Source organism: Panthera leo, chromosome A3 (genome assembly GCF_018350215.1).
Source record: "Panthera leo isolate Ple1 chromosome A3, P.leo_Ple1_pat1.1, whole genome shotgun sequence".
Taxonomy (NCBI): domain Eukaryota; kingdom Metazoa; phylum Chordata; class Mammalia; order Carnivora; family Felidae; genus Panthera; species Panthera leo.
The window spans coordinates 82530327-82818684 of NC_056681.1; the positions used below are offsets into that span (position 1 = coordinate 82530327).

At 42.4% G+C, this 288358-nt stretch overlaps 3 protein-coding genes, 1 long non-coding RNA gene and 1 pseudogene across 11 annotated transcripts; 3 read left to right on the plus strand and 2 right to left on the minus strand.

Annotated features, from left to right (window-relative positions):
- Nucleotides 1-36472: 36472 nt before the first annotated feature.
- LOC122215047 (trafficking protein particle complex subunit 2-like) lies at nt 36473-38771 on the plus strand. The gene is made up of 3 exons (XM_042930220.1): nt 36473-36555; nt 38023-38345; nt 38582-38771. The coding sequence occupies exons 2-3, from the start codon at nt 38042-38044 to the stop codon at nt 38698-38700; spliced, it is 423 nt and encodes a 140-aa protein (XP_042786154.1). The 5' UTR covers nt 36473-36555; nt 38023-38041; the 3' UTR covers nt 38701-38771.
- Nucleotides 38772-47226: 8455 nt separating this feature from the next.
- LOC122215239 lies at nt 47227-48069 on the minus strand (annotated as a pseudogene).
- A 3179-nt stretch (nt 48070-51248) lies between these two features.
- Nucleotides 51249-89656, plus strand: ACTR2 (actin related protein 2). Its single transcript, XM_042932473.1, has 9 exons — nt 51249-51415; nt 59364-59474; nt 64728-64943; nt 68963-69035; nt 73039-73175; nt 74998-75147; nt 78911-79056; nt 82452-82584; nt 86599-89656. Exons 1-9 carry the CDS (start codon nt 51368-51370, stop codon nt 86767-86769), a joined length of 1185 nt encoding a protein of 394 aa, XP_042788407.1. The 5' UTR covers nt 51249-51367; the 3' UTR covers nt 86770-89656.
- A 25799-nt stretch (nt 89657-115455) lies between these two features.
- LOC122216127 lies at nt 115456-123259 on the plus strand. 2 transcript variants are annotated; one of them, XR_006200720.1, is made up of 3 exons: nt 115456-118044; nt 122162-122274; nt 123185-123259. It is a non-coding gene; the product is annotated as an uncharacterized LOC122216127 (long non-coding RNA). The 2 variants fall into 2 exon arrangements; XR_006200719.1 differs by having other exon boundaries at nt 123171-123258.
- Nucleotides 123260-124782: 1523 nt separating this feature from the next.
- SPRED2 (sprouty related EVH1 domain containing 2) lies at nt 124783-239040 on the minus strand. Of its 7 annotated transcripts, XM_042932477.1 has the most exons (8): nt 238885-239040; nt 236936-237016; nt 236355-236477; nt 157205-157382; nt 149029-149197; nt 146816-146880; nt 130321-130470; nt 124783-128070 (listed from the first exon to the last, which is right to left on the minus strand). In XM_042932477.1, exons 3-8 carry the CDS (start codon nt 236378-236380, stop codon nt 127405-127407), a joined length of 1254 nt encoding a protein of 417 aa, XP_042788411.1. In that variant the 5' UTR covers nt 236381-236477; nt 236936-237016; nt 238885-239040; the 3' UTR covers nt 124783-127404. The 7 variants fall into 7 exon arrangements, with proteins under 7 accessions (XP_042788411.1, XP_042788414.1, XP_042788410.1 ...); XM_042932480.1 differs by lacking the exons at nt 236355-236477; nt 236936-237016; nt 238885-239040 and adding exons at nt 159745-159874; nt 161407-161909; XM_042932476.1 differs by lacking the exons at nt 236936-237016; nt 238885-239040 and having other exon boundaries at nt 236355-236929.
- Between the last annotated feature and the right edge of the window lie 49318 nt (nt 239041-288358).

Below are 288358 nucleotides of genomic sequence, written 5' to 3' on the forward strand. Positions count from 1 at the left end.
CGCTCAACTGACTGAGCCACCCAGGCGCCCCTATTTTATATCTTTTTAATTTTAGCTGTTCTGGTGGGTATGTGGTTATATTACATTGTAGTATTTTTTAAAACTTTTTTTGAAACATATACATAGTGAAAAATGCATGCATCATGCGTTCAGAGCTCAGTAAATTTTCATGAACCAAACACAGCACAGCTATGTCATCAGCACCCGGATCCAGAAACAGTACATTACCACTATTCTAAAAGCTTCATCATGTTTCCGTTTAGTCACTACCTTCTCTCCCACAGAGGGATAACTTCTATGCTGATTTCAAACCCATAGATTAATGTTGACTGGTTTTTTGTACCTTATAGAAATAAAATCATACAGAATGCCCCTTTGTATGTCTGATTTTTATCACTCAACACTGGTAGTATAAAAGAATTCTTTCTTTCCATGTGCTCACTAATACTTGGTATTTTCCATCTTTTTAACTCAGTCTCTCTGGTGTATAATATATCACACTCGAATTTTATAGAGGATCACATTGTAATTTTAAATTGCTTTCCCTTGGTAACTGATGAAACAGAACATCTTTTCACATATTTATTGGCCATTTGGATTTCTTTCATTATAAAATCTGTTCAAGTCTTTCCCTGATTCTTCTATACAATTTTTTTTTCTTATTTATTTGTCAGAGTTGATCATTTTCTCATAAAGTTAAACATATTCCTACCCCATGACCCAACTATTCTACTTCTAGGAATTTGCTCAAAAGAAATAAAAACACATGTCTACAAAATGAGTTGTACATGAATGTTCATTGCAGCTTTACTCAGAGTAGTAGGACATTGGAACCAGCCTAAATGTCTATTCACAGGAAAACAGATAAAGTATAATATATTCATAAAGTGAAATACTACTCAGCACAACAAGGAATAGACTTCTGATAACATGCAACAATATGAGTGAATTTTTTTTTAATGCTGAACTAAAGAGGCAAACAAACCTACTGAATGACTCCATTTATATAAAGTTCTAGAAAGACAAAGTTATCAGAATGAAATCAGAAGGGTGATTGTTTCAGGAGGCTAGGGGAGAAAGCACTAACTAGAAGGAGTTACTTTCTGGGGTTTTTGGGGTATGGTTTATGTAGGTTTATGTGTTTGTCAAAACTGATCAAAATATACACTTCATATCTGTGCATTTTATTATGTAAAATTAAAAAGTAGTATAGGGGCACCTGGGGGGCTCAATCAGTTAAACATCCGACTTCGGCTCAGGTCATGATCTCACACTTTGTGAGTTCAAGCTCCACACTGGGCTCTGTGCTGACGGCTCAGAGCCTGGAGTCTGCTTCAAATTCTGGTCTCCCTCTCTCTCTCTGCCCCTTCCCTGACCGTGCTCTGCCTCTTTCTATTTCTCAGAAATAAATAAAAATTTTTTAAAAATTATTTTAAAAAGGTAGTATAAAAGTTTTTGTATATAATGAACCTTATTTACATAACCCCAAAAGGGGTGCTTGAAATCAGTTAGGATTAAGAGGTGCCTAGGTGGCTCAGTCCTTTAAGCCTCTGACTTTGGCTAAGGTCATGATCTCGCAGTGATTCCAGACTCTGGGCTAACAGCTCGGAGCCTGGAGCCTGCTTAGATTCTGTGTCGTCCTCTATCTCTGCCCCTCCCCTTCTCGTGCTCACTCTCTCTCTCTCTCTCTCTCAAAAATAAATAAACATTGGGGAGCCTGGGTGGCTCAATCGGTTAAGCGGCCAGCTTTGGCTCAGGTCATGATCTCGTGGTCCGTGAGTTCGAGCCCCGCGTCGGGCTCTGGGCTGATGGCTCAGAGCCTGGAGCCTGTTTCAGATTCTGTGTCTCCCTCTCTCTGACCCTCCCCTGTTCATGCTCTGTCTCTCCCTGTCTCAAAAATAAGTAAATGTTAAAAAAAAATTTTTTTTAATAAATAAATAAATAAATAAATAAATATCCAAAAAAAAAAAAAAAAAAAGAAGTTTAAATCAGTTAGGATTTAAAAACCCAGTTACGTGGGGCACCTGGATGGTTTAGTCTGTTAAGCCTCTGACTCTTGATTTCGGCTCAGGTCATGATGTCACTGTTTGTGAGTTCAAGCCCTGAGTGGGGCTCTGCACTGACAGCACAGAGCCTGCTTCGGATTCTCTCTCCATCTCTCTCTGCCCTTCCCCTGCTCATGCTCTCTTTCTCTTTCTCTCTCTCTCAAAATAAATAAACTTAAAAAAAAAAAAAAAACTGGTTAGTTGGAGGGAAGGAATTCCAACACCCTTACAACATAAAGCCAGCTCTGGAGGCTAAAGGTGAGCTGTTAAAATGAATCATTTGATAATTGATGTATTTTCTAAAGAAAGGATACATTTCACAAAATTGGGATAATTGGGATAATGTACATTATTCTGTCAAAGAAAGAAGAAAATTTACAATTAATACATCAGTTAAGACGCCGTGGCAGCCACTGCCCAGATGGGACTTGACTCCATCGTGCACCTCACTCCATTTCCTATGCAACCCTGCCTGATAAACCTGATATGGCTGAGATTGAGACATTCAGTAAGTCGAAATTGAAGACGACAGAAATGCAAGAGAAAACTCCACTGCCTTCAAAAGAAACAGCTGACTAGGAGAAGCCAGCAGACGAATTGTAATGAGGCATGTGCTGTACATTCCATAAGCATTGCCTTCTTATTTTACTTCTTTTAACTGTTTAACTTTGTAAGATGCAAAGGGCGTGGATCAAGTTTAAACGGTTGTCCCCTTTTCATATCAAAGAACCAAGAACTACTGACAAGCAAGGCCGGGCCTGCTTCTCCCATCTGACTGGCTGGGAAAGAAAAGAACTTGTATTGTGGTGAAGGAAGAAGCTGGATGGGACAACAATGAAATCTAGAGTAAAAACCAAGCTGGTCCAAGGTGTCCTGCAGGCTATAAAATGCAGTTTAATCGGAGTGGCATTTTTTTGTTCAAATGATTTTAATTATTAGAATGAACACCTTTTAAATATGCAAATAAAAATTGTAAAACCCCCAAACAAAATCAGTACATCAGTTAATTACATTCGTAATGTTTTTTTTTTTTAATTTTTTTTTTTTCAACGTTTTTTATTTATTTTTGGGACAGAGAGAGACAGAGCATGAATGGGGGAGGGGCAGAGAGAGAGGGAGACACAGAATCGGAAACAGGCTCCAGGCTCCGAGCCATCAGCCCAGAGCCTGACGCGGGGCTCGAACTCACGGACCGCGAGATCGTGACCTGGCTGAAGTCGGACGCTTAACCGACTGCGCCACCCAGGCGCCCCCGTAATGTTAACACTTTAGGCAAATGAGAAGAATTCCTGTTCTTTATTACTGTTATAGTCTGCTTTTCAAGGGTCGGGTTTTGGATTTGTAAATATGAACAGTGTTTTGTTTGTTTGTTTAAAATTTTATTTTTAAGTAATCTCTACACCCAAGGTGGGACTGGAACTTACAACCCTGAGATCAAGAGTGGCATGTTCTACCGACTAAGCCAGCCAGGCACTTCTAAACAGTGTTTTTGAAAGAGTCTAGATAGGCATTTTGAAATAGACCAGGAATTGTTACCTAATTTATATATCAGGTCAGGGATACACATAATAAAACCCTGTGGGAACAGTAAGACCATATAAAGCAAAAGTGGAAGCTCATGCTATCTTATTGTAATTTCACTTCTAACAATTTATCCCAAAGAAAATATTGAAGCAGAGCAAAAATAAATATTAATACAGCTTTCCTTCCAACACTGAGTATGGTATATTTTTAAAAGTGAGAGGGGCGCCTGGGTGGCGCAGTCGGTTAAGCGTCCGACTTCAGCCAGGTCACGATCTCGCGGTCCGTGAGTTCGAGCCCCGCGTCAGGCTCTGGGCTGATGGCTCGGAGCCTGGAGCCTGTTTCTGATTCTGTGTCTCCCTCTCTCTCTGCCCCTCCCCCGTTCATGCTCTGTCTCTCTCTGTCCCCAAAATAAATAAAAAACGTTGAAAAAAAAATTTAAAAAAAATAAAAATAAAAAAAATAAAAGTGAGAATAACCTAAGTATACAATATTAGAATAGTTCAGTAAATTATGGTGTATCCACAGAATGAAATATAATAAATTAAAATTATAATCAGAAAGACTTGGAAACATGAAAAGCAGAACATGAAATCAAAAAAATATTAGGAAAACTCTTTTTTTAGGGTTTATTTCTCTTGAGAGGAAGAGAACATGAGCAGGGGAGGGGCTGAGAGAGAGAGAGAGAGAGAGAGAGAAAGAGAGAGAAAATCCCAAGCAGACTCCATGCTGTCAGTGCAGAGCCCAAAACAGGGCTCAATCCTATTAACTGTGAGATCACAACCTGAGTCAAAATCAAGAGCTGGATGCTCAACCGACTGAGCTACCCAGGTGCCTCATTATGATAATTCTTTAAGAATTATTTATGTAAGTAAAAAGTGACACACAAAAATTTAGAATAATTGTATTACAGTGGTAGCCTTGTGAATATTTTTTAATGTTTTAAAATTATATCTTACAAATTGTCTAATGAAATTTTTAAAAAGTTTTAAGTTTCTCTTATTCACAAATTTGTACATTTTCAGAGGTTTCACATTTTAATTTTCCTACTAACAGCCTCATTAACATGAGGTATCTTGCCTGGATACATTGGGAATTTCAAAAGAATCAATGCTTATTAAAAATAAACCTTTGTAAAGTGGGTAGAAGTTATTGATAATCATAGTAATAGCTTTGGTAAACTTGTCTTCATTGCCATAAATTTGTCATGTAATTAGGGATCCAGTTAAGGTGGCTCAACATCTACTTTGAAAGCATATTTTCCCATGAAACCATTAAGTCATTGGTAATGGTGAATGTGGTGGTTTCTCCCACAACCCTGTACCCCTGCCTCCTACTCTCTATCATCCCCTAACCTCCCTCAGCACTAGGAAGATTCCAAGGAGCTAGTTTTGAAGAGCACACCCTGTAAACCATCTTCTGACTTGTTTGTGTGGATTTAGAACGAAGAAGCAGAAAAATAAGGCAACTCCTCTACCAACCCGAAGAGCTAAAATAATACTGTCAAGTTTTCCTGCTTTGTTTCAAACTCATATCTCTTTAAATTTTTTTTCTAAACATAACCACAATATCTTTATCATATCTTAACTTTATCTCCAAAATCACGTACCCATTAGTGACACCCATTTCAGTCCCACTCTGGCTCCACATGTGCTCAATCCAAGAGATGCAAATAAAATCCACTGCTGCTTAGCAGCCTAATTGGCAAGCTATAGCTTTGGGCTGAAAGTATTGTGCCTCTCCCCCAAAATTAAGAGTGTGTCTGTTTCAGTCATCTTCCTGCCAAGCACCTTGTTCAATCTTTACTTGGTCTTTATAATCGTACCATCAGCCTGGAAGACTAATGTGGCAGAAAGGGAGAGAGAGAATATCCATCTGGACATTGTATAACATAGAATTCAGGTAGCGTAGTCCTCCATGTGGCTCAGACCCATTCATAAATGTCTCAGTCTATCTCATCTCTTACCTCTCCTTTTTTAGCTGTATGCTTTAAGGTGATTCAAAAAACTGTGATTTTTTTTTTTTTTTTAAATCTGTGAACCTTTCTGCACCATGACCTACTCTAGGATAGCTTGCCTGGTAGGATGCTTGGAAATCACCATTGCATCAAGTTAATTTCCCACATTATGGATTTAAAGCCAGGCAATCTGATTCCAATGTCCACACCCTTAGAATTATGCCATACAGACTGCTTAAAGAAATCATATATGCTCAAATTCTGTTGATTTCCAACAATCAAAACATTTTATTCAAGGGAGGAAAGGGTACTTTCCAAAAACCCAGGTAGAAAAATGAGTGTTTAAGACCATAAGAAGAGTCACAAAGAACTTGGGGAAAGCAAGACATTTTAAAGTGAGATAATAGAATGAGATATATTCCTCAAATGAAACAATTAGAATTTTTGTTTAAAGTAGCTTTCTGGAAAAGCCTACAGATAATGACTCAGTAGCAAACACCTTGAGCAATTAGACTGTAGTTTCTAAATACAGTTTCCTACTAAAAGGAACAAAACTTCTTGAATAAATGGCTAATTCCAAGTCTGAAGTAGAATATATACATATTGAGACCTGAGATCCTACCAGAAAGCAAAGAAGTTATCAAAGATTAATAGAATCATGTCAAAATGATTCAGAAGCAAACTTCAAGACATTCCTACTGGCCCAAGATGAAACAATTTGAGCAGCAATAAGAAATAATAGCTGTAATTAATTCAAACCCATGAAATATGGATACATAGTAAGTTCAAACTATTCATTTAAAAAATGTCATTGGCCATCTTTGGAGAGTGCTGGAGAACCAATTCATCATTTCTAAAAAAAAATGGACTGTAGGTAAAAGAGAACCTAGTAAAGCTGATTAATTTAGTTTCAATAAAAACTAAAAAGATCATTAAACATTAAGATGGAGACTATTCTGTCCTATGCTGTTAATAGTTTACTGAATTCTGTAAAAGACACAGGATAGGTAAAAATGCTTTTACTGTATTTTAAACAAATTCTTACAGATTCATATCTCAGGTAGTTATGTAAAAATGTGCATAAATGATGACAAAGACAGGAAGAGGCATCACCATACATAGTTAAACAAAACATTTTAGTCTTCTCTAACAGATTGCAACCCATTAGTCATTTATGTTAACTTTCTAGGGAAACCTCCATTTAAATTTGCACTCATGTGGGAGCACCTGGGCAGCTCAGTCAGTTGAGCTTCTGACTCTTGATTTAGGCTCAGATCATGATCTCATGGTTCATGGGTTCTAGGTTAATGGGTTCAAAGTTCATGGGTTCGAGGTTCATGGGTTCAAGTGCTTCATCGGGCTTTGCTGTGACAGCACAGAGCCTGCTTGGGATTCTCTCTCCCTCTCTCACTCTGCCCCTCCCCCTACCCCACTCTCTCTTTTTTTTTTTTTTTTCTCAAAATAAATAAACATTAAAAAAATAAAAGAAAAGAAATTTTCACTCATATGTTTCACAACTTTCATTAGGGGCCATTATTCCTATATGTTTATAGTAGTAACTGCAGGAGACAAAAATATTACAGCATGACATATTTTTAAAAGGGCCATCCAAATGAGATAAAATGTCATGACCTTTACTTCTCTTTTGTAGGCTTATTTTAAACTATCACTTTATCCTGCATAAAGCAATTTTTCAAAGGGCATGTGATTTTTCAATTCTAATAAACTTCTTTAGACTTGCACCATAAAGAGAACTAACCTGCCTCCTTTGCATGCTACTCTATAATTTTCTATCCTGTCCTGTGGGGGTAGAGATTACTCTATTAACTCGATGCCTTATTAGGTCAAGTCACAATAACTGCCATGGCTATCGTATATGTAGCCATCCCAGAATAAAGGGAGTTTGAGGATGCAAGTTATATCAATTACACTCTTCCAAAGAGGGACAGGAAAATGGACTCTACAATGAGTGAACTAAGAGAAAACAGGCGTCTAGAAGTCTGCTCCTAATTATCAGGTCTTAAAGGGTATACACATGGGAGTGGTCACACCAAGGGTACATATTACACTTTGTTTTTTTCATTCCTCAAAGGCAACAGTATTCACAGATAAGAATAAATTCAAGAAAACAAAAATCCCAATGTTGCCAGAAGGTCGTGTCCAGCATCTGTGTTAAACATCACCTTGAAAGGCCCTGTGCTGTTAGAGTTACTAGAAAAAAGGAAATATAATCACTATTCTCAAAAGACTTCTACATATAATGACTAACTTTGAGTGCTTCTCATGTACCATGCTTAGCACCATAAATATATATGTGTATATATACATATATGTGTGTGTGTGTGTGTGTGTGTGTGTATTAAGGCCTCACTACAACCTCCTCAGATAGATATTATTATTTCCACTTTAGGGATGGAGAAACTGAAGCTCAGGGAAGTTAAGTGATTTGCCCAAAGTCACACAGCAAGTTGAGTGTTGGATCAGGGTTTAGAACCTTAGCAGCCTATCCCTGGAGCCTGAGCATTTAACTATTAAGTTATCTTCCTCACTGCAAGTTTGATTAAAAGAACACTAGTTAAGATACACAGATGGGTAAATTAGAGATTTTGGTTTTAGTCCTTCCTCTGACATTTTAGTCAATTCTCTTTGTGTCTCATTTTCTTCATCTATCAAATAGGAATTCTAATGCTTATCTTACTAATGTAACCTATCTTATGCAATTATTATGATAATGGAGTGAAAGTTCTCTGAAGTCACAAATATTATACAAAGTGCTGTATATATATATATATATATATATATATATATATATATATATATATATATATATATATGTTTTGTTTTTGTTTTTTTTTTAAACAACAGAGGGTACCACATCTGTCTCCTGTCTTTGTGGGGTCAAGTGCTTGGTGTTTGTATGAAAAACGAGCAAACCAGATATGGCCACTGCCTTTGTTGAGTGCACAGTCTCATGTCAAAGACAAACATTAAGCACACAAGTACACAAAGATGGGTACAATTTTACATTGTGTCTTGAAAGAAATAAACACCTCATCAGGAAGGAGAATAAGAGGATGGACTTGGAAGAAATGACTTTCGTACTGGTGTCGGGAAGAACTGAAAGTGTGGGGTGAGCCATGTGATGTAGGAGTCAAGGTAGAAGACGCATTAGCACAGGACTAGTCATGCAAAGCCTTGTGGGCACGGGAGTGGGTTTTGTATTTCATCCTAAGGGCGATGAGAAATCACTAATGAGTTAAGAGCTGGGGTCTGGCGTGGTCAAAGAGTTGAAGGTGTTTGCCAAAGTAATTGTATTGATGAGCCATGTTGTCAGGGCTGAATAAGGGGTCAGTCAAGAGAGGAGGGGACAGCAGGATGGAGAGAGAATGGTGGGTTCGATGACATGAGAGGAGCGTTGCTGGTGGTTACTTGCGAAAGTGGAAGGATAGAGCAGTGTGTTTGAAGGAGGGAAGAAGGCAGTGAAGTTTCTGGTCCATGTCATGATCATGGGAGTGGGTACTGGTGACAGAGTAAAGCGTAGCTAGAGATGTGAAGTCAGAGAAGTAAAAGGCCAGGACAGGTTGACTGAACTGGTAAGAAAGTTCCAACTCTCAGAAAGCTCCAGCCTCTGGGTTTTGTACAGGGCTAACCCCTGCTGGTAAATTCTAGGAAGAAGTTCTGGAAGCCACACTGCTGGCCGAGTGGAACCCTCAGAAACTTAGCAAAAACGGCAGCCACAGGCAGCAAAGGAAGACGGCTATTTTTACTTAGACATAACATTTTCACTTTGCGAAATGTCTTTTCCAGGGGTATTGGACTCAGAATGTCCTCACAATTAAAACACTCCTTCTAGCTAAGTCCAGGCCCGTGTTATCAAATAAAGAAAATACAATGCATTAATAGTTGTGAGAACATGACTTTCTCCATAAATTTTGTTTTCACTTTCTTTCTTAATGAAGTGTAACAAACGTTATAAAATGCACAAATTGTAACTATACAGCTAGACTAATTTTTTAAAGAAATGTATGGAACTATCACATTGCAAATGCAACCATCACTCATATTAAATATAGAATATTCAACTAACCCAGAAACCTCTCTTGCCCACCCCTAGTCACTACTTACTATACTATTGTGACTTCTAACAACAAAGATTAGTTTTGTTTGTTATCGCACATCATATAGATGGAATCAAAGAGGGTGTACTCCTTTGTACTTGGCTTCTTTTCCTTCACTTAATGTATATCTGTGAAATTTACCCATATTGCATAAAGCAGTAGCTCATTCCTTTTTCAAAAAATTCCATTTAGAAAATACACCACTATTAATATTTATTCTCTTGCTGATGGGTATTGGGTTGTTTCAAGTTTATGACCATTACTCTATATGTCTTCTATTGATCATATATATACATATATATGTATATGTATATATATATATATACATATGTATGTATATATGTATGTATGTATATATGTACATATATATGTATATATGTATGTATGTATATATATATATATATATATAGTAGATATATATGTATAGTAGATATATATATAGTAGATATGTATAGTAGATATATATATAGTAGATATATATATATAGTAGATATCTAACTAGATTTAGGGTTGCCAGGTCATGTTAAGTAGATGATGCCAAAGGTTTTCCAAAGAGGCATTCCTACCACCAGTATATGATAATTCCAGTTGTTCCACAATTTTTTTTGTAACACTTGGTATTGTTAGGTTTTTGTTTTGCTTTGTAATCTAATGTTTATGTCCTCCCTGTTAGCCAACTATTGGAGGGGCCTTTAAGGGAACCCCTTGGAGAATTTGACATGTGTCTCTTGGAGTTTGTGTGGCAGAGAAGCAAGTGCCAAACCTAGTTCTGAAAAAATTCTCCAGGCTAAAGCAGTAAGTGGTGGCAGAGTAGAGAGCGCTACACTAAATGTGGACCGCACACCCTCTGAGGGCAGGGCAAGGCATTGGTGGTTCTTATGGACCGAATGCAGGTCCTAGGTCTGTCTTGGATTCTGTCCTGGAGAGATCATCAGTTCCCAACAAAGAGGTGGCATGAAAGACGAAAGAGAACAGTCAAGAATGGCAGTCAGAGGAGGGGCATTGCCAGGGTCCAGGGAGCAGTCATCAAAGAGCCCAGCACAGGAATCTCTGATGGACTCAAGGAGGAGGCCCATGAGAGGAAGAGATCTGCCTTCCTCAGTGGGCACCTCCATGAGGTGACTCTCAGTGAGATCTTTCTGTCCCTTCCTATCCTGAAAGAAGAGATGAGTGAGAGCCAAGAAAGAGGAGGAGAACCAAAGTTGGAAAAGAAGTACAGAAGCTGAACATGCCCTGTCCCCACTGTTGCCTTTCCAGCCTAAAGCAAGCCAGAGCTGAGAGAAGGTTCAAATTATGTAAAAGGGTGAAGTTGCGATTAAGACACTAGCCCAAACATTTTCATTACTAAAATATCCCTGATTAACCCCCACATCCTAAAGCTTGCTCTCCCTTCAGAACTGCCTACTTTATTTAATGGCAACACCATCCCCCCAGTGGCTTCAGCCTCGAGCCATCAAGTTATCCTCATGTCTTCTCACAGCCCATAGTCTATCCATCAACAGATCCTGCCATTTCTACCTTAACATGTTCTATGTTTTAAAGAGGGGGAGTGGTCAAGTATGTTTTTGGTGTTTTCTGTACTGAGGATGTCCTGAATTATTGTTGGCCAGCTTTTAAGAAGATAAGAATTAGTATAGTTTGTAGGTTTGCTGTGTTTACAAAGACATGCTCTGTCTCTTCTTTTGCACATGCTTGTACTGTTAAAGGCTAAACCATCCAAATAGAGACCAAAACTTAAGAAAGGAACTAAAAATTCATTAAAGTGATATGATTGTGGTTGCTACTAATCCATACAGTCTAATACAAAGGAATTGTTGGTACAGGATATAAATAACATATATCCTAAGGAGATGAACTCAACTCAAAATTAAAACATGGGTTTTAATTTTAACATTTATTTATTTTTGAGAAAGCAAAAGAGAGACAGAGTGTAAGCTGAGAAGGGGCAGAGAGAGAGGGAGACACGGAATCTGAAGCAGGTTCCAGGCTCTGATCTGTCAGCACAGAACCCCACGTGGGGCTTGAACCCACAAACCATGAGATCATGACCTGAGCTGAAGTCAGACACTTAACCGACTGAGCCAATCAGGTGCCCCTGAACATGGGTTTTAAAACAAATATAAAGCCTTAACTTAGATTTTCATTGTGTTTTATAATCATCACTGCCTTTATGTTTATTTTTTTCTTTCATAATTGAGTTTTTATTGGTTGTTCTGAGGATCAGTAAAGACATTTCAATTTGTACAAGGTTCTTTTTTTTAATTAAAAAGTTTTTTTTTAAATCTTTTTATTTGTTTTTGAGAGATAGAGACAGAGTGCAATTGGGAGAGGTGTGGAGACAGAGGGAGACACAGAATCTGAAGCAGGCTCCGGGCCAGCAGCACAGAGCCCAATGTGGGGCTCAAACTCATGAACTGTGAGATCATGACCTGAGCCAAAGTTGGATGCTTAACTGACTGAGCCATCCGGATGCCCCCCCCCCTGCTTTTTTTTAAGTAGGCTCCATGCCCAGTGCAGAACCCATCGTGGGGTCTGAACTCATAACCTTGAGATCAAGCCCCTGAGATCAAGACCTGAAATGAGATCAATAGTCGGACCCTTAATCAACTGAGCCACCCAGGTGCCCCCGTGCACAATTCTTAACAGATATACCAAAAATCTAAAAAATCACAACTACGTGATTTTTTTCTAAAAGTTATTCCAGTGGGGCGCCTGGGTGTCTTCGTCGGTTAAGCGTCCGACTTCGGCTCAGGTCATGATCTCACACTTTGTGAGTTCCAGCCCCGCATCAGGGTCTGTGCTGACAGCCTGGAGACTGGGCCCTTCTTGGAGTTCTCTGTCTCCCTCTCTCTCTGCCCCTCTCTCCTGCTCGCGCTCTGTGTCTCTCTCTCAAAAATAAATAAACATTAAAAAAATTAAAAAATAAGAACTGCTTTCTCCAATTGACTTGTTACTTTAACCATTCTAAGATTACTTGCAAAAACTAAAATTCAAGGGACTCTAGTTCCAGAATAGCAGCTTGAGGTACTACACGAATCTGTTCCCCAGCAAAATAGCTGTAGCTGAAGAAGATTACAAAAACACCCACTTAAAGTCTCTGAAAATTGTGCTACGGTTATACAGCAAATAAAGAAATAGTTATTCAAGGGAGTCTACTAAATTTCAGTACTAACAGCAAGAATCTGTAGTGCTTGAGCCACAACCTGCTTCTTCTCTCCCCTTCTCCAGCTCAGCTTTGTGGAAATTCCACTTTAGGCAGATTTGGCCAAGAAGGCAGGGGCTTTCTTTCTCTTTAGTTTCCAGTCAAGGAATACAGTATCTTGGCGGGAGGTGCTACCAGTATCTCTCCTGTCCTCTATCTCGGACTTCAGAGGCTATATTCCTGATGAGGATAGCCAAGAAACTGAAGAGTCCTTTTCTCTGTGCAGCTTTTACTTATATGGCAGAGGCTCTCCCCCAGGGACTGCGGGCAGAATAGTGGGGCTCCATCTCACAAACCGCGAGATCGTGACCTGAGCCGAAATCAAAAGTCAGATGCTGGGGACCGCTGGGTGGCTCAGCCCGTTAAGCGTCTGACTTCAATTCAGGTCATGATCTTCCGGTTTGTCAGTTCGAGCCCTGCATCGGGCTCTCTGCTGACAGCTCAGAACCTGGAGCCTGCTTGGGATTCTGTGTCTCCTCCTCTCTCTGCCCCTCCCACGCTCATGCTCTGCCTCTCTCTTTCTCTCAATAATAAATAAACTTAAAAAAAAAAAAGAAAAGAGCCAGATGCTCAACCAAATGAGCCACCCAGGTGCCCCAAAACTATTTTTTTAAAGCAAATTTTCCATATAAATTTCCAAAAGGATGTTGATGATATGATAATTCAAAATAATAAAATGGTGCTTTCACATAACCTTACTTAAAAGGCTATGAGAAGATTTGAAAAATTATTTGTCTAAGATTTTTGAACAATGAGATATCAAAAATATTGATTATGACATTTTTCCACTTGATCATTTTCTCTCCTCCCCTTTTTCCTTCACTCACCAAATCACATTGTTATGTCTTTGTCTTATACTATATTGATTTCAAAGTCTAGTTCACATCAAATACAACTTCGTGAACAAAAGACATGGAAACAACTGAATGGAGTTATTTTATTATACATATATACGTTTAAATTATTATACATTGATATAATATGAAAAATGGTTCCAGGTAAAAGGAATATAATAGTTCTCATTTGAATCTACCCTCAAAAAATCTATTATGGTATTCAAAAAGTCTAATTTTCCCCACAGGTTTTATCTTTAAATTGGTTTCTTAATGGGAATAAGAACCCCAGTCAGTCCAATGAAGTTAAGGAAATTATTTTTTAAAAACTGATGGTCTGTGCTGTCTGAGAATTATGTATTTGTCTCCTTTGATTAGGTCTAAATTCTCTACCCAAATTATGGCTTTTTCTTTCTAAACTCTCCCTTTATCATTAGCAATTGCCACACTTTCAGAATTGTTAACACTTTGGCTGTACTTTATGGAAGTCTTTTTATTTTAAGCTTATTTAGGTCATTCCCCCGGGGCCTAATAACACTCTAGAATTTATGTAGATTTTCCTTTATATTGTGCTCCAGAAACCAAAACTGAGACTGAAAAAAACCTTATGAGGCAAAGAAAGTTTTTTCTCTCTTTAAAACTTTTGTAGTTATTATATTTCATCTTCCCGATTCCTGTGGATGAGAACTTTCACTGAGTTTTCGTTCTCTGTTACTTTGAGGCAAGAGCATCTGAACATTGGGAATGGCTGTAGGATCCATAAGGAAGGGATGGAGACATGACAAAAAGAGCCTAGAAGGATGGAAAAGCATGTTCTGCTTCATGGGATTGGAGAAGACAGTTATTGAAAATGACAGAAAGGCATTCTGTCAGCACTGTGAGAGTCTTCTCTCTGGAACTAAGAGGCATTGACCTGAGAGACAGGAATCATAATAAAAGAAGAAAAGCAGAGCAGAAAAAGAGAGAGAGAGTGGTGGACAGCAGACCCAGAGAAGGCCAGAAATGGCCAGCAAAGAGTAGAAACCAGGGGGCTGCAGGTGAAGAACACAGTGACAGTGAATCAGGTGGATGTGGTGGTGGACAAAAGAGAAAGCAGCTTTGAGAAGGAGGTTGAGCCTGACCACTGATGGGAGAGAAGAAGAGGCTGAAGCACAGGCAGCAGGTCAATAGCCCTCAGCTGTGGGGAAGGTGAGAGGGTGAAAGGGAAGGGATTGAGGTGCCGCACATACACTTGGGTATTTTTAGCACCGAAAGCGGGACACTCAACAGTTTGGGTGAAGCGGAGAAAAACTGGTGGAGCAAAAGTTTACAGAAGGTTTTGACAAACTGAATGACTCATTCCTCTTCCTAACATTTCCTTTATTATTCGATCTGGGGTTTTGTTATACGGTGTGGGAACAGCATGAACAAAAGGGCAAAGATAGGAAATTGCAAAACATAATGGGAGATAGGGAGTAGATAGATGAATTTAGTTAAAATGAAAGATATTCATACACGGGAGTGGCGGCTGAAAAGACTAGAAATCTGGGGCAGAGTCAGGTTGTAAAAGTCCTCAAATATCAGAATAAAGAACCAGTCCCCAGCAAGGGGACAGGAAGGTTTTTCAGCAGGGAAATAAAATAATGAGCACAATGTTTTTGGAAAATAAACTTATCCACAAAAGACAGAATGGAGGGAGAGAGAAACCAGAGGCAGGAAAACACGTTAGAGAGCTAAGGTGTTTTTAGCCAGGAGCAAAGGCCTGAAAGATGTAGCTATGAGGCAATTCTGCTTCTGGGAATTTACATCCTAAGGAAATAATTATGTATACAAAGATTTAACTACCAAAGATGCTTACTGCAACATTGTTATAAAACATTTATAAAATGTTTCTAAAAACACTTTAAAGAGCATGTATAGCAGCTAAATCAACGCCCCGCATTCCTCACTGTTTCCAAAAGCTCAGTCTGCAGAGTAAACATCTCCAACCTTACTAATGAAAATAAATCATCATCTTTCTTAGTTCCACAATGCTAAAATGACTGACAAAGATATATCTACACACACGTACACACACACACACACACACACACACACACACACACACACACAGTGCTATATAAACTCCTGAAGATGGAAGTATCAATGTATTGTTCATAGTATTGGTATTGGAATCAAGAAGAAATTACAATGTCCTATAGACGTTGGAGGTTTCCTGCATAACCACCATTTAAATTTACATAGAAGCAGGGCAAGCAGTTGAGAGGAGGACAAGAATCCTTCAGAGGGGATGTCAGGAGAAATTACTTAAATTAAATTTTCATATCTATATCTCATTTCTAAACTACACTGTAAATTCAATGAAAGTTGAGCTATAACACAATCCAAATAAAACAGAAATATAATTTTTTCAGATTTTATTTTTAAGTAACCTCTACACTCAACGTGGGGCTCCAACCCACAATCCCAAGATCGAGTGGCACACTCTACTATGTAAGCCAGCCAGGTGCCCCCAAAAATAGAATTTTTAAATCTTCAAAATAAAGTTTTTTCCCTCATTGGGCCAATCCTGACCCAATTCCAGTGGTCAGCCAATCCCATGCAACTGGCTTCTATTTAGATTATCTAAATCAATGACTACTACAAAGGGAGGAAGAATTACCCCGATTGAATTAGACCCCTCAGACCCCTCCATGGGACCTGGAGATTATGATCCATCCATATGTCCCTGGAGTCTTATAGCTGGTACATTATTTGCAAGATGTGGATGGATGTTGGTAGAATAACTATGTTAAAGATGAAATTAAAGCCTATGATGACAGAAATCAAATGCCAAGAGAAATGGCACTGAATTGGAATAAAAGACTTTGCAAACATGATCACAAAACTGCTAATCATGATTTGAGAAATCTTAAACATGAAATATAGAAAGACTGGACACATGTCAATAGTATTATAAGGTGTGGGGAAGGGATGCTGAGGATCCAACTCCATCAATTAATATATCAGCTTTAACTATATGACAGAGGTTCTTAATTTTTTGGTATCTGTGAGACTTTTGAAAATACTACAGTTCTGGGCATCTGGCTGGCTCAGTCTGTTGAGTGTTGGACTCTTGATTTCTATCCCAGCATCATGTATGGCTCTGCATTGAGCTGTATTGGGTTCTGCATTGAGCGAGGAACCTGCATAAGATTCTCTCCCTCTCTCTCTCTCTCTCTCTCCCTCCCTCTCTCTCTCTCCCCCTTTGTCTCCCCCCCCAAATAATAAACAAAAACCCACTAGAGTTCTATTCTTTTTTTGTATGAAGTATCTTTTTATTGTGTGGGTTTAGTAACACAGGGGTTCAAATAATTTTATCCTTATCCCTAGCTGCCAGTTTGTAATGGGCTTAAAAATGGTTCGTAATTGGGGCGCCTGGGTGGCGCAGTCGGTTAAGCATCCGACTTCGGCCAGGTCACGATCTCACGGTCCGTGAGTTCGAGCCCCGCGTCAGGCTCTGGGCTGATGGCTCGGAGCCTGGAGCCTGTTTCCGATTCTGTGTCTCCCTCTCTCTCTGCCCCTCCCCCATTCATGCTCTGTCTCTCTCTGTCCCAAAAATAAAATAAAAAACGTTGAAAAAAAAAAATGGTTCGTAATAAGATTATACTGTATTGGATTTTGTTTTCAACTATCTTTTAAAATTTTAATTCCAGTATAATTAACATACAGTGGTATAGCAGTTTCGGGTGTACAATACAGTGATTCAATAATTCTATACATTACTCAGTGCTCATCACGATAAGTATACTGTTAATCCACATCATCTATTTCACTCATCCCTCCACTGACCTCTCCTCTGGTAACCATCAGTTTGTTCTCTAGAGTTAAGAGTCTGGGTTTTTTTGGATTTTTTTATTTGTTCCTTTTCTTATTATTTTTTAAATAATCCTACTTTCATTTTATTTATTTATTTATTTATTTATTTATTTATTTATTTATTTATTTAAAGTAGGCTCCATGCCCAACATGTAGCTTGAACTCATGACAGCAAAATCAAGAGTTGCATGTTCTACTGATTCAGCCATCCATGCGCCCCTCTTTTTTTCTTTGTTCATTTGGGTTTTTTTCTTGCCCATTTCTTTTTTTCTTAAGTGATCTCTTTAGTTTTTTAAGTAGTATCTTTATTTTTAAGTAATCTCTACACTCCACGTGGGGCTCAAAATCACAACCACAATATCAAGAGTCACATGTTCTACCAACTGAGCCAGCAGGCACCCCTACATTTGTTTTGTTTCTTAAATTCCCCCTATGAGTGAAATCATATGGTATTTGTCTTTCTTTGACTGACTTATTTCACTTAGCATTTTACTCTCTAGATCCATCCATATTATTGCAAATGGCAAGATTTCCTTCTTTTTTATGGCTCAGTAATTCATTGTGTGTGTGTGTGTGGGGGGGGGGGGGCGTGCGTGTGTGTGTTGAGCTGTATAAGTTCTTTATATATTTTAGATACTAACCCTTTATTGGATATGTCATTTGCAAATACCTTCTCCCATTCTGTAGGCTGCCTTTTAGTTTTGTTGGTTGTTTCCTTTGCTGTGCAGAAGCTTCTTATTTTTATTTAGTCCCAATAGTTTCCTTTTACATTTGTTTCCCTTGTGTCAGGAGACATATCTAGAAAACTGTTGCTTATGGCCAATGCCAGAGAAATTACTGCCTGTGCTCTCTTCTAGGTTTTTATAGTTCCAGGTCTCACATTTAGGTCCTTAATCCATTTTGAGTTTTTGTGTATGATGAAATAAAGTGGTCCAGTTTCAATCTTTTGCATGCAGTTGCCCAGTTTTCCCAGCATCGTTTGTTGAAGAGACTGTGTTTTTCCCACTGTATATTCTTTCATGCTTTGTTGAAGCTTAATTGACCATATAATTGTGGATTTATTTTGGGGCTCTCTATTCTGTTCTATTGATCTATGTGTCTGTTTTTGTGTGTGTGTGTGTGTCAGAACCGTAGTGTTATGAATACTACAGCTTTGACGTATGTCTTGAAATCTGGGATTGTGATGTCTCTAGTTTTGTTCTTCTTTTTCAAGATTGCTTTGGCTATTTGGGGTCTTCTGGGGTTCCATACAAATTTTAGGATTATTTCTTCTAGTTATGTGAAAAATGCTCTTGGTATTTTGATCAGGATTGCATTAAATCTGTAGATTACTTTGGATAAAATGGACATTTTAACAATACTTGTTCTCCCAATCCATGAGCATGTAATATCTTTCCATTTGTTTGTGTATCTTCAATTACTGTCATCAGTGTTTTATAATTTTCAGAGTACAGGTCTTTCACCTTTTTGGTTAAGTTTATTCCCTAGGTGTTTTATTATTTTTGGTGAAATTGTAAATAGGATTGTTTTCTTAATTTCTCTTTCTGCTAGTTCATTATTAGTGTATAGAAATGCAACAGATTACTGTATATTGATTTTGTATCCTGCAACCTTATTGAATTCACTGATCAGTTCTAATAGTTCTTTGGTGGAGTCATCAGGTTTTTACCATATATATATATATATATATATATATATATATATATATATATATACATACATACACATATACATATAGTGTCTGGAAATAGTGAAAGTTTTACTTCTTCCTTACCAGTTGGGATGCCCTTTCTTTCTTTCTTTCTTTCTTTCTTTCTTTCTTTCTTGTCTGATTGTGGTGGCTAGGACTTCTAGTACTATGTTGAATAAAGGTGGTGAAAGTGGCAATCCTTGTCTCGTCCCTGATATTAGGGGGAAAGCTCTCAGTTTCTCACCATTGAGTATGATGTTAGCCATGGATTTTTCATATATGGCCTTTATTATGTTGAGGTATGTTTCCTCTAAATCTGCTCTGTTGAGGATTTTTTTTTTATCATGAATGATGTACTTTGTCAAATGCTTTTTCTGCAGCTGTTGAAATGATCATGTCGTTTTTATCCTTGCTCTCATTGATGTGATATATCTCATTAATTGATTTGTGAACATTGAACCACCTTGCATCCTGGGAATAAATCCACTTGATAGTGGTGAATGATTTTTTAAATATATTGCTGGATTCAATTTGCTAATATTTTGTTGAGGATTTTTACATCTGTGTTCATTAGAGCTATTGGCCTGTAGTTCTATTCTTTTGTAGTGTCTTTATCTGGTGTCAATATCAGGGTAATGCTGCCTCATAGAATGAATTTGGAAACTTTCCTTCCTCTTCTATATTTTGAAATAGTTTGAGAAAAATACGTATTCTTCTTTAAATTAAAAAAAATTTTTATGTTTATTTATTTTTGAGAGAGAGAGAGAGAGAGAGACATAGAATGAGAGCAGGGGAGGGGCAAAGAGAGGGAGTTACAGAATCCCAAGCAGGCTCCAGGCTCTGAGCTGTCAGCACAGAGCCGGACGTGGGGCTCGAACTCACAAACATGAGATTGTGAACTGAGCTGAAGTTGGACGCTTAACTGAGCCACCCAGACACCCCGCTTCTTTAAATTTATTTAATGTTTAGTTTATTTTGAGAGAGAGAGAGAGAGAGAGAGAAAGAGAGAGAGAGAGAGCAAGCCCTGAGGAGGGGCAGAGAGAGAGAGGGAGAGAGAATCCCAAGCAGGCTCTGCACTAACAGTGCAGAGCCTGATGTGGGGCTCAAACTCACAAACCAGGAGATCATGACCTGAGCTGAAATCAAGAGTTGAATGCTTAACCGACTGAGTCACCCAGGTGCCCCAGGTATTTCTTCTTTAAATGTTTGATAGAATTCACCTGTGAAGGGGCACCTGTGTGGCTCAATCGGTTAAGCACCTGATTTTGGCTCAGGTCATGATCTCATGGTTTGTGAGTTTGAGCCCCACATTGGGTGAGCTCCAGCCCCACTTCGGGTGAGTATGAGTCCTACTTCAGGTGAGCTCAAGACCTACTTCAGGTGAGCCCGGCTTCTCTCTCTCTCCCTCCTTCACTCTCTCTCTCTCTCTCTGCCCCTCACTTACTTGTGCCCTCTCAAAAGAAAATAATAATAATAAACAATAAATAAATAAACAAACAAACTTTAACAAATTAAAAAAAAAGAAGTTACCTGTAAAGCATTCTGGCCCTGGACTTTTGTTTGTTGGGAGGTGGTTTTTTTTTTTTGTTTGTTTTTTTTATTGCTGATTCAATTTAATTGATAGTAATCGGTCTGTTCAAATTTTCTGTTTCTTTCTGATTCAGTTTTGAGAGGTTATATGTTTCTAGGAAACATTTCTTCTAGTTTCATTTCTTCTAGTTTGTCCAATTTGTTGGCATATAATTTTTCATAGTATTCTGTCATAATCCTTTGTATTTCTGTGGCATTGGGTGTTATTTCTCCTCTTTCATTTCTGACTTTGTTTATTTGAGTCCTCTTTTTTTTTTTAATGAGTCTAGCTAAATGTTTATCAATTTTGTTGATCTTTCTGAAGAACCAGCTCCTGATTTTATTGATCTGTTCTATTGTTTTTTTTTTTAATTTCTGTCTTATTTCTACTCTAAGTCTTTATTATTTCCTTCCTTCTACTGATTTGGGGTTTTGTTTGTTTTTCTTTTTCCAGCTCCTTTAGATGTAAAGTTAGGTTGTTTATTTGAGATTTTTCTTGATTCTTGAGGTAGGTCTGTATTGTTATAAGCTTCCCTGTTAGAGCAGCTTTTGTTACATCCCCAAGTTTTTGGATCATTGTGTTTTCATTTTTATTTGTCTTCATGTACTTTTAAATTTTCTCTTTGATTTTTTGGTTGACCCATTTATTGTTCAGTAGCATGTTATTTTTTTTCAAAATTTTTAATGTTTTATTCTTGAGAGAAACAGAGCATGAGTGGGGGAAGGGCAGAGAGAAGGAGAGAGAGGGAGACACAGAATCCACAGCAAACTCCAGGATCCAAGCTGTCAGCACACGGGACTCGAACTCATAAACCATGGGATCATGACCTGAGGCAGAGTCTGACTCTTAACCAACTGAGCCACCCAGGTGCCCCATTAGCATGTTATTTAACCTCCATGTATTTGTGTTCTTTCTAGATTTTTTTCTTGTGGTGGACTTTTAGTTTTATAGCATTATAGTTGGAAAAGATGCATGGTGTTATTTCATTTTTTAAAAATTTGTTGAGATTTTTTGTGACCTAATATGTGATCTATTCTGGAGAATGTTCCACGTGCACTTGAAAACAATGTGTATTCTGCTGTTTTAAGATGGAATGCTCTGAATATATGTTACATCCATCTGGTTGCGTGTGTCATTTAAAGCCACTGTTTCCTTGTTGATATTCCATTTGGATTATCTATCTATTGATGTAAGTGGGGTGTTAAAGTCCCCTACTATTATTGTATTACTTTCAATCATTTCCTTTGTGTTTGATATTAGTTGCTTTATGTATTTGGGTACTTCCATGTTGGGTGCATAAATATTTATAATTGTTATATCCTTTTATTGAATTATTCCCTTCTTTGTCTCTTGGTATAGTCTTTGTTTTGAAGTCTATTTTATTCAATGTATATATTGCTACCCCAGCTTTCTTTTCACTTCCATTTGCATGCTTTTCCATCCCCTTGTTTTCTTTTTTTTTTAATGTTTGTTTATTTGTTGAGAGAGAGAAAGAGAGAGATCGTGTGCAAGCATGAGTGGGGGAAGGGCAGAGGGACAGAATCTCAAGCAGGCTCCATGCCACCAGTGCATAGCCTAACTTGGGGTTTGAACTCATGAACCATGAGATCATGACATGAGCAGAGACCAAGAGCCAGACACCCAACCGACTGAGCCACCCAGGTGCCCCACATCCCCTTACTTTCAATCTGCATGTGTCTTCAGGTCTGAAATAAGTCTCTTGTAGGCAGCATATAGATGTGTCTTGTTTTTTTATCCATTCTGTCACACTGTGTCTTCACTGGAGCATTTAGTCCCTTTACATTCAAAGCAATTATTGATAGGTATGTACTTATTGCCCTTTTGTTACTTATTTTACGGTTGTTCTTGTAGTTTTTCTCTTTCTTCTCTTGCTCTCTTCTCTCACAGTTTGCTGGCTTTTTTTAGTGATGCACTTAGATTACTTTCTCCTTATTTTCTGCATATTTTTTTTACTAGTTTTTGGTTGGTGGTTACCATTAGATTTAAATATAACATCTTATGCATATAGCACTCTATGTTAAATTGATGGTCGCTTAAGTTTGAACCCATTCTTTACCCCTCCCCCACACCATGTTTTAGGTATATAGTGTCATACTTTACATCCTTTCATTTTGTGAATACCTTGACTGATTTTTATAGATACACTTTATTTTTCTGTTTTTGTACTTCCGACTTTTCTTATTCCTGCTTATGGTCTTTCCTTTCCACTCGAATAGTCCTCTTTAACATTTCATGTAGGGTTGGTTTAGTGGTCATTAATTCCTTTACCTTTTGTTTGTCTGAGAAATTCTTTATCTCTCCTTCTATTCTGAATAATAGTCTTGCTGGATACAGTATTCTTCGTTGCAGGGTTTGTTTGTTTGTTTGTTTGTTTGTTTCCTTTCAGCACTTTGAATATATCATGCTACTCCCCTCTGACCTGCAAAGTTTCTGCTAAAAATTAGCTGATAGCTTTATGGGGCTCACTTTCTATGTAACTATTTCCTTTTGCTGCTTTTAGAATTCTCTTTATTACTAATTTTTGCTATTTGAATTATTACATGTCTTGGTGTGGGTCTCCTTGGGTTGATTTTGTTGGGGGATCTCTGTGCCTACCAGGTCTAGATATCTGTTTCCTTCTCCAGATTTGGGAAGTTTTAAGCTATTATATATTCACATACACACATACATTTTCTGCCTTTTTTTTTTTTTTTTATCTTCTCTTTCTGGGATTCCCAAATTGTGAATGTTATTATGCTTGAGTTGCCTAAGTCTATTGCATTTTTCATTATTTTTTTTTCTCTACTGTTCATTTTGATTCCTTTGATTACTCACTCTCTCTACCAGGTCACTGGTCCATTCTTCTGCTTCCTCTAGTCTACTATTTATTCCATCTAGTGTATTTTTTCTCTTTTCTAAGAGAGAGCATGTGTGTACACACAAGAGAGAGGAGAGGAGGGGAAGAGCAGAGAGAGAGAGAGAGAATGAGAATTTTAAGCAGGCTCCACACCGAGTGCAGAGCCTGATGTATGGCTTGAGTTCATGATGGTGAGATCATGATCTGAATTGAAATCAAGAGTCAGACTCTTAACCAACTGAGCCATCCAGGTGCCCCCAATAGTGTATTTTTAATTTCAGTTATTGAGTTCTTCATCTCTGATTGGTTCTTTTTTATATTTTCTATCTCTTTGTTAAGGGTCTCATTGAGGTCCTCCATTCTTCTCAAGTCCAGTGAGTATCTTTATGATCATTACCTTAAGTTCTCTATCAGGCATATTAATTATCTCCATTTCGTTTAGCTCCCTTGTTGTGATTCTGTTCTGTTCTTTCATTTGGAACATATTCCTCTCTCTCCTCATTTTGTCTAACTCTCCGTGTCTGTTTCTATGTGTTAAGAAAGTCAGCTATGTCTCCTGCTCTTGAAAGTAGTGGCCTTATGAAGAAGAAGTCCTACAGTGCCCTGCAGTGCAAAGTCCCTCATTCACCCAAACCTGGCATTTTAGGGGTGTTTCATATGTGTGTTGTGTGCACCCTGCTGTTGTGATTGAGCCACTTTTATCTTCAGTCCAGTCATCAGCAATGTCTTTCTTCGCCTGTTGTGGGCAGGGTTTGGTCCCTGTGTTGTTAGTGGGGCCAGTCGGGGGCGTTCTTGGGCTTGAGTTGAATCAGATTAGGTGTTTGCCAGAGATGGGGTGACACCAAACTGTGGGGCTCTTTCCCTGTGTTGTCCCCTGAGAAAGTTTCATTGGTGTGTGGGGCCTGCAGTCAGACCCAGCGTCTGCCCCCAGCCCACATCTGGGGCTACAGTTGGACTGGTATGTATGGGTATCTTCCCCTCTCCCTGGGGTAGGAGTCACTTTGCAGTCATGCTTGTCCCTGTCGGGGCTGCTTCTACACTGCCACACTTGTGGAACCGTTTTGGATAGCTCCAGCATGGGGGAAACTGGAGAGGGTAAGTCTGCAGGAGAATTCAGAGCATAGTATTGGTGTTAGCAAGGTTTATGCCTGTTTGCTATGGACAGGACCTGCTGCTACCAGGACCAAGGAAGGCCAGATTGAAGGGGGCATATGCACAGAAATGTGCTGGGGTGGGGTCCTCAGTATTAGCCAGGTTTACCAAGGTCAGCTATGGGAGGGCATCTGGAGCCAAGGCCTGGGTGGAGGGGGCATGTCTGCAGAAAAACATAGGCCAGTGTGTGCTTTTAGCAAAGTGAGGTAGCAAGTGTTAACACTGTCCTAGTTCCAGCAGGAACTAGTCTATGCATCCAGGCTTGGAGGGTTGGGGGTGGGGATGGTGCCTGCTAACTCCTTTGTTCCTGGAGAAGTCTCCCGAAGATCCCTGCCCCTCCAGCACATGCTCTGAGATTAGTAAAGAAATATCCCTCCCATATACCTTAGAAAATTTTCAAACTTCTGTTTCTATGCTGTATCTCCACAGGGCTGTTTGTTGTGCTATCTCTTTAGAGGCAAGGACTCAGTTTCCTATTGCCTTCCTGGCTCTCCCAAAGCCAAGCCTGCTGCTTTTTTAAGTTCAAAGTGTTAAGCCCTGCTGATTTTAAGAACTCACAAAATTCATATTTTTTTAGGGACGCATGGATGGCTCAGTTGGCTAACTGTCCAGCTTTGGCTCAGGTCATGATCTCACGGCTTTTGAGTTTGAGCCCCAAATCGGGCTCTGTGCTGACAGCTCAGAGCCTGGAGCCTGCTTTGGGTTCTGTTTCCATCTCTCTCTGTCCCACCCCCACTCATGCTCTGTCTCTCTCTCTCAAAAATAAGTAAACATTAAACAATTTTTTTAAGAACTCATGACATTCAGTGCCTCTGGTGTCCCAAGCCAGATGTGATGGGGATTCATCTTCCCATGCAGGTTCCCTGTGCCTGGGGTTCCTGGGGGGAAGGTATGTTTCTCTCCCCTCTCCACACCCTCAGTATCCCTTCCTCCCACAGATAGTCCCATGGGTCCATTTGGCTCCCAACTGCATCTCTGCCTTTCCTACCCTCTTCCATGTGGCCTTTTATCTGCATTTAGCTATGAAGAGTCGTTCTGCCAGTCTTTGGGTTATTTCCCGAGTTGTTTACACTGATGTGGGTGTTAATCTAGTTGTATCCATGAGACAAGGTGAGTGTAGGGTCCTACTACTCCACCATCTTCTCTGGAAATCAAAATACTACAATTCTTGGGGCGCCTGGGTGGCTCAGTTGGTTAGGCGTCCAACTTTGGCTCAGGTCATGATCTTACGGTTTGTGGGTTCGAGCCCCCATATTGCGCTCTGTGCTGACAGCTCAGAGCCTGGAGCCTGTTTCGGGTTCTGTGTCTCCCTCTCTCTCTGCCCCTCCCCCATTCTCACTTTGTCTCACTCTGTCTCTCAAAAATAAATAAATGTAATAAAAAATTTTTTTAAATGCTACAGTTCTTGATGGTACTTGTGACTGGATTGGAAGGGTCAAGGTTACACGAAACAAGTCAGCAGTAATTACAAGGTAAGAGCTACCCAGGATAAACATGTCTGACATCCATTATGTAGTGTGGACAGCTGTTTTCTTGGTTTTCCATTCTTCTGGCAACATAGCATGCCAGAACACCCAAACAGCCACCTCTCAAGCCATTTGGTTGCAATGCTAGGGGGGCTCCCTAAGTCAGTAAGCAATCCTCTTGACTGCAGTGATTGGCCCATGTCTGGCCAAGAAGAATAAGAACCAGGAGTTGTGTTTGGCTGTGGGAGGAAAGAAGCTCTTTCTCTCCTTCTGGATTTGAAGCAGAGAGGATACAGAGATGAGCTCCTGCAGTCATTTAGGCTCTGTGGAGTGTGGGCGGAAGAGGGAGCAGTGGAGTCTGGGACTGCCAGGAGCCACCAGGTGGAGCCTGAGCATGATGCAGAGATAATACTGTGTGTGTCATGTCTAGCTACGCCAGAAAATTTATTTCCCTGGAATTTTCAGTTACGGGAGCTATGTTGATGTTACTTTCGTATTTCCTGTGTTTTGGATGTTCTGGCACTTGGGGCTTTGATCCTGGAGAGACTGCCTCTTCTGGGACTAGCTAATTCACCCCCAAGGCTAGGTACAGACAACTAGAGATCATCCCTATAGTCCAGAGCCTACTGAAATTAATCAAACTATTCAATCTTTTAAAAAAAATTATTTATTTTAAGACAGAGAGAGAGGGAAAGAGAGAGAATGAGCGGGGGTGGGGGAGGGCAGAGAGAGAGGGAGAGAATCTCAAGGAGGCTCTGTGCTGCCAGCATGGAGCCCAACGTGGCACTCAAACTCACGAACCAAGAGATCACAACTTGAGCTGAAACCAAGAGCTGGATGCTTAAATGACTGAGCCACCCAGTTGCCCCTCAAACTATTCAATCTTAAGCTAACTCATTGTACCCACTCTTGCTTTACCCCTTTCTTCTCACAAAAAAAACCCTAATAAAGGCTCTGGACCATGCTCTTCCTTCTCACACCTCTCTCCCTCATGACCAGCCCTAGGGCTTCCTCACCTGGCCCTGTGTGGCATACCATGTCTCCTGTTTTTAGGGGTCTATGAGTATAAACTTCTTCCTACGTGATGATCATTTCTATGACCGCATGTCTTACCATATCTGATTAAAACAAATCCTGGGTACGTTTTTGAACAGGAGTTAAGAAATTTCTTTCTTATTTTGTGAAAGGCAATTAGAATTTTATTTCTGGTTGTTGTTGTTACTTGTATCTGAAAAAATCCTGACTGATACATATCATTGTTGCACTACGGTGGCCTCCTACGGCACTTTGCTTGTCCGGCACACATCCATTTCCCCTTCCTTCGGTAACCACAATCTGACTTCTTCTTAGGGATTCTTCCTCTTCTTAGTCTATGTGTGGCAATAGGTACCTTCCCTCAATCTGTGACCAAGACCAGCCAAGAATTGGAATTCCATTCCCCTGATTACAGTGATTGGTTCAGGGCAGGTCATTTGACCAAATTTGCCTAACATGGAGAGAAACTTCTTTTCAACTAACTTTGAACCCAGAATGTTATAGGATGGAGAACTGCTGCCATCCCCCTTTCTTTTTAAGTTAATTTATTTTGAGAGAGAGATAGAGGAGAGAGTGTAGGGGAGTGGAAGAGAGAGGGAGAGAGAGAATCCCAAGCAGACTCTTCACTGTCAGCACAGAGCCTAACTCTGGGCTCGAACTCACAAACCACGAGATCATGACCTGAGCCAAAATCAAGAGTGAATACTTAACTGACTGAGTCACCCAGGCACCCCTGCTGACATCATCTTACCGCCTCAAGGTAAAAGCCTGCCTGAAATAAAGCCAACACAATTCAAATGTAACCAAGAGATTAAGAGAAACTGAGTCCTGATGTCATTATTTGGGTCCCTGATCATGCTCTGCCTGAAGTCTACTCCTACACCTTTCAGTTACAAGGCAACTATAGATCTTCCTGGACATCCCAATAAACCCATCATAAGTTGAAAATAGATTGAATGTACCTAATCAACTGAACATGGTAGCTTAGCATAGCCTACCTTAAACATGCTGAGAACACCTACATTCGCCTACAGCTGGACAAAATCATCTAACCCAAAGCCTATTTTATACTAGAGTGTTGAATATCTTATGTAACTTATTTGATACTGTCCTGAAAGTGAAAAACAAAATCACGGTATGGGTACAGAGTGGGTGTAAGTGCTATGGGTCGTTTCCTCTTGGGGTCGCATGGCTAAGACCTGCACTCACCGCAGCTGCCCTGCGTTACCAGAGTGCCTTACGTGTGGTGCTAGTCTGGGAAAAGGTCAAAACTCAAAATTCCGAGTACAGTTCCGCTAAATGCATGTTGCTTTCGCACCATGGTCAAGTAGAAAAATCCTAAATCCGAACCATTGTAAGCTAGGTAGTCTACCATTCTGTAATTTGAATAGAACTGTTTACTTTTCTGACTTGTAAGTGCTGGAGAAATTTTGATGTGGGTGCCTGGCCTAATTAAGACGAACAAAAGATGCTAACAGAGGGCAGAGGCAAACATCACACAAAGACAGCTCGTTATGAATGTTTCACAGCTAACCTTTCTAGGGAAACCATAACCCAAACCGTTGCTAACACCTTGAGGCAGCACTTACCTAAGAAAAGGAAAACAGGGGCGCCTGGGTGGCTCGGTCGGTTAAGCGTCCGACTTCGGCTCAGGTCATGATCTCACGGTCCGTGAGTTCGAGCCCCGCGTCGGGCTCTGTGCTGACAGCTCAGAGCCTGGAGCCTGTTTCAGATTCTGTGTCTCCCTCTCTCTCTGCCCCTCCCCCGTTCATGCTCTGTCTCAAAAATAAATAAACGTTAAAAAAAAATTTTTTTTAAAAAAAAGAAAAGGAAAACAAAGTTCTTTGTTCCCAGTGTTTTTCTTTTTCATCTCTTTCCCGTTTTCCTTATTCTATAAATCTCATCTGTCGGCGTTTCACTCTTACATACAAATAAAATAGCATGCTAATAATTAATTCATCGAATTGGTTTTTGATTTTTCTTTGACAATCTTATTCTCCCCAAGCTAATTTATTAATGTTCTAAACAGTCTTGCTTTGGTGCCTGCTTTTTGTCACATTATAAGGCAATTATCTCAATGCAAATTGTATGCTGCTTTGTGCTGTCTCGTATCACCTTCTTTGCTCCAGGTCATGGCAGACACCATCATGATCATGTATATACTCAGTTATGGAAAATATTAATTCTTCTACATTAGTTAAAATTTTGCAGCACTGTGTTAGTTTTAGTATGTAGGACGAGACTGCACCTCCCCCCACACAAAAAATGTGACACAGAATAAATGCTTTATTAGAAATCTTAATAGAATGACATGTAAGCACAGAGGAGAGATATCAAATGCGGCCTGGCTATAACTATTCAACGAACTATTATGTCATCATTACATATGATGCTTAAGAAAATTCATGATAATATTAAAAATGCTTACATAGGTAAAGGGGAAAAGGACACAAAATTATATCAAGATTTTTATCTTCACTGTGAAAGTTTAATCAAAAGATGCATAGAAAAGTAGTAGAAGAAAATGCATCTAAATTTTAACAGTGTCTCCGAGTAGTGGGTTATGAGCTGTATTTTTTCTCTTACCTTTTTTTTTTTTTTAACTTTATTTATTTTGGGAAAGAGAAAGCCTGCAAGCAGGGGAGGGGCAGAGAGAGGGGGAGAGAGAGAATCCTCACTGTCAGCACAGAGCTGGACGTGGGGCTCAAACCCACGGCTGAAATCAGGAGTTGGACAGTTAACCTACAGAGCCACCCAGGTGCCCCTCTCTTATTTTCAAAGCTTTATCCTCACCTGCCATGTTTTCTATTACTTTATAATTAAAAACACTTTAAAATTTATTATAAACTTTGGCAAAATAGTAAAAAACAGCAATGAACTCTCATGTGTTTATCTTCTGGATTCAGTGATTGTCAAGATTTTGCCCATTTGCTGTATCTACCTCCCCCCTCACCCACCCCACCCCCCCAGTATTTACAGAAAATTCCAGACATCATATAATTCCACCTGCAAATACTTTGGTAAGAATCTTTCTTTTGGGGGGCACCTGGGTGGCTCAGTCGGTTATTCTTCTGATTCTTGGTTTCAGCTCAGATCATGATCTCACAGTTGGTGAGTTTGAGCCCCACCTCAGGCTCCGCACTGACAGCTCAGAGCCTACTTGGGATTCTTTCTCTCTCCCGCTCTCTCTCTGCCCCTCCCCCACTTGCTTGCACTCTCTCTCAAAAAAAAATCTTTAAAAAAATGTTTATTTATTTATTTATTTATTTGGGAGAGAGTGCACATGCAGGGGAGGGGCAGAGAAAGTGAGGAAGGGGCAAAGAGAGAGGAAGAGAGAGAGAGAATCACAAGCAGGCTCTGTGCTGTGAGCTCAGAGCCCAATGTAGGTCTCGATCTCAGGAATTGTGAGATCACAACCTGAGCCGAAATCAAGAGTTGGGTGCTTAACCCACTGAGCCACCCAAATACCCCCAATCTCTTTTTTAAAGTGGACATCTTTTCACATAACCACAATTCTTTTAAAGCACTTATCAAAATTAACAATAATCCCTTAGTATCCTTTTACATCATCTAGTAACAGAAAATCCCAATTCCTTGCTCATCTCAATAATGTCTTTTTAAATAATATTTATTTATTTTTGGGAGAGCACAAGCAGAGGGAAGGGCAGAGAGGGGGACAGAGGATCTGAAATGGGCTCTGCTGACAGGCTAACAGCAGTGAGCCCGATGTGGTGTTCAAACCCATGAACCGTGAGATCATGACCTGAGCCATGGTTGGATGCTCAACCAACTGAGCCACCCAGGTGCCCCTGAAAAGTGACTTTTTTACAAGCTTGTTCAGGAGCTCCTGGGTGGCTCAGTTGGTTAAGTGTCAGACTTCAGCTCAGGTCATGATCTCATGGCTTGTGAGTTCAAGTCCCGAGTGGGGCTCTGTGCTGAGAGCCTGGAGCCTGCTTCAGATTCTGTGTCTCCCCTTTCTCTGCCCTTCCCTGCTTGCACTCTGTCTCTTTCTCTCAAAAATAAGTATTTAAAAAAGCTGGTTTATTTAGGGGTGCCTGGGTTGGTGGATTCAGGTTCGGCCCTCATTGGAGTCTGCTTGGGATTCTCAATCTCTCCCTCTCTCCCCGCCTCTCTCCTGCTTGTGCACGCACTCTTTCTCTCTCTCTCTCTCAGGATAAATAAATTTTTTAAAAATGTGGTTTATTTAAATTCAAGTACAAATAAGATCTCATTATAATTGGTTGTCATGTCTCCTAAATTCCTTTTAATTTAGAGAAGTCTGTCCACCCCATCCACACACAAATACATGTACACTTTTTTCATGGCATTGGTTTGTCACAAAAACCGTGTTCATTGTCCTATAGAATATTCTACATTATGTATATATCAGTTGCTCCCCTATGGTATCACTTAACTATTTCTCTGTTCCTTTTATTTGCTCTAAATGGAAGTTAATACTAGAAGCCTGATTAGATTCAAGTTCAACATTTTTGGCAGGAATACTTTACAGGAAGTGCTCTAAAAACCCTTGTGTTTGAAATAAGTATCTATCTCAACATGCTGAAATTATGGCCTCAAGTCAAGATGATTTAATTAACCAGAATAAATAAAAAGACACCATTTTAGGTTGAAAGATCAAACTGCAAAGTACAGATTGAGGACACCTTGATTAACAGTCAGGGAAGATATCCAGAAAATTCTGAACCCTGAACACTAATGCAGGCAGCAGCACATCACAGTGGTTGCGAACATGGGTTTCAGGGGCGCCTGGGTGGCTCAGTTGGTTGAGCCTCAGACTCTTGATTTCGGCTCAGGTCATGATCCCGCGGTTGGTGGCACTGAGCCCCATGTCAGGCTCTGCGCTGACAGCGTGAAGCCTGCTTGGGATTTTCTCTCTCCTTCTCTCTCTGCCCCTCCTCTGCTCACCTGTGTGTGTACTCTCTATCTCTCTCAAAACAAACAAACAAACAAACAAAACAAAAGACTACGGTTCAGAATTGGACAGGATGGGTTTGAATTCTGACTCTGCCACTTACTGGCTGTGTGACTTTTGGTAAGTTAGTTAACTTCCCCAATCCCTCACCAGTCATAACAATATGATAGCCAGTGCTCAATAAACATTGATAGCTAGTATCCTTATTACCTCTAAGAACAGGAAATATAACAGTAGAAAAATTTACCCATGTGTACAACAGGTCACATACAAGAATATTCATCACGGCAGGCTTTGTAATAAGAAAACATTGAAAAAATCTAAATGTTCATAAATTGGGGAGGGATGAAGAAAATGTGATATATTAATATATTAGAATCCTATGCGGTAGTTACAACACCTAGGTGTCTATATACAAATTTTGAGTGGATCTCAAAACAAAATGTTGAGTGAGAAATCATGTTTGCAGAAGGATACTTCACGATGATACTATTTATGAAAAAAAAACCCACACAGAAGTCAATACTAGATATTTTATACAGGAACGTAAGTGTATGCAATGGATATGTTTTGAACTTGACTTTTTAAATTTTAAATAATCATAGATTAACAAGAAGTTGTAAAAAATGATATAGAAAGGTCTCATGTACCCATGATCCATTTTTTTTGCCAATGATAATACATTGCATAAATGTAGTTTAATATTAAAAACAGGAAAGTAACATTGATATAATCCACAACTTTATTCAGATATCACTACTTTTAAGATCTTTAAAACTTTTTAATTTATTTTGAGAGAGAGATAGAGAGCTTGTGTGTGCACAGAGCAGGGACAGAGAGAGAGAGAGGGAGAGAATGCCAAGCAGATTCTGTGCTATCAGCGGGGAGCCCAACGTGGGGCTCCATCCTAGGACCCGTGAGATCATGACCTGAGCCCAGATCAAGAGTCAGACCCTTAGCCAACTGAGCCACCCAGGTGCCCTACATATATCACCAGTTTTATATACACTCCTGTGTGTGTGTGTGTGTGTGTGTGTGTGTGTGTGTGTGTGTGTATACTTCCATGCAATTTTATCACATATGTAGATTCATGTAACCACCACCACAATCCAGATAGGGAGTCACTCCATCACCCAAAGATCTCTCATGCTACTCCTTTGAAGTCATACCCAATATGCTCCCCAGACCCCATCCCAAACACCTGGCAACCACTCATCTAGTCTCCGTCTCTATAATTTTGTCATTTCTAGAATGTTATATAAAAGGCATCAAATGGTATGTAGCCCTTCTGAGACTTTTTTTTCACCCAGCATAATTCCCTTGAGATTCATTCAAGTTCTTGTTTTGTGTATTGATAGTTTGTTTCTTTTTACTGCTGTGTAGAATTCCATGATAGGGATGAACCATACATTGTTTGACCATTTGCTTATTAAAGGACATTTGGGTTGTTTCCAGCTTTTGGCTATTGCAAATAAGACTGCTATGAACATTCCTGTATAGGTTCCTTTGTGAAAGTATGTTTTCATTTCTCTGGGGTAAAAGTTAAAGCATGAAATTGCTCTTGCCTGGTAAGTGATGTTTAGGTTTATAAGGCATTGATAGACATATTTTCTAGACTCACTAGATCACTTTACATTCTGGCCGGCAATGTCTGAAAGATCTCATTTCTGCATTCTTACTAGCATTTGATGTTATCGCTATTTTTTATTTTAGTCACTTAATAGTCTAATAGGTGTATGGTGGTATCTCATTGTGATTTTCATTTTCATTCCCATAACGGCTAATGATGTTGAATAGCTTTTCCTGTGTATCTAATGGATCGTCTAAGAATGATGTCTAAGGATCTTCCAAAACTTAAAGCAATGTTATTTCTGAGGAAGGTGAGAAGGAACTGAGATTAATGATGAGCTTAAAGAGGGGACTTCAAGTGTATCTCTAATGCACCATATGTTGAAAGAAGAATGAATTCACATTGTATCTATGTGATTAACTATGAACTAAAACAAACAAAAAGCACAGAAGAATAAAAAACAGCTGCAGTGTTTTATCATGGAAAGAACTCAGACTTCAAATCAGACAGACGTGGGTTTGAATTCTGATGTCCCTACCAGGTGTGAGGCCTTCCGAGCTGACTTTAACCTTAGTCTCACTTCTTACCAGTGATACTAGTAGTCACTCCCAGGATTGTTGTGAGAATTTAGTTAAGTTCCGTAGTATATTAAAAGGGCTCGGTGTATGAGGTGCCTAGGTGGCTTCATCAGTTGAGCATCCAAGTTTTGAGATCAGCTCGGGTCATGATCTCACAGTTGGTGGGTTCAAGTCCCATGTCAGGCTCTGCACCGACAGGGCAGAGCCCCCTTGGGATTCTCTGTCTCCCTCTCTCTGCCAATCTCTCTCTCAAAAATAAATAAATACACTTAAAAAAAATAAAATGATAAAAGGACTGTTATATAGTGTGTGGCAGAAACAAGTTGCTCAGTAAACAGTAAGCTATTGTTCCTACTAAGAATGAGACTTTATGATTTTCTTTAGAGCTTTATTTAGACCTTCGACTCCTCCTAACTTCCAATAAGTGGACTAGCGTTCATTTTCAGGAGTAATGTTATGCTATCACATGCTGAGTGATCTCATTACGTTCTTCCTGAATGAGTAATAGATTGTACCTTTCCGTTGTACAAAGTTGAGAGCAGCAAATCCCTAGTAAAGTCTTTCCCTTGAGGTCTTCAAAAATTTACCAAACTGTCTATAATCCTTCACAAAGCCTTTTTCTACATTAATGTGATTGTCAGACCAAATCGACAATGGAAAGTCTTTCATCTTAACCAGAGTAAAGAGCAATCATTCATCCTTAAGAACGCCCAAACAGGTTTGAGCAGGTCTGTTTCTGTGGCAACTTCACATTCCAAGATTAAACCATCCAGATATTCAAAAGGAAATTCAAGTTCTCTGCACTAGGTGTTAAGTGAGAGTGCCATGTTCCCAAAATTATGGGACAGGTTTCCAGTATGAGTTAGTCTACTTGAGCATACTTAGGTTTCTGTGCCACCAGAGATGATGGCACCGAAGGCAACCTTTTCTCAGGCACCGGTGTATTACATTTATAATCTATAGGGAACTCAATTCAAGTGTAATGTGTCAATATCTACATTTACCTGAACAAATATGAAGAAGTGATCACATTTCTAGAAATGTTAATACAGGTCATGGGGGTAAACAGGGAGAATCTTATTCTGCTAATCAAGGGGAAAAGGAAAGCAAGGGAAGGAGACTGAAGAAGGAACAAGTATATGAGGAGCAAGTAATGCTCATCCTACTTAGAACATCGCCAATGCAAAAATAAGAGTGGGGGCACCTTGGGTGGCTCAGTCAGTTGAGTGTCTGACCCTTGATTTCGGCTCAGGTCATGATCTCACAGTTCGTGAGTTCAAGCCCCACATCAGGCTCTGCGCTGGCAGTGTGGATCCTATTTGAGATTCTCTCTCTCCCTCTCTCTCTGCTCCTCTTTCTTTCTCTCTGTCTCAGAATAAATAAACCTAAAAACATAAAAAGTCCGACCCGGATCATAAAGCTAAGTCTTCCTAAAGAAGACTAGAAGTCAGGCCTTCTAATTCATAGTTCAGAACGCTTCCTGCTAGATTCTGTATTCCATGATATAACTATATTCATTATTCCATCATTTAACTCTGTGTGCCTCAGCTTACTCATCTTTAAAATAAGGGGGTTGTGGGGCACCTGGATGGCTCAGTCAGTTAAGCATGAAACTTCAGCACAGGTCTTGATCTCACGGTTTGTGGGTTTGAGCCCGTGTCGGACTCTATGCTGACAGCTCAGAGACTCAAGCCTGCTTTGGATTCTGTGTCTCTCTCTCTCTCCTCCTCCCCAGCTCGTGCTCTGTCTCTCTCTGCTCTAAAAATGAATAAATGTAAAAAAATATTTTTAAAATTAAAAAAAATAATAATGGGGTTGTAACAAATCTGAAGGTAGTCACAAGTCGCTGAGGGCTATTTTCAATATTCTGCAAAAGAACAGTGATACTGTTATTTCATAATAGTGATACTGATTATTTCAGGGTGTGCCACAACAGTTATTGGGGCACATGTCAGATAGTCACCTGCTTAAACTGAGCAGAGAGAGTGTGTGCTCTGCCCGGCAACGCTTTAGAGCAACAGCCAAAATTAAGCAGCAAAGTGTATTCAAAGGGATCTTCCTGCTGAAAAAGTTGGAAACCACGAGACTAGATTGCTAGGATTGTTATGTTGCTTTCGCAGTGGCATCAGAGAGTTAACTCCCTGCTCTGTCCTCCTGCTGTCTACACCTTATCTGAAAGCCAGGTCTGGAGGTGAGTCATCGTGGAAGAGAGCTTACAGCTTCGCGAGGGAGATGTGGGTGAAGATCTCAGCTAGACTCACAAAGACCATAACACAGATAAGTAATCTCAAGAAGCAGAAGAAACAGATCGTAAGCCTCCAGGCCAATGGAAGAGGCAGGGCCTGTGCTTAGTCTTATTAGGTTCCATTTCATTTCTATAAACTCGCATATTTTTATTTGAGACTTGCTTGTTAAGCTTCAAGGGCTGGAACAGCTTGTGACAAAAGCTGTTCCTCATGCTGCTGTTGGGAGATTTGGGCATTCAACAGATCCCTTTTTAATCTTTCATTAGAGATTTAAATTTATCACTGCCCCCACAAGCTTCGTGTTTCTTTTCCATAGCAAGCTATTCCATCAGATTTTAATCACAGTGTCGAAGTAGTTGAGTATCTTACATAGGTTAAACGTATATAAATTCTGAATTCAATCAAACTGTATGCATTTTATCTAGATAATTCAAATAATTCTTAAATTAAAACTTTTGTCTAAAACCTCTAATAATCTTCACTAAAATTATTTGTCATTTTGTAACACACCCTAGAGACACAAGTTTTATCATATATGTTATATTAGATGTGCATTTAGTTTTATATATGTTATAATATGTTATAATATGTTATATAATGTTATAATAAATGTTATACATTTTCTTATAGTATAGATCTTTTTTTAAGTTTATTTATTTATTTTGAGAGACAGAGGGCACATCCAGGTGGGGGAGGGGCAGAGAGAGAGGAGAGAGAGAGAACCCCAAGCAGGCTCCACACTGTCAGTACAGAGTCTGACACAGGGCTCAGTCTTGTGAACCAGAAGACCATGACCCGAGCCAAAACCAAGAGTTGGCTGCTCAATCAACTGAGCCACCCAGGTGCCCCATACAGTATAGATCTTTAATACAACTTGTAATAAAATTTATGCAATAAAAGAGTCCTTGTGTACCTGTAGGTCAGCAAACCTCAAGGACAAAAAAAATTATACTTGGAAATAGAAACCTGTAAGAATCAACACTAAGTAGCTAAGTTGAGGTAACAATGTATATAATCAAGTTGCAAAAGTTTGTAAAGTGGTGCTGATGAGATTATGCTAGGGTGTCTTCCATATTGTACGTAGAAGTCTAAGGAAGCTCTCAAATCCAGGGTTAAAATTTAATTTAAGCAAAAGACAGTATCTCCACTATGATATTGCAATTTATGTTGCAGAGGGTAAAGAAGCTTTGATAAAAATAAAGCCAAAAAGCAAAAAAAAATAAAAATAAAAATCAGCCATTATTTAGTACTGTGTATTCCACCTACATCTACACACACACACACACACACACACACACACACACACAGGTTAAAAAGTCAAATGCTTTTCAGGGAGTTCTGACAGCGGCTGCTGAGTGAGGGTCTGCGGGGGTAACTGACTGGCTGTCTCCATTGTCGGTGTCTCTCCGCAGGAGCTATATATTGAAGACAATGTCTGGAAGCTTCTACTTTGTAATTGTTGGCCACCATGATCATCCAGTGTTTGAGATGGAATTTTTGCCAGCTGGGAAACCAGAATCCAAAGATCATCATCATCATCTGAACCAGTTTCTAGCTCATGCTGCTCTTGACCACATAGATGAGAATATGTGGCTGTCAGACAACATGTACTTGAAAACCGTGGACAAGTTCAATGAGTGGCTTGTTTCAGCATTTGTTACTGCAGAGCATATGAGATGTATTATCCTTCATGAAACAAGGTGTGACGATGGAATAAAGAACTTCTTTACTGGGGCACCTGGGTGGCTCAGGTTGGTTAAGTGTCCAACTTCGGCTCAGGTCATGATCTCACAGTTCGTGAGTTCGAGCCCCGCGTCAGGCTCCGTGCTGACAGCTCAGAGCCTGGAGCCTGCTTTGGATTCTGTCTCCCTCTTTTTCTGCCCCTCCCCTGTTCTCTCTCTCTCTCTCTCTCTCTCTCTCTCTCTCAACTAAAATAAACATTAAGAAAAAAAAAGAACTTCTTTACTGGTTTTTATGATTTATACAGAAAGTTTGCAATGAATCCATTTTATGAAGCCATTTCTCCTATTCCATCAAACGCATTTGACAGAAAAGTTCAGTTTCTTGGGAAGAAACACCTTTTAAGTTGAATGCAGAAAAATTTGGAAATAAACAATGTCACTACAATGGGGTATTCTGAGGAATGTGGACATTGTAAGTAACCTGATTAGTCTGGGAAGGTTTTAGGGGGAAAAAAAAGTCAAACAGTTTTACAAAGCTTATAATAATGAATATCAGGTCCCAGCCCTACCCTCTCAACTCTCAGTTTCTGCTTCCCCAAAGCAACTACTTTTAACTCTTTTAGTTGTTTCTTTGGATACTTCACTCCTTATTTCTGAGCATGCTTCTTCAGCTATTTCTTGATCTTTTCCAGTTTAAACATCACCCCTTAACCGTCTACTATTAACGATCATTTAACTCCATTACAATTCCTTCCCAACATACACACGCTCCCCCATCCTCCTAGCAGCAACACATCATAATATTTGATTAGATCATTATTTGGGAGTTACACCCATACTGAGCCATGTAGAATACATAATAACATTCCTTTTGTATTACAATTTAGATTTTTTTCCCTGGATTTAATAATTGTCTGGTTTTTCCTCTGTTTAAGAAATAATCACTAGTTTATCACCAAACTCTCCACTAAAAGTACATATTTATAGCTCCCAAAGTCTTAAAATACATCAGATGATCGTGTGTGTGTGTGTGTGTGTGTGTGTGTGTGAGAGAGAGAGAGAGAGAGAGAGAGAGAGAGAGAGAGAGATGGAGAGAGAGATTTCCCTCCTGAAATACCCTGTCCTGATTCAGACTCTAGAGTGATGCACAACAGATTCCTTGGGATTTATGTTCTACCATCAATCATGGAATTCTTATCTTTCTTCTGTCTTGAATCCCTGGTCTCCTAATTCTCCTGATTTCATATTTCAGCTCAGGTCATGATCTCACAGTCTGTGAGTTCGAGCCCCGCGTCAGGCTCTGTGCTGACAGCTCAGAGCCTGGAGCCTGCTTCCCATTCTGTGTCTCCCTCTCTCTCTGCCCCTCCCCTGCTCATGCTCTGTCTGTCTCTGTCTCAAAAATAAATAAACATTAAAAAAAATGTCATTCAACCCTAGAATTCTCACCTACAGACTTCATTTACATAGCAGTGAAATAAACATCAGGGTTTTTTTAAAGTCACTTTTGCGTGTGCACAAGTGGGGTAGGGGCAGAGAGAGAGGAAGAGAGAGAATCCCCAAGCAGGCTCTGCACTGTCAGCACAGAGCCTGACAAGGAGTTAGAATCTACGAACCATGAGATCATGACCTGAGCCGAAATCAAGAGTCAAATGCTCAACTGACTGAACTACCCAGCCACCCCAAAGGTCACTTTTATTCTATGTTTTCTGTCACTTACTGCTGAATCTAATCCTAACGGACACAAAGGCTCAGGTTATGTGCTATCTTCTCAGAGTGGGTTCCCCCATCCCAAGTCACTCTCTATTATTTTCCTTATAGCCCTTTGGTTATCTGAATTCATCATGTTTTTAAGTTCATTTCTTTAATGGTGTGTCTCTCCCAACTAAATGTAAGCTTCATGAAGGCCAAGACTATGCCCAGGTCCTAGAATGGGACCTGGCTTATGGTACATCTTCTAAACATAGCTGTTGAGTAAATAACGACACCTGGTTAAGTCAGAGCCCTACTGGTTTTAGGAAAGCAGATGGAAGTGTCTAGACTTTCCCTGCATAGAATAGTTCCTCAATTATTTCTGTTCAGAGTCCACACTTACCTATCAAAATTCTGGTTACTAATTAAATTTCCTAAGTGTTTGAAACTGGAAAATTAACCTTGAAGAGATGATTCAAACCTCTTGGTCAATAGATATGTCTCCCATCATAAATTAATAAGCTGCCATTGTGGTTTGTAAGTGATTAGGAGGCATAGCATTGGAGGTGGGCAGACAAAAGTATGAACATTTTGCCACGTACAGAAATTGAACTTGACTAGTTACATAAATTTGCTAAGCTTTAATTTCCTCATTTGTAAAAAATGGGACTACCAATACCTGATATAAGGACCAGATAAGATAATGTATTTAAGAGATTGAGCAATTTGCTCAGAGAGTCTGAAAGGAGGGGAGCCAAGTTTTAAATCCAAGTCTTTATGATGCTGGATTCTTAGCCCCTAACCTCTACTTTTAAAAAGTCCCCTGTGGCCATGCTTGTCAGTCTTATAGTCCTAATATGTTAGAACATTCCCCCAACTAACTTAGAAAGAACACTGACATTCATCCATTCAATTTATTTATTCCAGACATCTCAGCTTTATTTGGTGAAGCAAGACTCAGCATTTAGGACCTAAAGTGCTGTTAAGTCATAGCATTAGAGTGTTTGGTAGGAAGAATAGCTTTTGGGTTGGAAGGAGTACTGATAGAATCAGTAATTCAAGTTCTAGTCCACCCTTAATAGTAGAGCAATTTGGCCCTGAGTGGAGTACTTTAGCTTTTATCCTGAAAGGTTAAAAAACAGGCTTCGTGGAGAAATTCACTTATTTAAAATATACACAACACTATATGTCAATTACACCTCAATAAAACTAGAAAAAAATAAGTGAATACTACAGTAGAGTTGTGCAACCATTACCACAAGCAATTTTAGAACATTTCATTATCCTCAAAAGAAATCGCATACTGATTAGCAGTCACTCATTTCTCTGTTCCTTCCCCACAACCTACCAACCTGGTCCTAGACAACCATAATCTACCTTCTGTCTCTACAGATTTGCCCATTCTGAGTATTTCATATAAATGGAATAATAAATTACAAATGGAACTGTAACTGGCTTTTTTCACTTAGCATCATGTTTTCAAGGTTCATCTGTGTAGCACACTACCCTCCTCTCTATGGATGAATAATATTCCATTATGCATATTTGGACACCCTATATTTTGTCTGTATACTCATTGGTTGATGGCCATTTGGGCTGTTTACTTTTTTTGGCTATTATGAATAATACTGGTATGAACATTTATGTACAAGTTTTTGTATGGGCATATGTTTTCATTTTCCTGATATATACCTTGAAGTGGAATTGCTAAGTCATATGTTAACTGTGTTTATCCTTTTGAGGAACTTCCAGCCTGCTTTGTAAAGCAGCAATACCATTTAACATTCCCACAAGCAATGGATAAGGCTTCCAATTTCTCCACATCCTTATCAACACTTGTTATTATCTGCCACTTTGATTACAACTATCCTGGTGAGTATGAAGTGAAACCTCATTGTGGTTTTGATTTGCCTTTACCTTATGGTTTCTTTGATGCTAATCATGCTAAGCTTCTTTTCATGAGTTTATTGGCCGTTCTATATATCTTCTTTGCATAAATGTCTATTCAAATCCTTTTCCTATTTTTTAAAAATTATTCTAGAGAAAGAGAGAGAACGTGAGCAGGGGAGAGGGGCAGAGGGAGAGACAGAGAGAATCCCAAGCAGGCTCCAAGCTAAGCATGGAGCCCACTGTGGGGCTTGACCCAATGACCCTAGGGTCATGACCTGAGCCAAAATCAAGAGTCAGGTGCCCAACCAACTGAGCCACTCAGGTGCCCTCTCCTTTTCCTTTTTTAAAATTGGGTTAGTTATTTTTATTATTGAATTTTAGAAGTTCTTTATATATGCTAGATACAAGTCCCTTATCAGGTGTATAATTTGCAAGTATTTTCTCCCATTCTGTGAGTTGCCTTTTTATTCACTTGATGGTATCTTTTGTAGCACAAATGTTTTCAGTTTTGGTGAAGTCCAATTTATCTATTTCTTCTTTTGTTGCTTGTGCTTTTGTATCACATCTGAGAAACCATTGCCTAATCCAAGGTTGTGAAGATTTATATCCCCTATGTTTTTAAAAGAGTTTCATGGTTTTAGCTCTTAAATTTACATCGTTGATCCATTTCAAGTTAATTTCTGTATATGGTGAGATGTGGGCAGGGAATATTAACCTTTTTAATGAGGAATATCACAACTAAAATGCCAACTAAAACTATAGCTTATACACACTAAGTGCCTATGAGATTTGTTTTTTTATTTTAAAAATAATTTAATTAACCTAGTTTTAAAACTATAATTCTTCTCTTGGAAAGCACCTGCAGTGGATAATTAGGTCAAAACCTAATAGACTTGGAAATGAGAAATTGTGGGTCAGGCAAACTATACTTGATTGTTTTCTGGTCCAAACAGGCAACAATCATTGATGACTGCTTGAACCATTAAGTGACAAACTCCTGGGGAACTCTGTAATAGATCGTTGAATAAAACCAAAATCTGCTGAATAATGTTAACATCACTAACTGCGGGACATCCACACATTGTGTTTCTTCAAATGTGATGTGATAGGAATTACATATCACTGCCCATGAAATACTTTCACCAAAATAGTTGAACCTAGATCTAATCAGTCTCCTAGATCCACCAGTTTATAGAAAATATAGAGGCTTGAGGAACAAGAAAAACAACATTGCATGGATACAATCAGCCAAATCCAGAATGAGGACATTTCAGAGGACAAATGATCCAATTTCTTCACCCAAAATATGGTATAAGAAAAGAGAGGGAAGTGTCATGAACTAAAATAGTCTTAAGAGACATATCAACTGAATACAATATGCAGGCCTTATTGAGATCTTGATTGAAAAAAAACAAATGAAAGAGGACATTTTGGAGATGACTGAGAAAAGCTGAATATGGACTGAATATTAGGAGATAATAAGAATTTGTTAATTTTGTTGGCTATTATAATGGTATTGTGATTATGTTTTTCAAGCCTTTATCTGTTAGAAAACATACCAAAGTATTTAAAGGAGGCAAAACATGATGCCTGAGATTTGTTTTAAAATACTCCAGCAAACAAGAATAGCAAAACTGTGTGTGGAAGGAAACAGATGAAACAAGAACAGTAGAAAGCTGATCACTGCTGAAGTTAGCTGATGGGCTCATAGGGTTCATTTTACTGTACTTCTATATGTGTTGAAAATCTCCACACTAAAAGCCAAAAATAGTAATCAAATCGATTATTAAAAAAATAACTTAAAGCTATTAAATCATAAAGCACATAAATTCTCCAGAATTCTTTTCCTCCAATACGGAGATGTACTTATGTTATACAGAGCATCCAAAGCAAGTAAGAGGCTAAATGAAGTCAGGAAAAGGGTACTTGGCTGGCTCAGTTGGTAGAACATGTGAGGGTCATGAGTTCAAGCCTCACATTGGGCAGACAGCTTACTAAAAACAAACAAACAAACAAACAAACAAAGGAAATTGGATAGTAAAGCATTTAGTTTATTAACTTTCATATTATTTATTCCCTTCCCCAACAGAGATATGGAATCACAGATCACAGATCCCTACTTGTGTGTGTGTGTGTGTGTGTGTGTGTGTGTGTGTGTACGCGCGTGCGCACGCGTGCGTGTTCATAATAATTGTGCTCATCCTCGGCTAAATCAAGACAATAGCACTATTTACAGTATTGCAAGATTTTCACTTGTTTCTGATATCAATACAAAGCAAAGAATATCCATACAACACACCTTGCCTATAACAAAGTTATGTATAAATGTCATTTAAAATTTAATCGACCATGAGAAAACAATCAGACAAATCCAGAACATGGGACATTTCTATAGCCAAATGATCTGACTTCTTCAAAAAGTTAATTTCATGAAGAAAAAAAGTGGAGAAGACTTTTCTAGATTAAGAGATTAAAGAGACGTAACAACAAAAACAATATATGAAGCCTGATGGGATCTTGGTTTAGGAAGAAAAACAGCTGTAAACACTGTAGGGACAACTGGGAAAATATGAATATGGACTGAGTGTTAGGTGATATGGAATCTAACGGATTGCTAATTTTTCCTACATATGATGATGCCATGGTTTTGTAAGAGATTGCTTTATTTTTTATAGGCATGCTGAAGAATTTAGGAGTGTAGTAATGTGATGTCTGAAACACTTTCAAATGGATTAACTTACTTCCATCTAATTTGACTCAACACTTCTAACATAAACGTTTCTCTTAGCAACACAAATGAGAAAGACCTGGAAGAGGTTAGATAATTGACAAGATGGAGAAATACTTTTCCGGGATAAATACAAATCTTTTGACTTAGTGACTTTTAAAACTAAATAATTAAATAAATGACATGGATGTCCTCTTCCTGAGTTCTTCAGGTACAGAATATGCTGTAATTGATTATTAAAATTAATCAACTGGTAACACTACCAGTTTCTAAAATGAGTAAACATCTTTGGAGTGAATTAGAGTTCTACTCAAAACATCCCTAAGGGGATTTTTTGCTCATTAATTTAGATACTGCAGATACAAATAACAGTATTTTTAAGGAAACCATTCTTTTGAAAAAAATTTAAAAATTTTTAATTCCAGTGTAATTAACAGATGGTATTATATTAGTTTCAGGCGTACAATACAGTGGTCCAACAATTCTATGCATCACCCAGTGCTCATTATGACAAGTGCACGCCTTGATCCCCATCACCAGTTTCACCCATTCCCCCACTCATTTCCCCTTTGGTAACCATCAGTTTGTTTTCTATAGTTAAGAGTCTGGTTTTTTGTCTTTTTTTCATTTGTTCATTTGTTTTGCTTCTTAAATTCCACCTGTGACTGAAATCATATGGTATTTGTCTTTCTTTGACTGACTTATTTCACTTAGCATTATACCCTCTAGATCTATCTATGTTGTTGAAAATGGCAAGATTTCATTCTTTTTTATGGCTGAGTAATATTTATATGTGTGTGTATGTGTGTGTGTGTGTGTGTGTGTGTGTGTGTCTGCATGTCTGTGTATATATCACATCTTCTTTATGCATTCATTTATTGATGGACACTTGGATTGCTTCCATAACTGGCTATTGCAAATAATGCTGCAATATAATAGGGGTGCATATATCTTTTCAAATTAATGTTTTCATATTCTTTGAGTAAATACCTAGTAGTGGAATTACTGGATCATATGATAATTCTATTTAAAACATTTTTTTTTAACATTTATTTATTTTTGAGACAGAGAGAGACAGAGCATGAACGGGGGAGGGTCAGAGAGAGGGAGACACAGAATCCGAAACAGGCTCCAGGCTCTGAGCTGTCAGCACAGAGCCTGACGCGGGGCCCGAACCCACGGACCGCGAGATCATGACCTGAGCCGAAGTTGGCCGCTCAACCGACTGAGCCACCCAGGCGCCCCGATAATTCTAGTTTTAATTTTTTGAGGAAACTATACTGTGGAAATCATTCGTATCTATAAATTCTGGAGAGAAAAGAGTTTATTATTTTTATTATTTTACTTCAATACTAGAAGACATTGTTTTCCTTTTCAATTCAACCATGATACATATCTAAGAATACAAGTGTATTTTAACATTGTTTTACTCTATAACCATAAAAATATACCAATCCATTTCCACCTAAGCACAGAGGATAAATCAGGTCCAAGTGAAATGCTAGAATTACTCCAGGAAAGTCATCCCCAACTGGGATGCCAAGTGGGGCTTAAGGTTCATGACAGATCTGGAGTTTCCAAAAATCCTAAGGGTAAACAAAATTCAGGCTTTGGAGTCAGCCAGGCGTGTGATTAATCATAGTTCGGTTATATTATAGTTAGGTGAATTTGGGCAGGTAACTTAATTTTTTAAAACAACTTTGTTGAAATTATAAAATATATTTTACATATCTCAAATGTACAGTGTGATGATTTTTAGTAAATGTATATAGTTGTGCAAGCATCACCAAAATCTAGTTTTAGAACATTTTCATTTCCCTGTAAAGTTCTCTCATGCCTATTCTCAGCCAAACCTAGATCCCAGCCCCAGCAATCACTGATCCACCTCCTTTATCTACAAGTTTGCTTTTTCTAGAAATTTAATATAAATGGAATTATACAATATGTAGTTTTTTGCATCTGGCATAATGTTTGTTAGGGTCATCCATGTTTACAGTGTGTATTGTTTTCTTTTTATTGTTCAATACTATTGTATTGTATGCATATACCACATAGTTTACTCATTCACAAATTGATGGACATTAGAATTGTTTAACATGTTGCCTATTATAGGTAATGCTGCTATGAACATTTGTGTACGAGTCTGTGGAAATATGTTTTCATTTCTCTTGGGCATATACTGAGGAGTGGAATCTCTGGGTATGCTAATTTTATATTTAATTTTTTTAAAAACTGCCCAATTGTTTTCCAAAGTGGCTGCACCATTGTACCTTCCCACCAGCAATGGAGGGCTCCAGTTTCTCCACATCCAACATGTGTTATTTTCTGTCTTTTTGATCACAGATATTCTAGTGTGGGTATGATACGGTATCTCATTATAGTTTGTTTTTTTTTTTACACTTGCATATTTTCCTCACTGTAATGCCTCCAACTACCACGTTCCCCTCAGTATTGGCGGGTCCTCCCTCTGTCAAGTCATAGTATTCTGGGAGTGAGCAGAGATAGCAAGAGGAGTGGAGGTAGAAGAGGCAGGGAAGAGTAAGAGAGACGGGAAGGACACTGTGGAGTGACTGCTGGCCCACCAGGCAGCTGGCTGGGCCCCCAAACCTGACCTCAGCATGGGAATATCATACTGGCAACAGTAAGCGGTGCTCCTTTTTCTCGGCAGCCTTCAGGGCATTGGTCTGCGCAGGTGCCCCTCCACCTTGCGCACCTCCATCTTGTCATCCGTTGAGATCAGGATCGCAGACTCCGACTCCTTGTACATTGGACTCAGCCCTCCAGCAGTGGACCTTGCTCTCCTCCCTTGAGTCCTGATTGGCTCCCCTTTCTTCTAGTTTAGCTTTCGTCCTCCCCTTTCTCCTGAAGTTGTTCACTCTCCAAAACATCAAAGCATTGACGAGGAAGGGGATGATCAGCATGATGATGGCCAGTTTCAGGTCTGAGTTTTCAGGGGACTCAATAGGGCCACCTTTTCCCACTGATGTGTGAAGAGGATGATGAAGACAACAGACTTTTAAAAAGTCTTGATCATGGTGTTAAAGAGCACACTGCCTTAGGCTCTGCACTGCAGAAGGTCTCCACGTTCATCAGAACGGGGACTCTCACTGCTGCCACTCTATCAAGACGCAGACGGACTTGCACGCCCATGTAGGTGAGCAGCATGCCCACAGTTATGTCCCAAGAGGGAGCTGAAGTGAACAAGGATCCTCTTCAATGAGACCTGCTAGGTTTGCAAAGTGGATGGACAGCATAACTATGGCTTGTTTGGAAGTATCTAAAAACCGTATCTTCTTTCATGCTTTGGTTCTTTGGTTTGAGCTTCAATGTGCTGAAGGCCACTGCCCAGAGCAGCCCTGCAGGAAGATGCTGAAACTGCGCAGGAGTGCAAGGCTTTCACCTAGCAGCTCCCACCAACCAGCAGGGCCGCCTGCCCTGCAGTCCCAGCTGTTCCTGGGGAGGCCCTGCATTGACTGCCTGGCAGAGGGGCACCAAAGCCAGCCCACCTGTGGCCTTGCTGCCTGCAGGCCACCACTCTCATTAGGGTTTTCATTTGTATTTCCTCAAGGATTAATGATGTTGAGCATCTTTCCATGTGCTTGTTAGCCATTCATAAAACTTCTTGGGTGAAATGTCTATTCAAATCTTTCACCCACTTTAAAATTAGATAATATGTCTTACTATTGTTGTTCTTAATTTATTCTGGATATAAGTCCTTTGTTGGATATATGATTTGCAAATATTTTCTCCTAGTCTGTGGCTTCTTTTTTTCTTTTCTTTTTCTTAATCCATCAATAAAAAGTTTTAAATTTCTGAGAAGTCCAGTTTATCATTTTTTTTTTTTTTTGAATCATGATTTTGGTGTTGTAGCCAAGCAATCTTTGCTTACCTCAACATCAAAAGATTTTTCTTGTCCTTTCTTCCAGAATGTATAGAGTTTTAGCTCTTTCAAATTTAAATCTATGATCCATTTGAATTAATTTTTGTGTATAGTGTGAAATAAGGGTCAAAATTCTTCTTTTATCCTCCACATAGAAGAATATCCAATTGTCCCAGCACTATTTGTTAAAAAAAAAAAGATTACCCTTTGCCATTGAATTGTTTTAGCACGCTCGTTGGAAATCAATTGGCCATAAATGTAAGAGTTTATTTCTGGGCTATTCTGTACCATTGATCTGTATGTCCATCCTTGTGCCAATACCACATTGTCTTAATTACCATAGCTTTATAACAAGTTTTGAAATCAGTGGAAGTCTGCCACTTTTGCTTTTCTTTTTCAAAATCGTTTTGGCTATTCTGATTCTTTTGCATTTCTGTATAAATTTTAGGATCAAACTTGTCAATTTCTAAAATGAAAGAAAGTCTGTTGGGATTTTGATAGAGATTACATTTGAATTTATAGATTAATTTGGAGAGAACTGTCATCTTAACAATGGATGTTCAACCCACGAACATGGTATATTTACTTATCTAGATCTTTGATTTCTCTCAACAATGTTTCAGTTTTCAGTGTATAGGCCTTGCATTTAATTTATTTGGAGTTTTCTGATGTTCTTGGAAATGGAATTGTCTTCTTAATTTCATTTTCAGATTGTTCACTAATGACATATGAAAATATATTGATTTCTGTTATGTAAGCTTCTATCCTACCACCTTGCTAACCTTAATTTTTTAAAGCCCCATTTCTCATGTGTAAAATAGGGATATTTACCTAGTAAGATTTTTGTGTGAAATAATGTATGCAAAATCGCCACAGAAGGCTAGAAATGAAGTCTCCCTCCCCTCCCCCCACCAAAATAATTGCCTTAAAATGTATGATCACATTATTTTGAGGAAAGTGAAACGACCAGGTTGTGCCTGGTGTAGAAGGCAGGAGCCAGTTACCAATAGTACTGAATCTGAATTTGCGTAATCAAGGGGTTTGCTGCATTTTCATTAGTGTAGTGAATATTTGTTGATACTTTCTATCATCTGCATGTATTGTTTCTATAATTGTAAGAAAACAAAAATTATAATTTCTTTAAAAGTAAAAAATAAAAGTATGAAATTTAATTTCATAGAGAGGACAATTAAAAGGACACAGAAATGTTTGAGTTCAATTTGCTCAGACCAAATAAATATACCTACAGGAGGAAAATGGCACAGTGCTAGGCACTGGGGCCACAAAAGGAAGATGTGGTTTGTGAACGAATGCACTGTTTAGCAGGCTGAGGTACCTTAACCACTACTGAAGCAGGTGCGGGGAAGACATATTTCCGAGGCCTCCTATCCGTTCTAATTTGTCAAACTTCCAACAATTATGGCAGATTTTAATCTATTTTATATGTTGAGGTTCCATGTAAGATTAAATTAGAATAAAGTCGCCTATGCCTTTATGACAGTGTAGAAACCAATGGTCTAAGAACAGAACAAAGTGAAAATTGAGAGGCAGCCTAGTATTATAATACTGGACTGAAGGGCTCATGATCCAGGTTTTATTCTAGTCCCTGTACATGTACAGCCATATGAAAGGCACAATTCTAGTTCTCACCTCTCAAAAATGATGGCATTTTTTCTAGACAAATTTTAATATCACTCATCCAATATTTGTTGAGTGTGATAAGCACAAAAATGTTATTCACATACCCACGGTAAACTAATAGTGAAGAAAGAGTAAAGAGCATCTTGAGGGTTATCCAGCAAAGTCTTCATAGACGTGACAACTGGGTTTAGAGCATGAGCAGAAGTCTCCTGATTGATGAAAAAGGTAAAGGCATTATAAATAGAAAGAACTATATATTTAAAGGTATTTAATTAATAACAAATAGCCACCACTGAATGGATACTTTATGCATTTTATCCTCACAACCACCCATGGAAGTAGAGGTTAGTATTCCTATGCATAAGCAAGGAGATGTCCAAAATCACAAAATTCTTGAGTGGCAGGGCCCTATCTGAAACTCGGGTTGTCTGATTTCAAAGCCAAGACTCTGGGTTCAAAAAGTACATACACTGAAGAAGAGTGAAGCAATGTGCTGTTGGAAGGGAGGTGGTGAGCGAGGACGCTGAAAAGGTAGGCACCCGCTCCTGCTCGCTTGATATGAGCAAATTGGGTAAAAAGGGGTTGGGCTGGAATTGGGAGACATCGACTATAAACGCATGATTTCATGTGTGTGTATCCATCCCCGCTCTGCTCATTAAAAAGGCCTAAAAGCTATGATACACCAAGCCACGTTCATTGGTCGTCAGCGGGGAAGTCCAGGTTTACTTCCCATGCCCTCCGCCCTCCCGGCCGTCTCTCCTCGCTACATTCCACTGCCATCTCGCAACAGATCCAGGGTCTTTCTCCTGCCTGCACCTTTTGCAGACCGGTAAGCGACCCCCTCAACTCCTGCGACGCCTTTGGCCGACGCATCCGCCAGATCTGCCGCCATTACGGCCGGGAGAAGATCCAGGAACTAAAAGCGGTGAGGAAGAACCTGGGTGGGCGGTAACCCGTACGCCTGAGCTGGAACAGAAGCTGAAGCCAGAGTTGTAGGCGGGGCCTCAGTTGTAGGCTCCATCTCTTATTGGAGCGTACTGCTGCCAGTCTCGGCCCCCTCCCTCCCACCTCCACCGCTTCCGTGCAGGCTGTGTCTTAAATGGCGGGTGGGGTCGTGCAGTGACTTCCGGTTGGGGGAAGAAAGTTGGGCTGAAGGAGGGGCTGTGAAAGAGGAGGAGGAAGAGGAAAGGGCCGGGCAGCAGGGGCTGTAGGTCGTTCGGCGGCGGCGGCTCTCTTCCGGGCGCACGATGGACAGCCAGGGCAGGAAGGTGGTGGTGTGCGACAACGGCACCGGGGTAAGAGCCCGGCGGAGAAGCCGTGGCCACAGGCCCCGGCGGGGATGTGCTAGTGGCGCGCCGGCCCTCGGCGCCCAGGGTTGCACCCCTGGGCCCTCCGGCTGCCGGGGCCGGGGGCGCGGGGCAGCTCTTCCGGCCTCTGCGGGCGTGGGGAGCTAGCGGACAGAGTCCAGCCCTGGTGTCCCCGAGCCTGCTACCCCTGCGGCTCGGGGTCAGGGCGGCGGGCGAGGCCGACGCTGGACTGGGGATCCAGTCTGCTGCCCGGCAGGGGCCGGCTCCGCGCCGGAGCGGAGACAGTTTGGCTAAAGGACTGGAGGGGTAAAAAGGCTGGGTAGGTTTGTTCGTTGAGGGTTCCATTCCCCAGGGTCGCTGGTTGTGTCGAAAGGAGAAAGAACCAAGAGGCCTTCCTCTTCCTGTGTATAGTGGAAGATACCGAACGGGAGGCAGGAAACGGGTTTAAAGAAAAAAAAAAAGGGGGAAGTGCTGTCATGCAATGAGCCGCAGCCCTTTCGCAGTTTTTAAGGGGCGGGGAGGGGGGGGGAGTTTAGCAGAGCATCATTTACTTTTTGCTCTGCATACTGGGAATTTGGCCCCGGTGCAGCCCCATGGAGACAGTATGTTCCATTGATATTGGGAGATCTAGGACCTTTCAAGGCCCAAGTGTTAATTTTGGACCTTAGAGGAAGTTGATTAGTTTTGGTATTCCCCCCGCCTTCATTTTTTTCCTTAGGTGCAGAACACAGATCATATTAGATGTTAGATTCTAAAAGGGAAGTGATTATAAAAATTTGGCTAAAATACTGATTTAGAAATCACTTGAAAGTTGTTACTTTCAACCCCCCACCCAAAAGAAAACTTACTTAGGGCAGCACATTAGAAGATAGAAATGTTACTTACTCGGGATGAGATCGATAGTGATCATTTCCCCCTACATTACGGTGATTTCTAACCATTTTGGAGTTGCAGTATTTTGTAACTTTCCTCCTCTTTTCCATGAATGTGACATGTGAATTTAAAAAATAGGCTTCCACTTATGGAATGAGTAAATCACAGGGATGACAGGTGCTGCATAGGGATTATAGTCATTGGTATTGTGATAGCATTATATGGTGATAGATGGTAGCTACACTTGTGGTGAGTGTAGCATAACATACAGAGTTGTCAAATCACTATGTGTAGCCTGAAAAAAAAAAGATTTTACTTGAAATTATTTTAGAAACTGGATTGTTGAGAGGAAAAAAGGAGCTGATATTTACTGACGTAACACTGCCCGTACTGTGCTACAGACTTTTACAAGCAATAATTATACTAGTTTTATATGAACTAAGTTGAAAACATGAGAGTAAGAAGAGTTCTCATATGAGACATCCATATAAAATGGCATGCTTAAAAAAAAGATCCACTGCTATGGAAACATGTCTAAGACTTACTGGTTAAGTTTTTAAAAAGTTTTAGAATGATCCCGTTTGTGTGAGTGTTCTTTATTAAATACGTTTATGTAAGACCACAAACTTGTACATGAAAGTTTTAGAGGGAAAGAAAGGTATGTTCGTAGTAGTTACCTGTGAGACTGGGGATAAGTGTGTGTTACTTTTACAGTTGAAGGTGCTTTTAAAAAATATAGTAACCTGATTCCCCCTGTAGTCTCAAATTGACCTCTTAACTAAATTTAAAGCTTCAAAGATTGAATTTAAAATATTTTGTTTTGTAAATACGCCTGATATTCTCTTTAGAAATCATGGGGCGCCTGGGTGGTTCAGTCAGTTGAGCATCCGACTTTGGCTCAGGTCATGATCTCACAGTCCCTGGGTTCGAGCCCTGCGTCAGGCTCTGTGCTGACAGCTTGGAGCCTGGAGACTGCTTCAGATTCTGTGTCTCCTTCTCTTTCTGCCCCTCCCTTGATTGTGCTCTGTCTGTCTCCATCTCTCAAAAATGAATAAACACTAAAAAAATTTTTTTTTAGAAATCAGAGACAGTTGTATTTCAATGGATTCCTCCTCTTTGAAGGGTAACCAACCCTGTGTTTTGTAGTGTATGAGTTTTTTGATATTCAATTAGAATAGAAATGTTAGCCATGAATTCATTTATGTTACTATTTTATTGGTTTACCTTTGATAGAAAGCTGATTGTATGTTATTGATTAGTCTTATGGCTAATCCATAATTTAAGAATCTTGTGCCTTAAAACAAAAGATCAATTACTATGACATAAAGGAAAAATGTAGTTAATTTGAACAAAAATTTATGTACTGGTGTTATATTTCTATTTATTTTAATTTTTTTTCCAGATTTTCTATAGACATGATTGTCTTCAAGTGAAGAAACAGTTCTGGTGTGATATGTAGCTAGGAATGCTGTGATATTTCTGAAAATTTAGAGGATCCTAAATTTTTTTTTTTAATGTTTATTTATTTTTGAAGGAGAAGAGAGACCGAGCATGAGCTGGGGAAGGGCAGAGAGAGAGGGAGACAGAGAATCCAAAGCAGGCTCCCAGCTCCCAGCTGTCAGCATAGAGCCCGACATGGGGCTCAAACTCACGGACTGTGAGATCATGACCTGAGCTGGAGTTGGACGCTTAACCGACTGAGCCATCCAGGCGCCCCATAGAGGATTCTAAATATAGAAATTCTAGATTTCTTACTGCTTATACTTGATAGTCATCTTGATTTTGTTTAGGTACCTGAAGCTATAGTGAGTTATCTACAATTAAATATTACAGAAGGTATTCATATGTGAGTAGTTGTTTTCCGAAAGCAACTTGCCTCTTATACATTTTAGGTTTTAAACTTAGGCTATTTGAGAAGTTGATGATTTTTTTTAACCCCTCTGTCAGGCCCTAATTTGAATGCTCTAAGAGTGGGTGAGTTCTTATGATCACGTGCCAGATTTGTTCCTGCCTCTCTTCCTCACTAGCTCCCAACTAACCAGGGTCTCCCTCATTAGGGTAGCCCAGAGGAGGAAAACTCATCTGATTCCAATAATTTATGCATTCCATCTTCATAACCATTCAAACCTAACACAGAGTTAGCTCCCTCTAAATAGAGCTACTGAAAATGGCCAGATAGGTGAAAGTCTGGAGATCTGCTTAGGTTTAGCTGTCTTTCAAGAGTTGGCCCAGATCCCTGATGTGTATTGTTACCAAAGTTGGGTGATTTTATCAGCACTGAGATAGCTCACTGACCAGGAAGACTTCTGTGGCTACTGTGTGACTGGTACAATTTTTAGGGTCTAGTGATGCAAAGTAGCTTATAGTGCTAGAATAATTATACTTTCATTTATAATTCTCAGCTTTGTTGTTGTTTATGACCTGCTTCATCAGATTTTTGCTAATTTATATGTTGAACTTAGGAGTACTTGAAGTGTAAACAAACCAAAAACAAATTTGGCTTCGCTCTGCAAAATGCTTTGGAATAGAATAAGTATTTTGGTGGTTTAAGATCAGAATAGTCACTAGGTAATTAAATTAATGATTATGTCAACACCATCAAACTAAATTAATAAAGGAAAAATACAAATTAAATAAGCCCAAGTGAGGCTTTGTAAATCCCAGTTTATTATTTGAGGGGATAAGGGTACTTTTAGAGCAAATGTAGATGAATTTTTTTGTTTTAATTTTTGCTTGAAAGAACATTATACTGTTCATGTTCTTACCATTTGATGACTCAGTGGCAAGTAAGGGAGCCAGTTCAAACCACAGTGCTATGAAGAGGAAACTATATATGGTAAAATCTATTTCTTAAACACACAATGAGAGAACTAAGTGCAAGTCTTAAAATGATTAGAGTAGGGGAAGTACTTCAAGGATTAAAAGGATACTAATTGAGTAGTTTAGAAAACACTATTTTCTTTGCATTTTATTACATGAATTAGATTTTTTTTTAAGTACTGACTTTTTACAAGAAGGGAAATGCTGGATTGTCTGTTCACTTTATGTTATTAAGAAATAGATTATTTTAATTAAATTCTTGTTATCATAGCTATTAATGCTTTCACATTTGAAATAATGCAAAAGAGTGCAGCTATTGTCGTTTTGACTAAGTATCTAATACCCTGTAGGAGCGCTCTCGCTGGATTGCTATGGCAGCATCTGTTTCCAATAAGCTACTGCTTAAGCTGAATAAGTAATTTCATTAATAAGTGATTGATATCTTTGAATTAAAGCCAAATTTCCTTTTGTTTTGTAAAGCACAAATAAGTAGGTTTACAATTGGTTTTATAGTTTCAGAGGGTCTCAAATTTCAGGGAGGTCTTCTTATGTTAGTCACTTGGCAACTATTTTATCCCTTAAAATATGCTCAAAAAAGAATTTTAAGATATAAACCACCCATCTGAACATTTATAATCAGTAAACATTGACTATTGTGATTATTTATGGATTTGCCATGTTGCATGTTCCTGAGTATGTGTAGCTCAGAATGAGAGGGGAGGCATGTCAACCTTCACTGCCTCCCCCCTGCACCAGGACTTGATTTATTTCCTATGCCAGGCTCATCCTCCCACCTCCAGTTTTTAATGATTTCTCTCTTAAATCATTTGTTTATGTTTAATATGCTGAAGATGACCCTTACAAATTTGTTGATTCTTTTTTCAGTCATTCTACAATTTCTTTAAAAACATAGATAAGTGAGCATTTTCAGCTACGTGAATGGACAGTTTTGGCCCATGCAGTGTCCTTATCTATTCATTACTTTGAGGTAAACATAAGAATTTAATATCTGCATAGTATTTACTTTCTATATTTGGAATATAAGGTAAATTATGACCAGTGCTGATACTGGGCTGATGCTCATAACAAATTTTATTTATATAGAAATTTGGGTATGGTTGGAATAATAATGACAAGAGATTCTCTGTCCTTCCATATCATTTCAGTTCATATCAAGTGAGCTGAATTTTGACTTAAGGGCAAAAGAGTTTAGGATTTAGAAGAGTGTGAGAGGTTTTATTTTTTTCCTCTTAATGTTAATGTACTTGAAAATATTAGATATTATTCATTTCCTCTGTGGCAGTTGTCTTTCCAACTCCTGGGTCTCACTGATAAATATTTGAAAAGACATCTTGTAAAAATGGATTAGCACTACTGAATTCCATTTAACACTCCTTTAGGGTAAGAATATATTGTAGTTCTTCACTGTCAACCACTGTTCAAGTGGAGAAGTAGTTATGAGCAAACAAGTAATCTGTTCCTTATGCCATCATATTGTACTACTGCCTTGAAAGATAATCCAGTAAGTAGTTTTAGAAATGGGTATCTGTAACTGAAAAATTCCCCAGCCTTGGTGGCTCAGAGGTAAACTGACCAGGACTAGGTTTTGTGGGTTTGGAAGAAAATGTATATGAACAGTATGTTTTATGTAGATTCTAGAATGTAAATATGAACTGAGAAGGTAGAAATTCAGGTGGTATTTCAGACAGATTTTTTTCATAACATTAATCTGCATAAGTCATGACTTTAACATATTTTAAAAGCTCTATTTATAAAAGTCTTACAATTCATTTGAAATTCTGGATGGCAGAATGTTCTTGGCTATTTATAATTAAATGTGGTTCATCAAAATTTCCACCAAGGTTGTTGTAGAGATCTTTGAAATAAGAAAATTCTGTATTTTGGGGAGTTAGTCAAAAGTTGGTAAGTTTAAGATTGTTGCTAACTTTTACCACCATCAAATAAAACTGTTCCTTGTAGATAGTAGCTTTCTGTCAAGGGGTAGGTTAAAAGTTTCTGTCAGCCTTTTTGTTATTGCTGTCATGTGTCACATTTGGATACTGTTTTTCTCCTTAATTCTCGGAGAATGTATGGTGCCTGGAGCCATGAACAATGCACTTTTTCTCAATATGAAACATATGCTCTGTATTAAAATAATCACACGGGGCATCTGGGTGGCTTAGTCAGCTAGGCATCCGACTCTTGATTTTGGTTCAGGTCATGATCTCATGGTTCATGCGATTGAGCCCTGCTTTGGGCTCTGTGCATGGAGCCTGCTTGGGATTCTGTCTCTCTCTACCTCTACCCCTCCCCTGCTTGCTCTCTCTCAAAATAAATAAATAAGCATTTAAAAAAAATAATCGCAGTATCATACTCATAAAACAACAGCAAAACTTCTAGTTTTTATTGATCAATTATATAGTATGCACTTAACTATATGCCAGACACTGTTCTAGGCACTTGGGATTCATCAATAGACGCAAACATCCTTGCACATTGAATAGAGACTTGTTAAGGAAGAGAGTAGAGACTATGATTACATATCCTGTTCTGTAGCTTCCTCCTCTTGCCCTGAAGTTTTAATTGCATTTTCCTTGCAATGACTGCTCTTAAAAGTAAGACTAAACAGACTATATTATTGGTATAAGAATTAAAAACCCTTGGTTTGGGGTGCCTGGGTGGCTCAGTCAGTTGAGCGTCTGAGTCTGGATTTCGTCTCAGATCATGATCCCAGGGTCGTGGGATTGAGCTCCGCATCAGGCTCCTCTCTCTCTCTCTCTCTCTCTCTCTTTCTCTCTTTCTCTCTTTCTTTCTCCTCTACTCCTCTCCTTGCTTACACTCACTCTCTCTGAAATAAAAAACAAAACAACAAAAAACCTTGTTTCTATTTTCAGTTTTACTGTAGTTGTTAAATTTCCTATTGTATTAGTTTCTTAAACATTATCAGAGTCAATGTTATGCCCTCATTGAAGGAGTACACTGTCTGAATATAAAATTATGTTACCTGGTATTACTAACCATCTAAATATGAAAATATAAATGGTTAAAAAAAATGCCTAATGGGGCAGCTGGGTGGCCCAGTCGGTTAAGCGTCCGACTTCAGCTCAGGTCATGATCTCACAGTCCGTGAGTTCAAGCCCCGTGTCAGGCTCTGTGCTGACAGCTCAGAGCCTGGAGCCTGCTTCACATTCTGTCTCCCTCTCTCTCTGCCCCTCCCCTGCTTGTGCTCTGTCTCAAAAATAAATAAAAACATTTTTAAAAATGCCTAATAAATGTTTGTGTTAACATGATGCTAGCCCAGATGCCATTTCCTCCCCCCGCTATTTTGATAAATTTTTCTTAAGGGAATTGCCAGAGATGAATGAAAGCCTGCTTTAGAATTGAAGCTTTAGGGGGCACCTTGGTGGCTAGTCAGTTAAGCATCTGACTCTTGATTTCAGCTCAGGTCTTTGTCTCATGGTTTGTGAGATTGAGCCCTGAACTGGGCTCTGTGCTGACAGTTTATACCCGGCTTAGGATTCTCTCTCTCCTTCCCTCTCTGTGCCCTCCCCCCTCACATTCTGTCTCTCAAAAAAAAAAAAAGAATTGAAGCTTTAGTTCTGTTCAGTTTCTAACGTTTCTCTTTTAAAAAGTTCTTAGCATTTGTTGAGTGAATCTGTCCATTTCCCACTTGTGTGACCACTGTGTGCTGAGATCTCTTTGAGTCATTGGGCTCCACCATGAACTGCTCAGGTTAAGCTCCCTGCTTTCCTGAGACTTTCTCTGTACTGGGAGACTTAAGCACTAATTAAGCAGTTAACTGGCAAATAAACATGAATTCTGGAAGTAGTCACTGCCATAAAGGAAATAAAAGGAGGATGACAGGTTGGGTGACTACTTTGGATAATTTGAAAGCACCAAAAGTTTAAAATATTGCATAAATGTAAAGTGGTATTTTTCAAATGCTGTTTTTATTTTTATTCTTTATTTAAAAAAATTTTTTTTAATGTTTGTTTATTTTTGAGAGAGTGTGGGGGAGGGGCAGAGAGAAGAAGGAGACACAGAATCTGAAGCAGACTCTGGGCTCTAAGCCATCAGCACAGAACCCGGATGCAGGGCTCGAACCCACAAACTGTGAGATCATGACCTTGAGCCAAAGTCGGATGCTTAAGTGACTAAGCCATCTAGGAGCCCCTCAGATGCTGTTTTTAAATGGACATAGTAAATACCTCGACACTAACCCACTTTTACTGTTCTCTTCCAGTTTGTGAAGTGTGGATATGCAGGCTCTAACTTTCCAGAACACATCTTCCCAGCTTTGGTTGGAAGACCTATTATCAGATCAACCACCAAAGTGGGAAACATTGAAATCAAGGTAATATTTGATTTATTGATAAATGAGGATCAAAACTTGTGAGGGGTTCTTTGAATTTGAATTTAGTAGTTTTAAGATATGATGCCATGAAAAGCAAAGAGGGAGGACTGAATTTCTTGTATTTTTAATTTATATCAACACTTGAAGAAAGGCACAAAAACTGAAATTAATTTCATCTGACTTTAAGTATGACTGATGCCATTACTCTCTGAATGGAGTAAACTCTTAATAAGATTTTTATATTGATGTGAATATTATATTAGTGACTCAAAGTTCTGTTACATATAATGTTTAAAAGAAATCAGCCTGATATTTTTATGTCTTTCAATTCCATATATTTTTCATTATATGTTAGTGTCTATTTGGAACCTAAGACTTTTCATGTTCTCATGGCCTGATGTTCCTACTTTTGAATATAGCTAGTCAGGAAAACATAAGATATCAATTTCATTGGTTTCTTTTTTCACTAATATAATAACTGACTTCCATAGTGTGCAGGAGGAAGCCCCGCAAGTCTTTATTTGGCCTTGCATTATTTATCTTCCCATGAGGAGAGAGGAGGGAAAGTTGTCATTGCCTACTCACTGTACTAACATGAGAGACTGGACATTAAGGATGATAAGACTTTTCTCTGTATTCAAGGGATTGGAAATCAAGTGGGAGTTACAATATTTAAAAAGAAAGAAAGAAAGAAAAGAAATAGAACAATCAAAAGGTCGTTGGTCACCAATTGACTTAAATTCTTCAGGTGGCCTAGGGATCTTAAACAATGCAGTCGAATTTAGGGGCCTGTTTACTGAGTGAATTGTGAACAAGGTAGCATTGTTGGTCCTATCTGGACAGTCTGGCAAAACTTCAGTTAGATTATGAGTCATTTGAAATAGGAATTAGGATGTACCTCTTTGGGACATTGGTTTGAGATATCTAGGAAGATGATAATAGCTAGTAGAGATTAGCTACTTGGTAGCTCTCTGCCCTTGTTACTAAAGAATTGAGTTACACAGTGAATAAAAATACAACTGAAACTTAGGTTCTATGTTAAATTCTTAAAGACTTAAAATAATGAATGATTCTGGCCCCTGTTTTGTTATTTTCAGAACATTCAACATGATAATGGTTTTTTTCAGGGTCTTTTGGGAAATTTAGGGGATACCTTATTCTCTTTTTGTGAGTGCCTTTCATTCTGATTGCATTTAATCTTAAATGAACGAGTTAAAATTTAACTGATAATAGTGATAAGGACAAACTTCTTTTAATGAAGTTGGAAGTCACACTTTTCATTCAGTATCAGGCTTTTAAAGAATGTCTTTTTTATATACTTTATGGATAATAACATTTTTGAGGTGTAAAGATACGTCATGTCTAACCATTTTTATTCTCTAACATGGCAGAAATAATTACATATCTTTTCACTCCCACTTTCTTGCTTTTTAAGGCCAAGTGATAGAAATGAAACTAGCCCATATTCTACGACATTTTTGCTGAGGAATTCCCCAGTAGCATTTGCTTGTATGGTTTGTCATTCTGTGTTCTGTTGGCTCAGTTCTGTTCAATCTGCTCAGTCTTTTAAGTCTCTCAAGTTAATTTGTTCTTCCAGTAGAAAATAGTAAAAGAAATCTGTGTCAAATTTAACCGGACTACTAGCACTTGGTAAAAGCAGTCTAAACTCACCCTCTGCCTACTCAGCTAGACCTTTTCTGTTATCATTTATTTTCCTTATTTAAGATTCTTAAATTCAGTAAAGAATTAAAGAAACTTGACTTTTTGGAATTCCTGTGCCTAGTGGATTGACTTATACTTTTTGTGTTTTGTTAGCTAAAATGTGGTGATAGACTAAAAACTGGAAACTTAAATTGTTTAATGAGTTAATTTTCATTCAGGAGTAATAACTGTCCATGTTACTTTGGCCCTAATTATTAACTCCGTAAAATATAGTACTGCATCTGACCTCTACCTAATTTGTCTCTATTGCTTGTTATGTTTAAAAATTTCAGTGAGGATTTTATTTAGGCCTTTTCTGACTCTTACTTCTACCTTCTCTTTCTTCACCTTTCTTGACCTGTTGAAGTAGAATAACAAAAAGATGGTAAGTGAGGTTACACACATGCTCTCTGTTTGTTTTCCACTTTTGCTTGATGGGACAGTAGTTGTTGTTTTGTGTCCCTGTAGTATTGGGGAGGGGGGTGATTCCATATTTTAATTTTAAGTACTTTGATTTTTAACCTTTTTCATTGCTTCAATTGGGTAGCAACTAATTAAGTCCTGTACTTTCCTGATTGCATACAATGGACCAAACCAGAACTAATTACTAACATAGTTTTGAATTGTTTTCCTTGTGTTTCTTGTAGATGAATGTTATAATTAAAATGGAATGTGGTGTGCATAATATTAGAAACCAAGTAGCTTTATTTAGGATATGTATGATCCAGAGAATTGGGATGAAATTGTTACATTTGGATAAATCTATTTTATTGATCAATGTTAAATTGAACATTGCCTATCATAGTCTGTATATTTTTGAATTCCAGTTTGGTAGCACATATAGCATAGTATTTAATAAACTGGGCAAAATTTTAATAAGCAGATGAGCTATAGATAGTAAAAGGGGAGGAAAAGAGGTTGACTTGTTTCCTATACCATTTTTATTGATGAGCAGATTTTACAACATTACTTGAGAATAAATAAGAAAAATGTGAAAGTCTTGTAAGACTTTTCCATAAACAACAGATCTTCCCCCTAAATAAATACCATTGTGTGGCTCCTTTTTCTTTTGAACTCAAGATGGGCACATCCCAGACAATTCACTCTCTTAATATATATTTTTTGTGATAGTCCTGAAGTGCTTCAGTAGTAGGTATTTTCAGGTTTGTCTGTTTTTGATACTATTTGTGAGCAGCTTTGACAGAGACTTTGGTTTTAAAGTGTGTTCACTGTTTTCCAATTTGAGGTGACATTGTTCAAAATAATTCTTGGCAAATATAAGCTACACTGCCTGCTTTTCATAAAATATAAATGCCTTTGAAACAGCATCTCTGACAGTTACTGTGATTTCTTATTCTTTCAGGTAGTAGGTGATAGTTTAGGCTTGAAGTCCAGTGATGAGATGGGTGGTAAAAATCTAAGGTTCTGAGGTATGAGGGCAAGTTACAAAGCTCTTGGCACTTGTAGTTTTGGAAGTTGAAATGTTCTAGGGATGATTATACGTTTTAGGATATTTTTAATTAAAATTTTTAGCTAGAGGTGAATTTTAAAGTAGGTGCTTGAACTACTCACAAATATGTGTACTAATTTAATCGGTTAACACCTGTTTTCCATTTTAACTGTCCCTCCTCTTTGTTCAGAGGATGGTAAAATATTCAATGCCAGATGTTTCTTTCAGTTAATTCTTTATAGTATGTATGTTCTAGAAGTAGATAGATGAGGCTTTTATTTTGAGTTGGTGCTGGGTCAGACATATGTAAGTCCCTATTCCTGCATGGGAAAAAAAGTAAATATTCTGATGAAATCAGATCAGACTTATTCTAAATTTGTTGAACTATAATTGTGAATGTATAATGATTATATAAGACATCTAATTAATTAATTAATTTTGTGCAACCCATAGAAAGATACATTCTAGAGGAAAGTAAGTAAGAAAATTGTGTATTATATTTGTTAATGGTCAATAGTAATACATATTCTTGTAGGTATAGATTTCCCCCTTAACATTTTATTAACAAGTATTTAGAATGTATAGCAAAGTTGAAAGAATTTATAGTGAAACCCATATACCCATCACCTAGATTCTGACATTAATATTTACTCTACTGACCTATCACATATTTATTCATCTCTCCATCAGTCTATCTCATTTTTTGATGTATTTCAAAGTATCCATGTACTTCTCCCTAAATAATTCAACATATGTGTGTCATTGACTAGAATTCACAGATACGGATTTTTAGTTTTGTGTTTTCCTATCAGATGATTTTAAACAGTTAATACTTAAGTTACAGTACATTTGAGTTATGGTAAATTAACTTTATAAGAAATTAGTTGCAACAGAGAAGTTTTAGTGAACATTTCTAGCATCTGCTTTAACTTTGTTTTTCCTTTTTGTTGTTGCTTTCAGTGGATTTTCCAGAAATCTTTTTTCGAGACCTCGCCTGTTTTTAATTATCATTTTCAAAAGTTTTAAACTCCTATATATTTAAACTTCATTTTGAGACATTTTATGTTAATTTTAATGTTTTTTTTCATTTCTTCATGTTTTAAACTTAAGGTGTTGTAGCAAATAGTAGCTATTTCTGATTTTTGTTTTTTGTTGAGTTCATCAGTATATGTAGAAATCAAGATTATTTAATATCTTGACTAGCTGATTTCTAAAATAAGCTTAAATTCTAGGACATCATTAGCTCTATTATACATACAAAATTTGACTTTTCAAATGTGGGTCATCTTAAGTGTGCTCTCATTGGAGACAAGACTTGTGAGTACTCCACTTCACGTGTGATCGCATAGTTTTCCAGTATTATACTTTAAGATTGAAAATGTTGCTCGTGAGATGATTTTTAAAAATTGTTTCCCTGTGTCTTAATTTTTTTGTAGCTCTACAAATTTTCATTGATCTTGGTGAGGCATGTATAGAAACTCAATTTCAATTCTAACTTAGGTATATGCAGGTAGAAATTTGTGAAATTTGCAAGTTATGTGGTGCATATCTGCCTTATTACAGTATAATAAAGAATCATTTAATTTTAGCTTCTTTCATTATGCTTTATAGTCCATTAAAACGTATCATTTACCCTTACCATTTCGATATTTAGTACGAAGAACTGTGCTGCATGCATTGAGCATTTTTCTACAAGTCTTTTTTCCCTGATGTGCTATTTCACATATCACAGGCCTTATTTTTTGAACATTTGAGCAAAAGAAACAGATGAAACCTCATACAAAACCCTCCAAAATATGAAAATGTGGGGTTTATTTGTGCTAATGCTCTTCTTTTGGAAACATATGTATTAAAGGTAAGGTCCATTTATTGATTTAACCACGTTGTACATAAAAATTTATTATTCATGATTAAACTTTCCAAGGCATTGTTCTTGAAAGAAAAGATTTTTTAAACTTGTGGAATGAAGAACTTTATCTGAAAGTGCCAGAAAGATTAAAATTAATTATTCCCAAGTTTTCCAAAATATCATGGGAATGTAGTTTTCTGAAGATATTTTATGCAAAAATTTGGACTAAAGCTTTGATATTATAATTTTCTAGGATCTTATGGTTGGTGATGAGGCAAGTGAATTACGCTCAATGTTAGAAGTTAACTACCCTATGGAAAATGGCATAGTACGAAATTGGGATGACATGAAACACCTGTGGGACTATACATTTGGACCCGAGAAACTTAACATAGATACCAGAAATTGTAAAATCTTACTCACAGAGCCTCCCATGAACCCAACAAAAAACAGAGAGAAGATTGTAGAGGTAAGTGTTTTTAGGTGGGATATGTACATATGTGTTTCTGTGATGTCATGTTAAAGCAAATGCTCTTTCTTTTATCTTACCATTGTTGTTAAGGATAAAGGGAATAGGGGAACCTGCCTGGGTGGCTCAGTCGGATGAATGTCCAACTTAGGCTCAGGTCATGATTTCACGGTTTGTGAGTTCAAGCCCCACATCAGGCTCTGTGCTTACAGCTCAGAGCCTGGAACCTACTTCAGATTCTGTGTCTCCTCTCTCTGCCCCTCCCCCACTTGCTCTCTGTTTCTCTCTCTCTCTCAAAAATAAACATTATAAAAAATCTTTTAAAAAATAAAGGATCAAGGGAATAAAAATAATTGTTTCCCCTCAGATCCTATTTATTGAGCACCTAACTAGTCATTATTTCTAAGTAGAATATATCAGTATACAAAACCCTGCTGCCATGGAACTTATATTCTGGCAGGGGACAACCCCCCCCCCCCCCCCCAAAAGTGAGTTAATTGAATGGTTTGTTAGAAGATAATAGATGCTAAATGTGGGGAAGTTGTGGGAGATTACATTTTTCATAGGGTGTGGGAGTAGAACTCCCTGAAAAGGTGATACTAAAACAAAGAGTAAGGGAGTCAGCCAGGATGTGTGAGGGGAAAGCATTCCAGGCAAAGGAAGTAGCTAGTGTGAAGGTCTTAAAATGGGAATAAGCCTGGTATGTTAGAGAGTCAGCAAGGAAGCCGGTATGGGAGGGCAACAGGAGATGAGGTCAGAGAAGTAATGGAGCCAGATCATACAGGGCCTTGCAGGCCCTTAAAGGGAATCATTCTTTTACTCCAAGTGAAATGAAGGGCTGTTACACAGAAGGGACATGCTCAGATTTAGGTTTCTGTGGCTGCTAGGTTGTGAGTAGACCATAAGGAGGCAAGAGTGGAAGAGAGACCAGTTTGAAGGCTTTCAGTTATCTAGGCAGAAGATAATGATGGTTAGGATTAGGGTAATAGCAGTGGAAGTAATGACAAGTGGCCAGATTATGTATCTGTTTTGAAGGTAGGGCCAAAGCATGTTCTGATGCATTAAATAAATATGGGTAATAGAGAGGAGAGTCAGGGATGACTTCAAACGTCTTGGCTTGGACACCTGGAGGATGACGTACCATCAACCAAGGTAGGAGAAGATGAAATAAGTAAAACAGGATTTGGAGGGAAGGATCGAGAGTTCAGTTTTGGACATGGTAGGCCCTCATTAGACATCCAGTCAAAAATGTCAGGTAGATAATTAGAGGTATCTCCCACTTTTCAAAAGTTCATGTTATGCCACTTTGCTTTTACCAAAGACCTACGCTAGTACCTGTTTTTGCTAACTGAACAAAGTCTGAAGATTTTCACTTCTATGAAAAAGAGGGAAAAGCAAAAATTGGATTCAGCATTGGTTTTGCAGCAAACTGTTAGAGAGGCAGCGTGCACCCATAGCAGGAGAGTGGTGCTGCCATGCTGGTTCCCCAGGACCACACTCAGCATCTGAGCATCAAGGCGCCCTAGCTTTGAACTGTGTCAGTGAGCATCTGTGCTTTATCTCGTTTTATTTTGTGCATCCATTAGCAAGATGTGCCCTAAGCTATCAGAAGAGCCTAAAAGAAGTTATTTTTGACATCTGGGAGCACTCATAAATTAATTTCCATATAAATTAATGGTCATTGCTTCTTTGATTTACAACATTTCAGCTTCACCAAAGGTTTCATGGGATTACTCTACTTTCAGATAGGAGAAGTCTGTAAAAAAGATCAAGATCAGAAGAAAAGTCTGAGGCTAGACTAGAAACTTGGGAGTCATCAGGATATAGATAATCCATTCACCAGGGAAGAGAGATCAAACATTGGTGAGAAGGCTAAGGACTAAGGAGAGGGAAGCTAGTGAGAGCAGATTGAAGGGCTCTGAGGGAGCAGACACAGAGAGCAAGAAGTCTGCATCCTTCATAGTTCAGATAAGTAACTTTTCAAGGTTGTCTTTCATTATATTTGCTAATATATGAGGTAAAAACTGTCTTTGTTTTTTGTTATATACGAGGTAGAAACTTGCAATAATTATTTCTGTTTTAGGAGCTTTGCAGACACTACTTACTGTAAATATTTTGTTTTGCTCCATAACCATGTTTAGGTGTTGATGGAAATTTTGGAAGGATTTCAAATGAGATTGTTGTGAGACAATATTTTTAAATTCTGGATAAAAATTTAAGTTTCATATTAAGTGTTTTAAAATGTTTAAATCCTGGTTTTAGTTAGGAAATCCATGTCATTTCCTTATGGCTTATAACTACTAATACTTTTGATGTATAAGTAGTGATGTGTCATTGGTATTTATTTTTAGCAGTGCCTTGTAAAATCAGAGTAGAGGCATTTTTGCATTAAACTGAAAGGTTCCTAAACACGGAAACCTCTTTAGGAAAACAACACAATATCAGAATTAAAACCAAGTTTTCGTTCAAATCAGATGAAAAGTCAGGGAGACGATGTTATACCTGGATGCCTCTTCCACTAGCTAGCTATTTGACCAGGACACGTAGTTTTGGGGGTTTTTGTTTTGTTTTGTTTTTTTGTTTTTTTTAATCTGCAAGAATGACAAGGATTGGTCTCACTGTGCTGTAAGGTCTCACCTTAGTTTAGTATTCTTTTTTACTTGTGGGTGCAAATTTGGCTGTGACTGATAATGCCCTACTTTAATCTCATCCAGAAAGTTGATTTAGTACTAGAAATACTTTTTCACCATCTTACTGATGAGAACAAATTCTAACGGACTTTCAAGATGACAAATGCAAATACAACTTCACGCTTCCATTGTCTTCTCTGTGGAGGGGGAGTAAAGGATGATGGTATAGAATAATGTTTAGAACATCTAGTTGCTTAATTGATGAATATGTGTTTCAGAGTTACAACGTTTAAATCCTCTATAAGTCTCATTGTGACTTATAAAATTTCTGAGTATCTAGATTTTCAGAGTGGTAGTCAGCCATGCCAGTCAAGGAGTGGTCACTGTAGATGACAGAAGAAGTCCTGCAGCATGTTCCCAGCCCACCTGGACTACAGAGAATGAGCATGGTTGTGACCAGAGAGGGCACAAGGAAGCTCCTCCCTCCATCATAGCTCAGCTGAGAGCAGTGCCACAGCCAGGGCTCAAGCTGGGAAGGTGGGAGTACCAACCAGCTAGGCAGTTTCTGTATCTGCCAGCCTTCAGGAATTACTGCGTACAGTTTTGTCTTTCTGCCCTACTGTTTTCCTACCTTCCTTTTTTCTTCTTTTTTTCATTTTTTTAACTGCTGAAGGTAGAGCCACAATCTTGGCTCAGCTTAGGGGAGAGGAATCGGAGGGAGAGTCAACAGTTAAGCAATTTCTGTAGTTTTTCCTTGAATTAAAAGATATTTCCATGATGAATCACTGAATTCTACTCCTAAAACCAGTATTACACTGTATGTTAACTAACTAAAATCTAAATAAAAATTTTAAAAATAAAAGATATTTCCATTAAGGGACATCATTAAGAAAGGCTTGTTTAAATGCAGAAATCTTTCTTCCACTCTAATTATCCATTGACTAAAACACTCAAAAATCTTTGCTTTGGGGCACCTGGGTGGCTCAGTCCATTAAGCGCCTGACTATTGATTTCAGCTCAGGGCATGATCTCGCGGTTAGTGGGCTCGAACCCTGTGTTAAAGGGGCTCAATGTGGGTGGACGTTGAGGGGTTCTCTCTCTCTCCCTCTCCTTGTGCCCCTCCCCCACCCACGGTCTTTCTTTCTCTCTCAAATTAAAAAAAAAAAAAAATGCTTTGTAACACTTATGAAATGCTTGAGAACTCGGTATTTACCCAACATCTGTTCCCATCATTGGAGCTCTGTGGTAGCTGAGGAGAATGGAGGACTCTTATAGGTCCCATGATTCTGTCTTGGCAACTAATCCACTCTGTGACAATCAAGAAAGCATAAATATTTATTATGTAACTTCTAAATACCAGTATTTCTTTCTTTCTTTTTGCATTTTCAGGTAATGTTTGAAACTTACCAGTTTTCTGGTGTGTATGTAGCTATCCAGGCGGTTCTGACTTTGTATGCTCAAGGTAGGTGAAACTTAATTTTTAGAACAACAATTCAGACATTAAGTGCATTTTATGTCACAGGAATTTGATTTTATAATAAGTTTTGAATCCCAGAAAAGCACAGTATTATAGATTTATTCAAATATTTTCATAATTTCTAAAATTTGTCAAATAAAATCTCACATATATTTTTATTTTCTTCATTAAACAATGAAAGACCTAAGGTAAGAAGAGAACTTCTCAATTTTTAAGAAGTAGGAGGTTCCCTCTTTTAGTCTGTATTAAAATAACGTCTTTTTGTACAGTGGAAAACGAGCATGGGATTTGTCCTTAGAATTGGCAGAGTTAAAGAAAAAAAATACAGAGATCCAAAAAAGTTAATAAAGATCACGCCTGCCTTATGCATGGTAGATGAAATACAAAGGAGAAGGTAGACATTTGGCAGTGTCTTCCTAACTTACATGTTTTCTTGGTGCTGCCGATAGTAACTGCCTTCCTTTCTATTGAGAATAAAAATTGGCCATGTGGGGAGAGCTCTTTACATTCTGATGTTCTGATGGTCTTATGAAGAACTTATGGGGCTGTCAGATATGTGCCACACAGTCTCTTAGGTACTTGAAATGTAAAGATGCCCTCATAGAATATGGAATCTAATGGGGGCAAAGATATTGAAACAGATCATTTTGATTCAGCATGTCAGAGAAGATTTCTGAAGGAAAGGGCACCTGAGCTAAGTCTCCAGCCTTAATAGTTAGCAGTGTATGTGACATAGTGCTTAGAAAACTCTTTTTAATATCATGGAGCGCCATCCTATTTTATACATATTTAGTAAAAATCACCTTGTAAAATACATATTGGCTTATTAAACCATCTTTAGTACTACATAGAGATTCTTAGAAAATACTTACTTAGGGGAATTAAATTTTTAAAGAAGCTTTGTTCATTCACCAAGTGGAATGTACCTTGCACTCTGTTTAGTGCAGAGTATATAGCAGTGAGTAAGCTGGATGTGGTCTTCTTGACCTTTTTTTTTTTTTTTAACGTTTATCTATTTTTGAGAGACAGAGTGCAAGCAGGGGAGGGGCAGAGAGAGAGGGAGACAGAATCTGAAGCAGGGTTCAGGCTCCAAGCTGTCAGCACAGAGCCTGACATGGGGCTCGAACTCACAGACTGTGAGATCATGACCTAAGCCGAAGTCGGATGCGCAACCTACTGAGCCGCCCAGGCGCCCCGGTCTTCTTGATCTTAAGGTGATTACAGTCCAGCTGTGAATAATTTTTCCTTTGAGGAAGGAATTAAAAATTACTTGCTACTTTACAAGGAGCGTTTGTATCCAGGTAATTTTATTTCATTTTTAGAAAAATAAATTTTAGAAATTATTTTAGAAAATACCTTGGAAAAAGTAGATATTAAAAATTTTGAATCTAAGCTTCAAAACTGGTGATAATAGTTTCATTTAGGGGGTGAGGATGGGACAGTTCTGCTGAAATGAATTTTTGTTTGAACTATATTTGAATAAATACAATTGACCTTAAATGATTTTTCTAGCGATATTCATAAATTTATTTGCATCCAATGGGAAGATACCCTCACTTAATTCCTAATATTTAACCATTTTTGTTTAACTGTTGATTCCTTAGTTTGAGAAATGATAGTCTAGCAATGAACAAAAGAACTCCAATAAAATTCTCCTTGAAGGTAGCTAGTGCTGTCAGTTACAAAAGCAAAGGTAGGAAGAAGCATTCAGCGCTGTGGAAGGGTTTTGAACAAGAGAAGTGACACAGTGGGTTAGGAAGCTATGTTTGACTACATGGCGCACACACAGGACTGAGGAGAATAAAGGGAATTAGGGGATCTGGAGGTTAGAATTGTCAGGAAAGGTGTAAATGAAAAGGTATGAACTAGATTGAACCTTAAAGAATCCATAGGAATTGAAGTGGAAGGAATGAGTAATCCAGTGAAAAAGAGGGGGGGCACTGAAAATGGGTCAGATTATACAGGGAAAGGCTAGTGTGTAACCTGGTGGGAGTGGGAGAAAATAAGAAGAAGTTGCATGAGAAGGTCTGTTTGTAAAATATAATGTAAATCCCTGCTTTAGTTGATATTACTGGGAGTATTTTTGAATTAATGATGTGGATTCCTCTTTTTTTCAATGAGAAGTTTCTTGTTGAAAGGAATGCAGCATTAAAAGGTACTAAATGGTTTTTATGAACCTTTTTATGAAGATTTATGTCCACCATCAATCAAGGAGAGACATTATATGAGCCTCCAAAGGAGGTAGATTAAGTAAATGTATTCAAAGACAAATCATTATGATGAAATATTATAGTACATTCAAGTTTGTATTAAGAAAGAGGGATTGGGCACCTGGGCGGCTCAGTTGGTTAAGCATCTGACTCTTGATTTCAACTCAGGTTGTGATCTCATGGTTTGTGAGATCTGCGCTGACAGCATTGAGCCTGCTTGGGATTCTCTCTCTCTCTGTCTCTCTCTCCCTCTCTCTCCCTTCCCTGCTAGCTCGCTCTCACTCTCAAAATAAATAAATAGACATTTTTTTAAAAAAGGAAGAGGGAGGGGTGCCTGGGTGGCTCAGTCGGTTGAGCGGCCGACTTCGGCCCAGGTCATGATCTTGCATCAGGCTCTGTGCTGACAGCTCAGAGCCTGGAGCCTGTTTCAGATTCTGTGTCTCCCTCTCTCTCTGACTGTCCCCCGTTCATGCTCTATCTCTCTCTGTCTCAAAAATAAATAAATGTAAAAAAAAATTTTTTTTTTTTTTTAAAAAAGGAAGAGGGAGAGGTTCCTGGGTGGCTCAGTCATTTGAACCACTGACTCTTAATATTGGCTCAGGTCTGAGATTGAGCCGTGTCGGACTCCACTGTGGGCATGGAGCCTGCTTAAGATTCTCTGTCTCCCTCTGCTTGTTTGTGCGCCTGCATGTGTGTGCTTGCTGTCTCTCACTCTCAAAAAAAAAAAAAAAAAAAAAATGGAGAGAGCCTCTTCAGGGATGTGAAAATGATAACATAATGGTTAAGAAAGTTACAGACATTGCATATTCTATAGAGTTAAAAAAATTTTTTTTTTTTGGTTAAAAACATTATTAGACTGAGGCGCCTGGGTGGCTCAGTCAGTTAAGCGTCCGACTTCGGCTCAGGTCATGATCTCGCGGTGTGTGGGTTCGGGCCCCGCGTCGGGCTCTGTGCTGACAGCTCAGAGCCTGGAGCCTGCTTCAGATTCTGTGTCTCCCTCTCTCTCTGACCCTCCCCCATTCATGCTCTGTCTCTCTCTGTCTCAAAAATAAATAAACATTAAAACATTTAATGTTTAACATTTAAAAACATTATTAGGCTATTAACTACTAGAAAATTTGAATTAGAAAAAGTTATGTATTTTTTTTCCTGCATTAACCCTTGTGCGGAAGGTAACTTTTGTAGTCATTCCTATCAATAGGAAATTTTATCAATAGGAATTAGAAAAAGTTATGTATTTTTTTCCTGCATTAACCCTTGTGCGAAGGTAACTTTTGTAGTCATTCCTATCAATAGGAATTTTTCCAAAACATAGTTTTGAATATATGACAAAAATAATAAGTACATTATTTTCAACAAGCTTCACTATCAACTTGTGTAGTATTTATCTCTCACAATGGTTTTCATAAAAGTTACCATGATGCTTTAGAAAATTGCACTTGAAGGGAATTCGGAGATGAAGATTAAATTGGAAAGAAGAAGAATTGTACTGAGCTTTAAGAGACATTCTTCGGTCTCAGAGTCTGTTTCTTCCCATCTCCTGGGATGGCACATAGACTAAGAGTCTCTCTCACAAGAGACATGTGTGAGAATACTCACTTTAGTGTCCAGATACTAGAAGTAAGCTGCAGAATAGCAAACAATAAAGAAATGCTGGCTTCTAGACCATTCTGGTTGGGGAAGTTTCTAGTTTGGCTTCTCTGCTAATTTTTGAAATTTGCTGGCTTTGATTTTTTCTGGTCTGGCTTTTTATTTAAGACTTCATGGTTTTCACACAGGTTTATTAACTGGAGTAGTGGTGGACTCTGGAGATGGTGTGACTCACATCTGTCCAGTGTATGAAGGCTTTTCTCTCCCTCACCTTACCAGGAGACTAGATATTGCAGGGAGGGATATTACCAGATACCTTATCAAGGTAAGCAAAAGAAGATATTGTAGAAATTAGCTTTTGTAGTTTGTGTTTACTGACTTAACACAATATTTGAATATATCATCTCAGGACCATAGCAGATCTTCTGTACCACTGGAGGAGTGACACATTTACCCCAGTATTCGTATAAAAATCCAAGTAAGATTTATACACATGCTCTCCGGTATAGTAATGAGAATAGAACACATCATTACATAATTATGTTTGCTATTCCCAGGGACTGGGCAGTGAGGTATTTCAAAGATAGAAGAGACCTTAAAACCTCCTTGAACAATAGAGGCAGGCTTTTCTGCCATAAAACCTTTCTTTGACAGGTATATGTTAAAGCCATAATCCTGACTGGGTTGCCTTTTCTTGTCCTTCCCCAGAAAATACAGTGATCGCAAATTAACGATATTTGTTTAAAAACCGGGCCCCGTTGCACCAGACTTTAATATTTAGTAGTTTTCATGGAATTAACCCAGTTTTTAGTGTTTACTATATTAAAGTTTACTTCTGGGTATAATTAGTTATAAACATTGCTGGAGAAAGTGTATAAGGCAATTATTTGGAGGCATGTATATATATATATATGTATTTATTTTAATATTGGGAGAAAAAAGTCTAGTCTACTGTCTATATCAGAATTCTGTTACTTAGAATATTCTCTCCAGGTCAGTGGCTCTCTGCCAAGCTGATGCTGTCCCCCAGGGACACTTGGCAATGTCTGGAGATATGTTGTGGTTGTTAACAGCTGTGTGGGAATGCTACTAAACATCCTACAATGAGTGGGGCAGCCCTCCAACAAAGAATTGTAAGGTCCACAATGTCATTGGTGCTGCTGTTGAGAAACTATTCTAGGGTGATATCTGTGTGATAAAATGGGTCGTATTAAGTGTTTACCTTGACATTGGGTTCTTTTTGTCTCATTTAGAGTAATAATGAGATTAAGTAAATGAGAATTATACTCTCATTCTAGGCCAGAGTTCTGTCTGAGGACTTTCCAAGGGTTTTCTCACAAAGATTAGCTAATGGGACTTATTTTTAAAGTTTTTATATGCAAAGTCCAGTTTGTTTATGCTACATATTATGGTATAGGGTTTTTTCTGTCAGCTACTTGAATTCTTATCATTTATGTGATTCACAAATGCTCTTGCCCATCTAGTACGTGTCAGATATAATACTAGAAGTTAGGGATAAAACTTTCTAAGACCTAGGGATATTTCATGAATATGGCATTGATTGAGCAAGTGGCAGATTGTGGGATAACGGTACTAAAATAATATGTATTAATACATAGAGTTTTGGGGTGCCTGGGTGGCTCAGTTGGTTGAGCATCCAGCTCGATTTCCACGCAGGTCATCATCCCAGGGTTGTGGGGTTGAGCCCAATGTCAGGCTCCGCGCTGAGTGGAGCCTGCTTAAGATTCTTCCTCTCGCTCTCCCCTTCTCCCCTTCTCCCCTTCTCGTTCTTGCTCCCTCTCTAAAATAAAAATGTTTAAAACTTAAGACTTGATTATTTAACAAAACTGTCTGAACATTGGTACTCAAACAAGTCTTTTTTTTAAATTAGCTTTTTTTTTTTTTTTTAGCTCTTTTACCCATTTATTATTCATGAACTGTTAATAATTCTTTTACTCTTTGTGAAACAAATATATATCCTTTTATGGAAAGTAATATTTCCCATTTCTGAAATATTCAGTGAGTCCTAAGGATCCACTGTCCATTGCATTTGTTATTGACATGAGCTATTTAGTGGGCAGTAATGACTTTTCCAGAGTTGAACTCAATTCAGATTCATTGTCAATTTACTGTTTTTTTTGTACCAGCTGCTTCTTTTGCGAGGATACGCCTTCAACCATTCTGCTGACTTTGAAACAGTTCGCATGATTAAAGAAAAATTGTGTTATGTTGGGTATAATATTGAGCAAGAGCAGAAGCTGGCCTTAGAAACCACAGTATTAGTTGAATCTTACACAGTAAGTATTTCCAGTGTATAAAATGTGTGGTTTTATAATGGAACACCATGACTATTGGTGTGTGCTTAAAGAGATTTTCTTAGAATCAGTATTTTTGTTTTGAGTTGTTATATATATATATATATGTGTGTGACCTTATGTCTTTCCACAATAAGATCTTTTTTAAGTTATTTTAGGATACCATATAATGTGAAATAAGGCAAGAATCATAAATAGCCTTTCTACCTTAGGATATAAATTGATAAGAGATGTTATTTTGAGATTCTAATATCTGGAATAGCATTTTCAATATGCACTTTACAGAATGTTATTTCCCTGAGATGTTAAGTATTTTCACAAAAATTACAGTGGAGTATACATTGTCCAGTAAGTTTGGGAGTGTTTCGCTTTACTGAAGGACTTTTCAGAGCCTTTGATGTGCTAATTTGTGTGTGCCTGTGAGAATATAGCATACTGCGTGTTTCTCAACCTTATTAGACTACAGGATTCCAGCATTTCATGAGACTCAAACGTTCTACGAAGCATGCTTTGGAAAGTGCTCATCCTGTAATATTGCTCTAATAATTCACTAGGTGGCAGTGTTTTCCTGACTTTGTGTTTTCATAATGCGATCTTCAAAACATGTTAACTTGAAAGTGTAACTAATAAGAATTAGAACCTAGTTATAGGTTACACCACGGGAGTTGGTCCTACCTGAATTTTAAACGTGTTGTTCTCCTAAGTCTATTATATTCATCTGGGTATAAAGTACTTTCATATCTTGTCTTTGATCTAGTTATTACTAAAATAAAAGCAAGTACAGTATTCTTAAACTCTTTGATTCATAAAAAAGATAAATAAAAATAAACTATTTGATTCATGTAAGCTCTACATAACACAAATATGTAAAAAATAGTCCTTTTAAAAATAATTATTAATTTTATAAATTATATTGTTTGATTTTTAAACAATACTGATCCAAATAATTGATAAGCAACTTAGTGATCTCACGATTTGCCCTAGGGATTCTTTTCTGAAGTTTTTTTGACAGTTCCTCTAGATGTACAATTTTTTATCTACCTGACTTGTTGGGAAGGAAGAAAGTGGCCTGAGACAAAGGATGAGGGAACTAGAAGTGTACATATGTTTTGTTAATTTCTCCCCTTCTTTGTCAAAGAATTTGAGGTGGGTTACAAAAACAGTTGACTCTTGAACAGCACAGGGGCTTGGGGCACCAATCCCCACCCCCCCCCCCATACAGTGTGTATAACTTTCAACTTCCCCAAAACTTTACTAATAGCCAGCTGTTGCCTTGCCAATAACATAAACAGTCGATTAACACTTATTTTGTATGTTATAGGTATTATACTGTATTCTTACGATAAAGTAAGCTAGAGAAAAGAGAATGTTATTAAAATCATAAGGAAGAGAAAATACATTTACAGTCCTGTACTGTATTTATCGAAAAAAAATCCATGTGTCAGAGGACCCGTGCAGTTCATACTCATGTTGTTATAACAAACATGTTACACGTAATTCTTACTTATTTGTCATTTGCACAACAAATAAAACCAGTACACTGGTGAAACTGATAAGTAAGTGAAGAGGGAGAAAGGATGGGATAAGATTTGGTGCAAAAAGAGGAGAATCCTACAGTCTTAACAGTATCTAGAGGTAGGTAGTTCCCAGGCTGGGTGGCCCCACGCTGGCCAACAGCCAGAGTACAGGAAGAAGCCACTCTGGCAGAGAGGCTGGAAATGGGAGCTACAGAGGTTTTACCAATAAGTGTGCTGTGTAAAGTTTTTCCAAATATCTTAGGTAATTTCATGTAGTTCCTAAACTCACCTGATGGTTTTATTTTGTTAAGAATAAATGTTTGAATCAGTATCCTTGAGGGTTTTTTTGTTTTTGGGTTTTGTTTTGTTTGTTTAACTTGATACAATTTATTTAAAGACAGTTGTGGAAGTTTTGAAAAATGTGATTGCTTTTGCACATATCTGTAAACAGTTATAGCAAACATGGAGTAAATGTTTTAAAAGCTTGGTTTGTGGGACTTTGTCATACTGAAAAGTCATTTTTAGAATCTAAATACAATTACTGTATTATAAATATACTGTGAGAAATGTTCATGTAAAACTAATTCTGGTATCTCCTATAGAAATGGGTCAAATGCCATCATATACAAGCATGCTTAAAACTTAGGTCAATCCAATGAGTTGTGAGGTGGTTTTAAAAGAGGGAGTTTTTGGGATGCTTGGGTGGCTCAGTTGGTTAAGCGTCAGACTTCAGCTCGGGTCGTGATCTCTGAAGCCTGCTTCAGATTCTGTGTGTGTGTCTCTCTCTGCCTTTCCCCCACTCACACTCTGCCTCTGTCTGTCTGTCTGGCTCTCTCTCTCTAAAAAAAATAAGTAGACATTAAGAGAGGGTGTTTTGGGGGGGCACCTGGCTGGTTCAGTCAGTGGAGTAATCTGTCTGCTAATGTTGAGGTCATGCGTTCATGCCACACACTGGGCATAGAGTTTACTAAAAAATAAAAATTTTAAAAATAAATAGAGAAAATTTTTACTTAACATTTCTCATTTAGTTAAACATGATGTGACTTAAGAGTTTTCTATACAAGGTTATGTTGTAATGATGTCAGACCTGTTGTTTAAATCTTATTTGCTTAAATTAAAATTATGTTTATCCATTATTTAAAATTTAATGGGGGCTAGAGGGGAGCCTGACTGGCTCGGTAGGTAGAGCATGCAACTCTTAATCTCAGGGTTGTGAGTTCAAGCCCCATGTAGGTGTAGAGATTACTTAAAAATAAAATGTAAAAAAAAATGTTTTAAGGGTGCCTGCTCGGTTTAAGCATCTGACTTCGGCTCAGGTCATGATCTCACAGTTGGTGAGCTTGAGTCCCGTGTCAGATGAGCTTGAGCCCCACACCGGGCTCTGCACTCTCTCTCCTTCTCTCTCCCTCATAAACAAACAAACAAATAAATAAAATAAAATTTATTAACAGGGTCTAGTAAATAGGACACAGAATTGCTTAATAAAAGTAGTCTAGGGGTGACTAGGTGGCTCAGTCAGTTGAGCATTTAACTCTTGGTTTTGGCTTAGGCCGTGGTCTCATGGTTCATGGGATCCCATGGAACCTGCTTGGGATTCTCTCTCTCTCTCTCTCTCTCTCTCTCTCTCTCTCTCTGTGCCCCTCCCCCCTTAACCATGCTCTCTCTCTCAAAAATAAATAAACTAAAAAAACACATTTTTTGGATTAAATGATTTGACAGAAGCTTTACACATGATATATAAAGTGTTTTGATGGCAAAATAGTAACGTTTCACGGTATAATTATTTGGTGAAAGAAATTAACATTTTTAACTATATGTGTCTATGCCACATGGTAAAAATATACATAAAATCACAGATGTGTTACAATAGAGAAGCAGCATTGACACCAGCAGTAATCCAAATGCAGTGGTTTATGAACATTTCCTTTTTATGCTTAGCTGCACACAGCAAAGGAACGTAATGCACTCGTGCCTTGGTGGTTGTTCCAAGAAATTCCTGCTGTGTTGGAGCATGGTGTGATGGCATGTTCTGCATTGAAAAGCAGAACAGCTATCTAAATATATTTTATTTTACCTTTTTTCTTTTTCAAGAATTTATTGTGGGAATAATATGTTGCTGGTAATGATTTTGGTTATAGAACAGATGTGTTTAATAGTGTTCTAGAGAACACTGGGAAATTTTTTAATAACGTTTTGCTGACTAATACCTGGTTATTCTTGGTTTCTAGCTCCCAGATGGCCGCATTATCAAAGTTGGGGGAGAGAGATTTGAAGCACCAGAAGCTTTATTTCAGCCTCACTTGATCAATGTTGAGGGCGTGGGTGTTGCTGAATTGCTTTTTAACACAATCCAGGCAGCTGACATTGATACCAGGTACATTATAGATGATGGCTTCCAAGTTATTTATCAGTAGATGGAATGTGTGTAGTTAAAATGGCCAAGTTGTCTATTAGCTCACTCATGTTTTTGAACAGGTAAGGCAAAATAATTTTTTGAGGGTGGCACTGGGTGTTGAATATATATCATTATGCCTCAGAAACCACTTAAAATTTTTTTTTCATAGTTTAAAACTTAAGGAAAACTTTCAGGAATAATACAGATAACTCATGTATACTCTTTTTTCAGTTTTGCATTCTACTAAGTTTAACATTCTTCATGTTCTTTCTGTCATTCTCTCTTTTTTCTTGAGCCATCTGAGAGTATGTTGAATGTATAAGTCCTCTCTACTCCTTAATATTCTCTTTTTATTTCCTGGGAACAGAGGTATTCTCTTCTATAGCCACAGTGCAGTTATTGAGCTCAGGAGATTGATAACTGATACACTGTCATGTGCCATCCATTTGTCACTTTCATCTACTGTCCCAATAATGCCCTTTATATAGTTTTTCTTTTCCCCAGGAGATTATCAAGTTGAGGATCACACAGGGTATGTAGTTGTCATGTCTCTTGGGCACAGTTCTTCAGTCTTTCATGACATTGACATCTTTTTAGAGTACAGGCCAATTATTTTAGAAAACTTTTCTCAACTTGAGTTTGAATTTTTTCTCATGAATAGATTCAGGTTACGCATTTGGGACTAGAATACTACTTAAGTGATGAGTCCTTCTCAGGGTGCCACATCCAGATATGAGATCTGTTGTTTCCTTATTGGTGATGTTAGTATTAAGCTCTTAATGAAGTTTCCTGTTTAGTTTTTGTAGTTTTTCTTTCTTAGTTTCTAAGTAATTTGTGGGAAAATACTTTGAGACTGTCTTGATCTCCTGTTCCTCATTAAACTCTGCCCCCCACCCCTTTTAGCATCTATTGATGCTAAAATGCCTAAATGCATTTTTGTTGTGGTTGCAAAAAGGTGATTTCCTAATTCTGTCATTCCTTTTATATGTATTAGTTGACATTCTAGCATAAGGAAGCACTTTTCCTTGTTTTATTTGTTATCAGTGTGGACTCATGATTTTGTACAGTGGATTATAATTCATTACCATTTTTATTTATTTTAATGCTCAAATTGTTCCTGATTTGGCCAGAGCCCCTTCAAACAGGGTCTTGCGTCCTTTGATGTGCTGTTATCTTTTTGAGCACATTGTGTTTTGTGGCACAGGATATTCCTGGCCTTTCTTTAATTTTGTAGGTGAAGCATTACCATATAGTCAAAACTATACAAAAAGTATTCTTTGAAGTATTATTACTCTCCCTGCCCCTTGTTCTCCACCCTAGTCCCCCTCCCTCTTATAGGTAAATGGTCTCATTAGTTTCAGGTTTATCCTTTCTATGTTTATTTTTTCTTACACAAAAGGGAGCATAGTAAAAATGCTTTTTTGCCCTTCTTTCACTTAGTATGCCCTAAACAATCCTGTACCACTTCCTAGGGATCATCTTCCTTTTTCTAGTGTATACATATCCGTTTATTCCGTGAATCTTGGTTATTTAGGTAGATTCCAGTATTTGTGCAAATAATGCTGCAATTAATAACCTTGTGTACGCTTTATTTTTGTATTGTTGGGCATGAACATTCTGAAAAAATTTCTAGAGGGGGAGTTGTTGGGCCAAAAGGTAAATAAATGCATGTAGTTTTGTTACTGCTCAGTTCCTCACTGTGCGGGTTGTACCTTTCTCCTTCCCACCAGCAACAGGTGAGGGCACCTGTGTCCCCACAGCTTGTTCACAGTGTGGTGACTTTTTAACTTTTATGCCAGTCTGGTGAGTGTAAATGATACCTCAGTGTAGTTTTAATTTGTATTTTCCTTAAGAGTGGAGTTGAGCATGTTTTTCTTTGTTTAGGACTGTTGTTATTCATGGCTTTTGCTTCTTCGTGTATGGAATTTTTGTAATATTTTCCCCTCACGTTTTAAAAGTTCTTTTGCTATTATAGCTAGTTCTGTGATCTATTGCAGATACTTCTCCTAATTTTCCATTTGTCTCTTGCTTATGGTGTTTTTGGCTATGCAGAAATTTGTTTTTACGTAGTTATTAAATAAATTCATATCTTATATTGCATCTAGAATTGATTTGAGTCATATTTGGAAAGCCCTCCTACATAGCTAGGTTATAGAGGAATTCACTCAGAAGCATTTTGTAAAGCAGGTGTTTGCTTACTTGTCTTTTTAACTCAGCATTAAATAACCACCAAACTAATTTTTGTGGGATGGCTGAGGAGCAGGATAATAAAGGAAATTAATAAAAATCGCAGTTGGCTTATAACAAGCTATAAATTTGATGGAAGACGATCAGAAATCTAGACTTGGAGTAGGGAGTAAATTCTCTTAGTAGGGATTAGGTAGACGCTTTTGTCCCTTGATTTAATGATCACTGATAGTAAAATTGCATTTTAAAGTGCATGCCTCTCAGTGGTGAGTCAGGCGTTGGCATGCCTGAAGCCCTGGACTCAGGTTCGGTACCCTTTCAACGGAGCTGGCATTAGGAAGTGGCACAACTCAGCTGTTGTGTGTTCTGCATTTTGAAAGTGTTCATGTAAACACTAGTGGGTACATGTCACCTTAACTGCTTGGCATAGGCTACGTTCACGTGCATACTTCTGCAGGTAGATAGAAAATACTGCTCTTCTAGAAGCTGGGGTTAACAAATTGAGAATTTCTTCCACTGAGAACCTAGAAGCCAGTTTGAATGAGGCCAAAATAAATGTGACTCAGCTCCTGAACTAACTTTACAATGAAAAGAGTTCCTCAGACCCTCACTCGGTTAAATCACTTTTAGTACATAGCAGTTATTTTAGATTTGATTATCGGTATGATAAGAGCAGCATATTCAAGGAAGAGAGGACTGCTATATGAAGCAAAACACATCAGTCTAACCAGAAATAACAGCGGACAGTCTCAAGGCAAAGGAACAAAAGGGAAAACTACAAAAGGCAAATGTAAACATTGAAAAGCAAGAACTGAAATCATAGTAGAAAATGGTTAATTATAGTAAACAACCACATCACACAGTGGCTCCGGGGAAGCACTGTGATAACACAGTCCGAATATGGAAGTTTGTAATGTAAACTATGGTCGTTATTAAAAGGTTCAGTTACATTTGCAGGAACCTGTGTCAAGTGCTTTAGAAGTATTCTCGTTAAAATTATAATTATTTTACATGTAGAGAGGGTTTGTTATAACAGTATTAATAGCAAACATTCAGCCCTGTGATTTCCATGTTGGATTTTATTTAATTCTCCCAGCAGTCCCCTGAAGCTGACAGACAAAAAGGAGCTCTGAGAGACTATTTTCCTCATCAGAAACCCTAAATGAATACCTTTTGTGTCCTTCTAGATCTGAATTCTATAAGCACATTGTGCTTTCTGGAGGTTCTACTATGTACCCTGGACTGCCGTCACGGTTGGAACGAGAACTTAAACAGCTTTACTTAGAACGAGTTTTAAAGGGAGATGTGGAAAAACTTTCTGTAAGTATCAATCAATAATCCAGCTGTTAACATACTTTTAAAACCCTGTAAAGTAGCTTGTGAATCTTGACAACCACCAGAGGGAGCATGAAGTCTTCCTAAACTAATTATTAATACAGTCACTTGCAGCCTTGAAGAGATAAGAGGAAGTGAATGGTTCGAGGTAAACTCTCTTTCAGAATGCTTGTGCCACCTGGTCACCTCACCTACCTGGTCACCTCTGAGTCAGTGGCTGGAAGCAGTGAGATCCAGGGCCAAATGTTCTGATTCATCTGTAACAGCCTGGAGTCAGGGTGCCTCTAAATGCACGGGAAGAACCTGCCTTATAGGAGTCCCCCTTTTCTGCGGGGGATACGTTTGAAGGCCCCAGTGGACGCCTAAAACCGCAGATAGTACTGGATCCCACGTATACGATTTTTTCCTATACGTGAATGCCTGTGATAAAGTTTACTTTCTAAATTAGGCACAGTAAAAAACGACGGTAATAAAATAGGACAGTTATAACAATATACTGGAATAAAAGTTATAGGAATGTGGTCTCTCTCTCAAAATATCTTCTTGTACTATACTCACTCTTCTGTGATGATGTGAGATGACAAATTGCCTGCGTGAGGAGATCAAGCGAGGTGTTCTACGTAGGCCTTGTGAATGTAGTGATACGTCAGAGAGAGGATCATCTGCTTCCAGACCATGGGTAGCAAACCACAGAAGACAAAACCACAGATAAGAGGGGACTGCTGTACTATGGAGAGAGAAATGCCTCTTTGGGGGTTTTGAGTTTGTGTTTTTTTTTTTACATTTTTGGATATGTAACCAGCCTTCAGTGCTACCCTTGGACTGTCTCATTTCTGATTCTAGGCTATTTTTCTGGCTGTTTCTTGCATATGTCTTATCTCCCTAATCAGATTGTAAAACACCATGTGTCAAATATTTTGTCTCCCCAGCTATCCTGGCTCTTGAAACAGACTTAAATTGGTAGTTGTTGATGTGTAGAATAGAGAGAGATTTTTAAACTAGTATGTAATACTTGATGGTTATTTGGGATTGATTTTTCTTCTACAAACACTGGAGTGTGTGAAGTACAGTACGTTTACTCTGCATTCAGCCAGAAGTCATTCAGTTCTGAGTTCTTCTCTTTGTCCCAACAACTTTGATTGGCTGTTAGATAATGAGATTACATATTACAGAGGACTTGTGTTTTGGAGATACTAATGTCACATCTGTGACTCGAATTGTGGAAATTAAATTGAGTACGGACTCACATACATTAAACAAATTAAAAGACTCAAAAGGAGCCATGTTGTCTAAGTACTCCGCTTATTTGTCTGATTTTATTGAGTTATACATACAATTTAAAATTAGCCTCAGGTGATTATTTCCTTATTCAGCAAAAATTTCTTGACATCCTTCTGGGTGTTAAACACTTGTCTTAGGTGCTAGAACAATCAAAACAGTGGTAAATAGAAACAAAATCACTGCTTTTATTCTATGAATAATACTTCAATAGTAATAAACACTGTGAAGAAAACTAAAGTGAGGTCAGGGGCTAGTAAGTGGTAGTGATTGGGGAGATGGCTTGATCGTTCGTGTTGTGTGGTCAGGGAAAGACTCTGATGAGATCAGTTCTGAGCAGAGAACGGAGTGAGCGGGTGAGCCATGTGACTACCTGCGGGAAGAATCTTCTAGGCAGGAATACCAAGTGCCAAAGCCCTGGGTTGTCAGGATGTAGGTCTTTTTCAGACACAGTAAAGGATTTAGCTTTAGTCCTAATGAGATAGAAAGCCTTGGGAGGGTTTTGAGCAGAGAAGTGATAAGATCTGACTTCTTTTTTTTGTTTTGTTTTTAATGGTTATTTATTTTTGAGAGAGAGGGATAAAGTGCAAGCGGGAGAGGGGCAGAGAGAGAGGAAGACACAGAATCTGAAGCAGGTTCCAGGCTCTGAGTTGTCAGCACAGAGCCTGATGTGGGGCTTGAACTCAGCAGACCACAAGATCATGACCTGAGCTGAAGTCAGATGCTTAACCGACTCAGCCACCCAGGTGCCCCGGATCTGACTTGTTTTTAAAGAATCACAGAGCCTGGGTTTGCCTGGGTGGCTCACTCAGTCGGTTAAGTGTCTGACTCTTGATAGCTCAGGTCTGATCTCAGGCTCGTGAGTTCAAGTTGTTTTTTTGTTTTTAAAAAAGAATCACTAAGTCTGGTGTGAATAGATTGTTGGGGGAGGGAGGAAGAAAGAAGGATGTAAAAGGATGCATTCGCAGGCTCAGAGGGAGGAGACAGGAGACGGAGGTTTATGAAATGGAGGAGGAGGTGTGAAATGGTTGTGTTGGAGAGAAGAGAGAAGACATGTAATGGGGTTGCCGTGCTGCACTGAGGGGCTCAAGTAAGGTAAGCGATGCAGTCAAACCAACACTTTTGAGTTTCTCACCTGTTGTGTTCAGTTCCTTGAGGGCAGCTACAAAGTAGAGAGTTGAACACCCAAGTCGGTGTTTTGAGAGGCAGAGGACAAAGTCACTAAGGATAACACCAGGAAATGGTGGTGAGAGCGTACCCCCATGCACAGTAGGAGCAGGGATGAGAGGAAGAAACCTGGGGGTCCTGTAGGTGACTTGGCAAGGAGGAGTGGTGGATGGAATGGTCTAATAGAATGAGCTTCAACTTTGGAGTTGTAGGGAGGAGGGAGAGAGGCGCAGCAGTGAAGAGCAACAGTTGATCAGAACCTCCAAGGTTAGGAAGGTGGTCGTGTGAGGAAACCAGCAGCCAGTTGAGAGAGCTGCAGGGGCAGCAGGGTCTTGAGGGGCCATTATTTTTTTAGTTTACATCCAAGTTAGTTAGCATATAGTGCAACAGTGATTTCAGGAGCAGATTCCTTAGTACCCCTTACCCATTTAGCCCATCCCCCCTCCCACACCCCCTCCAGTAACCTTCTGTTTGTTCTCCATATTTAAGAGTCTCTTATGTTTTGTCCCCCTCCCTGTTTTTATATTATTTTTGCTTCCCTTCCCTTATGTTCAGCTGTTTTGTATCTTAAAGTCCTCGTATGAGTGAAGTCGTATGATATTTGTCTTTCTCTGACTAATTTCACTTCTGGCTGTTTTTATAAATAAAGTTTTATTGGAACACAGCCAGGCCCCCCCTTTTTTTTATGTAAGTAAACTGGTGTTTTTATGTGTCATATACTATCAGATCTCACAGTTCCATTTATGTGACGTGAAGACAACTTAACATGACAGAGTTTACTTGGAGTCTTGCAGGATTTGTGGCACAGTAAATTAAACCATGGCATTTTAAGGTTTCTCTTTGAAGCGTGGACTGATCACACAGATTGAGGTGTATTTTTATTAGGCAGTCAATAGTGGCTAAAGATTATAAAACTTTTCCCACTTTAATTTTGGTTACTGTTTTGATTTTTTCCAGCATCCCCAAGGTTTATTTGACAATACTTGGTCTTGTTTATTTTGAGAACGTTTCATTTCAATTTGAAGCAATAGAAAGTGAGCTTTGCTTATAAGAAAAGAATTTCGGTCTTACTCTTACATGGGACTGCAATCAGAGGCGTTAGACCTTGAAGAAACCATAGAAGTCCTCTTACCCAAACTCTTGACTTGACATCTGGCTAAATGGTTTGCTCATGTGGTCATCACCAGTTGATGGGAAAACCTGCCACAATCAGGACTGTGGTACTTGGGCTCTGTCAGTAGGCTGATCGTGGAATTTGTTGTCCAAATCAAGACACTTCTGAGAGTGACAGAGGGCGTTGTTAATAGTGATGCGGCAACAAGTGTAAATCAGGACTGCTCTAAGCACTCTGGGGTGGATGTATGATCTCCTAGTTGTGAGCTTTTGGCAGATTACAAAAAATATCTCTGTACCTCAGATACCAAATCGCACCGTCCTGCTTACCTCACAGGACTGTTGTGAGAATTCAACAGGAGAATGTATGAACAGTCATTGTCATAAAGCAGAAAGCATTATGCACGAGTGACACTTTGTGATCCCCTCTTTCTCCTTTAGAAATTTAAGATCCGTATCGAAGATCCACCGCGCAGAAAGCACATGGTGTTCCTGGGTGGTGCAGTTCTGGCAGATATCATGAAAGACAAAGACAACTTCTGGATGACCCGACAAGAATACCAAGAAAAGGGTGTCCGTGTGCTGGAGAAACTTGGTGTGACTGTTCGATAAACTCACTCCAGAGCTTGGTCGCATCACACCCCTAATGCTTTCTTTTTTCCTTTTTGCCAATCTTTGAACTCGTTCAACTCCAGGACGTGGAAGAGTCCTCTCTGTGCCCTTTGACTGGAAAGGTCAGGTTTTATTCTGGTGTCTTGGGGGAAGCTTTGTTAAATTTTTGTTGAAGTGGGTAAATCTGTTTAATTCAGCCACTTCCCTACAAACACAACGAGAGGGCAAAGGGTCCCCCTGTCTGCTGCTTTGTTTCTTCTAAGTAGGCATTTAGATCATTCCTGTCGGCTTCCTATTTTCACTTTACTGCTCTAATGCTGCTAGTTTTAGTCTTTAGCACACTAGGTGGTATGCCTTTATTAGCATAAGAAAAAAACTTTAACAGGAGCTTTTACATATTATTGGGGTGGGGGTGGTAAGGGATGGGTGGGCAGCTGCTGAACCCTTTATGGCATTTCCTCTGTGGTGTGGTGCTTTCAACAGTTACTGCACAGTTTAAGTACCTTAAAGCTTCTGGAATTAACATTGTAGGGAAATGTTAGGCTCAGAATTAAAGTGTTTGGGATGGGATTTTGCGTGGGGGGAAGGGGTGGTCTTTGGACTTTTTAATTTTTGAGCTTCTCTGCTCTGAGGTATGTAAGATGAAATCTATTTCCAGTCCTTTGATTTGGCAGGTTTTCTTCGACTTTTGGTCTGCCTGGAACTGTTTCCATTTGATGTAAAGAGCAAGTGTAATACTCCATTACCATGTGGCTTAGCGATTTTTTTTTAATTTTTATTTTTGAAATCAACCATGTTAGCTGGGAATAGACTCCCTAGAATCTATCAGTGGACAATTGACAATTTAAAAATGCTTTTGGAAATTCCAAGTACAGATTAGAAAAGTGCTTAAGAATGCTTCTTTCTATACCAGAAGCATTAAGGTACTCCAGTGCCAAGTACCATTCTTACAGTTACTCTTTGACATAACTGACCAGTGCTGATTTAATAAGAAGAAGTAGACACATATAAATAATTACTGGCGGTAGGTTACAATTTGGGGGTTAAAAATAACATTGAAATATGGGACTTGTTGCCAGTTGGGTAATTTTCATTAGTCTTTTTATTATTTTAATTTGCAGTCTGGAAGTGGAGTATAATTTGACTACTTAAAATGTTGTTGGCAAAAAAAAAATCAAGATTTAAATTTGTATTTGTGCTGAAAAAGGAATCATAACTAGTAAGTCTCAGTCGTCTTATGCCTGAAAGAAGAATTGTTGGTATTTTGTAAGTGGTAGCAGACTTTTCTGTGTCAGAAAATCATATTTATGAATCTGTTGGTACTGCTTTGTATCTGAAAAAAATATCAAATAGTACTCAGATTTGAATTCTTTCTAAATTTGAAAAATAAAGGAATAAGAAACTCTATCATGCTAAGTACAAAATGCAGATTCTGGGGGAAAAATGTTTTCCTTCATTTCAAAATATTCTTTACTAATAATGGCTTTGAAAGAGGAAGCTTAGTTTTTAGGTGACTACATTTGGAAAAATTATTGGCTTTAAGACCTTTTTTGTGAAAAAACTTAAAAGTCAGTTTACATGAAATAAGCAGCAAAAGAAGGTTAGTTTTAATAATGCAGCTTCTGTTCATATTAAGTATTTTTTGTCTGTTTTACCTCACTTTGAACAAGTAAAAGAAGTTAACCTGCATGCTGGACATGCCTCAGTACACGTGAATAGCCTATGAATAAAGTGTACTAGATTTTAGGGACATGGGTGTCAGTCATTTTGGAATTCTCAAGTGTTCCTAAATCATGTTCGAACTCCCCCTAGCCTTTTGAGTCCTGGACTTGTTAAAGGACACACATGTAGGACCAGTACCTACCAGCTGTTCATTTCAGGTAAATTGGATGAACTCTTGGCCTTTGGTCGTGATTTTAATTATGGGGGTAGAAAACAACAAGGACAAGGATGGACTCTTACAACAATGAGAGAGCATTTATCATTTGCCCCTTGAATGTAGAATTTGGTTTTAATTTCAGTATTCTGCTAGCAAACAGGACAGTTAAAATGGTGTATTTATATATATAGTATAATTTTAAAATTCCATTTTCTAATTTTCCTATTCCAAGGCAAAATAATGTATTTAGTTATTTGGGGGGTAGTTGAAATATTAGGTTTGACTGGAGTTGTCAGGTGGGAGTCCCTCAAACTAACATATTTTCTGTTTTAAAAGAGATCTGATTTTTAGCTCTTGAGAGCCATTGTCACTTAAATTTCCAATAATGATTAAAATTTCTTATTAAATTAGAATTGCCAATGCCTTGACCTTTGAGAAGGGTTTCTTAGAAATAAGTCCTACATTTAAACTTCTTTCTTTAAAACATGGTATTGGATGTTGACTTTTACACAGTTCTGAGCACTGTTAACAATATCTGGAAAGTGTTTTGCGAGATCAATGGAGAGTTAAACATTCTACATTTAACGTGAATACACTTCTTTTTGATTCAGAAAATAAAATCAGATTTTTGAAAGTAAATTTGAATTTTATCTTGGTTTTGCCTGTTAACATTTTTCTCTTTAGTTTCATTTTCGTATTTTTATTCATGTTTCATTTTTGCTAATGCAAGATGGATTGACAATTCCATGCTAGTTGTTAGGCCAAGTTCCGTTCAATGTTGTGTTTTTATTTGGCTAAAAAACGTCTTTATCTTTGGTGTGATTTTAAATAAGGAAAGGAAAAAACTAGCAGTAAGAGCAAATTACAGGTACAGCTGTATTAGAGGGTCCCCCCTCCCTCCGCAAGCAAACTGTTTTGTTTCCTGAAAGACTTAAGGTGGCTTTTGCAGTATTAGGAAAGCTAGACAGATATATATGTAACTTGACCCTTTTCAAAGACCTTTTAGCTCATTTGCAGACTTTTGGCATATTATTTTTAACACAACTAAAGGGTGAACTTTTTAAAAACTCACCTTCCTTTACTTTCATACTTGTCTTTGAGGATAGGGGCTGAGGAGTAGCTGATAGAATTTTTGTTTATCCTTCTTCATGAACTTGTACGCTTGGATTTCATTGCTCCCTTCATGGCCACGTTCCCCCAGGACTTCCTGAGGTTTGCCTCTGGTGTCTTACCAAGCTCTTAGTTGCCAGAATAATGTGACAGCCGTCCCCGTGTGTTACAGAGGAAGAAGTTACTGGGCACTGCTCCTTGGTCTCCTTGGTGATAGAATGAGTGTTTTAATGCTCTTCGTTTGTTTTTCTTCGCCCATAAACTTTGACCACTGTATAATTACGTGTGGAACTGCACTAACTTTAGAACCATTAGTAAGGGCACCCAACGACAGTGAACCAGAAGCTCAAGGAATTATTTTAGCTCAATATTTAACACGTAATCTAATCTTGGACTAATTGACCAACTACCCACAATACCCGGAGTATTTGTAGTCTCACTTTTTTCCTCCAGCTCAAATTGACCTATTAAAAGCTTGAATACCTTGTAAAGGCCAAATTGCTGACTTTAACCACTATATTGTAAGTAACCTTAGCTATAGAATAGAAAAACTCGTGTTGGGGCTGTAAATAAGGCAGCTGTTGTATAAATTCCACCGATTTTTGTAGTAAGTATTTTAAAAACCTCCTAAAGCATCTTGCTCTTCATTGTTTAAATAACATCTGAAGTTAGGGAGAAAGAAGCTATTAAACCATAGTTACTTTTGTTTAAATCATCTGCACCATGGCAGTGACAAAAAAAAAATGCTTTGTGCCTAATGTAAGTATTTTACTTTGTGTTGTGTAAAACGTGTTCTTTTGTGTTATTTGCACCTATCATAAGCATCTCATGTTGTGTTAGATGTAAAATCTCTATCTGGGTAGGGGGAATCCAAATGATTCTTTAGGAGAACAGTTCGTGTCCTGTCTCATATCTAGCCTCAGTTCCTCCCCAGCCACTAGAGGAAAAAGACTGGGAAGGACTGCAAATAATTCTCCTTGAAGTAGAAGCATTAGTACTGTAACTATGCTTACATGTATCAGCCAAAAGGTTTGGGTTTGGGACATGCAGGAAAAGCAGTCACAAGGTTCGTAAAGTCTGGTTTTTAAGCCCCAGGTAGACTCCCAAGAACACTGCCTCTGGCCATTAACATCAAGTTGAGCTTTTGCCTGGTGGATGCTTTGTTTTAAAGATTAGTGGAAAGGATACTCTCCCAAGCCTCTTTGCTGTTCCTTGAATGTGGGTTTGGAAAAGAGGGCCCTAACTCTCAAGAATTCAGAGTTCTGTGCACCAAGAAAGTAATTATAAATATTTGAATGCAAAGGTATTAATATCGAATGAAGGTTGACATTTTAAGCAAGGAAACTGACGTTAAGACCTGCCACAATATTAATTTGATCTTTTTGTTCATTGACTGCCTTGATGTTGTGTGCAGGGGTTGGGGTTTTTTTGGTTTTTGGTTTTTGTTTTTTTCAGGCGTATCCTAAACTACGCACAAAGAAATTGCAAGGCCTGTGTTACTTTAGGAAACCAAATCTAAGGATTTCCTGAGTGAGGAAGACTTCTCTTAACTGCTCTTACATTTTCCTATCTCATGGCAACTTAGTATTTGAAGAGTAAGAAATTTGGACCTTAACTGAGGCTCAAATGTCAAAAATAAGTTGGTGACATACATTTGACCCCTTGATTTGAAACCTTCATTGTGACCTCCATGTGTGTGGGGTTTGTTTGGTTTTTTTTCCTTAGATCTAAAGCTTCTGGCATTAAATTTTAAGAACTGTTGAAAGGAATGTGGGTTTGGAACCTAAAACTCTGATGACTAGGTACAATTCAAAAGACCTCGATGATCAATTAAAGGGCCATTTTGCTTGTTTGTTTTGCTTTTACTTAGAGCTTTAGGCGGAATTTAACATACTAAGTATCCTATAGGAAGTGATGTAGGTAGAGTATAATTACCTGAATTTCAAAAATGATCGAATTACTTGCCCCCCTTGATATGCCTTCCTTGATATGAAGTCAATCTCATGAAGTGTTTAAATGTGAAGGTTCCTGGCCTCACTCTGGACCTACCGAATTTGGGGCGGAGGGTCTGCCTGCTTTCCAGCTGCGTCGATGGTTCTCCCCATCAAAGCTCTCACTCCCCTGCGGTACAGGCAGCCCCGGAGAATGGGCCTTGCCCCCGACGCACACCTGCATGCCCTTGCCTCGCTCTCCTCCTGACACCTCCCACAGCCATCAGCAGATGGGTTCAGAAGTGAGATGGGAACAGGCCCTGGAATCCAGTGTGCTGGTTTCCTCCCCCTCCCCCAGACAAACCTCACCCCTCCATCCTGGTGGGTGATAGGAGCCTTTCCTCAAAATGCGAATTCTTCTGGGAAGGTTAAAGCACCATTAGCCATTCACACATTTGTGTGAATTAAAAGGAAGTCCAGTGACTCAGACTGACACCTAGTGAAGATTACCATCTGTTTGTGATTTAAGGCAAGTTAGGTCTGTAAGTTTGGCCCCAGGAGTGCCTTGGAGAAAACAGGCCGACTCCAAGGAAATGTGAAGTTACTGGTTGATTACCTTTTAGGGGTGGTGAAACAACCAGACTACACTGCTTACTTCAACATTGCTTTGAGAGAGGTTTTCCCCTCACTCTGACTTGCACACTTCCCAGCTCCCCGAACTTAAGCTCCTACGGCTAGTGCTGCAAGTCAGCCATTTGACGGATGAAAATGATTTGTAGACTGGCCAAGCAACCCACCTACCAGATGTAGCTTTACTTCTGCGGAGAAAATACCTGTTGCAACTTCCTTGCAACTGACGTACAAACGAACTTTTGGATGCAGCTTGGAGACCCACCTATATACACATAGAGAGTTAAGTTTTGATTTTTTTGAAAGGAGAAACCCAGTTCCAAAATTTGGAAATTTGTGGCATTCTATTATCTTAGAGTGATAGCTGCTAGAGAGAGAAACAAAAGCTTATCTCTGCGTTTGCTCTTTTAGGCAAGGATAATTTTATTTATTTATTTTTTAATTGTTTTCATGTTTAAAAGAATACCATAAATTTATCGTCTCACAGTTCTAGAGGTCAAGGTCCAGAATCATTTTCACTGTGTTCAGGTCAGGGTGATGGCAGGCTGGCTTCTTTGGAAGACTACGGGAGAGGAATGATTTCCTCAGGCAAGGATCATTTTAGCCAGAGATTTAAATGAGGAGGAGGGAGGGGGGCGTGCCTCTCCTATACATTAAAATTCAGTAGCTGCAGGTGAGTGCATGCACGAGGAAAATTAAATAAGCGGCTGCAGGTAAGGAGGTGGTTAGTTTTCCGTGTAGGAACCCTCTCTCAGAAGGAGTTTGATGGATCCTCTGGGTGAGTAGAAAGTTACTTTTCTCTTCTGAACCTAATTCTTCTACAGCCCATACAAGAAAGCTTCGGAGCTTTCTCCAGCTGGAGAGTGTGCAGTTGATGCTGGGTTCGTTTTCTTGCTCTTTGCCGGCCTACATATCTCCTAGTGTTTTCACCATGAGAGCTTCTCTTAAGTTTTCTGTTTCAATCCAGAGCGCACAACAAATCGCCTCCAGCCTTTCGAGCACCACCTCTGACCGTACAGTTAGCTAAAAATGCATGTAGAGTGTTTATAAGCCTCGTTTGTTCCAAATGTTGACCTGAAATTTGTCCCAAAGTGGAAGTGCTTAACTGCTCATAATGATCAATAGTCCTTTAATGACTGCTATAAATACATTTCTTACCACGTAAAAGCTGAAAAATCACAAGGTCCTCTAAAGCAGAATGCTGTTCATGTGGTATGTTTGGAGGTATCGGTGTTTACTACTTGGCTTTTCTTAAACGGGTGGAAGCGATGTTAGGAAAACTATCTTCTGAGACTTTAAACTACTGTTCTTTTAAAAATTGTGTGACGGGGCGCCTGGGTGGCTCAGTCGGCTAAGCGTCCAACTTCGGCTCAGGTCATGTTCTCACAGTTTGTGAGTTTGAGTCCCGCGTCGGGCTCTACGCTGACAGCTCGGAGCCTGGAACCTGCTTCAGATTCTGTGTCCTCTCTCTCTGCCCCTCCCCTGATTACACTCACTCAAAAATAAATAAACATTTAAAATTTTTTTTTAAAAATTGTGTGACAAAGTTACTTTGGTTTTGGTTCATTCTGCCAATCTCAGAAAAGAGTTGGCTGAAAATTATCTTTCTCTTTTCCATCTCCTATATGTAGCACCATTTATGCCTTAAACCTTTTTTCTCCTCATACCATTCAAAAGAGACTAAGATTTGTGATGTGAGCCCAAGAAATCATCTCTCAGGTGCTTTTGAAACAACAAAAGACTTCCTTGAACACTCTAAATGAAAGTTTTCTTTGTCTTGTTGCATTCGTGGGTCTTTTGAACAAATACGTGAGGGGAAAGATTTATGGAATGAAATTCCCATGTTTAAGAGTCTAAAGAGGTTTGGATTTATGGTGCCCCCAGCCCCACCGTTGAGTCACTGAGACTGGAAGGCTTTTGAGCAAACTAAACCAAATGGTAGCTCTCTCCACTAGCTGATTTCATTCAGAAGCTGGGGCTGAAGGAGGGACTCTTCCCACTAAATGTCAGTACAGTTTACTACTTTAAAGAATAGGTCCTGTTTTCCTCAGGCTCGGAGCTCGTCTGCTAAAGTCATTAGCTGTGAGGCAGATGGGGGCGAAAGGCGGGACGAGGTTAGGAGAGGAGGAGGAGATCCGCCCCTCTCTGGACTCACAGCTGCCCACCCTGGGAACAGAGCTTGCCAGGAATATCCACCCTGATTTATGGAGGAGAAATGAGGAAACCATTTGCCGCAGATATCTTGGATCTGTGACAATGTCGGCGTAAACTATTTTCATTTAGAACGAGACAATTCCGAGTGTCCCAGGTGTTCCCGCCCCCACCTTGGACCCTCCCCTTCTAGTGTTTCTGGCAGCACCCAGGCCAGCGGCTCTCCACACTGGGGCACCTATGGCAGCATAGGTCCCGGGCCCCACTTGCAGGAATTGAGGTGATGGTTTTAGAAGGGCTCCTTTGCACCTGGAAAAACATAAATCAGAAACCAGGGTGTTTTGTACAGGATTCAGTTGCAGCCTAAATGCTAAAAACCTGGTTCTGTTTTCCCAAAGGTTTTGCTTAACTGTTTTCTAAGAGAACGAAGACCAATGCTTTCTGTCTAGAACTTAGCTACCAGGGGCCCTTGGACTCCTGGTTCGTCTCTTTCTCTTCCTCTCTCATTCCTGTTGTGTGCCTTGAGAAAGTCGGCTTCCTTTATTACTCTCAAAAGTGTTGCCAGTCTCCTCTGTTTCAAAGGGCCTTTGTTTCGAACCCCTTTTGGAAAAGGAGAGCATTTTTCTGCCTGGGTTTACTGCCTTTCAGAAAACAAGAATGCATCTTGAGCCAGTGTCGATTGAACTTTTACATTTCCTTGACTTTCTGTGAGCTGAGCCAACAGGGGTCATCAGGCCCAACACGAATTAAAGGAGTCACCTAGAAGCCATAACAATTATGACCCACCAGAAAGCTCTAACGCTCACTGCCCAGGACTCACTGAGTACCAGGGGCCGTACCCTCAGCACTTGTCAAGTACTCTCATGCCATTCAGGGAGGGATTGCTATCCACACTTCATAGATGAGAAAACCTACCCCAAAAGAATAACCAGCACAAGGACTCAGAGCTAGGAAATTGTAGAGGCTGTCTAACTCCTGGGTCTCTGGCTACGCAACTTGGCTTCAACCCCCTGCGATGGTTCTGCGTGGTGGTCATCCGTGTCTGTCGGACTCTCTTTCGAAGGTTTGATCAGCTCAGGACCCTATCTTGATTCTACCCTCCTCACTCAACGGCCTTGGGAAAAGCACTGGTCTTTTGTGTGCCTTAATTTAACTCGGGCAGATGAGTAGAGTGCCCTCAGCCTGGAGTGGTTGACGTCCCGAGTGCCATTAGACAAGCGCTTTGATATGAAGTGCCCCATAAGAGCTTGCTCTTCTGTTTATAGCGAACCATTCCCATGAAGAAAATTAAGTGGGAGCTCTGGGAGTGAACAAGCGAATGGTCTGCTGGGCACAGGCCTTTAAGTCCAGAGGAGCTTGACACCCTCTCAGGATTTACCTAGTTCGGGCTTTAAAACAATTTTTTCCAATAGGCTTAATTTTCACCTAGCAGGTGTTCATTCTGGTCCAAGGCTCCAAATTTAGAGCAGAACTGTACAAATTAGTCAGTGGAGTTTTCAGAATCTGTATTCACGACAGGAAGGCGAGAAATGGAAAGAATGTCAATTATTAAGGGTGAGCAGTGGCCCCTGGAATCCAAATGGCCCTTGAAAAGAACGCTTGGGGAGAGGAAGCATTTGAATCGCTAAGTCTGCTAAGAACTTGCCCCGTGTGGAATGCTCTGAGTGGCGAGTGCATGAGCAAGCTCTCAGAGTGACTGTCGTCAAGGGGGACAGCCTACTGGAAGCCCGTCTGGAGGGGCTAAAATGCGCAAGGGGTGTTTGTTAACTCTGTTCCCATGTGAGAGCAGCTGTGTGTCACTGAAGCAGCAAGGATTCGCTATCTGAATTCAAGGATGTTGCCCTCATCTCTGTACTGTGAATAGCAGTGTTGTTCAAAATGGCTATTGTTTGCTTCTATCCTTCTTTGGCCAGGAGCAGAGGGAGGAGCCTGGATCTGGGTCTCCTGTCCTGCTGCAGGAGGACATGATTAGTGGTTAGCCTATCTCTCAAAGCCCTGGGGAGCAAAGGACAGGAAGGAAGGAAGGAAGTTGTGTAGGATAAACAAAACAAAGCAAAACCAAAAAAAGCCGCAAGAAAGTACTTCAGATGTGCAAGAATCTATAATTCACATACTCATGGGATAGTTGAGGCTTAGGAACTGGATTAAATACTTTCATATGGATTGGAATACCAAGAAAAAAGCAACCCAGAGTATGTAGTGCCTGGCTTGGTCTAAAATCAGCCTGGAAACAGATTCCTCTCCTGTTTCTGGATGTTTAGACCTATCAAGGCCTATATGTGAATTCTTTTTAAATCTATGCAGCAAGTTTTACCATAAGGCCCTTCATATTGTCAGTTTGCCTTAGTTTTTCGTGATAGGATTAAATAGGTTTTGTGACCTTGTTGAAAATAATCCATCACTTAAGAAAAAAACTGCTTTGGGCCACCTGGGTGGTTCAGTAGGTTAAGGGTTCCACTTCCGCTCAGGTCATGATCTCATGGTTCGTGAGTTTGAGCCCTGCATTGGGCTCTGTGCTGACAGCTCAGAGCCTGGAGCTGGCTTTGGATTCTCTCTCTCTAAATATTTTTAAAAAAATTTTTAAACTTTTTTTAAAAATTTTTTAATGTTTTATTTATTTTTTGAGACCGAGAGAGACAGAGCATGAACGGGGGAGGGTCAGAGAGAGGGAGACACAGAATGTGAAACAGGCTCCAGGCTCTGAGCTGTCAGCACAGAGCCCGACGCGGGGCTCGAACCCACAGACCATGAGATCATGACCTGAGCCGAAGTCGGACTCTCAACCGACTGAGCCACCCAGGCTCCCCTTTTTTAAACTGCTTCAAAAGAAGTGAATATACCGATAACAAGTGTGGAATGATCTTGAATGTTGATAATCAAAACCCATTCCAAGTGAAGGAGTCTTCATCAGACACTATTTTAGGATAATAGGGCTGCAACCTTGCAACCTTCACAATTCTGTGACTTTATCAAAGACTACATTCCTTGGGACTGATGCTGTGTGTCACACCTCATAGATGGGGTTTTTCAACATCTTGATGGCCCTTTGGATAGAACCAAACACCTTTAGAAAGTAGGAATGGTGGGCATTGTGATAGGCTGGTCAATTGTCTCCCTAGAAACTACGCCAAGGATTTCTAAGCCAAGTGCGGTTGGAAGTTGTCAGCCTTGTGCGGCTGTTCTGGAGAGGGGCTTGCGGGCCAGCTCACGTAGGAGCCAAAGTTTTTGCAAGTTTTGTGTGTGTATGTGTGTTAAATGAATGTGAAGTTGAACTTGACAGTGAACCAGAAAATGAAACGAAAACTAACAAAAGAAAAATCAACTCATGACAATGTTTTAGTTTGTGCAAAATAAGCATATTTGAAATTAAATTGATTTTGTAGGAAAGCTCTTGTTTTCTCCTCAGATAACGTGATTATGTTCTGTAATAACTATAAGTCAGTTATTTTAACGTCAGGCTTGCATGTAAGGTCAGGGGCCCCATTGTTTAAAGATCGCGAGCTGTGTTTCCGAGGTCAAATGGCAGCAGAGGTAAAGCAACTTCCTGAGACGGTCAAGAGATTTGAAAGAGACCGAACTCTGCAGTGTCCTGTCCCCTGCCACCCACACCTTCCCTTTTTAAAGCACCCCTCAAAATTGGTCTGAAACCAGTGACATTTAAAATCACTTGTAACTGCATGGGAATCTCCAGGAGTTTTGAATCTGAAGAAATGTTCTGTGGGGTTCTAAGGCACCATGGGGTAACAGCACTTCCCCGAGGGTATTCTGTGAAACCCAAGTCCCAGCAAGGTGCCTTGCACCCCAAGTGTGCTCTGTACGGCTGAGGGAAAGAAATCTCCCTTGCAACATAGGAAAGTCTCCGAGAACTCCTGCAGGAGGGACACCGAGAGGACCTTATCTGGTGCAAAGTCACTCTCGTAATCATCACCTCCTTTTCTGCCTGGCCACCAGCTATTAATACTATGCAGAGCACGCCCGGCAAATCCTGGACCTGGCCAGTAGCACAGACACAGTAGCTGTGGCCCCTTTTCCTAATCTGAGACTGACAGGTTTCAAGGTGCTTGAAATAGTTATTCTAGTCTCTTCCTCAGAGGTCCACATTGGAACTAAGATTTGGGGCTTTTACAGACTTTTTTCATACTCAAATAAGCCTTAGAATGCCAGAGCAGCAGCCAAGGAGAAAGGACGTGATGACTGAAAACAACAAGCATAGGAGACGAGCGAATGCAGAGAAAATCCGGCAACTGGGAGTTTTCCCTGGCTTCACTGGTCCACGTTGGTGCCCTATTATTGGCGGACGCTGGTCATGATGCTCGAGGCCACCACGCATCTTTTGAACTCTTTGCCCACATTTAGGGGCTTTTCTGCATTGTCAGTGCTCCCTCAAGACAGAAGTCCCTAAGTCCCCATCCCAGCCTTTCCGGCAGTGGAGATCTATCTGCCCAGGAGACACTCGCTCCCACGTGGGAAGCAGATACCCAGAGGAATCCGCTCTGGCCAAGGCTTTGGGGCACAGTCAGGGCACCTGGCGTCCACTGCCCGTTGTCAGATGTGAGCATCAGAGGCTCTCCCAGAAGGGGAGGAGGGGGAGTCTCTGCCGAGGGCCTTGCTCCTTCCTGGATGGCCTTCAACTGGACTCTGCCCTTTCCTAGGGCTTCTGTGAGCTCCTGAGGATCCCTTAGGAATCATTCTGCTTTTCTGCTTAATTCATCCAGGGCACGTTACGTTGTTTGCAGCTAAGAGCCTGACTAATAGAAGTGCATCCTGCCAAAAATGGCTAGGATGCAGTTCTGTCTTCATAAAACTGGTGCCTAGCAATGAAGGACCCTGGACGTAGTTTCCAAACATTTAGTTCAGTAACCTAGAATGTGTTTATTCTCTCAAATGTCTGCGAGAAGTGCTCTGTCTACCACACATAGCAGAGGCTGGCTCAGTGTTTGCCGAATCAAAGACAACTTTCTTTCTCAAGTGAGAGGCCCGACTCCGTCCTTTCTGTCTGGTAGAGCAAGAATCTGATTTAAGATTTTCATAGCAGCAGGTCAGAAGAGCAGAGAACGTACGCCGTCATATCCTAATGAGTTCATTTTTTTCGCCCTACGAGTACGGTAAGAGTACTAACATCCCAAATACGTCTTCAGGAAATCTGGAGGAAACATCCAAATGATAACACAGTATGACAAATTCACAGTAGGGTTTTCCCCTTAAAGGAGCTGAGGGTGCGGTGGGGAGGCGGTTGGTGAGGCATCAGCATTTCATTGTCTGAAATCAACAGAAGGGTTCGAAACCCAGAAAGTCACTTTGAAAAGTATTTTCCTTGAAGTCAGGAAACCGTGGGATTATTTAATGAAATAAAAAACGAAGATTTTTTTTCTTTCATTCCCTATCTGCCATGGGCTTCGTTCTCTGCCAGCTTCTGGAAGGAATACCGCAGCAATACTTATTTTTTTCGGAGCCATTGGAGAGTAGCTTGAGACCCCACGCCCCCTTCTCTCTTCATACCTGTGTGTATTTCTGAAGAACAGGATATCCTCTTACACAGCCACGGCAGTTATCGGATTCTCGAAATGTAATGCTGTTACGATGTTTCATTGTTGCTGTTGTATGCTCTACATCCTAAGTTTGCCGATTGGCCCAGTAGGGCCTCAAAGCACGTCCCCGCTCTGCCAGAGAGTCCAATCCAGCACCACATACAACCTGAAGACGTAGCGTCTCTTTTGTTTACTCTGGGACAGTTCCTCTTTCTCCGTTAGGACATTGAAATGCTTGGAGAACAGAGGCTAGTTATTTTACAGAACGTTACTCAATTTGGGCTCCTCATGAGTAGGTTCAGGTTATGTGGCCCTGGCCAGAAGACAACATAGGTCATGTTGCCTGATGTTTATCTGCTAATGTTTTGATCAGCTGGTCAGTGTGGTCAGATTCTTCCACTGCATCATTACTGTTTTTTCCTCACCACTAAGAAGCGATCCCTGGGGCGACAGACCCTTTCAAGGACACGCCACCTTACTGGAGGAGCCTACGGAGGACGGTAGTGAGAACTGGCTTGAATCCTGACTCCCACTCATGAGCTGTGTGACCTTGGGCAAGTTCCCTAACCTCCCAGATCCTCCATTCCCCATCTGTGAAATGGGATACGAACATTCCCTTCCTGTGATGTTGAGAGGATAAATAAATCTGTAAGGTACTTGGCAGATAGGAGGCATTCCACAAATTTAACCCACTTCTCGTTCTCCCTTCCTCTACCTTTTTAAAGTTACTTTGGGGACAGTGGTTTGTTGATCTCTTACTATTGTTTTTAGTGCCATGGAGGGACCTCAAGGGCAAGCAAGTAATCCAGTGTAACACCTACAGCACGTGGCATGAAAAACCAGATATGCAATAGAGACCAGGTGTGGGAGAATCTTGGAATTCTTTTTGGAAATGCCAGGAGTGTGTGTGGGGGGTGCGGGGGGGAGGTGGCCATATGGCCATCTTAAGGTGTGTGGTCATGCTCATCTTGAGTGTCAGCTGTAAGGAAAATGGCCAACAGGACACAGATTTTGAGACTGATGTGGGCTCTAGGACTCTACGTCTTTTTTTTTTAAGGTTTATTTAATTTGAGAGAGATAGAGACTGCACGAGTAGGTGAGGGGCAGAGAGAGAACCCCAGGCAGTCTCCATTCTGCCAGCTGCGGAGCCTGAAGTCATAAACCATGAGAGATCATGACCTAAACCGTATTCAAGAATTGGATGCTTAACTGCCTGAGGCACCCAGGCGCCCCCGGGACGTTACTTCTGCAGCATCAAGGACCCAGGGCCTTCACCCTTCGCCCAGACCAGAGGCTGGGGCTGCAGGGCAGAATCTTCTCTGTCCCCAGCTGTGCGTCCCCAGGAAAACCACTAGGCTTCTCTAAGCCTCCATTTCCACATCTGTAAAAGGAGAGGTTTTGACCAAGTCTGTAGTTCTCCGTCTTGGCTGAGCATTAGAATCAGTGGGGGAATTTTCAGAAAATGTCAATTCCTGAGCCTATCCTCAGACCAATTAAGTCAGAACACACACCGGAATTTTTCAAAAGTTCCCCAGGTGATTCTACTGCAAGCTAAATTTGAGAACCACACGCCTAAATACTCTTAAATGTCCTTCCTTAAGTTCCTACAAGTCCATGAATGGGATATTCTGAGGAACTGAGTTTTCTGGTGAACTTAGAATTCACCACCAGAAATTCCTTCTTGTTTCTGTTCCTGTTTTTGAAAACATTTCTAAAGTGAATAAATCTTGGGGCGCCTGGGTGGCTCAGTCGGTTAAGCATCTGACTCTTGATTTCGGCTCAGGTCATGATCTCACGGTTCATGAGTTTGAGTCCGGAGCTGGGCTCTGTGCTGACAGCTCAAAGCCTGTTTGGGATTCTCTCTCTCTTTGCCCCTCCCCCACTCATTCTCTCCCTCTCAAAAATAAACATTAAAAAAAAAAAAAAAAACCTTTAAAGTGAATAAAGCTAAATAATCTTTTTAAAAATGTTTTATTGGGGCTCCTGGGTGGCTCAGTCGGTTAAGCGTCCGACTTCAGCCAGGTCACGATCTCGCGGTCTGTGAGTTCGAGCCCCGCGTCAGGCTCTGGGCTGATGGCTCAGAGCCTGGAGCCTGCTTCCGATTCTGTGTCTCCCTCTCTCTCTGCCCCTCCCCCGTTCATGCTCTGTCTCTCTCTGTCCCAAAAAATAAATAAAAAACGTTGGAAAAAAAAATTTTTTAATGTTTTATTTTTTAAAATTCCGGTATAGTTAACATGGTATTCTATTAGTTTCAGGTCTCCAATCTAGTGATTCAACAATTTCGTACATTACTCAGTGCTCATTATAAACGTCCTCTTTAATCTGCATCACCTATTTCACCCATCCCCCCCACCCGCCTCCAGTCTGGTAAACCGTCAGTTCTCTATAGTGAAGAGTCTGTTTCTTGGTTTGCCTCCTTTCCCCCGCCCCCCCCCCCCCCCGCTTTGTTCATTTGTATTGTTTCCTTTTTTTTTTAATGTTTATTTATTTTTGAGAGAGAGAGAGACCGGGAGAAACAGAGTGTAAACTGGGGAAGGGGCAGAGAGAGGGAGACACAGAATCCAGAGCAGGCTCCAGGCTCTGAGCTCTCAGCACAGAGCCTGACGTGGGGCTCGAACTCACAAGCTGTAAGATCATGACCTGAGTGAAGTCGGATGCTCAACTGACTGAGCCACCCAGGTGCCCCTTTTTGTATTGTTTCTTAAATTCCACATGTGAGTGAAATCATAAGGTATTTGTCTTTCTCTGACTTAATTTCACTTAGTATAATGTACTCTAGCTCCATCCATGTTGTTGTAAATGGCAAGATTTCATTCTTTTTATGACTGTGTAATATTCCATTGTGTGTGTGTGTGTGTGTGTGTGTGTGTGTGTCTGTATACATACATACAGATACATACCACATCTTCTTTATCCATCCATCTATAGATGGACAAATCTAAGTAATCTTGAAGGTCATTCCTACCTTAATGTTTCTATGACTACATGAGAAGCTGATTCTGAGGAACTGGTGTTTTCTGTTAATTTAGAATTCCACCAAAACTTCCTTTTCAGTTTTACTTCTACTTTGGAAAATGTTTCTAAAGTGGACAGTTTCCAACTAAGGGATATAAGGATAATAACTTCTTAGTTTGGAAGATGCCAGAAGCCCTCTTCCTAGCCAGGACAGATGTTACTAATTGATGATGACATCTCCCGCTTGCCTTAAAAATCCTCCTCAACCCAGGGTGCCTAGGTGGCTCGGTCGGTTGAGCATCCAACTCTTAGTTTTGCTCAGGTCGTGATCTCACAGTTCCTGGGTTTGAGCCCTACATCGGCCTCTGTGTTGACAGTGCAGAGCCTGCTTGGGATTCTCTCTCTCCTTTTCTCTGCCCCTCACCTGCCTGTTCTCGCTCTCTCTCTCAAAATAAATAAATAAACTTTGAAGAAAAAAAAAAAAAGAATGCTGTAAAAAAAAAAAAACAAAAAAACAAAAAAACAACTCTTAAAAAAAAATAGGCTTTGGAGCACCTGGGTGGCTCAGTCGGTTAAGTCGGCTCAGGTCATGATCTCGCGGTCCATGAGTTCGAGCCCCGCGTGGGGCTCTGTGCTGACAGCTCAGAGCCTGGAGCCTGCTTCGAATTCTGGGTCTCCCTCTCTCTCTGTCCTTCCCCCACTTGCCCTCTGTCTCTTTCTCTGTCTCAAATATAAATAAACATTTTTTAATAAAAAAAAATAGGCTTCATGCAATACTAAAAAAAGAAAAAACCTTTTCAACCCTAGGCAGCCATGGCCAATCAGAAGACACTTGAGATGAAACCTATTTGCCATTCTGGCTAAGGGAAATTTAGCTCAATATTTCTTTCATGATGGAGTATCTTTCAGGGCTCAGAGGCAGGATTCCAAACAGCCTTTCCTCCATTCCAACTCCACAGGAACAGGACTATTAAACTGGTGGTATTGGGGGGCCATGATTAATGTATACTGAATCTGGGTAAACTTTGGGTGTAATTACGTACAACTTTTTATAAAAGTATGCTTTCTGCCATTTACCTCTTTTACTTAAATTGAATACAGAGAAGCCAGCTCTGGGGAAATAGTACAGCAACTAGAGGAAGAGCCAGAGTTCAAATTCTGATCCTGTCACTCACTAGTTGGTCACTTTGGACAAGTTACCCAAACTCCCTTGTGTAAAATGTGGCTAATAATAGTGTCTACCTCACAGGGCTGTTGTGAAGTTTGAATGAAACAATAGACCTAAGTAAGACCCAGGGTGTGACACACAGGGAACTCTTGACAGCTGTTACCTTGTTAACACCATTTGTTGAGGGTTTCATTGAGTTATGATTAATTAACATTGCATAGAAATATTAGAGGTAAAAGAGATAACAGTAGTGGAGACAGGAGAAATACCCCTATTTTGTGCCCGAAACACCAGCTGGTGGCAGGAACGTGTGAATCTGTGCCTCCGACGTGGGTGCTTGTCAGTGTCATCTTGGGTGGCAGTGACCTACATCTGGGATGTGGTCATGTAAGTATGGGGTAATCAACAGGAGCTGTGGTGCCCCAGAACAGGCATGCTGGAAATTAGTGGGTGTGCTTTTTTGTTGATTGTCCCATTGCATTTGGGGATGGGTGGAAGCTTGATGTCCGGGAATGTTTGGAACAGTCCCATACAATGAAAAATGTCTCCTGTCCCACACAGCTTTTGAATGTTCTTCCAGACGAAACTCATTACAAATGTAGATCAGCCATACTTAGAACACAATCATTATGAAAATAAGTTCTAAGAGAAGTTACTTGAAGAGCCTAGTAATCCAGAAGACCATTCCATACAGAGAAGCTTCAATGGAAGGAAGATCTTGTCTGAAAATTACCATGTTATTTACTTGCACTGTGCAGGCTGCCAGCCCTGTGCATTAAGCATTTCTAGCTGCAAATTCTCCTGGAAAGGGTTTCAATGCTGTAGGGCAGTTAACTGCACAGTGAAACCAACTGAAAATCCGTAACAGAGATCTGAGATTTCCTTGAACAGACTTGAGCCTGCTATAAATAACACAACCATGAAATAAAAGGATGCCGCTAAATTTCACTAATGTTTTAAGAAAATTAAAAATATTGTTCTAATGGCCATCTATATACACATTCTCTTTATTAAGTAGCACAATGACAATAAATCTAGGTTGTGGGCATTACACTCTAAAATTATTTATTTCCCAGTTGCCTGTTCTTTTTCAAGAACATCACTCTGATTCCTGTTCTGGTGTCCTCCCCACCACTCCCTCTTTCTCTCCATCCTCACGGGAGAGAACTCCAAGTTCTTCTTAAGCACAAGAGACCCTGTCGCTAGAGCTATACCACTGGTCATAACTATCCTGCTGCTGATACTGCGTATTAGCGTAACATTAGTTTTTCTGATGTCCACCCATATGTCTGCCCTTTCATTTTTCTGTTCTTCTTGTGTAAACAGCTTCTTATCCTCTTAAATCCCAAACCTCTTCCTCATCAGTGGGTGCAGGCAGCTGCCTGCTGCATCGTGTCCCTCAGGGCAGCCATGCCTGAGCCTTTAGATTTTGAAATCCATGTTACTTTATTATACATTATGTTTTTATTGATCCTTTTTGTTAGAAGAGTGGTTCTCCATGGGGGCGATTACTGCCCCTCCCCCCCAGGGACATTTGGCAATATCTGGAGACATCGTTGGTTGTCGTCATTGGGGGGGTAACGTGCCGCCGGCACCAGGCAGAGGCCTGAGATGCCGTGAGCCACTGTGCAGTGTCCGGGACAGTGCCGCAGGGGTTATGTGGCCCCATGCCAATAGTTAGCTTAAAAAAAAAAAAAAAAAAAAAAAAAAACCCGTGTTGAGTTAGGGTATTAATCACATTAATTTGTGTGTAGATAACTTACATAATCCACCACTTTCATTTAGGGTATTAAGAGGACTTTATAAAAATATTTGTCATAGAAAGAAGCTGTAAACCACTAGCATAAATCAAAATAAGAGGAAATAGTCTGGGTAGACTTTGGATTCCCCACTTCTACCATTGGCCTTGAACCAGTTATATAAGTAAAATAGGACTCTGGATAAACCTCTGTCCCCTAATCTCACGTGGAAGCCAAAGGTGACGTGTGAAACTCCACTGTGTCTGAAGTGCTGAGCTTCCATCCTTCCAGCGGCATGTCTCAGACGTCTGTCACCGAACATCCTTGTTTTGGGAAACATTTGTTCAGCACCTGGTGACTCCACAGTCTTCTCCTCTCCTGGTTTGCTTTTAATTATTATTATTTTTCTTAAGTTTGTTTATTCTGAGAGAGCATGAGCAGAGTAGAGACAGAGAGAAAGGGAGAGAGAGAGAATCCCAAGCAGGCTCCGTACCAGGAGCACAGAGCCCAACTCTGAGCTCGAACTCATGAACTGTGAGCTCATGACCTGAGGCGACATCAAGAGTCTGGTGCTCAACCGACGGAGCCACCCGGGCGCCCCTCCCTTTCCGTTTTGATGATGAGTTTTTAGAACACTTGAGAGGGTCTAAGTCCTCCCACAAGATTGGGTAGAAACCCTTTCCTCTCGGTGGGCACCCAGCTCTGAGTCTCTGTGACAGATCCCGAGCTAGAGGAGCACAGCTGCAAGAAGGCAATGCGAGCTTCCTCCCTGTGCCGCAAGTATCGCGACAAGAAGGTCTCAGAATGATTTAAGGGCATAGCACTTAGTATGGCTAACACGTGGGAGAAGTGAGTTTGTATTTGGTACCATTTAGCACATTCCTTCCCAAGATGCATTAGGAAGCCTTCACTACAAATGGCGTCAAACAAATGAAATGGAAAATTCCAGAGTCTGCAAAACAAAATAAGGGTGAACAGACTTTCTAGGGGCTTCTCATGCTCTTTCGATGCAGTAATATGGCAGCATTTGAATTCTGGCTCCACCTTTTGTCATGCTGTGTGACTTTGGCCATAACCTTATTCTTCTGGGTCCCAACAGACGTCCTCTCTGTAAAAGGGATACAAAGCACCTAGCAGCTGTCTGGCACACGAAAGATGTACCATGAGCTGCTTTTGCTTAATAAATACACTCAAGGCTGTACAGTATAAGGGAGAGCTGGATCCCACCCATGTCAAAACTGGAGCCTGCTTTAAATGAGTTCTATCTGTGGCAGAGTGGTTAGCGTTGGGGAAAGGCCCCTGGCATGAAGCCAGCCCTATACTTTGAGCCACTTGGTGGCTACTTACTCAACTGGACCTTCAAACCATTTTAAGGCAACCCTTGGTCACTATGAGTGCTTGCTATATGCCAGACGATACACGTATTATCTCATTTTATTGTCATGATAATAATAATAAAAAAAATAGGTGATATTGCCCTTTCTGGTGGACGAGGTAAGTGAGGCCCAGAGCAGTGGAGTGATTTGTCCAGGCTCAGGGCAGCAGGGGCCTTGGGGCCAAGACAGGACTAAAGCCCAGGCACGGCTCTTACCCGCTGCCTTTGCACTTGGTCAGGGCCTCATTCCTTCCTTCTGGAGAAATCACTGCCAAAAGCCAACTCACACACCTTGCAGGAGGGGAGGCTTTCTGAAGTGGCCAGCCCTTCTTCAGGACTCAGCTCCTGGGGCCTTGTGCTGGCTCCCGCCAGCAGCCCAGCCCTGGGCCCCCCAGGCTTGGCTCCCCACTACTACATCTGCTTGGTGGAGAGATGGGCGGGGCCCCAAGAGCAGATTTATTGTGTCTCCTGCGCCTTGGGTTCCATCCCAGCCGCGCAGAATTGGAGCGATGACAAGGATAAATGTGTTTGGCTCCAGGCTCGGTCACTGAGAATTTATCTAGCACCTGCAGTAATAAAAACTAACACTGCAGCGTGCAGGGCACTGCGTGGGCGTTCGGGAAGACACAGAGGAGGTGCTGAAGACCCTCGCTTGCCCTCTCGCCGCCTGAATTCTAGTGGTGGATCGCAGTTGGTTCCCGGGGAATCTCCCAGAAGGAACAAGGTGGGGCAACTCTGAGATGAGGAACCCGAGAGGGCAAGGACTCTGAGGTCACACACAGCTAGTGAGGAAGCAAATGACAGCTGTGGGTTCTGTGACACTTACACGAGCTCTTTGTTTTTTTCTTTTTAAACACATGTAGAAAAATAAAATTGTAAAGTATAGTTTAGCAAAAAAGGAAAAAACCACCCCAGATCCCACTGCCCAGAGATAACCACCGTCACTCCCTAGCTTCTTTCTCCACGCAGATGTACATGAACATGCCCATGGCACATGTTGCTATTTTACAGAGTTGGATCTTGCACAAACTGTTCTGGAACCCTGTCTCCTTTATAACACACACCAGCTATTTAAATGGCTCCCTGCAAAGAGGCGCCCCCAGGGCAGGGAAGAGGGAGCACTTCTGGGCTGTTTCTTGGCCCCTGTGGCTGCCTTGGGCTCCAGGAGGGAGGAAGCCCTCCCAGCCAGGGCATCGGGAGGTAGGTGGGTGAAGGTGAGGCCTGGAGGGAAAAGATGACCCAAGTGAGTCTTGAAGGGAAGCACTTTGAGATGCTGAAGGAAGTGGGTTCAGGTCCAGGGACCATGGAGGGGGCAGATTGTAGAGAGAGCTGTGCTTCAGCCCTTCTGTGGGGAATGGAAGGAGCTGGTGAGCATGGCTTTGTGGAAAGGAGAGGCCCTTCTCTGGGTTCTTTAGGTAACCAAAGCAACCGGCTTTCCTGCAGCTTCCCACACACCTATTCAGGAGGCACTTCAGCCAGAAGAAAGCACGAAGCCAGTGTTTTCTTTTCTTCTTCTTTTTTTTTTTTACTGTTTGTTTATTTTTGAGCGAGAAAGCGAGAACATGTGTGTGTGCAAGCAGGGGAGGAGCAGAGAGAGAGAGAGAGAGGGAGAGAGAGAATCCGAAGCCAGGCACAGAGCCCAACTTGGGGCCTGAACCCACGCACCACGAGATCATGACCTGAGCGGAAGTCGGCCACTAAATCGACTGAGCCACCCAGGTGCCCTGAAGCCAGGGTTTTCTAAAATGCATCCGTGGGAACACAAATCCCATGAAAGTGTTCTCTGGCCAAAGGGTTAAAAGAAAGTTTGAGAAATGTGATCTACAGTCACCCTACCTTGGAGAATCACAATGCACAGAAGCTACCTGTGGCCCTGAGAAGAAAGGACATCTTAACCCAGGGTTTCCCAAATTTATTTTCTCAGAATAGCTCTTACTGTCTATGGAATTTCCCTCTTGCTCTGGGCCCAGTGAGGCTGGAGAAGACAGCAGAGCCCTGGGCTGGGGGGTCTCCCTCCTCAGGGCAGCTTCCTTACCAGCAGCGGAAAGCCCCAGGCCTTGCAGGTGTCAGACGCCCTCGCAGGGCCCTCAGAGGGCAGAAGTCCAGGCTCTCAGGGACTCCTCCAGCTCCAGCATTCTGTTTCTGAGATTCATGACCATCAAAATCTTACTCCCAGAGAACACCCAGTGGGTGTGAAATTCACCCATTTACTCAACAAATATTTGAGTTCCTACTGTGTGCCAATTACTGTTTAAGGCATTGGGGATCGAGGAGTGAATAAGAACTTTTCTCTTATTGCCCTAATGGGGGAACAAGCTATATTATATGTCACTTAAGGGCCACGAGGAGAAATAAAGTAGTGTAAGCACAGAGTGTAGGGCAGGGAGACTGACAGGAAATGCTATTTTATTTACTTTTTAAAAACTTTTCCCTTAACAGGGCTTCTTGTTTATTAATAGAAACATGCTGGGCTAATGAATTTCATTTGGGTATTACTTTAACCTTTTGTGATCCAATCTGAGGGTGTTCTGTTTTGTAAATTCCAGTTATGCTGGAATGTAAGTGCTATGTTAGTTTCAGTTGTACAGTATAGTGATTCGACACTTCTGTCCATTACTCAGTGCTCCTCATGCTAAGGGTACTCTTAATCCCCTTCACCTATTTCACTCAGCCCCCCACCCACCTCCCGTCTGGCAACCATCACTTTATTCTCTAGAGTTAGGAGTCTGTTTTTTGGTTTGTCTCTTTTTTCCTGTTAGCTTGTTTTATGTCTTAAATTCTACATACAAGTGAAATCATGGTATTTGTCTTTCTCTGACTTATTTCACTTGACGTTATACCCTTTAGCTCCATCCATGTTGTTGCAAATAGCAAGATTTTGTTGTTATGGCTGAGTAATATTCCAGTGTGCGTGTGCAAACCACATCTTCATTTATTTTTCCCCTTCCCTATCCGTTTATCAATGGACACTTGAGCTGCTTCCATAATGTGGCTATTGTAAATAAGACGGGTTGCAATTTTATTTTATTTTTGAACACTGCTCTTTTTTTTTAAATGCTTATTTTTGAGAGAGCGAGCGAATGAGCGGGAGGGGCAGAGAGAGTGAGAGAGAGAGAGAGAGACAGAATCCCAAGCAGTCTCCATGCTGTCAGCACAGAGCCCGACGTGGGGCTCAAACCCACAAAGTGTGAGATCATGACCTGAGTGGAAATCAAGAGTTGGATGCTTAACGAACTGAGCTACCCAGGTGCCCCAAGGGGAATGCAATTTTAGATAAGGTAATCTGGGAAAGCTTTTCTGAAGAGGTGACATTTAAACAGAGACCTAACGTAAGCGAGGGTAAAATGCTGAAGAGCTCTCCAGGCAGAGCATTTCAGGTGGCGAGAAGAGCAAGTGTAAAGGTCCTGAGGCAGGAATATGTTTGAGGAACAACAAGGAGGCCAGTGTGACTTCAGGGAGCAAAGGAAGGGGAGAGTGGTAGCAGATGAGGTCACAGAGATAGTGGGGCCAGAGGCTGTAGGACTCTGTGAGGGTCCCGGTAAGAACTTTGGATTTTGTTCACAGTGAGACAGGAAACCACTAGAAGAATTGAGCAGGGGAGTGACACGCAGCAGAAGGGAGAATTTCTGCTTTCTAATGGGCACGAATAATTTTCTAAATGGTAAGAGCCCACTCTCTGCCTGTGAAAATAATAGAACTTATGAGAAGTAATTGGCTTTTTATTTGACAACTGAAGGAAGATCTTACAAGGCCCCTGAATTGGTCGCGCGTACATTATATACTCACAGAGCACCTACTATGTGCCAAGTTCTGTGCTAGGTACCAGGGATATAAATGTAGTTCATAAGACGTTTTAAAAATACTTCTAAATAATCTCCATACCTAACATAGGGCTTGAACTTACAACCCAGAGATCAAGAGTCACATACCCTACCGATGGAGTCAGCCAGGTTTCCCATGTAGTTGATAAGACTTTTAGTTCCCAACTTTTGATGCAAAAAAAAAAAAAAAAAAAAAATCACAGTTACTTCGTTCCCCTAATGAAATAGAATTTCAAGCTCCTGTGGTGGCATGGAGGTCCATCTCAGTCATTTCAAGAGGTAGAGGTCTTCCCTTTCCTTCATGGTTCTGTAGAAATCCAGTGATTCACAGGTGCGTGAGCGGGGAAGGGCCTCTGGTCTCCACTCTGTCGGGGATAATGCCGAGACACTTTTGACCAAAGCCCAGTGGTATTCACAAAGGCAAGAAGCTCCATCCCTTTGTACCAACCCACGCTCCCAAGATCCTTGTTCCAGGATCACAGTTTTTAAGAGTTCAGTCTCCCTGTTGTCTACTTACTGCTCTCAGTGATCAGGTCACTGATGGTTGCTGCATGGATGCATAAGGCCCCGTGAACTTCACTCAAGTCTCTTATACCCTGGCTTAGATAGACAAGTAAATCAGTATTTCTGGTAGGTGAGCTGGGCTGGGTCTGTACAGTGGGATAGACTCTAGAGCTGTTGGCCTTACAAGGAATGAGCCAGAGCAGACTACACAACCCATGTCCTATAGTTGCTTGTGTGTGTGTGTTTGTGCGTAATATGATCAACACAAAAATTATTCATTTTCAATTTTGTGCAGTAAGAAAAGGTGCACAGCAGGCTCCTTCTGTTTCTTGTGAAAGATGCTGAATTCATCATGACTGTAGAACAGAAACGGGTTTTTGTTTTCTTCTTGGAGATTAAAGGGGTCTTGAGGATCATTTAGCGGAGATGAAAAAACTGACTTTGTCTTTAACTTTTTGTCCTTGACCTCTTGTCCGTGACTTCTCCGAGCCTTAGTTTCCCCGTCTCTTTGTTTCATACTTCAGAGAATATGTACCCTAGATCACAGCCTGTGTTTTCTAGAAGCAATCACTGGTTGAACAGAATGTCAGTTGTCTGATTCGGCAGCTCCTGACTTTGCTTCATTCCCTAGTTACTAGAAGTTTCTCTGTCCTTCTTCACTCTTGGACCCTCCTCCTTTCCCTTTCTATTCGTTTACCAGTTTATTACAAGGGATGTTTTAAGGGCACAGCTGAATAACTGGGTGAAGAAAGAGGTACAGATGGTGACATCTGGAAGGGTCTTAAGCACAGGAGCTTCAGTCCCTGTGCAGCTGGGGTGTGGAACCCTCCCCAGATGTGGGTGTCTTCACCAACCTGAAGCTCCAAGTTTTGTTTGAGGTTTTATTTTTTTTAGGTTTATTTATTTATTTTGAGAGAGACAGAGACAGTGTGAGCAGAGCAGAGGCAGAGAGAAAAGGAGAGAGAGGGAATCCCAAGCAGGCTCCACACTGTCAGCACAGAGCCTGACACGGGGCCTGAACCCACAAAACCATGAGATCACGACCTGAGCCGAAACCTAGACACTTAACCGACTGAGCCACTCAGGCGCCCCTATCTTTTTTTTTTTTATAATTTATTCAGATTTTCTTAGGTAGGTGTGTGTGTGTGTGTGTGTTAATTTTTTTTAATGTTTTATGTTTTGAGAGACAGAGACAGAGCATGATCAGGGGAGGGGCAGAGACAGAAGCAGACCTAGAATCTGAAGCAGGCTCCAGGCTCTGAGCTGTCAGCACAGAGCCTGATGTGGGGCTTGAACCCATGGACGCAAGATTGTGTTCTGAGCTGAAGTCGGATGCTCAACCGACTGAACCACCCAGGTGCCCCTTCTTTTAATAGAAGCTCTACAGCCAACATAGGGCTTGAACTCCCAACCCTGAGATCAAAAGTCGTATGCTCTACTGACTGAGCCAGCCAAGCACCCCTCTAAGTTTTGTTTTAAAGATCACTTTAAACTCTGGGTGATGGGAATCAGGCTGGGATAGGTTAGTAGTGGGTCCCACAACCTCAACTGGGCCCTCCACTCAGCCCTCAAGGCCCCAGGTCTCCTTTGTTCAGGAGGCAGGAGTGCCACAGCGACCCGCCACAGAGGAGGCTTGTCCTCTCCTCCCTACGACAGTCTGAGTAAAGGGTTGGACGTCGGCTGGCAGCAGTCCTGCAGCACTAATGAAGTTTAGGAAGTGCTTAGCTGAAAAGGCCACGGATCGGGTAATTGAATTGGTGTCAGACACATAATGGCTTTGAGAGTCTTTTCTCCCTCATTTGGTAAGAAGAGCCTTTGCCCTCACATCCTCCGTAAAAGCTCAAGGAGAAAAGGATGTTCACCCAGCTATATATCAACCCTGTCTATTCAGCAGGAGTTTTGGGAAACCATATGGAGAAGCACACTTTTTAAGAAGGCTTTGGGGACTGTTAATAGCAGGCTGGGCAGGGCACAGGAAGAGGCTGCGAATGAGTGTGTTCCACAAGATGCTGCCAGGTGATAAAATATTAAAACGAATACCAACCCTCGCTCTTCAAGGAATGGTCTTAATGATTGTGTCAGATATCTGGGCTCTGTGGTCAAATGGACAGTGAGCTTTGGGCTTTATCAAAAATAGTTTAATGGGTGCCATGAATGGATGCCAAGAATGGTTAATGGGTGCCAGGCCCTGTCCTAACCTCTTATGCATTATCTCATTTAAGCCTCCTAACAATCCAACGAGGGAGGCACTATTATTGTCCCCATTTTACAGATGAAGAAACAGAGGCTTGCCTAAGACCACACAGTTGTGATGTAGTGAAGCCTGGCTTGCAATCTAGGATTGGGGTTCTAACACCAGTGGGTTTTTTTCTTCTTTGATAAAAAACTTACAGGAAAACAGAATATGTCCACGGACAGTAAAAGGTAGTACTCAAGAGTTTACAATGAGTTAACTCCGTCCCACCAATCCAGACCCCACTCCAGAGGCAGTCAGCATTGCTGGCTTCTTGTACTGCCTTCCAGCTATACAGATCACACACACAGATACATATGTGTTCGTATGTCTACACGTGAGTATACAAATGGTTGTGTGTTACCTACCCTATCTGTGCCTTGTTTTCTTTACTTCGACTCCTTAGGACTTTCGAGACTTTTCTGGTGTTGTGGCCTTTCTGTATGTTTTGCCATCGGTAACAATGTTGCCACAAGCATCCTCAGGCAAACGGCTCTGCAAATGTGTGTGAGCGACACGGTGCTTTTGATCACAAGAGCAAGGTGATCTGCAGGGACAGTTGGGGTCAGTCACTAGTCATTGGCTCAGGGACCACACTTCTATCCTCTCCAGGGTACTAGGGATGGCAACCAGGGAGCCATATAGGCTTTGAGACATCCCGTGTGTACAACCTTAGGTTTGATAGTGACAGACTTGACCACCCGGTGCCCCAGGGACATTTCTGAATGAGGACAAGAATGTGGGTAGCAGAAGTTCCTCTCTGCAGCCGCCATCTCATCACAACCCCCTTGGGGAAGCCAGGAATTGTAAGGGTCATGTGTTAAGCCTGCTGCCCCAGGCAGGTGGAGCCCCATCATGCCTGGTTCACTTAAGGAGGCGGGGCTGAAGCCCAGAGATGAAGCGGCTTGCCCAAGGTCACACCGTAAACATGGTGGGGAGGCCAGTGGGTTGGGGCTTCTGTCTCCTCTGCACTGCTCCCTCCATTGCCCCATCTTGGCTCAACGAGTTCCGATTAACAGAGCTTTGCCTCTTCTCTAGCTCGTCCTAAGGCTTGAAAAGTCCCTGAAGCCACTTCTGGGCCTGGGGGACAGGGTGCGGGCTGCCCTTTTGGCACCTGTTTGCCTTCCCTTCACTAGGGTGAAGCTGGCTTTTTGTCTCATGAGGTTGGTGTTGTGTATATAAACTGCTGCTATCTTAGTATCAGTTAGGACGTCTTTGGTGGTGACAAACAACCCCCAAATTATACTGGCTTCATACCCGGATTTATTTTGTACTTACTCATGTACTCCCTGACTCAGGCCTCTCCCCATGCCAGCCGTTCTCTGTAGTGACTCAGTGCCCCATGCGCTTTCATCTTGTGGCTTACCACCACAGTGGGTGGCCTCCGTGACTGCTGTGGGGTGGGGGCGGGGCTGGGGAGGGAGCGTGGAGCACGGGAGGATCACACACTCACTCTTGAATGCCTCTCTCTGTCACTTCCACTCATAGCCCACTGGCCGGAACTAGGCATGTGGCCACGCCTAATTGCAAGGGCCTGGGCAGCGTGGAGGTGGACGTGTCATGTGTGGAATTCTGAGCAATACGTGTCTCTGCCAAGTCCTCAGGCTTGCGGGGGGGGGTTGGTGGGCGTGCAGGTAAACACGGGCTGCATTAAGCAGGGCAATGACCCCAGGCCTGTGGGGGCTGATTGTGAATAACGGATCTGGGGACTGGTGGTAGCTTTTAGGTGCTCCTCAATTGCTGATTCAGCTGCAGAGGACTTGCGTTTTTCTTAACCGTCTTCCTGTCCACTGAAACACATGTGCAGAGAACTCCACGCAGCAAATGTAGAGCTTGACTTTGGTAAATTCATTATAAGGCATATATGTAAGCTTGAATCTGCCTGCCAGGGCAAGAAGCAGAACGTAACAGAGCTAACTGTTACAACTTTTGGACTCAGCACTCTATGCCGCCAAACTTGAGTCTAATGGAGCTTTGGAAAAATGAAGCTTTGAATTTCAGAGGTACAGTGCTCCACTTTCTGCTGAGGCTGTCTAATCTCGACAAGGAACTTGCGCTATAAGGAGCCGGAGGGAGTGAGGAGGCCCTCTCCCCCACAGAGAATGTGTGGATGGGGCGCAGGGAGCCTGTGGCTGGCCGGCCAGCAGCCTGGGTGACGGTAGCCAGGCTCTCCCCGTCTGCCCTCACTGTGCACTTGGTTCCTGGGTCAGCCTGCTTCTTGTGGCCCCAGTGCTCCCCGGGAATGCATCTGCCCTGAGAGGCCACCACACCCACCACGAGGCCTCTCCTTCAGGCCCAAATGCAGCTTGGAGGTCAGCCTGACCCCGGGGACTCCCAGCTCCGGGCAGAAGCCCCATTACCCCTGCCAAGGTATGTGTCAGCCTAGAAGCAGCACTCCATGTTTTGGTAACTTGTAAAAGCCTAATCCTAGAAAGACTGCGTGTTCCTGGCGGCTGGCTCACCCCGCCTCCGGGGAGCCTGCCGCACCTGCTGGGAGGCAGCACTGGGCGGGACCCTCCCCCCACCCCCATCTAGATCTGTCACTGCATATTTCCAGGCCCAGATCAGACTCGGGTGAGTATGGCTTTCTCCCCTCTCCACACCCTGGTCTCCTGCACCCATGAAGCTGCCGACCCAGTTTCTGATGGGAAAGTGAGGATCTCTGCGCAAAGTCAGATGAGAGGAGAGGAAGCAAACACTGTGCTGCCTTAACATAACACAGACACGACCCTCCTTCTGAGCGAGGGGTGAGGAACCTGGGCCTTCCCACTCAGAGCGTTTGGAACAAACTCCCAAAATACCAGAGGCTCCGTACGAACCTCCTTTGCTGTCACCAGGAGGAAGGATGAATCATACCCAACACGCGATTTCCCTCGTCCCCAAACACTGCATGGATACTTACATTTAGTGGCATTTTACATGTGCGAGGTATTTTTTAAGAAATTCTTTTCTCTCTGTCTTTTTTTCTAAACCAAAACACCAGCTGTAAAACCCACGGCTTCCTTCCCCTCTAGGTCTGCCGCGGTAGGAGGCGGCAGCGGCAGACAGCCGGCCCCCTGTGCTCTGAGTCAGGCCTCCCTCTCGGCGGCTTGCTGCCTGCAAAACAAACTTAAAAGCTGGTGAATGGCACTTAGGGGCCCACAAGCACGCAGGGAGGCCTAAAATATTTGCAGAGCACACACTCTGCTCACAGAATGAAAGGCCACTATGTAAATAGCTGGGCTCTGTTGGGGTGAGGCATCTTCAAAGCGGCTTCTGCTTGTCACATCAAGCCAGCAAGGATGCAAAGACATTCATTCAAAAGCAGCACGCAGGAACCACACCATGACTTCCTGGCCCCAGAAGGTAGACTCAGAAAGGGACCACAGCCTGGAGTCCCGTGTTTCTTTTCCTCGCCCTTTCTCCTGCGCTGCACAGTGCACAGGGTGGTTTTGTGAGATGGCTTACAATGTCAGCTTTCAGGGCTGGGCAGACATGATCAGTTTTCTCTCTTCTGGGGAAGGCTTTTCTGGAAGACGCTCAAAAGGCAACCATAGTTACTAATGGAGCATGGCAAAGCATGAGACAGAGGTAGTTATTACCCAGGCTTGACAAAAGGAACGTGGAATGGTTTTTGCATCAAGCCACAAATACTAATTCCAAAGACTCCCAGGTGAGTGCAGGAGCGGCCCAGACACACGTGACACCCCCTTGCAGCATCCCCCCACGACTCCCAGAAATCCCACACCAAGGTGAAAACCGCCAACAGCCCTGTGACCACACGGAGGCTGTGAGCCAAAATCCAGGCAGAATTTTCACTAACCACACTGTCCACTGGGATGCGTTTAGAAGAATATTCTTGGATTTCACACCATTTGTGCTGGCCCCTCTGAACCAGAATAGGACAGACAGCCCCCAGAAAGGAAAGAAATAGTTTTGTTTTACTCTGCCCCTTTGTCAGTGATGATCTTCCACCCGGGGAAGGCAGGAATGGTCTTCCTGTCAGGCACAGCCTCATTTCATTCTCCTTTTTCTGCTTCTCTCCAAAGCAACAATGACCGTGATTTCCAGCATGCACCACAGTGCAAGAATGGCTGAAGGTGTGCACTGTTTCTTCAGATGTTTCATTGCTGGAGGAACCTCAACTGGTACAAAAGCTAAGGGGGTGGGGAATGGCTGCTCAAAGGCCTGCAGACTACCCTGGGTTCCCCAGCCTCACCGGAGTCCAAGAGTGGAGCAGAAGAAACATTGGTTGGTTCAGAAATATCCCAGGTAATCCTCAGCAGGCATGAACACCTGAGCTAAGCAGGCGTAGATCCACCGAGGAAGCTGCCAGTACCCAAGTGGGAGGCTAAGGATGTCACATTTACCTTGAGTGATGGACAAGGCTGAGCCCTTGGATAGAGGGCTCTCCGTGCGAATACCACCAAGGGGCCAATGAAAAGAGGGTGGAGCCTGAAGGAGAGGAAAACCACTCTCCAGACTTGGGGCAGCAGGTCTCTCTGGACATTACTGTTCAATAAGAAACACATGCTAACCTCAGATAGCTGCTGCAAGAAGATATGGCCTTACTGGAACTGGCTAAAGAAGGAACTAGAAAGACAAAATAGTCTGAGCTAGGAAAGGAGATATAAAGACTGCTGGCTAAAATCAGATAACATAAAGTACCCAAAAAAGAGAAGAGCCAGATCAAAGCTGAGTTTGAAGAGAGTAAGGGCAAAACTAAGAAAGAGCCTGTTAACCACGGAGGGGAAGAGGCCACAAACTTCTGGTTCTCAAGGTCCCTCTATCCTCTTGAAAGTTACCGAGGACGACAAAAAGCTTTAGTAGCTCTTGGTATGTCTATAGAAGAAATTAAAATGGAGAAACTTTTAAGACATTTATTAAAAAGTTATTTTAAAACAATAATAAGCCCTTTGCATGTGAACATAAATAACATTACTAATGAAAAATAACCATGTTTAAAATTTTTAAATGAGAGTCACAGGCTTTTTGCAGATTGTTTTCATGTCTACCTAAACAGAAGACAGTTCTATTCTCATTGCTGCTGCTTTATTTTTTACTGAGTTATAATTACTGTATTAGTTTGAGGTGTACAACATCTTGATTTGATATGTATATATAAGGCAAGAGATCATAATGATCTAGTTAACATCCATCAGCACATGTCGCTACAAATTTGTGTGATGAGAACTGTTAATATCTACTCTCTTAACAGCTTTCAAATACACAATATGATAATATTAACTATGATCACCATGGGATACATTACATCTCCAGAACTTACTTACAACATGATGGGATTTTGTACCTGTAGACCACTACCCCCCACCACTTCTGGTAACTACCTCTCTGATCTGTGTCTGTGGTGTTTCTTTTTTGTTTTTTAAGATTCCACATATAAGTGAGATTATAAGATCTGTGTGTTTCTTTCTGACCTATTTTATTAAGCATAGTGGCCTTCAAGTCTATCATACATGTTGTCATAATCGGCAAGATTTTTTCTTAATGGCTGAAAAATACCCCAACGTGTATATAGACTACATTTCTTTACTCATTCAGCCTTCAGTGGACACTAATGTGGTTTCCAGTATCTTGACTACTATAAGTAATGCTGCAATAAACATGGGGTGTACATATCTTTTCAAATTAGTATTTTTGTTTTCTTCAGATAAATACCCAGAAGTTGAATTGCTGGGTCATATGGTAGTAACATTTTAAATTTTTTTGAGGAACTCCACAGTTTGCCACAGTGGCTGCACAAACTTACATTCCCAACAGTGCACAAGGGCTCTCTTTTCTCCACATCCTTGCCAACACTCATTATTTCTTTTTAAAAAAAAAAAAATTTTTTTTTAATGTTTATTTATTTTTGAGACAGGGAGAGACAGAGCATGAAGGGGGGAGGGGCAGAGAGAGAGGGAGACACAGAATCGGAAGCAGGCTCCAGGCTCTGAGCCATCAGCCCAGAGCCCGACGGCGGGGCTCGAACTCACGGGACCGCGAGATCGTGACCTGAGCTGAAGTCGGACGCTTAACCGACTGAGCCACCCAGGCACCCCAACACTCATTATTTCTTGTCTTTTTGATACCAGGCATTATAACAAGTATGAGGCGATATCTCATTGTGGTTTTGATTTGCACTGCCCTGATGATGAGTGATGTTGAACACCTTTTCTTGTGCTGTCTGTTGGCCACTTGTGAGTCTTTGGAAAAAATGTCTGTTCAGATCCTCTGCCCACTTCTTTATATATATATTTGCTATTGAATTATGAGTTCTTTATATATCTTGGATATTAACCCCTTATCAGATATGGTTCGCAAATATTTTCTCCCATTCATTATGTTGCCTTTTCATTTTGTGATGGTTTTCTTTGGTGTGCAGAAGCTTTTTAGTGTGATGCAGTCCCATTTGTTTATTTTTGCGTGTGTTGCCTTGGCTTTTGGTGTCAAATCCAAACAAACATCACCAAGATGCATGGCAGGGGACTTGCTGCCTAGTTTTCTTCCAGGAGTTTTGTGGTTTCAGGTCAGTCTTTAATCCATTTTGAGTTAATTTTTGCGTATGGTGTAAGAGTGGTCCGGTTTATTCTTTTGCATGTGGTCGTCCAATGTTCCCAGCTCCATTTATATTCTTGTCTCCTTTGTTGTAAATTAACTGACCATATAGAAGTGGGTTTACTTCTAGGTTCCTTATTCTGCTACATTGATCTATGTGTATTTTTATGCCAATACCATACTTTTAGCCTTTCACCACTGAGTATGATGTTAGGTGTAGACTTGTCATTATGACCTGGGTTTTGTTGAGGTACATTCTCTCTATACCCACCTTGTTGAGAATTTTTACCGTGTGGATGTTGAATTTTGTCAAACGCTTTCTGCATCTATCGAGATGACCATATTTCTATCCTTCATGTTGTTAATGTGGTATGTCCCGTTGATTGATTTGTAGGTGTCGAACCATCCTTGCATCCCCTGAATAAATCCCACTCTATTATGGTTTATGACCTAATGTTTTGTTGAATTTGGTTTGCTAATATTTTGTTGAGAACTTCTGTATCTGTGTTCACCAGGGATATTGGTCTGTAATTTTCTTGTGGTGTCCTTTTCAGATTTTGGTATCAGGGCGATGCTGGCCTCATAAACTGAGTTTAGAAGTGTTCCCTCCTCTTCTGTTCTTTGGAAGAGTTTGAGAAAGATTGATGTTTATTCTTCTTTAAACTTTGGTAGACTTCTCTGGTCCTGGGAAGTTTGTCATGACTGATCCAATACATTCAAGTTTTTAGTTCTTGATTCAGTCTTGGTAGCTTGTATGTTTCTAGGAATGTATCCATTTCTTCTAGGTTGTCCAGTTCATTGGCATAGTATTGCTCATAGTAGTCTCTTAAGATCCTTTGTAGTTCTGTGATATCAGTTGTACGATCTCTTTCATTTGATTCTATTCATTGGAGTCCTCTCTTTTCTTGGTCGTTCTAGCTAAAGATTTGCCAATCTTGTTTATTTTCTCAAAGAACCAGATTTTAATTTCATCAGTCTTCTCTATTGTCTTTTTTGTCTCATTTTCCTTCATGTCCACCCTGAACTTTGCTATTTCCTTCCTCTACCAACTTTGGGCTTAGTTTGTTCTTTTTCCAATTCCTTGAGGTATAAAGTAGGGCTTTTGAGTTCTTATTTGCTAATACACACATTCATTCTCTGTGGATTTTTTTTTTCTTTGACTCTGGTTGTTTGGTAGCATGTTTTTAAATCTCCACATTATCTGTGAATTTTCCAGTTTCCCTCTTATAATTGATTTCTAGTTTCACACCATTGTGATTAGAAAATGTGACTGTGACAGGATTTCAAACTTCTTAAATTTATTAAGCCTTGTTTTGTGGCCTAACGTAACTATAAGAATTAGTTAAAGGACACACAAGATAAAATGTAAAATGTGATATCAAAACCAGTGTAATGGAGGGAGTAACAACATAGAGCCCTAAGGTGCACTCAAACTCAAGTTGTTATCAACTTAAAATTGACTGTTATTGTAAGTTGTCATATGTAAGACTCATGGGAACCACAAAGCAAAAACCTATAGTAGAAACACAAAAGATAAAGAAAAAGGAATGCAAGTATATAACGATAGAAAATCATCAAATTGCAAAGGAGAAAAGCAAGAGAAGAAAAAGGAAGAAAGGAACTGCAAAACAGCCGGAAAACTGTGAACAAACGGTCACAAGTACATACATATCAACAAAACACAACTGGACAAAGTTCTTATTTCCATTGTTTAAGCCACCCAGTGTATATTTTGTTATGCCAACCCGGGGCAACACACGGACACTCTATTTTATATTTTTGTACTATATGACATTTTTATAATGACTATGTATATTACTTCTATAATCAGAGCACCTGCTTCCAACTTCTGATTTTGAAAAAAGAAATGAGAGAAGAGACAGATGAGAGGACAAAGGTACCTCCCAGGCATGGCTATCACAGAACTGGTTTTATTCCTCATTGGTAAATACGGAGCTTCTTCCTTGCTACTTGCTGGGTCCCAGCCCCACCTCCACCCAACCCTGCCCTGTGTGGTCAGCTTGCCTTGAGGGGACCACTAGCCTGGTGGCTGCTCTAGCTGAGAAGACCGGTGGGCCCGGATTCCCTAGGTCACAACTAGGGTCTGGTGTACAAGATGTCACCATAGCCATCTCCCTTCATTCCACACATCTGGTTCAGGCCTAGGTAAGCAGGCCAAGTGTGGTGTTTCTAACCATCTCCCCCCACAAACTGGAAAGCCCAACAAGCCTGCAGTAAGAATGCCTGCAAGCAGCTGGCATGCTTACACAAGCTCTGGCCCCTCATTCACAGGGCTGGCTCTGTAGTGCCTGCTTAAAAGCCACAGTAGAATGACAAACCGCCCTGGGAGTCCCTGTAAAACAGAATTCTTGCAACAATTTTTCCCCTGGGAAGATGTCTTGCTTCTGTCTGGGGTGCCTACTGTTGGGGATGTCGGGGTGGTAACCAGCAGTGGGGGAGCAGAGGCCCAGGAGAGGAGGGCACAGACTTGCAGGGGTCAAGGCCACCAAAGGGGGCGGGAAAGTTTAGGACAGCGGCGCTCTGTAAGACAACACGCTCCGATCCCGGTCAAATCCGCTGAGCCGGATCCAGCCCTCTCGGCAGAACTGCTCAGAGGCCACCAGTTTTCTGGCAAGTTGCAGGCTTTGGTCCCTGAGGAACGCAGCCATCCCCTGGGCCATTAACCTACCTGGAAGGGACTGCAAGGGATCAGAACCCCGTTTAGAACTGCAGAGAGGTTAAGGAAAAGAAATCTCGACAAAGAGGTGGTAGGTCTAAATACTCAGAAAATAGCCACAGTGACTTCAGCTTCCTGCGCTTCAAGAGGTGGTTCTCTGCAGCTCTGTTTCCGCAGGTTTCCGGAATACAGGAGGAGCCGGGGAAAGCACCTACTCTGTATTGCGCTGTAACTGCAGCACATCATGTGACCTTCCCGACGTGCCGGGGACAGGTATTCCTCCACTCATACCTGAGACCAAAGGTCAGAAAGGTGAGGTCACTCGCCCAAGGGCTAATGGAGAACAACGGCAGAAAGACAGCCCAACAAACATGATGGAATTAATGGAGTTCATGTCTGCTTTCTCACCTGTTAAGTGCAGACGATCCCTTTTTTCTGTGGAGGTTTAGAGGAGGTGACGTGTGTAACGTGCCCAGCGCCTGGCTGAGCACACGGGGCGCCAGATGACCAGCTAATCCTGAGGCAGCCTGATGGGCCCAAGGGAGCCGGGAGGACTCTTGGCCCTTGCCCCCTTTCTCAATCCCAAAAAGGAAGGTGAGTAGAGGTATGAGCACGAGGCCAGGACTGGTTCAGTCCTTGCATCACATGACCGTAGTCAAGTGATAGTTATTGTTACTTACCCCTTCTACAGTTCAGCTACTCAACTGTGAGCAAATGAATGATAGGAGGCATATGCCTTATGGGGGGGCGGGGGCATGAGGGTCAGGTAAGATTTCGGTCCCTGATGCGGCTCTGGAGGTGACTTCCCAGTTTTTTCTCACTTAAAAAAAAAAAAATCGTTAACAATTTATTCAAGGTGTCACAAGTAAATACACACACACTGTCCTGGCAGAGAATAACTTGTTTTCTTAATTCAGTTCTATTTCAGAGCAACCCGATTAGTCCTTTACCATCAAACTTCTTGAAAACATGTTTTACATTGAATGTTCTTACTTCCTCCATGCTGGCTCTTCACCCCACTATAATAATCTATAATCTTTATGCCTCTCGTACTCTAAACAGCTTTCACGTTCTGTATTAATCTCTTAATTACTAATCTTTACGAATTCTCTCCTCTTCCTTTCCAATTTCCAGAATCTCCTGTTGTTTTTCACCCCTGCCTGTGGCTTGGAAGAGTTAAAACTAAAAGGGCCCCTCGACATGTCTTTTTAAGGCCCCTACTCGGTTCTCCAGAGAGGAGCTGAGGCCTTCCTCTGTGACCCTTAAAAGACCCCACACTTTATTTTCTCCAGAGGACTGTCACTTTTGAGCATCCAAAGAATCCACATGGAAGGGAAAGTGGGCCAAACGTCACTCTGAGGAGACCGGGGGTCTTGCCGTCTTAACCATTGTTCGCAGTGAGAAACGGTCTACCAAACTCCACACATACCCACCCGAGGTTCCGCAGGAACTGGTGGAAAATACCTCACAAGCAGCGCAGCTGTTCCCTCTGAGGAGCACGCGTGGGGGAGGCCAGGCCTGGGAAGAGGGGGTGTTCCCGGGGCTGTGACACACAGCATTCCTTTCCCTTGAAGCATCCAAGCCCGAGAAGCTGCAGTCTCCCCCGGGGAATATGACATAGCCACGGCCGGGAAGGGCCTCACCAAAACAGCAGCGTCCACGCGTCCTTCTCCAGAGGAAACCCCTTCCCGGCCTGTGTGCGAGAACTCTCGCATGTGCCAAGGCTCTACCGCCCCTCCCACCCTTCTGCCAGACAAATGCCCCAAAGTCAACGGTCTGATAGGATGTGTTTATATTTACATGGTACATCTTAAAGCAATGGCTACATTGGTCATACATATTAGAAACCATAAAAAAAAGTTAAGAACTAAAATGTACATCATACACTTGTATATATATTTTTTACACAGAGGTAAAAAGGCTTATTATAAAAAAATCAATACAACAGGTTTTTTTTTTAGTATACAGGTGAAGAATGAATTATGCTTCAGGCACTTTAATTTGTTAATGTGAGCAAATAGCTGGGGGGTGGGGGGTGGTCAGAGGAAGCTTCCAAACAAATCTTTTGGTTAATGTTTTGTTACCACAGATACAAAAATAAAATCTGAATAATTTCTCTCAAATGATTGACGTCAGTATGGCAAAGCTGACTGGGAAAATACTCCACACTGTTCAGCTGCAGTGTGGCAATTAGAGAGAAACGTATTTACATAAATGTCCCCGTGGCTGTCCTTGTGCCCTTAACCGCTGCCTTCACAAACCAAAACGTATACGCGAAGTAAGATTCACTAGCATAACTCTTCAAAAGGGTGGAAAAGGACCAGGGGTAAAAAAGATAGAAACAACAAGTAAATAGAGACTACAAACAAAAAGTGGCGGGGACATGTGTATTCTTACTGAAATAAATAGGGGCACTCGGAACTGAGGTCTAACAAAACATACGTTAGTGTTGTGCTTTGTAGAGAGGAGACCTTGAGAAAGGCCCTGAGGAAATACCTCAGGATTGGAGAGTGGGGGGCAATGGCCTCTCGACAGCATCTGGAGGCTGGCTGAAGGTTTTCTAGATGTTTTCCAGACTGGGAAGCAGTTCTTTTTTCTTCCATCACCAGACTGACAGCTCTCTGCAACTTTTCCAAACTGGAAGGCCACACCATTCACTCCAACCTATGAAAATGTCTACCAACTAACTCGTAAGCACACTGGGTATTTACATCGACGATCTGACTAAAGAAAGGCGGCGGGTGCTCAGATGAGCTGAAAATGTTCCATGAAGGTAAGCATGGCTCGTACTTTCCCAATATGATTGGCAGACTGGAAAAAAGTCTCTTTCCTTGAAGACCGATGCCCTGTGTGCAACAGAGAAGGGATGGGGGGAAGCGGAGACACAGCAGGCTCTGCCCTGAGCTGGCAACTACCACAGGAAGATCATGGCGGGAAGAACGGCCAACTTTGACAAGCCTGTCCCTTGTGGTCTCCATGACGTTCTGATTGTACTATGCTAGGTACCACTCACTCTTCACTTTTCTTTCTGCGACAAGATTTGGCTACTCCTTGCAAAAGACTAGAAAAATACTCTTTTCCAGCTAATTAGAAGCCTCCTACATGGCAAGGTGACAGGTAGACCCAGACTGCTGACCTAACCATCTGTGCACCCAAATTGGCAAGTCTGGGTTTTTGAGATGCAGGAGAAAGACACTTAGGCATTGGAAGGGTTTTTACATATGGCCTTGTTTTTTTTCCCCCAAGTATAAACAAAGCATTTGGTGATGTGAGAGTCCGTCCAGGATGAAAACAAGAACAGAAACCCACAAACAAAATGCAACCCACCACTCTTCAAATTTATGACATTTAAAATTTCCCCCCATTAAGAGAAAATAGCCAGTGGGGGTGTGGGAGGAAGCTCCTTCTAATTTTCTTTACCACAACTTCAGTGTTTCACAACTGGAACTCTTTGGAGAACACTGGTTTGTGTGTGAATAGTCTATCTTGTTTGCAAAACAATGAGCAGAACTTCATTAGTGTTTTCTTCTAATATTGCTAAATTTTTAGAAGTGGTGGTGACACAGTTTTAAAAAGTTCTACTTTAGGGGTAACTGGGGAAGCTCAGACAAACCTGAAATCCCCTTTTTCTACCCCTGGTCTAAGAGGATGCAATGCAGTTTATGGAATTTCCTGATTCACACAAGTTAATCTGAAGTTAAGGCTCAATTCTCATTGTTGTGGGTGAATGTTTTGCATCAGTAAATAATTGTCAGGTTTTTAGGGGGAGGGCACAGGAAATGTTTATGGGCTCCAAATAGAAACTGCAGCTTACTTGGCAAATTTGGGTTTACAAAAGTTAAAGCGATCTTGTTTTGTGGTAGACGTTTGTTAACTAGCTCACCTCCTATACATAATCTGACTGCAGGTTACAATACTTCCGGTAGGGTTTCATCATTCTGACGTTACCTATCTGCAGGAATCCGCTGCTCCTTGGCAACTGGCAAGCCAACCCGTGAGAAAGATCTCCTGGAAAACCAACTACAAAACCCACCCCAAATCAGCAGTTCTGACTGCAGGTGCCTTTGCGCTGGAAGAGGTGGGTAGGAAAGACATGAAATCAACACATGTATAAGACAGTTAGCTTGATTACAGATTGGTAATAGTACACAAGTGTCTGTGCGGAGGTTCCTTTCCTTAGAACACCGTGTGCCTGTGTGTATGGGTGTGTGGTTGACGCAGAGTGGGTGGCTGGTGGGGGCTGCGTGGGGAGAGGGGAAAGTGCAGAGTTCACCAGGCGGGCTCCCCAGGCTGGAATAGCGCCTCAAGGTACCAGGGAGCAAGAAAGAAGGTGAGAGTATGTCAGAGACAAGTTCCCCTGTGGTTGTGGGAGGAGTAAGGGAGGGAGGGAAACCGAGTCACACGGCTGCTTTGTGCTTCCCCCCGCAGCACCTGCACATCACCCCGCAGTGGTAGCAGGCCCGCAGGGGCAGGTAACAGCACATACAGGGGGCCAGAAAAGACAAGGCAATAAGAGCCATCCACCGGAGGCAAAACTTCTCGTCGCTAGTATCGCACGAGCACGGGTCTGTATAGTCTCCCTCGGGGTCCGACATACAGTGATAGAGCATGCTGTCCGCACACCACATACAGCTCACCCGGCGGATGCAAGTTCTCACAGAGTCGGGCGCGTCCTGACAGTGGCCCCTCCGGTTTTCCTCGTGGTTGAACATGTCCCTGCAGTACTCGCACCGGGAGCGCTCGCCATCCTCCTTCCGCCTCCGGGACTTGCCCCGGGACGGCTGGGTCTTGATCACACCGCCCCCGCGCCCTTTGGGGTCCTCGCCGAGACCGAAGTCCGAGGAGTCCACGTAGGGGTAATTGTAGTCGTGCTTGGGGACCTCGCCCTTGGCGAACCGCACGTAGGAGTCGGCGTCCTCCGAGGCGTCGGGGGATTTGCCCCGCACTGGCGCGTGCCGGTAGTCCTCGTAGCCGGTCAGCCAGATCTTCTCCCTGGGGTTGATGCGCACAATCTCCTCGTCATCGTCCGGGAAGCTCACCTGGCGGTAAGGCCTTGGCATCGGCTGCCCCGGGGGAAAAGGAGACATGGTTGTATAGCCGCGCCGAAAAGAGAAAAAAACGCTCCACTAGGTACCTTTTGCCTTGACGAAGGCATTTCTGGAAGAAACTCACTGCTCCTATAACTACTGAACATCCCCTGGGTTGAAGGTGTATTTCAAATTGTGATCCTTGATCCATTCCTGGGTCAGGACATCTTTTTTCCCTTTTGTGGAAGTACTACCATAGAGGGGGGAAAGTGTGCGTATTGGAAAAAATGCACTCTGAATTTTCGACAGCTAAACACACCTAGCTCAAGAAGCAGAACTTGAGAGACCTCCCTAGGACACTGCCCCTCTCCCTTGAGTTCCCTTCTACGCCTCAGGGGTGGGAGGACCACTATCCTGATTTCTAACAGATTAGTTTCACCTGTTACTGTACAGTGTGTTCTTTTCTAAGACCTGCTTTTTTCCCAATGAAACAAAAATACTGGAGTGCACTGCATGTTACAAGGGTAGCATATGTGGGTTATCTGTGTGTAGGGAATATATGCATTCCAGGTCACAATACAAGATGCATTTTGCACTGTGGGTCATGTTCAAAATAGCAAAAAGGGATAGTAGCAGCTATGATACAAGTACCTTGTCATCTGGTTGGAAAATATAGAAAGGGTAGGAGTGCCGATCTGGAGGCGGACTGCCTGGGTTTGAATCCCACCAGGATCTCACAGATGGTCCAGCGCAAGCTGGAATGTGAGCTCAGGCGAGCTGGACCCGAGAGCCACGCTCCCTTGTTTTCAAAGCCCTCATATCTGCATTCTCCCCCCAGGGTGACACCGGCATCTCTGTGGGTCGCTAAGGCTGCCTCCCCCGGAGCACCCTCGTTGTGGCAGTGTGAGATCTCCTACTCCTGAGGTCCTCCGAACGGCTCTGAGGGAGCCCACCAGAGTAAAGCCGCAGACTCAGATTCTCTCTCAGCACAGGGCTACCTCGAGAATGACGAGAATCTGTGCAGCGTGCACACAACTGTCAACAGGATGCGGCTGACACCTGTTGCCATTACCGTGATTAGAATATTGCCACAGAATTTATCTCATGGCAATTACATTTATCCATCACTCCCACCAGACTGTGAGCTCCTAGAGGGCAGGGGCCATGCCTCACACATGTTGCCTAATTCCTGTTAGGTTCTTGACAGTTTCGCAGAAAACCCCAATCTTAGATTAATAAAAACAAATCTTGGGAGCAGAAATAGATTTTGCTAATTATTTTGTGAAGTAAGGTGATTCAAAGGGTCAATTCCCCTCTCTAGCTACATAATGTGATTTTGTCTTTTATATGTATATATTATATAAATCTTTATTTTTGAGAGAGAGGGAGACAGAGGATCTGAAGCGGGCTCTGTGCTGAGAGCCCGATGCAGGGCTTGAACCCACAAACCGTGAGACCATGACTTGAGCCTAAGTCGGATGCTTAACTGACTGAGCCACACAGGCACCTCTGCCCCTCTCCTGCTTGTGTTCTCTCTCAAAAATACATAAACGTTAAAATTTTTTTTAATGCCAAAATATTAGGAAGCACACAAAATTTTTTAGAGTCTTATAAATCTAGCTTTATGTTAAAAAAAAAAAAAAAAAAACTTAACCAAAACAACCCTGTGCTCCCTTTTTCTTTCCAAAGCACACCGGTGGCCACATCACCCCCACAGGCACCAGTCCATGCCCCACAGTTTGGGAGGCTGCTCTGCCAAACAGCCGCTTGGTAAATATTTGTTGAATTACTGAATGCCAGACTCCAGCTACATCCCCCCAAGCAAGCCTGGGCCTGTAACCCGCGATGCCAGGGTGCCTGAGCCAAGCGGACAGCATTCTTTAGTCCCGATCCTGGCTCTGGGCTTTCACACAAAGCCAGGAAGCCCTCTGGACAGAGGAACTCAGGAGATAGCATAGCCCCGTGGAGAACCCACGCCTGCATTTGAGACTTGTTCCATCAAGGACTTTCTCTCTCTAAACCTCAGCCTTCTCTTCCATCAACCGGGGATGCCCAGGACCTGCCCTGTGGGATAATTTGTGAGGACTCAATGAGATTAAGCACACGGAAGGTTTAGCAAGGGGTCTGGCACACAGAAAACTAAGGACGAGCTGCTGTGACCACCGTCAATACGGGGAACAGAGAAGGCCTGGGCTTGAGCAGCGGGCTACATGGAAGGAGGAAGAGGCTGTTGCAGATCAGGAACCATCCACCCCATGCCCTCAAAGGAACCAGACTGCCGCGCACCTGTTCGAGGTGATAGTGGTCCGTGGGGTATGGGTCATGGAGGTGGCCCAGGGTGTAAATCCTCCGGTGCTCACAGGATGTGGGAGAGGAGATTGTCCGAGTAGGTTGTTCCCTCTTCTGGGAGGAATTAGAAGAACTGTCTGTAGCTGTCTGTTTAGAGGGAGGTAACCAAGAGTTAATTAAAATGAAAACAAAAACCAAACCCACATACCAAAACCTAACACGCCGTCTACCCCCCACTCTGGTGTCTTGCCGGACTTCCCGAAATCTGGAGTTTATCTTGGCTGTGGGAAGCACCAGGACCCCTGAAGGGCCAGATTGTCTAAACATGATGTGGCTGGCTCAAGGGGCAGAGAAAGCCAGCCACCAAGACCCTGGAAAAGTTGGGTTTGTTTTCTCAAATGTGGGAGCAGCCACCAGGCTTTGGGGAAAGGGCTCACTACATCAGGCCTCCCGTGGGTACATCCCAGTTTGATCAAGAATGGTTACACCACTGGTAGCCCTGGCTGCAAGGGACTGTGGTGAGCAGAGGAGATGCATATAAGCCAAGATCAAACCCAAATGTTTCTGTGCGGAGCTGATCCTGGCAAAGTGTCAGAAATAAGGCTACCTCAAGGGTATCGTAGGCACTGGCTTTCCAGGAAGAGATGTTGTAATCTCTGCGTTGAAGGCAAGCCTTGAGGGTCACTGTAAGCTGGAAGTGACAAAGACAGCTGCACAGAGAATGCAGGCCCCTCTCTTTTGGACCTGAGTGCAGAACTCCTCTCCTGGTAGAGACGAGTTCAGATTGGATCCTCTGTGACAGGGTCTTTGGAAGGTGATGGATCTGATGGACGGTGGCCACCACCTTTAAAACCAAGAATCCTCAGAACCACCCACCCGCCCTCCGCATCCTTCGAGTCACAGATCCTTTTCTTCCCCAAACCAATGAAAAGGTTTTCCTTGTATCTAGGTGTCCTATTTTTGGCAAGTATCGACGAACTCCTTCCTGGCTCTCATTTCTCAATCTTATATTCCCCTTGTCTCATTTGCTTATTTCTTTTTTTACACCCTCTCCCCCAACTTATTGAGTAACAAATGCCCAGAAAAATGGGACAAGTATTTAGGACAAAGACACCCATATTCCCATTATGCAGCACAACTACGTTAATTTTGAAAACTTAGTGGACATGTGTGGCATCCCTTTGGCAACCCAACCCTCCTGATTTTTTTTCTCCAATTCTGTTTGGTCCAAGTGAGACAGAGCTGATGCCCGTTTCTGATCCCTCCATCCAGAGTGACTAATTCAGGTATGGCTACACGGTCCTCTCTGAGGTTAATACGGAGATTTTTCATGGAGAGGTCAGAAAAGATGCTGTCTTTTTCTCTGAAGTTAAGACCTAAGGGTCCTAAAAGCCTGGAACCCTGGCCAGGGCACAGGGAAAGCACCTTCCAGGGAGGAAGTGAAGCAAAACTAAGAGAAGGCAGCCCCTCCACCCTCTCCCAGAGCCATCTGAGCTTGGATCCAGTCGAGGCTGCAGCCTGCGATCTACCCTAGGGTGTCCCAATGGTGTGGGCCGACTCCCTTTGGTAACTGAAGCCCAGATGCGTGGGATTCATCACTTGGGTGTGCTTTCCCCTCACTTTTGGCTCCTCCGTGGCAGTTCCGCCCGCATCCCACTCCTGCCTGTGTCCAGCCCTCACTCCTCTCCACAGCAGTGCAAGAGGAACCGGGCACGCAGCGTCTGCTCCTTCTCTGCTCTGCCTCTTGGGAGCCACCTGCCTGGCAAACAGCACGTACTGGCAACCACTCTGGGGACTGTGCGGCCTGCTTGGAGGCCAAGGGCCAACCCACTGTGGGAGGCTTTGGAGGTCCAGCGCCCGTGCCTGGTGGGGCAGGTCTGTTTGATCGAGAGGTCCCAGCCCGAGACGTCTGCTTCCCGCAGATGTCAGCCAGGACTGGCATCCTCACTCATTAAGGGTCTCCTGTCTTTTTTTTCCCCCTCAGTAGTTCAGAACTTGGGGAAGAATTGCTATTTACTCCTCAAATCCCAGCAACTGAAAGAAACCAAACTGACGCGCAAGGAGTTTTGACTCTCTTCTGGAGTCTGTCTTGTCTTCGATCTCTCGACCCGCTCTTTCTTCACGTCTTCAGAGGTACCGACCGAACACACAGGGGAGGGGGTTGTGGACCAGACAGAACAATAAAGCAAAGAGCTCTTAGTCGTCTCAGACCGTGCAAGTGCATACAGTGTGCCAGACCCTGGCGACACGGGGGCACGGGTACAGGTGGAATACTGTCTCCACGTCACAGGCCGGAAAACAGACTCTCAGAGACCATGGCGGGGCAGCCACTGCAGAGCAGGACTGAAATGTGGCCCCTGATCAGCAAGCCCAGAGGGATTTCAGTACACAACACTGCGGCTTCTCAAGTTCACCCAAGTCTTTTCCAATGCCTACTCTGAGAGGTGTTTTACTGTGATTAACACAAGTACAATTTCTCCAAGTAAGAAGGTGCACCCTGCTTTACACAAACCCAGGAGATAAGGGGATGGATGGGGTCTCATAATACAAAGATTCTGAAGATCTCGATAAACACTTCCTGAATGAGTAGGTAAGGGCCCTTCAGGGTGATTCAAATCTCAAGAGTTAAATTCTTAACCAGCGCCCCAAACGACAGTCATCTCTTATGTTAGAAGCTACCCTCGTATCGAACACTGTAATATGCCCTCGGCATCGTGGTCACCTCTGTGTTAATCATCCGTTCACCCTCCTCCACCCTGTTTGCTGTGAACTATGTCCAGGTTAACAATGTGTAGAGAGTCATTCTGAGAAATGAGGCGTGCCCATGTTTTCCTAGCGCTCATTAGCTAACCAGATATGCCACCTTCTGATGCACCCAGCCTACCTCCCTAACCCTGAACAGCCTCTTCCCACTGCACAATCAAGTGCAAAGCTTCCTGGACATTATCAGAGAACGTGAGAATGAGCAAAGCCGTTAAATATCTCCTAATCTAATGGCGAATTCGTACGAGGGAGCAAGAAGGTTAGAAAGCTATGAAGTGTGTCCACAGTTCACTGCCTACTGCAGGCGGAGCTGACACCCATGCCTGGACTGCTCTGGGTGTGTCTGGACTCTGAGCAGGAGAGCATGCAAGAGAGCCTCCATTAAAGCCAAGGCTTATTCCACATCTGTACTATCAGACAAATCTTGCCATGCAGTGTGACCTACAAACAAAAGCAGTGAACTAGCAGGGCATCTCCAAGAAACAAGGGGGAAAAATCTTTTTTCCACATGCACTTCTTCTTTTATTAATCTTTTTTTAAAAAGGAAATATGAACTTAAAAAAATTTATGTATTTATTTATGGAGAGAGAGAGAGAGAGAGAGAGAGAGAACGAGCACAAGGGGTAGAAAGAGAGGGAGAGAGGGTGGAGCACGGGCAGGCTTCAGCTCACCCGATGCGGGGCTAGAACTCACGAACTGTGAGATCATGACCTGAGCTGAAGTCAGATGCTTAACTGACTGAACCACCCAGGTGCCCTATTAAGTAATCTCTATACCCAATGTGGGGCTTGAGCTCACGACCCTGAGATCAAATGTTGCCCGTTCTACCAACTGAGGCAGCCAGGCTCCCAGTCCGCTTGCACTTCTGAACAGACTCTCCCATAACTCTTCTTGTGGCTTCCACACACACTGGAGAAAAGCCACCCACCTAAGCTATGCACACACACTCTCTCAAGCAAGACTCCTGAACATCTGTTATTTGTATGCACAAGCTAATGATACCTACCAACCTACCAATCTGACAGCTTCACCTTCAACTCATAAAGACTCTTGGGGCAGCTGGGTGGCTCAGTCAGTTAAGCGTCCGACTTCGGCTCAGGTCATGATCTCGCAGTCCGTGAGTTCGAGCTCCACATCAGCATCGGGCTCTGTGCTGACAGCTCAGAGCCTGGACCCTGTTTCAGATTCTGTGTCTCCCTCTTTCTCTGACCCTCCCCCATTCATGCTCTGCCTCTCTGTCTCAAAAATAAATAAACGTTAAAAAAAAAATTTAACATAAAGACTCTGATGTGCTTTAAACTCACCTTGCTCTCCAGGGGTTGTCTCTGTTGTGGGTTTGAGCTCAAGAAGAAAAAATGTGGAGGCTTCAACAGTAGGCTTCCCCACATCCAGGGACGGAGAGCCTTCTGTCCCACCCACTGTGGATGGGGAGGGCAGGCGCTGCTGCGGACTTGGGGAGGAGGGGTCCTATGCAACATGATACGGCGAGCATAACCACTGCCACCTGCAAATGTAGCCTCCAGAAAATCCTGCCTCTGGGTCTGGGTTGGACACTGAATCAGTGTCAATGCCCATTATTAAAAAGATGTTCCATTAAGAAGTTTGCAACCTAATATGAGGTACTGAACAATAGAAATGCAATTGAGTATTCTAATGCTGAATAATAAGGTCTCAGCTCAGGAAGACTGGATGTGAATTGTTCTCTAATTAAAAGTCATGCTGAATTTGTTCAAAGGAACAAGGTTTGTGGGGCCTGGTTCTAAAGCCCTCTAACAAGGCAGAAAGCTGAGATGACTTCGATAAGGAAGAAACTCGAAGGAACAGGGAGGTGAGAAAAGGGAGGTGGGGAGGATGGGAGCAAGAGTCAGAGGGTACTGAGATGAGCGGGTACTGCCAACCTTAAAATCAGGAAAATACAGACACAAGTGGCCTGATGGAATCCACCTTTGATAGTAAAGGCACCCATTCCTTGCCTGGAAGTTTCTTGGGTTTGGGCTGGGTGCTCTGTGGGATGTGGGTTCAGACATAACAGGGGGACACGGGCAGGGGCAAGGCCAGGTGGCTTCCCTTCTAGATGGGTGGACAAGTCAGAACTAGACTCAGAGGAAGAGAAAAAGAGGTTCAAGTTTACCAGTGAACATCTAATAAAATTCTTCAAAAAGAGCAAGCTTCCAATGGCCAGACTCTGAAGACCTACTTATTCAGTTATTTCCCATAATTCCCCAGAATTTTAACAACAAATGAGAGAAAAACACCAGAGCTTCAAAAGTTGGCACAGACTTTCCTTTTGCATAGCTGGCTTTAATGTTATGATATCTGAAAATAAATCAAAATCCGAAGTGCAAAAGATGCTGGGAGGAGGCTACCTGTTTCCCCAAGGTCAATGCTGCCCGGTTTGGGTGGAAATTGGACTGAATGGGGAAGGGAGACTAGAAGATGCATGTCTCATGTTAAACCTGTAGCTGGCTCTCTCCTACTGCACGGGCATATCTTATAAAAGGATTTCTTACTCTTGGAAACTTGGCTGTTCTTCCCTCTCCTTGGGTCTACCTGGAAGTTCTTAAAGAAGCACATGCATCTGTTCGCATGCCCTGGGTCTGGGAATGAGCCTTCTTCATTTGGAAGGAGAACTTCTTTGACCAAGGGAAGCTCAAGAAAGGAAGGAGAGAAAGAACCAAGAAGCCAGAGCAGCTGAGGAGGCAGTCTGCTTAAATTACCCGTCCTGGGATGGAATCCTGGATGTTGACCAAGGGCTTTTTGGGGCATTCAGGGTGGGTCAGACTACGCATTTCAAAGTGAAACAAGTGTTTTCAAGGCTATGTGTATCCCTTCAACTCCCCTTGGATTTTCCTGCTAAATCTTTGTTTACCAAAGGGGGTAAGGGCAGAGCATAAAGGCAGCAGCAGTGGGCAAACAATGCCCGCAGGAGAGGAAAGATGTGCCTAGGGCAGGACTGTTCTTTCCTGGACACTTAGAACTACTAAGGGGCACTTGGAATGTCCTACTCAGTGTATCTATGACTATGAGAAGGTTGGCAACTGGCAATTTCCTTCTCCGTCTTGGGGATGGAGACAATGGGGATGAAGCCCACCTTCAGTAAGGCAAACAAGTAGTCACTTCATCGTCCCTGTGTCCCCAGGAACACACGAGGTGATAGAAGCAAACACACAGCGCAAGGAGCCAACCCTACTCTGAGAAACCCCATCAGGAGGTTAGCAGGCTGACACGTTTTAAACAAGGCATAGAAAACAAAGGTTAAGAAATGCTTAAGAAGCCAGACCATGTCATCTGGAAATCATACAGCAACGTTAGGCACAAACTGCACCAAGAACTGATTCCAGGCCAGGTTAGGCCATAGGCGTTGGGCAAGTTGTTTAACTTCTCAGGGCCTCAGTTTCCTCATGTGTAAAATAAGGGGGGGGGGGGGCAATCAATGATCTCCAAGGTCTGTCTGAGCTCTAACAGTGTCATGAATAACCCTCCTTCCCTCCTCTTAAGAACATCCAAGGGGTTTGATGGAGACTGCTACTTAGCTCATTCGAGGGCCACAGGATTCCCTCAGATTCATTAAATAGCACTTCTGCCTTGTCTGTAGATGCTGCTGCTATTTTGCATTTTTAAAGGAGCCTACCTAGTAGTTATGACCACAATTTGTATTATTTTTACTGCAATCTTCCACCAAAATAGATCTCAATAGCTGATGCAACCAATGCCAATAGCAATCTTTCCATTGCAAGGCTTCTCATTTTTAATGTTTTATTTTATTGCTTATTTTGGGGGGGGAGGGTGGGGGAGAGAGAGAAAGAGAGAGATATGATGAGTGGGGGAGGAGCAGATAGAGAATCCCAAGCAGGCTCCACTCTCACAGTGCAGACGGACATGGGGTTCGATTTCATGAACCTTGAAATCATGAAATCTGAGCCAAAGTCGAGTTGGAAGCTTAACCGACTGAACCACCCAGGTGCCCCTCATTTTGTTTTTTTTAAAGGTATATACACACACTAAATATAAGTATGTACCATTCCTCTCAACCTTGGGCCCAGCAAGGAGACTAAGGACACGAAACTCTGGGCACCTCTGCTTCTCAGAAGGCAGTACACTGGATAGTTAAGTGCCTCAGAAGGCACCTGGCTCGGGTGGCTTGATGAGCTGTTGTCTCTCTTTAGTACAGCACTCCTTTCCCCTTGGCACCTGTTAGACCTTTTTCCTTTGGTAAACAGGAAATTGTCACCCATTTTATCAACAGGTTTTTGGGAACAGGTAGCACTAGCTCACCTGTCCTAAGGGCCTACATAGGTTCCAGGTGTCCTCTTTCAAAAAGGCAAGCAACCAGCCAGGCACGTGCTCTTTCATGGCCCAGCTAGCAGGCGGTCTGGGTCTAAGAGGCAGCTGCAAGAATGGGTGAAAGAGACGACTTTGGCCTTAGACTCTAAGACATTATGCTTTCTGGGGCCCGAGGATAAAGTGGGTATTCTTTCACTGTAAAGCAAACAACAAAAACAAAACTCCTACTCACCGAAAAAAAAGTCTTCTGTTTCTAAATTTTAAAGTTAGGTGAGGGGCGCCTGGGTGGCTCTCTGTTAAGCATCCAACTTTGGTTCAGGTCATGATCTTGCCATTCCTGAGTTGGAGCCCCACATGAGACTCTGTGCTGACGGCTTAGAGCCTGGAGCCTGTTTCAGATTCTGTGTCTCCCTTTCTCTCTCTGCACCTCCCCCGCTCTCACTCTCACTCTCTCTCTCAAAAAAAATAAATAAACATTAAAAAAAATGTTTTTAAACTTAGGTGAAATTTTCATATGAAAGGAAAGGACTCTGATACACCCACAGCTTGATTTACTGGGAGGGGCTGAAGGGTTGCAAGCAGGAAGGCGGGCTTTCAGGTAACCCTGAATATGTCCTCTGTGTGAATTAGTAAAATGCAAAGAACAGTATCCTACTACCCACAACTTAAAAAGATGAGATAAGGTGCATGTAAATGAAGAAAGACTCAAGTGGGAGGGCTAGCAAGAATGCCTTTGGGCTTCTTGAAATTGAGAGCATTTCAAAGCTTTTGTTTGAGCCTCAGACATATTAACTGCTTTAATTTAAAGCCACTGTAGGTATTACATGTTGAATAAAAAGATCCTCCCCTCACTATGTAATGTGAGCTTGGTAATTATTGTCATTTAGAAGATAAAGCAGCTCCCTCCCATTTTCTGAGACCTTCCACACCACCCAGTGCAGTGCTGGGTCTCAGCCAGCAGCAGTTATGGGACACTGCTTCCTGGTGTCAACCACAAAGCCTATGGCTGCCCCTCCCCCAAAACATTTTTGCTTCTCTTAACAAGCTACCATAGGTCAGTTTCACTAGTTAAACTTTGTAGAAGGAGCTTACATTTTCAACCTATTTTCTCTTTTATTTAGCTTCTCCCCACCCCAGTCTGCCCAATCCCCAGATTCCAAAGGTAGAGACAACAGGAAACATTTCTTTTTTTTTTTAGAGAGAGAGAGCGCAAGTCAGTGAGAAGCAGAGAGAGTGGTGCCACAAGGGGCTGAGAGGGAAAGAGGCGGAGAGTGGGAGAGAAAGAGAAGCGGGGCTCCTGTTCACCAGATGCGGGGCTCAAACTCATGAACCGTGAGATCATGACCTGAGCTGAAGTCAGAAGCTTAACCAATCACCCAGGTGCCCAAGAAAACATTTTTAATCAACTGATCGTCTAAAATGCGACTGAGGCTTTCGAGCAGGGGCAAGGGTAACTTCAGACCTTCACTGAAGTATTTTTTTGTTTTTTTTTTTTTTAATGTTTACTTGAGAGAGAGGCAGAGCGAGCAAGTGGGGGAGGGGAAGAGAGGGCGAGAGAATCCCAAGCAGGGCCTTGCTGACCATGCAGAGCTTGGTCCCATGAACCAGGAGATCATGACCTGAGCCGAAATTAAGAGCTGGATGCTCAACCGACTGAGCAACCCAGGCGCCCTCCACTGAAGTAGTTTTAAGCCAAGGCACTAGTTGAAAAGACCATCATTTAGGAAGCTACTTTGCAATGAAGGGAATCTGATAGATTTAAAGAAGTAAAATTTACTGAAACTTACTGAATACATACTGCCTTTTGTCAAACTTCTCTGAAAGGCAGCAAGCAGATCAGAAGTTTGCATTCTGGGTGGGCAGAGTATAGAACAGAGTATAGGTTGCTTTGGCGCTCGGAGTCTTGGTGATTTTATCCGCAGAAGAGGAAGTGTCAGCATGTCCCTTACAGGGTGGTTGTGAGGACCAAGCTCAGTCACATATGTGAGAGTGCAGGGCACGGTGCCAGGGGCAGTGCCACACCACAGTGCCTTTTCTTCCCTTCCCCGAGGCCAGCAAATAGAGGCTCAAAGGAAATACATTCAACCTTGAGAAGACTGTGGGTCCAAAGGATCAGTGATCATAGTGAAGTACTGGCAGAACCGAGTCTGGAATGCAGGCCTCTCCCTAGCCTCTAAACTCTGCATACTCAGTGGTCACACGTCATTGCTTTCTTAGAAAAAATCAGTAAATGAGCCCCATTTATTACAAAATAGGTAGATTTGAAAAAAAAACCCCACAAAATTGGTAGATTTGCCTTCAGTTTTAATGGCTGCTGGCACAGATTAGGTGGAAAAGACTTCAAAAAAAAAAAGGGAAATGTTGTGGCAGGCTATACTCTTCTGGTTCTGTAAACGAAACCTTGATGATTACAAATACAATGAATTCATTTTTTCCTACTTAATCAAGAATGAAAGTAAGTATATGGGGCACCTGGGTGGCTCAGTTGGTTCATTGTCTGACCCCTGGTTGCAGGTCATGATCCCAGTTCTGCACCGGTGGAGCGGGACCTACTCGGGATTCTCTTGCTCCCTCTCTTTCTGCCCCTACCGCACATGTGGCACGCACTCTCTCAAAATAAACAAACTTTAAAAAAAAAAAAAGAAAAAGGAATGAAAATAAGCACAACTTGTAAATGCTCAAAAGCCCATCCAGGACAAAACAAATTGCTTCTTAGTATTCTGGTTTCAAACGCTTGCTCTAGCCATACTTTAGCCCTGGGGTGGGTGGGAGGCGTCAGGGATGTCATTAGGGACAACTGCTCTGAACAGCCAGAAAGTAATAAAATGCAGCTTGTAGTAAACAGGATGTCAAGGGTTCAAGCGTAGGGCACGAGGAAGGACCAAGTTCTTCCAGTCTAGGCAAAACATGGCTGGAAGCTGACGACGGTGTATAAGACATGACGTTTTTCCTACATGAAGGAGGGCTGCCTGCCTAAGGTACGATGAAATGCCAAACGTAATCCAAATATCAGCCTTCTTCAGCTGGCTTCTAGGAGAGTGTTCAGACCCACACAAAATGATGTGAATTAAATCTTCTCAGTTCTGCAAAGGATGGTACACAGTTTAATACCATTCTAGGTGCACAGGAGAGTGGTGATCTCATTACACAGGATGAATGCCTTAAGGCACTAGGGCTTAATTAGGAATCGCTACTGAGAAGGGCCTCCCAGATCCAGAAACAATACTTAGGTCATGGTGGTAAAAACGTACAAGGCAGGCAAAAAACAAAATCAAAGCCTTATATAGGGGTAGGGGCACCTGGGTGGCTCAGTCGGTTGAGCATCCGACTCTTGGTTTTGGCTCAGGCCATGATCTCACAGTTTGTGAGTTTGAGCCCCACACTGGGCTCTGCATTGACAGTGCGGAACCTGCTTGAGATTTCTCTCTCTCTCTCCCTCTCTGTCTGCCCCTCCCAGGCTTGCTCGCTCGCTCTCTCTCTCTCGCTCAAAAAATAAACAAACATAAAAAAAAAAACCCAACAACCTTACATAAGGGTAGGCTTTCCTACAGTCAAGCTTTGAGTTGCTATTTTGGGGACCCCTGGGCTGCAAAAATCACTCAGTAGGCTCCAAGTCTGTCACATTAATGGGCCACACAGGCCACTGCTCTTAAATTTATCTTCTTTTCTCTCCCCTTTCCAATTTGGGTTCAATAGAACCCTAAAATACAATGCCTGTACTTGGTTGTTTAAAAAATAGAACGGCTGGAATATCATAAACATAATTATTCAACAGAAGAAGAGAAAAATAGCAGTGGTGAGCTGGAAAGGCTGGGGGATGGTGTTCCTGGCTCCTCCACTGTGAACTAGCTGTGTGACCTTCGGCAAGTCACCCAGTGGACCCTGCGCTGCTTCCCCAACCGAGGCTGTCAAATGAGGCGAATCCTACTTCATTTGCCAGAAGGAAGCAGGCTGGCTCATCTGATAGGAACTCAAAATCCCTTCCAATTCCAAGACCTGTAATTCTAAGGAGTTGGCATGTCTGCAGCTAACCTTGTCTCCCCGCAAGCCAAACATTTGCAGCTAATTATCTGCACAGTGGACATACTGCTTCCTAGCACCAGGCAGAGAAAACAGCGGGAGGAAGAGAACTTGCAGCCGCAGACCTCAACCTCTGTTGTGTCTCTTTAAGGTCTTTAAACCCCCGATGGAGGGGGACCCAGGATTGCTGTAACTAAGGCATCTCTCCCGATCCCACCTTCTCCCTTGACCGCCCCCCTCCCACAGTCCCCATTCTGAGAAAACCCCCGCATTCTTCCTTTAAAAAAAAAAAATCAATACACGTGTATCATTTACTCTCTCAATAGCAGTTCTGCCCCTCCCCATCTCAGCTCCTGCGCCAGAGAAACACACACTTCAATTCTTGTGGCTCTTTCTTCTTCCACTTCTCTCCATTTTTTTTCAACGTCAAGTGGTTATACTACTATTTCCCGATTTGCAGATTTAGATACTCTTTCGGGACTTCTTATTATGGAAGATGAAGACTTAGCTATTTTACACACCCCCAAGTATCTGTCTATAAAGCAAATATTTCCCTAATCCCCAAGCTTTAGAGCCAGAATCCAGCCACTCAGCACAGTGACAGCTGAAGCGCCGGCAACACTTGACCGCAGAGTCTAGATGAGCCTGTTCTAGAAGTATACACACACTGTGGCTGTGTTCTCCCAAGATCGTGTTGAAATTATCCTTGTCTAGCTATGAAGATGCTAATAACAGTTAAAAAATGATTTGAGAATTTGGCAGCAGTAAATAAACCACCAGGTTTTAAAGGACCCAACCCTACAAAACAGGATTTTGGAAAATTGTTCATGAAAGGGCCATAAAACCCAGAGCCACTCTAGTTCTATACGGTCCATTTTCACTATTATCTCCTTTTCTCCGCACCTCCCCCAGCCCCCCTCCTTGCAGGCTCCACATGCTCTGGTCTCAGGGTCTTCAACTATGGGGGGCTGGGAGGAAGTGAGTCCTGAGTTGGGGAGCAAACCAGTTCAGCTTATCCACAGGGAGCTAGACTGGTCCTATCTCAGGCTGACAAGGGGCCTCCTCCACAAGATAAAAGTACATGTCTTCTCTGCAAGACAAAAGCACAACACAGGGAACAGACTCAAGGGTCTTTCCATTCTGTTCCTTTCAAGTCTCCCCAGCCCTGAAATGAAAGAAACTAAAAGCTGTCAGTCAGAGGCTCCAACATGAGTGTGCCAACTCTTTCTTTTTTTTTTCCATGTTTACTTTTGAGAGAAAGAGAGAGAATGCGAGCAGGGGGAAGGACACAGAGAGACGGAAACACAGAATCTGAAGCAGGCTCCAGGTTCTGAGCTGTCAGCACAGAGCCCGATGCGGGGCTCGAACTCACGAACAGTGAGATCATGACCTGGGCCGAAGTTGGCCGCTTAACCAACTGAGCCACCCAGGCTCCCCATGAGTGTGCCAATTCTTAGCAATGGCAAACAAACAAACAACCTCCTGTTAAACAGAACGCTAACTATTGTTGTTGTTGTTTATATTGTTTGCATTACTCATCTTCCAAATTTGTACCAAATGGCTCAAGCCTCATACCTGCATATTCAACACTGAGCACACCCTTGCCATCTAGGTATTTGTGTTCACCTGGGTCAGTCATTGTAACTGAGGTCCAGGAAGAGACAGTACTGCAAAGGGTAGAGAGTTCACGGAAGGGCGAGAAGGTACGTGTGAGCAGTCAAGAGCTCACAGCGAGTGACGATGCTAGGAGCACAGCTCCCATTTGTAGACGCAGCAGAAAACAAAGCTAGAAAAACAAGACATGAAGCTACCAAGAATCCTTCAAAATCACCCAACTTTACATGGCCCCCCAGGATAACAACGAAGCAAATGAATAAAATATGGAAACCTATGACTGTTACACACTATATCTAAGGTTCAGACCACCCGTTGATTGAGCACCTTTAGAGCAAAGCTTTACAGGGATGCAGAGACTATCATGACGAATGTCCTGCTTCTAATTAGATAAAGATTCATTCATTCGGTAAAGAAAAAAATCTGAAAACAGAAAAAGGGCAGGCTTTCAAGTGGCAAGACAGAAATCATCAGCAGAGTGCTTTGGAATTTTAAAGGAGAGAAAACAATCATAATTGGCGAAGGGAGAAATACTAGGACACACACAAATGAATAAACAGTCCACACTCAGAAAATCAGAACAGTTGCTCATCAGGAGTCTCTGCTGGTGGCTTGGGCAGGAAGGATGTGGACACACAGCCGGCTGGTGGCAGCAGAACGAATGGAGAGGCATGGGAAGACTGAGGGGGCAATGGTGTTGGCGAGTGGCCACAGATGCACGGGCAGGGTGTGCGATGGTGTGTGTGTGCACGCATGTGCACCCACTCGTGCACACGCCAAGCAGGACGCTAATTTTACTCTGAGGAATTACAGCACGGTTTCTCAATCCTGAGAAGCCAGGAGGACAAGCTGGTTTGGGGGATGACCATGAGAGCTGGGACAGTGTGAGCAGAGACAGCCAGCCCGTACTTGGTGAGTGCCCAACAACTCCAGGGGGAGCTGGTGGGTCTCTTCCTCCACTTTATTCCCCACCGTAGAATGTGCATTAACATATTGTCCACAATGTCCTGTTTTCCTTCTAGCCCCAAGGAATCCCCTGAAACAGAGGGAAGCCCCTGGCTCTCGTGGCAAAAACAGAAGTTATACTCCCTGGTTCCTCAAGTTATAACCATACATACACTTGCTGTCCTCCCAGAAAGCCCTCATAATTCGGGTCCATCATGAGTTGTTAGAAGGTCTTATCACCATTTATACTCTTTCTTTCTTTCTTTTTTTAAATATTTATTTTTGAGAGAGACAGAGAGAGACGGAGAGAGACAGAGTGTGAGTGGGAGAGGGGCAGAGAGCGAGGGAGACACAGAATCTGAAGCAGGCTCCAGGCTCTGAGCTGTCAGCACAGAGCCCAACACGGAGCTCGAACTCACGAACCGTGAAATTGTGACCTGAGCTGAAGTGGGATGCTTACCCGACTGAGCCACCCAGCCACCCCACTATTTATACTCTTTCCACACTAAATGAGTTCTGTGTTCTAAATATCTGTCCTATCAATAAAAGTTTTAGAACACGACAAGCTTTGGGAAGCTATAGACTACACAGGAGTCAACACAGCAGCTCACTTCCTGGGCTCCGGGTTTTGGATACCTCACTTTCCATCTTAGGACAGAAAGTCTAGTGACGGGAAGCTCAGGATCCAATGGGAAACCTGGCGCATAAGCCCCTGATGACTCTCCCCCATCCTTACAGGGGAGGAGTTCCTAACGGTCAATGGCTAATGAAGAGGCCATTAGGGAAGGGAGGTGCTATTGTTAATAGGCCCTTGTTGGTAAACACATGGAATGAAGGCAAAGATATGTCAGGGCCTACACGGAACGCAATTAAGTGGAGCTCCTTCCCCACTGAGTTCCAGTGTCTGCAAACAGCAGGGCTGTTTCTACACTTCCTTGCCGGCATTCTCTGCTACCCTAGAGCAGCAAGTTGAGCCCCTGTGGATTAAAGGACAAAACCAGGAGGGATGCTGGCTTCCATCACCCCAGTCCCCCTTGCCCTCTCACGATTCTATAAATCACTTCTGGCAGGTAGCTGGGAAGCAGCTGCGAATGACAGTTTTGCTCTGGAGCACAGGAAGCCACCTTTTAACCCGCCTGCTGTTGTTTGTCTCTCGAAAACGTGACAAAGGAACAGATGTAAGCAAATGCCAACTGTTGAGAGGATCTGCTTAGAGCACTATAGGAAGCCTGTTCTGAGCCACAATCACACCAGCCGCTCAATGCAAAGACAACTGAGGTCATTTCCTGACACCCCTATGCACGCTCTGTTCACATCAGGTTGGGGCCCGCGGCGCAGAGGCAACTCTCCGTGCACATCCCTGCTTCCGCCTTTGCCCTGTGCTTCCCAGTTTTGAAGCCCCTTCCCGAGCTGGGTTCCAATGCCACCGAGGAATACGTCAGCCTCACCTCCTAGCGGTCTTCTCTGATCCCCAGACCCCTCCCTGTAACGTACCCTGGACTAGAGGACTACACAGTGGGTGCCATTCTCCAAGCCTCCCGTGGGTCCATCTTATCTCTGCCCAAACCACCCTGTTATCTCCATGAGAGCTCGAGGCATAGTTTCTACACCTCTCTGCTACTAAAGTAGCGTTTTTCAAATCACTGGTTCCATGATGAGTGCATTAGGACACACATTTAAGGGCTGCAGCCGGTATTTACAAATATGAAATAAAAACAGCTTATGAAAGATACTCTTGGGATAAGGGAGGAACTAGTGGGGAACTATTAGATGATATTAGGGAATCCCTATTAATTTCCCCAGGTATAGTAATGGCATCACGCTTGTGGAAGAGAATGCCTTGCTTTTAGGCGATGCATGCTAGAGAATTAAAACATCGAGGTGACTTACTTTCAACCGGACTGGCAAAAAACAGAAACAATCACGTGTGTGTGCCTGTGTAAGTATCTACAGGTACAGATAAAGCAAACAGGGCAAATGCTGAATGTAGAGGTTTACTGTGATATTCTTTAAATTTTCCTGTGTGCTCTAGAAGTTTCATAGTAAAAAGTGGAAGAAAATGAAACAGAAGAGAAAAAAAATCAGAATGCAGAACATGAAATAGGATCTGATTTTCAGGTGTGCGTGTGTCCTAGGTTGCAATGCAAATGTATCTCTTACTGTGTGTGGGGGCCAAGAGTTTGAAAACGCTGCCCTAAAGCTTCCTCCCTGCACCAAGCACACAGCAGGTGTGTGATGAACTGTTTGTTAATTAACTTTTAGAAGCACAGGATTTCAAAGACGATGCAAGCTGAGAAATCGTTTTGTTTCCAGTAATATCCCATTAACTCCTGCTGTGTCAAAAGAGCCAAGCCCTTTCCTGCCTTAGCATACTTGCGCCTTACTCCAGTTCAGCCTTCAGGACTCTCTTATCACAGATGTTTAATTACTCTTCAGAAAGGCTACTCTGGCTTTTTCCCTGATGCCAGAAAAGGAGTTGTGTTAACAGAAGACTCTGAGTAGGGCGACCGGTTGTCCCGGTTGGCCTGCGACTGAGGTGTTTTGCCAACTAGGGACTCCCAGTGGTAAAAGTAGGACAGTCCCAGGCAAGCCGGAGAGTTGGTCACCCTAAATCTGGGGAAGGCTGTGAGAGAACCTGGGACAGGTCGGAGAGAGGTGCCGCAGTCGTGTCAGGCGGCCAATGGTACCCCCACAACATGGGCAAACCTAGCACAGCCAAAACTGTGACAAGACAGAGATCTCCCCCATGGCCTCCCAATAATAACGGCAAATGCCAAATTGCAAAGTGTCTCTCACATCCTTAAACAGAACCTCTCTCTGATTATTCACCAACTCATCCACAAAGCAAAGGACAAAGGGAACTTACTGTAAAAACGTCATCATCGCCAAGCTCAGCTTCATTATGGATGGTGGAAGATGATGTGGTTGAGCCTAAAAAGACAAAAAATGTGATAAAACACAGTTCCAAAGAAGGTGAGTCAAAACCAATCATTTAAAAAACGTATTTTAATAAAACCACATTCCATTCCTTTCAAATGTGAATCATCAGCAGAAATATGTAACCTGGGAATTAAACGTTTTAAATTTATTCCTCTTTAATTGACTCTAGTTAGGACATTCCCTAAATTAACCCTGCCTACTGTTGTTCTTAATCCCTCAAGCTTCTGCATGGGCCACTTGAGAACACGCACCCGGAGAGTCACCTGGGCGTGGAGAGGAGAGCCAGCCCACTGCTCTGAAGCACCTGCTGAAGCCCAGACTCTGCCAGTGTCCCCCCAGACCCCTACAGTGTAGTGGGGAAAGCACTAGAAAGTGACACCCGCAATGGTCTCCGTGTCAGTTTCTGGTCTTTCCATCTGGCAATACGAGGGTTTGACTAAATAGCTTGTTTGGTCACCTCCTGTTCTGAAATTCAGACACTGGACTCAAAAACCCAGACTGTGGGAGCTGCCTTCAAAGCAGATACCCACGCAAGGAGGTCTTCTTTTGCAATATTGGGGCATCTGTGAGTTGTCCGTTTCTGCAGGCCAAAATTTGGGCTCCTGTCAGAAAACCCAGTTTATTCCATTATGGAATGCTTTGGTCATTTAGGGTTTGATTTATTACTTACTTGTTCATCCCTTTCTTCATTCTGGCATGCAAATCTGTGTAACTTCTTCCTTTCTCCCTCACAATACCCAATAATACATGGACCAACTTAACGGATACTGTTAATGGCCAAAAGGAAAAACATTGAACTCTGCCTAAATGATAGGTATACCAAAAGGCAAATTTCTTCTCTATCTCCTTTTCTTGGTTAGGTCTTTAAAAATGTGCATTTAGAAAATATTTTGCTATTACATTCAGCTGAAATTTAAAAAACTGCTCAGAAAGGGATGAGAGCTATTTAAATTTCTACCGGGGGACTGCAGGAGAAAAAAGTTAAGTCTTCTGCACAATTACTACTGATCTTTCAGGACTTTTCTCTACTAGTTAAATTATTCCAGTCCATCAACATCTGAGGAAAGTTTGACAGAAACAGCTAAAGAGAGTATATATAGAGAAAAAAATTACAAGTAAGAGAATCAAATTTTGTGTGTACCTTCACAGAATAAGGGGACATAGTGTACAATTCTATCAGTAATATGGGAGCTACTTTCTCTCTACACTTTAAAAGCTATGTTTCATAACAACTTTTTAAATATTTGCCACCTTACGTCAGACCTAGAATGTGAACGTTGGTTTTTAATTACCTTTTTGGCTATCACACGTTGTAGTGAACAGACTCATGTTCTTACTACTAACGTTAAGCAAGTTTCCTTTTTAAGATTTGCTTTTCGCTCTTCCCCCAAATCCACAAAGAAGAAAATGACTTCAGAACACTCTATGTCTTAAACAAATGAAGCATACATTCTTTTGTAATTAGTCTCCCCAAATTCTGGATTTGGCTTTCCCATGCCTTGCTTTATTTTTTTTACACGGCTCTGGCTATGGCCACTTAAACTCTCTGAATGGATAACTGAATGTAAAGAGTTTGCGTGTTTGCATCTGTGGACTCTAGAAAAGCCCGTGAGAACTGACTGCCCAAAAGCCTTCCAGGCCACATTCAGAGGCAACACAGTGTCTACTACCCACTCACCCACAGACCAAGCCCTACACTGAACCAGGGCTCCAGGACTTACAGATCCCCTTCCTTTTCAGTACAGCCACACACCGTGAGCTCTCATTACAGGACGGCAGTCACTAGGCCTGGCACCTTCCGAGCCAAGACAGATCAGACCGAAGCCATTTCAATAGTCAGGGAAAAGTGTAATCTGTCAAAAAGTCATTGACATGGAAGTCCAGAATTTGTCTTTCCAGAGCAGAGTCTGAAAACCAACTGGGATCACTCCTTAGTCTGAAACCCAACTCCTTTCCCCCTGCACTGTCACTTAGTAATTGTTCTCTGTGGATGTTCCTCAAGTTTTGCCATCTACTGACCTGCCCACCCCAGGCCTCCCTCAAATAAACCACAAATATATGATGGCAGACAACTGGAATAAAAAAGACCTTGGAACGTTCCCACTGTCCCCCTAAGAATGCAGTGACAAAATTCAATACCTTCTATAAGGTCTTCGATTGCTTTCCTCACTCCCCTGTCAAAGGCTCGAGCATCAGCAGGGCTTTGGAAAGTAAGTCCAAACTTCCTATTGTCGACCTTCCAATGATGAAAGGTTGGGTTGGCTTTGGTGTAGACCAAGTCCTTTCTTACATAGCATTCCAATACCACCTGAAGGATTGAAACGCACAGGCTGGTTACTTGTGAAATAGCCGTGATGGTGTCTGGTTACAAAAACCCAACTAGGAACCATCTATCATTGCTGGCGACTAATGAAAACCCTTCATCCCTGCCTTCTCATATCTGTCTCTCCATCTCCAAAGAAGCCTTTGCTTGCCTTGCGGACCATCCATTCTTTGTTGACCCTGCCCTGCTCGCCTTTGGTGATGCCCACTGGACTTCTTAACCACCCTGGTTCTCAGTCTTTTTAGTTCCTCCTGCCCCTAACTGGAGGGCACTAAGGGGAAGCCCAGGTCTCAGGGCTTCAATCTGTTTCAGGTTTATTGCTTCTATGTCAGGACCTTTGTACTAATGGTTCTCAATCTTCCCTCCTCTGTCCTGATGGGTGTTTCCTAGTGACCTCACATGCAACATGTTGAAAAAATTAACTAACCTGTTCTGAAATTTCTGCTTCTTGTTTCCTCTCCCAACTTCCCATATGTAGCAATGCCAACCCCTCTCTGTTCATGCTATCTCAAAATCCCTGTGGTTGTCTCTATCTCTTCTGCTTTCTCTAGCCCCTGTATTATTAACCATGAGGTCCACTTCATTTTTCCTTGAACATCTTTTAGATCAATCTCATTTCAGTTGCTCCCACCCTGATCTGTTAAACTTTTATCTAGATTAGAACAACCTCTAAGTTTCTAGTGATCTAGTTCCAGAAATGCCTTTTACTAAGCTGTAACTTGGAGTAGATTGTTTTTTTTACGCCAGTTCTTCCTGTGACCCTCACAATGTAGTACTTGATTTTACAGTATTTTCTAAGTTTCACTAGCCTTGTGCTCCTAACCAGACTGTAAAAGATCAAGATGTGTTACAAAATAACTCCATGACCAGCACAGTGCTGTTGTTGATAAAGATACCAGAGTTTAATATTACACAAGAAAAGCAGCATTGCCACCCCACGAATGTAAACTTCATTCTTTATTCATAAAAAAACCTCCAAAATAGCGACGATATTTATTCCTATGGCTTTATTATGTGCACCAAAGGGATTCTGCTAAATTTTAATAGCTTTGCTCTTGTGCTGGCAAAGCTCCACATTTAACAAAATCTTATTACTTTTAGACTAAGCGAAGGGAAAGAATGAAGCTTTGCCTAAGTTAGTGTAAGTTCAAATAAGAGAAGAACTTTGAATGAGTACGACTTTCAAGACTACATCTAAGCAAACAGAAACTAAGTGCTGCCAATAAATGTTCTCTGACTTAATAAATAGATGAGTATAATAGTCAAATTGGTATATCAAATAGCAGTCCCAAGCAGTTCACTTTATTACATTGTATTGAAAGAAGACAACACTCCCCTCACACAGTTCTATTTATGATTAAATCGCTTATTATGGCCATTTTTCTCTAAGAATAGTGCAATGATTAAATGTCAGCCCAGCCCCATTCCAAATTGGGGAAATCCAAATAACCAAGGCTTTAACCAACAAATGTTATCTATTTTAGAATTTAATAGTCTCAATTCAAAGTCTCAAAATAAACTTTTTGTAAAAACAAAGACTTCCAGTTTCTCCGTATTTTTTTTTTTAAAGTAAACTCTACCCCCAACGTGGGACTCAAACTCACGACCCCAAGATGGTGACCCTGAGTCTCTTGCTCTACCGAATGAGCCAGCCAGGTGCCCCTCTCCATATTTTTAGGGTGAAAAAAATTAGCTTTTGGTTCATGTTTTCCAAGCCTAAGATTACTCAGTGGCAAATTTTCTTAAAGACGTTCTAAAATTCTTAGAAAAGTAAAGTTCAGCCACCTAAAATAAGTGAGGGGAAGGGGATCAGGTACCATCTCTTTACATCCTGTTAAGCAAAATAACATCATTACATATCCAAGTTTAAGGACAAAAATGAAAGCGTTCAGACGTGTTAATCTTCACAGGTCTAAACCCTAGTGAGGTTTGGCATTAACTTCAAACTCGAGAAGGGCTTTAAAAAAGGTACCTTTGAAAATGAGATGCACGGGGAGGAAAAAGGTGATTATATATTCTCGTTGGCAGCTTTAAAAAAATAGACACAAGAACTGTATATCGTCCAAGACTTAAGTAATCTACACAAATATGTGAAGGCTCCACACTTGCTTGCCTCTCCGCCCCCACCCTCAACGCCTCTCCTTCTCTTGAGTCAGCCACTATCAGTATGGTGGACACAACGCCACGTTCCTTTCTGTGGCTTCTTTATATACACACATAAGTTTGTGTGTGTTTTTAAACATGGCCATACCTATAAAAGGCTCTGCAAGTTGCCTTTTCCTCAAGGACACATCTTAGAGGTAGATACAGAAAAATACCAAGTTCTGTTTAATGGCTCAGTGGACACGTTGGAATTAGTCATTCTCCATACTTACTAATAGGCATGTAGATTATTGCTAATCAGCCACTTTTAGAGATAGTGCTGGAATGAACACCTCTATACACGATCTCAAATTTTGTTCTGCGAGCTCTAGGGAGCCCTCCCTCTCTACCTACTGCAGGGGCTCCAGGATGGCATAACTATTTTCAGATAGTAGGACATTTTGCCATTTCATTGTGTTGCCATTTCTACCGAGGGTGCAAAAGGCACAGGGGGGTAATACTGTTGTGCTGTGGCATGCATCAAGGCAGTGTTGTGGCACCAAACTGTACTATGGTCACCTGATTCATCACCGCCACACGGTCAAAGCGAAAAATGCCAGTTCTGTGTAGGATGGCCCTTGATGAAGAAGCTAAAAATCATTACATCTTGACCCTTGAATACACAGCTCTTAGCCTGTGTGGTGAAATGGGAGGTGTACCTAACTGGATTCTCCTATCTGCTTCTTCATTCAATCTGCCATTATATGCTGCTTGGGCTGATGTATATGAAGAAACTTTGGCTTTGCACAAATGCATAGATGAAAAGGGAAGGGCATTTCTAACAGCCTTTTCACTTCTGCCGCCATACGGAAGAACGACGCCCGTCTCCAGGAAAAAGTACCTGCGCAACGGTTTCAGTAGTGAGTTGAATTTAACTGCCTTTTTCATGGATCACCAGGTTTACTTGAAAGAGCAACTGACAGATGAACTATGGTTACTCAGACCCGGTACTTAGCAGACACTTTCTCGAAAATGAACACAGTGAGCCTGTCACTTCAAAGAAAACAACTGGAGGTATTTGTTGCCAATAATAAAATCTGAACTTTCAAGTGAAATTAGAATTTTGGACAGCTTCCAATACTTAACGACTTTTCTAATGATATTAGTGGTGATGTTAAGAAATGGGACTTTTTCATTATGTAGAATTATATGTAGCAACATTTGGCAGATCTGCTGAACTCAGTAAACCATTATTTTTCAAATGACATGATGTTCAAAAAAATCAGGAATGACTAAAAGATCCACCATTCAAAGTGAAAGATAAACCAGTAGTTTTTAATGTACCACAGTATGAAAAGGTCATTAATGTGGCTTCAGATTCCGCATTTTAGAAACTATTACAAGCCGAGTTTTGGTGTCGTATCCAAGAAGTACATCTACAATTACCTGAAAAGGTTTTCCCTCTTTTCCAACTACTTATCTGTGTGAAGCTGGATTTTCTTCATATACTTCATCCAAAACAACATACTGCAACAGCTTGAAAGCAGGAGTAGATAGTAGAATCTAGCTATTTTCTATTAAGCCAGACATTTAAAGAGATGGCAAAAATATAAAGCAATGCTAGTCTTCTCTCCAATTATTGTTATTCTGGAAAATGGTTCTAGAGGGATGTCATAAATAATTTTTTTACATTTCAGTTTTAATTTCTAATAAGGTAAAAATAAGTAGCTGTAACTCATAAAACAAAAGCTTTTGGGGGTCCCTCAATAAATTTTCAGAGTGTAAAGGGATCCTGAGACCAAAAATGTTTGAGAACTATTGCTTTCCTTAAATCCTTGTGTATAAGTCTATTTCTATAGGATAGGGTTTAAGTACGAAACTGCCAGGTTAAAAAGTATGTACATTTAAAATGAATATCCTGGCAAACTGCTGTTAAAGAGCTTTACCAGCTGGAACTCCTACCAAATGTGTGTGTGTGTGTGTGTGTGTGTGTGCGCGCGCGCACGTGCATGCTCACAGACCTGCACATGTACAACCAATGGAACGACCAACCTTTCAGATTATGTGATTCATCTTCATAAGTTGATTTCTCATGGGATTTAAGGAATAAACTTCTCTAGTTCATTTAAAATGATTCAACTCAGGGGCGCCTGGGTGGCTCACTCGGTTAAGTGTCCGACTTTGGCTCATGAACATCAGGTCATGATCTCACGGTTCATGGGTATGAGCCCCACACTGGGCTCTGTGCTGACAGCTCAGAGCCTGGAGCCTGCTTCGGATTCTGTGACTCTCTCTCTCTGCCCCTCCCCTGCTTGCACTCTGTCTCTCAACAATAAATAAACTTAAAAAAATAATTCAACTCAGAAATTTTAAATTTACACATAATTTCTCAGGAAAATTTGATTGTCTCCAACTTAAAAAAATTATCCAAGTAATGACTTCTTAATGGATGTCTGGAACACAGATTTTTTTCCCATAGAAACCATGGAAATTCTGTTCATAGGCTTCAACACAGAATTCAAATAATAACAAAAATCAATGTGCTAAATTCTAGAACTGCACTACATCGGAAAAACCAGTGGTAACACTGTTCCTACCAGAGAAAGCATTTCTTGTCCTATCTAGTTAGAATACTAGGAACTCTGGTGCTATCCACCCACTGTATTTCAGAAATGATCTCCACCCTCTCCCCACTATTCCACCACTTAGAGAGGAGGTCCTTCCACAATGTATACCATTTGCAAGCTCCCATGTGGGTTCATACCATGTGGGCAGAGTGCTGCATTATGGAAGTATGGAGTCACCCTATCTCCAAAGGGTGTGTGTGTGTGTATTGTGGGACAGGACAGGGGGTCAGAGTTAAGCAGCACTGGATACAAGAGTCTAGAATTTCCCAGAGTGTGAGGGATGGAAAGATGGGAAAGCACAACTGGGTATATGAGCATGTGATTTCAATACGAGTACATATAAAAGTCTGGAAGTGGAGAGTCACAGAATATAAAGGGGACAGGAAGAGAAATGGAGTGACAGAGAAACATGATGGGGGGGGGGGGTGGGATGGAAATGAGCCAAGGCACACAATCCTTGTGCAATAGCAACAGATTACAGAAGATGGTTCACAGCCACGACTACCCTATTGCTATGCAGAATTAGTATGAAGGGACCAGGTTGGGGATTCACAATGAAATGGTTCCTGATGTTGGCTCTGCTAATAACCACATGCCCTAGACTGAGGAAACGGATCATCACTTCTTGGAGCACTGAGTTTCCCCACTGCGAAGCAGAGATAAAAGTATCCTCCTCCTTAAGAATGTTACAGGAATTTAACTGAGGGCTTTGCTTTGACCAAAATGGTAAAAATTTACGATTATTAACTGCAAGTCAGTGGTAAGATACAAGTTTCTAAAATATATTTCTAAAATGAAGGGGCTGGATGAGACAATCTAAAGGCCATTTTAGGTTGACATATTCTATGATAAACCATGAAAATACCAAGAAAAAATAGATCTAAAAAGATTTAACTGCTCAGGCAAGATAATTTGCTAACACGAAAGTAATAAAAAAAAATACAAAGGGAAAAAGTGAAAAAAAATTTATCAACATTTTTGTTAGAAAAAGAACACCAACTAAATAAAAAGGCAAGCAACAAACTAGAAAAGTATTTGCAGTAAATATGGCAGATGGAGATTAATATCTTTCTTACATAAGAGGGCATATATATCAAGGAGAAAAGTAAGGCCCCCAATAAATAAATAAGCAAATGACATTAACAGATAATTCACTGTTACAACTGTTAAACAACTGTTTAACAAACAGAAAAACATTGATACCATTAGTAATTAATAATATGATACTACTGTTACTCTGTCAAATTGGTAAAGATTTAAAATATATGACTCTCGGGGCACCTGGGAGGCTCGGTCAGTTGAGCGCCCAACTCTTGATTTTGGCTCAGGTCATGATCCCAGGGGTCATGGGATTCTCCCCCTGCACCTGCCCCCTATTGGGCCGTGTGTCGGGCTCCACATTGAGCATGAAGCTTGGTTAAGATTCTCTTTCTCTCTCCTCGTGCTCTCACTCTCTCAAATAGAATAAAAATAAAAAAGATTTAAAATGTATGACCCTCAAGGTATTAAAGGAAATTCTCCTATATGCTGGTAGCAGTTCTTTGTACAAGTATCAACAGTCATAAAAATTTGACCCCAAATTATTCCAACAAAATAGTAAAGGTGGAAAATGCAGGTAGGTAATACTGCAGGGGGTGGGGGAGGGGGAGAGGAGGGAAAGAATCTTAATATTTATAATAACCCTAAGGAGATCACCAAATAAACAATATTATATCAACCTTATACAGCAACGAGGAAAATTCCTTAGAGAATGTTAAGGCAAAGCAAATGAGACACAAAATGGTTGACAAGCTCTGTTCGGAGCTATGAAAAAAGAGAAATATGCACAAGGGGGAAAAAACTACACTGAAAGGCTAAAGGTGGTTGAGCACATGTGGCTTGGCTCAGTTTTGGGGTCAGAGTGATGGAGTATCAAATACTAGTTACATGCTCTCAAGATGGGTCACGAAGAACAAGCAGTTTATCTAAAAATCTTAATTTTTTCAGTTATAATTATACAGGCTATTGTAAGGACACAGTGAACTAAAGGACTAGCATTGTGTTTAGCACATGGTGAATGTTAGCTAAATGGTGTTATTTTACTTTTTACTGGTAATATGGCTACATTGTAAATAAGAATGCTTTAATTATTTGATTAATACATAGGGAATTTTCTGAATGGACACACTTCTTAAAATGAGCTATGTTCTCCCTTTAAACTTTCATTCATTTCATTTTTGGAAATGAATCAAGCGTGAAAATAGCATTTCTGTTAATCTATATATAACACTTACAAATTGTTCTGTCTTATCTATTTGGTAACTTTTTTAAACAGTAAGAAGTGGTTGCAAAAGCAGATTACATTTGTACATTTAACACGTAACACTCAACAGACACGCTCGCTGTTAAGGGTCTCAAATGTCACAGTGACATTTCCTGTGCTGTCTTTATATTTTTTCTGTTGAGATCCAATAAGATCCTGCACATTTTGAAGCAACAGTTGGCTTCTGAGTATACGCTCCATGATCAAGTACAGACAGGAGCAACGTTCTTCCAGGTTCAAGGCTACCAATTAAAAATAGCAACTTTTCTTCATATCATGGATTCCTTCATAGCTCAGAACTGGACATCCACGTTCCTTCATGAAACTCTATGTTATGAGCTACTAATGCTCCACTCACATGAGAGAATATTACTCTCCAAAGTATGCATTTGACACGCATGTAGAATTATTATAGACATGGGATACCACTACATTTTCCAAACATGTTTTATTCACTAGTATAGGAAATAAAAGCTACAGTATCTTTTAGATAAACAGTATTTACAAATAACCAAGTATCAGGTGACATTCTGCCTTTGCATTTGACCTTTTACCATCCAAACCTTGACGGCATGCTCCACGAATAAACCCTACATTTTTAAAAGCCCAGGCTTCACAGCTCACTAGAATGTGATTCATGACAAAGAACACACTTCTGTTTTGAATATCTTGTTACGGTGACAGAAAGACAGCTTAATTAATCAAAGACGCAAACAAGATGGCCAAATATACTAAGCACCTGCGTTATCTGGTGTGGTAAGAAAGGACTTCACTGGAAAGTCAGGGTTATGTTTTGTATTTGGCATCAGCTCCAGAGTTGTAACTTCCGAAGCTTTCACAACAGTTTGAAGTCACAGAAATAAGGTGGGGGGGGGGGGGGTGCGGGAGGAGACAAACAAACCTATGAGAAGAGGGCCATGATTAACGGAAAGCAATCAGTCGTTGCTGATTTAACACCACGCATTGCATGTCTACCATTACCAGTTTGTCTTTCTGTCGTTCACCGTGGATGAGAAAGCCGCTTCGTCCATTGCCTTCGGGGTGCATGACCTTACAGACACCCACGCGACTGATCCCGCCTCCTTCCTGTGGGAACCATCCCCCGCTGGAGTCATCTCTGGTCATAACCACAGCCTTGACACGCACAATATAGCTGTCACTAGAACGACAACAAGAAGAATGGGGCATGACAATGGTCTGGTAGCTGCAGGACATGTTTCACAAGGCAAGACGACCACCAGCCAGCACTTTTCTAGACCCTTCAAAAGAAAATCGATGCCTGGCAGCAACCTTAAAAGGTAACCCTTCTCCACTTTTAGGGAAAAAAAACAAAAAACAAAAAGCACTTAAACTAAATATGGTACAAAAGCACATTTTTAATTTTTTTTTTTTTTAACGTTTATTTTTGAGACAAAGAGAGACAGAGCATGAACAGGGGAGGGTCAGAGAGAGGGAGACACAGAATCTGAAACAGGCTCCAGGCTCTGAGCTGTCAGCACAGAGCCCGACGCGGGGCTCGAACTCACGGACCGCGAGATCATGACCTGAGCCGAAGTCGGACGCCCAACCGACTGAGCCACCCAGGCGCCCCGAAAAGCACATTTTTAAAAAGATACCCAGTAATTGCAAATATCTATGTGTCTTTGAAGATGTATGCAGGCATAACATTCTCTACAATCTGGGTCTAACTATTAATAATAAAATGAGTGAGCTAACTGCTATAATTTGTTATCTATAAGTTAGGAACCAACGCATGACCTAGGCTTAACACTTTATAAAGCTAATAATCTTCTGATTTAGCACAAAATAGGATAATTCCCTTCCAAATCACAAATCCACCACACAATCATTTGCATAGGTGGGAAAATGTTTCAGTTCCAACACCCTTTACCCATGTGTAGCCTTCTGTTTACGATTTTATTTTTTCCAGTCTAAACTTCAATTTCGCAGTAAGTTCTTCTGCACATTTGCCAAAAATCCTCTTTCTTCTCCAGAGACCAACTCTAGCTTTTCATTCTTCATCACTTTTAGGGAACTGTATTTGGATTTTTCAGCAAGGCCACTTAAATTCTTTTTTGCTGTTTTCTTTCTTTGGATAGAAGTCATTTTTTTTATCCATTCAAACATATATTCACATCTTCTACATGCCAGGCGCTGTGCCAGATTCTAGGGAAACAGAGATGTAGAGTACCACAGAACCCCCCTCTTTCCTTGGGACTCAGGGGAAGACCACCACCCACCCCAGCGCCAGGCAGAGCCTGGCCACTCCATCTTCAGTCTCCCAGAGATCATTTAGACAGTCCCTCTGCCCCCAACCCCTGCTCACCACACTCACCCTCAAAGGGGGAGCCACCTAGGTCTCCACTGACTCCCTGCGGCTCACCCTCTACTGTGCCCCAACTCTCTCCACAGTGCCCCTGCACTCAAGGTCCAACATCCTTTCCTCAGATCATCCCTTTTATTTTTAAACTGGTAAAATACATGTGAGATAAAATTTACCGTTTTAACTGTACACTTCTGTGGCATTACGTGCATCGACACTGCTCTACAACTGTCACCAACCATCCCAATCCAGAACTTCCTTCATCTTCCCAAACTCAAACTCCATACCCGTTAAACATGAAACTCTCCGTCCTCCCCTCTGCCCAGCCCCTGGCAGTCGCCACTATACTCTGGTCTCTATGAATTTGAGTAATCCAGGTACTCAGACGTTCTTTTCTCTTAACCTGAATGTAAATGTGCTCTGGGCTGAGCTTCTGGGGCCCACTGACATGAGGCCACATTCTCTCTCCTACATCTCTCCATGCTTAGCCTAGATGTGGGGCAGGGTAGTCACCTCTGCTCCAGGCTACTGGCCAGGTCTCCAGTTTCTCTGAAGCTCACAAGCCTGGTTGTGCCCGCACTACCCTTCTTCAATCTTCTACAGACCTCTGGGCCGCATCCCTCCCCTCATCCTTGGAAGACGTTGGCAAACGGGCTCACTGTCCCTCCACCTGTCCACCATGATCCCTGCCGTGACTCTTGACAATTTCCTTATTCACACAAAGGATCCATACAATTCCTTGGCCTCTCAGTTTCTGGAACTCTTTTCCAACGCCCTTCTCTTACACCCAACCTCAGGTACCCACGCCTACCTCACACACACGACCATGTCATTACTAACATCTGCACAACCTCCTTAACCTCAGTTTCAAGCATCTTGCTCTCTGGCTGCCACTTCTCAACTTTGCAGCTCACTCCCTCCAAATTCCTGTAATTCTTCACCTCTCTGGGAACAATATCTCTTGCTCTGACCACCTTTCCCTTTCCCCCCTTCCCCACATCCTTCATGTTCTCACTTGATTCACTACTCAAGTTCCACGGTCTATCATGACACTCTTTTGTACAAAACATAACACATTGTCCTCTCTTTCCCCACCGTAATGCCTGGTGAACCCCAACCCCGATGAAATTCCAACTCCATGCCCCAACCCAGGCTGTTGAATACTCCTTTGGTCATAGGTCTAGTTTTAGTCACTAACCTCAGGCGGGGAGCTCTTAAGTGCCTCCCAGTATCCTGTTACATTTCTCTGATCCGTCCCCAAGAAGATAATTTTACAGGTCCACCTACCCTGTCCCTCTCAGATGATGGATGAGCTTCCTTTAATTTCCCTGTGAAAAATAGGCAATCAGAAGGGACCTTGTACCTGCGCCCACTAGCACACCTATTACTTGTGACCAGTATTTTCTGCCTCTCCTCTGACTATGGCTAAAGCACCCAGGACCCACACCAAGCACCTTCTAAAGGCGCTAACAGTGCCCAAAATTCACATTTCCACCCAGACCTCTTCCCTGAGCAGATCAACTGCCTAAGGATTCCTCTCCTTGGGTGTCTAATAAGCATCTCAACCAACATGTTTCAGATTGAACTCTTCATTCTCCATACCTTATCCTATTGGTTCTCTCTTCAAAATATATCCAGAATCTACTTTTTACTACCTCCCTCGACGCTGCCCTGATCTCAGCTGCCAACACCTTTCAGGCTATTTCAATAGTCTCCTAACTGGCCTCCTTACTTCCACATCTGCCCAACTTTCTATGACAATAGAAAGGTGAGTCAGATTATGATACTCTACTCAAACAAACTATACAATAGCTTCCTACATTACTCTGAGTAAAAAGCAAAATTGAGCACTTATCATTCTCCTGCTTGTTCATTCTACTTCAGTCCCATTGCCCTTGTCCTCCACATTAAGCACACTTTGACCTCAGGGCCTTTGCACTTGCTATTTCCTCACTCTTTCCCCCCATATGCCGACTTAGCTCATTTCCTTATTTCACTCAGTTCTCTGCCCAAGGTTATTTTATCAGAGAAGATTCTTTGTCCACTTTATATAAAGTAACACCCTCCATCCCTCTTAATCTTCTCATTCTTCTTCGTCTTTCTACATGTTACTAAAACAACATCTGCCCTATTTACCCATTTTTGCCAACTAGAATGTAAATGCCATAGGAGCAGTGCCTTTGCCCTTTTTGTTCACTGCTCTGTCCCTAGAGCCTACAACACTGCTTTATGTGTGTGTAGTAGGCTAAGGAACAAACAGGTAAAACACATTTTATAAACAGATGAAAAAAATTATTCTTAGCTAACAAAATCTCTGAGAAAAAGTAGAGCCTTCAGTATTCATTTGCGTATGAGCCACAATAGCTTAACTGGGACAGGATAAAGATTAACAAGAAAACTAAATTTAATAAGCACTTGTTTTCTATCGTCAATCCATCCATCTCAGGATTCAAACCCATATTCCTTTAGATCGAAGACATCAGGAACATTTGACAACATTTGTGTAGATTAGTTACATGCAAACAATTTGAGAATATACCTTCCCCCCCACCCTGCCCCATTTATTCTAGAAAAATGAAGGATCCCCAGGATTTGTAATTCTCTAGTATGAAACACAGCTTTCTCAAATCTTCTGGGAGTATGCTATGGGTTCATCCCAATAGGAAACGGCCAAGGCGAGTAACTGAAACTCTACACACCTCTTGTGAAAACATGCTCTTTACTTTTTTTGTGTTGCAGCTGTGTGTTCTCCCTTCCTTTGAGGAGATTAAGTAAACACGAAAAAGGGAAGTTTGCGTTATATTGGTGCCATAAACTCATTTCCAAAGAGTATTCATTTATTAGAGACTAAAAACAATACCTCACCCGTTGGCTTCTAGTCTACAGGGGCTGTTCATTTTGGCCTTTGCTCGCAGCCTGCAGCATCCTCTTTCTTGCCCTAATTCCTCTCGTGGCCCTTCTCAAGAGCACAGACTTGTCTGATGGGGTGTGTGTATGTTGGGAGCAAGGGAACAGAACGCCCAGCAGCCCATCTCCTCTGGCAACAACCCCATCAGCCAGCATTAACCGAGGCATCTGGCTATTTAAAACAAGGCAGGGGATAAAGTGTTGCACTAAAAGCTGTGAAGGATGTCTGGATAATCCAGCTGCATGGCCACTTGCCAACTGCTTCCTATCTGTGGTGTATTTATGTTACTCAGGCACTTCACCCCACCCAGAACAGAAATGACAGTGAACTCTACTACCACAAAGGTATAAAGGAGGAAGACTCCCTTCCCACCTTCCCCTCTCTCTTTCTGGAAAGAATCAAACAACATGTTTAAGCCATATGTTGGGTTTGTTTGGGGGAGGATGGAACAGGAAGGGCAAGGGCAGATTCGTTTTTTAATGTGCACAGAAAATAGTGGTGGTATGCTTAAGAATTTCAAAAAGTGCTATTATTGTCAAAAATAACACAATTTTAAGAAAATGCTTCTGCAAGCAGCAACCGCTAAACCAGTATAACTGATTAGGAACTGGTGAAGTTCCACACGTGGATCCAAACACCAACTGAATGGAATCCTAGTGTCTGACCTTGAGCTAAACTGCCCCCAAAGACTCAGTGTCCTTACATATGGGATTTGACTACCATTACCCAAACATTACCATATTCTTTCGGTGTATTATGAGTAAAAGTGGCTTTTATGAATTGAACTGGAGATCTGCCATTTAAATGTGGTTTCTTTAAGGAAAAAGCTTTGCATTCCCAACATATGGGCTTAGCTGTAAAAATAAGACTTGTCCTGTGATCACTCCATGTGCAAAAGAGGTAGGTGATATCCTACGGTAGGATGGGGAAGCAGGGTAAGAACAATTCCAAAACTAGATTTTTATGGGGGGGTGCTGATGCACAGCAAGCTTTAGATCTCCAGCTTTTGTGTTGTAAGCTCTCTCCAGATTCAAAGTGGACCCTGTGTGGACCTTGTTACAGAAGTAAACAAGGTAAACAAAGGAACTATAGGAAAGGGTGATGAGGCAGCATTCAGAGCCAGACAAGTCCAGCAGTGCCTTGACCTTCTCAGTAGCCAAAGAATCCTCTAGTGCAGCTTCAGATTCTCTCATTTGCAAAAAGCAGAGATGGGATGTCCTGAGGGTTAAAAGTAGTGCTAGAGGTCAAGTGCTTGATACAGACAAGTTTGGTAAGTTGTAGCCATCATCATTATTTTTGCTGAAAGCCTGACTTTGATTACAAAAAAAGGTCCTTTAAAGACCAGCTCCCCTGGCCACTAAGAGTGGGTTTCCAGACTGCCTGCCTTTTTCAGCTATCAGACAGCAGAGGAGCGGGCCGTCAGGCTCTTGACAACAGAAGAAAATCCAAAACGGACCATCAGCAATTATCAATGCAAATCAGATTTATAAAGACCTAGTATGAGCCTACATTTCAGGCACACCTGTAGCGGAAAATAATTCCATCTGCCATCTGTGAATTGGCCCTGTGCTCCCACCCCTCCCCCACGCAGCTCCAGAGATGGAGACTGGAACTTTTATGTAACCCCCCCCCCCCCCCACTTCCCGGCCCCCTCCTCACGGCCAGCCTTCATCTGATTACAGGGCTCCTATATCTCTCCATTATGCTAAACATTACAGCTAACTTCCTCCCTGCGCTCTTTTCCACCCTTTACTACTTCACCAGACCTTGAGAGGGATTAACCAAGATCCTAGCCTCTCAGGCTCCCTCTTCTACCTGGCACAACCACTGGCCGCCAGCTGAGCCAAATATAACACAAGTCCTCCAGGGGAGCCAGGCACACTCTTTACTGCATTTGTATCCTGCACCCCACTCCACCAGTCACCGTCATGCCTACAGATTTACAAAGTCTGACTTCATTATTACATACGTATATCAAGTTTTGTATGTATGTAGAACACAGAGTGTATATGAAATATGTGTCTAGTCATTGAAAAAAAAAAAGAATCAACAAAGTATTTCAGAATCAAATGCGTTCAAAAGCCAGATATTGGTCCTATTCTATTTAAGCAGGTTTCGTGAGTGGCTCTTTCATAAAACATCAACTACTTAAGATTTTTTTTTTTTTTTTTTTTTTTTACAGGGGACTGGTCTCGTTTTATAAATGTGTATGTTCCAAAATTATTGGCAAGGAAGTTATACATAATGTAGGTTTGTGCTGGGTGGTAACAAGATGTTCAGCTCTGTTCCAGCCACTAAAGGTAGGACACTTGCTCTGCCCACTTACAGGTCTGCCTAAATGTGTACTGCTTGTACAGTTAGGCCATTATAGAAAACAGCGGTAAGAAAAGCCCACTGAAGAAGCTCAATCTGGCAGCAGCCAATTCTGGCAAGGGCACCAGCTCTCCTCTCAAATGCTGACGAGCAGACACTATGAAGCATAGAAGGAATTTCCTGAACATCAAATGTTTGCTCATAAAGAGAGCCTTTTGGGTGATGGTGGTAGTAGGTACTCGTCTTAACAATGACTAGCGATAGTCTTCACCCAGGAACCAACAGACTGAAACCCAGGGGTCCTGTGGGAGACGGAGAGAGGGTGGGCGGGTGGGGGGTCTGGGTATGGGGCTGGGGATAGGTTTTCCTCCTTTACTAGGTGTGGGCTCAGAATCCTTGAGTGAAAATAGGAGAAAATGTTTTAGGAACCCCCAGTATAGTCTTGCATCATAAGGCAGTGAGTTCTGCTGTACACAAGGTCACTAGAGCCCTCCATGTCCAAGCCCTACCCTCACCCAGAGGGGGAGATGTGGGACACGTCCATTCTCATCCTCAGATGCCACGTATAAACCCAGCATCTTTGTTGTTTATGCTACCTAGCTACACTAAAGCATATAAATAGACCCACTCACCCACACACCGTTTTCTTCTGCACACAACACAAAGGGTAGCTTTTTCCACTATTGTGAAGGACACTGCCAGCAAGACTGGTATTTGAAATAGGAATGATTGCTACATTTGGTAGTATTTAAAAAATTATTTTTTAATGTTTATTTCTTTTTGAGACAGAGACAGAGTGCGAGTCAGGGCAGGGCAGAGAAAGAGGGAGGCACAGAATCTGAAGCAGGCCCAGGCTCTGAGCTGTCAGTACAGAGCCCGATGCAGGTCCAAACTCATCAACCATGAGATGTCATGACCTGAGCCGAAGTCAGCAGCTCAACTGACTGAGCCACCCAGGCGCCCCTTTTCTATTGGAATTTTATTTAAAAAAAAAAAAACAAAAAACTCCTTTAGAAAAACTACCACAAACTCGTAGTTTATAAGCCAGTGATTCTAGGATTCAAAATAAATACCCATACGCTGTTTACCAAGGAGTGCTGATTTAGCCTGCTATGTGCCTCTATAGTGTCTTCCTTTAAGTTACAATTCACTGTAAATAGACACATCTTCTAATCTTAAGTACTGCTTTACACTTTCCGGCCATAAGAGCCAGAGCAGCACGTGCACTGAACATTCTGGCACATTCTCTCTCACATGGGGCCAAGGCACCTGCCCTGTGGATGTCCTCGGGAATGGACGTTCTGCAGGGCTGGCTCAAGTGGAGGGTACTGGGCAGTGTGCCATTCACCACTCTGCTCCCTCTTTCTTCGCTGCTGTGTCCTGTGACCCACAATAGCCAAGAAAAGGAAATGAAGCAAAGACAAAAAGGAACAAAGATCAGGACTGGAAGTTAAACTCATAAGCTTTACCGAGGCTTAAAGAGGCCTTTGAGGAAATAGTTGAGGAAATACCAGAGGCAATTAGGGATCCTCTGACGTCCTTGCAGCCTGGGAGCACTGACCTGGGAGCACTACTGACACTTCTAACGCGCCGGAGAAATCTATGGCTGGCCAAGGCAAGTCAGAGCTTCCGTGCCCCTACCTGGGTGATAGCTTCAATTCTAGGGGCAAGCCTTCATGGCCTGTGAACAGAAGGTGGCGGTGCCCATAGCAGTGTGTGGGCATGCTAGCCATTACTTTTGTGAGTCTCCTGCTCAGCAAGGTTTACAGAGTTATATTAAACTCACTCCACTGGACTGTGTGCAAAATGAAGTTTTTCATTTCACCTCTGACTTTTATCGCCTGTAGTCTGAACAAGCATAAATCTTCCACAGGAAAAGAGTGATTCCGCTGGATTCTACTTATACTCGCAGGGTTTTTTTTTTTTTTCCTACCGTAAAAATCTTTTGATTTTACTTATTTAACATATCAAATGTCTTAGGGATAGAATTGTAGTTTTTTAAAGAAAACAAAACTTTCCCTCCCAACATTTCAATTCAGCACTTAAATTCAGAAGCCACAAGAATGCTAAATATATACTATCCATGATGATGAGCTGTCTTACAGCTGGGGCACAATAAAGATAAGGCGTTGGGGCTGTTCTGCTAATATATAACCTCAAACCCTAACACGGAGCAGTTTTAAACCCGGATAATGAAGTGCTTGCTGAAGGAAATCTTAACTTCAGCACTCGAAAAGGCGATCTTAGAAGTCGTATCTAAGACAGATTTTTTTAAATGGCTCTTTGGCAACCCTCCCTGTGTCGATAGAACTTTCCTGAGCAAGTACCTCTTGGGGTGAGGAATGCACGTAACTAGAAGAAAGGGCCCAATGAGGTCAAGCTTGAAGCAACGGGGCAGGACAGGCTTGGTAGTTTATTGTGGGGCGGGTGCATAATCAGTGAAGAAAGGAATCATTTTTCTTAAAATTTGAAAACTATTTGCTCTAATCCCTACTAATAGCAGAAATCCTAATTTCTCTACCCTAGGGGAAATTAGGGAACTGGAGACTCCTGGGCATCAGCCCTTAAATCCTAGGGTGGGTTTCCTGGTCAACCAATTGGGACCTCTGTATCCTTATATGTCAAGTATCTATACAGTGGGTAATTAATTACCTTAATAGCAGGCTGTGGAATACGCTTTAAATTATTTGAGTTTTAAAACACTGGTTTTAGGACATTAAACAACAACAACAAAAGTAAATATAATTTTAAATAAAAAACTATAATTCCATGGAATTCAGCAAAATCAAAACCATCTTTTTTTTTTGAAAAGATTTCTTCTGTAAAACTTAGCATCAAATGATTCTCTGCCCTGTCACAAGTGAAGATTATACTAGCACAGGGGGATAACTCACATTGAGACTCTTGTTTTTCCAGGCATATCAATACCAGACAAGGCTTCCAAACCCAACTGGACATGTCACCAGTCGGCCTCTTCTCCTCAACCTGTGCACCTAGGAATCTCATCCACTGTACCCAGTTACCGAAGTAACAAGATAACATGTACATGGGTATGTGTGTGTTCTATTTTAACATTAATTCTATCACACATCATGCACAGGTTCTTAAATGGTTAAGTTAACGTGGGAATTTCAGGGTCAGACAAAACATTTTAGCCAATTACGGTAAGATTTTAACACAACAGTTCACCTAATGTTCTGGACATCTATTGAAGATTTCGCAGTTTTTGTCAAAAATCACCCGAGAAGGACAACTCTTGGACGTGGGTAAATTACTTAAAGAAAATTTATTCAACCCAAAATAGAATGAATCTACTTCTTACAGACTGGAAGTTTCTATACTGAAGGGCTGAATTTCTGGGTGATCACCCAGTGTGAAACAGGGGTGAGGGAGGCCTGGGAGGCGAGAGGCCCAAGTCTGAATCTAGGTTTATGATTTTACTTTTATTGTCGGCTGCTTTGCTGAGCCCGGAGTTCAGTGGAGTTCATAATTAATCAAGATCAAAGGATTGCCAGCTTAAAACAAACAAAACAACCCACCCCTGAAGAATCCTTTCTTCTTCTCCTACTTTTTAGTCTGAAAGCAAGAATTTTCTTTGAATTTCCCTCTGTTTTACACACCCTTCCGAAAGTGGTATTTACAATCCACATTTAAACCCCCAAAGGCCAGCTAATGGAAATGTTCGATTACTACAGAAAATGAACTCTCACCACATGAAAGTACACACGTAATAGAAAAACTGGCACTTCAAAACACAAATGGCAGAGGGAGTTGTTTAAAGTTAATAATCTCCAATTCAGGTCTTTAAATTGCAGCCCTTGAACTTCCAAGTCCGACTTTCTCAGAATATCTTTGGTTGCTTTCTCACTGAATTGGAGAAAAGAAAGGAAGAGTGGACCTAATGATCGGCATGCTGAAATGTTTAGGGAGAAATGCAGTAGTATCTGCAACCAGTCGGAAATACATTAAAAAAATAACACGGAGTCTTGGATGGAGGGATGGACAGATACATACATGTGTGACAGAGCAAGAGCAGTAACATGCTAGTTGCAGACAGGATATAGTGAGTGTTGGTACACTTGTTTCAACTTTTCTCAACAACTGAAAACTTTCATAAAGATGATGAGAGAGAACATTCATAATGCTCTACTATTCTAAATGGCGATCAACACTAAATCAGAAGTTGCTGATAATGGTACTAAAGTCAGGTTACCCCTCCTCACGCAGTCCAGCTCACACTTCCCACTTTTTACTTGCCACTCCCCACCCCGCCCGCCCTAAAACAAACCCCGTGCTGAAAAGGTCAGGAAATTACTTTACCAAACTATGTTTGTTGCTACCAGTTCTAAATCTACAAAATCCTCTATGAGCCAGTCCTTAATAAAACCTGCTCTCACACAAAAGAAGGTGATAATTTAGCCCACAAGGAGGAAAGGAAGTCAGCATGTGGAGCTAACAATATGCTGGCTAGATTTTAAGAGCCTCCCTGCTTCTGTCCCCGACAGATCTATTGGACAAGGATGCCCTTTCAGGCGGCAAGAATTACCAATTCATTTATTCCCTTTCTTCTAGGATTCTGCCACCTGCTTCGACAGAGATGAAGAGCTTAACACACAAAGAAAGAAAGAAACAAAGTACACGCAAGGCATCTGTTCTCCCCGAAGAATTCTGGATATCTTCCTTTCCCAGGTAGAGCCCAGGGTACAGGTGGGCCTACAGGTGGAGTTTAGGTCTTCAATCAGGATTAGCAAAGAGCCACACAAGTAAGTTAGAGATACACTTTTTTAAGCTAGAAAAAAAAAATAATCACAGAAACCATCTACTAGACCCCTCACTTAGAAAAATTGTAATTCAGACAGGAGAAGGGACTTGTTCAAGGTCACTGGCATTGGGAACAAATACAGGACTAAGATCTCATCTCTGTAAACAGCCCCTTCCCCCACTTTTTAAAGAGAGGTTCTATGTTGTGGCAAAGATTTCTCACATCTAACTTAGGTGATCTAGAGGATATAAGTTATTCTCATAGGTCTCTTCAAGCTTAATGTATAGGCAACTGATTGTTGGAGAACTAGAGGAGGTATCGCTAATAACACAGCCACATGAAAAAAATGGCACCGCTGGGGAGTGGGGCTTGGAAGTCCTCCTTGGCTTGGCAACACTTCCCAGCAGCAGAAGCAATCTTCATTTTCAGATGGCCAGTCTAGCTAGTTTCCTAGGTCAGCAGACATGACCTCTACTGCACATCTTCTTCTCCTTTTTGGGTGAGACACCCCAGACTCTAAAATCTGAGAGTGAGCCTCGGTTTCTTCATATGTAAAATGAGGGGTAAGGGTCCAATGACCTTTGAGGTCCCTTTTCAACTTCGGCCCCCGTTTTAACTTTTGTGGTTGTTTCTTTTTAAAGGGCCTTAAAGTCCTTCAGCTCTGCCAGAGGGCTTAAGCAAACTTAAGCCACCCAAACATTCTACAAAAGCAGATCAGAAATCATTCAGCAGTAAAATGCAACCGAAAATATATTTTGATTTGGGGGAGAAAAAAACCCCTCCAACTACAAAGACCTGAAACCACAACAAACTAACAGATACGTTCTCTCGGTACAAGTATTATTATACAATTATAAGGTTCCCAGGAGCAAAATGGGTCTATCAAAGTATTTCTAAAAAACATGAAAATGATGAAAATTGTTTCAAGAAGTTTAGTAAGACCTTTGAATAACGTAGGCACGATGCAGCCATCTAGCTGGGTTTACGCATCCACAAACATGAGATTCCCTTTAGCCACATGGAAGAAAATCCCCAAGACATATTTATAGACCAAATGCAGGCAAAGAGAAGAGGGATGTACTCCCTTTCTCCCAAATAGTTCATCCTCTATGTTTTATCAACTGACTCAAGACAGATGTTCCAGTACCAAATCTTCATTACCTTCAGAGAGAAAGGGAAAAAAGGTTAGGAAAAGGTAATGAATCAACTGCCTAACTTAAAAATGGGGAGAGATATTTATTACAGACTTTTGATAAAGCAACTCTGTGCACTTCAAGCTTCATGTTTGGTCCAGGCTCCTTCGAGGTCACAAATGAGTTCTGATCTAAAAATTTTCTTGTAAATCAGTTTTTTGAAACTGGAATGTACTTTTCCCATAGGAAAAACCAAAACCGGTTGAGCACCAGGATTTCCAATCTAGTCCGTGACAGCCTCATCAATTCCTAAAATACCTGAATCATAGTTATATTCCCAAATGGTTTTGATTGCCTCCTAAGAGTGTCCTTAAATAGAAGCTTCATTCCCAGGGCACATGGGTGGCACAATCAGTTAACCATCGGACTCCTGATCTCGACTCAAGTCATAATCTCAAGGTTCATAAGCTCAAGCCCCGTATCCGGCTCTGCGCTGATGGTGCAGAGCCTGCTTGGGATTCTGTCTCTCCTCTCTGACATTCCCCCACTTGTGATCTCTCTCTCTCTCTCTCAAAATAAATAAATAAACTTAAAAGAATAAAAAGAAAAAGAAAAAACGAAGCCTCATTCCCGACCTTCAGTGGGACTGGCCAGTTCTATTTAGTTCTGGAGCTAAAAGGGTTCCTGTCTGGGTATGGGCTAGGGGAGAAAGGGTAAGCAAGGAGGAACCCCCAAACTTCTGATTTAGGCTTCATCAGGGACCCCTGGAATTTGGCACCACTGGACCCTGACCAGCCCTAAAAAGGGCCAACTTGATGATCGTCTGCTAATAACATTGAGAAATCTTTCACTTAAGCAAGCAAGCACACAAACCAAAAGGAAAGCACTTAAGTTAACCAAGCTCCTAATGACTGGTTTAAATGCAAATATAACAAGCATATCAGTATCAACACTATAGTTTAGGAATTCCAAATTAGGTGTTACTGGGGAAACTGCTCTTTCCTTCCATGGTGGCAGCGACTGTTGCTGAACAATCAGAAGGGCGGGGACAAAGCAAGTTTCAGGCTCACAGGATGATCATGCAGCATTAGATTCTTGACTAGTTCTTCACCACAACAGAGACAGGATTTGACCTACGAAGGCAATTTCCTTCCGAGTTATTACAAAACAGCTGTCCACTCAGTACATGTGCTTCTATTAAGTTACTCTCCTGCCATAAAAGAACGGGGCAAAAAAGGAGAATGCCAACACCAACTAGCTGCCAAGCTTGCTCACAGTTTAACCAAGTATTCTTAAAATATTATTTCATTTATGGGAGAATATTCTAGTTTCATTTCAAAAAGAACTTCCAGGGAACACTAGAGCTGTCCCCACATGACAAAGTCTACCAGCTTGTGGAAGGACTAGAAACTTTTATTACAAGACTCACAATCTTCACAGATAACTGAGACCTTTGGAGGCTAAGCTGTTGAACCGGGCTTCCCTGACCATCACCAACATGCATATTCCACGGAGCCCAACCAGGTGGTAAGTCATGCATTCAGTGGTGGCTGAAGACTACTGCCTGAGGCAGGGCAACCAAGTGGACACGGCCAACCACCCAGAAAGCTTTACTGACAAAGTGGCGGTCTGTAGGGCCAAGCTGATGTAATTACGCTACCTTGAAGTCATGCTGTCACTCTTGGCTGCCATTTAATATCGGAAGAAAGAATAAAAGGGCCCCTGTCTTAATGTCATTCAAGAGGAACTACTCACGGCTCGTTTCATTCACCAGTGTGCTTCAGCAACCTCCTAGGACTAAGCTCATCTCTAGGAAAGTCACGATCCCCAAAAGCACTGCGCATACACCATCCCAGACCAAAAATTGCTACCTACCCAACGATTTCCTACAGCGAGTAACTTGGCATATGGAAGCTCTTGTGTAAACTGAAAAGGCTGGATAAACATAAGGTGACATGACACAATGGCACTTTTTCTTGTGTGTTTGCATATACAGGATTAACTAACACTGAAAGTCAATTCTTTTCTCAAAAGGTAATTAATTTCACACCTATGTTCACTGCAGCATTATTCACAACAGCCAAGAGGCAGAAATAACCTAAATGTCCATCAAGGGATGAATGGATAAAAAAATGCAGTATATATACATAAATTATTTTTCAGATTAAAAAAAAGAAATCTTGCCATTTGCTACAACATGGTTGAACCATGAGGGCATTATACTAAGGGAAATCAAGCCAGTCACAAAAATATAAATACTGTCTGATTCCACTTTCTAAAGTAGTCAAACTCATAGAAACAGAAAGTAGAATGGGGACTGTCGAGGTCTAGGATAAGGGAGGAATGGGGAGTCGTTTAATGGGTGTAGTTTCAGTTTTGCAGGATGAGAAAGTTCTGGAGATTGGTTGCGCAACAAAGTGCATAATTAACACAAATGTACCGTATACTAAAAATGGCTAAAATGGTCAGTTTTATTTATTTGGCCTTTAAAAACATTATTTATTTATTTATTTGGCCATTTGAAAAAAAAAAAAGACAACTAATTTGAGAAACAAAAAGGGGACACTCGAAATAAGTATACTCAGGAAGGACCCCAAATGCAGGAATTTGGGGCTTTGGCTGAGGAACATTTCTGTAGTCCTTAAGAAGTAAGGACTTAAGAAGTAAGTCCTTAAGAAGTAAGGACATTAACACTTAAAAATAAAAACAAAACAGGGGCGCCTGGCTGGCTCAGTCAGTGGAGCATGCGACTCTTGCTCTCGGGGTTGTAAATTCAAGCCCCCCATTGGGTGTAGAGATTACTTAAAAATCTTTAAAACAAAACAAACAACCCACAAAACTCCCCCCTAATTATCAAGACAGCATATGTCCATTGTGCAAACTATATACATCGCTAAAGACCTTCTCAAGGTAACTATAAAAGGAAAATCTTATGCCTCAAATATAAATGTAAATGTGGCCTATGCTTTTTTCTTTTGTATACAAGACAAATCACATATATGAAAAACACAAACCTTTCCTTTGTAATTGGTTTCACTGATAAAAATGGCTTTTCTTACAAAATCACATCAAAGAACAGGAGAAAGTTAAATGTAATAGACTTTCCCCTAATTGTTAGCTCTAACAAACTCCCCTCATCCTTGCCCAATTAGATTTGAATAGAATGCGTATCATGTTTACAATAGAAGTGACAGAATCCCCCCAAAATATTTTATATGGTGAGTCCCTTTTCCTCTGTTCAAAACCTTAACCTCTGTTTCAAAGATTACTAAAACACACACACACACACACACACACACACACACACACACACACAATCACAAAGATTCTCTAGTGGTTCCATTTCTTCAACATGGGGGTTAGTGATGTTTTTTAATATTTCTCAAAACAGAAAAAAGGGGCTGTTTTATTTTTCTTTGGAACAAGTTCCTGCCAGATTTTGCACATTGCAGCTCTTTGGCGATGTGATGAGAACACACGCCCACCCACAGCCACAAATTCTGCTCTTCACCCTTCCCAAGCAGCCCTTATGACACATGCTGTCTGCGCTCTGTTTCATGGAATTCAAGAGGCCCAGTCAAACAGCAGGCCTCATGGGGCAATGGCAAGGGCAGGCAACCCATCTCTTTCATTGGATGGGTACAAGTAACATGTGTTTAAAAGAAAACCACAAAAAAGCCAAACCCAGCTTGGACACCTCCAATCTGAAAAATCTTTGCATCTGCATGACTTAATAATACTGAAAGCCGAAAGTCATCTCTTGGGTTGAAATCTGGACAGAGAAAGCTGGATTGCTGCGACTCTGGGCATGCTGAGCTCTAAATGAAGGCAATGTAGCTAACTCCCCGTGCTGCTCTCAGAGTGCACAGCAAGGAAGGTAGAGTTGTTGTCACGTAAGCCAAAAGCTCTTTCAGGAAAGGCTGAAGTGCCAGCCTGGTCTCAAGCATCTGCTTTCTCTATGGAGATCATTAATTACAAAGAAATGCTGGTGATTAAGAATCCAGCTGGGAATGGGCATGGCTTCTGTACTGCCCCACAGTACCCGAAAGACAACCTGGGCACAGATGTCAATGCAAACGAGCTGTCAGCAAACATACTTGGAAGAATGCTCAGGACTAATGAAAGTTGATGCTGATTTGCTAACAGAGTGTTCATTCACTCCATTTATGTGTCCTTAAGAGTGGGGTTTATGTCCTACGAAGGCTGGTCCTTGCGTGTCTCTGGCTTTTCTGAGATACAACAGGAAAGTTGTTATTTCTAGATAATGACATGAGATTTATCTACAAGTGCTAGTAATCCCACCCACTACGTAGGCAGATTGACCATAAACCCCGGATGTGGGGAGGGCAGTTTAACAGATCAGTGGGAAATGGACACCAGGCAATGGACAGGTTCAGCTCTCCCCCCGGGGGCCATAGTTATTGCCACTCATCCATAAATCATCCACTTGTACAGCAAGAAAAGATCATAAACTCACTCAACAGGTCTCTTGAAATACAAGTATTTTTAAATGTTGATAGATAATCTACAGTGATTTTATTTTATTTTATTTTTTAGTATTCTCTATACCCAACATGGGACTTGAACTCACATCACCTAGATCAAGAGTCCCATGCTCTTCTGAGTGAACCAGCCAGCCGCCCCAACCTATAGTGATTTTATTTAAAATAAATAGTGATTTATTTAAAATAAATCTGTTTTTATTAAACGGTCACTGAATTCATTATAGTTTTGAGTCATTAAATATAATTTTAATAGATGCTAAACAGGGAGGGGTCTCCAACTCTCAAAGACAGGGAAAAACGGTCCTTGATGTTTTCTAACCTGTTCTAATACAATATCCTGAACGCTCTAAGCTTTGAGGATTCAAATGCGCTCCCTGACTGCCATTCCTCTCAAGGAAGAAAGCAAAAAAATAAGTAAATAAATAAGTCATTTGTCTGAGGTTGTCACTCTATTTGGCTCAAAAAAGAAGGCCACCAAAACTATCGAATGAATTTTTTTATTAGGGCAGCTCTTTCTCGATACCCATCCAAGAAGAGTTAGATTTTGAAAGACCAAAAGGGAATAGCTAAAAGTTGCTTCTACATGGAGCAATTAATGGCTCCAGATTATAGACTCCAGTAGATGTATGAATAAAAGAAAGCCCAAGAGGAATCTATTGCCAGTAATGATGAATCCCCACTGAAGAGGGAATGAAATCAAGGACAGGGCTGGGCCCAGATCACAGGCATTTTTTTTCATTTAACACCACCCAGCACATAGCTCTGAAATAGGCAGCATCTCACTCAGTACCTACTGATCACTTCCAAGTTGAATGACAGGAGATCCTTGGTACTGGCCATGGCTCTGGATTCCTTTTCTTTTTAAAAAAAAAAAAAAAAATTTTTTTTAACGTTTTTTTATTTATTTTTTGAGACAGGGAGAGACAGAGCATGAACAGGGGAGGGTCAGAGAGAGGGAGACACAGAATCTGAAACAGGCTCCGGGCTCTGACTTGTCAGCACAGAGCCCGAAGCGGGGCTTGAACTCACGGACCGTGAGATCATGACCTGAGCCGAAGTCGGCTGCGTAACCGACTGAGCCACCCTGGATTCCTTTTCCCTCAAAAGGCAAAGAAGGAATCTAAAGACGGCTCATGGTGCCTAGCAGCACAGGGGCCTCTGGGAGCAGTGGCCATATCCCTAGGGGGGATTGTCGTTGCTGAATCAGTCATCAAGATGCCCTGAACAAAAGTCATGCTGCCCTAAAATTATTTGGAAAGGACCTGGGTGAGTCTCAACTACACAAATCACAGGGAAAGCAAGACATTTTCACTGAAAATGCCATACATCAAGAACTTTAGATGAAATGTTTTTATATGCCTGCCTGGAACCATTTTCTGTAGCACTTAAGGGGAAAAAATGATATAATGGAACCTAAGATTTCAGGGAAATCAGAGCAAACAACCTATGCTGCCTTTAATTCATATTTTGAAATCACAGTATTCTTCTGATGACTTTTGACAAAATGAAACTTGAACTGATGGCACCCAGCAAAGCAGCATGAGGGGACATCATCTACTAGAAGATCACAAAATTCAGGTTTTAGTTCAGGCTAACATTTTCAAAGTAGTTTTTCTCCTAAAACTTAAAAAAAAAAAAAAAAAAACAGTTAATGAGAAGGAATAAAAAGAAGGTTTACTTTGAAACTGAAGTATTTTTTTAATACCACCAAATGCTATTATTAAATATGCGCTATATATGCATGTATACACATACACATATAAAAATAAGCACTACAGATGTGGGCAGGAAAATTCTTAGCAAAACCCCCACATATTTCAAATACTGTTCCTCTTCATTATTGTCCTCTACCATAATTAGCATGTTACAGCATAACAGGTGGCTTTCATTTATAGAATGCAAAATTAATGAAATTTGGAGATGGTCCTGTCTCCAAAAACAAACTGGCCATCCTAAAAAAAAAAAAAGGGCACCTCTTAATCTACAGAACAGAAACAAACAAACTCCCTTCAGGCTGGCTTCCCATATTATCTGCATTTCTGAATGTATTTAAATAGGCCAAATTAATACATTTACGGACAGTTTAGAATACATGTACCTCAAGGAACAGAAGTCATTATTATGGCTTTACAAGAAAGGGGAAGAGAGACAAAGACTGCCTACTTTTCCAGCTCGGTAAGCCTTGATCTGTTTAATGCTCTCTCTGAGTGATAACAGAAATTACCCCATAGACAAGGCTGCTCCACAAATACTAAACCTTAGGCAAATTTGTGCACAGTTGTGTTTTAAGTCCCGACCCAGCCATTCTGGACAGACCCACCAGAAAAGCAGAAATAGCACTACTATAAACTAACTATATCATCTGTCCCTAACAAGTAGGACACAAAAAGTATTTTTTAAAAATATGAGGAGACACTGAATGGACTGTCAACACACAGAGGAATGTTTAATATACTCAAATAAACAAGATCTGTGCCTTAATGAGTCGGGCATGGTTTAAATTTAGTGAGTGAAGAAAGAGAGAAGGTCAGACAGGCAACACAGCTTCCCAATTATGCAGAACAATCCTTCAGATCATGTGAAAGCTATAATTAAATGTTGTTACCAAACCCCCACTACCCTTTCTCCCACCTAGTAAAGTTAATGCATGAATTCAGTATGAGCAAATTATGATTTGCAAAAATTAGACATATTCCCTCTGTAGGGGGAATAAAGCTTTCTTGCATTAAGTCATGTATCTTGGGGGTAAGAAAAAGCATAGTACTGAAAATAAATCCAACATAATAGACACAATAGTTACTATTAGACCACATCCTTTAGCTCACCTTTGCTTTTTCTTTCCTTTTTAAAATTTATTTATTAAAGTTGTAAACCACCCACCCAAAAGGTGTATCACCTCTGTAAGCCGTTTCCTGGGCAGCATCTTTTAAACTCAGGGCTGAGTTTCTCTGAATATCTAAGGAGAAATTTGTTTTCAGAGAGGGAGATGAGTGGACAAGACCTCTGTGTCCATCCAAAGACCAGTGGTAATGTCTCTGTCTTTGCATGTGAATACACACACACACACACACACACACACACACCCTTCAGTTCCTTCCAATTAGAATAATTTTCCCCCTTAAAAAATGTCAAATTATCGGAAAGGTTAGGCAGAAGAGAACAAGGAGAAAATAAAGTTCATGTAAACAGTAAGCACATACCTGCCGGGTGATGCCATTTCCTCTACATTGTAGAGCCCAAGTGCTGGATATTAGCATTATTGCTACTATAAAGCTTCCGATAAAAATGGATTGTCTCTTGCGGACCTGAGAACCAGCTGGCTGCCTGAAAAGTGGTTTCCCCCATATATGATTCAGTCTCCTTGACAAATATACTGCATCGTACTGGATGAGTCATCCGAGGGTTAGTCCGCATTTTATAGGCCTGTTGTGTCATTACTCACATTCAACATCCTGCTTCTCAAAAGTGGAAGCTGGAAGCCTGACAGCTGACAGATGCTTTTTCCAATTAAAATATTGTTTAAAAAAATTCCTGTAAGTTATGATTATCAATCATTGATGATACTGTGAAATGCCCAGGAAGCAAATGGCACAGCTCAATACCTGCGATTACAGACGTAGAACCACAAGTGCAAATTGCTTACCCGCCCCATCTCCAATCCAAATAATTTTGTTCACAGGTAAGAGCAAGGATCCCCTTCTTTTAAGATATCCATAAATTAGTATTGGCATGGACTCTGTTGATTCTCACGTTGCAAGGTGACCTAGTCGCAGGAGCTCTATAAAAACTAGATCTCAAAATTTTGGTCCTGGTTAATTTTGCCAAGTGGGACAATGGCATTGGATTTATGAAAGGTCTACTTCTTAGAGAAAACATGGTAGGGATGAAATGATGTGATATCTGGGATTTGTTATGAGTATTTTAGCCAAAAAGGGGAGGGTAATGAAATGTGATAAAATCTTGATCATTGCTGCATCTGTAGTAAGTAATATAGGGACTGACTTTATTATTCTCTGTTCTTTTGAGTATCTAAAAACTTTCGTCATAAAACGTTTTAACAACTAAAGAAAAAATTTTTTCTCTCCCTATGGTCTAATGTGTATCCAGACAAGGCACTTTTCCAGTTAGGTGTGAACATACTATATGTGTGAATGGTGCCCATTCACACAGTGCAACCAGTGACCATGGGCGTGGGAGCTTCCAGGTTGAAGGTAGTACACGCGAGTCCAAAGGCCACTGTGAGGGCTGCATCCACCCGCTGAACAAATGCCTGGTGCTCTCTCCTCCCAAGACTATCTGGTGGTGTTCCTTATGCTTCCTTTGGGGACACAAGCTCCAGCCTCATTCGTGAGCTCGGTGTTGACACTGAGGTGACTACTTCGAGCCTCCTTATATGGTTTTGGAAATACTCCATGAGAGGTTACATTACATCACATCCACAGTCCCCTTACACCAACACATCTCTTTGTAAGGTAGCAGTGTTCGCTTGACTCACTTTATGTGCAAACTGGGCTATACTTAAACCATCTGAAGGAGGAAGACAGCTTTGATTTCATGGCTGGAAAAAAAACCAGATATGGAAGCACCAATGTATGCTAAATAAAAGCACTACTGAAACTAGATGTCATTTAAGAAATCGTCCTTGTTGATATGTTATGAAAGTGTGACAAGTCGCCACAGGACACTTAAAATATAGAGGTCCTATGAAACCCTAGGACCTCTTGACTCCTCCCTTTAGTTCTGAAACTAAAGGACAGGAGAGTGTCTGGTCCAGGCTTCCATCTCAGCTAACGGCCAAGGCCAGTCCTCAAAGAACACTGCCCAAGTGGACTAAAAACACGCAGCAAATGGTTGTGATGGTCCCCATACACATCAAGTGACAACCTCACAAATCCGAACTGTGTGTGGGTCTGAACTGAAGCCTAAGGAATATCAAACTGTTCCCTTGCAATTTAATGAAAACCTTTCACACACTGGCAAAGCGGGATTTGCCTTCATGCAACAGGTAGAAATGGGGGGGGATTAAGCTTCTAGCCTAATTTGAGTTTCTGTAAGTATTTTCAAGAAATGAATGTATAGTTCATTAAAGAACTTGTAACTGAAATTTAACTAAAAACACAAAAGTAATGGCAATAATAATGTGTACATGTACACATACACACACACACACACACACAGAATGAGAAAATACCAATTACGGTAAAATGTTAACAAATGGGGAATTGGATTAGGAGAGTCCGTCATACTACTCTTACAACTCTTCTGTGAGGATGAAATACTTCAAAATAAAGTCAAACACATACACAAAAAGAAAGAGAATATATGACCCCTGTTTAAAAAAAATCTTGGACTGTAAAGGAAATTTACCAAAATGTAATAAACATTAGGAAATGCCTCTGGGTTAAGATTTCTCAAAGGGTGTTCCTTGTAAACAATTTTATAAGAGGATCCAAAAACAAAAGAAAACAACCAAACAAACATTTTGAGAACACTACATACTATATCCTCGAGAATACTGTTTGTTTAGTCTTGCATTTCATAACTTATTTGACCACAGGAACCCCTTCCCCCATTACCATCCCTTTAACCTGAAGAAAGCACTTTGGGAAACACTGCTGTAGGTGATGGGATATAGGATATTGGATATGGGATACGGGATTCCCTCCCACCTCCCAATCTTCTTACTCTAAGCTTTCTTCAGAACACACCTTACTTATTATAACAACAAAAGACATCCCAACTTGGTTTCTGCCATCTTTTTTTTTTAAGTTTATTTATTTATTTTGAGAGAGAGAGAGAGAGAGAGAGCGAGCACACAGTGTGAGCCAGAAAGGGGCAAAGAGAGAGGAAGAGAGAAAATCCCAAGCAGATTCTGCACTGTCAGAGTGGGGGCTGATGCAGGGCTCCAACTCAGGAACCCAGGAAGTGAGATTATGACCCGGCCTGAAACCAAGAGTACGACTAAGCCACCCAGGTGCCCCGCTTTCTGCCATCTTTAATGAACATTTCTATTTGGTCAACTTGCACGTAAATGACCATCACCAGTCAGAAACAACTTGCAGGATGCGATATCCAGTCTCCCCTGACCACATTAGCTCGGCATACCTCCACTGGTAACCGAGGAGCCTGCCCCCATGTGTACAGCGGGCTGACAGCTCATGTCAGTGTTGGCGTTAAGAGGCAAATGGCCCCAGGTGAGGCCGTCCCAAGGGGCAGTAGCTTGCTCCAGGCCCAGCTCCATCTCTACATTTTCAGAGCACTAGATCCTGGAACCTAAAAACCAGTGTGGATGCCACTGGCGTGAGATCCCCAGGCCTACTCATCTCCCATGACCCTTGGGTATTACAAAGCAAAACTAGCCAGGAAGCATAGCAGAACTTGCCTTCCAATTCATTATAACTTGTTAATGGACTCCTTTAAAATTTTTGCCATGTATTAATTTATACAAGAGTTTTTAGCAATAATCTGTTTGCATGTTTTGGGCTTTTAGGGGAAGATGGGGAGAAGCCAAAGTCCAAATACTGGCTAATGGCAAGATCTAAAGGCAAATATGGATATCATGATGTTATCTAAGGCTGTCCTGTGCAGTGGTAAAAGAGCATGAAACTGGAGTCAAGCTAACTTAGTTCAAAATCCAGCCTGGCCCTTACTTATGTTATTTACCTTCTCTAAGCCTCTGCACTTATTTGTCGGTAAAATGGGTATAATATTATTAATGACTTCACAGAATTGTTCTGAATGGGATAAATGTGATCACTCACAACAAGTACTTAGCATAAGTCCTGGCCACATACAGAGTACTCATTAATTTATGCAAACAACAATGATGAGGATGTTTGTAAGTTTTATAATTTAGACTGGCAAGAGTGGGCAAATTATGACCAGCCACCACACTGGTCTGTTTACGTATTGTCTATGGCTGCTTTACAGCCACAAAGGCACAGCTCAACAGTTTTGACAGAAACCTCATGGTCCCCAAGGCCAAAAATATTTACTAACTAGACCTTCAAAGAAATTTGCCAACCTTGGTGATCAACAGTTGAGTGGATAAAGAAATCACTGGGTTTTTCCCTATAGAAGTTTTGGTCACTGGTCCTTTATTGTTTAATATGTCTCAATTTAGAAACCAGACACACAAGCGTATTTAGGGTGATTTGGTCCACATGAGCTGAGCTCATGCTCTCTCCTTGCACTGGAAAACACATACCACAGTGTTCTGTCTCGTGTTTGGAGGGGAAATCTGGAGGGCCTGAGGCTGCCTGTTGGGTCTTTTCCACCTCCGCTCCTTCCCGAATGGCCCACTCAGAGGATGACCTCCCTCTTTCAGAGTCCAGCTGATGTGTGCGAGCCCACAGCCATGCCTCCCCTCCCCCAAGTCACATCTGTACATTATGTCAAAACCACATGTGTCCCCAGAGCTTGAAGCAAGAGGTGAAAGATGATCTGAAAGAGGCATTCAGGAAAGTGAGCAAACAGAAATGAAGGATGCTTTCAAGAGGGCTGGACAGCCACGGGCAGGATTAATACAACTCAAGGGGCCTTCAGAAATGAGGGCTGCCATAACATCATCATCGCCTACAAGAACCCAGTAAAGAGACTGAGGGCCAACCCAGAAAAATGAAGAACACGCCTTACTCAGATGCAGGTCCCAAGACACGTCCCTGTATCCAAGAATGCCGCCTATGTTCTCTGGCAAGAAAACTTGTTTATTTGGGGAAAATGAGCCCATTGCATTAATGGATAAGGCAGGTGAGGGGAGTCCTGGGACTGGTCTCCGGGAGAGGAAATTTGAACAAAAGAAACCATTCTAGCTACATTCAGTTAGCTTTCTTATAAAAAAATTCTTAGCCAGCTGTTCAGACAGAGATGAAATCTGAGGTATATCCAGATACACAGGCTCTCTGGTGGCCACTTGTTGTTGCCTTACTGGCAAATATCAACTTGTTTACAAAGTCAATCCAATAGAAAATTGCATATGTTAAATACCAAAGTGAATTTGGCATTCACAGCTGGGGCTGTTCAAGAAACGGAAGGGGTAATGGGTAAGGGTCATTAAGGAATCTACTCCTGAAATCATTGTTGCACTATATGCTAACTTGGATGTAAATTTAAAAATATATAAATTTAAAAAAAGGGGGGGGAGTCAGATAATTTTTTTTAACTTTTTTTTTTTTTTAACGTTTATTCATTCTTGACAGAGCATGAGTGGGGGAGGGGCAGAGAGGGAGACACAGAATCAGAAGCAGGCTCCAGGCTCTAAGCCCTCAGCACAGAGCCTGACACAGGGCTCGAACCATGAATTGTGAGATCATGACCTGAGTCGAAGTCGAACACTTAACAGACTGGGCCACCTAGACGCCCCAGATAATTTCTATTGTTACCTGAGAGCAGGATTTCAGAGATGTATGCACAGTGACAAATCTTACTTGAGACCAAGCCAGTTTTCAGCCACGTTCCTTAAAATGTAACTGGCTGGCACAGGGGTAAAATAAGGCTCTTTCCAAAGCTCACGGTTACTGTGGGGATGTTCAGCTTGGTTAGAGCCAGAAGACCTACACTGATAACATGCACATGAGCTATTATGCTAAGCAAAATTTTTTTTTTTTTTTTTTTTTTTTTTAAGATAAGAGACTCTATGAAGTGAGGACCTTTCAGTGCTAGGCTTGTGTACCTGGCAAGATTTCTTTAAAGAAAAGTGAATGGAACTCACATTCACCCAGTGCCCACTTGGTGTGGGGTATTCCATACGGTTATATCAACACACCCACAAATTTTGTGCCTGGCCTGTGTGGAGGAAAAACAGGGGAGCTGAACTACTAGGCCAATTTACTCTAGAGAGTCTGAATTTCTCCAGCATAAGATGTTACACAAACAGGGCAAACTGATAAAAGTGGAAGAAGGAATCCAAACTGGATCAGAAACATGGGAAAGTTACTCTAGGAAATTAGGGAAGGAGCCAAGGGCTTGATGAGCAAGGATTCCAGGGCCTTCAGAAATGAGGGCTGCCATAACATCATCATTGCCAACAAGAACCCAGTAAAGAGACTGAGGGCCAACCCAGAAAAATGAAGAACTCGTCTTCCTTGTTAGCCCTTCAGGCTTGGAGAGCAAACAGGGCAAGAGGGCCTGGCCTCAGATACATGGGCTGCAGAGAGAAACCAAACCAAGATCTGGGGTGGAATTTTAAGCTCAAGGGTGGGAGGGGGCGGAGAGAAAATAGGGAGTGTCCAATGGGTGACCAGTTAGTGTATTTAACATTTGCCACGCTGAAGGGTAAGGTCTATGTTTGAAATCTGCTTAAGGGTTGGATAGCTTCATTCCTCGAGTGATCCTCGCACCATGAGGATCACTGCACAGACTGAGTGTGCCGAACCCCAATCTGCCACCAGCCTGGCCCAGTCCACTCTGTTGTTTCCCTAACTTCAGGCCACAATTAGGTCGGAAGCTGCTGAAAGGCTGTGTAATCTAGGAGCAGTCTTAAATCTACCGCTTACCGTGATGTTGGCTACAAAAAACTTATCCAAGACAGCGGTAGCGTCCTCGCTAAGCAAACCTTCCATGTGGAAGCCACCTCTGTCAGATGGCTATACAGCTGTTAAGTTGTGGAAATGGAAGTCTCTTCTGAGAACACTCAACGATCCTCTGTAATTGTTCACCTATATAAATAGCACACATAACTGGAGGTAGAAACCCTGCAAATTCACTCTGTTGGGGGGCAACAGTTTGGGCCTGGCTTCACCACTAGTTCTGTGCCTTTGGGCACAGCTGCTTTTCTTGCTGCCTCAATTTCCCTTGCCTGGAAAATGTAGGGCTTAAACTGGCCCAGGCCTCGAACCTCCAGAATTCTACAAGGCATAGATTGGTAACACCTACATGAGAAAACCTACTAATACAAGTAAGTGGACAGGGAACAGAGAGAAGTGGAAAGAAAGCTGGCAGTGTTGGCAGATCAAGACCAAAGGACTTGGGGTAAAGCTACGATCTGACCCTGGATCTAAGAGGCCAGCCTAAACTAACACACCAGTTTAAAAGGATGCGGATCTCACCCCAAAGCTAGAACTGTCTTTTCTTTACAAACAACATTGGTCAACAATGGCAGCTAATGTCAACATTGGCTATGGCTTTATCATATGCAAGCAATGAGCCTTGCAATTTCACAGGGCTTTTATCCTAAACAGAGACCACAGATAGGAAATGGAGTCTCTTCTCTGTCTTCATGGCAAGCAATGCCACAATTACAGCATTTTGTTGTGACTTGCACGTCCCCTTTGCTTTTGGACCTGAGACTCTCAAAAAAAGATGGTCTTCTTTTTCACTTTTGTAGCTCAGTGGCTGACAAATGGTAAACCATTGGTAGACCTGAGTCTCTTTCATTTCATTCAACGAACATAGATTAACCTTTATTGGCTTAAATAGGGGTGGAGATGAAAATTATATAGAGGGAGGAAATAACAGAAAGGTGGCAGCAAACTTTTGTAATGTGTATTATTCTTCATGATAAAACATGCTAAGTTCACTGTAGAATACTGAGAAAATGCAAAGGAAAACATTCACCTGAAATGACACGTAAGTGGTAGAATTTAAGAGCATTTTAGGCATCCACAGTTATGTGATACATATTTGCTAGTTTAACGTATTCTTTCTCACTGTCTGAACCCCATTAAAAATAATTGGAAAATATTTCCCTATTTTTCTATTTGTTCATTTCTGATAAAAACAAAAGGTATATAAGACTTAACAAGATTTTTTTAGTTCTTTAATTCAACACTGCAGGGGGGCAAATAAATAATTTACAGGTTTCACATCTTATGGACATTAGATATTAACTAAATAACTACAACAGCAGCCTAGAATCCTAAAATGAACCGTAGGAGATAGCTAATTCTAGACTAATCACAGTTGACATATGAGGAAACTATTTCTTGCTCAATTTTAGTTGTAGGAGCCAGAACAGGGCTCACAACTTTTGACTCTGAGTCTACATTACTGACCTAGCTAAAACCAAAATCATCCCTCAACTCTGTCACACTGTTAACTTTTGGTTTCTGAAAGGCTAATCAGAGATGATTCCAGAGCAAGAGAAGTAGATGACAGTGTCCAGAGTACTTACCTGCTCTAGAATTCCCAGCTTGCCCGGTTAAATAAATCATCAAAAGGGAAGCCAAAGCTACTGATTACTCTGAAAATTGTTTCTGACTTTGCCATACACAGTTTAGTTATATCAGAAATTTAAAAAATGGACCAATGAATCAGAGTTAGGGCTCGCCAGTCAACAGAGAACAAGCTATCAGATAAGGCTTACAGATCACTGACTTCAGCACCACCTTCCTCCCCATGGTTCACCTGAATTCTACATAGGGAAGGCACAGCTGGTGAGCATCCACCTTGTTTCAAGGATCTTCCCCTCTCAGGAATCCCCAAGGGTGGTCATAATAAAACCTGCTGAGAGAGGAGAGGAAAGGGGAGAATCCGCAGTATCTCACCAAGTGCTCTCTGTGGTAGTTAAGAAGTGCCTTGCAGAGGAATCTCATATACACATAGTTAACTTTCCAAATTCAGCCAGAGAACAGAAGCCAGAGTCTGAGTACATTTAAAGAGAGATGAGGCTCTTCCTCTCCAAGAACATGTACCCCGGAGTTGGTCAAGATTTGGGGACCATGTGCTTCTCTTGGTCTGTTGCTACCCTTGATAGGACCCTGGCATTTAAAGATGAAGTACACATTCATCTTTCAACATGGACTGAGAATGTTAGCCAGCTACCTCATTTAGTGCTCCATCACAGAAACAGTGATCCTTCCCAAGACTGGAGGAAGAGGTGAAAGGCTGTGTGCTGGCCTCCTATAGAACTGTCAAGGGTAATTATGACCACATGCAATTTTCATCGTGTGTACAACTGTACTCAAAAGAGGAAGAGGCATGTAGGTGAGGTAACAAGTCCTTGATCAAACCTCAACCCGATTAGTACTCATCTCTAGAACAGTATTCACTGTAGTACTCATTTAAGGAAGAAAAGGAGCCAAACAGGGCTTATCCACTCTCTACATACACTTAGTTGCCAATTACAAGGACGGCTTTCAAGTTTTATTAAGTATCAGATGGCTAAAACAGAACAGTGAGGAGAATGGACAATGAATGTGGGCCCCACCTAGTTTATAGATGCAAAATCAAAGAGTAAGCCCCAAATGTACAAACTGGAATAAAACATAAAAGGTACATTTGTGGCAGAGCCAAGAATAGGTCCTGAGTGTCCTTGAATTTCATCTTTCAGAACACTTTTAAACAAAGTTCACTCCTAAATGTTCTTTAAGTCTCCCCAAAGATTCTCTCCACCCCTTTCTCCCCTCAAGAGGGAGAAAATTGTTCCATGGATTTCATTTGTTTGTTTCCTGTGAGCCCTAGAGGAACTGTTCCTAATACTAAGAATGTGCCAAATGTGAAGAGCAAGTCTTAACATTAGAACATTCCTAGCTACCAGGGTGGGACCAGTTCAGCTCAAAAGGATTTTGCTGCCACTCAGTAGAAGCTGAAAATAAATACAAACACACAGACAAAATGGCACATGGGATGCCAAGGGAGAAGCAAAAGACTGCATAGACAGACGAGAAATGGGAAGGGAAGCCATCTTAATCTCCCCACCCCTGCCTGCAGCTTCTCCCATGACACCTCCTCTTCCTAAGAGGGCAACTTACTGTGCTGGAAGACATAGGCAGCCCAACTTCCCTCCCTGTCTTCTCTGGATAATCTTTAGATGTCAGCTCAGTTTATATTTCAGGATGAGGAAGGGGGAAAGCTCATGGGCTTCAAAAGAAGCAAATATTTATAATGTTATTGAACAAGGTATCATGGGAAAAACATGGCACCCATTCCATGGGCTGGTCATAGCCTCATTGATCCATTTCAGAACACAACAGGTTCTGAGGTGTTTAAGTACAGATAAGGAGGGATCAGAAGCTTGCAGAAGATTAGCTGGGGCATGACAGGCCATCAATTTATCTGCATGATATAGGTACAGATGTATTTATTCTTATATTTAGTTAATTGTCCTGCATAGGTAACACATTCATGATTCATAAATAAAAATATATAAAAAGGTATACTCCCACCACTTCCCATCTGCCCTGTTCCCTCTCCCACCCAACAAGCCAATAGTAACCACCTTTTAAAAGATTTTTGTGTATCCTTCCAGGGTTTATGCAAATATATTATTCCCATGTTCTGGACCTTGCTTCTTATCTCTTGGGGATCTTTCCATATGGGAACCCAGAACAGATTCATCCCCTTTTTGCATCTGTACAACATTTCACTATACAGGCATACCGTGATTTACTTAACAAGTCCCTTATTAAAGAACATTTAGGTTTTTCTGAACCTTTTGCTATTGAAAACAGTCCTGTGAGGAACAACTTTGCAGATCAGGGTTGCCTTTATATATTAGGATGCTTGTCCACTGCTCTTTAACTAACCTGGTCATGATATAGAGAAAGAAGGAATAAAAACCTTGCAACTGCAAAGCCACCTGAAGTCAAGACAAAGCCCTTCTAAAGCAAAAGAATATGGTTAGGGAAAGAGAAGATGAGATTCTGATTTGACACGATGCATATGGAGTAGGCACACAAAGACATATTTGTGGAAGGAACCGGAGTTCAATTATTTAGGTTGCCCATTCTCCACCCTGATCTTTCTCCTGCTCACTCCCCCACAAAGACTTGCCACCCATTCATCCCAGGGGCCATCCAGTCATCTGCCCCTTTAAGAAATTCTGACAGCATTCTAGCTACCAGAGGAGAGACAATGTGCCAAAGTGGTGACTGGTAAGGTGTTGGTCTTTCTGTCCTCGGAGGGCAGAAAATAACCCTCTCCTCCCCTGGTCATCATCTGGACCTGAACCCAGACATCTAGCTGGAGGCAAAGGCTCACAGAGCCATCTACACCTTAGGGAAGGAGGGCTTAGCTACTGCCTGGTCCCTGAGTCAGAGCACAAGTCCCGGGTGGATCCCCAGAGATAACCAGCGAGGCAGGACCCCTCAGCAGAGCCCAGAGAGGAGCCCAAGAGGCAGTTCCAGCCCTTCCCAGCCACCGCCTTTAGCAAAGGAGCAGGAAATTCGAAACTGTCCACCGAGCTGACTCATACTCTCTTTCCACAAGCAGCCTAAGGTTCTATTCTAAGTTCACTGAAGGAAATATGCCTTCAGGCAGAAGCAGAGCAGCACAGAAGTGATTGGAACCAGCGCCTCAGTGAGCACTCAGTGAGTGACCTCTGTGACAGGTCAAGGTCTCACCAGAAGGGCTAAGGAAGGTAAAGAGCCAAGAGAGACCATCGTGTAAACATCCGACGCGCTGAATGCCATTTATACTTTTACCAGACCTGCATATGCATCATTACCTGTGTGCGTACACAGCGATGGTTTAATTACCCCAGGGTTAAAGTCAAACTACTAAAAATGAATTATACTTGTTTGGACCCTAATTGGAACAAACCAAATGTATAAATGCATTTTTGTGACAAATTGGGAGAAAAGTGAACGTGGCTTTTAAAGACCTGTCGTTAATTTTCTTAGGTGTGATAATGGTATTATGGTTGTTTTTTTAAAGTCCTTATCTCTTGGAGACACACACTCAAGTATTTATGGATGAAACGATGTTGGGATTTACTTTAAAATACTCCAGCCCACCCCAGAACGTGTGTGTGGTGATGCAAAGGAAACATGAATGACCGCTGGGTGATGCGTGCATGGGGATCCCTAATACTATTCTCTTTACCTTCGTGAATGTGTAAAACGTTTCACACGAAAACAGGTTGTTATGATAGCTATTCGCCATGGGGACCTCACTACTGACCAGAACAGGCAGTTCAACCCCTAGAGGGGACACGGCCCGAGATGATTTGCAAAGGATAGAGTGAATGACTTCACCAACGCAAGTAAACTCAGGGAAGTAACTGTACCAGGAGACTGTTCATTCCATCACCCGAGGCACTGCTTCCCAAACTTGGCTGCGTACTGGAATCACCTGGGAGTTTTGCCTTTTTTTTTTTTTAAACATTGGTGCCTAATTTAATTGGCTGGGGCACAGTATGGATTTCCAAATTTTTCAGAGTTCTCCAGGTAATTCTAATGTACAGCAAAAATTGAGAATCAGAGCTCCCGAAACCTAACAGGATGGTTCAAGCAAAGTCAGGATTAAGTGTGAGAGGCTAGTGGTGGCAGCATGCTCTCTGCTGGAGCCTGCCTGTGGCCCTGCTGGCCTAATTCTCCGTCTTACCAGGGCCCCTGAGTCAGGGATCCAGGCCAAGCTTCCTTGAATTATCAGCGCGATCAAGGATGATGCTAGAACCACAGTAAAAACTAGGGGCTGGACAAAAATGAGAAAAACCTGAAGGTAGGACTCCTTTAAATCCAAATAAGAAATGACCTGTTATCAATATCAACAATGCAGTTCACATTGAACATCCCATTAAGTGCCCGAGCATGAAGTGCCAGTGTGCATCCTGCCGAGGCCGCCTATGTCAGTGACAGGAAAGCTTTTTTTTTTTTAAGAGGCCGAAAGGGTCTTAGGCAGCTTAATTTGTTAGAGATGCTGAGCGTTGGAGCCTCAACAGCTGACCTTATTCAAAGAAGGGAAGAACTGGAAATTCTCTTAGGAATACAGGCCTCACCTCACAAAAGATTGAGGACATTTTTCTGCAGCAGGTAGCATATTCTGATATACAACTGTGGGCCACTGAGTGGCAATGGGGTTCATTCTAATGTCATTCTTTTTTTTTTTTAATGTTTATTTATTTTTGAGAGAGAGAGAGAGAGAGACCGAGCATGAGCAGGGGAGAGGCAGAGAGAGAGGAGACACAGAATCTGAAGCAGGCTCCAGGCTCTGAGCTGTCAGCACAGAGCCCAATGCGGGGCTCGAACTCACAAACTGTGAGATCATGACCTGAGCCGAAGTCTGATGTTTAACCGACTGAGCCACCCAGGCGCCCCCATTCTAGTGTCGTTCTGAGGGCCTTGGAAGAGGTGGAGGGTTTGCATCTGTTGAGGCTCTTCATATACGTGACCCTTATGACCCTTTTCCACAACAGCCCTAAAATGGAGTTCCAATTTTACAAATGAAAGAAATGAGGCCTAGGCAATTCTAGTTATGACACCATAGTCATGACACCCAGCAATAGAGAGCAACACTGGAGCTCTATCAGGCAAATTCCAAAGCCCTACGCTCTTTCCACAGCCAAGATAAACTTTAGGATATAATGAACATGGCAACTCTCATTTCCACCTGTTGGAAATAATCCAAAGGTTGCTTGGGGGCCCAGCCCTTCTAGATGAACCTATTAGTCATCATGAACCTGAAGATACAAAACCCTTGAACTTTCATCCATCATTTTCCATGGGGACACACATTTTCCTCCACTCCCAGTGAGCCTCGGCTCAGTGGTGCTTTCTAGCCACTCAGTAGTCCAAGGAATATAGAAGAAGAGGGCTTCCCCCATACCCAGCTTTAAAGTCCTGGCCAAGGACACCAACCTGAGGGCCTTCCCTTAACACATGCTCACACTTTCAGATCTGAATTCTGTGTATCACAAAGGGCGAACAGACCTGGAATGCAAGTCAACATCCAAAGCCAGGTTTTGGCCTCTACTCCTTTGATGCAGGGAACCTTCTGCCCCTGGCCCCGTTACCGGCTACACAAGCCCCAAATGCCAACTTCGCTGCGGGTGTTGCTTAACACAGTAGGTATGAAGTTGAATTTGTACTCCAAAAATATAATCTTACAGGTCTGAGTCAACACTGCCCCACTCACCCTCAAGCCCCTGCCTTTAAAGCTTTTGCTCTGGAGCCTCTACTAGTGTTCCAAAGGTACTGGCCCAACTCTGGAACTGAAGCTGCCTGAAACCCTTCCTTCTGGGGCTGCCTTCAAGCTAGTCTTGTAATAAATGAGCCAACCATTAAAATTGAAAACAAAACAGAAGAAACCCAATCCTTACTTTTTAGTTAAACACCAGTTTTTAACTTAGAGCAGATCTACCACCAAAGCTTATTCAACTTATTCACCAAACTTAGCTCTAATGAACTTCAGGCCATTTCCAAACTTAAAATCTACTTTCACAATTTAAATACTTAATAGAATCATCTTCCCCCCACCCCCCGCCTCCCCATCTGAGAGTTCCAAAAAAGGAAAGGCTTCTCAAAATGTTTCAAGCAAATGGTTGGGAGATCAAGATATGCAGACTGCTTCCTGAGGTGAGGTCATAGCTTTGAAAGATACAACACTCAAGTACAAAGGTACATATTCAGGTACCAAGGTATATATATTCTGATATGTTTGCCTTAGAACAAAAAACTCAGGCCACATGATCATATTTTCTGGTACATGTTGTATGGGCCTCTAACCCATCCTACAGCATTAAATGGCATTAATGAACATGGTAATGAAATGCTAGCTGACATTTAACTGATGTGCCAAGAAACTATACCTTTGTGCGTCCTCTTGAATGTGCATAGCAGTTATATGAGACAGGTACTGAGTATCTCCGTTTTCTAGTTAGGGACACTGCCACCCGGAGAACAAAGAACCCAACCCATGAAGCTATCAACAGGTAGAACAAACAGCCTGACTCCAGAGCACATAGCTCTTAGCCCCTTTGCTTATTTCCAAATGTCACCAAGTCAGCCAGCCAGCCATGGAGTTGCCCTTTCTGCACCAATACAAAGCCGCAAGTCACCCTGGAGAGGCCAAAGGAACATCTTTTGGACAGCCCTGGACCCTCCACTGGATGCAAAGGCCATGTTGGGAGAAGGTTCTGTAGCATATAGCATTTTAAAAGCCATGTGAGAGGGTGTCCTTCTAGTAGGGCTCAAAGACACTCACAGTACTCCTTAACTCTTAGCTCAGTTGTTGCCACAACCCAGAATCGAACCCTCCCTGGGGACATGTCCTAGCCTGCACCAGCAGACGTGTTGATAAACAAACGCATGTGCAGAACTGAACAACGCATTTGTGGGCTGGTCTGGGCAGTGCAGAAGGATACCCTATGGTTAAACCCTCAACTATGGAGTCCCACAGCCCAAACCGTACTCCCTGCCCCACTGATTTCTAGCCATGAGTTCTCAGATAACTTACTACATTTTTCTAAACTCAGTTTCTCCATCTGCAAAATGGGGAAACAATGGCTCCTACTCTGGGGTGTACTGGAGTTTGTGATACCAATTAACTGTACATGTAATAAAGCACATCACACAGAACAAGCACTTAAGACGTGCTGGTTCTCATGTTGATTATTCCAGCAGAAGTTCGGTATTCGATGGACAGAGGTGTGGACGTTTTCACTCAAGTAACCACTCCAAAGGTGGGGTAGGGTGGACTGGTCTGAAATAGTGGCTTCTCAGGCCTAACTGGGTAGTTTCTGGGTTGGCAGCTACTGAAGCCTGACCTGGGGACAGATGAATAATCTAAACAAGAGCATAAAACAAAACAGTAAGATCCTATGGACAACATCCCCGCAGGTTCCATGCCGATAGGTGGAGTTCTGAATTTGGAGGTGGGGAGGGGAAGCTTCCAGTAAAGAGGCTGGTATGCAAAGCAGGCTAAGAAAAAAATATTAAGCCAGGAGGTGTGCTTTTGCAAGGATTTTAAAAAATTTCTGCTGCTGTTGGGGAGCCTGGGTGGCTTAGTTGGTTAAGTGTCTGACTTCGGCTCAGGTCATGATCTCACAGTTCATTGGTTTGGCCCCCACCCCCCCCCAACAGGCTCTGCGTTGACAGCTCAGAGCCTGGAACCTGCTTCAGATTCAGTGGCTCCTTCTCTCTCTGCTCCTCCCCCACTAGCGCTCTGTCTCTCTCTCAAAAAATAAACAAACATTAAAAAAAAAATTCCTGCTACTGTTTATTGAGTTATTAACTCTTTGCCTAGAAGTAGGCTGTCCCACCCACCACCCTACGCAGCCGAAAGTTAAGGCTGGGTCTCCCCTCAGCCAGGCCACCAGGGAGAGAGGGGCCTCCCCTCCCCTCCCAGCCTCTGGAAATGTATTGCTTTCAAAGCCACAACTGGCAGCTGATCTCAACAGACTGGCAGCACTGTCCTACAGAAATGGAACATAAGCCCCATATGCAATTAAAATTTTTCTATTAGTCACATTATAAAAGTAATAAACAGGCCAAACTAACCAGGATAATATAGTTGACATAACCTAATATATCGAAAACATTTTCGTTTCTGCAAGTAATCAAAATGAAAGATTTACTAATGAGGAATTATTTTACATTCTTTTTCTTCATAGTAAGTCTGCAGACTCCAATGTGTTATTTTACACTTATACTGTATCTCAGTTCACACTAGCCTCGTTTCAAGTGCACAACAGCCCAGGTGGCTAGTGGCTAGTGGCTCAGGTGCTGGACAGTGTGGGTCTAGAGCAGTGGGCCGTGCTCTGGCCCAAAAATTCCCAATCCAGTCACCTGAATCACCAGGGGGGAGGGGTGGTGCCCTGTGCAAAATATGACATCCCTGCCCCACCTCGGAAGGCCTAAGTAAAAGGCAGCTGGCTTCCTTCCAAGTTCCGCTGCGGCACAAGCCACCACCCACGCAGCCCGGTCCCCACGGTCTCTCTACAAGAGTCACACAAGGAGGCTTACATTTAAAAAATACTCACCAGCATGCTAGCTTGGTATCTGTATGCACAAAAAGGTAGGAGACCAAAGAATGTCTCCCACAGGCAGGGGGATTTACTGGGCCGGTGAGTTAAAATGCCCTCCCTTCCTTATGCAAGCTCGTCTATTTGTCTATGGGGTCTGAACTTGGCCCCAGCTTCAACATGGCTTTTCTCTTTTTCTTTGTGCATAGTCATGAGCACCAAGGACACTCTCTTCCCTTGTATTTGAAAGCATAAAGATGGAAGATGTTTTAAACACAAATTATGGTCCAATGGGGGGGGGGGTATTTTAAATTCTTCCAAGGGGCAGAAATATTTCTGGGGCTATTATTCCCCTGTGGATATTCAGTAGGGTGTTTCAAATTCCCTCAAATCGGGCCCTCTGCAGCCATCACTTTATCTCTCTCCCAGGACTCTGGCCAGAAAGGAGCCCCTTGAACCTGGAGGAGGTGAACGGAGGATGCCTATGAACACCCACAGCAGGTCACTTCTCCCGCCTTTCCTGTGTTCTGGGGTAAGCCTTTCTGGTTTTAGCCTTACTAGCTGGGGTGCCTAACTGAAACCTCTCAAAGGAAAAGTCTGACACACCAGTATGGAAAAGTTCTCTTATCATTTGGAGAAAATAATTTAGGGCTGGGTAGATAAACATGTACAGGAAATACTTCTATAGAGGTCTTGATCCTCTGAAGATTAATAACCCACGGAACTGGAGACCAGCCTCAAACTCAGAGGAAATAGGCAAGTTATAAAAACAGGAAGAACGGGAAGTTTATTTTTGGATGAATATTTGTTCTAGTGAAGCTCTTGATACTGACAAAAACCTTGATCTGCAGGTCATTTGCTACAGCTGAGCAGCTGCAGTGCATGTTTCCACAAGCTGTCTCACCAGAGATTTCCGGGTCTTTCTGGAAAGGGCCTCACCCCACTCCTGCAAAACATCTGCCTTGCTGCCACTGCCTTAAGGATTCCTTTCCCCTGCATTCCTGTTGGTGAATGGAGTCTCCGGCCTCGCGAGAAACCCCAGCCATCCTCAACAACCCGCTCCACTTTTGTCCCCTGCCTCGAGGCAGCCCATCTCCACCACCTGTGTCAATTGGAGCTGTGTGCATCTGCCACCTCTGTTCCAGCACGACTGGGGCAGCCTCCCTCCACGGACTGCCAGCCCCCTGGGTCTCACCAGCCTCTCTGGTTCTCCTCTACAACCCTAACACCACCCCCAGCATGCTTCCCACTGCTTCTAGAATACAGTCAAATATTCTCCAGTTTGACAGACACAGCTCTTCATAGTCTGGCTCAACCACCGTGACAGCCTGATCTCCAAATGCAGGACTGACTACACGAATTCCAGGGCCTCGTACAAAAGGAAAAACATGAACAGAAAGAACTTCAGGATGGCAACCGCCGAACATTAAACTAAGCAAGGTGGGGCCCTTGTAAGTGCGAGGCCCTCAGGCCCCTTCCTATGTCTCCCTCAAACCCACCCCAGAAGGCAAAAGGCACTACCATTACCGATAAAAGCCCTTCTCACCTCTCTTCACCCTCACTGAAACTCGTCCCTCCTCTCAAAGAAGACTTCAAGACAAGGAAATTGGCTCCCAATCTTTTTTGTTTGTTTGTTTTTATTGAAATTCCAGTTAGTTAACTTACAGTTGTAATATTAGTTTCAGCCGTACAACATGGCAATTCAACACTTCCATTCGTCGGCCGGTGCTCATCACAAGTGCCCTCCTTAATCTCCTCCTCAGCTGCCACCCACTTAAGTGACCCATTCACGTGCCCCTGGCACTGAGCTCTCTGGTCCTCATTTACAGTATGGTTATTTATTTACCTGTCTCTCCTCCACACCTGAATCAGACCAACAGTCCCAGGGCTCTGAGTTCACGGCTTAGTCATTTGTGTGCCCTCCCTTCCCACCTTTCCAGAGCAAGAGTTGGTACACGTGAGGACTACAATAAATCTCTACTGAATGACCACTAGGAATATTGCCCTCTCCTTCTAATGGTCACTTATGGGGCCTCCTCTGACCTTGCCAAATGACCAGCGAGAGGAGAAATTTTCAAAATCCCCTGGAGACCTTGCTTTTACATAAGAGAAGATGCCCGGGCCCTCCAGAGACAGAATTACACAACGAGCTTGAGGGCGTCTGAACAGGAACTTCCATTAACTACCATTATGAAACCTACTGGCCAGACACAAAGGCTGCACATGTTGACTTTGGCAGCGGCTTCACAGGTGGCCCAGCTGGCGCAGTGGCAGAAAGCTCACCACCTCCTTGGCTGCTGCCAGCACCATGGGGGTCATGGAAGAGGGATGGTAAACAGGAGAGCCAGCACTGCCTTCTTTCGTTTTACCCCATGTGACAGAGGGGTGGGCACAGCCCGGGGAGGAAGAAGGTGATCAATGTTTAATTCCCTACCAACTGCCATTGGGAAGTAGAACAAAGGCATAAGCCTTGGGGTTTTTGTTTTTACCTAGAAACTTTAAATGAGATCTCATTTCCCTTGAAATGATTACCTCTTCAGGGAAAATGCTTGTGAACCCATAAGTTCTCTTTGAGCAAAGAAGCAGAATGAGGTAGGGAGAAGAGATGAACCGTGACCACCACTACCCCTTAAATGCGAACTTGCTTTATTATTCTTTAAGAGGAAGAAAAACATTGGAAATCCCAAATAGCTTCCTAAACATTCAGGCGAAGTTGATTTTTCCAGCAATTGGCAACCCACCATGCTCATGGGAGATGGTGAGGCCAAGAGGAGGGATGATATCGTTATCAGAATAAGCACAGGCATTAAACTGTGTGGCCTCTAATATTAGAAGATCTTCCCCAAACTTAGTCAAGGAACATCCCTCCCCCAACAGGCCATTCAATGACAATAACAACAGCAACAGCAGCAGCTACCTTTTACTGAGCCGGTGAGTAAGGGCTGAGTCAGTTATTCTCCATCATGTCTCTGCTGGCGCTGGGGACGATCTGCACTCTCCTTGTTGACTGCCTTCCCCACTCAGTGTGCAGCTCCCCCATAAGCGTGTAAGGTCACCTCTGAAAACCCAAGACCCAGAACGGTACTGCCAACCTAGTAAAGTCTCAATGTGATCTCAGATTTGTCAAAAAACAGATCATCTCCATCCTTCCAGGGCGGTTCCCATTCAATAAAAGAAGAGAAATCAAGTAACACACTCAGGGTGTCTAAGGGACGACATTTCAGGTTTTGGTCCTTCAGCTACCATTCTGTATGTTCAGAACAGTTTGTTTCAGAAGTCCCGGGCATTAAAGCATTCTTTACAATGTTCATTGTAGAGACCCGTTTTCTCTGCCACATTTCACTCAGCAAACGTTTCCCACATATAGTTCCTTAAGAGCTACTTTCCCCCCACCCCCTAAGTTGAAGCTGGTTTTAATGTTACAGAAAAAGACTTGGATTGCAAGGTACTCAGCAAATGCCCTAAGTACCTAAAAACCCCAAGGTAGGGGTGGGACTCTTCCCCTGTGACAGGATGATTCTGTGGCCAGTATGCAAAAAACCTCATGTAGAATGGCTTATGTGGTAGGCACTCAATTGATGCTGATCCCCTCACTTGCTGTCATAGGAGGTGACAGGAGGTGAAAGTCCAAATGGCTACCAGAACAAATCTCCCCCTTAGTCTGGACTCACAGCTCTTGGCTGTGCTTTCTCTTTCAGGAATACAGTCACTGTTCTCCACTTCGGAAGCAGGAACTCCCTCCAGAGGCTTCTAATTTTCCTATCTAATAATCTGTAACCCTACTCAGTTAGTTTTTAGTCTCAGTTTACTGACAGAGAGCAACAGCTAAATATATTCAATTCTGATACTAATGAATGAAAAACACACAAATTTCAAAACATACCAGGTAAGTGCTTCAAAATTATTTTTGAAGTAGATAGGACCTACGTAGCAAGGTTAGGTAATTGTGTACATGTGAACTCCAAAGAGAAGATACTACAGCATTTGGTTAAACTTTAAAAAATCAGAAATATTAAAATAATTAACCCTACACAAAGAATGCATATTTGTTTCCAATTTAGATCTAACCGTTTAGACTACTCACTAAAAATGCTAACTTTAACCTAAAATACATGTTGACATAAAAAGGGAACTTACAAACTCTGTAAAACCAGGGAAAGCAAACACCTCAAAGCCACCATTAGTTAGCAATGAGGCTCCTGTCTTAAAAGGACAATGCGAGGTTTGGTGCATGACAGAGCCAAAGAACGAGGCCAGAGCCTCACCCATGAGCTATTTCCATACGTGTTTAGGAGGGAGAAGTGAACCTGAATGCATCTAGAACTTACGGAATTCTGAATCTGAGCCCTCGAGGTAAGGATCACATTATCCCCCAGCCGGGGCAGAACCAGAGACTTATCAGTGCCTGACAAACAAGGCTGGGTGAGGTGATGCCAGCCCAGGGCACCATGTGGGCGGGCTGCCCCACCCAGCCCATGCCTGCCTCCCAGCTAAGGTCTCTAAATTAGCCAAGGCCCGTAGGCTTGTGACTCCATTTTCAGTGACTTCTGGAGCCCACAGAGTGAGGACCCTCATGAAAAGCTCTACTGTTTGCCTTGATGAGGGTGACATGTCTCCTCACCGGGGTGTTTACTGTGTGCTCTTAGGGTCTGTTACCAACGAGGCAGTTAGTCAGGCCCTTCCAAAGACTCTCCCAGCAAGATGAGGGACCAAAACTACTGGGGGTTGGGGAGATGGGAGACAGTTCATCCCCCCCCCCCCCCCCCCACACACACACACACTCCCTACTGTGTTCTTGGTCGTTTCCTAGTACCCAAAACAAAACCTAATCCCTGAGCATGTGGTCCAATATCATACATGTATATGTTACATTATAATATTATATATTTAGAATACATTATAATTTAAATGATCTCTCTCAGCCTAGCTCCTAGCCCACCTTCCCCCCATTGTCCTTGGTTTAGAGGTAACACTACTCTATTGGGTAGCCACACAAGCCACCAATTCGGCCAGTACCCACAGGCAGTGCTGGTGAATTACCTGGGGCAGCTGATTCTGGTTGGGGGATGGGGGAGATTCTGCATTTCTAATGACTGCCCAGGGATGCTGATCCTGCGGAGGGAGCTGTGGGTACTGGGCTCTGGAAATCCTGGCTGGCCCAATCTGTCCCCTTCTATCTAGCTTCTCAGGCCTCCACCCCTTTTTCCTCTGAGGATGAAAGGTCCTTTGCTCTACGGTTCTACCCCGGCATCAGGAATCCACCTGACAATTCTCCCCTGTTCTCACCCTAGCAGATGCCTCCTCACCCTTTCAGAGACATCAGTACAAAGATGTATTAGTCCTTTTTTTTTTTTTTTTTTTTTTTTTTTAGGAATATCTTCCCTTGGGAAGCATGGTCTTTCCTTTGAACACTAAAAATTCTGAAGATACTCTTTTATAATTTAGAAAGAATAATTTTGCTACATTACTTCCCTCTTCCCTCCCAAAAAAGTGTGTTAAAGGGAGGGAGGATGACTCATACTTTTGAACTTTTCAGAAAGAAGAAGATAAAGAAACACACAGGCTCATTGAAAATATAACACACAAGGTCCAAATTTAAATTTCATTTGAGCTTAAACACCGCAGTCCCCATGAAGTACCTAAAACTTTGTTATCTGTCAAATAACAGATTTCTAAGATTTAAAGGCCAAAAAACATTCCCTGCCCTGCCCCCCACACACCTAAAAAGAAATGTACATTTTGTGCTTCCACATCATGGGTGAAGAATGCCAGTGCCCTCTCATTGTTCCATTAATGTGACAAAACAAACAATTAACCAGAAACTCTGGCAGGGTTCTCAGCAAGGTACAAGTTCAGACAATAGCTGAAGGTATTTCTTTTTGGTAAAGAAATGAAGTTGCTCTAACTTGAATGAGGGTTAGGATGTTCTTGGCCATGCATGGATTTTGAAGGCTCTGAAAATTCTGTAGGAGTAAACTGCATTATAAGAAAAAAACTGAAATACATTTTAAAAATCTAGACGGCAAAGCAAAATTTTTGAAGAAATATTTAAAACAGGTAAGTAGGGGCGCCTGGGTGGCTCAGTCTGTTGAGTGTCTGACTCTGGATTTCCGCTCAGGCCATGACCCCAAGTGTTGTGCGATTCAGTCCCAGGCCGGGCATAGAGCCTGCTTAAGATTCTCTCTCTCCCTCCCTCCTTCCCTCCCTCTGCCCCTCTCCCCAACTCATGCTCACTCTCTCTCTCAAAAATAAATAAAACAGGTAAGCAAAAAGAATAAATACCACCTGTGATTCACCATCCAGCGATCACCACTGCTAATGAAGCAGTGACACATGCAGTGACTCGCATCTTAGCTGAGCAAAACTTAGAGGATGGATATTCTGATACAGTTCACCCCCTCCCTCTCCAAGCTCAGACTCATCTGGAAATGTGCATAGGGTCCAGAACCATCATGGAAGATTCCAGCACCTACAGAAATGTCTGATGGTCTGGGCAGAGGAGCCAAAATCACCTTCGGAGAGAACGGCTGATGAGCCACACTCAGCAAAGCAAAGGAAAAGGAGAAGTGTTTCCAGAAATAACTAAAGCTGCACCTGGACCCAGCCCTATGCCACAAGATCATGTGGCAAAACTGAAAGAACTCTATCACCAGAGGCCAGCAACTCTGCTATGGAAATCCCCACCCCAGGCTCCGGACGGGGAAGGTGTTTCCTCTGTTTGAGGTCAATGGCAGTCCTGGCAGGACGGGTGGAATGAACAGCAAGAAGTCGAGTATGGCCAACGCAAGTGGCATGGTATGGGCAAGAACGACGTCACCATCAAGGGCAGCAACAGAAGTGACTGGAGTAGGGGCTCTGTAGAGATGCAGACAGCGGTGAACAGCCCAGAATGCCTGAGCACAGATCCAGGCACAGCTGTCCAGAGCTGTGGGACCCTGGGCGAATTACTCAATTTCTCTATGCCTCTGTAAATGGGGATGTGATTACAGTACTTACTTCCTAGGGTGGGAACGATTAAAGAATGTTAACCACCAAAAGCATTTGGAACAATACAAGCCACATGTAAGCACCATTTAAGTTTTTGCAGATCTACTTTTTCTGAGGTTTTCTAAAATAAGCCCTATTAATTTTATCACCAGAGAATCTATTGCTTGACTCCTACACAGGCCCCCTCAGCTTGTCACTTGTCACTTTATCTTTGGCCCTTCCTGCCAAATGGCATAAACTCATCTCAATGTGCATCCATGTACGCTAGAGCGACCAACTGTCCGGAGCAGGACTTTCAGTGCTAAAACCAGGGCAAAGCTGGGCAAACTGAACAGTTGGGTCACCTCAATATATGCATAAAAGAATAAAGAAAACAAGAGACATGGCTATAAAGCCACAGCTCAGAAATGACCATAACCAGGGCTAACAGTGTGATGTAGTTCCCTCTGGTCCTTTTGTTATACATATGTTTTAGGCAAAATTTGGATGGGGAGATATAGATAGAATTCTGTACCCGGTTTTCAGCCGATGCTGCATTCTCCATCTGATTACTAATTCCTTGGACGTACGGAGGCCGCCTACTATATGGTTATATGAATGATCCATGTGGCTGAACCATTCCCCTATGCTCTCTTATCAACATTTTCAACTTCTATAACTTTAAACACCACTGCCCGTAAATGTGTCTTTAATTATGATCTTCAAGTTTCTAGAAGAATGTTTGAATAAAAAAGATGAATTGAAAATAGATATATTATCAAATTGCTTTCCAGAAAAAGTACACCAAAATCTACTCCCAATAGCAGTGTATGAAAAATGTCACCTCACCAAAGCCATATCAGTATTTAAAAATATTGTTCCTATTTGATAATTAAGAGCAATTGAAAAAGGCTATTGTTTCATTATATTACTTTAATTTGTGGGTCTAACAATTTTATTTCATTTTTAGCCAACTATATTTTTCTTTTAACCAGTCACTTGGCATGTTTAAAGTATTAAGTTTTCTATTTTTCTAGTGGCTATTTTAGTGTCTTCTTTGGTCATTTCCTAAACTTTTCACAGTTTTATGTTAACTCCATAAATCACAATTGAGGCAAAAAAAATTTTTTTTTTCATATCTGTCTGTTAAATTTGTCCATGGTATCAACACAAGTAGAAGTTTGGAAACTTATCAGGGATTCTCCTGCAATTCCTTCCAATACTTTGATGTGTGGGCAACCCTTCCTTTAGAGAGGAGTTAAATATCCACCAATGTGTTCAGCTAGCTTATTTTTTAAAGCTTTTTCTTTTCTATTTACCTCATAGTTTTGAAATAAAATGTGAGGTGAGGCTCTAAATTCAAAGGAAATCATAAAACCCATGGTACAATGGACTTGTGTTGAAATGAGGAAATTGTTAAGAAATTAAATCCGCAGGATATAAACTGGGGATTTGCATGAGACCTACTCTCAGTAATGAATCAGCTCATTAAAAAGCTGTACTTGACAATGAATAGGATTAATCAGAACATGCCAGGGACGCTCAATCCTTTTTCTACCCCAGGCCTTACCTAGTCTTCCTACCTATTATTTTGGTGGATTCTTGGGAGCTGAACAGAAAGGATGCGGGAGAAGGGGGGGGGAGGGGGGCATGGGTAGAAGCAGAGGGCGGCCCAGAGGGAGGCTGGGGTCCTTCAGGCACTTCCGGCCACAGAGATTCTACCTCTGCCACTAAGTAACAGGAAATAAGGAACAGCGAAGGGCCTGTCAAGAGTTGAAAACAGATCTCTCCACCTCCTTTTCAAAAGGCAAAAGAACGGAACTAGCTATTTTTCTTACACAAAGTTACTGCTACAGAGATAAAAATGAGGCAGCATGTTATCCAAAATAATGCTGAACGAAGCCTTCCCCCACTCCTGAGACACACGCACACAGCTGTAGTACTATTGTGGTGATATGTGGGAAAGGTGGCAACTCTCCCCAACCTTCTCTTCCGGCTTCATCTCTAACTCCTACCTCCTTTCCCCAATCCAGAGCCCAAGAGTGCACCCCTATTTGCTGAATAATCAGTTTTGTTTTGTTTTTACTTTTCCTTGGCAATAATAAACATAACAATAAAGGGATTTATCAAATTGAAGGATGATTTTTTTAGTGTCTCCTGGTCTGTGGTCCCTTGTCCAAACATTCTCTCAAATATTCTCTCATACTACAGGACCTATAAGCTACATTTTTCTTTTTGTTTTTTGAGAATTCATTTATTCATTCAATAATTGTCATTGCCAATTCTCAGACCACTCCTGATAATGAAAGCAGAAAGCCACGGTGCAGTCAGAGCAATCTGGGTTCCAAGGGTTCCAATCCCAGCTCTGGCACTTACCAGCGGGGGAATCTTGAGCAAGCTACTTACCTTCCGGACCTGGGATCTTCATCTCTAAAATGGGCTTAAAACCACACAAGGAGAAAACTGTTGTGAGGACTACTTAGAATGTGTGAAAAGTACCCAGGGGAGCAAACTGTACAACGTCCATCAATAGCGACTGCTTCTAGGGAACAAAGCTTTCCCTGTGCCATACGTCCCAGTGGATGAGAGATCTCCTCACATGTACAAAATTTTGAAGTCCAGCAAACAATTTAAATTCTCATTTCCTCTAGGTAGCTAATCTCCTAGAAATAGATCAACCAAGTTCAACAACTGAGCAATTACACATCATTAGGTTTGGAAAGAGGACACCACAGACAAATCCCTGCTTTTAAATTTCACAGGCTTCTGGCAAAGACTGCTGCTTTTACAGGCTGGTCATACACAGGGGGTGGCTGTGGATGTCCCGCACAGGCCTCTCATCTGACGGAAACCTGGAGGCCATCATGATGGGTCCTGAACAAGGGCTTAACAGACCTTCTATTTCAAAGAAGCCTTAATAAACCCCCAAACCGAGAATTACCTCTGGGCCAAATCTGAGGAACACACACTATATTTACAAGACTGATTTCTTTCACAGACATGCAATTAAACATTCCCCTGACCCACTCTAAGAGAGGAACACACCCTTCTGCCCCTCCCCTAGCATGTACTAAACATGCATGGGGACAGGTCTCCTTCCTACATGTGAGCACCTCAGTCCCACATCTCCGTGCACTTGTCTGTTTCCGATACTAGGACTGCTAGGAGCCCTGAGGTACCTTGCTTGTGATCTCAATTTTCCGGCACACCAAGCCCACTCTGATCACAGTCAGACTCAAAGAAGGTGGAATGCAAAGGACTCAATATTCAAGTACTAGCCACCAGGGTTTCTACCCTTTATATGAACTGAAAAAAATTTTGAAGCAGTCTATTTTCACATTGTGTTATTTCCATGTCTTTTTCTTCGGCAAATCTATACTGATCATAGGATTTCTTCTCCGAACAAGGAAAATGAGAGACTGCCTCGGGTTGGGGTTGACTCTAGCAGCAAGTGTAAAAGGTACACAGAGGTCTATGACCAGGCCTGTGCCAACATTCGGCAAGTTCTCTGCATTACCGGGCCATCCTGAGATACTCCACCCTTGGCTGCCCCTCCACATGCCCCTCCTTGACTTCTTTCATTTTGTCCCAAGTTCTTCTCCATTCTCAGATCTAAGTGTTGAGCACTGCAAGTCTGCGGCCCCAGCTCCCCATTCTCCACACTCTTCCCTTACCACTTTTAATCCCTGTGCACTTTACCCATCGCTAAGTCCAGTCCTCAGCGTCCTAACCTGACCATGTGGGTTTGGAAAGGAAGGTGACTGGCTCCCTCTTCTGCTCCCGCTGCCCTAGGGATCTCCCCAGCACCTGTGCCCCACAAGATGGAAGTTAGAAACTTGCCATGCCAAATCTCTCACCTTGTTTAGCTGCACCCCCCATCTGTCACCCCCACTGCTCCCTCTCCTCCCCTCCCAGCATCACCTCTGTCTTGCATGGGCTCCTGTGGTGGCCTAACTGGTCTCTCTGCCTCTGACCTCAAGTCTATCTTGCACATCATTCTCTATTTCACTTCTAGCAAGTCACTTAACCACCCAACTTTCACTGTTCCCTTATGGTAGGAAGGGGGCATCCACAGCACCTATGTCATAGGGCTGTTAGGACTGTTAAATGGCATCAGGGGTATCAGGCACCTGGCCTAGTGTCTGGCACATAGTAAGGAACTCGGATCTTTCTGCCTTAGAGTTGGCAGCCTTGCTAGGGCCACGTCACACCCCATTAAACACTTTCAATGGCTCCCTGCTGCTTACAGAGTAATTAGCTCAGCATTCAAGGTTCTTTCTTCCATCTGCCCCGAGCCACTCCTTTTCCCTTCAAATTATCTTTTGCTCAAGCTTATGCCTGCTCCATCTAAGAAGCTAACAGTTTAGATTTGGAATCAGACTGTCTTGGGTTCAAATCCCCACTCGTTTCCTACTTATGAGCTTTGTCGGGCAAGTTATTTAAATGTTCCAGGCCTTAGTTTCTCAGCAAGAAAAAAGTTGCTATTAGGATCAAATGGGATAACCAAAGTGACACCTCAGCCAAGTGCCTGAGGTACAGTGAGAACTGAATAAGCACTGATGGCTCTTTCTTCCAATTCTCCAAGATCCTTGCTTTTGTAGCTCACGTGTTCTATACCTCTGCCTAAAACACCTCCTCTCTGCAAAGCTAAGCCTGTCCTTCAAGGTTCAACTCAAATGTCACCCTCTCCAAGAGAGGTTTACTTGAAACCCACCCATCTAACTCATCTTGCCTTTCCAAACACCTATAGCATATGGTGCTATTCTTGGGCACTTCATGGTAAAAGCTCCCGTGTGGCTGCCCCACTGCAAGACGTCCTTTATTTGACTGACGACATTTATGGACAGGCCCCGTGTCTGATTCATCTTTGTGCTCTCCACACAGTCCTGCATATGGCAGAAAGTTGGTAAATATTTGCTAAGCGAAAGAACAAATTTTTGGAGGAAAGGCAAGAGGGAGTTCCAAGCTTTGAAGACTAAGGACCCAGCACCACAGTGTAACTGAGCAACAAGGACAGAGATGGATTTGTCCTGAGACACACTAGAGAAGTAAAGAATGTTTTATTCCAAAGGAGCACTGAAGCCAAACTATACAAAGTAAAGTGAAGTCAGCCTCCTCCTGTCTACTCCAAGTGAAGCATGGCTGCCTCTCCAGAGCCAAGAGTGGCCGCCATTTTAAACAAATAAGTCACGCTGCCTCTGGGCACAAACAGCCCTCAATGCTTCAGTCTTGAGGGGAGGGACTCTTGAATATCATGCACTTGAAAAATTACATCTTTGATCCCAAGAGGCTATTCTAAACTTCTAACCAGGCCCGTCTGCTTAGCAGTTCACTCCTTAAAAGCATGTGTTGGTAGCAAGTACAGCTGCATTCTTAATCACTTACACCCCACAACCAACTAAAGATAGCTTGAAGAGGTCTGCCATATGCCAAATTCTTCTTTTAAATAAGAACACAAGAACCGTTCATGCAAGAAAAATTCAGTCATGGCCATCAGAAAAGAAAAAAGGAAAAAGACTTGACTTTTCTCTTTGTTTTGAATGAAATACAAAAGTAGAAAAATTCTGATGGATAAAAAGATGCACTACATCTTGGTACCCCCCCATTCACCAGCCTTATATGATCTTACATGACCTTGCCGGAACCCCGACACTGATGAGAATCCTCAAAATGACCCAATCCTGCCACATGTCAGTCAACGGTAGCGCCAAATAATAAGCCCAGCCCTCATGACCACCATCTTGAACAAATGACAGGGTTAACTTTTCTCACTGGCAATCAGAGTGGGCATAGATCCAGCTCTTTTCCTTTTTACCCAAACCCTACTGAGGGATTGCCATCAAGGCAAACCTCAATTCCTTTCTCTTCTATGAAGCTTCTTGGAACTGCCTAAACCAGGATCATCTCTCCCTTCCCTCCATCAAATTCCTACAGTGTTTCTTGTCACCTTTTTTGGCCCTTTGCTCACAATACAAGGTAATTTGTAATTATATTTAATTACAGACTATAATTAATCACAGACTCTGGCTTTTCTAACTTGATTGCCAACTGAAGACAAGTCTTAGCTAGACTTCTTTAGACATGTCACTTCCTCCAAAGAACAGCACCTGACAGGGCTGTGCCCAGCACTGTAGAAGATACAGGTGTGACTGCTTTCCCACTAAAGCCACAGATGCACAACCCTTCTGATGTCCATGTTAGCGCTTATCTACTGGTCTTCTCAGGTTTAGTGCACTCCTACCCTGGTTCCTCCACAACTCTCCTCCTCATGCCTTCTTGAATAGTTATAGGACATTTTAATTAAACCAAGATTTGGTGATACCCTGGTATAATTATGTATTTAGAGCTGACTTTTTACAAGGTCAAATTGTATCAAATTTTACAATTTGATAGTTACATCTTTTTTGTAACTTTTTATTCCTACATTAAAAATGGCTTCCATGTGCTTATACGTGCTCCTATATATCAATTACTATTTCATCTACCAACTGGGCAAGAGCTGAAAAGCATTCTCTTGATAGGATCAAAAGAATTTTTGCTCTTAGTGCCATCCCTCCTGGGACCACCTGTCCTGCGTCCCTGCCACCTAGATGGGCTGCTCTCAGAGCCCAAGTGGGTGGCTGCACTGCTGGGGATTCTTCCCTTCATTTCTAGTTTCTGTGTTGGACCGTATCCCTCGATTTCACGGTGTTCTCTTTTTCTTTTTTCCTTGCTCTGATGGACTGTTCTACACCCTGTTTTTGGTTCGGACTGTATCTGGAATCCTTGCCTTTAGGATTCTGTAGCAAAAACTTCCCTCTATCCCACCCCCAACTTTGCACCACCCACCCACCCACCCAGGCACGCAGTTCGGTTTCAGCTTTCTCTGCTCTGCTACATCAGCATTCATGCAGTAGCATTCCACCTTGCAAAATTTGGCTGAGATATCTTTGGGAGGTTTCTGGGTTTATACTGTGTTTATTCTTTACCGTCATTTTATTAGAGCTTTGGGAGGAAGCAGAGATATATACACTTGTTCAATTTATTACATTTACTCACAAGTCAACAACTAAATGTTTACAAGCAGAATTATAAGGTCGGTCACCAGGTCTCCTACCATTTTTTTCCCCTTCTGGCATCAAATATAAAAGATTTACAAATAGCAAGAGCTCAGGAAGTATTTGCCAAAAAACGGTGGGTCAATATTTTAATTAACTAAATGCTAACATTTAGACCACCCACAGATTATTAATTGCAACTCAAGAGTATTAAAACACACAAGCATCTGTTGTTATTATTATTATTATTTTAGGTAATTCTAAAGGCACACTGGTTTCCTGGGAACTTTGAGACATCACTAGAGAATCAGTTGCTTTATGCAGAACTGTAGCTGCAGGACTTCACCTTCTAACATACTCTGGAAATTTCTTCCTTACAATGCAACAGAGGAAAGCAAAAAAATCCTTAGAAATGCATGTTTATTTTATTATTTTACTTTTCGCCCCAACAGTAGTAAATAAATACCACTGCTAGTAGAACTCTAAAGTGCTTTGCATTCAGGGTGCCTGGGTGGCTCAGTCAGTTAAGTGCCCGACTTTGCCTCAGGTCATGATCTCACAGTTCGTGAGTTCGAGCCCCGTGTCAGGCTCTGTGCTAACAGCTCGGAGCCTGGAGCCTGCTTCAGATTCTGTGTCTCCCTCTCTCTGCCCCTCCCCCATTCATACTCTGTCTCTCTCTCTCAAAAATAAACATTAAAAAAAATGTAAAGTGCTTTGCATTCATTACAGAGGCATTCATTTAAGTCAACAAATATTTAAGATTCTACTATATTCAAGTACTTTCTAGGCACTATTATGCACTAGAGAAAAGACAAAGGAGGTTCCTCCTGCTCATGGATATGGAGACAGACCATGAACATATAACTCAACAGAGAGTGGTTAAATGAAGTCCTGCCCAAATTTAAAATTGAGTAACAGGGTGACTAGGGTCAGGGAAAGCTGCCCGGAGGAGCTGCCATTTAAACTCAGATACAGTTATGAAGAAAGAGTCAGTGATGGGAAGGGCAGGAGGAACAGCATTTTAGTCAGAAGGAATGGCCAATGCAAAGACCCCGAGACAAGAAAAGAGCTGGCCCGGCTCGCAAGACAATGGTACCCGATGAGGGGAATGATCGATTCAGGCTGACACAAGAATCCAGGGATTGGTAAAGCAGGTCAGAAGTTCCCAGGGAACCAGAGACATGAAACAATGTGGTTTCTGTAAAGATCATTTGAGTACTCTGCAGGAAAGGTATTATACAGTGGCAAGACTGACGTACAGTGCCAAACAGCTCCAGCAATGCTTCAGGGGAGAGATCATATAGCCTGACCAAGGGAGGTAACTGCAAAGAGAAAAGAGGACAATTTTATTTTGTTGTGGAGGAACAACCATCTTATTGATGAATTAGATGTGAACAGGCGGTACAGGAAAGTGGGATCAAAGATACCATGAGATTTGGGATCTGGACCATTGAATGAATGAATGGTGGTGTCATCTGTGAAGACAGGGAAGGTCAGGAGTGGGCTGCCCACTTTTCAGGGATCAGAAGTTGTTCTGGACATTTACGTTTAGATGCATGCTAGACATCCATGTGGCGATACTTATACAAGCCAGGAGTTCTGGGAATGGCCAGCCCGAAGAAATCAATCTGTGAGTCATCTGCACACAGATGGTCCGCAAGGCCATGGGACTAGTTACCACTCACGCAGCCCTGTCAAGAGAGACAGGGCAGGTTTGAGCCCCCTGGTGTTCCAGCGCCCAGGAGGTGAAGCCTTAGTGAATGAACAGTAGTAATTCCTGTCAGAGTTCACTATGCCATCAGTGCATCCTAAGACAAACTAGAGGTTAAACTCACACCTGGATTATTGCCCGGATTAGAGTAATGAAATTCCACAGTGTTTGCAACTGAGGAAATTCTCTAAAAATTCCGAAATTATTAAAGTCAATAGGCATGGCATAGACAGGCAAAGAACTGTAATTAAGGTTGTTCTACAAGACAACAGAAAGTGTGATTCAGTGTTCACCAAAAAAGGTTAGACAATGAGGAGCACATGTGGTCAAACTGAGAAATAAAAACGAATGTACCCGGTTCGGGGGCATTTCACACCTCTGCCCAAGAACTTTATTGGCACAATCCATACTTTTTGCCAACACTGCCACAAGTAACACTTGGTTTACATCCAAAAGCCCAAATACATTCCCCAAAGCCAAATATAAAGCATCAGACTTCACTAAAGGTTTATGGCGAATCCTGAAATGTCCAAGCTTCTCGGAGGGGCTATATCTGGCAGGGCTGTATTAACCATGTGCAGACCAAACAACGGCCCTCCTAGGGAAATGGCTATTTCCAGAAGAGATTAAGTATAGAAAAGTCAACATTTAGAATAAGATACGCTAGACATCTTTGGAACACAAAGGAAAATCTCAAAACACTAAAGACAGATCGAAGTCTTGTACCTCAAAGTACGGTCCCAAGAGAGCAGCAGTAGCGGCATCAGAAAACTTAGAAATGCAGACTGTGAACCCCTCCCCCCCACCCCCCACCCCGACCTGCTGAATGGGAACCTGGAGCTTAATAAAACCCCTGGGTGATGCCCATGCACAGCAAAGCCCCGGTCTAGGGGTGCCTGGACCTCCTGGCACTGGTCTGTCCCTGCAATAATCAGGTGAATATAATACTTCAACACTGGACTTTTCAGAAGCAGCAGCCTCATCGGTTTCTGAAAAAGGGATGTTCATGAGAATAATGTCTCTGTTAATTACTTTAAGGGTTGTGTACAGGCAGGCAACACTGTCAAATGAAGTTAAAATCTGTAATCAAATATATCTGTCAAAGTAATCACATATATTAAATATATTAATGAACTGCACAGTAAGTAGGTATACACACAAGTATATACAACTCGTCTATGACCAAATGTTTGAAAAGCATTTTCTCCTCTGTTGATCGGATGGCTAGACAGTCTCAGCAATGCCAATTTTCTTAGGGCATTTTCTCAAGGAGCACATACAATTTAACATAGATATTCATTCATACTCTATCCCTATTCATTCATTCGGCAGATACTGCCAGGCTCCTATCATGCCGGGTGCTGCACACAATGCACAAAACAGGCAAATGCCCTGACCTCCCAGAACTAGACCCTGCTGTGCACAGAGTAGACCCTCAAGTCTCTGGGAGCTGGCGAGTCAACAGACCCAAGTTGGGGACACAAGATCACAGAGAAGCACTCATCAGGCAAAGAATGAAGGTTTGAAGACTACTAAACCACACAACCATTTCTAGTAAACGTGTAACAGCTCATTCATCCCATGCACCACTTCCCCAGCCTGGACATCACCCTCTCCTTCTGCAAACAAACCCCTTCCTCCCCAACAACTGGCCCAGGAAACCTCTGGAGGACCAAACTCGCTTAGTTCCAGGCATGCACTCCCCAACAGACCTTGTCTTCCCTACTTTCTTTGCTTATAAACACAATGTTATAAACATGATTAGAATAATTATGATAATGGCAGCTTGCTAACATTTAGCCTTTGTGCTTTCCTCTGTTCTAGGTGCTATCTCATGTAACTGTGCATACATCAGCCCATTTTCCAGAAGAGAAAACTAAGGCTTGGAGTCGACTAGCTTCTCTAGGACACATGACTAACAAATGGCAGAATCAGGGCCCCAGTTGCCTTACAGCACTTTCAGCTTGGTGGACAAAATACTGATAGAGGGAGTCATTCTGAGTTACTGAAATACCTTTTTCACCTTTTTATCAAATAGTAATTAACAAGGGCCAGTAGCCAAAAATCATCCTCAGTTTTTCCTCTGGCTTAGATCTTATTTTATTTTGACTTCAGATAGTCCACTAAAATGTTTAGTGGTGATTCTTTTTTCCTTCATCACAAACTTGTTACAAATGCAAACTGTGAATGACTGTCCAAATGAGCCGGACAAAAACTCCCCAATTGTAATTGGGGAGTTTTTGTAATCCCCAATACACACACCTGAACTTAATGGGACTTCAACACCCCCCCCCCCACCCAAAAAGATTAATCAGCACCACAGGGCTCCCGAGACCACAAAGGCTATTTTGTGGGAGTAATGCCGCGCTGCAATCTTCTTTTCTGTGATTACACCTCATTTTATAACAACGTTCAGACATTTGGTTGGAGCAAGTATAGTAATTACATTTCTCACTTTGAACTAATTTAAGCAGCTACATCTGAGCTTCTCCACAAATCCTCGGGCTCATCCACCCTCCTCCTCCTCCCTCCCCACCCCCACCCGGAGCATTTCTGTTCTAGGAGACCCAGGGCCTCTTTGTTGAGTGACTGTTGCCCTTTCCTTCAGGAACTTTTCCAAATTCCAAACGACTACCCCAAGATGACCCCCTTCAATAGACAGCACACCCCCAACCCTTTCTTCCAGGGATTTATTTGGATGGTCCCTGTGGGAAGAGAAAACAGCCAGGTCAACCACACTCTCACTACCCAATTGTGCAGGTTTAACTCCAAAGCCTCAGCACCTTTATCTGTAACATGGTACTTCCGGCCAAGATGTTGTTGATGGACACTACTTGGAGCTGCTAATGGTGCCCGTAACTCAGAAGAGAGAGCGCCTCAGCCCTGGGCAAAATACCAGAGCCCCAAACACCATCCCAGAGGCAAAAAAACGTGCCCCTAGAGAAAATGTGAGAAAACAGGATTTCCTAGTCCTTAACACCCAAACCTATACCCACAAACTTTCTGATCCTCCAACCCTCTTCTTATAATTCACTCTTCATAGTGGTCAAGAATAATAGGTCGAAATGTTAAAAACAGCAGCATCAGCCATGTGTCTCCTCCCTTCCTGGATATCAAAGAGCCTTGTTTCGCTCAGCGAGACCCAATGTTCTACCTGCTTCTGTCTGTGCACCTGTTTATCTCCCAGATTGCAAGAAGCTTTTTACAGGCAGTGACAGGGGCCTAAATGGTTGTGGAAATGAAGTCAGTCATTATATTCTCTGTGTACCACACCTGAAATGTCCTGACTTCTTAATCTCTGGGGAGGACTGGGTGGGGGTGGGGGTGGTTTGTGGGTAATGGAAGATGCGGGCAGGTAGCAACACAAAGTTCGGCGTATGCTATTTCACCTTCCTTGTGGTAGGCAAATCAGCCCTCCTTACTGCAGGTGTGAGACAGGCCAGAAATAGTTAACATCAAATTCTCCTTTGCTGGGAGCAAACCTGTTCCGCCAGAATGGCCTGATAAAGGGAGCCACCACTTCCTCAGAGATAAGATCCACCTTTCCTGAGAGCTCAAACTCACAAATGAGGCAGCAGGGCTCTCCACCAAGCCACCTGCCTCACACAGGCTTCTGGTCCAAGTCACTGGACACCACTTGGGGCAGTGGAAAGTTTAGTCTCTTTCTCAAATGGGGCACTCAGCTCCTTTACAGACAGCTCAAAGTCCCAGGACAGAAAGTCTCTGACTCCATAGCTACTGTGAGCTAACAATGAGAACACTCTCAAATCACGACTTCTTAAGAGAAACTTGAGAGGGCTTCACATCTGTATGGGGGGGCGGGAGGGTCAGAGTATGATTAATACTATTCCTGAATTCAAAGAAAACACCATAAGCAGTGAAAACCCATCAAATGATAATCTTGATTATCTAGGGCCATTTAAACGATCCTCCTCGAGTAAAACTGCAGCGTGAGGGGCTCGTCTATTGCAATGTGGCTGCAGATGCAACAGAACTGCTGGTAAACCAAAGAGGTGGACGCAGAGCATGCGCAAAATTTCCCTCAGCTCAAGGTGGGGGGGAGGGGTGCTGCTTATTTAAAGCGACTTGATGCTGAGTCTTTGTGTACAGTGGCTGTCACACACACCGGCATCCGTGTGCTTTGCAAATCTCGATTCTGGTGTCTGGTTTGCTCCAATGATCAACTTGTATTTCTTCTCCCAGGCTGGCTGACTCCCTTGTCCTTGTACCTCTGAAGACTGCATCCTCTCGGGCTTCGCCTTGGGAGCACGGGTAACCCCAGAACTCCATTCTGAGGACAGTTCTCCCTTTGGCTCTCAGGAGCTTCTTAAAATACTACAACACGAGAATATGAATGCTCTAGCAGTCATTTTCTTTTCCAGGATGAACGAGAAAAAAATATTGAAAGCTGGCAAGGAAGCCAGAGAACTAAAAGGGGCAGGAAAAGAAAAATGTGATCGAAAAGTTTATGACCCAGCCCATGTGTGGAGGGTAACTCCCCAACGTGCCACCAACCCACGCTGTGCCCCCCTTTCTTCCTCTTTTCCATTTTTGCCAGAGTCCCCTCTGGAACCCTACATAGTCACAAATCCTTGGCACAGTCTAGGAGAATCTTAGTACTCAATGAACCAAATGGATAAGTGGTTCTAGACCCTCCACGCCCATTCACTTGGCGTAGACAGGATTTATCAGTCTGCTTTGAGCTCCAGGGACAGGTGAAGAGTTTCTCACAAAACCAGTCTCAGGGGCCCCTCTCCTGCTGGTTCCATCTTTCAGGCTGATCAGAGGGGCACGATCCCTCCCTTGTGTTTAGCCCTCAGGCCCCCTCGACAAGGCTTCAAGATGAAACTGCACTCTAGATGCCAGTAACATTCACGGGGAATGTCTTAGGTACCTAAGATGTGCCAGATGCCACAGCAGTCACTGCCATGTGCTGTGTCTAGCAGAATCCTCACAAGCCTCATATTATTAGTACCACTTAACAGACGAAAAAGCCAAAGTTTGGAAAGCTAAAAAATACAATATAAGGGGCAGTCACAATTTGAAACCGGCTCCCCTGCCTCTGAGGCAGAAAACAGTTTTTATGATGCCACGGCAATTCCCTACAGGCCTTCTTCTCTGAACTGGTCACAGAGCTCTAAGCAAATTGCTCTGACCAGAACTACAGCCCCCTTCCAATGCTTGTGTACAAGATCCAAGGCCAGAGGCCCAGGAATCGGTCAGGTTTTTTGAAATTGTTTTTCGGCCCGTAAACATCACCCTCATATTTGCTTTCATCATAACCTTACATAATCATACCCTTTATCACACCCTACACGATCAACAGTGGATATCTCAAAATTCATAGAGGACATTTACAGAGCACTTCTTCATGGATCCATCAATTTATGTACATACATCGTGTGAACTACAACTTCAAACAGCCTAGGAAAGTAGGTATTGTGGTCCCTATTTTACATCTGAGGCTTTGAAAGGTACAGGTAATTTATCCCTAGTGGAGCAGCAGGGTGAAGTTCACACCCAGGTCTGCTTTAGTCTAGAGATGTGCTACCTAATACAACAGGCAGGAGCCACATATGCCCACTGAACACCTGCAATACAGCTGTCCGAATGAGATGGGATACAAGTGTAAAACACTGCGTTTCGAAACTGTGATGGAAAAAAAATGCAGAATAGTTCATTAATAATTTTTTTAAGTTTATTTATTTAGAAGAGTGAGAGAGAGTGCATGCGTGCGTGCGTGCCAGGGTGAGAGCAGGGAAGGGGAAGAGGTAGAAAGAATCTCGAGTAGGGGTGTGTGGGTGGCTCAGCTGGCTAAGCGTCCGACTTAGGCTCAAGGCATGATCTCACGATTCATGGGTTTGAGCGCCGCATGGGACTCTGTGCTGACAGCTCAGAGCCTGGAGCCTGCTTCAGATTCTGTGTCTCCCTCTCTCTCTCTCTCTGCCCCTTCCCAGCTCGTGCTCTCTCACTCTCAAAAATAAATATTAAAAAAAAATTAAAAATTACAAAAAAAGAAAGGAAGAAAGGACGACTCTCAAGGAGGTTCCACACAGTGCAGAGCCCCACATGGGGCTCCATACTACAACCCTGGGATCATGACCAGAGCCAAAATCAAGAGTCAGATGCTCAACTGACTGAGCCACCCAGGTGCCCCCTCACTAATAATTTTTAGATGTATTGGATTAAATAAAATTAAAATTAATTTCACCTGTTTGTATTTACTTTAAAAAAAACACTGCTACTAGAACACCTAAAATTACTTACATGACTCACATTATAGTTCTACTGGACAGCGCTGGTCTAAATCCTTTGGTTTCTACCAAGAAGCCGCTCCTGCCATCCTCTAACACAGCTCTTAGCAATTTGCACCTTGGACACCATTAAAAAAAGAATAAACGCCCTCACTTAACAGCCTCACTTCTAGTAATGGGAATTTTGTTTCCTGATGAAGACTAGTAACAGTTTTAAGTGTGAAAAAGTAATGACATAACTCATGTGCTGATGCCAGAGAATCTGTAAACAGACTGTACTGGGCTGCCCCTCCTCCCTGCCCATGTTGGGGTCTTTTTTTTTTTTTATTTTTTATTTTTTATGTTTGTTTATTTCTGAGACAGAGACAGAGCATGGGCAGGGGAGGGACAGAGAGAGACGGAGACACAGAATCCGAAGCAGGCTCCAGGCTCTGAGCTGTCAGCACAGAGCCCGACGCGGGGCTCGAACTCACAAACCGTGAGATCATGACCTGAGCTGAGGTCGGTCGCTCAACCGACTGAGCCACCCAGGCGCCCCATGGGGGTCTTTAGCATGCTGGTGACACTTGATTATACCTTCTCAGGCAGAGTCTCTTTTCATGTCACTGCTTGTACTCAGCATCCCAGTTCTTCACCTAACCCAAACTGGTTCCTAAATCAAAAGAGGACCTAGCTTTTTTTCCCCTAAGGATGAGGCTTTTATAGGTATGAAGTTAGGTTGAGAGACATCACGCACAGAGTCTACAGAGAAACCAGAAGGAGGCTGTTGCACTTCCATACCTTTCCTTTGAGGAATGGTTCTCAGTGCAGGGTGCCCAGCTGGCGTCTGGATGGGGACCGGGCAGGGTCTGGACCGCTGCGGGAGGACCTGAGGCTTCACTGCGCCTTCACTGTGGAAAACCTAGCAACTGAGGCTCTTGACCTAGTGTAACTGCTAACTTAAAGGGTTAGTTCTCTCTCAGGGCTTTCAATTTCTGTCATCAGCAGCAGCCACAGCAGCAGCAGCAGCTGTAGGAGACACCCATTTTTAAATGGTCTGCTTTCCACGTACCAGGCACTGTGCTGAGCATGTGATCCACGTTATCTCAATTAATCTTCCTGTAATTCTTTTGAGGAACTGCTCTCCGTAAACGAGGAAATCCCGGCTCTGGACTTAGGCAAGACTCATTCAACAGGAGGCTGTGAAAGCAACACTGAAGGAGCCCAGGAGGCCCTGCCCTTCTTCCCCAGCATTCCTGATATCCCCGCTGCTGGCATTGGGGAGGGCGATTCGGTCGGTGGCAAAAGTGCTAACATGGCATCATTCCATAGTTGCTTAAATTACATGCTTTTAGACAGCACTCCCGCATGATGACGTGACAAATGGCACATTTACCTGTATGCAGTAATGGGCCACACATGTACAGGTTATGTGAAGTAACTGGCGTGAAGGGACTTGTAAAACTAAGCAACAACAAGGGACAAAGTTGCGGTCGGAATGTTGGCCTGAACAGCTCACTTCCTTGCCTTAATTGGCGTCTATCTTGGTGTTAATTGACTTTGAGTTAAGAGCCTTTCATACAAGTCGAGGAAAACTGACCTTTGGAGCGCTGGTGACTTGTTGGGTAAATGTGCCTTTATGGGCTTCATAAAATGCAGATTGTGTAAATACATACTCAGGAACTATTAAAAGCACTGAGTGGTGGCTGGACTAAGGCTCAAAGGTGGCCTTTAAGATTCCTGAGTACTCAGTAGTCGGACGTTTATGAAAATGAACATCAAAGATGGAATTACAATTTAGGAAGTGGATCTCCTGGCTTGCAGTCAGAGGCATCACCTGGGGGAGCTTTTCAAAAATGCAGATTCCCTGGGCCACACCCCAGAGAGGCTGGTCCAGGATATCTGCGTGGGCTGCAGACGTGTGTATTTTTAACTAGCCCTGCTGACTACTGACTCTGAGTAGGTGGTCCAGGACCAGCTCTGAGAAACAACAATTTCAATGCTATTAGCACCTCCCTCACCTTCTTGCCTGGCCTTCTGCACCCCTACCAAAGAATCCCATCCAGGGAATACAAAAGACAAGAGTACTGTACCTAGAAGTGGAGAGCTCCTTTGGAAAAGGAACGAGTGCCCTCCCCATCTGTGCCCAGCACACCAAGAGCCAACAGGATGCCTGCACGCTCAGGCTGGCACAAGGAGGGCCTCCTTTTGGCCCTGTCACAGGGAGGGAGGTCTACTCTTCTAAAGCCCACAGCAGCTGAGGGTGACCAACAGATCCGTGAAAAGGAAAATCAAGGGTGAAGGCTCAGCATGAAGCAGCCAGCATTTTTGATACAAACGGTCTGGTGCCCTTATAGCGACCTCCAGCCACCCTAGACTGCATGAAGAGAGGCAACTATCACAATGTTTAAGAGTCTGCTGCATCTGGAAAAGCACCTCCAATTCTGGGCCCCCACTTTATGAGAGACCCGGTTGAACCTGACCCCTGATAAGGAGCCTGGGATGATGCTTGGCCAGCGGAAGAGAGCAAGCACTGCCTTCACATATCAGCAGGCTGGTCAGAACAAGAGAACTAGTTGTTGCTGCTGAGGAGGACAGTGGTTTCACAGAGGAGCTTGCCGACAATCAGAGCTGTGTGCCCAAGTCACCGGGCACGGGGGCTCCTTATCGCAGAAGTGTCCAAGCAAGGACTGAAGGGCCATCCAGCGCAGTAGAACAGGGCATGCTTCTTAGCTCCCTGAATTGGTAAGATCTTCAGATCCTGTGTTTCAGTCCTGGGAGGGGGAGGAGTGCGGGGTGCTTTCCTATGGGCAACTGTGCCCTCGACCATGAAAAACGTTATCCTCAAACGCTTATCACCGCAGCTCACTACAAGATTTGTTTTTTCCTACCGGACACAGAGATTACCAAATTAAGTATCAAATGTGGTAATGTGGTGACTTGAGTATTCCCAAGGCCAGCAAGTGTCAAATCCATAAACAGTTTATGAATGAGCATAAATTTTCAACAATCAAGAATGAGCACTTGTTGGTAAGAGTTCGTGTGTAATTTATTGAAAAATCCACACAAGTTATATAAAAAGTGGCCAGTATTCCCACTGTAGGGGTATGCTGCCACAGAAAGGCTAACGATCCAATTTACACCAACATGCTACTAGTAAAACTACTTAAAGAGAAACATCTAGTCTTAAAAACCCCAAAAAAGGGCCTAACGTTTTCAAGGAGCAGATTGTTTTCTTATGCGCTACAGCACAAATTTGTTCTCACACGTTTGTTTGAATTAAGTGATTCTTAATTTCACCTGCCAATTTAGCAATCTGCTGGTCTCCAAATAGGGGAAAGGAGGAAGGGCCGACTTGCTTGATCTTTACATGTGTGTTAGCACATTCTTTTGCATTATTATCCCACACGGCTGTCCCAACCTCCGAATTAGCATTCTTGCTCTACTTGAGAAATACTGAGGCTCACGGGATGTGAAGTGCTTGCCCAAGGCCAAATTGGTTGGTCACTATTGAATGAGCTGACCCTCAACCCTGGTCTCCCTGGCTGGGAAGGGTTCAACGCCACACCACCCACAATGAAGACCAGCTGTGCTGTTAGCTCTACAGCAAAGCTGTTGGGACCTTTAGCACTTTCTAGGAGGTTCCAACCCCTTGTCAAGACACGTTAGTACAGAAAGAAATGCACATACTCAGTCAACTGCAGGAACCTTTAGGAGTGTCACTGGAGTAATCCCAAGTTCATCTGCCTCAGGCTTCTGTGAAGGGAACTTTTTTGAGGGGAGGAACAGAAGAGGGGATGGTAGAGGACTTAGGGATCAACAGGAAACTAGAAACCTACAAATGAGGATTCTACATAGGAGATTCAGAAAACATCAGGCCCAGAAAGTTGTGCTCACCTGCTATTTTTCTGGAAAGAAGTCTCTGAGCTCTTATTAAGTCATTAAGTTGACTCTGGTCCCATTTTTTTGGTTTAATTTTTTAACTGTGGCAAAATAAGCATCACATAAAATTTACCATTTTAACCATTTTTAAGTGTATGGTTCAGTGGCACTAAGTACATTTACAATGTTGTGCAAGACTGTGTCCCATTTTTAAGTGTCTGTGCTTCACATTTTCTCCTACTTCTGGGTGACAAGCTACAATTTTAAAACATGGCATCGGTTTTTGTGCGAGACATCTGTTTTAAGTCAATGTATTTTCATTTCTAGGTAAAAGCATATGATTCTATAATTCTGTTTTCCTTTAAATTTGAGCAAATACCAGTCCCACGTTAACAAAGGTTTGTCAAAAATCAAATGCGAGAACTTGTTCCCTGCAACAATAACTGGTTCCACTCCACCAAAGAAAAAACAAAACAAAACCTATATTTACCACTTCAACTATTAAAATAGATCACTTTGTATCCTAAAGGCATCTGGGTTACATCACCAAGTTAATAGGTCTTTCAAAGTTTCGGCAAAACCTTTTTTAAAAATAATAAAAAACAGTCATAATATTGGACAGCTGTAGGTGATCTTTTCATATGCTTTAGAATTTTTTTTGTTAAATAAAAGAGCTCTTGGATCAACAATCAGAATTTATTTCTTGTCTCTTATGATCTCACCTCACATGTAACATCAATTTGGTATCGTCTTCCCTTAGCAATTATTTGTTATCCAACTTAAATGAGATGGAACCAAGAGGAAAGGGCAAGAAAAGAAGGAGAAACATTCCTCAGAATATTCCTGTTCGCTGGTATGGATGTGTCTTGCCTTCTGAATACCTTCCAAAATGGCAGACTACTCCAAATGGCAGATAAATTAATGGTAGTGACAGACTGGGTGGGAGAGTCTTTTTTTTTTTTTTTAAATATAATTGACACATAACATTATGTTAGGTTCAGGTGCACATGATTCGATATTTATGTCTACTGTGAAATGATCACCACAATAAGTCTAGTTAACATCTGTCACCCAGGATCTTTAAGAAGAGGAGATTCTCCCTAGTCGATACCAACTTGGTTGGTTACAACCCTACAGAGGTTTGGCTGGCCATTCCCCTCTTCCCAATCCTGTAGTGTAAAACACATTAGACTCTCCGAGGTTTATTTTAACAATGACACACAGGGTGGAGATGAAATTCTAATTCAATTCATCTGGGGATGAAACAGATAGGACTAGAAAGTAGGAAGGGCACTGCATCCTCAACAGCATCCCAAACCACCCCCAGACATGCTCCACCTTGGAGTCTCTTGTGATACTGAGAATCAGAACATTTGCTGGGGGGGGGGGGGGTTCTGTTTTAGGGTGCGTGCCAGGGGCGGTGGGTGGACCACACCTGTCTAATTCTCCTGGTCACTGTTGTGCTGTTCGTTGTGGAACACGAGGAATGTGGAAGGGGGAATCCATCATTTACGACCAAAAGATCCGCATCATTTGGATGATCCAGAAGCACTGGAAGTAGGAGTCTGAAAACTCCACACTGGAATCTTTGGGCTTACAAGGGACCCTTTATAAGTGAGAAGAATGCCTGGCTGAAGGGGATGAACAAGAAGAAACAAAAGGGAGGGGTGGACAGAAGCCCAAGAGAAAGAAATTTTTAAAAATACAAGTTTCCTATCCTACACAAGCAGTGTGAATCTTGTTATCCCAGGGGGAGTCCTGACTGAAAACTGTAGTTTCAAAGCCAGAATGGGGAGCGGATCAGGTCTCACCCTGGCAGAATAGGGTAAGTCCTCCCAGCCTGGCCGCTGGACCTTTGGTTCTTGGGGATTGTGTCTTGGTCTGGAGATTTATTTCGTTCCTCTCCAAGCCTAGGTTTCTAAATGCCCTTGGCCACACCACTAGCTGTGTTTGGTACAAAGGATAATCCCAACTTTATCTGGGTTCAACTCATGCGGCAGAGACCTTAGAAAAACTTAGAGTAAAAAGCTACCATAAAACATGCTCTTATATGACCAGGTGATCAACTCTTCCCTTCCTTTCTTAGCTGCAACAACACCTGCTGGCTGAGAAGCGTGCCACGTTCTCACACGAATGTGCCAAAACCGCCACCCTTCCCATCCTGGCATCTACCTACCCCCACCCCACGAGACCTGCGTATCAAATATTACTTCCTGCTGTCTATGACCACACTGCCTTGGCAGTTAACATCAAAAGCAAACACATGGGGCGAACAGAGGCACTGGCGCTGGGAAGAAAAAACAAGCAGGGGTAATGTTTCATCAACTTTTTTGCCGGTGCCCAGGTGCAAAAACCTTTGACCATCACATGTATTTCAACTTTTCATCTAAGGGCTCATCTCTTCTCTCGCAGAATGGTGAGCTAAAAGAGGCCCTCTTCTGTCTCTACTCCCTGCCCTTTTGTCCCTGAAACACAACACGTGGAAGCCAGACCTCAGGACCCCTACCTGCCATCTGCAAGCGAGCCACACAGGGACAGCATTTGGCAAGCTCAAGTACTGCAACCTACTGCACGGGAGCAGACCAAAGCTAGCGATCTGTTCTGTCCTGATGGTTCACCATCTACACGGACCATGTTTACCTGAACTGACTGTTTCCACCATCTTTTTCCTGTCTCTCCAAGGTTCCACAACTTAAGGGCAGCAATTGTCATGAATGTTTAACATAGCGCCCCAAACAGGACTGAAACCAAGGCCAGATGACATCTGCTCACGGACATATCCCAAACCACCAACTAGCTGTGTGACCCCAGGATACTCATTCGACCTCTCCAGACTGCAATTTACGTGTAAAAGAAGATAGCTGAGATGGTATTTTCTTAAGATCCTCTCCAGTTCTATAATTTAATGGTCTAATTGCAACCATTTCACTCTGTTGAGAAAGGGCAATGTATCCTCCACTTTCACCAGGGCAATTTTAACAGATCAGTGCTGTGTTTCTGCAGAAGTAACAATACTAAAAACAAAAACAAAAAAACTCGCTTGGGTTATTCCCAAGTTGTAGACTTGATCTACAAAGTAAGTTGGTTAATTTTGTTCTCAATTTCACAGCCCACTTGACCTTCCTCCAATAAACATAACGACACCCTCCTTGGAACAAAGCTTTCTGCAGCAATGCCTCTGCATTTAATTAAGGCCAGAGAGAAAAGTCCTGCCCAGGTATGGTAGAGCAACAATTATTAGCAGCCTCTTTGACTCCGGCCTAGTCTGCACCCTCTAACTAGTTTGACTAATTTGAATTTACCAACCTACCACTTCATCATCTCTTTGCTTCAAAACCTTAAACAGCTTTGTCCTACCTAAAGAACAAATGTTCAAATAACCACTTCATTAGCTTGGCACTCAATAGCCTCCCAAAGTTAGCCTCAGCGAAGTCAACCAGCTCTTTCTCTGAGCTCCCCCAGCATAAACCTAAAAGAGGAGTTTCCTGCCTATGGAAGAAACCTTTGGACAAGAGATGCTTCCTCCCTATATGGCTTGACCTGTGCCTCCCCACAAAATACCACCACCATCCTTACCTGAGTCCTGTAAAATTCAAGTCCCTTCCTGTTAAAAGTGAACTCTTCCCTGACTGGTGCAGCCAAAAGTACTTACATTCTGCCTGGTATTTTTCTGTTTTAAAAAAGAATATTATGCCAACAAACACATGAAACGATGCTCAACATCACTCATCACCAGGCAAGTCAAAATCACAGTAAGATATGGCCTCACACCTGTCAGAATGGCTAGTTTCAAAAAGACAAGAAATAACAAATGTTGACGAGGATGCGGAAAAAAAGGAACACTTGTGCTGTTGGTAGGAATGTAAACTGGTGCAACCATTGTGGCAAACAGTATAGGGGCTCCTCAAAAATTAGAAATTGAAATACCATACAATCTAGTAATTCCACTACTGGGTATTTACCCAAAGAAAACAAAACTCTAATTCCAAAAGATATATACACGCCTACATTCATTGCAGTATTATTAAAATTGCTAAGCTAGGGAAGCAACTCAAGTGTCCATCAATAGATGAATGGATAAAGGTGTGGCACGTGCATATGCACTCACAGCAGGAGATATTCCTCAGCCATGAAAAGGAGCTGTGGCCATTTGCAACACCCTGGTTAGACCTCAGGGTATTATGCTAAGTGAAATAAGTCAGAGAAAGACAAATACCAAAGATTTCACTCGTATGTAGAATCTAAAAAACAAAATAAACAAAGCAGAAATAGACCCATAAATACAGGGAACAAACCGGTGGTTACGGGAGGGGAGGGGGATGGGCAAATGGGTGAAGCGGAGGGAGAGGTACAGGCTTCCAGTTAAGGAATGAGTAAATAAATCACAGGGTGAAAGGTACAGCATAGGGAATACGGTCAATGGTAGTGTAATGGCATTGTATGGTGACAGATGGTAGCTGCCCTTTGGTGAGCACAGCGTAAGGTATAGAGTTGTTGAATCCCTATGCTGTATCCCTGAAACTAATGTGACATTGTGCATCAGCTATGCTTCAACAAAACAAAAAAGAATATTATGCTTACAAATAAATACGAATACGTTTTTTTAACATTAACTCTCCCTGCAGTATCTGGAACTAGAAGAGTCCTTCAATATTGTCATGTTATACAAACCCTTTATTTTAGAGATGAGAAAGCAGAGTCCAGAGAAGATCGACAACTCAGGTCGCATAGGAGGTTAATGGCAAAGAAGGAATGGGAACCTAAGTTTCTGGACTCCCAGAGCTTTATGCGTACGGTAACACGGTACCCATCTTCTTTGCTGCTCGGTATCCATCTGAGATCTGCACAGCACAGGTTGGATAACGCTGACTGTGGGAACAAAAAGGGGCAAGAACTGGAAGAGAATCAGAAGACCCCACATCATGCCAAGGCTCTAGGGGAGATGTCCTGACTCATTTCCAACTTGTCCTCGTCCAACTAAACTTGGCCCCTACCTTCCTCAGACCTTCCAACCAATCTACCCTGGAGTGGGAACAAACCCTCTCACGTATGAGTCCTCTACAGAATGACCACACTTACATTCTTACATCCAGAATGAGGGCCACAAGGATTCCCAATTTTCTAAGCATAAAGACTCAAAGGGAGAAAATTCAAGGACCAGCTCCCCTCCCCAGGGATTACAGTTGTATTTGTTAGTATCTGTGAGTTGAGAAAAATATTCAACAAACATTCACCGTGAATTGTGTTGTATTTTGATGAGGCTGTGTTTTATTATTCTATAAATGCAGCTATGTACACTGAAAGAGAGGAATAGATAAAAATGGGTGACATTATATATTTGGATCACAGACACCTAGAGTGCTTATGGGTTCTCAGCCACTCGTTTGGGAACTGCTGGGTGGTGGCATCAGATCAGGACTTCAGATGGGGTGTCTAAATGCTGGAGGAAGGGGAAGATCTTTAGTCTCCTATGTCCCTCCTGTCTACGAAAAATATGACAGGCTAATGAAGATACAACGAGAAGATCTACAGTCTGCTCCTTTCAGATTTCCCACTGCATCTGCCTCCATGTTGCAGTTATTACCATCATCAGTGCTGGGGTTTCTAGTACTTCTGTTTTGGGGGAACAAAGGGTCTCTCACCTCCATCCTCTGGCCTATTCTTGGCTCTCCTAGCAATGCTGCCTCAAAGTGGATTCACATTCCAGTCTCTTCCCCATCTCTCACCAGGAATCATCTCTAAAGAGTAAGCACTGACAAGTGATGGATAATTTGCATTTTAACCCTATTCAAATTTGGGTAAATGGTTTAATATGCATGCTAATATTCCATCATTATTCCAATTAAGGAAACTATTATGTTAAAGTGTTTAATCAGGAGAATTAAGGACAACTCCAGACACCTAAAATTAACCTCTAATAGTCTTGACATTCATTTCATTTAGGTGCAATTTGCCAAGCTCTAAGCAACTCCCTGCTTAAAACTTCTGCCTAGGCACGTGGGTATTCCTGATAAGACCTAAAAGCAATTCATTTCCTAACTAGATTGCTGTCTAAAAGAATAAACTAAAAGGGCTGCAATTTAAATACAATCAAATCCCCAAGCAGTCACATTCCAGAAGACTTAAATACCAGCATCTGGATCCCTAGGAACAACAATGCTATTCGCATCAGAAACAACACAACCACTTCCTCTTTCTCTGACCTTCTCTGTTTAATTACTTCCTGTGATTTCTTCTAGGGCTGAGCGAGCCCTGGAGCAGCAGGCTTTCCATACAAGACGGATTTGTCCTGGAAGGTGCCGCATGCCAGCTGACCCCAGACATTACACACAACGTGTTAAGGGCTCCGTATTTCTTTTAAGTGACGGATCTGTTTGGCCTCCTGGCATTCACCAAGAACTTTTTTTAAGCCGTAAGAAAAAAATTCTTCCAGTACAAGCCCATCTGAAATCAAGCTGGATCTTAAAGCCGGAAACCCTGCCAGGGATGGGGAAGTGGCTGCTTGATAATCTCTCTGTGAATAAGCAGCACCATCTTGTCCAATGAGCTTCTTCAACGAATGCCAAGTATGTGAAGTCGCCTTTGAAGACACAAACCTGGCAGCTGTGAGCTTATTATCATCACAAGCACAGATAGGCCCTTGCTACTCATAAAGTGGGGTCCATGGAGCAAGAGCACCAGCAGCATGTGGAAGTCCATTAAAAATGCAGAATCTGAGGCCTTACTAAATCAGATGCCTCATCTTGCAAGATTCCCAATGCAAGTTCATGTTTGGTCCTCCTCTCAAAATAACGAGGCTAAACCACAGGTTCAGGAGAACACTGTGCATGGTTATCCATTCTGCTCATAGGGACTTCCAAGGATAAGGTGGCTAGTTGTCTTTCCCAAAGAGGTACCTATAGTTTCCCTTTTTGTTTATTTGCTTATTTATTTATTTTGAGAATGAGAGTGAGAGAGAGAGAGAGACAAATGAGCAGGGAAGGGGCAGAGAGAGAGAGGGAGACAGAGAATCCCAAGCAAGCAGGCTCTGCACTGACAGCGTGGGGCTTGAACTCACAAACCATGAAACCATGACCTGAGCCGAAATGAAGAGTCAGGCGCTTAACTGACTGAGCCACCCAGGTGCCTCCACCCTTTATATCAGTACAGAAAAGGCCACCTCTGTGGGCCCTGCTTCCGTCTTCAGAGCTGAAAAGGAATGCAAGAAAGAAATGTCACCTCAGTTTTGAGGTGTGTTTTCGGGATCCAACGTGAGTTCTAACTTCAACTGCTCGACAGGAATATAAATCAAGCTGTACACACAATTTTTTTTATACAAGAAAACTAAAGCTCTATGAAGGGATACTCTACAAAAGTGGGACCTGAAGTCAAAGGACCTGGACTAAAAATAACAAATTCTGTTGTGTCCTCAGACAAGTTACTTAACCTCTCTGAATCTTTCCCTTGCCTGTCAGACATATTCCGTCCACGTGTGAGTGCACGTGTTGTGTACACAAAGCGCACACACACCTTAAAAATAACTTGAAGGATCTGTTAGGGGGGTTCTGGGAAAGGTATGTGGCTCCTTTAATGATCTGGATAACAAGGTCCTCCCACCCCAAATTTGGGATCCCAATGCCTGCAGCTCTAGGAGGAACCCTGCAGAAGCAGGGGAAGGAAAGAGAAAACAACTCTGGCAGTCAATCATCAAGATGATGCTGTCCTCACACCCCTAAGGCATATGAAAGTGCCCAGCACTCTAGAACGTAAGTTCCCTAAGGACAGAGACTCTCCCTGAGTCACAGCTCTGGTACCGTCTGGAAGACCGGGTGCCTGGTGCATTAGGTGCAGTAAGTGAATGGCGCTCAACAGCCGGGTCACTCCCTTTCCTCAAGCCTCACCACCCTGGTTATTTTACCCAATGAGATAATTTGTACACGGCTTTGCAATTAGAGTCCAAGGATCTTCCACAGTCAAGTTCTTTAGGTTCAAAGTCTACCACACTCAAAACGGATACCTGTAATCTGGTGTCCCTGAATCCCCTTGGCATAAATGGATGGTAAGGGCCTTAAAGCTGGTTTAAAAACAGCAGACTCCGGATCTGAAACCCGTTTAAACACAGATTAATAAGAAGGCAACCATTAGGCCTTCAGGGCCAAAAGTAACACTGAGCCAGTGAATACTACTCTGGCAGAGCAGACCTGCTTTGGAATTTTGAGCCTAAGAAAAAGCACAGATTTGATTTAACCTATTAAGTGAAGGAGAAAGATTTAATTACTACATTAAAACTATATTCACACTTACACAGCTTTAAAAGATCTGTAAAAATGAGTAAAATTATTGGGATGCTGATGATTAAATGAAACCTCTGCTCTAGCATTCACTTCATTTCTTTGCTGAAAATATAAAACATAAACACCAACATGGCATGCAAGTAGACAAAACAAGTCATAAGCCAACTTACTCCTAAAAGAACCTTCAGCCCCCACCCCCATCCCATCCGAAGACTACTGACTCTTAGAAACAATCTGAATGACATTGGTGATGGATTTCTAGACCACAGACAGGGATGGCAAAAAAGCCAAGGATGCTCCTATAGGTAAGTGCACTGACAGTAAGAGAGGAAGCAAGCTACTACAAAACAGGAAATAGCCAGCTAGGATCACTGAGTAAAAAAGGCCAGTAGTCAGCTGGGCCTCACTGATATTACAGCACCAAAACCAAAGTGCTACTCTAGAAGGACCTACCAGCACAGCACTGGAAAGCCAAATAAAAAGCAGAACATGACTTCTAGAGTCTAATTCTCCTAGCAACTCCCTTGAGCAGGTCACTTCAGCTCTCACAGGCATAAAGTGAGAATCTTGTCTCTTGCCGCAAAAACGTGAAGGTAAAATATTGTTAATGGATATCCTCTACCTTGTAAATTCTGAAAATAAAGGATACCTTGCTATATGATGTGAGACACTAGAGGTGAGGAAGTCCCACTGAATTCCCAATTCATTAGGCACTGTGCTAAAATGCTTTACCTTCACAATTTCATTTCCACTTTTTAACAGCCTATGAATAAGACAGTAGAGTGAGCTTCATTTACATTAACCCAGGGCTCCTGGCTTAAAGCACTGGCCAGGAGCCTTCAGTCAGTAGAAGGCAGAGGCAGGGCGTGAGCCCCAAAGCTGTATTTCTTCCACCCCTCCTGGAAGTTTTGAAAAAGCAATCTCAAAGTCTTTTTAGATGTAGGTACAGTAAGAATACTACTTTATATTTTGATATAAGGTAAAATTATGTTTCAATTAATGAGTATTTGCCTTAACCAATTAATAAACGTTTGCAGAAAGCCTACTAAGGGCTCTGCACTCTGCAAGGTTATGGGCCTAAGGGTGAATAAGCTCTTATTCCCACACCTAGAAGGGCAGATGAGCCAACCTTCTTTGTGCATTCTCAGGGCGGGAGGCAAATACAAAGTAAGTAGTGCTTATCTGAAAAAATCAATACTGGAAGCCAGAGCCAAAGCAACGCCAAGGAGAAAAAAAAATAAGAGAAATAAGTAATGAAAAGACAAAGATGTCATTACCAGATGAACTAGGAAAGACAATTAAAAAACTTAAACTGATAATTAAATTTAAGCACTTAGGAATGGACCAAAGGGAATATATCTAAGAATGAAAACAACCAGATTTGAAAAATCATCATTTCAGTACACACAGGAGCCAAAGCCATACATTTTAGAAGCTGCCCTTGTTCTAATCTCCAGCTCTAAAATGCTAGGATGAAGTCAAGATCCATTTCTTCACCTCTGCACTCTACGTGAATGCAAAGGCAGAAATTTTGTTTTTACATAAATATTAAACTACCCTTTGAGAGTAGCATAAATAACATAAGCACAATTTGCTACCCTGTATGTGATATGCCACAGATGAACACACTGCTGACAAAGACAACCTGAGAAATTAGTTATACAACAGCTGCTACTTAATTTAGTGAACTCCTATCCTATGCCAGTTACTATCAAGTATTTTACTAAAATCCTGGCCTGACTTCCTTCCCATGACATGGGACACATGTCAAGCCATGGCAACAATTCTTCAAGCATCTTAGGGCAAGCACACAGAAAATGCATTTTGCTCCATAGGGCACTGTGTGCACTAGTATAAATAGTCCTTCTATTCCAGTGACTGAAAGCCCCAGGAAATGTCTTAAAAAAAAAAAAATCATCAGTGTTCTGGCCTTAAATATTGATTAAAAAGAAACATTTACAAGAGTTTATCAATATGACTGTGTCTCAGAAAAACCAACAACAACAACAACACAAGAGCCCAATTTATTTAAAAACCAGCCAAAATAACCACACACGCCAAAACGTCCTGCTCTGCCTCTATTATCATCTTGTTCAGTTTCTGAGAATTTTGCTGTTAGATTGTGTAGTTGTGTTCAGTCCAGTAAAATAGGAAGTATGCCAACGTTGGCGTTCATCAGCACGGCCGTCTCCAACTTCAAGTGTTAAGACTCCATCAGAACCCTGCAGCTACCGCAAATTGTTAATATTGTGATTTTCTGCAGAGATTTTCCTGCAGAAGCAGAAACACAGGCCCCGGCTTATTGCACTCAAAATCTTCCACATCCCAACTCCTCCAACAGTGACTGGAATCAAAATGGTTTTGAGTTATCAATCACAGACCACTACCACCAGATAGTTCTGCACCCAATTTCCACAAAATGAGCCAAAGGATACCTATGAACATGGATTTTCTCAGAGGGGGCTTATACACACTGCAAGTTAACCAAATACAATGATTGTAATCGTTGCATTCTGCATTTGTTGGTAGGGACAAAGAATTTTAAAATAATTAAATCCATTTTTTTAAATTCAACAGGCATTTACAAAGCAATGTGCCCAATAGTATTGAGCCAACAACTAGAAAACTAAGCAGTTGAGAGGTAATCCTGAATCCAAAAAGCTCATATTCTACTAAGAACCTAGAATCTAGCTACTAAGAACCCAACGCTAAATGGTGATAACTGCCATACGGTGTGGGGAAAAAATGCTCTAAAAAGTCCTCAGTTTTGACTCGAAGAGTGGAGGGTGAGGAAAGTCTAGGAGGACTTCATAAAAGGAATGGCCACAGAACTGGTGGGGGGGGGGGGGGGAATGAACAGAATTTCACTTGTTGAAGGGAAGGAAGAAAGAAAACTTCAGAATAAAGAGCACGAGTAAGCAGACTGTTGAGACAGAATAGTTTTGGTATTTCTATTGATTCACTTTGTATATGTTTTATTTGGCTAAAGGAAGTGGAAAGCAAAGGGGATCAAACATAGCTAGAAAAGAGGAAGCACTTGCTAAATCCCTGTGGAAACAAGCCTAGCAGATGGAGAGAAGCCCAAGCCCACCACCTAGAGAAAGATGGATGGCCTCAAAGTAGGCACTTAATTTTATACAATGATAATGTCCTGGCTTACAGGCTTGTTAAGGTCTTTCCAAGTTTTGTTTTGTTTTTTTTTTGTCTTGCTTTCAAGATCTTCTGATGAATGGACCAAGATTCCAATTCCACAGAGTCAACTCCATGTTTTTAACATTTAAGGATTCTGTTCATGTGGAGTAAAACATCCCGCTAAAAAAAAAAAAAAGGTTTGTTTATTTATTTATTTATTTATTTATTTAGAGAGAGAGAGAGAGAGAGAGAGAGAATATCCCAAGCAAGCTCAGCACTGTCAGCGTAGAGTCCAACTGCAGGCTTGATATCACAAACCTTGAGATCATGACCTGAGCCAAGATCAAGTCAGATGCTTAATGGACTGAGAGAAGCAGGCACCCTGAAACATCCCTTTTTTAAGGCTGATGCAAAGAAACTAGATCAATATTTGTCGTACCAGGTCTAATTTACACAACCGTTATTTCAATAAATGTACAGCTAATGTCCAGCAATAACCAACTCTGAATTCATACGATTATCTGAAGGTGTATCAAAGAATTTTCAAGCCCATGTTTACTTAAATTTACTTTTGAGAGACAGAGAGAGAGAGAGAGAGCACGCAGAGGAAAGGAGCTGAGAGAGAGGGAGAGACCGAATCTTTTTTTTTTTATTTTAATATATGAAATTTATTGTCAAATTGGTCTCCATACAACACCCAGTGCTCATCCCAAAAGGTGCCCTCCTCAATACCCATCACCCACCCTCCCCTCCCTCCCACCCCCCATCAACCCTCAGTTTGAGAGACCGAATCTTAAGCAGGTTCCACATTCAGTGCAGAGCTTGAGGTAGGGCTCGATCCCAAAATTCTGGGATCATGACCTGAGCCAAAATCAAGAGTCAGACACTCAACCAAGTGAGCCACCCAGGCTCAGTATGTGAGCCTCAATTCACTTTAATTCCGTATGTGCCTTGTATCATTTTCAGGGAAGATAAGGGAAGTGGAAAAAATTACGGCATGACAGACTGTCACCAATACCAAAGAATTAGGGACAGACTGACAGAAACAGTGTGAGCTCGGAAGTCAGAATGACTAAGGCTGGCCACCCTGTCTTCTTTTCAGACAGTACCTCATGGTGGTTAAAAACAGTCCATTCTGAGCCAGGCTGCTAGAGTCACAATCCAGCTCCTTCACTTACTAATGATAATGACCTTGGACAAGTTACTCAACTTCTCCCGGCCTCAGTTTCCCCATCTATAAATGGGGACAGTAATGCCACATCTACTGGGGGGATTGCTGGGAAGAATAAATGAGTAAAGTACTATAAAAAAATGTTTGCTATCTTAGGCAAGCAACTTTATTTAAGCTTTCTCATCAGTTAAATGCAGTAGCTCCTTCATAGGGTTGTGTGAAAATTAATAAGCTGAGCCTGTAAGAAATCTATCTCAGGGCCCTGCAAAGAGCCAATACCAAACACCTGTTTTATGCCTGGTGCTGAACCGTACGCTTTACATGGGCTATCTCATTTAATTTTCACAACTCCATGAGACTGGTAATATTTACTCTCATTTTATTCACTCAGATAAAACCAAGGTGATATGTAAGTAACTTGCCTTTGATCAGAAAGTGAGCAAATGGCTGAGCCTTGAGCCTTAAGTATAAATTAAATGCATTTAACTCAGGATCTTTAACTGGCACCTGGCTGAAATGGCAGTTGTAAAAGACATTTTTCAATTAGGCTGAATGTTAAAGACAACAGGGAATGATTCTTAGTTTTGTAAAGCGTGATAGTATTGAGGCTTCGGAAAAGCATCCTCATCTTTTGGAAAGCTAAAGTATCTAGACATAAGGTGTTCTGATGTCTAATTTCTTTGAAATGGTTCAGCAAAAATATTTAAGTTTTTTTTAAGGGGAGACCTTTCAATATTAGGAAAAACAGGACTAAGGACAAAGCTACAAGTCCATTCTCAGTGAGATATGTGTTTCAGAGAAGAGTTTATGAGAGGAACAAAATACCTAAAGAGCACCCATGTCTCCTGAGTTAAGCTTGCTTGAGAAGGGTTTCTTCATTTTGTCTATGAATTTCCAAACCATTCATGGCCATAATCAAATGCTTTAAAGATAGACAAAATGCACAGGATTTAAAAAATGTTTCCACTCTTATGTACAAAAGATCACTTTCAATAGTTTTTCGATGCTTTTTACTTTTGAATTATAAAAAAAAAAGTCTGTGGAATTATAAACCTTAACATGCATTTCTAGATGGAGTGGGATCAGAGAGTGGTCAGAGTATTTTCTATATGGAACCTATTTTTTAGGGCAATCGGCAAAAAGAGCAGACAAGCTTTCCTGAACTACCATATATTTACTAGCGGAGTTTTAAATCACATGGAAAGGAGCATTAGAAGACAAAACATTTATTATTTTTTAAAATTAGGCACAATTTTGCCACTTGCAAGATTCTTATTGTACTGTGATGCTAAATGTGACATTTATATATCTGTATCACTTAAAAAAAACCTCAAATATATATGGACTATCAAGAAAATCTATTTTACCTAAAGCATAAATATATCTCCCATAAGTCTCCAGTTTGAGGTCACCAATTCTCTTTATATGTTAACACTCCTCGTCTACTTCTAAGAGGTATCTGCGGGAACTCAAACATAAAGCCATTTGACGAGAAAATAAAAGATCAAAATTCATACAGGGGAGAGGTAAATAAATCTAGCAAAAACCTAGGCTACTATGACTACTGTAATCAAGCAATGATTTTAGCTTGGAGCTTCCAGACAGAACCCCACAACAACAAAAAAGCAATCACAGCAAAGCTCTGTAACCCAGAGAGATACCTTCTTCCAGGCATTAACATTTAAAAGGAATTTTTCAGATGGGTCATTACATAAGAACTTGAAGAATATAATGGACAGTGTCCACAAATGGCAGTTTATAGCCCATGAAGCCTGTTTTCTTACAGGCTTACATTTCATGTCTCAGGCCAAGGTCATTGCATTAAAAGTAATCCCGGGAAGGCCACTTCTGCAGTGGGCTAAGGTACCACAGCTTTCTGCTTCTCTAACTGAAACCAGAACCTGTCCTCAAATACCCATTGTCTTAACTGGGCTTCTGACAGCAGTGGGGGCAGCCAGTTCCATGCTAAGCTGCTCTGAAAGCAGAAAATAGAGATAGTCATTTCTTGCTGGTGATTCCACCCAAAATCCTTTTGCTTTGGATATAAGATGGGGTAGGATGCAAAGCTGATATGCTCCGGTGAAAAGGGAGAATCCAGGCCAGTATTCCCAAGAGATGGAGCCAAGGAACCCAATGCAGGGCAAGTAGAACCAATCTCCAACAATAATCCCCAAGTCCAGAGGTTGCAAGGTAATGGTCCCTCCCTGCTACTACTGCTATTTGTGTGCAAAGACAAACAAAGACCCAGAAAAATACTTGTTCATTAGTCAAGTCCCAAAGGGAGGAAGGCCCAGCAGCATATTTCTTCCCCTCCATATTTCAGCCCTACAAGCGCAACTTTTTTCATTTTACCGTTTCAAGAACAGTCTATGAAGACAAAGCAAAATACCTAAAATACAAACACCGGCATAGGTGGTGGGAGGGCAGCGACAGGCACACAAGGCGGGATGCTCTCTAGCTGCGGGTGTCTGGCAAACCAGGGGTTACTGCAAATATCTCTGGGGACCACAGGAAGGAAATTCCCTTTCCCAAACACCAACCCTCTCAACACCCCCTCCCGCCCAGCCTGGCAACAGCAGACACCAAAGGATAAAGGGACATTTAAAAAAAAAAAAAAAAAAAGTGAAGTAGATTCTTAAGAGTAGAGCACAACATTCTGTCACCTGCTGCAAGAAAAGCCCTCCCCGTCATCCAACCCTGAGTCACTTCCCCTCTCTGCACTCTCAATGCTTGCAGGGGCAAAAGACCCCGGAGAGCAGCTACCCGAAGCCCCTATTTCCCCGAAGACAAGCTCTGGGCCTCCCCCCAGGGCGCGTCCTCACGGCTGCCAACAGTCTCTTTACGCCCAAGCCAGCTCCACTGCTACCTTGGCTAATGGCAGCTCTGAATGAAAGGAGCCGAGGCAGTCTCCGGATTTATGAATGTGCAGGGGAGGAGGGGAAGGATATCATGTGACAATAAAGGAGAGCGTCTTATTCACAAAAAAAAAAAAAAAAAAAAAAAAGTGGCTGGTGGCGGGCACAGCCACTGAGCAGCGTCAACAGCCACCGTGCGGTGACCACTCGGACCCGAAACCGACGACCTCAGGCGCCGGGCCCAGGAGCCCGGCCTCCGCTTCTCCGGCGATTGGAAACGCCTTGGACGGGGGTGGGAGAAAGACAAACGCGATTTCGCGACCGCAAGGCTGCAGGGAGCCTCACCTTGGCCTGCGGCTGGGAAAAAAAGGCACCCATCCCGCGGAGGGCGGTGGGTCAGACCCGGAGCCCCTCCAGCGGAGTGTCCCGAGCATTGTTCCCCTCGGGCTCGCGGGCCGGGCACGAATGCCTGTGCACGCGCGCACACACACACGCACACACACACCCACACACGCACACACACACCCACACCCACACCCACACACACACACACGCCCGCAGCACGTTGTCCCGCACGCTCCCGCCCGCCCCCGCCGCACACGACTCGGATCCGCCCCCGAGCTGCCCGGACCCCGCGGGGCTCCTGTCCCGAGCCCACAAGCGTGTGCACACACGCTCACACGCGCCGCGGGACCCCTCGGGCGGCTCCGGCGCGATGACCCGCCGGGGGATCCGGGCTCACGCAGACCCCCGCGCAGTCCGCGCCCAGTCCTCTCCTCGCTCCGCCGTGTTTTTATGAATGAAAATGTGGTATGCAAATGAGAGCGATTCAAGAAAACGAAATGGCGGAGCCTGGGCCCCAGTGGGCTCCCTAAGGGACCCGGGAGGAAGGGGGCGAGCGGCGGCGCAGGAGTCACAAAGTCACCAAGTGAAAACCCACCGACCCCAGGAAGCCGGAGAGGGGGTGTCAGGTCTTGGGCTCCGGCGGCCAAAGATTTCGGGGGGGAGGGGGTGTTTGTGAGTCCCCGGAGAAGGAGCGGGGACCGCCCCGAGGTCACCCGCTCGCCCTTGGCCCCCGCCGCGGCCACCAGCCGGCCGACCCAAGGCGCACCCCCGCCGGCCCGCAGCAGTCTTTGCCCCCTCCTCACTTCAACAAGGGTAGAAATCTCGCATCCCGAAGCCCACAGGCCAGCGAGTCGCTGCACCCCATGCCAAGTTCACCCAACCAGCGTCCCCGCCTGCGTCCTCAGCCCCGGCCCCCACGCTGCCCCCGCGGGGCACCCTCTTCCCACCCCGCGGCCAAACTTACTCGTCCGGGTGTGTTTCTTCGGTCATTTTCCTGTTCACCTAGACGCCTGTCCCGCGGCGGGCAGCTTTGCTCCCTTCATCTTCCTGTCCGTTCACCCCCCTTCTTCACATCTCCGGAGATCGCCTGATTTGGTTGGGGAGGGGGAGCCGCAAGAGATGAAGGGGGCGCCGCAGAAGGCAGAAGGGGAAGCTGGGCGACAGGAGCGCGAGGTGAGGTTTGGGGAAGGGGTGCAAAGGCAGGCTGCCGGAGGAGTGAGCGCCGCAGCGCCGCGGGCGAGGCAGGAGGGGCTCTGGGGGCTAGGCTGCGGGCAGAAGGGGAGAGATTTGGGCAGGGGACGGCGGTGGGGGAGAGGAGGAGAAAAACAAGCGCGCCGTGGAGCGGCGGGGACTGCTGAGAGGAGGAGGAGAGGAGGGCCGGCCGGGGGTGGGGGCTCGGTCCGGGGTCGCCCCCGGGGGCCGGGCCAATCACGGTTCCGGGGAGCGGTCGGCAGCCGGGGGAGGTGCGCCTGGGAGGCGGTGCAGGGCGCCCCGTCCGAGCCCCATCTCTCGACTCTACCGATTTACTCCATATTGGATTCTCACCGCCGCCAACAGGAGGAGGAAGTAGGGCGGAAGCGATGACGTCTTCCCAGCGGCCAGAGGTGGTGGAGTGCAAAAAGCTTCCTACTTGCGACCGAAAGAAAAAAAAAAAAAAAAAAAAAAGGGAGAAAAAAAAAAAAACTTTGTCCCGCCTACTGAGCATGCCCGGCTTCCTTTCCCCCTCCCTACTGGCTTCCACTCCCGGAGGAGCAGCGGAGCGGAGTTGTTTGTGCGGCGTCTGTCTAGCTCCGGATCCTTTTTCTCTCACGTTCCGGGTTTTAAGATGCCCAAGAATAGGGAGGAGGCGGGAGCCGGGGACTCGCACACATCTGGCTCCAGTTTGGTTCCCTCCCTCGATCTAAACCCCTGGATTAAAAATAGTGGGGGGCGGGGGCGAAGAAGAGGAGATCAGGGGAGGCGCCGAGGGGTGCTCGGGCTCAGAGGACCAAGTACCCCTAACCGTGGAGCAGGAGGGTGGGGGCGGCACAGGTGCTTTTTGCGGGGTTCTGAATGGCAGAGGCCTTTTTCTCAATTTCACGTGAATCTTGTGATCTTTGTCTTGCTAGTGGAACGGGCGTTTTTGGGGAATCGTTATTTGTACATTAAAAAAAAAAAAGTAAATCCAACACAGCACAGCCCAGAAACGTTTGCATTTCAGTAGAAATGATGGACTTCCTCGGGTTAAAAGGTAAGCCCAAATACATTTTAAAAATTATTTAGTAAACCTCTCTAATGTTGGTTGAGGATGCCCCTTGTCCCAGGCCCTTGAAGGCCGTAGTTACTGGGCCAGAGGTTACCAGCCCCGTGGGCTTTGGCACAGATGGGGCGATGGAGAGCTTCTGGATCCATCCCCCCCCCCCCCCACACACACACACCCCTTTGTCTTTAAATGATTTTTCTTGCCTTGTCCTGGGACCATGGGGCTGGGTGGGCCCATACTCTCCAAAGCAGCACTTTCTGGGCAACGGACAGGACTGGCTTCCTTGGCATGTAACCTGTCCAGTTACACAGGGATCTTTACTTAGTTTGAGTGTCCGCTGTTGCTGTTTTTTGGTTTTTTTCTCTTAATGTTTATTTACTTTTGAGAGAGAGAGACAGAGTGTGAGGGGGGAAGGGCAGAGAGAGAAGGAGACACAGGATCCCAGGCAGGCTCCAGGCTCCCAAGCTGTCAGCACAGAGCCTGATGTGGGGCTCAAACCCACAAACCCAGAGATCCTGACCTGAGCCGAAGTCAGATGCTTAACCAACTGAGCCACCCCTCTCCTGTTGCAATTTTGAAATTATTTATAGTGTTGGAACAGGGGTCAATATTTTTACTTTGCAGTGGGTCCCACAAGTTACATAGCTGTTCAGTATTTGCTTCTGAGCGTCTTGCTAGAGAGCAAGAGATACAGCCCCCGCTCCTTCCTACTCTTCAAGCACAGTAGACTTTTCCATCCTCCTGAATGTACCAAGAAAACATGCAGAGGTTTTAAGTAAACAGCAACCATGGAACAAATTAAGAGATTAAATATATGTCTCAAATACAGTTAGTATACGTAAGGGGTATATACATGCATTTGGAGAGCTATAAGTGTTCCAAAGATAGTAAGAGTATCACCTTGAGTCAAGGAGAAACTAGTGGTTTACCCTAGGTTCACGCTTATCACAGCCATGATCTTTGTGGACATGGATTGTTGTTCACCCACCTTTGATGCTGAGTGCTGGTATGTAGTGCTGAAAAGAGAACTAGACGGGAGGAATGCTAGGGTTCTGTTTATTTCCTAGCAGCCCTGAAACCCTGAGTAAGACTTAGCAATTCTTCAGTTTCTTTATAAAACAGGGCTAACAAGGCCAATCTTGTCTTTCTCAGGTTTGGGGGCCATTGACAGTCTATGAGAAAGCACTGAACAAAGGAGGATCTCATTGTTCTCTAAATCCCCATAAGGCTAAGGCATCTATCCAGTTCTCACCTTTGGGCATTGCTTTTCTCCTGGAGGCGCTGAAAGAGATCCCACTCAGTTATTCCTGAACTTCCAGGAACAGACATTTGTCCATGTCAGAAGTATGCATCCAATGGGCATCTCTATGGCTCCACCCTCCACTTTCAGAGTACCCAAATGGCAACGTGGCAGGTGAGATGAATTAATTTCTGCAGGTAGGCAAGTGAATTGGTGTCATCACCACTCATTAATCCAGTTCCCTGCTAATAGCAGTGAATGGCCCAGATGGCAGACCAGGCAGCCAGAGGAGCAAAGGAAAACATTCTAAAGTCCAGGAGTCACCAGGTCCCCACTTGGATACCCTGATGCCAGATTCCAGTTCTCTGAGCTTTGGGTTCGGCATCTGTAGTGTCAGGATAATACCACAACGTAGGATTGCTGGGAAGAATAAATGGCTACACAGTGAAGGTAGTGTGTTAATAAGCAGCACACTGCAAATAGATCGGTGGCAACCCTTTCTTCTCTCTAGCCAATTGTATTACCAAATGCCACCCCCCTTCACTCACGGTCCGTCATGTTCCTGTAAAGAAATTCTTCCAGTTCTCTTCTTCCTTGTTTGTCACCCAAAAGGACTTTTTGATGGAAATGTTCCTAGCAGGTCCTCCCTATCAATTACTGACTCCTGCAGCTCCGTAAAATAAATGGCAGTATTGGGCGAATAACTCAGATGTGTTTATTGATCTGAATAGCAGGGTGTTACCCAAGTCTGTAGAATTGTTACTAGAATACTAGGGATTTAGGACTTTAACTTAATAACGTTACTGAAAGCTAAATACCCACATCCGTGTCTCTCCCCCATAACCAGCAAAACGGGGCAGATAGCTCTGAACACGATCAATTCATGGTCGACTCAGAGTGAGATCGTACAGCTTCAAAAGTAGAGTCGGTCTTCTCACAACTTGACGCACACCCAGAGGAGCCCCCAGGAGGACCCCCACCTACCCACCCCTCAAGCCCGAGTCCGGGGCAGGGAAGCACCATTTCCCCCACACACACCCACCCCCTCACTCGGGTCCTTCCGCCGGCCGCGGGGAAAGCCCGGAGCGCGGAACCGGAGCGACCCTCGGAGGCCACCGGATGGGCATGCTCAGTAGACCCGCAGGTCTGGTTTCACTCGGAAGCCGGCCGCAGCCCCCGCTCCCTACTGCCCTGCACTGGCGCCGGGAGAAGCGGACATTTTATCTTTCTGGGCGATCCGCTCTCTCGTTCGCGTCCTTCGCCCCTTCTCTGCGTCCTCCCACCCCACCGGGGTCCGGTAGGGCCGCGAGTGTAGATCTTCCCCGGGTGGGGTTGCTGGTGGGATCTGGTAAATCACTCCCTCCAGCCCCGCCGGGGGCGCGCGCGGGGCGGGGGTGACTTGGAGAGGATTCTGCTGTGCCCTAAGGTTTGTACCGCCCGACCCGCCCGGCAGAAGGCCCCACTGCCGCGGCGGGCTCGCTCCCCGCCCCGCGAGGCGCGCGCAGCTGCGCCCAGGCCTGTCCTCACCTCACCCCCGTTCTGCCCCTTCGGTATTTCTCAATGACCGGCGCTAGGAGGACACTTCCGACGGGGGAGGGAGCAGGTATCATTAGCGCTGGGTTTATCAGTTCCTTCCGGTCTGCCCTGAGCCCAGCCCCGAGCGCCACTCGGCCGCGCCTCGGCGTCCCGGTGCCTTTACTATGTTTAAGTAAGCGGTCGCGTGTGCCAAGTGAGTTTGTAGCCCAGCTGTCTCCCCCAAGACCGGCCGGCAGGAATGGAAACCCAAGCTCTCGTAATGAAGGGGATGATGCAAACTTAGAAACTGACCCGGAGCCCGGGAATGATGCCCCCCCCCCCCGCGGCGCGGGGCGTCCCAGTCCGGGCATGAATGGCTGGAGCCAGATTGCATAATCTCCGCAGTATAAATAGCCGGCGGGCGGGCCTCTGACGCGCTCGCTCGTACCGTTATCGTGCCATACTTGCCCCGATGCCGCTCACTCCCAGCTCATTTTCCTTTTCGGTCGCGCTGCTGGGATTTTAAGTAACAGAGATGAAAGGCTCTTGTCCCTGTCTCCCTCCTCCCTTGAGGTCATATATTATGAATGAAACGCCAACCTCGCGGCTCCCCGAGGTGCCCTACTGCAGGTAGGAGACAGGCTCAATGTCAAGTGCAGCGGTCCACCAAAATTGTGTGTGCGCGTTGGGGAGGGAGAGGAAGCAGGGAATGAGTGACAGGGCTGGGAAACCTTTTGGTCGAGAAAATGTAACCGCTTAGGGTTAGCCTCTGGAGTTTCAGTCTACCAGCCTCAGTCGATTTCAGAGCGAATTCAAAGGGTCTTTCGACTGTGGCTGCTCGCTCTCCTAACGTAGGCCGCCGTCTCTGTAGAAGTACTGTTTCATTCTAGAACAGCTGGTTCCGTCTCTCCTCCGAGGCAGCCAACAGTCCTGACAGTAAGAGCCCTGGGACCTTTGAGGTTAGATGGGGTTGAGACGGGGGGGGGGGGGGGGGGGGGGGGGGAACTAGTGCAAGGAGTCAGTTCAGCTGTTCTCCAGTTCTAGAATTCATAGAACTCAGTTATGTCCAAAGCTGAGGAAGTATAAACACTTATTTCTTTGCAACAAATATTTCACAAATGTGTGGTCATTTTAAAAATGAAAGTATGCAGAGGGTTCCCTCCAGTCTTCTCTTAAAGAAGTTTCAATTTTTCTCAAAAGTTACCAGTTCTTTGCCAATGGGTTTCTCGCGTGTGAAAGGCAATGGTTAGGCCCATTATTTTTCAAATTCGAGGCCCATTCCTCCAATCTGCACTTAAAAGTGTGGGTACTCTATGAGGCAATGAGGATACAGAGGTGAGGAAAGAAACCCAGGGTCCCGCCCTCTAGGGGTTAGGTCGGGTGGGACAACAGGCCTTTAAAGAAAACGTTAGGGCAGTGGGGTACCCCTCTAAAACCTGGAGTAAGCCGGGGAGAAAGCAGAAGTTGGGGGAAGGAAGGCTGTCCAGAGAAAGGGGGTGCTTGAATCTGATCTTGAAGGAGGGTGTGAGTGTTGATTAGATAACTCAAAGTAAGGGCCTCTGGAATAGCCCAGTGAACACAGAAGCCCTGAGGTGTGAGACATGTGGGGGAATGCGGGAGTAACAAGTCCCAGAGAAGGCTAGGAGCCAGGTCAGGGAGGCCACGTAGGCCACACTAAAGGACTTCAGAACGTCTTGAAGTCAGGGAACCTTTTGTAGCTGGTTCACAGTTGATTTTTGTCAGCCCCAATTCTTTGCAGTGGCCCCATAGTTATGCAAATGTGAGACAAGTGGGCATTCATTGTTCTAGGATTTAGGGCATAAAACCGCATTCACAAACTGATAGCTCCAGGGCCAGATAAGGCCCTAGACATGTTTTGATTCTCCTGCTTAAAAATAAAAATTAAAATTAAAATTAAGCTAACAGTTTAAAATCAGAATGTTTCACTTAAAAATTAAGATTTGTGGCTCCTGAAAAGATCCAAAGGTGTAGCGACTGTGAGTGCCAAATTCCTGCATGGTAACAACTGATTGTTTTGGGTGGCCTCTGCCTTATCTGTCAAGCTTCAGGCTCCTACAGGCATTTGTGTCTTTGACCTCTGCATGAATCTTTTATGACTGGATTAAGGCCCCTCTTTGAGACCCCACGTAGGCAGAATTTGTCACTGGGTACAGCAATTTGAGTGGGGGGCTCTGGGCCTCTTAGGAGGAAAGACACCAATTCCCAATCTCCTGCCCAAGACTGTAGTATAGACTGGCAGGCAGACTGAGTTACAGTGAGCATAGCCACAGACCAAGTGGCAGGGAGCAGAGGCCCCTAAAATAACAACACTTACCCCTAGCTCAGGCTCTGTTTATAGGGAACTCTATCCAAATTAACTAGGCTTTCTACCAACCAAGTAGCAAGGGGTTCAAGTGATTGGAAAAATCACCCAGTGGGATCATGTTTGTACCCCAGTTTTATAAAGCAGTTTACACAAGTTACATAACCAAACTTTTTTTTTTTCTTAAGACTTTATTTTTTAGGTAATCTCTACACCAAACATGGGGCTCCAGCTCACAACCCTGAGATCAAGAGTCACATGCTCTACTGAGCCAGCCAGGTACCCCCATAACCAAACTTTTTCAGCAGGGAATGCTACACTCAAATTTACATTTTTTATAGATTCCTCCAGGCATGGAGGATGGTTTGTAGGAAGCAAAACAAAGACTGGTTAGGAAGAAACTTTCTTCTTCCATGACAGGGTAACAGTGCATGACAACGCACAGTAGCAGTGGCCGTGGAGAGGGAAAACCAATTCCAAAGACACAGGTGGGGTAGAAATGACTTGGCTTTCAGATCTATTAGAGGTGGGGACTAACAGAGAAGTCTGGGATAACTTCCAAGTTTTTGACTTGGGAAATTGGATGACTCTTGGTGCCTTTCATGTGATTAGGGTAACTGGTGGGGAAGGGGAGGAAGGTTCGGTCTCCCAAAGATGAGGAGACATAACTGACAGTTGCCACCACTCAACTCTAGGACCTACAAAATAGGTCTGGGATTAAGGGATACAATGAGGCTAGCACAGAGGAAAGCAGAACCTGGAGACAGAGACAGAGAGACAGTTCCCTGAGGACATCATTTGAGCAACTGAATTCAATCTTGCCTAAAGCTTAAGGATGATCTGGACTTTGAAGATCAAATTTGGTTTCTGTCACTTATAGCCAAAAAAATTCTAACTACCAAAATAGAAAGCCATATTTGGGATCGTGAAAAAGATTTGAGAGGAACTAAGGAATGGAACAGAAGGGGAATTTTAGAATGTGTGTTTGCAATTGAACATAGGGACATCTGGGGTCAGTGCCAGGGAGTTTCATAGAGATTCCGATTTTGTAGAGTGACCTTCTCCCAGGAAGTTAGCCACCACTGTATGAGTTGTAGCGACCTCTCTTTTTGGTGTCACCATCACCTCTGTAATTCATATCTGTTCCTCCTCACTCTTAACATCATGCCTCATTTTTTCTACCTTTATTCCCCACCCTCTTTCTTCTGTAAAGACCATACTGAGAAAAGAAGCTTAATACTGAAAGAGAATCAGAGCTCTTAGAATTGGAAGAAAATGAAAAATCATATTTGGGGCAACTGTGGCTCCAATAAACTCAGTAATGTGTGGTTCTTGTATCAGTTCGCTTTTGCTGTATAACCACCACAAAATTTCGTGGCTTAAAACAATAAACACTTTATTTATTTCTCATGAGGCTCTGGTCTGTTGACTTAGTGGCTCTTTTGGCCTTGCCCAGCTCAGCTGGGGCTGGATGGTCTAGGATGGTCTTTAATATATCTGGTGATTTGGTAGCTGATCTATCTCACAGGGGCCTGAGCTAGACTAGCTCATCTCTGCTCCACATGATCTGTTATTCTCCAGGAGGCCAACCCAGATTAGATCATATGGTGGTGTGGCAGGGTTCCCAAATCAGTAAGAGAGGGCAAACCCCAAAGTGCGTGCATTTTTCAAGCCTCTGTTTGTGGCACATTTGTTAATATCCCAACAACAAAGGAAGTCACACTACCAACCCAGAGTCAAGAGTTAAGGAGTGGGGAAATAGACTCTCCTTGATAAGAAGAGTAGCACAGTATGTAGCAAGCAAGGGATGTACATGCAAGGATGCGAGGAATTTGTAATCATTTTTACAGTCTACTTCGGTCTCTAACCCAAGTTTCATAATTAGGGAAGGATATTTATAATAGCAGTATACATTGATCACATTTATAAGTATTGTATATTTGTGTATACAAATATATGATTCACATAAAATATATAAGTGTAAGTATATAAATATATGGATCATTTTTATATATGTTACTATTTATATATAGGACTACTATTGATAAAATTAACTTCCACCTTTATAGTCACTGATTTATGACCAATTAACTAAAACTGCTTAATGTTGAGTAGATTTGTGTGTGCCAAAAAACTCTTCTCAATAATTTTTTTTTTTTAATGTGTATTTGAGAGAGAGAGAGAGAGACAGCGCAAGCAGGAGAGGGGCAGAGAGAGAGGGAAGCACAGAATCCAAAGAAGGCTCCAGGCTCCAAGCTGTCAGCACAGAGCCCTACACGGGGCTTCAACCCACGGACCTCAAGATCGTGACCTGAGCCGAAGTTGGACACCAAACTGACTGAGCCACCCAGGCACTCCAAAACGCTTCTCAATAATTTAATGAATAAGGAAAAAGGCCTTTTCAGCTCATTATGCTTGTCCTCTTTCTCAGCATGAAAATCCTGTCTGTGATGTGCCTTGCTTCTTAAAATAAGTATATTCCTAAAGAGATCTGGACAGTTAAAATGTTTGTAAACTGGGGTGCCTGGGTGGCTCAGTCGGTTGAGTGTCTGACTCTTGATTTTGGCTCATGTCATGATCCCAGGGTCATGGGATCAAGCCCTGCATCGGGCTCTGTGCTGAGCATGAATTATACTTAAGATTCTTTCTCTTTCTCCCTCTGCTCCTCTCCCCATCTCATGCTTTCTCTCTCTAAAATTAAAAAAAAAAAAAAAGTTTGTAAACCAATGCACATATAAAAAAATACTAGGGAAGCAACTACTTAAGGTTGCTGTAGATTGAATAATTTGGAAAAGCAAATCCCCTAATTTGTTCATTATATTAGCTCAGACTTTATACACACTTTCGAGATTAGTTAAAACAAGGCTTACTTGTATACTTTTTTTTTTTTTTTTTTTTTTATAGAGACAGAGGGTGAACAGGAGAGGGGCAGAGAGAGACAGAAATACAGAATCTGAAGCAGGCTCCAGGCTCTGAGCTGTCAGCACAGAGCCCGGCATGGGACTTGGACTCATGAACCACGAGATCGTGACCTGAGCCGAAGTCGACCGCTTAACCGACTGAGCCACCCAGGCGCCCCTACTTGTATACTTTTTTGATGGTGGCAGAGGTGGTGCTCTTGGTGGTGGAGGTGATGATGAAGATGTTGAGGTGGTAGTGATGTTGATGGTGGTGGTGGTGGTGATGATGGAGGTGTTGAGAGGTGATAATGAAGGCAGAAATGGTAGTGGTGTAAGTGATGGTAGTGGAGGTGGTGGAAAGATCTGAAATAGAAACTGTCAGTTTGCTGCAAGAGTTTCTCCGTGGTGCTCTCACCTGATCCCAGACATACAGACATCTGGACACATGCATTGAAGAAAGGAATAGAAAAACAATACGTCAGAGAAAAGAAAAGCAAATAAATTACAGGGTGAGATGCCCTGGAGGCCAGGCAATTTCCCACAGTGCCACGAAGACCAACCAAGTACTTTTCTTCCTGGCATCCCTTGGGTATCACTTCCTCCAGTGAGGTTCTGTCCCCTCCCCTCCGTGGGGCTAGGTGCTCCAGGATACAGCGTCATCTTCCTCTATCCTGGGCTTCTTTGTGCATTATGTAATTGTGTATCTACTTATCTCTATTACCTTACCACTAGATAGTAAGCTCTCTGACAGCAGAGACTACTTATTCTCTCTTACTCCATCTAGAGTCACTAGGGCACATAGTGGGTGTCCTGTAATATTTACTATGAATGAATGACAAGCCACTGTGGCTTGCCCTCTCTCTTTCCCTCTAAAAGTGCATTTTGCCCCATGGCATCCGAAAGCGTACCCTTCTGAATAACTTTCCACGTGTCACTGGCCCAACTTGCTGATGTCAGATAAAGGGCTGGGAAAGTCCCAGTTGAACAGTAGTATAAAATCTTGTAGTACTAGAATGCAAAGGACATTTTAAAGAACCACCTGTTTTAAGATGAGGAAGCGGGGGCAGATAAGCCCAGATAAGCCACATGACTCAATTAAGACCACACAGATAGGCAGGGTCATATCTAGAACCATAACACAGGAATTCAAAGTCCAGGTTCCATGACTAAGGTGTCTTTGTTGGAATACTTCCAGATGTACCCTTGGTGCTTCTAATTCTAGCTCATGGGAGGCAATGTTGCTTATTAATGTTGTAGCTCATTCGTGAAGGAGAAAATGAAGGCTTCTTTTTAGCCAAAGTCTACTCAGGATTTGGCATTGTGGCTCACATTAAATTCTACTGGACACTGTTGGTCTAGGGCAATAATGGTAATCCTTCTCTCCATTCTCAGTTTAGGGGTGACTCTGGTATTTTCTTTCGACTATAGTCCCCCCCCCCCAACCCATTTTTCCTTACACTGAACTGTCACACTGTAGCCAATAGAATGTAGGAAGATGTCTGGTAGGGAAATTCAGTTCTGGGAAAGATTTGAATCACTGGAAAAAAGAGAGGTGGAATGAGGGGAGAATGCCTTGCTTTTCCTGCCTTCAGTTCTCATGTGAGGCAGTGATGTTTGGTGCTAACCAGAAGGAGAAAGCCAAGAAAGTCAAAGGAGAGCTGACCCAGAATCCTGAAATTGCTGAGCTACTGAGTTAACCAGATCTGGAACTCACCTCCTTCTGGATTTCATGTTCTGTGAGACAGTAAATCTTTATTGCTTAAGCCACTTTTTACCAATGTCTTGTTGCTTGAGGCCAAACCGAGTAGTTCACACAGTATGCATTCGTTGTGTACACTCCCTGTTTTAAGTAAATCCCAGTGTTTCAGTGGCCGGTGCCTGGATGGTTTGCCACCTCGCAGAAGAGAACTAACCAATGGAGTTGACTTCTACACACGTCTGTTTGAGATGTTATCTGCTGACATTTGTAGGCTGAGAAATTTTTGTTGCTATACATGTAACAACTAAATATTGGACAATCTATAAAAACATAAAAACCTCTAGTCTCTGTGTGCTTGAACGTACACATGCCGAATGCTTGTAAGAAGTGGTGGTTAAAACTCCGTGGTTTTGTTCCATTGTTATATGTGACAATAATGTAAGCCCTGTTCCTTGTACAAACATTTGAAGCACAAAAAAGGATAGTGAAGAAAATAATACCCTAACAATCCCACCGTCCAGATATAACCCACTAATATTTTATTTATTTATTCTGAGAGAGGGAGAGAGAATCTCAAGCAGGCTCCACATTCAGCACAGAGCCTGACGCCGGACTCAATCCCATGACTGCGAGATCACAATCCAAGCTGGTATCAAGAGTTGGATGCTCAATGGACTGAGCCACCCAGGCGCCCCGTTAATATTTTAAATGTGTATCTTTACAGACTTTTTCTATATATAGTATATATTTTAATGTAATATGCAGTGTATACTTTAATAAAAACAAGATCATATTAAACCTAACTCTTGTAACCCCCTAAAAAAAAAAAAAAACCCTCGGTAATAATATGCATGTATTCAGAGTCCTAAATGTCTCGTGTTTTCCAGGAAGCAGCTGTGAGTTGATAACATTCTGTTTCGTCTTCATGTACACAATGCATAGGTGTAAAAATCATTGGCAAAAATAGGTGACAGATGGCAAAATAGTTTCATATAAAATATTTTATTCTTCTGTGCCTCTGCTGTACCCGTCTGAACTTCTACCCTAGTATCTATAACAAATATTGAACCTATTTGCTCAACTAGCTTCTTCACCAACTAACTCTTAAATTCCTGGATGGGATGGGGAAAGCAATGACCAAATAAACTAAATTCTTTCTATATACATGTATCTAAATCTACCAGAATGTGTAATACATGCAAAGGTTTATGGAATGAATAAAAAAAATGCTCGTATAGGTTTTTTTGGGTTATAATAAATGTGCTATAGGCAAATTTATACTATTGGTTGCATTGAAATCTCATTTCAAACGAATTAAGTTCACGCAATGATTAAGATCACAAAACAAACAAACATTGCTTTACTATCAATATCATCATAAATCTTTTAATGGTTCTAGACTTGAAATTTCTGCCTGAAGTTCTGTTAGTTATGGACTTGAATTTTAACCATTGACATTTTACCTAACAATAAACAGCTGAAAGATAAGCAGAAGATCCATCATATACCCCAATATTTCAATAAACTTGATATTTTGGGCTAGTAGATTTTTAGAAATTCCAAGTGGCAGACCAAGTGTGTTCACTTTTATCTCAATACTTGCTGTCATATAGTTGTCACGTTATAAATGTATAATCTCTACTTTCTTCCTCATTTTCATTCTCTCCTAAACCCACCACAGTCTAGCTTTTGTCCTCACCGTTTCATACAAGTTGCTCCTTGGTCAGGTCACTTCATTTGACTGCCAAATCTGACAGTCTTTCTTCAGTATTGATTTGTCACCTAACATAGCTGCCGACTTCCACCTTTTTAAAACTCTTCCTCCAGTCGCTTCCATGACCCCAATTTCTGGTTCCTCTTTACTTCTGTTTATTCATTTATTTGGCAAAAATTCTACTGTAAGGGTGTGCAGTGATAATAAAGTGGGCATCTATTGAGTGCTTACTAAGTATCAGGCAATGTTTTTAAATTTTAAACACTTTACATGTATGAACTCAATCTTACCAGGGCAGGAGTAAGCCAACTTTTCCTTAAAGGTAAGTATCTTCTTAAAGTAAATATCTTTGGCTCTGCAGGCACAGTGATCTATGTTGCAGCCCCTCAACTCAAACCATTTTAGCATGGAAGTAGCCATAGATGATCTATAAGCAAATGCGTGTGGCTGTGCTCCAATAAAACTTTATTTACAAAACAGGTGGCTAAACTTGCCGCAGGGGCTGTAGCTTGCCATCCCCTGCTCTAAAATCTAATATAAATTCTGCGCCCCCAGGCGCAAGAATTTTTGTCTGTTTTGATACACAATAGATAGTAAATATTTGGTAAATGAATACTCTTCTTCTAAGATAGGAACTATTCTAATCTCCATTTTCCAAATAAGGAGATGGAAGCATAAAGGTTAAATAACTTGCCAAAAGTCACCAACTGATATGTAACAAATCCAGGATTTAAGCCCACACGGTCTTATATCGGAGCGCGTACTCTTCATCACTACACTGGACAGCGGTGGCACAGAGGAGAAAGTCGCGGAGCTAATCTCATGAGAATCTGGAGAAGTTTTTTTAACTGAATCTTAAAGGATGAAGAATTCGCCAGGGAGAAGAGGGGAAGGAGAGGCTTCACGTTCTACTACAGAGAAACTGCAGGTGTATGAAAAAGGGGAGACTGATACAAAGTGGCATTATGGGCAAACGGGCAGCAAAGGAAGATTGCTGCTTGGAGAATGCATTCACTTGTCAGTAGTTCACATGGCTGGACACAGGCCATGAGATGAGAAGTGGTGGAGATGAGGCTAAACAAGTATGCCAGGGGCCTTGTGTGACACGTGAATAAATTTGGATTTTAACTTGGCAGCATATGGGCTACTGAAGTGTTTCGAGCATGGGAAGGAATGACCATATTTGCATTTTAGGTCGATTTTTAAAGTTACATTTTGTTTTAAAATTAGATGATACAAGCATCTTGTAGGACATTCAAAAGCTGGAAAGGTCATTCTCCTGCCCTCCTCCCGCCATCTAGCTCCTTGTCCCAGAGGCACCACTGTTTGCGGTTAGAAAGACTTATAGCAGGAAGAACGGATTGGGTCAGGGTGAGCTGGATGTCTTGTTAATTAATTTAAGTTAATTTAATTAGTAAAATTAATTAGTAAATTAATTTAAATTTTCTCCTTAGGGTAGATGATAATGAAAAAAGGGTGAGAAAGACTGCCTTACACCTTAGTAAATAGTTCCTCTATTCAATCCTCTTCAAAGGACTCAAGTTGAGTGTGCATCTGTTTCTGCCCATGTACCTGACTGATAATAGTGAAACTAGGATGGAGAGTAATTATCCACGTGGTACGTGATCATAAAGAAAGGCCATATAACATCTTGGCAAGCAGCACAGACTGCTGGGATTAGAATCCTGGCTCTGCTATTTACTAGCTGTGTGACTTTAACCTCTCTGTGCCTCTCTCCAAAATGGGGATAATAATGGTAGTTATCTCCTAATGGTTGTGAGGATATCATTCAATGTGTGTTAGCTAATTGCTCAAAGAATCCTGATGATAAGAGCTTCAAAGGAGAAGGGGGTTTTGCAAGAGTGAAGGTGTAGAAATAAAATTAAGGAATGTGGAGAATGTCAACAGAACTTCCCACGCCCATGGGTTGTGGGCATGAGAAAAGAAGTAGCAGCCTTTCTAGGATTCAACAAGGAACATCCCTCAGGGAATATGTTTACTTTGCAGGAAGGCAAAGAAGGAGCTAGGAGGTTGTGAAAAGAAGTTTACAATTGAAGGGAAGTTCTGAGGCACAGAGGAAAGACCTGAGAAAGAGGAAGGCAAAAGGTACACACAAAGCCCAGAGCAAGGTGGCAGATTTAGATTAAGGTGAGGGAGAAGAGACCTAGCTGGAGGCAGGGCCACCATATATGACAACTCAGGTGGAACAGGGAAGGGAGTGGGGAACTACGGTCATATCTAGCCAGCTGCCTATTTTTGAAAAGCCCACGAGCTAAGAATTTTTTTCACATTTTCTTGTTGAGAGAAAGTGCAAGTGCACATGCATGTGCTGCATGTGCAAGTGGGGGTGGAGCGGGGGGGGGGGGGAGAGAGAGAGAGAGAGAGAGAGAGAGAGAGAGAATCTTAAGCAAGGTCCACGCTCAGCGCAGAGCCTGACTCAGGGCTCAGTCTAATGAACCGTGAGATCATGACCTGAGCCAAAATCAAGAGTCAGATGTTTAACTAACTGTGCCCTCCAGGTACCCCTGGTTTTTACATTTTTAAATAATTTTTTAAATTGAAAGAATAACATTTCACAATACATGAAAATAATGTGTAATTCAATCTCAGTGTCTATAAATAAAGTTTTCTTGTATCATGGATGGCCATGCTGACTCATTTACATATTTTCTATGGCTGCTTTCACACTACAATGTCAGAGTTGAGTACTGGCAACAAAGACCAAATGGCCCACACAGCGGACAATATGGACCATCTGGCTCTTTATAGAAAAAGTTTGTCAAGGGCGCTTGGGTGGCTTGGTTAAGTGTCCAACTCGATTTTGGCTCAGGTCATGATCTGTGATCTCACAATTCATGGGTTTGGGCCCCACATCGGGCTCTGTGCTGATGGCGTGGAGCCTGCTTGGGATTCTCTCTCTCTCTCTCTCTCTCTCTCTCTCTCTCAAAAGTAAATAAACTTAAAGAAAAGAAAAAGCTTGCCAGCCTTTGCTCTTGTGTATCATCCATAGTCTACTATATGAATGGCCCCCCCAGGAGTTGTGCAACACAGGAGACCTGGCCTTAGGAGCACTCAGTTTGGATGGTGATAAAGGATTACAATGAGGAAAGACATGGATGAATTACATGGCCTCTAGGCTCTTTTTGGAATGTGGGCACAACGTTGTTTTGTTAGAACAAAGCAAGGCTGTCAGCTGGATTCAAGCCACGGCTCTTGGCTGGTGAGGAGCAAGGTGTGGTAGACACAACTGGTTGCCCACACAATCTTCATTCCTCCTTTTGTTTTCTACTAACAGAAGCCTGATTCTATCAAGGAGGTAATGCGCACTATTAAAAATAACCATCTCAAATAAGAAAAGTGCTCAAAACCTGGTGGGGGCAAGTCAAAAGGACACAGAAGTCAGATTAAGGGGGCTCCCCACGGCCAATCTGCAACAACGTGAGCATCAAAACAATGATGGCAGTGGGTATAACCCATTGAATAGAATGGGAATCCATGAGTCCATACTGAAACAAATAAATGGAGGAGGAAAAAAGTTCTTCTATTTGGTAAAGAGCAAACTAATAAATTAGAGGATGAATGACAGAATTAGAACGTCACCATTTTGCAGTGACCATAATATTATTTCAGGCAAGATCATCAATGGATGCTAAAACTGGTAGATGAAAGTTTGATGAGAAACATATTTGTACAATCTGTGAAGACCTCCTACAGATTCTCATTACTTTAATTTCAAAGGGTAAAATAGTGACTTTGTACTAGGAAAATATGACCAATGCTACTATACCACCTTAACCAAGTGATCAAAATTGCTAGCATTAGTAATAGGACAGACCAAATTACATACCTCCTGATATGCCCTGAGAAGGACACCATATCACATCTGTAGTATTCAGGCCAAAAATACATAACGTGAATCATGAGAAAACATCAGATAAATCCAAATAAAGGATGTTCTACAGAGTAATTGGCCTGCGGTCTTCAACAATGTCAGTGACATGAGGGATAAAGACAGTTTGAAGAACTTTCTAGATTAAAGTAGATTAAAAACAACATGAGAACAAAATGCAATGTGTGATCTTGGGTTGGTTCCTGGACTAGGAAAAAAAAAAAAAGACTTTATTTGCAACAAAGGACATCGGTGAGACAATTAGCAAAAGCTGCAGATTAAACAAAAGCATTTTATCAATGTTAATGTTCTGATTCTGATCACTGAAGTATGGTTATGTAAGGGAAGACCTTTATTTGTAGGCAGCACATGCTGAAGTATGTAGGAGTAAATGTTTACGAGAGAGAGAGAGAGAAAAAACAATAAAGTAAGTGTTAATATGTGGGAATTTGGGGTGAAAAGTATACAAGAATTCTTTGTACTCTTTTTTGTAAATTTTTTGTCAGTTTGAGATTATTTCCAAAGAAAAAGTTGAAAAAAAAAAAAAAGAAACGAAAAAAGAAAACACCTCATCTCCTCCAGGTACCCACACAATGAGATATTCATACCCCCAATCCTGGCTGATGAGTTGCAGTTTTTAGTTTAGTAGATGGGGCCTCTCAGAAAACTATTGCTTTCCTGATAAAAAGGGGGAGGCTTGCCATATACCTTTGGCTCCTTGCCCTTCCCCTTCTTCCTGCTTGGAATGAGGGCTTACTGGCTGAGGTGGAGCAGCCATCTTATGGCCATGAGGACAAAAAGAGCTGCAAGGGGCATGAGTCTTGCTGACTTCATTAAGCCCTGCCTGGATTGCCTTCTGGATAAGTTAGTTGATTAACCCACTGTTATATGCAGCCAAATGCAATTCCAATTGAGCTAGAATACCTAGGGCTCCCGGTGGTGTTTAGAGTTTGGAGTCTGTGTGTCTTCACTCCTCAGTCTTCTTCATGGGCAACTGTTTCCAACTGCCTTTAAATGTTAATGTTCCCTACGTTTGGGTCTCAGCCCTCTCCTCCTCGATATGGTCTCCTTGGATTACCTCATCTACTCCTACTTAACCATTAAACTCTGATGACACTCGAATTACTATCTCTAGCCTGGAATTTTCTGAATGGCAGATTGCAGACCATGTATCCAGTTACCCAGTGGAAACCTGTACCTATGGTCAGTCACTTCAATAGTTACAGAGCTGAATTCTTCTTTTCAGACAGACACACACACACACGCACACACACACACATTCTCCTTCTCTTCTTTCAACCACCATCCAACCACTTTCCCAAGTCAGAAACTCAGGAGTCATTCTCTCCTTTTCCTATTTCTCACCCCCTACGTGCAATTAGTCATCCAGGTCTTGATGACTCCATCTCCTAAATAGTTTCTGAATCCATTTCCTCCTCTTCATTCTCATTACCCAGATAGATGCCTCATCATCTCTCACTGGTATTTTTCATTAACCTTCTAAACAATCTCCCTGCCTCTGTCTTCTGTTCCCCAAATACAAACTATTGTCCATTATCTTTCTAAAATGTAAATATGATCACCATACTTCCCTACTTAAAATTTTCCTGTCACTTGTACTGCTTATGGTAATTTCTTTTCTTCCCCAAATTCCTAATATGGTATGACAATAACCTACTTCTCCTGACTGCCCTTCTGTGCCATGTCTCTGTGAGGAGATAGCTGACTGTCCTGGCTAGTTTGTTATAGTCTTTGAAGGCAACTTCTCCCACATTCCCATAAACCAGTGGTCTTCCCTTGCTCCAATGCTCTCACATTATTCCATGTCAGGTGACTTCCAACGCTCTTTCATTTGTAGCAAAAATAATCTTATATGTTGATTGAAATGAGGTGTTGGGGCCATTGTATGGGATAGAGTTGAGCCTTGTCGCCTCAATCCAACAAATATCATTCATACAGATATTTCAGCCTGTATATGGTAGCCCAGGTAGAGAAGCTATAGGGATGTTATAACACAACCTGGCTCCACACTGTGGGTCTCCTATTGCATTGACCGCTTTTGAATTAAGCAAGCCTGGGTTCCTGAGACAGATTCCTTTATTTTCTGAAGCCAGCTGCTGGGGCTTGGGTGGGATGGGAGTGTCAGCAACAGAACAGGAAACAAAGTTACCCAGCTTTGCAGGTGCCAGCCATCAGTCTCCTCCTTTAATAACCTCCCTTGCTCTGTTCCTAGAGAAATACTTTTTTTCCCCTTTTTTTCAAACCCCTATCAAAAAGACCCATTTGACCCTTCCCTCACCCAGGCAGTTAGACATTCCTTCTAGGAGTTCCCCTGATACTTACCACACTACAATGAAATTATGTCTTTGTATGTCCATTTCCCTGCTTTTGGTTACCAGCATCTGAACACAAATCTTACTGTTTTTGGAATGTTCCCCCAACCCCGAATATATGTCCTCATAATAAAGCCTGACATATGGGAAATAATCAGTAAATGTTTGTTGACGGATTCAAAGAATGGATGTTTCTTCTAAGTTCCAGGTAGAACAGAGTGGAAAGAGCAGAGATCTCATTCCCAGTTAGTTCCTCCACTATTCAGCTTTGTGACCACAATCTCAACAGCTCCTTTCCCTCATGAATGAAGTAGTGACAATAACACTCACTTGGTCAAGAATTGTTTTGAAAATTAAAAGAGTTACTACTTATTGAATTCATTCAGTTGTAGGGATATAGTGAATGCCTTTTATGAAGAGGCACTGTGTTAGGAGGCAGGGGTATAACACTGTCTTTTCCTCATAACGCTTTTCCATCTAACAAGAAAGATAATTAAAGATAAGATAATTTTATTATAGATGCAATAAAATGTAGTGAGAATTATAATAGAAGAAGAACAAGATACAGTGGGAAAGTAGATCAGGGGTCATAATCTAGTCTAGGGTTCACAAAAGACCTCCCCAAATGCTATAAAACAACTGTAGAGTACTAGACTCATGTCAGGAGGATATTACTACTATAGATAAGGACTGCCCTTGAGTTCAGAGGAGGCAGACATCACACTGTGTGAAATAAGACTTCCTAGAAAAGGTGGGATGTTGAGCTGGACCCAACTTCCTTTAATATTGCTGACCAGTCTTTCTTAGGAGGGCATGCTCTTTGACTCAGGGATGGATTTGTTTTCATTTGTCAATATCCAACTTACTTTGTGGCTCTAAGAAACCAAGCCCTTCAGTTAAAGAATACAGACCACAGAGACAGGGAATGCTGAGGGAAATCTGAGGGGCCAGTGAGGTCTAGAGGCCAGACAGCAATATTAACACTCTTGACTTCTGCCTTCAAATGCATTCAGAATCTGAATGCCAACTCACTACCTCTTCCGTAACCCCCTGGTCTCGGCCACCATCATGGTCACTGGGGCCATGACGAAATCTTCCAAACTGGTCTTCCCATTTCTACCCTTGTTCTTCTCCCATATGTCTTCACACATATTTGGCTCCTTCCTTCGGGCACATTAACTTAAAGATGACCAGCTGTTTGCAAGGAAAGTGGGGCTTGGATGAAAGAGGATGAAGGGATCTTGTGCCCATTCGTAGGATGAGGAAATGCAGGGAAATGCTGCCTGCCTATTTCACAGTGGGAACCTGTGGTAGGTAAATAAACAAGCCCAAATAAGCCTTCCCCTGTTGTTTTTGTTTTAAAGTGTTTTTAGATAAGCCCCTGCTCCTTCACCCTCCCCCAGACTCCCGTCCTCCACATTTCCCACACATTCCCTGAGTTGTTTCCCAGCTGCAAACATCCCATCTCTCTGCCCCCTCATCTCCTTCCCAGTCTTTTCCTGACTCACCCTTCACAGTCCTTTTCAGCAATGCACAAATATCCTGTTGTCTATCAAAACCAGCTCTACAAGATCATCATCATGTCCAACACTGGGGGCAGGAGCGGGGAAGCCAGCACCCCATCTGGTCAGCTCCTGAGTGTGCCAAACATAAAGGCTGGACACTCGATGCATGTTTGCAGTGAGACCGGTTGACCCAGCCCAGGCTTCAGATAGGACTTCATCTTCCAAGGATGATCTATTTCAGATCTTGGCATTTTCCAAATGCCTGCCAGGCAAGGAATGGGCACACCATCTATTCCAACATCTTTACTTTTCTTCCCCCATTTTTTTTCTGATTTTTTTTTAAATGTACAATCAAGTTGAAAGGGAAGGTAATGAAATCTATGGATTCTTTACCTAGATTAACAATTGCTAGCATTTGCTTTCTCTTTCTCTTTTTCTCTCTCTTGCACTTTCAAGATTTTCTACCATGTCTTTCTATTATATATAGATATATAAGATATATCTATAATTTCTACTACATTTAACATTAGTACATAGTGTTAATCTAAAATATGGTCCAAATTTTTCCAGTTGTTCAAAAAAATTTTTTTATTTTATTTTTAAAGTTTATTTATTTATTTTGAGAGAGAGAAAGAGAGAGAGAGAGAGCATGAGCAAGAGAGGGACAGAGAGAGAAGGAGGGAGAGAATACCAAGCAGACTCCACGCTCTTAGTGTGGAACCCAAGGTGGAGCTCGATCTCACTGACTGTGAGATCATGACTTGAGCCAAAATCAAGAGTCAAACGCTTAACTGACTGAGTCACCCAGGTGCCCCCAAAAATATACTTCAAAGCACCTCCTCAATCGAATCAAGGATCAAGTGTTGCATTTTTGCATTTGTTTTTTTTTTTTATAAATCATAATATCACAGTTACAACCCTTTATTATCATTATTTTTAATGTTCATATTGTTCCAAATTTGGCCAGTAGAGCCAAAACCTTTAACTTTTGATTACTTATATTGACTTCTAGGCTTGTTGCTCTGCAGACAGTTGTTTTCTGCTGTTGTTTTGCTTTGTTTTTGGAATGGGGTTTGGGATTAGATTTTGGATAAGAAATTTAAAGAACTAACCAAGATCATGTGTTCTGAGATCTATAGCCAATTGAAGAATTTCTAGTTGGCTTAAACCACATATGTTCATGAAATATGAATCAGAAAAAAAAAAACAAATTTATTTAACAGCAAAAGATGAAGTCATTGAGGTATACCCAGAAATCAACATTTTCATTGCACCACAAAGTTAGCTGACATTAAAGAATATTTTCTTTTAATCTAGAACCTTGCAGGGCAATGCTAAGCTTATGAGAGCCAACATGGTTCATGAAGACAGGGCTTTGTATCTGAACCCAACTGGCTCAAATCCCAGGTCTTTCCCAGCTGCGTGACTATGGAGAAATTACTTCACCTTTCTCACCTCAGTTTCTTCATGTGTAGAATGGCAATACTGTTAACCACTCTAAAGATTTTGTAATGACTGAAAATAATGTAGTTTTAGTGCTTATCAAATAGCAGGAACTCAGGGCAAGTTACTCCTTTCAAAAGGGAAGTAGAGAAGGGAACTAATTGGGTTACATGAATAACTAAAAGCCTGCATTGTAGCAGCTAAACAAATGTGAGCTGTTAAGATATTCTAAAACCATTTCCTCTATCCACAGAAGCCGGTAGCAAATGCATCTCACATACCGGAATATAAACTCCATGGCGCAAGGAGTTCCACATGCTTTATTCACTGTTTGGTCCCCAGTGTCTAAAACATAGCAGGTGCTCATTAGATACCTTTTGAATGAAGAAGTGAATCAATACAATATTCAATTCAATACCGGATAAAATAGAGATACTCACTGCTTATGTAACTCAAAAGTATCAGCCTCTACCCTTCTCCCCCTTTTTTCGAGTTGGATTCCTCTGACATAAAGTGGTATATCAGTTAGCTACTGCCACAGTGAGGCTGTCTAACAAATTATCCTGAAGCTCAATTACTTAAAACAATGATCTCTTATTCTCACGCTTCTAGGTCTACAGGCTGGCTTGTGTGAGGTAGGCTGGCCCTTGGCTCTGGACTCCAAGCTCCAGTTTGGATTCAATTGTGTTTTACTCACCTCCAGGACCAGTGGCTACCTGGGGCATGTGATCTGTTCCCTATATCTCATTCTGGGGCCCAAGGTACAGGGTATGAGTGTTGGTGTGGGAATGGTCTCTCTAAGCTGAGTTAACTTTTAGGTTTTCCCATCAGTATAGCTACAGTATGAAAAGTCATTCCCTTGACAATTTCAGTGGGTGACTTTTGGATCTGCTGGTACAGATATGTACACACACTTCCCAGTCTCCTCTTAAAGACACACATGAATTTTCAGAGACAGTATATCTCCTAGAAATAAGAAAGGAGCTGTGTACATCTTAATGGATGTTCTTTTTCATCCTGAAATTTCTGGAAGGGATTTGACTAAATTCTTAGCCAAGAGCTCTTGTTCTCAGTTTTCATAGAGGTAAGAGCAGGGAGTGGTTTATTCCCTAAGTTATACATGTATAATAAATAGGGATGAAGTAAAAACAATGTGATTACAACAAACCTGTATAGTTCTCCTTCAGTCCTCCATCCAAACCCCAACTCCCTCATGCCTTCCATCACCCCTGACTTAAAACAGATGACTTTACAAGTAAAGCCATCAGAGAGGAGATTTTACAACCTGTAACCATTTCTTCCACATCCCCATCCATCTTCACTTTCTTCTCTTTTCCTGTCCAAAGTTAATCCTGCCATCTCTACTAAAATTCCATTCCAATCTCCAGTGTCCCAAGTCACCCCTTCCCCTCATCTATCTTCAATTTCTTTCTCACCAAGTGCTTTTTTTCCTCTGGTCATTTAAGTCTGTTCCATCTTAAAAAAAAAAAAAAATTCCCACTCTTGACCTTCTATCTCCCTCTAGAGATACACACCATGCATATAGAGATACATGCCATACAGAGTTGTCTACGGGAATCTAACTAAAGAAGATAAGAGGATTCCTACAGGAAATGGCAGCCCTTGGGAAATAAAGCTGGCCGAGAAAGGGGATGTTAGATAATGAAATAAACATATCATTGTTTGATGGTAAAGGAAACAATCAACAAAGAATTAGATTTAATAACTGAGTTCAGAAGGGTTGCTAGTCAACACATAAAAATCAAACATTTGTCTATACTAGCAATAATCATCTAAAATGTAATAAAAATATAAAAGAATATTTAATATAGTCATCAAAAGCCAAAAAATACCTAGAAATTAGCCTAACCAAGTTTTATGGGCTGAATGGTGTCCCTCAAGTTCATATGGATTCTTCTGCTATTTAAAATGGTATGGGGACAACTGATGAAATTTGGAGTCCCAGGATTATCAGATGAAGATGTATCAGTATAAATGTCCTGATTTTGATTGTATATGAGGGTTATGTAGGAGGATATCCCTGTTTGTAAGAAATATACTGTGTCATATCAAGGCATGATAAAGGCATCTGTTCAGAAATGACTCTCAAATGACTCAGAAAGAAAAAATTCTTTATTTTATCCATCCCCATTTGCTGTAAGTTTATGATTATTTCACAAATTCGAAAATGAAAAGAAAAACTCTAATATAGGACATAGAATAAGATCTCTCTCTATATATATGCATGCTCTGTTGGATAGATTGACTTAATAATATAGAAATATAAATTCTCCCCCAATTAATCCTTGAATCCTATGCCATCTAATTCAAAATTCCAGTTAGATCTTTTGAGGAATTAAAAAAAAAAAAAACCTACTCTACATGGAGAAATAAAGTTGTGTGAACAGCTAAGTAAACTTTATATTGAAATCATCATATTTTATACTGTATATTATGCAGTATATTATGCAGTATGGCAACCTTTAAAAATAAAATACAGGGTTTTCCCCTACCAGATATTAAACCATACTAAAAAGCCATAGTAAGAGTAGAATGGTTGTTGCCAGGAGCTGAGGGAATAAGGGGGGAATGTGAAGATGTTGGTCAAAATGTACAAACTTTCAGTTATAAGATGAATAAGTTCTAAAGATCTAGTGTACAGCATGGAAACTGTAGTTAGTAAATAATACTGTGTCATATACTTGAAGTTTGCTGAGAGTAGAGCCTAAGCATTCTTATCACAAGGGGAGAAAAAGTTAAGTATATGAGGTAATGAACGCATTAATTAGCTTGATTGTGGTAATCATTTCACAATGTATATGTTTATCAAATCAACATGTTGTACTTAAATACACAGAATATTTTGGTCAATTATTCCTCAGTAAAGCTGTGGGGAAAAATTCTTTTTAAACCCACACTAATAAAAACAGTACGGTTTGGGTGCAAAAATAGGCAAATAGGCCAATAAAACAGAGAGTTCAGAGACAATCCCATGTATGTAAGAGAATTTAGTTGCCACAATGTAATTCATAAATCAATACTCAAAGAACAAATTATTTACTAGATTGGGTTGGCTTACCTTATGGAAGAAAATTGAATTCATAGAAAAAAATGTAGACTATTTTGTGACCTAGAGTTAAGACTTTCTTAAACAAATCATAAAAAGCACAAACCTTAAGACAAAATATTCAATAAATTATATTACCGGAACATAGAGGGCACCTGTTCAATAAAGGGCGCTGTGGACAGAATGCACAGATTGCTGACAGAATGGAAGAGGATGTTATTTACAGTGTCTGAAACAAACCAGGGATGGATAGCTAAAATGGACAATGATGCCCAACATCACGCATCATCAGGAACATGCAAATCAAAACCACAGTGAGATATGGTCTCAACACCTGTCAGAATGGCTAGTATCAAAAAGACAAGAAATAAGAAGTGTTGGCGAGGGCATGGAGGAAAAGGAACCCTCGGCCTCTGTTGATGGGAATGTAAATTGGCACAGCCACTCTGGAAAACGGTATGGAGTTCCCTCAAAAAATTAAAAATAGAAACACCATACGATCCAGTAATTCCACTCCTGGGTATTTACCCAAAGAAAACAAAAACACTAATTTGAAAAGAAACATGCACCCCTATGTTTACTGTAGCATTGTTTACAATAGCCAAGATATGGAAGCAACCCAAGTGTCCATCTACAGATGAATGGATAAAAGTGGTGCGTATGTGTGTGTGTAATGGAATATCACTCAGCCATAAAAAAATGAGATCTTGTCATTTGCAATAACATGGATGGACCTCAAGGGTATAATGCTAAGTGAAATAAGTCAGACAGGGAAAGACAGATACCATATAGTTTCACTTATATGTGAAATCTAAAAAACAAAACAAATGAACAAAAAAACTCGGAAACCAACCCATAAACACAGAGAACCAAACTGGTAGTTGCCAGAGGAGAGGGACGTGGCGGGGTGGGGGTGTGGGGGTGTGATGAGCAAAATGGGTGAAGAGGAGTAAGAGGTACAGGCTCCCAGTTATGGAATGTATAAATCATGAAGATGAAAGATACAGCATAGGGAATATAGTCAATAACATTATAATAGCATTGTGTGATTATAGCTATTCTTGTGAATTTAGTGTAACATACATATAAACTTTTCAAAATCACTATGTTGTACACCTAAAAGTAATGTAACATTGTGTGTCAACTAGACTTCATTAAAAAAAAAAAGAAAGAAAAGAAAGAAAAAGAAAGTGCATGGAACGCCTGGATGGAAAATGCCAATTAAGAGGAAATAAAACTGAAAAAAGAAATGCCATAAAAATAAATAAATAAAATGCACAATGAACTTCTAAAAAATCAACAAGGAAAAGACAGCTACTCCAACAGGAAAACAGGTCATGATTATGGTAATTTTATATGGGGGGCAAACCGCTCGGAGAGGCTGCAGTCTGAACATTCCTGCTTCCCCTTGCTCCACAGTTTAGCAGACAAAAGATCAGAGAGGGTGGCAGTGAAATAGTGGGGGGCCGGGGGGAGGGGAGGTGAGCAGTCTCAGATTCAGACATAGTTTAAACAGAGTCAGTAGGATCTGCTAATACATTGAACGTAAGGTATGAGAGAAATACGTCATGGGTGACTCTAAGGTTCTCAAGCTGAGAGACTGGGGACATGGAAGTCTGTGGCTGTAGCAGGTTTGCATGGGGGAAGATCGGGTGTTCAGTCTTGGACTTGTTAAGTTTGTGATGGCCCTGTCACCGAATACTGCGCAAGTCACATAATAGTTCTACGCCTCAATGCCTTAATTTCTCTTTCTGTCAAGTTTTCCGGTCTTAGAGTCTTTCATGTGGAGTGTATTTAGTCCATCTCCTGCACTTTACAGATGAAGAGACTAAGGCCCAGAGAAGGAAGCTCTAATATTAGGACTATCACCCCAGCCCCCATTTCCTTTCAGCAACCTCTCCTTTATGTGGTCTCGCTTCTCTGCTCAAACCAAACAAAAAGAGGGAGAGAATATAGAAGACGAACTCTGCTCTGAATAAAGTGGGATACAAATGCTAGGTATGGATGTTGTGATGAGGGTCAGGAAGTGGCTTTAAACGTCCTTTTCAAATTCGCTATGACTCATTAACAATTCAGGCAACAACAGATGTTGGTGAGGATGCAGAGAAAGAGGATCCCTTTTGCACTGCTGGTGGGAATGCAAACTGGTGCAGCCACTCTGGAAAACAGTATGAAGGTTTCTCAAAAAGTTAAAAATAGAACTACCCTATGACCCAGCAATTGCACTACTAAGTATTTATCCAAAAGATACAGGAGTGCTGTTTTGAAGGGACACACAAACCCCCATGTTTATAGCAGCACTATCAACAATAGCCAAAGTATGGAAAGATCCCAAATGTCCATCAATGGATGAATGGATAAAGAAATGATGTGTATATATATATATATATATATACACATATGTGTGTATATATATATATATACACACATATATATGTGTATGTATGTGTATACACACACACACACACACACACACACACACACAATGGAGTATTCCTCGGCAACCAAAAAGAATGAAATCTTACCGTTTGCAACTACGTGGATGGAACTAGAGGGTATTATGCTAAGTGAAATTAGTCAGTCAGAGAAAGACAAATATCATATGACTTCATTCCTATGAGGACTTTAAGATACAAAACAGATGAACATAAGGGAAGGGAAGCAAAAGTAATATAAAAACAGGGAGGGGGACAAAACATAAGAGACTCTTAAATATGGACAACAGAGGGTTGTGGGAGGGGGGATGGGCTAAATGGGTAAGGGGCATTAAGGAATCTACCCCTGAAATCATTGTTGCACTATATGCTAACTAACTTGGATGTAAATTTAAAAAATAAATTAAATTAAATGGTAAAAAAATAAAAGGCATATTTTATAGATAAAAAAAATTCGCTATGACTAAAAGATAAGGGCAACTTAGTAGGTCATAGGATCCCTTCACCTCCCTCTTTCTTGGGTGCAATAATACAAGTGAGAACACATTTCTTCAGGCACATACTTTCCCCTTTGCTAAAAAGCAGGAGGCCACCTCATTTGGTTTGGAGCCGCGCTCCTGTCTCACCAAACAAAGCAGATGATTCTTCCTCCCTGTAAGCATGAGGCCACCTAGTGAGTGGGCACTTGGCTTGGACTTGGGGAAGAAAGCAACTGCCCAGGGAATCCCACCTTGTCCACAGCTGTGCTTGAAATACCATCATCAATAACTAATATCTATTGAGTACTTATTATGTGCCAGGCACTGTTCTAGGTATGCCATGTGTATTCATTCATTTAGCCTACCAGTTGTCCTATGAGCCATGATACTATTAATATCAACCCCCTTTTAAAATATATATATTTTTTAAATGCTTATTTATTTATTTTGAGAGAGAGAGCATAAGCAGGGGGAGAGAGCGTGAGCAGGGGGAGGAGCAGAGAGAGAGGGAGAGAGGGAATCCCAAGTAGGCTCCTCACTAGCGGCATGGAGCCTGATGCGGGGCTTCACACAGGACTCAAACCTAAGAACTGAGCTGAAATCAAGAGTTGGTTGCTTAACCGACTGAGCCACCCAGGCATCCCAATATTGACCCCTTTTTAGGGATAAGAAAAACTAGATACAGAGGGGTTAACTAACTTGCCTAAAGTCTCTCACTGGTAATTAGAGGTGGAAGCAAGATCTGAATCCAGAAAATATGGCCGTAGGGCCTAGGCCAGTATTAACTACATTATAACTGTCCCTGGTAATTAGACACTGCACTGGGGACTGACTTCTCTAAATGTTGTCTTTTGTTGTTGTTGTTAAATGCAGCCATCTATACTGAGAAGCCAATAGGGAAATCCATTTTAATCATTCACACAACTGTGTAACTTATATTCTTAGATGATTTCCTGTCTACTTGAGAACACATCACCAAGACACCAGAAGTTTGTTTTTGTTTTTTGCTTTAAGTAATCTCTACCCCAAATGTGGGGCTCAGATTCACAGCCCCAAGATCAAGAGCCACATGCTTTACTGACTGAGCCAGCCAGGCGCCCTAAACACCAGAAGTTTTGATATTAAAGAGGAAGTGTTTCACACACAGAATTAACATTTATTGGGCACAGATTGGGATTTGACATATTTATGGAACCCTCCAAAATCTCCTGCAGGGTAAGAATGACCCCCCTTTGATGTTTGAAGGGAAATGGGGCTTCCAGAGAGGTTGGAGCCTGAGTTTGGTCCTTGGGTGTTCCCAGCGGCTGTCAAGGCCCTGGGAGCCTCGTGGCTGCCTCGGAAGGTGGAAAAGCTTTCTGGAAGGGAGCAGCAGGATGCGAGAGCCAATCACAGTTCTGAGTAGCTCTGGGCCTGGGAAACACAGCAGTCCACGACCTCCCCACTTCTCAGGACCCTGTGTACCAGGCTGGAAGATGACGCTATGGCAGTGTGCTCGGCAGTCACACTATTGTGCCACAGACTACTTCCCTGAGCAGGAGCGTTTTAGTGGGTGAGGACAGAGAAAAGAGAACCGAAACTAATTTATAACTTTAAAATTTGTCGTTACTTTTGTTATTTGCCTCCAGTCTTCAAATACAAATACCCTGCCGGCATGGCTTTATATGCAGCTGCAGTCTGAAATCGACGGCCCTACCACACCCTACACAGACCATTCTTTGTTTTGAGAAGGAAATTTATCTTCTGTGCATTTCAGTTTAGTCTGGAAACTGCTTTGCTTGAGATGACCACTTTTGGCTTTTTTTTTTCTTTTTTTTCCCAGAGGCCCCAAAGGGATATCTCGGGGCACCTGGGTAGCTCAGTTGGTTAAGCGTCCGACTTCTGCTCAGGCCATAATCTCACAGTTCGTGATTTGGAGCCCTGAGTCAGGCTCTGTGCTGACAGCTCAGAGCCTGGAGCCTGTTTCAGATCCTCTGTCTCCCCCTCTCTCTGCCCCTCCCCCACTCACACGCTGTCTCTCTCAAAAATAAATAAACATTTAAAAAAAAGGATATCTCTGGCACATTCAGTCTCTCTTATGTTTCAAGCTACAAACGTGTGACCCCAGGTCATGGTTGATGTGCATTTCTGGATTTAGGAACGGATATTATGGATGAACTAACTGACCCGCTGACAGAGACCCTGGTGGGAGCAGGAAGAGAGCACAGCCAGGCTTTGCCATGCACTCACCATTCAGAAAATCTCTCTGGAGGGGAGGCTGTAAACTGTGGACCACCATCCAAGCATTGAAAAGGCAGCATACAACTCTCCATTTGTAGGCACCTCCCAAAATAACCCTCAACAGGATATGGCTCATTATATTAGTTCTGTAATTTTATTTTCCAAATGATGCTTGTCTTTGAAGCTTGGCTGGGAGAGCTGTAGCTGAGATGAAGTGGGGTTCAATGTTTTGTGACAATACTTCCTTAGATTTACACATGACTTTGAAAAAACGTATATTTTTTGGATCTCTTAAAACCTGAGACACAAAATATTGGATCATCTCCCATCCTGTCATTTGTTTCCTGCATTTAATACAAGTATTGAGTGTCTCTTACTCATCAGGCCCTTCCTTCACTGGAGCTGGGAAAGACACAACACTGAACAGACGCCAACCAGCCTCTGATCTCAAGGACCTCAGAGCCCCTGGGGAGGAGGAGGAGAGGTGGACCTTAATCCAAGGATCTTACAAATGTACAGTGCAGCTGTGACATGCGCTAAGGAGGCCAGGCTCTGGTGCTAGGAGAATATGCATTGGAGCAATCTGGTAGAGTCCGGTAGGTCAGGGGAGAAAGGCTTAAGCTAAGATGGAGAACAGCACGTGCAAAAGCCCTGCACTATGTCCAGTGGGGCTGAGCAGAGCCAGGGAAGGAAGGGTGCTGGCAGATGGGATTATAGAGGCAACTAGTCCGTGTGATTTTTACAAAATTTAGTACCCAGGCCCCACTCACAAAGATTCTGATTCAGTTAGAGGAGGAGATTTTTTATTTTTTAATACCTAAAAATAGGTTTGTTTTGTTTTTCTTTAAGTTCCCCAGGTAAAGCAGCCCGGGTTAAGCATCATTTGCCTAGGGTTATCTGATCTGATCTAAGGGCCATAGGAACTACTCAACTGTTGGTAGCAGGGGATGACATGATTCAGACATAGTCCTTGTGTCCCTAGGATGTCTGCATATACATGTACCTAGTGGGGGAAAAAAGGGAAAACTTAAAAAAAAATTAAATAGCTTTCAACTTTACAAAGAGGATTTTTTTTAATATATATTTTTTTTTATTTTAACGTTTATTTATTTTTGAGACAGAGAGAGACAGAGCATGAACGGGGGAGGGGCAGAGAGAGGGGGAGACACAGAACCGGAAGCAGGCTCCAGGCTCTGAACCATCAGCCCAGAGCCCGACACGGGGCTCGAACTCACGGACGGTGAGATCGTGACCCGAGCTGAAGTCGGACGCTTAACCGACTGAGCCACCCAGGCGCCCCGAGGATTTTTTTTTTAAGATGAAAAAATAGAGGTGACCATAGATGTGTGTTCTTTTCCTTAATGCTACTTAGGTATTTGTTGAAGTCCCTGGCATTAGAAATTTTGAATTCAAATGGAGTGGCACAAATTTAAATCTTCAAAGAATTCTCTATTTGTCCTCAGGAATTTCTACCTTATAGGAGTTTTTCATCCTCTAAAATGAAAATCTTCTACTCATGTAGGCTCTTTATTTGTATTTCCAAAATGTTTCCATAAAAGAACTATAGGTCATAGAGATTGTTCTGATTTGAACACCTCTGCTGCAGCACAGAATTTGTGGTGTTAGAATGGTGTGATATCTTTCAACATAAATTGTCTTCCGAACAAATCAGTTTGCTGATACGGAAAGTGTTTCCATAGTAATATCACATTTGATCCTTACAGTGACAGTGAGGAAACTGAGGAACAAGGACATTAATGAGTCCTTCCAGGTCAAAGAGAAGTAGTAGTCAACCAGAGCTAAGCTTCAGTTCTCCTGGCTTCTAGCTTCATGGCCTTCCCCCCACCCCCACCCCCACCCCTACCTCATGCAAAACCTGGGAAATTGAGATCATAATCAGGACTTTTCAGAAGATTCTGGGGATGTGATTATAATAATTGTAACATGCAATTCCCTTTTGTAAAGTCTTCAGACATTAACGCAAATGAGTCTCATATTCCACTTCAAGGTGAGAATTATTTTCCTTTCATCTTTGTTCACACAGGTTCAATGTCTTCTCAATTAGACAGCCAGCTCCACAAGGGCACGTTCCATGTCTGTTTTATTCAGTGATGTGCCCCCAGCCCCCAGTGCTCAGCATAGGTAGGCAGTCTATAAAGATGTGTTGAGTTGAGGCACCTGGGTGCTCAGTGGGTTAAACATTGGACTCTTGATTTCAGCTCAAGTCATGATCACGTGGTTTTGTGAGTTTGAGCCCTACATCGGGCTCTACGCTGACTCTGCAGAGCCTGCTTGGAATTCTCTCTCTGTCTCTGTCTCTGTCTCTGTCTCTGTCTCTCTCTCTCTGCCCCTCCTCAGCTCATACTCTGTCTCTCTCAAAATAAACAAACTGAAAAAAAAAAACGTTTTAAAAATGTATTGAGTCAATAAACAAATGAATGATGGAAAGACTAACTCAGACTGGAAATTCTTTGAGCATAAGAACTGCAACTGTGCTTTTTAATTTGTTTTATTTATTTATTTATCTTTAAAGTAAAGAATATTTCTGCATGGTTTTTTTTTTAATTTTTACTTTAGCGAGAGAGAGAATGCACAAGTAGGGGAGAGAGAGAGAGGGCAAGAGATAGAGAATCCTAAACAGGCTCCACGCTTAGCACAGTGTCTGATTTGGGGCTTGATCCCACAACCCTGAGATCATGACCTGAGCAGAAATCAAGAGTCAGAGGCTCAAGCGACTGAGCTACCAGGAGCCCCAGCTTTTTAATTTGTCTTAATGTGTCCAATGTATCCATGGGTGGACTCTGGGACCAGTAAATTCTTCTTCTTCTTTTTTTTTTTTTTTTTTTAGTGTTTATTTATTACTGAGAGAGAGAGATAGATAGAATGTGAACGGGTGAGGGGCAGAAAGAGAGGGGCAGAAAGAGAATCTGAAGCAGGCTCCAGGCTCTGAGCTGTCAGCACAGAGGTCGACACGGGGCTCAAACTCCCAAACTGAGAGTTCATGACCTGAGCCCAAGTCAGACTTTTAACCGACTGAGCCACCCAGGAGCCCCTGGGACTAGTAAATTCTTAACTAACTAGGTAGCCTGCTGAATTAGCCCAAACTTTAAAAAGATTAGGGATGTCACCATCTCTTCTATTCTTAGGATGGTCAACCATCCTGGTTTGCTCAGGACCATCCCAGTTTAACACTGAAAAGTCCTGCATCCAAGGACACCCTTCAATTCCAAGACCAGGATGGCTGTTCACCCTAACTAGACATGGAACATAAGATTTTCACCCGTAGGAATGTACGTTTTAGGCCAGTGTTTCTGTAAGTGTGATCCCTGGACCAGCAACATCAGCACCTCCCATGAATCTACAGGAATACAGGCCAGTTTGGGGGCCTCTCCCCTGTCCTACTAAATCCAAAATCATGAGGGTGGGTCCATCAATCCACATTTTAACAAGCTCTCCAGGTGACTCTGATGCATGACAAAGAATCATTGTCAACCTAAGCATTGTTTGATCAAACAGGAAGTAAATAAAGCCAAAATGCAAACGCTCAGATGATTCCAGTTCTGTTCCTCTTTAGCTTTAATTTCGGTTGCTTTAAATTCTCTAATTCTGGCTAACTTCTCTGCCAATTGAAGTGGTAAGGTAGGCCTGGGTGGGTACTTCTTAACCCATCCCGAGGCTTCAAAATTTGAAAAATTTGGTTTACAATAGTTTCCAAGTAGGGCCAATTTCAGTGGCAGCATTGCTAATTATTTACTGGGCACAAGTGGAGCAAATGAAATAGCTCAGTTTATGAGCAAGAATATGCCATGAATAGGTCCATGAACAAGAAGACAGCAGTACTATTTGAGAAGAACATCTTTTAGAAAGGTTATGTTCATGATTTTCTTTTTTTAAACCTCCAGTTTCCCAGAGACATGAAAGACACAGCCAGACCCAATGCCTACCCTCCACATTATCCAGCTACTTAAATTCCTGAAACATCAGTGAATCCAAAGTGAACTGGGCATTTTTTGCTAGTCTCTGTAACACTGGGCACTTTAGATAGGATTCTTAGTTACAGATACCATAAACTCCCTAGGGAGACAAGTAGGAAGTTAAGGCACTGAATGTTTTCTTTTTGAAGATAAGGAAACTAAGAGGTTAAGTGACTTTCTCAGATGACTTTTAGAAGGGGCATCTTGGCCAAGGAGGGAAGTCAGGGCCTTGGGGCTTCTGCACAGGGCTGGGGCCATTTGAGCTGACAAGACATTCATCTGTAAAGACCTGAAAATGGTAAGCTTTTTTCAATGGCTTATCAGACAGATGAAGTGATGGCTTCCAGCCACAGAACTCACTCTGGGTAGCTGTCAAGGTTAAAAGTTCTATTTGCAGGTCTCCTCCATCAGACTGTTTTTGTTTTTTAAAGTATTCCTAACATGGCTCCTAACCGGTTTGGATGGCCTGGATAATGACATCGATTCACTGCTCTCTGGAATGTTGACTATGTAGGGGAAAAGGTGTGGGCGCCATGCCAGAACATAAGCTTGTGAATGGTGCCAGCCAAGACCAATTTCTGACTCACCAAGGAATGATGTGCTAGGATCCCTTAAGATGCCAATGTATTTTTCTAGGGCAATGAATTGACCAAATGACCTTCAAATCTACCTCCTTCCCATCTCTGTTTTCTCACAATGTTGTTGCTCCATTAACTAGAAATGAATGAAATATCTATCCTCTCCAGTTGACCTCCTAATTTAAATAAAGTTAAAATAGTAATAGGAACACATATAATGCTTACTATATGCCTCTTCAAAGTGACTTACGTATATTCTGAGTTCACTTAATCCTTATAATTGCACTCTTATAGATGTCATGTTTTTACTCATATGTGGATCTTGAGGAACTTAACAGAAGACCACAGGGGAAGGGAAGGGGAAGGGGAAAAATAGTTACAAATAGAGAAGGAGGGAGGCAAACCATAAGAGACTCTTAAATACAGAGAACAAACTGAGGGTTGATGGCGGGGGCGGGGGGTGGTGGAGAGAAGGGAAAATGGGTGATGGGCACAGAGGAGGGCACTTGTTGGGATGAGCACTGGGTGTTGTATCTAAATGATGAACCACGGGAATCTACTCCAAAAACCAAGAGCACACTTTACACACTGTATGTTAGCCAATTTGGCAATAAATTATATTAAAAAATAAAATAAAGTCAAAACAGTGCACCAAAAATTGCCTTCTTAGGCAGGTACTATTACTATCCTCATTTTACAGATCAGGAAACTAAGGCACAGAGAGTTTAGATTACTTGCCCAGGATCACACAGCTAATAAACAATACAAGTAGAATTTGGACCCCAGGTAATTTGATTTCAGACTTTGTGCTCTTAATTGCTTCCCCTAAGCATCTACTTTATAAATTTTTTTAAATGTTTTTATTTATTTTTGAGACAGAGAGAGACAGAGCATGAGCAGGGGAGGGGCAGAGAGAGAGGGAGACACAGAATCCGAAGCAGGCTCCAGGCTCTGAGCTGTCAGCACAGAGCCCCATGTGGGGCTCGAACTCACGGACTGTGAGATCATGACCTGAGCTGAAGTCGGACACTCAACCAACTGAGCCACCCAGGCATCCCAAGCATCTACTTTATAAAGGGTAAATTAACCTGAACTTCCAATCTTAACTTCCCCACTGTAAATGTATCTACAATATGTTATCATATTGACCACAGCAAACATTTCCTTTGGACTCCAAGGACAGATTGATGTCACCTACCCATAAGTAAAATATAAGCTGTTTGAGGGCCTTTCCCTAAGTCTTCCCTGTAGACTTAACACCTCACACATAGGAAAAGCTCACGAAGTGTTCCCTGAATGTTATGCAAAAGCACATGAAAACTCTGAAGCACTTCAAAATCTTTCTACAAATGCTCTATACACCCATATCTGAGTGCCAATCAGGACTACCATTGTCAGTACAATGAAAGTACATTGAAAGTACCATTTCCTTGTCCCTCTCTCTCTCTCCATATACGTGTATGTGTGTGTATATATCTCACGTATGCTTTGTGCAGACATTCTTCAACAAAGCTTTGCCAACTACTCCTCAGTCGCCCTGTGGCAGCATTGTAGACGCACCCAGCTGTAGTACCTGAATTCTCAGCTTGCTCCCCTCTGCTCTCTTTCCTCCACTTTCTCACCACCTAGAACACATATCCATATTACTGGCTTGGCCTAGTCAGTGCTTTACACAAATTATTAAAAAGTTAAAAATGCTTTTCAGTGGTTACAAAACAGTAAAGTCAGTTAAAAGTAACACTACTGTTGGAGTGCCTGGGTGGCTCAGTCAGGTGAGTGTCCGACTTCGGTTCAGGTCATGATCTCACAGCTGGTGAGTTCAAGCCCCACGTCGGGCTCTGTGCTGACGGCTCAGAGCCTGGAGCCTGCTTCGGATTCTGTGTCTCCCTCTCTCTCTGCCCCTAACCTACTCGCAATCTGTCTCTGTCTCTCCTAAAAATAAATAAACATTTAAAAAAATTAAAAAAAAAAAGTAATGCTACTGTCATTGTTGCATTCGTTGGAAATTATATGAAATATAATGAACACAAAACTTTCATAGATTAAGAAAGTGATTCTCATTAATGTGATTTCTCTTCAAACTTACATTTAAAATAGAACTCAACCATTTGTAAAATGAATTTCATTATTGGGGGGCCTGGGGAGCTCAATCGGTTAAGCATCTGACTTCAGTTCAGGTCATGATCACATGGTTCATGGGTTTGAACCCCGTCTGTGCTGACAGCATGGAGCCTGGAGCCTGCTCTGGATTCTGTGTCTCCCTCTCTCTCTGTCCCTCCCCCACCCCTGCTCATATGCTCTTTCTCTCTCAAAAATGAATAAACATTAAAAAAAAAAAAACTTTTAACGTTTATTTTAGAGACAGAGCACAAGTGGGGGAGAGGCAGAGAGAGCCAGAGGCAGAATCTGAAGCAGGCTTCAGGCTCTGAGCTGTTAGCACAGAGCCTGACACGGGGCTTGAACTCACGAACCATGAGATCATGACCTGCGCCGAAGTCGGACACTCAACTGACTGAGCCACCCAGGCACCCCACATTAAAAAACTTTTTAAAAATTAATTTACTGTTGAGACCTAAATTCAGCTTTTATTGCCTAAGCAGCCATTTGTAAATGGATCAGCCCACTCGTGAATGGGCTAGATTTTTTGTGTCTCGCATAGTACCACATGAAAAACTAACAGATGGATAACAAGCCTCATGTTTGTATTTCTACTGTCTGGATAATCATTTAATCAGTCATCTCTTATATAAATATCAGTGCCTTGACTAAAAACTCAGTTCTTAGGGGTCTGGCTCCAGAACTTAGAAGGAAGTGACCTCAACCCTGTGAAGCTGTGGGGGTCAGGAAGGTAAATCTGAGGAGGATGGTGGATGGGCTCCAGGATCCAGGCTCACCTGCCCTAGGCTGACTGCCTGCACTCCTGGAGATAATTGTGCCACCATCATGAGAAATTTGGAGAGCTATGGGAAATGGGACACAAGCAATTACCTGGGAGAGACAGAGCAGGATGGACAGGTGGGCCTGGAACGTTGAAGAGTTAAGCGTCAACCGGTGAAGACCAGGTCTTCTTAACTAACAGGCTGAAGTTGTCCTCAGGCAGCTTGAAGCCTTCTTGGGTATGATCTTCAAACCTCATCTCACCTGGGTCTATCCCACCAACACCCTGCCTATAATTTCCTTCTGCTAATCAACCACACACGGTCGGTGCTGCTCTCTGCCTTCCTGTTTTCTGCCTGCCTGGTTGATGACGGCCCCTGTTCTTGGTCCCCTGAGGCTTCCACTCATAGTTCTCCAGTTCTCTGACTGTGCCTTTTGCTCCAAAGTATATATCATCACAATCTTATATTTACATATGCTAATTTATGATGATAGCCAACATTCTATAGCATTTACTTTGTGTCAAACACTTTAAAAATTTTTTTTATGTTTATTAATTTTTTGAGAGAGAGAGACACACACACACACAGAGAGACAGAGCAATGAGCAGGTGAGGGGCAGAGAAAAAAGGAGACACAGAATCTGAAGCAGGCTCCAGGGTTTGAGCTGTCAGCACAGAGCCCAGTGTGGGGCTTGAACACACGAACCACAAGATCATCATCTGAGCCGAAGTCAGATGCCCAACCGACTGAACCACCCAGGTGCCCCTTGTGTGACCACTCTGTCAGCAAAAGTGAGCCAGTCTCAGACAGCTTATAAAACAGATTACAGGTCCCCAACTCCAGAGTTTGATTCAGTAGGTCTGAGTTGCAGCCCAAGAGTTTGTATTTCTAATGTTCATTTATTTTTGAGAGAGAGGGAGAGAGAGAGAGAGAGCGCGCGCGCGCGCGCACATGAGTGGGGGAGGGGCAGAAACGAAGGAGACACAGAATCTGAAACAGGCTCCAGGCTCTGAGCTGTCAGCACAGTGTCTGACGTGGGGCTCAAACCCATGAACTGTGAGATCATGACCTGAGCCAAAGTCGGACACAACCCACTGAGCCACCAGGCACCCCAAGAATTTTTATTTCTAACAAGAGCAGATGCGGGTCCAGATGCCACAATTTGAAAACCTCTATTGTAGAGGATCAGATAGCCCTCAGGTGGGCTTGTTATAAATGCTCCTATACAAGGTTAGAAGGGCATTGGATAATGTTTCTTAATAAAGGCTGGAAGGAAACCTTCATCATAGTTCTCTATCAAGGCTTGGATATTGATAGATCATACCCCTCTAGAGTTAGAAAATCAGTTGGTTCTTATGGGCCTCAGCAATTGGATTTCAGATGCAGGTGGAAAAAGCACCAGCATTGGTGGGTGCCTGCTGTGTGTCAGGCACTGTACTGGGCACCTGCTTCCAGGACAATCTCATGGAGGAATCACCAGTGTGGTTGGTATTAATCTCCCATTTGGCAGATGAGGAAACTACGCTTTAGAGATCAAAGGGTCTGCAGCAGACTTTCTCAGTTGGTGTGCTGGAATAGCTCATGTGCACTGAGTTCTCAATCCCCTCAGCCCCAGTGATGCCAGGCCTGGAGCATCCTGCCAGTCACCTCCTGAGGAGAACAGAACCTTCCTCTAGCCCCACTAGTTGACCCTAAGGTGCCCTGGCCTTAGGACAGAACTTCAGTGAGCTCAGATCCAGGGGCAGACACTGCTCCTCTGTTCTCTGACACTCAGAGCTCTGAAGGGCAGGGGCTGGACTACAGGGACAACCTCGGGAGCCTGTTCATGGACAAAGGCAGAGCAAGCCTGGAGATAAAATGATTTCTCAGGATTAATGCTGAGGTTGAAGCACTAAACTGGTAAAATCTTCCCAGGTATGTTTGGGGAAAACAGACTCCTTTTCTGGTAAGAAAACGAAAGGTCCCTGAGGATACTTGAGCACTCCAATCGTAGGATGCAACTAAGAGAGAGAGCAGGAGAAAACTGGGACTCAGCTCCATGGAACTAGCTCTTAGCAAGGCCGGAAGATTGCCAGACGTTGTCCTTGGTGAACTGTGGCAGAACCAGAGATTTATGACCCATATTTTAATAGTCTCTTGATTGGATGATTGGAACTCCCTATATTTTTGTCTGCTGGCTAAGTAGCTTGGTGTCTGTACAAGATCCAAAGTGCTATAGCCAGACTCTGGACAGTCAATGGCTATACAGGTTGGGGGAAATCTTAAGTAACTTGATTGACTTTCAGTTGTTGAGAGCATTGATTTTTTTTTTAATTGCTTATGGTTTACAAGGCCCAAAATAGCCCTGGACAACAGAGCACAGGTTGCACTATTAGTTCTTTAGGCAATTCTTGACATATTTTGTCCTCTAAAAGGGCCAGTTAATGTATCAGTTAATATATTAGGAGCTTCTAGTTCAAGCCAAATCTTCCCTTAATACATCTACAGGACAATTCTCAATCATTCCCATGGGAAGGCAACTTTCAGAAAGTCACATGTCTCCACAAAGGTTCTTGGAGATGTTCTGCCTAAATGAGATCTGTCCGGGGGTTGTGCAGCCTCTCTTTTCTTCTGAATGTGATCTGCTGGCACTTGTTTTTCTTTCCCGAGGGACTTTTGTTCTTAGAACCTCCACCAGCTCTTGTGGGGAAGGGAGACATTTTCCAGGGATACTAATCATTCCTCATGTTTGTTTAGTACTATCTAGCCTTTAGTGTTACAGAGAACACTAAAACATCCTAGGCTGCTTCTGCTTTTATAAATAAAAATTGAGGCCTAGAGAGATTAAGTGATTATCCAAAATGTCACAGCCAGCAAGAAGCAGGGCCAATGATTATAAATCTAGGTTCCTTGCCAGGACATCAGACTAATCTATTTACGGGTAGGGTATCCAGGCTCCAAGAGGTCCGTGGAGAGAAACTCTTATTAAGTTTATTGAGGTATGTTACTTCTCTGCTATCTTCATATATAGGATTGGGGTGAGGAGATAAGGACTGACACAAATGAGAGTGTGGGAGAGGAACCACTGCTCCCAAGTCCTCTCTTTAGGCGGGGTTTGGGAGGCTATAGGAAGGTTCCCCCTTCCCCATATTTCTTCCAATTCAGTTACTAAGTCAAGAAACCAAAGCTAATGGAATCAACATAAAATCAATTAGCTTTTTCATTGCCCTAAGTAGTCCAGCTTAAGAAATGTTTAGGAAAGATTATACCAGGGATACGAAGGTACTTATCCAATTAAAATATGAGGAATATGAATGACCAAACTCTTTGAGGTGGCACTTAGCTGAAGGGCAGCCATATGTACCAGGTCTGGCATAGGAAGATTGCAAGGGCTGGATGACAGGTGTTTTGATATAGATAGATAGATAGATAGATAGATAGATAGATAGGTAGATAGATGAATATTCCTCAGGACTGGCACTGGTTACACAGATATACCCTAGAGAAGAGGGAGAGAATTTTACAGCCTCCCATGAATTCATTCTGGAAAGATTTATAGAGCAGGTAGTGTGTGCCAGTGAAGGATGTATAGGCATGAAGACTGCAGGGTCCTGTCTCTATGAGTTCTTCATCCTGCTGAGAGATGACAATGTGGGGGCTAGAGGTGAGGTGGAGCCCAGATTTGGAGCAGCTATTGTCAGCTCATCTGGGGTTGAGAGTGATTAGGGCTGCCTCCCAGCAGGGCAGGGTGGCTGTGATCTCATTAGATCTGCAGCCAGTAAGGCTCAGTGTTGACATGGTCTCAGAGGAATCACCCCCATGTTAGCTAACTGGTCCCCTAAAGAAATTCAGTTCCATTGCAAGAATCAGTAGACTTTACTTTATACCCCCTTCCTTGCTCAGAACCCAAGACATTGCTTAGGGATCACATTTTCACAGCCAAATGTCAGTATACCTGCTCTAATACCTGAAGATGAATTTGAAATCAATGACAACATTTTTCCAATCTTGGAAATGTGGTTTTAGGTGTTGTTGACTAAAAGCCGTTGCTTAAAGCAATCTCCACCCCTAATCTCTTTAATAAGAAAAGCACCAGACATTTAGTACTTACTTTGTGACAGATGCTGTACATGCATTAGCTCATTGAGTCCTCCTAACAAACCTCTGGGTAGGTCCTATTATTATTCCCAGTTTATAGATGTGTAACTGAAGCTGAGAGAGTGAATGATTAGCTCAAGATCACATCAGGAGGAAATGGCTTAGAGAGGATTTGTAACTCCTGAGCCCATGCTTTGAGTCTAAGTAGCTTAATCACCGCATTAAACTGGGTCTTTATTGGAAATAATGGAACAACCAAGGCAAATTTCTGTTTCAAGCATTTTCAGAAGGGTGGGAAGGGCTTCTCAGTTGTAGAAGAATATATAGTTTGGGGAATTTGGGTTTATCATAATATTTACTATATAATTTTATCTATCTATCTATCTATCTATCTATTTATTTAGCAGGGGGAAGTGCAGAGAGAGAGTCGGACAGAGGATCAGAAGCAGGCCTCATGCTGATAACAGTGAGCCTGATGTGGGGCTTGAACTCACGAACCATAAGATCATGACCTGAGCTGAAGTCAGATACTCAACGAACTGAGCCACCCAGATGCCCCTATAATTTTATATTTTTAAAAAATGACAATGATAAAGACTCTTTCCTATGACCTTAATTAAAGGAGGGCACTCATCTATAATAGCCAAGTGGGGAGAAGCCAGAAGCTAAACATCTCTCCATGGTGCTGGCAGCAAAGAAGTGGAGAATAGTCACCATCTATAAAGTGGGAGGGGTCACAGCACCTGCCCATTAGGGTGATGGTCAGTATTAAGTGAGGCAAGGTCTGTAAAATGAGTGCTGTGTTCAATAAGTAACTATAATTGATCACTCAAAGTTTTAGGGAGAGAGATAATGTGACTAAGTAATAAAAAGGTGTTTCTTGTTACAATAAATGGACATGGATAGGACTAGAATGAAAACTTTGCACATATTTGAAAAGGTACATAGTAGTGTCTCCTTATTTAAGACCCCCAGAGGATGCTTGAAACCTCAGATAGTACTGAACCCTATGTATACTTTTTTTCCTCTCCATACCCAGCTAGGATAAAGTTTATAAATTAAGCACAGTAAGAGATTAACAGTGATAAAATAGAACAACTGTAACAAAATGCTGTAACACAAGGAAGTGATTTAAATGTGGTCTCTGTCTCTTGAAATATATTGTGCTGTACTCACCCTTCTTCATGTGATGACGGGAGATGATAAACTGCCTGCGCGAGGGTAGCGTAGGCATGTGATGTAGCGCTGGCCTGTTTGTCAGAAGGAGGATCATCTGTTTCCCAACCACAGTTGACAGCAGTAACTGGAACCGAAACCGCAGATAAGGGGGGACTACTGAAGATCAAACTTCAAAGATTTGCTGCCTGTTATGGGACCCCTTTGGGATCTGCCTTAGACATTTATCTCTCTTCTGCTTTGGGAGCTGCCTCAATGAAAATGGCTAAGTTGCCAGGCCCTAAAACATCTTTTCCTGTCAAAAGCCTACAGCACCCACAAAAGGGGCCTGTAACTTTCCTTGACATGTAAATGAAGCCTTTGAGACCTGGGCACTGAAAGTGGAAAGTGGCCCATTTTATTTGTTGTTTTCCAGAACTCCCTGGTAGCTACTGAAACCCCGGAAGGCTGGGGGCAGGGTCTGTGTTCCAGATACCATCTAAAAAGGGAGCCCAGTGAGGAGAAGGGATACTTTCCAACAAGTGGGGCAAGTCTGAGGAATCTTGGTAACTTCCTCTTGTGAGTTTATCTCCTTTCTGTCTCCCTTTAGAGATTAGCATTAAGACCCATCCAACCACTCTTGTGAAAGACACCAACCTAATACCATTATTTCCTTTTCGCAACTCAGAGGCCCCGAGAGGTTGTACTATCCCTCACAGTCACACAAAAAGTTAGGTGACCGAGAGGTTCAAGAACACATCTTCTGGGGCACCTGGGTGGTTCAGTCGGTTGAACGTCTGACTTTGGCTCAGGTCATGATCTCATGGTTTGTGGGTTCGAGCCCCGCATCAGGCTTTGCGCTGACAGCGTGGAGCCTTCTTTGGATTCTCTCTCTCCCTCCCTCTCTGCCCCTCACCCGCTCATGCTTGCTCTCAAAAATTAATAAATGTTAAAAAAAAAAACAAAGAACACGTCTTCCAACGTCTATTCTCGTACACTTGCCACACTAGACCACTTGGCATCTCAACAAGGGCCCTTCTAGAAATCACAGCGAGGAGCTCTGGGCATGGAGAGACACAGATCAGAGCTGGAATCCCAGCTCCACCTCTTACCGGCTGCACAACAGTGGAACGTTTCACAACCCTGTTAAAGCTTTAGTCCCTGCCCCCGTAAAGGCAGGGATAAAATGAGATGCTCTACTTAAAGGCTGAGCACAGGGCCTGGCAGAAAGTAATCCCTTAAAAGAGGTTAGGTGTTCATACTGTTTCTAACAATTAATTCAAAGAGGTGCATTTTGGGATTTTAGGGGACAGAATGACCAGGCAGTTGGCCTTCTTACCTCCTTCAGAAGCTGCATGGAACTGTCCTTATTCAGCTCTACCCCAATGTAAAAGCTGAAGTTTCCGCAGCATGTGAGGGCTTGGTAAATACTTAGTAACAGCACCTGGGTTGAGAGGTTGGGTCCTTGATACACGGTTAAATCCAGTGGGGGCGGGGGCAGCGTGTTCACCAAGAAAAGAAAAATTAACTATATGATAGCTGTGTGCCCTGCTGACTGCTATTTCCATGTCGAAGGATGACTTACTGGAGCCACAGCCCGCGCGGGTCATTGTACTGAAGAACAACTCGTTTGTGGGGAACTGTTTTGTTTACTCCGTGGAGCAGAAGCTCACTCTTTGCTTACTGCTCCCAAGAAAGATGCCCAGCCCAGGGCCTCCAGAGGAGGATGTTAAAGAAAACAAAAACTCAATGACACTTGTTAAAAACGATAAACCAGACTTTAATCAGGATGACCACAAGTGGGACTTTATAGCCAAGGAGGGATGTGGGGTTAGTGGATGGAAAATTACCAAGAGGAAACATCAGGGGTAAGAGGGCATCTGGTTAAACCTACCTCACAGGATTCTTGCTGAAGGCAGGCCAGGGTGATAAGACATCACCTGGGGCTGTGGAAGAGGAGGAACCTGACTGAGGGAGAGCAGATATTGAGCATGGGGTGTTGGAGGGGTGGGTCTGGTTAAGCTGACTTGGCAGGGGTTTTGCTAAAACTGGGTTTTATGAGGAAGTGGACAGATGGGCCTAGGAGAAGTTTCAGGAGTCTGACTGAAGTTTGCTCCAGCAAAGAATCTTTGCCAGTGTTGTAGGTCTGACTTTCCCCAGTGCCAGCCAACTGGTGGGGCTTCCTCAATGCCTCTCACCTTCGTCTGTGAAGGAAATCATTGCTGCAGAAAGAATTCAAACAGGTTTACAAACACCCAGATTTGGGTGGGGGAGGAGAAGCATCTCATGCAGTAAGGAGTCCTTATCTCGCTGAGAGAATTTGTAGTTAAGGAATAAAGGAAACCCAATGAAAAAAGAAATCCATCTTGGCTAAAGGAGGCAACTTGCATCTGACCATAACATCAATTGGATTTCCTCAAGGAGGCTAAAGGCACATTCTATTATCTCCTTTGTTAAGAGACCATCTAGGGGAAGAGGTGGGGTGTGTGTGTGTGTGTGTGTGTGTGGTTTAGTTATTTTTTAAGAGAAGGAGAGAAAGCAGGGTAGGGACAGAGAGAGGGGGTGACAGGGGACCTGAAGCAATCTCCGCACTGACAGCAGAGAGCCCGACATGGGGCTCGAACTCACGAACCGTGAGATCATGACCTGAGCCAAAGTCGAACACTTACCCGACTGAGCCACTTATGCAACCCAAGAGGTGAGGTTTTTAATCAGCCCCCACAGTCTTTCCAGAGATGGGTCTCTGCCCGGAGAGATCAAATGCCAAGGCTCAGGTATGCTGAGGATACAGGCTTAGGGAGGGAGGCCACCTTGGATTTCCACCTGCTGGGGCTTGCCTCTGAACAGACAGAACCCCACCTGGTTCCTATTAATCACATTTTTACGACAGAGGAGGTGAGTGGAGAGCTCTCTTTCTACACTGACTTGGGAGAGAACCTGGGATGAAGGCTCCCAGCTTCACTCTTTACTGATGAGCACAAGTTTAGCAGGACTGATACAAAGATCCTACCCTCTCCTCCTCCTCTTTTCCTGTGGACTAGTCAGAAGAAGTCTATAAAACCGCAGTATTTTTAGCCTTTGAGTTGAGGCTGATCCACCCCTCCCCTCGCTCATTCCTTTGAAATGCAGAATCCTTTTTGTCCCCTGCCTGGCCTGGGCGCCTGGTTCGCCTGCCTGGTTCAGGCTCCTGGAGGGAAATAGGCTCAGAGCTGCCTCATCAGCAGGGTGTCCACACCACCTTGGTGGGAGTGCGGACTGGCAGACCTGCCAGTGGGAAGAGTTTAAAGGAACCAAAGTCCTGGGGTGCTTAGCTGTCATGATTTAAGTAGTCCGGCCGTGTGTTCATCCAAGCGGGTCGGCGGGTTCCAGTAGAGCAGTCACAGGGGAGATAGATAGAGCGGGTCGGCAGCAGGGTGCTATTTCCAAGGAAGGACTGATTACTCAGGTTAAGTACAGAAATACCCTTTCTGTGATTAAAAAATGCCTTACAACACATTTCTAGTTACTGAGGAAGGAAGTGTATCTTTAAAAAAAAATTATCCAGAAATATTTCGACATGAAAAAATGCACAGTACATTATAACTCACAAGTATGAACTCCTCTAACACACCGATTTAACATTAAGCCCTACTGAATTTTTTTTAATTTTAAGGAATAGAACCTTACAGGCATCAGTTGAAGCCCTCTTGTGTTCGCTCTCCATTTCTCTGCCCCATGGGAGGGGCTATGCATCTTTCATTCTATCATAAATAGTTTCAAAGCAGTCAGAGAAATAGAAGCTTGTAAATTAGCGACTAGCATTAAAGCATTCCCTTTAACTTCTTCCTCTTCTTCAGGTCAGCAACGTCGTTATCTTCAACAGGACCATCACCATCAGTTGCAATAAAAATGTCTCCACTACCATAAATTGCGATACAACCTCCTAGATTGTTCTGGAAGGGGTCTGAAATGGCCTTAACAGTTACAACTGAGAAAACTAAGACCCCAACAGGCGACGTGTCTGTATAGTGACACCGCATACTCAGGTGCAGAAGCTGAGAAGGAATAGCGTGTCTCTCCCCAGAATCCCAGCACCCCTGGCACGGATCCTAACATAGGAGAGGCGCTCCACAGCTACCTGTTGCATGACTCCCTCTGTTAGTGAACAAATGAGCAGCTAAATCCTGCCCACCGTGCATATATGGTTTGTGCCCTGAACTTCCGCCTAATCAATGAAAATCTGCTAGGGATTCATCTTGTTACTTAATATAATGAATGGAATGTTTCACAAAACTTCCTAAGTCTAGAAAAGCCTGCTTGGGTTCTTTAAAACACTTCAATTAGGCGGTAGGTTTTCATTTATTTGCAAGAGAAAGTGTTAGCTTTTTTGGTGAGAATCACTCACACACACACACACACACACACACACACACACACACACATACCCCTAAAGAAAGAAAAAAAAAATTAAAGTTGCCTTGGTGGCTCCATTGGTTAATCACCAATTTTGGCTCAGGTCATGATCTCGCGGTGCTGCCAGCTCAAGAGCCTGGTGCCTGCTTCGGATTCTGTGTCTTCCTCTCTCTCTGCCCCTCCCCCACTCACACTGTTTGTCTCTTTCTCTCTCTCTCTCAAAAATAATAAAAAATAAACATTAAAAAATTTTTAGAAAAGAAAAAAAATTAGAACCTGCAATCAATGTTTAGCATAGTCCAATAAAATGCCCAGCTGCTAGTTGCCCTGGGGTAGTACATCCTATGTATTTATCTATTGTCTACTATGTGCCAGGAAATAAGAATGGATAAATCACAGCTTTACAGGAACATGGAAGAGTGAGTGCACATCTTTCACCTAGTGTGGCATTTATGAGCTTACTGGCTAGGCTGAGAGGCATAGCTTCGGGCTGCAGGAGAGAGACTTAAAAAGCCCTATAGAGATGCCGGTTTATTGGTTGGGATTCAAAGCCAGGTTTCAGTAACACCCAGCTCTAACCCAGCCCAGGTTGCTTCCCAGAGTTCTCAAGGGACAGCATCAATTTCTCCCCAGGAATCCAGGCTGGGCAGAGAGATAACAAGACCACCTGGGGAGGCACCCTTTGCTGTGGCTCTTCGCTGGATGGTCATAATAAGATCCAATGCTGAGTGGGTGTCAGGCACTGTGTTACTCATTGACTCTTTGTAACAAACCTGCGAGGTAGGTACAGATGAGGAAACCAAGGTGCAGAAAGGTTAAATAACTTGCCTAAGCTCACACAGAAGGCAGTAGTGGAGCTGAGGTTCTTTCCCAGGCCAGGGACTCCACAGCTCATCTCTCTTGTTTTTGTTTTTGTTTTTTTTTTTTTTTTAATGAGTTATAACTTACAGTAAAATTCACTCTTGTTAGTAGTGTACAATTCTTTTTTTTTTTTTGTAATTAAAAAAATTTTTTTAATGTTTTTTTCATTTTTTGAGAGAGAGAGAGAGAGAGAGAGAGACCGAGCATGAGTAGGGGAGGGGCACACAAAGAGGGAGACACAGAACCCAAAGCAGGCTCCAGGCTCTGAGCTGTCAGCACAGAGCCCGATGCAAGGGTCGAACTCATAAACCGTGAGATCATGACCTGAGCTGAAGTCAGATGCTCAACCGACTGAGCCACCCAGGCTCCCCAGTGGTGTACAACTCCATGAGCGTTGACAAATGCATACAGTTGCATGACCACCACCACATTAACAGATACAGCGGTTTCATTATCCTCAAAAATATTCTGAGCACCCGGGTGGCACAGTTGGTTAAGTGTCCGACTCCTGATTTTGGCTCAGGTCATGACGCCATGGTTTGTGAGTTCAAGCCCCGCATCAGGCTCTGTGCTGACAGTGCAGAGCCCACCTGGGATTCTCTCTCTCTCTCTCTCTCTCTCTCTTTGACCCTCCTCTGCCTGCACTCTGGCTCTCTCACTCTCTCAAAATAAATAAATAAACATTTTTTAAAAATTCCCTTGTGTCCTTTGGTAGTCAATCTCCTCCCTCCACCCACCTGTAGCCCTGGGCATCCAGGGATCCTTTTTCTGTCTGTTTTGCCTTTTCCAGAATGTCATATAAATGGAATCATGCAGCCTTTTGAGACTCGCTCCTTTCACTTAGCAAAATGCATTTGAGATCTATTCTTCTGTGGTTGCAGACATCTGTTGTTTATTCCTTTGTATTGATGAACACTGTTACATTGTATGGCTGTACCACTGTTTGTTTCCATTCACTAGTTGAAGGGCATTTGGGTGGTGCCCAGTTTGGGGGGATTATGGATAAGTGTGTGTAAACATCTTTGTACAGGTTCTCTGTGAACTAAAGTTTTTCTTTCTCTTTGGTCAATGCCTACGAATGGGCTCACGTAGGCCCGTTCTAACCAGGCTCCAAGGTGCTAAGGACCCTAGATGTGTTCACAGCCCCTCCGTTGGGGGTGAGGGCATAAAGAAAAAAAAATTTTTTTTAGTCTCAACCTTTCAGAAAACTTGGAAGTAATTGTTTTTGTTCTAGTCTTCACATTTTTTAATATAGAAGAAAATGATTTTATAATCATAACAATTAACGTCTCAAGCTAAAAACGTGACGTTTGATCTGTGACAAGTGCTAATACTCTTTTTACTATTTGTAATCTTAATTCTCACACCCCAGCAAAACTCACCCTTCCCCTCTGACGATGCATACATTACTAGGTGTTTCCTATGTCACTCTGAAAGCAATGCTGGTCAGACTGGCGTGCAAATGGGAGATGTAAGTGAGGTTTTTCTTTCCCTCCTCTCTAGAAGTTTCCTCTTTCCTCTCAGGTTTATTTTTAACTCTGATCCATTAACTCTCCTCCACTTCCCTAGTCCCCTTCCTTCTTCTTACCCATCATTTCCTTTGGAAGAGGGATCTGGGTTCTCAAATGGAAGCCTCCTTGCTATATTTGGTTAAAATCCCTATATCGAGTCGAGGGCATCAGCTAAGCCATGTCACCTGACTTTGTGTCCTGATGTGTGGATGTAAGCAGTGTGGCAAGCTTCCCATTTCCAATGGCCCTGCTCTTCCCACTGTTACATGGTGAATCGCTGGCTCTTGCACAAGATGGGTTTTAGTGAATCCACAAAATGAAATGGAACTTAGCGAAAAGAATTTACCTGCCACACCTCTCTTACATAGGTAGAGGATCATTTTCTCCTTCTTTGGGCTGGATGTATTGAGAACTTCTCTCAGAGTTAATGCTGGACTGCTTACACATTCAACACAAGCATAAGCAAGGATAGAGAAAAGCCTCATTGCTGTGGTCTGTTGGGCTCATTTTCAGAAGCCAAGTGTGATATCTTTTGAGGTTTCTGAGTGCCTGAGCCTGTGTTCTCCTGAAAGCAGCACCTGACAAGAATGCTTCTATGTGAGTTACCTATCTGAGAGTGAGATGGGGAAGGAGGAAGAGCCAATAAGAGGATGTGTTATTGAATTGGCCACCTCCTGAGAAGCTTTCTGAAATGCATCTCAGGAACATCCTGAGGTGAGGAAGAGAAAATGGGGAAACGTTTATGCTTCTGCTCTCAGCCCCCAGTGGGCAAGGGCAGTCCCACAGGCAGCAGAGTGCACCCCTACACTCGCCTGGCCTTTGTGGCAGTGTGGGGAAAGCCACTGATACCATCCCCACGTGGGCCGATTGGCTACACAATGTCATTTCAACAACTGCTGGTGTTAGTTGGGCTTCAGGCTCTTGCGGAGTGAACAGCAAAGCTCTCTGGAACCTCCTAGGACTTGGATCCAGCCTTTGTCTTCCTATAGCCATGGCTGTAAAACTCTAGCTGCCCCAGGTGAGCTGGCGAGAATGGTGGCTGTGGAATTTCTATTTGGAAGGGGTCTGGGGGCAGCCACTGGTTGGGACTTGGTGGCAGATCTTGAAGCTGTGTTTGCATAGCAGACATTGAGTCTACTTAGACTGTATGTTAATTTGGGGGTAGTTGAAGGATAGTGGGGGCTCTTAGTTCCACCAAGGGTGAGGTCTTTTCAGCAAGTTCTGCCCATGGTAGCCCAGAGTCCTCAATGCTTTCCATGCCTGATCTCTACCAAATTGTGCAGAGTCCTTGGCTGGGCGCTTTCCATTTCTCACCCCATGTGCCAATGTGGCCTGCCCACCCCCTCACTGGGGAGAAGGTGAAAGTGAGCAAAGAATCAATCCTCTCCCAGAACAGGAGCTGTAAATGAGGTCTTGGCTGCCAAGCCTTCGGGGAAATACCTTCAATCCCCAAAGTTTGTGACTCCCAGATTCCAGGCAGTGTGATCCAAGCACAACAGTGAGAGCGGGTGGTTACACAGTGTCCTCTGGTGCCAAGTTTTCAGAGCAGGAGTCGTGGAGGTCACACTTACTCAATCAGCCTTTAGACCTGAAGGAAAGGTGACCTCTTTAGTATGTGGTTTGTATTCCTTTACGCATGTCTTAGCTTGAAAAGCACTTGCAAGTGACCACGTATTCATAATCCTCGGCAATTAAACCTTGGTTTTGCTCCTGGGAAACATCACTATTTCCTCCCCAATTAGCTTTGACTTGGGGGAGGGGGCAGGGCAGAATGATGAAGCAAATTGTCTGGAATTCCCTTGCTTTGTAGCTTTGCTCACATGTCTTTGCCATGTCACTCTCCCTCCCTGTCCCTACTTCTGGCCATCCAGTACCTTGAAGCCCCCCTTCCTGCCAGTTGTCTGTCTGCTCCAGTTCCCGGAGCTCATCTTTGAAAACATAGCACTTTTTTGTTCAACTCACTTGGCCATGCATCGCTTCTGCCTAATGGCAGCTCTAGTCTTGTAATTTATTTTTTCAGGTATTTATTTTTTTCTGCCTTATCTGTGTCTCCCTCACTCCCTGCAGATTATGAGCTCCATGAATTTGCTTGCTTGCTTGCTTGCTTGCTTTATTTATTTATTTATTTATTTGCTTATTTTTGATTTAATAAAGTTTTGTCTTTCAAAGTGTACAGTTGGGGGGACGCGTGTATGTGTCTTCACCAGCAGCTGGTGCATCTCTGTCCTTGGTATTTCTGGTGTAAATGACATGAGCTCTGTGCTTTGAAACCCGTTCGGTAAGTCCTTTACTAAGGAGCTCCTGAAGGGCTGCCCTGGCCCCGGGAACCCTGAATCTCCAGTCTCTCCAAGACAACAGCTGGGGTTATAAGCTTATAGTTGGGAACTTCCTTAAGGAGTTGGTCATATGTTGTTTTGTCAGACAAGACCGGGTCATTGAGCTTGTCCTGAACTTTGCCTCTGGACCAATTCTTCCTTTTGGCCTTGCTTCCAGATTTGTTCACTGGGTCTTTGTCTTTCTTGGGCGACTTTCCAGCCTCT

Coding starts and splice junctions, on each gene's coding strand:
- LOC122215047 (XM_042930220.1), top strand. CDS start 38,042: ATGTCTGGAAGCTTCTACTTTGTAATTGTTGGCCACCATGATCATCCA. Junction 38,346..38,581: donor AAAGAACTTCTTTACTGGGG/CACCTGGGTGGC, acceptor TCTTTACTGGTT/TTTATGATTTATACAGAAAG.
- ACTR2 (XM_042932473.1), top strand. CDS start 51,368: ATGGACAGCCAGGGCAGGAAGGTGGTGGTGTGCGACAACGGCACCGGG. Junction 64,944..68,962: donor ACAGAGAGAAGATTGTAGAG/GTAAGTGTTTTT, acceptor TTGCATTTTCAG/GTAATGTTTGAAACTTACCA. Junction 73,176..74,997: donor TTACCAGATACCTTATCAAG/GTAAGCAAAAGA, acceptor TTTTTGTACCAG/CTGCTTCTTTTGCGAGGATA.
- SPRED2 (XM_042932474.1), bottom strand. CDS start 175,007: ATGGCCAGTACCAAGGATCTCCTGTCATTCAACTTGGAAGTGATCAGT. Junction 146,881..149,028: donor AATCGAAGACCTTATAGAAG/GTATTGAATTTT, acceptor TTGTCTTTTTAG/GCTCAACCACATCATCTTCC. Junction 128,071..130,320: donor ACCACTATCACCTCGAACAG/GTGCGCGGCAGT, acceptor CCCCCGGGGCAG/CCGATGCCAAGGCCTTACCG.